At 45.4% G+C, this 288,358-nt stretch overlaps 1 protein-coding gene across 1 annotated transcript; it reads left to right on the top strand.

Moving 5' to 3' along the window:
• Positions 1-141,770: 141,770 nt before the first annotated feature.
• On the top strand, positions 141,771-258,533 carry LOC130275334 (uncharacterized). Its single transcript, XM_056523584.1, has 4 exons — positions 141,771-141,793; positions 161,983-162,108; positions 234,513-234,611; positions 258,101-258,533. The coding sequence occupies exons 1-4, from the start codon at positions 141,789-141,791 to the stop codon at positions 258,531-258,533; spliced, it is 663 nt and encodes a 220-aa protein (XP_056379559.1). The 5' UTR covers positions 141,771-141,788.
• Positions 258,534-288,358: the final 29,825 nt, after the last annotated feature.

The raw sequence follows: 288,358 nt of genomic DNA, 5'->3' as shown, positions 1-288,358 counted from the left end.
GCATAAATCACCTAACATTCCTAAATGGTTTGGAAGAACGTGCTTTAGCCCCCTTTAGGCAGCACATAGAGCCCCCCTTTAGGCAGCACATAGTTAGATCCCCACTTTAGGCAGCACATAGATTCCCCCATATTAGGCAGCACATAATTAGAGCCTCCCTTTAGGAAGCACATAGAGCCCCCTTTAGGCAGCACATAGTTAGATCCCCCTTTAGGCATCACATAGTTAGATACCCCCCTTTAGGCAGCACATAGATTCCCCCATGTTAGGCAGCACAGAGTTAGAGCTCCCCTTTAGGCAGCACATAAGATTCCCCCTTATTAGGCAGCACATAGTTAGAGCCCCCCTTTAGGCAGCACATAGTTAGATTCCCCCTTTAGGCATCACATAGTTAGACCCCCCCTTTAGGCAGCACATAGATTCCCCCATATTAGGCAGCACATAGTTAGAGCCCCCCTTTAGGCAGCACATAGTTAGATCCCCCCTTTAGGCATCACATAGTTAGACCCCCCCTTTAAGCAGCACATAAGATTCCCCCAAATTAGGCTGGAAAATTGGGTATTGTCGCAGCTGTAGCAGCGGCCAGAAAATTTGCAGCACATAACAAGTGCAGCAGCAGAGGCCAGAAATTTTAGGCATGTACACATGGATAAAAATTTGGTATTGCCGCTGCTGTAGCAGCAGGCAGAAAAATTTCAGTTTGTTTCACCAGGCAGAAAGTGCCCTAAAACATTGCGTCTTGAACCCTAGTTGGTGGCAGATAAGTCACGCAAGTCATTCAACATTCAGAGTTCAAATACAGCAGCGTGTGGACCATTTTTGCCCAAGGCAGCTCATCTGATCAGGCCTTGTTCAGTCAAATGTATCGCCCAGTGTCAGTCCCTTCGGGATCCATCCCTCATTCATCTTAAGAAAGGTGAGGTAATCCAGACTTTTTTGACCAAGGCGACTCCTCTTCTCAGTGACAATACCTCCTGCTGCACTGAAGGTCCTTTCTGACAGGACACTTGAAGCGGGACAGGCCAGAAGTTCGAGCGCAAATTGGGATTGCTCAGGCCACAGGTCAAGCCGGCACACCCAGTAGTCAAGGGGTTCATCGCTCCTTAGAGTGTCTATATCTGCGGTTAAGGCCAGGTAGTCTGCTACCTGTCGGTAGGGTTGCCACCCTGCCGGTATTTTACCGGCACAGCCTGTATTTTCATCTACATTCCGGGCTGTGCCGGTAAGTTTGGATGGCCATGCAATGGCCGGTATTTTTCATTCACTGACAGGGGCGGACTGAGCAGCATCCCCAGAAGAGCACTTCTTTCATGACCGGCAACTACATTTTGCCTGTGACCTGCAGGCTGCCGCACTACAGTTTCAGCCCCCGACACAAAGCCGACTGACTGTCGGGCCGTACAATGCCCAGGTCTGACACCAGCAGCCTGTGACAGGGAGAGCTCCGTGCGATGACAGGAAGAGACTGTAATGTGCTGGGGAGGGGGCGTGCACCTCCTGTCTCCTCTCTCCCCCTCCCCCTCCTTCCCTCTGCCCCGTGCAGTCTTACAACCCTCCATAGGCAGAGCAGGGAGGGGAGAGGAGGAGAGGCCGTGTATCCTGTCTCCCTCTGCTGCGCAGGGCGGGTGAGTGTCTGTGTGTATATATGTGTCTGTGTTTACATGTGTCTGTGTATGTGTCTCTGTGTGTGTGTGTGTATATGTATGTCTGTGTATATATGTGTGTGTGTGTATATGTGTGTCTGTGTATATATGTGTGTGTGTGTATATATGTGTGTGTGTGTCTCTGTGTGTCTGTATATATGTGTGTGTGTGTATATGTGTGTCTGTGTGTATATGTGTGTCTGTGTATATATGTGTGTGTGTGTATATATGTGTGTGTGTCTCTGTGTGTCTGTATATATGTGTGTGTGTGTATATGTGTGTCTGTGTGTATATGTGTGTCTGTGTATATATGTGTGTGTGTGTGGGGGGGGGGGAGCTGCCTAATCTGGGGGACAACTATGCTCGTAATCTGGGGGACAACTATGCTCGTAATCTGTTGGACAACTATCCTGCCTAATTTGGGTTACATCTATGCTGCCTAATCTGGGGGACAACTATGCTGCCTAATCTGGGGGACATCTATGCTGCCTAATCTTGGGGACATCTATGCTGCCTAATCTGGGGACATCTATGCTGCCTAATCTGGGGGACAACTATGCTGCCTAATCTTGGGGACATCTATGCTGCCTAATCTGGGGACATCTATGCTGCCTAATCTGTGGGACAACTATGCTCCTAATCTGGGGGACAACTATGCTCCTTATCTGGGGGACAACTATGCTCTTAATCTGGGGGACAACTATGCTCGTAATCTGGGGGACAACTATACTGATCTGGGGGACAACTATGCTGCCTAATCTGGGGGATAACTATGCTGCCCAATCTGGGGGACAACTATGCTGCCTAATCTGGGGGACAACTATGCTCCTACTCTGGGGGACAACTATGCTGCCTACTCTGGGGGACAGCTATGCTCCTAATCTGGGGGACAACTATGCTGCCTAATCTGGGGGACAACTATGCTGCTTAATCTGGGGGACAACTGTGCTCCTAGTCTGGGGGACATCTATGCTGCCTAATCTGGGGGACAACTATGCTGCCTAATCTGGGGGACAACTGTGCTCCTAGTCTGGGGGACATCTATGCTGCCTAATCTGGGGGACAACTATGCTGCCTAATCTGGGGGACAACTATGCTGCCTAATCTGGGGAAAAACTACCCGGCCCTCCACAATATTTTTAGTTTCTCATGTGGCCCCATCGGATAAATAATTGCCCACCCCATTCCTCCTCAACCCCGGACATTCCTAACCTGGAGCTGCCCGGGGAAAGGAGAAAGTGAAGACAAGAGACTGGTGAGACCTCTCTGCAAAATTGTGTATTTAATGCAGTGTTTCCCAACCAGGGTGCCTCCAGCTGTTGCAAAACTATTACTCCCAGCATGCCCAGACAGCCTTTGGCTGTCCGGGCATGCTGGGAGTTGTAGTTTTGCAATAGCTTGAGGCACCCTGGCTGGGAAACACTGATTTAATGTTTTAATGTGTGAAACTATTTGCTGCGCTCTGTATCTAATCCTGTCATGTGTGATACTGTCTGCTGAGCCTGTATATCCAAATCTGTCATGTGGGATATGAGCCTGTGTATCTAATTCTGTCATGTGCGATACTGTCTGCTGAGCCTGTGTATCTAATCCTGTCATGTGTGATACTGTGAGCTGAGCCTGTGTATCTAATCCTGTCATGTGTGATACTGTCTGCTGAGCCTGTGTATCTAATCCTGTCATGTGTGATACTGTCTGCTGAGCCTGTATATCCATATCTGTCATGTGGGATACTATCTGCTGAGCCTGTGCATCTAAATCTGTCATGTGTGATACTGTCTGATTAGCCTGTATATCCAAATCTGTCATGTGGGATACTACCTGCTGAGCCTGTGTATCTAATCCTGTCATGTGCGATACTGTCTGCTGAGCCTGTGTATCTAATCCTGTTATGTGGGATACTATCTGCTGAGCCTGTGCATCTAAATCTGTCATGTGGGATACTATCTGCTGAGCCTGTGTATCTAATCCTGTCATGTGTGATACTGTGAGCTGAGCCTGTGTATCTAATCCTGTTATGTGTGATACTGTCTGCTGAGCCTGTGTATCTAATCCTGTTATGTGTGATACTGTCTGCTGAGCCTGTGTATCTAATCCTGTCATGTGTGATACTGTCTGATTAGCCTGTTTATCTGACATTGCGCAGGGGGACATCACTCGTCATCAGAGAGAGCCAGCGTTGCTGTCGCGCACCAACACTACCGCCGCCGCTGGCATAAATAGGGTTTTGGTAGGTATTCTCTAAATGTAAATTTTTTGTGCGATATAGGAAAATTCCCCCGCATATATATTGTATCCCTCCAATCCCCTATGCCATTTCTTAAACCCCCCTCCCATCCCCCGTGCCATTTCTTAAACCCCTGATCCCTCAGCCCCTGTGCAATCTGGCCCCTCCCCTTTTGTAGCTCCACCCCCCCCCCCCCACACACACACAGCCACACCCATGACCGGTATTTTTCTGAGGGAAAGGTGGCAACCCTACCTGTCGGTCAAGTCGTTCTCTGATGGTGGACCCCGAAGGGCTGTGGCGATGTGTAGGACTTAAAAAGCTCTGCATGTCCTCCATCAACAGCATGTCTGTACAGCATCCTGTCCTTGTCGGCGTGTTCGTGGGAGGAGGAGGAGGGTTACTTTCACATCTTCCCCTGTTAGATCCCTGTCGTGCTGTGACATGACCCTTATACGCTGTGTACAGCATACTTCTTAATTTATTTTGGACCTGCTGAATCCTTTCCACCTTGCTGTAATGCGGTAACATGTCAGGCACTTTATGTTTATACCGGGGGGGTCTAGTAGCGTGGACACCCAGTACAGGTCGTTCTCCTTCATCCTTTTTATACGAGGGTCCCTCAACAGGCACGACAGCATGAAAGACCCCATTTGCACAAGGACGGATGCCGAGCTACTTATGTCCCCTTCGCCGTCCTCAGTGATGTCAGGGAAGGTATTATCTTCTTTCCCCCAGCCACGTACAACACCACGGGAATCAGATAGGTGACAAGGAGCACCCTGGGATGCCTGCTGTGGTTGGTCTTCCTCCTCCTCTTCAAAGCCACATTCCTCCTCTGACTCCTCTTCGTCACAATCCTCTTCCAGCGTTGCCGCAGGTCCAACAAGCGATGCTGATAAGGCTGTTTCTGGTGGTGATGGTGTCCACAACTCTTCCTCTTCACGCTCATCTACTGCCTGATCCAGCACTCTTCGCAGGGCACGCTCCAGGAAAAGAAAAAACTGTATGATGTCGCTGATGGTGCCTTCGGTGCGACTGACCAGGTTTGTCACCTCCTCAAAAGGACGCATGAGCCTACAGGCATTGCGCATGAGCCTCCAGTAACGTGGCAAAAAAATTCCCAGCTCCGCAGATGATGTCCTAGCACCCCGGTCCTACAAATATTCGTTGATGGCTTTTTCTTGTTGGAGCAGGTGGTCGAACATTAGGAGTGTTGAATTCCAATGTGTCGGGCTGTCGCAAATCAAGCGCCTCACTGGCATGTTGTTTCGCCGCTGGATATCTGACAAGTGCGCCATGGCTGTGTAGGAACGCCTGAAATGGCCACACACCTTCCTGGACTGCTTCAGGACATCCTGTAAGCCTGGGTACTTGAGCACAAAGCATTGTAAAATCAGATTACACACATGCGCCATGCACGGCACATGTGTCAACTTGCCCAACCTCAATGCCGCCAACAAATTTGTTCTGTTGTCACAAACCACCTTGCCGATCTCCAGTTGGTGCGGAGTCAGCCACTGGTCCACCTGTGTGTTCAGGGCCGACAGGAGCGCTGGTGCGGTGTGACTCTCCGCTTTGAGGCAAGTCAACCCCAAGATGGCGTGACACTGCCGTATCCGGGATGTGGAATAGCACCTGGGGAGCTGGGGGGGGGGGGGGGGTGTGTCGGTGATGTGGAGCAAGACGCAGCAGTGGAAGAGAACTCGGCCGAGGATGTTATGGAAGAGGATGGAGTAGGAGGAGTAGAGGAGGTGGCAGCAGGCCTGCCTGCAAGTCGGTGCGCTGTCACCAACTCCTCTGCAGAGCCACGCATTCCATGCTTGGAAGCCGTCACCAGGTATACCCAATGCGCAGTGTAGGTGATATACCTGCCGTGACCATGCTTTGCAGACCTGGTATTAGTGGTCAGATGGACCCTTGCCCCTACACTGTGTGCCAGACATGCCATAATTTCCTTTTGCACAATGGAGTAAAGGTTGGGGATTGCCTTTTGCGCAAAAAAAATTCATCCGGGTACCTTCCACTGCGGTGTCCCAATGGCTACAAATTTTTTAAAGGCCTCAGACTCCACCAGCTTGTATGGTAAAAGCTGGCAGGCTAGCAGTTTTGACAAGCCATCTTTCAGACGCCGGGCTAGGGGGCGACTTTGAGACATTGGCTTCTTGTGCTCAAACATCTCCTTGACAGACACCTGACTGTGGGCAGATGAGCAGGAACTGCTCAAGGCGAGAGACGGAGAGGCGGATGGTTGAGAGGGGACAAGGAGGGCAGCAGTGGTTGACCTGGCTGAAGATGCTGGACCAGGAGGAGGATGGCAGCTTTGACTTTGTGTGCTGCTTGAACTGACGTGTTGATCCCATAAGCGTTTGTGATGTGACATCATGTGCCTTCGCAAAGCAGTTGTGCCTAGGTGGGTGTTGGACTTCCCACAACTCTTCACGTTTCTTCTGGCACAGGTTGCAAATTGCCTTGCTGTTGTCAGAGGCAGACACAAAAAAAAAAATGTCACATTGCTGAGCTCTGCGATGACGACATTCTGGTGGTGGACACAGCATGCATTGATTGGCGTCCTGTCTGGCTGACCCCGGGTGCTGATGCATTCTGTCAGACTGTGCCACTAGCTCCTTGCGACGACCTCCCCCTGCTTCCAACTTGTTTCCTCCTCCTCTCTGTCTCCCCATCTGAACTTTCCCCCTCTTCTTCTCTTCTAGCGGGCACGCACGTGGCATCCACGGACACATCGTCATCATCAACACCTTCACCGCTATCTGACACCTCAAGAAAGGTAGCAGCAGCGGGTACAACATCATCATCACACCGTACGTCCATATGAGTAATGCTGCCTGACTGAGACATATCCCTGTTAACTACATCCTATGGAAATAATGGTTGCGTATCACTCATGTCTTCAAACTGATGTGTAAATAACTCCTCTGACGGATCAAGTAAAGCTGCTGTGGTGCTAGTGTTGGTGGTGGCGACAGGCAGGCAATTGGTAACATGAGAGGTGCCCGAAGCTAAGCTAGAGGAGGAGAAGGACGGTGCGTCAAGGTTCCGAGTGGAAGCTGTAGTAGATTGGGTGTCAACTAAGTCCTAAGAACTTTGGGGGTTCAGGGTACGTGGCCTCTGAACACAGGCCATTCTAGGGCCAAAGGGAATCCCAGCACCACGACGGCCCCTGCAGGGTGGCCTTCCTCTGCCTGTCATTTTTTGGGTTAAATTGGGTTAAATAATAAGTGTCACACCAAATGTGATTTGCACTAGGGTGACACAATTTGCCCTGCAGGCAAAAAAAACTGGCAACTGTGATGTGAACTGACAGTGACTGGTTTTATTTAACAGCCAAAAAAGTTTTTTTTTTTAAATTTGCACAGGTGTCACCCCAAATGTAATTTGCACTAGGGTGACACACTTTGCCCTGCAGGCAAAAAATTGGCAACTGTGACGTGAACTGACAGTGACTGGTTTTATTTAGCAGCCAAAAAAGTTTTTTTTTGATTTTTATTTTTATTTGCACAAGTATCACACCAAATATGATTTGCATTAGTGTGACAATGAGCAAAAAAGCTTGCCAGCGGAGTTCCCCTTTTAAGCAGTGGTCCCCAACCAGGGTGCCTCCAGCTGTTGCTAAACACACGGACTGATATATTTCAGCCCTTTGAATACTGTAGTAGTTAGTTGCTTTAAAGAAAAAAAGCTTGCCAGCGGAGTTCCCCTTTTAAGCAGTGGTCCCCAACCAGGGTGAGAACAAACCCTTTTACTAACCTGGTCCCTTATGATCTGTTGAGCCATAGACACTTTCTTGCAGCCCAAACTCTTTTACCATGATCAGGGTCCAGGTATCGCATTTCATGACGCCCGTTTGGGGGTAGTATTTCTTTATCTGGTCGGTGCACATCCTCCGGTGGGGTGGATGCTTCTTGTTCCTGATGGATTTTGTCTTTTTACTCCTATAGTAAGGAAAAATAATAATTCTGTAAATTGAAAGCAAAACCACTTGCTGCCTTATCTATCTAAATCACAGGAGGTTCCTATGAGTTACGGCGAGCGGAGGAACACAGCTGACAGCAGGAATGATGGGAAAGAATATTAAGGCTCCCGGCCTGACCTTGTTATCTCCAAGGAGGACACATGTGACAATCACAGAGATTTATGGGATGTAAAGAAGTCCGTCTTATCTTCTCAGATGATACTAGGGAAAAATGCTGAGCTCAGCAACTTTATATATAATAAAACAAAAAATGTCCGGTTACTACTGGTTGATGTTGAGTAACCTAAGGGACATTTACAGTATATATATATATATATTGATTTAAAAAGTTCCTACATGAGAGAATCAGAGCGGTGTTCATGTCTAGCAAGTTTGGTTGTGGCTTCTGAACTACTGAGGTGGAAAACCTTCTTATGTCTTTAAAGGGGTACTCCGGCCCTAAGACATCTTATTCCCTATCCAAAGGATAGGCGATAAGATGTGTGACCTGCAGGGGTCCCCCACAATCTTGCATTCGGCACCCACCTCTTTAAGCTGCGCGCCGCATTGCCAGCTCACAAACTGCCGGGTGACGACCATGGGGCTGGAGTATTGTGACGTCACGATTCCCTCCCCAGGTGACATCACCCCCCTCTAGACATCACCCCCCGCCCCCCTCTATGCAAGTCTACGGGAGGGGGCGTGATCCCAGTAGTGAGAAGATTACATGAGGAGGTTTGTTACAGTGTGTCAACCCAGAAGTAAGGAGTTTGCATGAGGAGGAGGTTTGTTACAGTGTGTCACCCCAGTAGTAAGGAGATTACATGAGGAGGGGGTATGTTACAGTGTGTCACCCTAGTAGTAAGGAGATTACATGAGGAGGAGGTTTGTTACAGTGTGTCACCCTAGTAGTAAGGAGATTATATGGGGAGGAGGTTTGTTTCAGTGTGTCACCCCAGTAGTAATGATATTACATGAGGAGGAGGTATGTTACAGTATGTCACCCTAGTAGTAAGGAGATTACATGAGGAGGAGGTTTGTTACAGTGTGTCACCCCAGTAGTAAGGAGATTACATGAGGAGGAGGTTTGTTACAGTGTGTCACCCCAGTAGTAAGGAGATTACATGAGGAGGGGGTATGTTACAGTGTGTCACCCTAGTAGTAAGGAGATTACATGAGGAGGGGGTTTGTTACAGTGTGTCACCCCAGTAGTAAGGAGATTACATGAGGAGGAGGTTTGTTACAGTGTAACCCCAGTAATAAAGAGATTACATGAGGAGGAGGTTTGTTACAGTGTGTCACCCCAGTAGTAATGATATTACACGAGGAGAAGGTTTGTTACAGTGTGTCACCCTAGTAGTAATGATATTACATGAGGAGAAGGTTTGTTACAGTGTGTCACCCCAGTAGTAAGGAGATTACATGAGGAGGAGGTTTGTTACAGTGTGTCACCCCAGTAGTAAGGAGATTACATGAGGAGGGGGTATGTTACAGTGTGTCACCCTAGTAGTAAGGAGATTACACGAGGAGGAGGTTTGTTACAGTGTGTCACCCCAATAGTAAGGAGATTACATGAGGAGGGGGTATGTTACAGTGTGTCACCCTAGTAGTAAGGAGATTACATGAGGAGGAGGTTTGTTACAGTGTGTCACCCTAGTAGTAAGGAGATTACATGAGGAGGAGGTTTGTTTCAGTGTGTAACCCCAGTATTAATGATATTACATGAGGAGGAGGTATGTTACAGTGTGTCACCCCAGTAGTAATGAGATTACATGAGGAGGGGGTTTGTTACAGTGTGTCACCCCAGTAGTAAGGAGATTACATGAGGAGGAGGTTTGTTACAGTGTAACCCCAGTAGTAAGGAGATTACATGAGGAGGAGGTTTGTTACAGTGTGTCACTCCAGTAGTAATGATATTACATGAGGAGAAGGTTTGTTACAGTGTGTCACCCTAGTAGTAATGATATTACATGAGGAGGAGGTTTGTTACAGTGTGTCACCCCAGTAGTAAGGAGATTACATGAGGAGGAGGTTTGTTACAGTGTGTCACCCCAGTAGTAATGATATTACATGAGGAGGGGGTATGTTACAGTGTGTCACCCTAGTAGTAAGGAGATTACATGTGAAGGAGGTTTGTTACAGTGTGTCACCCTAGTAGTAAGGAGATTATATGGGGAGGAGGTTTGTTTCAGTGTGTCACCCCAGTAGTAAGGAGATTACATGAGGAGCAGGTTTGTTACAGTGTCACCCCAGTAGTAAGGAGATTACATGAGGAGGAGGTTTGTTACAGTGTGTCACCCCAGTAGTAATGATATTACATGAGGAGGAGGTTTGTTACAGTGTGTCACCCTAGTAGTAATGATATTACATGAGGAGGAGGTTTGTTACAGTGTGTCACCCCAGTAGTAAGGAGATTACACGAGGAGGAGGTTTGTTACAGTGTGTCACCCCAGTAGTAAGGAGATTACATGAGGAGGGGGTATGTTACAGTGTGTCACCCTAGTAGTAAGGAGATTACATGAGGAGGAGGTTTGTTACAGTGTGTCACCCTAGTAGTAAGGAGATTACATGAGGAGGAGGTTTGTTTCAGTGTGTAACCCCAGTATTAATGATATTACATGAGGAGGAGGTATGTTACAGTGTGTCACCCCAGTAGTAAGGAGATTACATGAGGAGGGGGTTTGTTACAGTGTGTAACCCCAGTAGTAAGGAGATTACATGAGGAGGAGGTTTGTTACAGTGTAACCCCAGTAGTAAGGAGATTACATGAGGAGGAGGTTTGTTACAGTGTGTCACTCCAGTAGTAATGATATTACACGAGGAGAAGGTTTGTTACAGTGTGTCACCCTAGTAGTAATGATATTACATGAGGAGGAGGTTTGTTACAGTGTGTCACCCCAGTAGTAAGGAGATTACATGAGGAGGAGGTTTGTTACAGTGTGTCACCCCAGTAGTAAGGAGATTACATGAGGAGGGGGTATGTTACAGTGTGTCACCCCAGTAGTAAGGAGATTACATGAGGAGGGTGTTTATTACAGTGTGTCACCTCAGTAGTAAGGAGATTACATGGAAGGAGATTTGTTACAGTGTGTCACCCCAGTAGTAACGTGATTACATGAGGAGGAGGTTTGTTACAGTGTGTCACCCTAGTAGTAAGAAGATTACATGAGGAGGAGGTTTGTTACATTGTGTCATCCCAGCAGGAAGGAGATTACATGAGGAGAAGATTTGTTACAGTGTGTCACCCCAGTAGTAAGGAGAATACATGAGGAGGGGGTTTGTTACAGTGTGTCACCCCAGTAGTAAGGAGATTATATGAGGAGGAGGTTTGTTACAGTGTGTCACCCCAGTAGTAAGGAGATTACATGAGGAGGGGGTTTGTTACAGTGTGTCACCCCAGTAGTAAGGAGTTTACACGAGGAGGAGGTTTGTTACAGTGTGTCACCCCAGTAATAAGGAGATTACATGAGGAGGAGGTTTGTTACAGTGTGTCACCCCAGTAGTAAGGAGATTACATGAGGAGAAAGTTTGATACAGTGTGTCACCCCATTAGTAAGGAAATTACATAAGGAGGAGGTTTGTTATAGTGTGTCACCCAAGTAGTAAGGAGATTACATGAGGAGGAGGTTTGTTACATGGTTTCACCCCAGTAGTAAGGAGATTATATGAGGAGGAGGTTTGTTACAGTTTGTCACCCCAGTAGTAAGGTAGTAAGGAGATTACATGAGGAGGGGGTTTGTTACAGTGTGTCACCCTAGTAGTAAGGAGATTACATGAGGAGGAGGTTTGTTACAGTGTGTCATTCCAGTGGTAAGAAGATTACATGAGGAGGGGGTTTGTTACAGTGTGTCACCCCAGTAGTAGGGAGATTATATGAGGAGGTTTGTTACAGTGTGTCACCCCAGTAGTAAGGATGTTACATGAGGAGGAGGTTTGTTACAGTGTGTCACCCCAGTAGTAAGGCGATTACATGAGAAGGAGGTTTGTTACAGTGTGTCACCCCAGTAGTAAGGAGATTGCAAGAGGAGGAGGTTTGTTACAGTGTGTCACCCTAGTAATTAGGACAATACATGGGAAGGGGGTTTGTTACAGTGTGTCACCCCAGTAATATGGAGATTACATGAGGAGGAGGTTTGTTACAGTGTGTCACCCCAGTAGTAAGGAGATGATCTGAGGAGGGGTTTGTTGCAGTGTGTCACCTCAGTAGTAAGGGGATTACATGAGGAGGAGGTTTGTTACAGTGTGTCACCCCAGTAGTAAGGCGATTACATGAGAAGGAGGTTTGTTACAGTGTGTCACCCCAGTAGTAAGGAGATTGCAAGAGGAGGAGGTTTGTTACAGTGTGTCACCCCAATAGTAAAGTAGTAAGGAGATTACATGAGGAGGGGGTTTGTTACAGTGTGTCACCCCAGTAGTAAGGAGATTACATGAGGAGGAGGTTTGTTACAGTGTGTCATTCCAGTGGTAAGAAGATTACATGAGGAGGGGGTTTGTTACAGTGTGTCACCCCAGTAGTAAGGAAATTATATGAGGAGGTTTGTTACAGTGTGTCACCCCAGTAGTAAGGAGATTACATGAGGAGGAGGTTTGTTACAGTGTGTCACCCCAGTAGTAAGGAAATTATATGAGGAGGTTTGTTACAGTTTGTCACCCCAGTAGTAAGGAGATTACATGAGGAGGGGGTTTGTTACAGTGTGTCACCCCAGTAGAAAGGAGATTACATGAGGAGGGGGGGGGTGTTACAATGTGTCACCCCAGTAGTAAGGCGATTACATGAGAAGGAGGTTTGTTTCAGTGTGTCACCCCAGTAGTATGGAGATTACATGAGGAGGAGGTTTGTTACAGTGTTTCACCCCAGTAGTAAGGTGGGGTGTGTCATAGAGCAGAGACAATGGGTGGGGTGCACCTCTATCAGGTGTATATAAGGTGCCTTGGATGTTTCAGACTTTGCAATGCCTGCTGTACTGTTCACACAGAGGCATATTCATAGTGTAGGGTCCGTCCCAAAATGAGGTCACCTTACCGTGGTGGTACGGTCCAAGCTATTTGGCGCCAAATTTGCAAGCTAAGTACCTCATAATTTCATAGTTTCATATTTTCATTTATTGCATTACAGCTGTATAGCTTTTCATGTTCTATCTATATACTCATGTTTTATCTATATACTCATGTTTTATCTATATACTCATGTTTTTTCTATATCTTTGTGCTGGCAGTGTGCTGCTGTATTCTCCTGTTGCTGTATCTATCTATCTATCCATCTCATATCTATCTATCTATCCATCTCATATCTATCTATCTATCTATCTATCTTTCTATCTCATATCTATCTATCTCATATCTCATATCTATCTATCTATCTATCTATCTCATATCTATCTATCTCATATCTATCAATCTATCTATCTATCTTTCTATCTCATATCTATCTATCTATCTCATATCTATCTATCTATCTCATATCTATCTATATATCCATCTATCAAACATATGCTATAAAACAGTGCCTCCCAACCAGGGTGCCTCCAGTTTTTGCAAAACTACAACTCCCAGCACGTCTGAACAGCCTCTGGCATGATGGTAGTTGTAGTTTTGCAACAGCTGGAAGCACCTTGGTTGGGAAACACTGCTGTAAAGCCTAAAAATCAACATCAAAATTGAATGAGTCTATAACTTTCCATGTAATAGTGATGACCTCCCTGCAGCCTCAGGCTCCAGACCACTCCTGCGGACTATACATAGAGACAGTGTGGACTGGTTAATAGCATTTACTCTGTATATCTGAAGGATTATCTCTATTATTATCTCTATATACTAAGTATTATCATGTAAGTATGATGGAAATTCCTGGTAAGTGCGTGGAAAAAAAAGTGATAAATCTGTCGCACAATAAACACGTTACATTAAGCTGAGCGCAGGTGAGGGCACTTGTCACTTCTAGGGCCCATGGACGTGACCGGAGGGGTGAAGCAGAAAGCTCAGCCAGACATTTTTAATGTATTTACCTGTGCACAGAGCCAGAAAACAAGAATGAGGAGAATGTCAGCGCTCGCTGGAGGTGTCACATCACAACACGTAGCAGTCCATTATCTCTGCGAATGGCGGCATCGGTCAGGGAAGGTGACTTTTAGAGTACAGAAAATGCATGTGAAGCAGTCTAATTGTATGTCAGGGGACGAGAAAAGCTCTTCTACAAACTTATGACAACCAATGAGTCACATGAAGGACGTGAACCGTAAACGGTATAAATCACATTCGTAAACAGTCCCGAAATGTCGCCAATATTTCATAATTTCCTTAATGTTTCTGGCTGAGGTCTATAGGCTAATGACAAAGTATACGTGTGAGGTATAAAGCTTCGGTGAGGGTCTTTTCACATGCGGAAGATTCACTGCAGAAATGTCCATGACTGAAAATTTGTTCCCTTTACCTGAACGCAGAGAGAACATTCTGAAAGGGTCCTTTACAGGGTGGTCCTCAAGAAGATCATTGTGGTGGTGGCATTTTCCAGGGGGGTGGATTATACATGAGCCAACTTGCCGGGTGGCAAGGGTCGAGAAACTTTCCTTTCTGAAGATAGGCCCAGTTCTAGAGGTGGGACCCGCATCATTTATTTTGTTAGTCCTACTTAGTGAGTCCACTAACTTCGATACTGTGGTAGCAATTGACTGCTTTATGTGAGGGGTTAAATGACTAGAATTAATGGTGGGAGATTTATCAAAATTGCTAAGTTGCCCATAGCAACCAATAAGATCACTTCTTTCATTTCTCAGAGGCCTTTTAAAAAAAATGAAAGAAGCAATCTGATTGGTTGCTATGGGCAACTCAGCAACTTTTCCTCTGGACAGGTTTTGATAAATCTCCCCCATGGTTACTAGTTTGGGATATGACCAAATACTTCTTCTCCAGCTGCAGGCTGGATGAACAGACGATGAGAGACTTTCCAAATGAAAGAACGCGTTGGAGCCACTTCCTCAGGCATCTAGTTTGGGAGGTCCATGTTAAGCATGTCAGTAGTAGTGTAAGGCCATCCAGGAGTAGTCACACTCCATTAAAGGGGTACTCCGCCCCTAGACATTTTATCCCCTATCCAAAGGATAGGGGATAAGATGTCAGATCGCCGCGGTCCCGCTGCTGGGGACCCCCCGGGATCCCCGCTGCGGCACCGCGCTATCATTACAGCACAGAGCGAGTTCGCTCTTCACGTAATGATGGGCGGTACAGGGGCCGGAGCATCATTACGTCACGGCTCCGCCCCTCGTGATGTCACGGCCCACCCCTTTCAATACAAGTCTATGGGAGGGGGCAAGACTTGCATTAAGGGGACGGGCCGTGATGTCACGAGGGGCGGCACCATGATGTCATGCGGCTCCGTCCCCTGTATCGCCCGTCATTACGCACAGAGCGAACTCGCTCTGTGCTGTAATGATAGCGCGGTGCCGCAGCGGGGATCCCGGGATTCCCCAGCAGTGGGACCGCGGCGATCTGACATCTTATCCCCTATCCTTTGGATAGGGGATAAAATGTCTAGGGGCGGAATACCCCTTTAAGAGTCCATTGTATTGTTGTAGCTGTACATTCAATCCAGTATTGGAAAACTTATCCCCTATCCTAAGGATAAAGTTTCAGATTGCAGGGGGTCTGACCGCTGGGACCCCCCATGATCTCCTGTACGGGACCCCAGCTCTCGGCCAGATAAAGTGTGTCGACCACTGCATGAAGCTGCAGCCGACACCCCCCTCAATACAGCACTATGGCAGAGCCGGAGACTAAGGCTGTCCCATAGAGTTGTATTGAGGGGGCATGTCAGCCGTCAATTTGTGCGGTGATGGCCACGCCCCTTTCCCGCGGACAGCCGGGGCCCCATATGGGAGATCACGGGAGTCCCAGTGGTCGGACCCCCCGCGATCTGAAACTTATGCTCTATCTTTAGGATAGGGGTAAGTTTTCCAATGCTGGAGTACTCCTTTAAGCCTATACTTAAATGACCAAGATAGGTGCACGTTTACAGACAGCCACGGGTCGTTTCATAGGGCCCTCAATGTCAATACGCCATTACTGGTGTTGCAATGATGTATTATCATGGCTTTACCATGAACTTTTTAACTCGGCTATTTGTCCTAGCTCTTCCAAGAATAGAAGCATATTAACTTGTTTTCACCGCTACCTCCATCATATGTGTTCCTTTTGGGTCAGAATTCTGGTGGCAACTTAAAACTTGGGGCTACCATGAGATTACATTTGAGATTGTGCCAAATGTCATAAGGATATTTTCTTTTTTGGTGGATCACACATCACCAGTTGACCGGTCTGCTGAAGAGGAGATGATCTGAGGAACTTTTTTTTTTAAACCAAAAGTAAGAAATCAAAGCAAAAAGGTTCACGTTGTAGAGGAAGAGAACAATTTCTAATTTTGTTTTCTTAAAACTAGTTATGTATGTTACTCTGGCTTAGATTTTTTTGCACCGGTTCTACCAATAATATTCCATTTTTCAAAATCCCATTACAGGTGCACATTAAATACGTCTGTTTATCAAGCCCCTCTGAGTTCTTGATCATCTTTCTTTTGCTTTTTAAGCATAAAAAATGAAGAAGATCAAGACAGCGGCTTAATGGAGTTGTGCATGGTACAAACTCATTACCCAAGCTGTATTTTCATCTATAAATGTCTTAACACTAGGATGAGCTTGGCATCTCCATGACAGAATGCAATTCCCGGAACAAAATGAGTCTTGAACACCAGAAATCAAAGTAAGTTTTGTTATTTTTTGGGAACATATGGGGACGTTGAATTGGTATTGTAGTGTAGTGCTAGACTCTGATCAAAGGCAAAGCTATAATCTGTTTTTACCTAGTGTATAGGAGGCATTAAATACTGAGCGACAGAACATCGGAATCTATAAGGCTTTGTGACTTTCTCGAGTTAGAGGTACATAGACTTTTTTGTTGTAGCAATAAATTTTTTTTTTTTTTTTACAAAGAATAAGCAACAATAGAAAGAGGATTTCTAGATTTAAGGGGTTGTCCAATGATTCTTTTCTTTAAAGAGGTACTCTGGCCCTAAGACATCTTATCCCCTATCCAAAGGATAGGGATAAGATGTCTGACCGCGGGGATCCCGCCGCTGGGGACCCCCGCAATCTTGCATTTAGCACCCACCTCGGGGAGCTGCACTCAGTGCTGCCAGCTCCGAATCTGCCGTGTGATGACCAAGGGGCCGGTGTATCGTACGTCACGACTCTGCCCACGTGTGACATCACGCCCTGCCCCGCTATGCAAGTCTATGGGAGGGGGCGTGACGGCCGTCACGCCCCCTCCCATAGACTTGCATAGCGGGGCGTGACATCACACGGGGGGGGAGGGAGTCGTGACATTACGATACTCCAGCCATGTGGTCATCACATGGCAGATTTGGAGCTGGCAGCGCGGCGTGCAGCTCCACGAGGTGGGTGCGGAAGTCAAGATGGCGAGACCCCCGCGGTCAGACATCTTATCCACTATCCTTTGGATAGGGGATAAGATGTCTTAGGGCCGGTGTACCCCTTTAAAAAACAGTGCCACCCCTGTCCATAGGTTGTGTGTGTGGTATCACAGCTCATCCTTATTTAATTTAATGGAACTGAACTACGATTCCAAACACAACCCATAGACAAGTGTGGCAGAAGAACCTTGGACAATCCCTTTAAATCTAAATCTGACAAAACATGTGTAGAAATCATCTAAAAAAGAACATTTCATTTTGACTAGTTTTAGATATCACTTGTCTTAGAAGTCAAACTGTCTATGGGTTCCACAAAGATTTTATTTTCTCTTTTTGAGGAATAATTTGCTAACTTAGAGAAATTCTTTAACTTCAATCACATCCTAGGCTCGAAGACAATGAACAAATTCATATAAAGTATGACATCTGAAGACAAAATAGGGGCAAGAGCCCATGGTCTCCACCACATTATGGGGAGTCCTCTTTTTCTAGATACCTAATAATAAGACATTAGTCTAAACCACTTTGTGATCTACAGACCCCCTAATATCACTGAAGAGATAGAAGGTCGGCTGTATAAACCAATAGAGAGGGCCGCCCGGGCAGGTACAGTGGTAATAATGGGAGATTTTAACTATCCAGATATAGATTGGGGCCGGGGGTTGGCTAAAACTACAAAGGGGCGACAATTCCTAAATTTATTGCAGGATAATTTTATGGGCCAGTTTGTGGAGGACCCAACAAGAAGTGATGCCTTGTTGGATCTGATCATTTCCAACAACGCAGAGCTGGTTGGTAATGTAACTGTGCGGGAAAACCTTGGTAATAACGACCACAATATAGTTACTTTTTACTTAAAATGTAGAAAACAAAGACAGACGGGGAAGGCAAAAACATATAACTTTAAAAAGGCAAACTTCCCTGGGCTGAGGGCTGCACTACAGGACATAGACTGGGGGGAGGTGTTCTCAAATACTGATACAGAAGGTAAATGGTACTTCTTTAAATCGACTCTAAATAACTATACAGCTAAATATATACCAAAGGGGAACAAATATAAACGATTAAAACTAAATCCTACATGGCTGACACATGATGTTAAAAGAGCAATAAACAACAAAAAAATAGCCTTCAAAAAATCAAATCTGATGGGTCAGATATAACATTTAAACAGTACAAAAAGCTTAATAAAATCTGTAAAAATGTAATAAAAACAGCAAAAATTCAAAATGAGAGACAGGTGGCCAACGAAAGCAAAACTAATCCTAAAGATTTTTTTTAGATATATAAATACAAAAAAAACAAGGACAGAGCATATAGGTTGTCACGGGCGATCAAGAGAAGGCGGAGCTACTGAATGGGTTCTTTAGTTCTGTATACACTATGGAAGAAGGAGCTGACATTGGCCAGGTCAGTGCTGGTAACACATCATGTAATGTACTGAACTGGCTTAATGTAGAGATGGTACAAGGTAAGTTAAGTAAAGTAAATGTAAGCAATAGTGTCATATTCGACACTAGGCCATATTCGAATTCGCGAATATTCGCGAATATATGGACGAATATTCGTCATATATTCGCTAAATTCGCATATTCGTAATATTCTCATTTTATTTTCGCATATGCAAAAATCCGCGTATCCGAAAAATTAACAAATGCTAAAATTAGCATATACAAAAATTAACATAAGCAAAAATTCGCATATGTGAAAATTAGCATATGCAAATTTTAGCATATGTGAAAATTCGCACGCCAGTCTCACACAGTAGTATTAGAGCCTTCTTTACACCACACAAGCTGGAAGCAGAGAGGGATGATCACTGTGATGTGTACTGTGAAAAAAAACAAAAAATATGAATATTTGTAATTACGAATATATAGTGCTATATTCGCGAATATTCGCGAATATGCGATATTAGCGCATAAAATTTGCATTGCGAATATTCGCGAGCAACACTAGTAAGCAAATCTCCAGGGCCAGATGGATTGCACCCAAGAGTTCTTAGAGAGGTAAGTTCAGTAATATCTGTACCCCTGTTCATGATATTTAGAGATTCTCTGGTGTCTGGTATTGTGCCAAGGGACTGGCGCAAGGCGAATGTGGTACCAATCTTCAAGAAGGGCTCTAGGTCTTCCCCAGGAAACTATAGACCGGTAAGTTTAACGTGCATTGTGGGTAAATTGTTTGAAGGACTTATAAGGGATTACATACAGGAATACATAGGGGATAATTGGAGATTTTCCTAGCCTTGGTAAAGGAAAATATAGATTTTATTAAAGACAAAACGCGAGTATTATGCTTTACTTCTTTTACTTAAAACTCAGCAGCAAAAGAACTAATGAAATATTACATTGAAAAAACTTTAACGTAGAGCATGACATGGCGTAACCATACATGCTGACATGACCACAGCCAATCAGAGTGTGGTATAGCATATGTAAGTCACAGTTAATAATACATCTTCCTCTTCTTTGCAGCGAAGTTAGGTAATCCACATCAATAGAGAACAGTTAACTTGGAAGGGATCCAAACCAGAAAGTAGTCTCTTAAAACAGGAGGAAATACGAGCAGAGAATCGTAAAAACTACAACGGCAAACATCTGCAATGGTATGAAGACTTCTTTCAGAAAGGAGAAATCCATGGAGAAGTCCTCAAATGTCTGATAGTTGATTGTGTCAAACAGCTAGGAAAAAATAGAACACAAACAAATATTAAAGGGATGGGACATAGGGAGGGATAATACTCGCGTTTTGTCTTTAATAAAATCTATATTTTCCTTTACCAAGGCTAGGAAAATCTCCAATTTTATATAAATACAAAACGCTCCTATTATGCTAGTTTAAAGCTTAACAGTATACGTAGATATTAAATAAAGTAAGGAATAATAAAATTACAACAATACATTACAATAGGATCATAGATACATGTTGATCAGGCTTAAAATAGAAAGTTTTAAAAGTGGAATCTGAAGACCAATTGGCCGCTTTAATTATGTCAGAAAGAGAAGCACCAGATTGAAACAGCTTTGTCGAAACCGCTCCTCTAGTAGAGTGAGTGCCAAACTTTGAAGTATCTATACCAGCCATATCCATAGTAAATTTAACCCATCTGGCAAGAGTGGTGGAAGAAACCGGTTTATGGGGTTTACAGTAGGAAATAAGGAGTTGTGAAGAAGAAGGAGAACGTAGGGAATTAGTTTTTGATTCGTAAGATTGTAGACACTGAACCACACAAAGTTTCTGTTGGAGAGGAAAAGCTGGATAGAATACTGAATGTAAATTCGTTTTCGTCCGACGATAAACCGTAAAGAGAACCCCTTCAGGGGAATATTGTCTTCTTGATATATCCAAGGCTCTGACGTCAGAAACACGTTTAACCGATATTAAACATAGAAGAACTGTAAGTTTGAAAGAGAGTAATTTAAGAGACAAGGAATCGTTATCTTCCCAGGATAAAAAGAGATTTAAAAGGATATTAACATCCCAAGTAGAACTATATTTAGGCAAAGGTGGGCGACGGAAACGTATGCCCTTAAGGAGTTTGCAAATTAATGGATGTTTACCTACCGGTATTGAATCGATAAGCGAATGGTTAGCGGAGATAGCTGAGCGGTAGAGGTTGATAGTTCTATAAGCCTTACCTTCTTCAAAAGAAGCAGAAAGGAAGTTCAAGATATTGGTAACAGAAGTTTGTATGGGATCCAGGTCCCGTTGAGAGCACCAATGAAGCCAAATCTTCCAGGCCGATCTGTAAGCAGATCTGGTACCTGGAGCCCAAGCCTCAAAGAGCAATTCTCTAGTTGTGAGAGAAAGTGGAGAGGTTGGTCTGGAATGCCCGATATCAACCAAGCGATTAGAGTCAATTGATCTGATAGAATTAAAGGATGGAAGTTGCCAAGAGGGTCCTGGAGGAGATCCGGAATGACAGGAAGGATACGAGGATAGTCTACTAATAGATGTAGAAGTTGAGGGAACCATGGCTGAGTTGGCCACCAAGGTGTGACAAGTACCATGGTGGATTTGCGAAGAGATGTTTGAAAAAGAACCCTTGGAATAAGATTGAATGGAGGGAATGCGTAAAGAACTTCCGGAGGCCAATACTGAAGAAAGGCATCCACTCCTAGGGCTTCTGGATCTGGTCTCCAACTGAAGAACCGAGGGGTTTGACAATTCAGACGAGAAGCGAACATGTCTAATTTGACAGGGCCCCAAAGTTCGTTGATATGTTGAAAAACTACCGGATGGAGTTTCCAATCGCTGAAATCTGTCAGAAAACGAGAGTTCCAATCTGCGATTGAGTTGGAAATTCCAGGAAGGTACTCCGCTTTTAAAGTGATATGTCTTTCTAAACAAAAGTGCCAAAAATCTTTGGCAATTTCGGCAAGGGATTTCGAAGTTGTCCCACCAAGATGGTTGATATATTGGACAGCTGAGATATTGTCCATGCGTAATAAAACACAGCAGTGAGAGGAATCCTTTGCAAAGCTCTTTAATGCGAAGGACCCAGCCAAAAGCTCCAGGCAATTGATATGTAAAGAAGATTCGGAAGGAGACCATTTCCCTCCAGTAGAGAGGGAGGCGCAACGCGCTCCCCAACCACTCAGACTTGCGTCTGATTCTATAATGATATCCGGGTTTGAATTGAAGATGGCCTTTCCATTCCATGCTTGAATGTGGGATAGCCACCAAAGAAGTTCTTCTTTGGCATCTGAGGATAGACGAACCTCGTCCGAATATCCTAGACCTTCCCTGAGATGACGAATCTTCAGACGTTGGAGGGCTCGATAATGTAGGGGAGCCGGAAAAATAGCTTGAATGGATGCTGAGAGAAGGCCCACAATACGAGCAATCGTCCTCAGAGAAATAGTTTCTTTGTGGAGAACATGACAGATTTCCTTCCGTATAGTTTTCAGTCTCCTGGGTGGAAGACTCAAAGTGGTCGACGTGGTGTTGATCAAAAATCCCAAGAATTCCATCTCCTGAGATGGGAGAAGAACAGACTTCTTGTGATTGATCAGAAAACCCAAACTGGTAAGAAGCGACAGAGTCCAATCCCTGTGGGAAAGAAGAAGAGATTCTGATTGAGCCATTAGGAGAATGTCGTCGAGGTAAATAATCAGACGTACACCTCGGCTTCTGAGTAAGGCGACTATAGGTTTTAACAGTTTGGTAAAACACCAAGGGGCTGAAGAAAGGCCGAAAGGAAGGCAATTGAATTGCCATTTTTGATTGTTCCACAGGAATTGTAAGTAAGGTTGGGAAGAAGGATGAATAGGAACCGTTAGGTAAGCATCCTTCAGGTCTATTTTTATCAACCAATCGTTTTTTATCAGTATGTCTCTTAAAAGATGGATACCTTCCATCTTGAAATGCCTGTACACAACAAAATTGTTGAGTAGTCTTAGGTTGATCACAGGTCTGTGACCTCCGTCTTTCTTTTTTACAAGAAAGAGATTGCTGATAAATCCCGGAGAATTCAAAGGGACAGATAAAATGGCATTTTTTGCAATAAGGTCTTCCACTTCTGAGTCGATCAAAGTTTGATCTATTGAGGATACATGAATTGGATGAGGAAGACAAGGTTGAATGGGTAGAGATACAAACTCTATTTGGAAGCCTGAAACAGTATTTAGGATCCATGAGTCGGAGGTAATCATAGTCCAATTTGTCAAAAAATGGACTAGCCTTCCGCCCAATGGAACAGTTTTGAAAGGAAGAGGTGCACTTACCTGAAGCTGAAGGTCTTGCTCTTGGCACTCCACGTTGGCCTCTAGCCCTCCAGGGTCGGGCTCGGTATGGGAAGAATGGAGAGGGGTTGGAAGTTGGTGGTCCATAGGGTGGTTGATAGGAATGCTGATAGGACTGTTGATATGAAGGGAAGGAGCCTCTTGAAGAATGTCTGAATGGTTGAGAACGGCCGGAAAAGCGGCTCCTTCCCTTTCCGGCCCTTCCAAAAACTCGATTAGAGAAAACCTTTTTTAAATTTGACTGTGCTTTATTAATGGAAGAAAATAATCCCACATATTTGTTCATTTCATGAATAAATTCTTCCCCAAATAAAAGGCCTTCTGTGGGTTTAGGGGGTTTATTTGAGGCCAAATTAGTCAATTGGGGGTCAATCCTCATAAGGATGGAGCGTTTCCGCTCAGTGGATAGGGCTACGTTGGCATTGCCAAGAAAGCATACTGCCCGTTGAGCCCATCCTTTTAAAACTTCCGTATCAACGGGTCTCTGAGTGACAGAGGATTCCTCCACCAAATCAAGAATTTTTGACAGTGGGCCAAGCATGTCAAGGAGTTTATCCTGACAGGCCCTAAAACTTCTGTCTATCCCTTTTTTAGGGTTTTTGCCAGATTTCATTAAAAATTTGTTCAAAACGGGGTCAATGTCTGGAGTAGTAGAGGAACAGTGAGGGAGAGAGGGTCTCGGACATTCAGATTTAAGTTTACTACGGGTGGATTTATCTAGTCCCTTATTAACCCGTTGAGCAAGAAACATAGCCACTACAGGTTTAGGGAGCCATTCCCCGGATCTAGGGTGATGAATAAGGGAAGGGTCAAAATAAGAGGTGTCCGGATCTAATATAATTGCTTCCTGATTATCAGGGTCTTCAATTATTTCACCGCTCTCATCTGAAATGTATTCTAAATCCTCTAAGGCATCTTCTAGAGGTGAGTCAGCGGAGTCATCAGAAGTATACTCGTTGAATGAATTTGGTTTAGACCGATGTACGGTTTTTCTAGGTTTTTTGGTTTTAACTTCCTCTTGTACAGAGGGTTGATTGAGTGCGATAATAGCACTATCAGAGTGACCTGGTATAGGTCTGTCATCATTAGATGTAACTTGGCGAACCCCTTTGGCACGTTTTTTATGGGGAACTTTGCCGTCATGAGTGTGATGCCTTTTTGAGGTGGCTTTCTTATGGGTATGAAAACCCTTAGCCAACTTGGAGACTGAAGTCTCTGGTGACCAGAATTGGTCAGATGGAGTTGAAACATTAGGTAGGGGAATATTAGGTACAGTAATATTGTGCCCAGAACTGGATAACACCAAGGACATAGATTTTGAAATACTGTCCTGGAGTATAGAAACAGCTGATTGAACAGCAGAATTTACCGACCTAGATACAGAGTCATCTACTAGGTCCTTAATATAATTATTCAGTACTGGGTCAGGAGTACCAATGTTAGAGGTCATGGTCTGGGTGCGGATATCTTTAGAAATTGTTTTAGGATCCTCAATTACCTCCATAATGACAAAATCTATATCTGGCAGAATAACAATAAAATATATATATATATATATTTATATATAAAATTAATAAACAAATATATAATTTATATATCAATATATAAAAAATTTTGGAAAAAGTAGTGTGGAAAATATGTCACTAGATGGCAGAGGAGATATATAGAGCTGACAGTGCTGAAATGTATGTTAAAATAGTTAAAAACCTATCACCAATGGGAGAGGAGAAGGTGTATACAATGTATCTGCGACACGGAGCTCCGGCAACTGACGGGGTTTTAGTAGCTGCGCAACAGGTGATCACCACTCTGCTGCGTAACGATCGCGAGACCAGACGGCGGGCCTCGGCAAAATGGCGGCGATGGCGCAATAAGAAATGAGTAAGAGATGCCGAAGAACGGGCGCATTAGAGAGCAAAGTAATGCGGAGAAAAATCGGAAGTGACACTGAAATAGTGAAACGATATATATATACAGAATGAAAGAAACAACGAGGGGGGCGGGGGGGGGGGGGTGGGGGGGGAGGGCGGCGAAAATATATATATAGATATATCAACTATGTGAGATATATACGGTATAGGCAAAAACTGATATCAATACAAAATCGTGTACAACTATATATGAGATAGAAAATACATATTATATATATATACACATATATATCCCTGAAAAAACATACACATATGAATATATGTATGGATATATGTATGGAACACACTTTTAATACAGAATCCTATGAGAAAAAACACCAGATTCTGTATAAAAAATAGGACAAATTATACTCATCTGTTATGGCTGCTGAGCAGCAAAAGAAGAGGAAGATGTATTATTAACTGTGACTTACATATGCTATACCACACTCTGATTGGCTGTGGTCATGTCAGCATGTATGGTTACGCCATGTCATGCTCTACGTTAAAGTTTTTTCAATGTAATATTTCATTAGTTCTTTTGCTGCTGAGTTTTAAGTAAAAGAAGTAAAGCATAATAGGAGCGTTTTGTATTTATATAAAATTGTATTATAAGTGATAGCCAGCATGGGTTTACTAAGGATAGAAGTTGTCAAACCAATCTAATTTGCTTTTATGAAGAGGTGAGTAGAAGCCTTGACAGAGGAATGGCTGTGGATATAGAGGGGGGCTGTGTATATAGAGGGGGGCTGTGGATACAGAGGAATGGCTGTGGATATAGTGTTTCTGGATTTTGCCAAAGCGTTTGATACTGTCCCTCATAGACGTCTGACAGGTAAGTTAAGGTCTTTGGGTTTGGACATTTTAGTTTGTAACTGGATTGAACACTGGCTCATGGATCGTACCCAGAGAGTGGTGGTCAATGATTTGTACTCTGATTGGTCCCCGGTTACTAGTGGTGTACCCCAAGGTTCAGTACTGGGCCCGCTGTTGTTTAATTTATTTATCAATGATATAGAGGATGGTATTAACAGCTCTGTTTCTATCTTTGCAGATGACACGAAGCTTTGTAGCACGGTACAGTCTATAGAGGATGTGTATAGGTTACAAGATGACTTGGATAGACTAAGTGTCTGGGCATCCACTTGACAAATGAGGTTCAATGTGGATAAATGTAAAGTTATGCATCTGGGTACTAATAACCTGCATGCATCGTATGTCTTAGGGGGGATTAAACTGGCAGAGTCACTGGTAGAGAAGGATCTGGGTGTACTTGTAGATCACAGACTACAGAATAGCATGCAATGTCAGGCTGCTGCTTCCAAAGCCGGCAGGATATTGTCATGTATCAAAAGAGGCATGGACTCGAGGGACAGGGACATAATACTCCCCCTTTATAAAGCATTGGTACGGCCTCACCTGGAATATGCTGTTCAGTTTTGGGCACCTGTCCATAAAAGGGACACTGCGGAGTTGGAAAGGGTGCAGAGACGTGTGACTAAACTAATATGGGGCATGGAACATCTTAGCTATGAGGAGCGATTAAAGGAGTTACAATTGTTTAGTCTTGAGAAGAGACGTTTAAGGGGGGATATGATAAACGTATATAAGTATATTAATGGCCCATACAAAAAATATGGAGAAAAAGTGTTCCAGGTTAAACCCCCCCCCGAGGGGTCGAGGGGGCACTCCCCCGTCTGGAGAAGAAAAGGTTTAGTCTAAAGGGGCGACACGCCTTCTTTACCATAAGAACTGTGAATTTATGGAACGGTCTACCTCAGGAACTGGTCACAGCAGGAACAATTTATAGCTTTAACCCCTTAAGGACACATGACGTTCTCATACGTCTCCATTTCCGAGTCCTTAAGGACACATGACGTATGAGAACGTCATGTGTTTTACCGGCCCCCCGCAACCATCTGGAGCGGAGCCGGTCCCCGATGCCTGCTGAAATCGTTCAGCAGGCATCGGGGCATATCGCCCAGGGGGGTCATTATGACCCCCCATGTCGGCGATGGCCGCAGATCGCTGGACAATTCAGTCCAGCGATCTGCGGCGGATTCCGGGTCAATCGGGTCTCCAGTGACCCGGTGACCCGGAATTATTGGCTGATCGGGGCCGTCAGAGACGGCCCCGAACAGCCAGAGCCAGCAGGGGTGAGGTGGCACTGGTGCCACCTCACGATCGCCCTGATTCGTCGGCCGAATTACCGGCCGACCAATCAGGGCGCCTGCTGCGGGTGTCACTCCTGCAACCCGCTCCGCCCCTCTTCCGGAGGACGTGAGCGGGTGCGGGACGTGCACCCCGGGTGCTGGGGACCCCGATCCCCGGCGCCCCTGTTGGGATCGGGGCCCCAGGAGCAGCTGCGGCGGCGGAGACGACGAGGGACTGACCTGTGCGGCTGGATCGTTGGAGGTGAGTGACAGCCTCCTGCTGTTGCTTAGCAACAGCTCCCAGCATGCAACAAGGGCATGCTGGGAGCTGTAGTTATGCAACAGCAGGAGGCAGACCACCACAACTCCCAGCATGCCCTTATGGGCATGCTGGGACTTGTAGTTTTGCAACAGCTGGAGGCACATTCTTTCTATGGAAAAGTGTACCTTCAGCTGTTGTGTAACTACAACTCCCAGCTTGCACAATCAGCTAAAGTGCATGCTAGGAGTTGTAGTGGTGCATCTGGTGGTTGCATAACTACAACTCCCAGCATGCCCGTTGGCTGTCGGTGACTGCTGAGAGTTGTAGTTTTGCAACAGCTGAAGGCACACTGAGTTAAGTAGCAAACCAGTGTGTCTCCAGCTGTTGCATAACTACAATCCCCAGCATCCCCAGCCAAAGTAGTATGCCTCCAGCTGTTGCATAACTACAACCCCCAGCATGCCCTTCCGCTGTCCGTACATGCTGGGGGTTGTAGCTTTTGCAACAGCTGAAGGCACACTGGTTGCAAAACACTGAGTTTGTTACCAAACTCGGTGTTTCACAACCAGTGTGCCTCCAGCTGTTGCAAAACTACAACTCCCAGGATGCACTGATAGACCGTACATGCTGGGAGTTGTAGTTTTGCAACAGCTGGATGTTCCCCCCCCAACCCCCCAATGTGAATGTACAGGGTACACTCACATGGGCGGAGGATTACAGTAAGTATCCGGCTGCAAGTTTGAGGTGCGGCAAAATTTCTGCCGCAGCTCAAACTGCCAGCGAGAAACTACTGTGAACCCCCCGCCCGTGCGACTGTACCCTAAAAACACTACACTATACTAACACACAATAAAATAAAAAGTAAAAAACACTACATATACACATACCCCTACACAGCCCCCCTCCCCAATAAAAATGAAGAAAGTCTGGTACGCCACTGTTTCCAAAACGGAGCCTCCAGCGGTTGCAAAACTACAACTCCCAGCATGCACTGATAGACCGTACATGCTGGGAGTTGTAGTTTTGCAACAGCTGGAGATATTTCCCCCCCCCCAATGTGAATGTACAGGGTTCACTCACATGGGCGGAGGATTACAGTAAGTATCCGGCTGCAAGTTTGAGCTGCGTCAAATTTTCTGCCGTAGCTCAAACTGCCAGCGAGAAACTACTGTGAACCCCCGCCCGTGCGACTGTACCCTAAAAACACTACACTACACTAACACAAAATAAAATAAAAAGTAAAAAACACTACATATACACATACCCCTATACAACCCCCCTCCCCAATAAAAATGAAAAACGTCTGGTACGCCACTGTTTCCAAAACGGAGCCTCCAGCTGTTGCAAAACAACTACTCCCAGTATTGCCAGATAGCCGTTGACTGTCCAGGCATGCTGGGAGTTTTACAACAGCTGGAGGCACCCTGTTTGGGAATCACTGGCGTAGAATACCCCTATGTCCACCCCTATGCAATCCCTAATTTAGGCCTCAAATGCGCATGGCGCTCTCACTTTGGAGCCCTGTCGTATTTCAAGGCAACAGTTTAGGGCCACATATGGGGTATTTCTGTACTCGGGAGAAATTGGGCTTCAAATTTTGGGGGGTATTTTCTGCTATTACCCTTTTAAAAAATGTAAAATTTTTGGGAAAACAAGCATTTTAGGTAAAAAAATATATTTTTTTTACATATGCAAAAGTCGTGAAACACCTGTAGGGTATTAAGGTTCAAATTACCCCTTGTTACATTCCCCGAGGGGTCTAGTTTCCAAAATGGTATGCCATGTGTTTTTTTTTGCTGTCCTGGCACCATAGGGGCTTCCTAAATGCGGCATGCCCCCAGAGCAAAATTCGCTTTCAAAAAGCCAAATGTGACTCCTTCTCTTCTGAGACCTGTAGTGCGCCAGCAGAGCACTTTTCACACCCATATGGGGTGTTTTCTGAATCGGGAGAAATTGGGCTTCAAATTTTGGGGGGTATTTTCTGCTATTACCCTTTTTAAAATTGTAAAAATTTTGGGAAACCAAGCATTTTAGGTAAAAAAAAATATATATTTTTTTACATATGCAAAAGTCGTGAAACACCTGTAGGGTATTAAGGTTCACGTTACCCCTTGTTATGTTCCCCGAGGGGTCTAGTTTCCAAAATGGTATGCCATGTGTTTTTTTTTTGCTGTTCTGGCACCATAGGGGCTTCCTAAATGCGGCATGCCCCCAGAGCAAAATTTGCTTTCAAAAAGCCAAATGTGACTCCTTCTCTTCTGAGACCTGTAGTGCGCCAGCAGAGAACTTTTCACCCCCATGCAAGGTGTTTTCTGTATCGGGAGAAATTGGGCTTCAAATTTTGGGGGGTATTTTCTGCTATTACCCTTTTTAAAAATGTAAAATTTTTGGGAAACCAAGCATTTTAGGTAAAAAAAATATATATTCTTTTTACATATGCAAAAGTCGTGAATCACCTGTAGGGTATTAAGGTTCACTTTACCCCTTGTTACGTTCCCTGAGGGGTCTAGTTTCCAAAATGGTATGCCATGTGTTTTTTTTTTGCTGTCCTGGCACCATAGGGGCTTCCTAAATACGGCATGCCCCCCAAAAACCATTTGTCGCTCCTTCCCTTCTGAGCCCTCTACTGCGCCCGCCGAACAATTAACATAGACATATGAGGTATGTGCTTACTCGAGAGAAATTGGGTTTCAAATACAAGTAAAAATTTTCTCCTTTTTATCCCTTGCAAAAATTCAAAAATTGGGTCTACAAGAACATGCGAGTGTAAAAAATGAAGATTTTGAATTTTCTCCTTCACTTTGCTACTATTCCTGTGAAACACCTAAAGGGTTAATACACTTACTGAATTTTTTTTGAATACTTTAGGGGGTGTAGTTTTTATAATGGGGTCTTTTATGGGGTATTTCTAATATGAAGACCCTTCAAATCCACTTCAAACCTGAACTGGTCCCTGAAAAATAGTGAGTTTGAAAATTTTGTGAAAAATTGGAAAATTGCTGCTGAACTTTGAAGCCCTCTGGTGTCTTCCAAAAGTAAAAACTCATAAATTTTATGATGCAAACATAAAGTAGACATATTGTATATGTGAACCCCAAAAAAATATATTTTGAATATCCATTTTCCTTACAAGCAGAGAGCTTCAAAGTTAGAAAAATGCAAAATTTTCATTTTTTTCATCAAATTTTGGGATTTTTCACCAAGAAAGGATGCAAGTTACCATAAAATTTTACCACTAAGTTAAAGTAGAATATGTCACGAAAAAACAGTCTCGGAATCAGAATGATAACTAAAAGCATCCCAGAGTTATTAATGTTTAAAGTGACAGTGGTCAGAATTGCAAAAAACGCTCCGGTCCTTAAGGTATAAAATGGCTCTGTCCTTAAGGGGTTAAAACAGGGTTAGATACATTCCTGGAACAAAATAACAGTAATGCTTATGCAGAATTATAAAACTACATCCCTTCCCCTTATCCCCTTACACCCTTCACTTCAATTCCCTGGTTGGACTTGATGGACGTATGTCTTTTTTCAACCATAATAACTATGTAACTATGTATTTGTTCAGAGCTCGAGTGCTCTATCCGTCTGTACTGCTACCTAGAAGAAATAGAATGGTGGAATATTCATGTGTATTGCCACAGGGTAATGGAGAAAGCTACCTTTGAAACCACTTACCTTTAAGGGGCCAATCGTTTTTTTTCTTAATATGTACTGTTACGCCGAGCGCTCCGGGTCCCCGCTCCTCCCCGGAGCGCTCGCTTCACTCTCCCCGCGGCAGCGCTCCGGTCACGTCCTCTGACCCGGGGCGCTGCGATTCCGCTGCCAGCCGGGATGCGATTCGCGATGCGGGTAGCGCCCGCTCGCGATGCGCACCCCGGCTCCCCTACCTGACTCGCTCTCCGTCTGTTCTGTCCCGGCGCGCGCGGCCCCGCTCCCTAGGGCGCGCGCGCGCCGGGTCTCTGCGATTTAAAGGGCCACTGCGCCGCTGATTGGCGCAGTGGTTCCAATTAGTGTGTTCACCTGTGCACTTCCCTATATCACCTCACTTCCCCTGCACTCCCTTGCCGGATCTTGTTGCCTTAGTGCCAGTGAAAGCGTTCCTTGTGTGTTCCTTGCCTGTGTTTCCAGACCTTCTGCCGTTGCCCCTGACTACGATCCTTGCTGCCTGCCCCGACCTTCTGCTACGTCCGACCTTGCTTTTGCCTACTCCCTTGTACCGCGCCTATCTTCAGCAGCCAGAGAGGTGAGCCGTTGCTAGTGGATACGACCTGGTCACTACCGCCGCAGCAAGACCATCCCGCTTTGCGGCGGGCTCTGGCGAAAACCAGTAGTGGCTTAGAACCGGTCCACTAGCACGGTCCACGCCAATCCCTCTCTGGCACAGAGGATCCACTACCTGCCAGCCGGCATCGTGACAGTAGATCCGGCCATGGATCCCGCTGAAGTTCCTCTGCCAGTTGTCGCTGACCTCACCACGGTGGTCGCCCAGCAGTCACAACAGATAGCGCAACAAGGCCAACAGCTGTCTCAACTGACCGTTATGCTACAACAGTTACTACCACAGCTTCAGCAGTCATCTCCTCCGCCAGCTCCTGCACCTCCTCCGCAGCGAGTGGCCGCTCCTGGAATACGCTTATCCTTGCCGGATAAATTTGATGGGGACTCTAAGTTTTGCCGTGGCTTTCTTTCCCAATGTTCCCTGCATCTGGAGATGATGTCGGACCTGTTTCCCACTGAAAGGTCTAAGGTGGCTTTCGTAGTCAGCCTTCTGTCCGGAAAAGCCCGGTCATGGGCCACACCGCTCTGGGACCGCAATGACCCCGTCACTGCCTCTGTACACTCCTTCTTCTCGGAAATCCGAAGTGTCTTTGAGGAACCTGCCCGAGCCTCTTCTGCTGAGACTGCCCTGTTGAACCTGGTCCAGGGTAATTCTTCCGTTGGCGAGTATGCCGTACAATTCCGTACTCTTGCTTCAGAATTGTCCTGGAATAATGAGGCCCTCTGCGCGACCTTCAAAAAAGGCCTATCCAGCAACATTAAAGATGTTCTGGCCGCACGAGAAATTCCTGCTAATCTACATGAACTTATTCACCTAGCCACTCGCATTGACATACGTTTTTCCGAAAGGCGTCAGGAACTCCGCCAAGATATGGACTCTGTTCGCACGAGGCGTTTCTTCTCCTCGGCTCCTCTCTCCTCTGGTCCCCTGCAATCTGTTCCTGTGCCTCCCGCCGTGGAGGCTATGCAGGTCGACCGGTCTCGCCTGACACCTCAAGAGAGGACACGACGCCGTATGGAGAACCTCTGCCTGTACTGTGCTAGTACCGAACACTTCCTGAGAGATTGTCCTATCCGTCCTCCCCGCCTGGAAAGACGTACGCTGACTCCGCACAAAGGTGAGACAGCCTTCTGTCCGGAAAAGCCCGGTCATGGGCCACACCGCTCTGGGACCGCAATGACCCCGTCACTGCCTCTGTACACTCCTTCTTCTCGGAAATCCGAAGTGTCTTTGAGGAACCTGCCCGAGCCTCTTCTGCTGAGACTGCCCTGTTGAACCTGGTCCAGGGTAATTCTTCCGTTGGCGAGTATGCCGTACAATTCCGTACTCTTGCTTCAGAATTGTCCTGGAATAATGAGGCCCTCTGCGCGACCTTCAAAAAAGGCCTATCCAGCAACATTAAAGATGTTCTGGCCGCACGAGAAATTCCTGCTAATCTACATGAACTTATTCACCTAGCCACTCGCATTGACATACGTTTTTCCGAAAGGCGTCAGGAACTCCGCCAAGATATGGACTCTGTTCGCACGAGGCGTTTCTTCTCCTCGGCTCCTCTCTCCTCTGGTCCCCTGCAATCTGTTCCTGTGCCTCCCGCCGTGGAGGCTATGCAGGTCGACCGGTCTCGCCTGACACCTCAAGAGAGGACACGACGCCGTATGGAGAACCTCTGCCTGTACTGTGCTAGTACCGAACACTTCCTGAGAGATTGTCCTATCCGTCCTCCCCGCCTGGAAAGACGTACGCTGACTCCGCACAAAGGTGAGACAGTCCTTGATGTCTACTCTGCTTCTCCACGTCTTACTGTGCCTGTGCGGATGTCTGCCTCTGCCTTCTCCTTCTCTACAGTGGCCTTCTTGGACTCTGGATCTGCAGGAAATTTTATTTTGGCCTCTCTCGTCAACAGGTTCAACATCCCGGTGACCAGTCTCGCCAGACCCCTCTACATCAATTGTGTAAATAATGAAAGATTGGACTGTACCATACGTTTCCGCACGGAGCCCCTTCTTATGAGCATCGGATCTCATCATGAGAGGATTGAACTTTTGGTCCTCCCCAATTGCACCTCGGAAATTCTCCTTGGACTTCCCTGGCTTCAACTTCATTCCCCTACCCTGGATTGGTCCACTGGGGAGATCAAGAGTTGGGGGTCCTCTTGTTCCAAGAACTGTCTAAAACCGGTTCCCAGTAACCCTTGCCGTAACTCTGTGGTTCCTCCAGTAACCGGTCTCCCTAAGGCCTATATGGACTTCGCGGATGTTTTCTGCAAAAAACAAGCTGAGACTCTACCTCCTCACAGGCCTTATGATTGCCCTATCGACCTCCTCCCGGGTACTACTCCACCCCGGGGCAGAATTTATCCTCTCTCTGCCCCAGAGACTCTTGCCATGTCCGAATACGTCCAGGAGAATTTAAAAAAGGGCTTTATCCGTAAATCCTCCTCTCCTGCCGGAGCCGGATTTTTCTTTGTGTCCAAAAAAGATGGCTCCCTACGTCCTTGCATTGACTACCGCGGTCTTAATAAAATCACGGTTAAGAACCGCTACCCCTTACCCCTCATCTCTGAACTCTTTGATCGCCTCCAAGGTGCCCACATCTTCACTAAATTGGACTTAAGAGGCGCCTATAACCTCATCCGCATCAGAGAGGGGGACGAGTGGAAAACGGCATTTAACACCAGAGATGGACACTTTGAGTATCTGGTCATGCCCTTTGGACTGTGCAACGCCCCTGCCGTCTTCCAAGACTTTGTCAATGAAATTTTTCGTGATCTGTTATACTCCTGTGTTGTTGTATATCTGGACGATATCCTAATTTTTTCTGCCAATCTAGAAGAACACCGCCAGCATGTCCGTATGGTTCTTCAGAGACTTCGTGACAACCAACTCTATGCCAAAATTGAGAAATGTCTGTTTGAATGCCAATCTCTTCCTTTTCTAGGATATTTGGTCTCTGGCCAGGGACTACAGATGGATCCAGACAAACTCTCTGCCGTCTTAGATTGGCCACGCCCCTCCGGACTCCGTGCTATCCAACGCTTTTTGGGGTTCGCCAATTATTACAGGCAATTTATTCCACATTTTTCTACCATTGTGGCTCCTATCGTGGCTTTAACCAAAAAAAATGCTGATCCCAAGTCCTGGCCTCCTCAAGCAGAAGACGCCTTTAAACGACTCAAGTCTGCCTTTTCTTCGGCTCCCGTCCTCTCCAGACCTGACCCTTCCAAACCCTTCCTATTGGAGGTTGATGCCTCCTCAGTGGGAGCTGGAGCTGTTCTTCTACAAAAAAATTCTTCCGGGCATGCTGTCACTTGTGGTTTTTTCTCTAGGACCTTCTCTCCAGCGGAGAGGAACTACTCCATCGGGGATCGAGAGCTTCTAGCCATTAAATTAGCACTTGAGGAATGGAGGCATCTGCTGGAGGGATCAAGTTCTCCTGTTATTATCTACACCGACCACAAGAACCTCTCCTACCTCCAGTCTGCCCAACGGCTGAATCCTCGCCAGGCCCGGTGGTCTCTGTTCTTTGCCCGATTTAATTTTGAGATTCACTTTCGTCCTGCCGATAAGAACATTAGGGCCGATGCTCTCTCTCGTTCTTCGGATGCCTCAGAAGTTGAACTCTCTCCGCAACACATCATTCCACCTGACTGCCTGATCTCCACTTCTCCTGCCTCCATCAGGCAGACTCCTCCAGGAAAGACCTTTGTTTCTCCTCGCCAACGCCTCGGAATCCTCAAATGGGGTCACTCCTCCCATCTCGCAGGTCATGCGGGTATCAAGAAATCTGTGCAACTCATCTCCCGCTTCTATTGGTGGCCGACTCTGGAGACGGATGTTGTGGACTTTGTGCGAGCCTGCACTATCTGTGCCCGGGATAAGACTCCTCGCCAGAAGCCCGCTGGTTTTCTTCATCCTCTGCCTGTCCCCGAACAGCCTTGGTCTCTGATTGGTATGGATTTTATTACTGATTTACCCCCTTCCCGTGGCAACACTGTTATTTGGGTGGTCGTTGATCGATTCTCCAAAATGGCACATTTCATCCCTCTTCCTGGTCTTCCTTCTGCGCCTCAGTTGGCTAAACAATTTTTTGTACACATTTTTCGTCTTCACGGGTTGCCTACGCAGATTGTCTCGGATAGAGGCGTCCAATTCGTGTCTAAATTCTGGAGGGCTCTCTGTAAACAACTCAAGATTAAATTAAATTTTTCTTCTGCATATCATCCCCAGTCCAATGGACAAGTAGAAAGAATTAACCAGATCTTGGGTGATTATTTGCGACATTTTGTTTCCTCCCGCCAGGATGACTGGACAGATCTCCTCCCATGGGCCGAATTCTCGTATAACTTCAGGGTCTCTGAGTCTTCCTCCAAATCCCCATTTTTCGTGGTGTACGGCCGTCACCCTCTTCCCCCCCTCCCTACTCCCTTGCCCTCTGGTCTGCCCGCTGTGGATGAAATTTCTCGTAACCTTTCCATCATATGGAGAGAGACCCAAAATTCTCTCTTACAGGCTTCATCACGCATGAAGAAATTCGCGGATAAGAAAAGAAGAGCTCCCCCCGTTTTTTCCCCTGGAGACAAGGTATGGCTCTCCGCTAAATATGTCCGCTTCCGTGTCCCTAGCTACAAGTTGGGACCACGCTATCTTGGTCCTTTCAAAATTTTGTGTCAAATTAATCCTGTCTCTTATAAACTTCTTCTTCCTCCTTCTCTTCGTATCCCTAATGCCTTTCACGTCTCTCTTCTCAAACCACTCATCCTCAACCGTTTTTCTCCCAAATCTGTTCCTCCCACTCCTGTTTCCGGCTCCTCGGACATCTTCTCGGTCAAAGAAATTTTAGCTGCCAAAAAGGTCAGAGGGAAAAATTTTTTTTTAGTGGACTGGGAGGGTTGTGGTCCTGAAGAGAGATCCTGGGAACCTGAGGACAACATCCTAGATAAAAGTCTGCTCCTCAGGTTCTCAGGCTCTAAGAAGAGGGGGAGACCCAAGGGGGGGGGTACTGTTACGCCGAGCGCTCCGGGTCCCCGCTCCTCCCCGGAGCGCTCGCTTCACTCTCCCCGCGGCAGCGCTCCGGTCACGTCCTCTGACCCGGGGCGCTGCGATTCCGCTGCCAGCCGGGATGCGATTCGCGATGCGGGTAGCGCCCGCTCGCGATGCGCACCCCGGCTCCCCTACCTGACTCGCTCTCCGTCTGTTCTGTCCCGGCGCGCGCGGCCCCGCTCCCTAGGGCGCGCGCGCGCCGGGTCTCTGCGATTTAAAGGGCCACTGCGCCGCTGATTGGCGCAGTGGTTCCAATTAGTGTGTTCACCTGTGCACTTCCCTATATCACCTCACTTCCCCTGCACTCCCTTGCCGGATCTTGTTGCCTTAGTGCCAGTGAAAGCGTTCCTTGTGTGTTCCTTGCCTGTGTTTCCAGACCTTCTGCCGTTGCCCCTGACTACGATCCTTGCTGCCTGCCCCGACCTTCTGCTACGTCCGACCTTGCTTTTGCCTACTCCCTTGTACCGCGCCTATCTTCAGCAGCCAGAGAGGTGAGCCGTTGCTAGTGGATACGACCTGGTCACTACCGCCGCAGCAAGACCATCCCGCTTTGCGGCGGGCTCTGGTGAAAACCAGTAGTGGCTTAGAACCGGTCCACTAGCACGGTCCACGCCAATCCCTCTCTGGCACAGAGGATCCACTACCTGCCAGCCGGCATCGTGACATGTACCTGTCATTAACAAAAATGTAGATAATTCTATCATACGCATGCGAGTCCCGGCCCGTCACTTACCTCGTTCCTCTGCTGCCTCCTCCACTGTGTCTCAGCTCCAGCGCGCGTGTCCCCGTCTCCTAGGGCGCGCACACTTGTGCTCTGAGATTTAAAGGGCCAGTACCCCCATAATTAGCAATGCACCTGAACAGCACATTATAAAGTTGTTGCACTGCCCACACCCCCCCTCCCGAATCTTCAGTGCTCATTGCCTAAGAGAAAGTGTTCCCATAGCCTGTTTTGCCTACCGTGTTTCCAGACTTTCTTGCTACATTTATTGACTCCGAACCTTTGCCGCCGGCATTGAACTTCTGCTACATTGACTATGCCTCTGTCTCATCCTCCTGTACCTCGCCTTGCCCAGTACCTGTGTGGTTGAGCCGTGTCAGGGGTAGCGACCTGGGTGTCGCCTGCCGCAGCAAATCCATCCTGCTTTGCGGCGAGTTCTGGTGAAGACCAGCGACACCTTAGACTCCGCTCCTGATACGGTCCGAGTCATCAGCCACACAGGTAGAGGATTCACTACTAGCTCTGTGACATCCGCATCCAGGTACGTGACACTTGTCCACAGTGTACAGAGCCCTGCTTGCTCTCACTGCACAGAGCCCTGCTTGTCCACCCACACATCCTGTTTTTGGACTCCTCACAGAGACACACAGAAAATAGCTGTAGGTACAAAATTATACAATTTTTTTAACCAATGTATATTACTAATATACAGTCATGGCCGTAAATGTTGGCACCCCTGAAATTTTTCTAGAAAATTAAGTATTTCTCACAGAAAGGATAGCACTCTTCCTTTGCAAATTGCTCCAGGTCTCTCTTATTGGAAGGCGCCTTTTCCCAACAGCAATTTTAAGATCTCTCCACAGGTGTTCAATGGGATTTAGATTTGGACTCATTGCTGCCACTTCAAAACTCTCCAGCGCTTTGTTGCCATCCATTTCTGGGGGCTTTTTGACCTATGTTTGGGGTCATTGTCCTGCTGGAAAACCCAAGATCTCAGATGCAAACCCAGTTTTTTAACACTGGGCTGTACAGTGTGACCCAAAATCTGTTGGTAATCCTCAGATTTCATGATGCCTTGTACACATTCAAGGCACCCAGTGCCAGAGTTAGCAAAACAACCCCAAAACATCATTGAACCTCCACCATACTGTGTTCTTTTCTTTGTAGGTCTCATTCTATTTTCGGTAAAAAATAGAATGTTGTGCTTCACCAAAAAGCTCTATCTTGGTCTCCTCTGTCCACAAGACATTTTTCCAGACGGATTTTGGCTTACTCAAGTTCATTTTGGCAAAATGTAGTCTTGCTTTTTAATGTCTGTGTAAGCAGTGGGGTCCTCCTGGGTCTCCTGCCATAGTCTTTCATTTCATTTGAATGTCAACGGATAGTTTGCGCTGACAGTGATGCTCCCTGAGCCTGCAGGACAGCTTTAATGTCTTTGGAACTGCTTGTTTGTGGCTGCTTATCCACCATCTGGACTATCCTGCGTTGACACTTTCATCAATTTATCTCTTCAGGTCCACACCCAGGGAGATTAGCTACAGTGCCATTGGTTGCAAACCTCTTGATAATGTTGCACATTGTGGACAAAGGCAAGTCTAGATCTCTGGAGATGGACTTGTAACCTTGAGATTGTTGATATTTTTCCACAATTTTGGTTCTCAAGTCCTCAGAAAGTTCTCTTCTCCTCTTTCTGTTGTCCATGCTTAGTGTGGCACACACAGACACACAATGCAAAGACTAAGTGCACTTCTCTCCTTTTTATCTGCTTTCAGGTGTGATTTTTATATTGCCCATACCTGTTACTTGCCCCAGGTGAGTTTAAAGGAGGATCAGATGCTTGAAAGAATCTTATTTTTCCACAATTTTGAAAAGGTGCCAATAATTTTGTACAGACCATTTTTGGAGTTTGGTGTGACACTATGTCCAATTTGTTTTTTTTCCTCCCTTTTTTGGTTTAGTTCCAATACACATGTGGTAGCCCTTGGGGGGTGTATGGTAGTGGGGGTGTTGTTTTGGTAAACGAGGGGTTAATGTTAACCCTTTAGTTCATGACGCCAGGCTGAGGGCTAGTATGCTGAGGTAATTCTCCGGCCTATCGCCGCCCTTCCCAGTAACGATAGGTGCATATATAAAAATGACTGAAGGTCCACAAGGTACTTGAACTTGAACAAACTTTACTGAAAGGCTTGCGGTACATCCAATGCACAATAACAGTCTCAGGAATACAGTCTCTATATAGTGCAATGACTGACAGTTGCTGCGGACCTTGACTTTTAGATACAGTCTCTGAATTTAGGGAATATTTGCAGATCCGTCCGGATTTAGGGGTTAGATAAGGTCCGGTGATCATGCAGAGTGCTTAGGGATTGATACACTCTCAATTTAGAATCGATCAGCCGTTGCCGCAAGGCTCGGGCCTAACTCACTAGCTGTATAGATCCTTCCTCGTCAGGAGCGCAGGAGCAAGGAGAGAGAGCAATGGCCGCCCCTCCCTTTTATGGCCAGGGCCGTTTTGGATTGGTCCCAGTAACTGTCACTCACTGTTACAAGGAGTGATGGGTAGCATATGTCACAGGGACCTCCAAAGGTCCTAAAGCAGAAACCATAGAGTTTTCCCGATCACGTGACCCGCAGGTCCTGCTACGCTGTATACAGGTAATTAACTATTTATAGACATTGAAACCATCATATTTACATGCATCCTAAATAAACTATTAGCTCAATAACTATCTAGATGAGAGGTGACCAGGGGTGAACTAGACAATGGGGACCCCAACGTCCTAGGGACTCTGGCTAAGGGGACCCACACGCAGGTACCGGATAGGATACGGTACCTGGACACCACACACACAAAGGGAATAAACATGTGTATAGCAAAATATGTGTTTTTTTCTGTGAAATCCTTTTCTGTGAGAAATACTTCATTTTCTAGAAAAATTTCAGGGTGCCAACATTTTTGGCCATGACTGTACATATAATGGTACTATCTACATTATATAAAAAGTTGTAGTTAACAACAGGTACACTTTAATAGAAAACATCAGGGCCAGTTGACTTTCCCTTATACAACTCGGATTGTGGTAGGAGATTCACCATTCATATTTGCAAATTATGTACATATTGAAAGTAGTAATATATGGATATGGGTGGCTACTTTAATAAAATAAGTGCTTGAGTAGGCTATTTATATAGGATATCATTAAATTTAGATTATTATAAATTCTGCTGAAGTAACTATACAAGTTGTGGTCATGTTAACTTTCCATGTGAAGGTCCAAGTGACTGTCCATTGGGGATCCAAGTGACTGTCTATGTGGGGTCCAAGTGGCTGTCTTTGTGATGATCCAAGCAGTTGTCCATGTAATGATTCAAGTCAATGTGATGACCCAAGTATCTGTTCATGGGATAGTCTAATTGATTGCTCATTTTGATGGTCCAAGTACCTGTTCACAAAATAGTCCAAATGACTGTTCATTTGAAGATCCAAGTGGCTTTTGAGATAATAATAATAATGACTCTCGATGTCATGGTCTGGCTTTCCATGTGATGGTCCAAATGAGTTTCAATGTGATGGTCCAAGTGGCTGTCTATGTAATGACCCAAACAGTTCTCCGTGTGATGATCCAAGTGTCTATTAATGTAATGGTCCAAGTGACTTGCCCATGTGATTGTACACATGACTGTTTATGTGTTGGTAGCCATAAGGCAGCCATTAGACAAACACTGAGATGAAGATTAATTAAGCAGAATGTGTATTATGACCTGTGATCTCCAAGTTTTGACTAACTTCTTTTCCCAATGCGTATTTCCGCAACATCTTTATTTTTTTATCAGTTTAATTAGCACATCTGTTTTCTTCCTTCATTTCAAGAACTTATTAGTGTTTGGCTTTAAATAACACATTTTTAATCTGATCATTTCCTTTCAAGGAATTTCATTAAAGCTGTTGTCTCTCTATGAGAATGTCTAATTCTGTATCCCGTCCAAGTTGCCTTGTGCTTAGCCGGTTTCATTTGAACACAATCTCCTCCACTCAGCGCGGGTTTTGTTTGATGAAAATGTATGCCTGATAGCTTCCTGCAGCCGAGAATTTCACGGATATGTGTTTGAACAGGAGATAAGGGCTTACGGGAGAAAAAAAAGAGTGAGATATTAAAGACTTATACAGAATCGAATGATTCCTAACTGGACAAAAACAAACACAAACACCATTGCCTAAGCTTTAAATAAAGAAAACATCTGAAAACAACAGCAAAAACTTGTAGGTGTTAGAAGTGACACTTTTAATTCTTACCAGGGGTAGACGATAGGACTTGTGTTTTAAGAAAAGGATTTTGTAAACCGTTTTAAGGCTCTTGAATTTTGAGGCTTCTAGAATATCTAGAGTTTGAAGCTAACTGAAGACACAAAACTATAACTTCTGAATGTAGTAAATCGAGCAATTGACCTCAGAACATGAATTTAGCAACATTTCTCAACATCTTGAGACTCTGATCATGTCTAGAGCTTGAAAGAAATGAAGGACGAAACATTAAGATGTCTTGAGAAAGCAAATGGAGCTGATGAAAGTGTCGAAATTCAGGAACGGATTATGAGCTTCTTGACTCTTGAGACCTTCAGTACGTTTCAAAGCCAGTGGACAAATAGACAGTATGAAAGTAAGACATATTGAAGAAGCAAACAAATTAGATGACCTGGAGAACTTCAGGAACAATTTTTTGGAGCCACTTAACTGGCACGTGTTTAGCCTGTAGAGATCTCAAAGACAATCTATCACATGGCTTCAATATATCTTGACACTATATTTAGACTTAATAAAGAAATTCATGAAGAGTTTTTGAGCTATATTTCACAGTAGAGATGAAAATATTAAGCGGTTTACATTGTCTGAAACAGTTTCTGAGAAATTTCCCTGTTGAGACATTCAGCAAGTAGAACTTTAGCTTGAAGCCAATGGATGTCATGAAGTGAAGACATCTTGGTGTTGCGTACAAACATGGTGACCCTAATGGAAAAAAATTAAGAAAGGTATCTGAGCTTCTTGAACATTAACATGTAGAGAATAGGAAGCCACTAGATAGCAAAAGTATGTTGAGCTTAAAGCCAGTGCATGTCTGGAAATGAAGATATCTTGTGAGGTGACCTTATTGATATCTTGAAAAAACTTCTGATCTTTCTGTTGGGCAGCAAAAATATTTTGCGCATGCAAACAATTCTCACTGATTTCAAGCAGAAATCTTAAAGGAGTACTCCGGGATAGAAAAAATGATCCACTATCATATACACACCCCCTCCATGTAGCTCTATGGGAGAACCGGGATTGCTGAGTACAGCACTCCGGCTCTTCCATAGAGATGCATTGAGGAGGCATGTCGGCCATTGCTCGTTCAGAGAGATCTTCTTTAAAGTGTCCCTGACATAAAAAAAATGTTTTTTGAAATGTCAGAAGTTTTGATCGGTTGAGTTTAGGCTTGGCCACCTCACTATTCATACACCATCGGATACACCATACTTCCAATATTTGCAGAGCAATGTGGATGGGAGATAACTTACAGAAATGAGAATCCCCCTTTAATTGTTGAGCCCAATAACTATCTTGTTATATCTTAAAGTAAATCTGTTGTCACGCCGAGCACTCCGGGTCCCGCTGCCTCCCGTGTCACCGGAGGGGACGCGATCCGAGGCACGGGACGTGCCCGCTCTCGGATCGCGCCCCATGTCACTCACCTGCCCCGTCCTCCTTCTGTCCCGGCGCGTGCAGCCCCGCTCTCTAGGGCACGCACCGGCTCTCTGAAATTTAAAGGGCCAGTGCACAACTAATTGGTGCCTGGCCCAATCAGTGCAATCACCTCCCTACACTATATTCACCCACTTCCCCTTCCTGTCCCTGCCGGATCTTGTTACCTTGTGCCAGTGAAAGCGTTCCCGTGTGTCCTTTGCCTGTGTATCCAGACCCTTGCCGTTGCCCTTCACTACGAACCGTTGCTGCCTGCCCTGACCTTCTGCTACGTCTGACCTTGCCTTTTGCCTAGTCCTTCTGTACCGCGCTTGACTCAGCAGTCAGTGAGGTTGAGTCGCTATTGGGTGGAACGACCTGGGGGTTACCTGCCGCAGCAAGTCCATCCCGCTTTGCGGCGGGCTCTGGTGAAAACCAGTAACCCCTTAGATTCCGTTCCCCTGGTATGGCCCATGCCATCACCTCACTGACATAGAGGATCCACTACCTGTGTCTACCCTGCATACCACTTCGGATCCTGACAGTAGATCCGATCATGGATCCCGCTGAGGTCCCGCTGCCCAGTGTCGCTGACCTAACCTCCGTGGTCACCCAGCAATCACAGCAGATTGCGCTACAAGGACAACAGCTGACTCAGTTGACCGCTATGTTGCAACAGCTTCTGCCGCAGCAACAGCAACCATCTCCTCCGCCAGCTCCTGAATCTCCTCCGCAGCGAGTGGCCGCTCCCAGATTCCGCCTGTCTCTACCAGACAAGTTTGATGGGGACTCTAAACTGTGCCGTGGATTCCTGTCCCAGTGTTCCCTACACCTGGAGATGATGTCAGACCAATTTCCTACAGAACGGACTAAGGTGGCGTTTGTGGTCAGCCTGCTGTCTGGAAAGGTCTTGTCCTGGGCCACACCGCTTTGGGACCGCAACGATCCTGCCACTGCTACCATCCAGTCCTTCTTCTCAGAAGTACGCAGAGTCTTGGAGGAGCCAGCCCGGGCTTCCTCAACCAAGACAGCCTTATTGAATCTAGTCCAAGGGAGTTCTTCAGTGGACGAATACGCCATTCAGTTCCGCACCCTTGCCTCTGAGCTATCCTGGAATAATGAGGCCCTCAAAAAAGGCTTATCCAGCCACATCAAAGATGTTCTGGCCGCACGAGAAATTCCTGCTACCCTGTCTGAACTCATCCATTTGGCCACCCGCATCGACATGCATTTCACTGAAAGACGCCAGGAGCTTTGTCAGGAAAAGGATCTTGTTCGCACCAGGCAGTTTCCTCCCCTGGCACCTCTCTTCCAGCGTCCTTTGGAATCTGTTCCAGTGCCTTCCGCCGAGGAGGCTATGCAAGTGGATCGGTCTCGCCTGACCCAACAAGAGAGCACTCACCGTAGGAACGAAAACCTGTGCCTGTACTGTGCTAGTACTGAACATTTCCTAAAGGACTGTCCCATTCATCCTCCGCGTCAGGGAAACGCTCGCACCTAGTTAACGTAGGAGAGGCGTTGCTAGGTGTGAATTCTACCTCTCCACGACTGACTATACCCGTGCGGATTGCCATAACCGCTAATACTAATACTTCCTTCCCCGCTGTGGCCTTCTTGGACTCGGGTTCAGCAGGAAGTTTCATTGAAGCCTCCCTAATCAACAGATTCAATATTCCAGTTACCCGTCTTGTCAAACCTCTCTTCATTTCATCCGTCAATGGAGAGAGACTGGTCTGCACCGTGCGTTACCGCACTCAACCGCTACTCATGAGTGTTGGAGTTCACCATCATGAACATATTGAATTTTTTGTGCTACCCAACTGCACTTCTGAAATTCTTCTGGGCTTGCCCTGGCTCCAACGTCATTCGCCTAGCCTCGACTGGGTCACCGGGGACATTAAGAGTTGGGGAACTTCTTGCCACAAGCGATGTCTCCACCCAGTTTCTTCCTGCCAGGTCTCCATTGCTACTCCATTGCCAGGTCTTCCTAAGGCCTATCAGGACTTTTCGGACGTCTTTTGTAAAAAGCAAGCAGAGGTCTTACCTCCACATAGACCCTATGAATGCCCTATCAACCTGCTCCCTGGTACCACACCGCCCCGTGGTAGGATTTACCCACTTTCTGCCCTGGAAACACAAGCTATGTCTGAGTACATACAGGAAAACCTCAAAAGAGGTTTTATCCGGAAATCTTCTCCAGCTGGAGCTGGATTTTTCTTTGTTGCTAAAAAAGATGGATCTCTACGCCCCTGTATTGACTACCGCGGTCTAAATAAAATTTCTGTAAAAAATCGCTATCCTCTGCCTCACATCTCCAAACTCTTCGACCGACTGTGTGGAGCTAATATTTTCACCAAACTTGATCTAAGGGGCGCATATAACCTCATCCGTATTCGAGCAGGTTATGAATGGAAAACCGCCTTCAATACCAGAGATGGTCACTTTGAATACCTAGTCATGCCCTTTGGTCTATGCAACGCCCCAGCAGTCTTTCAGGACTTTGTTAATGAGATTTTTCGGGACATGTTGTACTCCTGTGTGGTAGTCTATCTTGACGACATCATCATTTTTTCCTCCAACCTAGAGGAACATCGCCTTCATGTCCGTCAAGTGCTGCAGCGACTACGCCAAAATCAACTTTACGCCAAAATTGAGAAGTGTCTATTCGAACGCAGCAATCTTCCCTTCCTGGGATACATTGTGTCCGGTCAAGTTCTTCAAATGGATCCTGATAAACTATCTGCGGTAATGGATTGGCCTCGTCCCACTGGCCTACGAGCCATCCAAAGATTTCTTGGATTTGCAAATTATTATCGTCAATTTATTCCCCACTTCTCCACCATCGTTGCTCCTATTGTAGCACTCACTAAGAAAAATGCTAATCCGAAATCCTGGCCACCACAGGCGGAGGAAGCCTTAACCACCTCAAAGCCACCTTCTCCTTGGCTCCAGTCTTGTCCAGACCAGATCCTCTGAAGCCTTTCTTCTTCGAGGTTGACGGCTCCTCAGTTGTGGATTTTTCTCCAAAACCTTTTCTCCGCCAGAAAAAAACTATTCCATTGGAGACCGTGAACTGTTGGCGATTAAGTTGGCCCTCGAGGAGTGGAGACATCTTCTGGAAGGGTCCCTTCATCCCATCACCATCTATACAGATCACAAAAATCTGTCTTATCTTCAATCCGCCCAGCGGCTAAATCCTCGCCAGGCTAGATGGTCGTTGTTTTTTGCCCGTTTCAACTTTCAAATCCATTTTCGTCCCGCAGACAAAAATGTCAGGGCTGATGCTCTATCTCGTACCACTGATGCCTCTGAAGCATAGACCCTTCCTCAGCACATCATCCCCCCTGAGTGTCTGATCTCTTCTGCTCCTGCTTCTCTGGTGCCTATCCCTCTAGGAAAGACTTATGTTCCTCCCCGTCTTCGCCTCCGGATCCTCAAATGAGGCCATTCCTCCCTTCTGGCTGATCACGCTGGAATCAAAAAGACTTTACAGTTGATTGCCAGACACTGTTGGTGGTCTTCCCTGGAAAAGAATGTGACCGATTTCATACGAGCCTGTACAGTGTGTTCACGTGACAAGACCCCTCGCCAGAAGCCTTCAGGTCTTCTCCTTCCGCTGCCGGTGCCTGAACAGCCTTGGTCCCACATAGCCATGGACTTCATCACTGATCTTCCTTTATCCCATGGCAACACTGTCATCTGGGTGGTCGTTGATCGTTTTTACAAAATGTCTCACTTTATTCCGCTTCTTGGCCTTCCTTCTGCGCCTCAGTTGGCGAAGCAATTTTTTCTGCAGATTTTTCGTCTTCACGGGCTTCCCACGCATATCGTCTCGGATAGAGGCGTTCAATTTGTGTCAAAATTTTGGAGAGCTCTCTGTAATCAATTAAAGATCAAATAAAAATTTTCATCCTTCTATCACCCCCAATCCAATGGACAAGTGGAAAGAGTGAACCAGATTCTTGGTGACTACTTGCGACATTTTGTTTCCTCCCGCCAAGATGATTGGGTCGACCTTCTGCCCTGGGCTGAATTCTCGTACAATTTCAAAAATTCTGAGTCTTCCACCAAATCTCCATTTTTTGTGGTGTACGGCCGTCACCCGCTGCCCCCTCCCCATTCCCACTTCTTCTTGAGTTCCTGCCGTGGATGACGTAACCCGGGACTTCTCCGCTATCTGGAAGGAGACTCAAAAGTCGCTCTTACTGGCCTCTGCTCGGATGAAGAGACATTCAGATAAAAGAGAAGAACTCCTCCTGTCTTTGTCCTGGGTGACAAAGTGTGGCTCTCTGCCAAATACATACGGTTTCGTGTCCCTAGCTACAAGTTGGGTCCTTGTTACCTCGGGCCTTTTAAAATCAAGAATCAAATCAATTCTGTCTATTACAAGCTTCATCTTCCCTCTTCTCTTCGCATTCCTAACTCTTTCCATGTGTCTCTTCTCAAACCTCTTGTACTTAACCGCTTTTCTCCCAAGGTCACTGTTTCTGCTCCTATTTCTGGCTCCTCTGATGTCTTCTCCATTTAAGAAATCCTCGCCTCCAAGATCGTCCGAGGTAAAACATTTTTTTTGGTAGATTGGGAGAATTGTGGCCCTGAGGAGAGATCATGGAAACCCAAGGCCAATATTTTAGACAAAGATCTCATCCACAGATTCCTCGGTTATAAAAAAGAGGGGGAGACCCAAGGGGGGGGGGGTACTGTCACGCCAACCGCTCCGGGTCCCGCTGCCTCCCCCGAGCACTCGCAGCGTGCCTCTGCATGCAGCGCTCCGGTCGGCACCGCTGACCGCGAGCGCTGCTCCCGTGTCGCCGGAGGGGATGCGATCCGAGGCACGTCCCGCTCTTGAATCGCGCCCCATGTCACTCACCTGCCCCGTCCTCATTCTGTCCCGTCCCGGCGTGCGCGCCCCTGTTCTCTAGGGCGCACACGCGCCGGCTCTATGAAATTTAACCCCTTAAGGACCAAGGACGTACCGGTACGTCCTTGGTCCTGCTCTTCTGATATAACGCGGGGTTACACAGTAACCCCGCGTCATATCATGGCGGGCCCGGCGTCATAGTGAAGCCGGGACCCGCCTCTAATAGCGCGCAGCGCCGATCGCGGCGCCGCGCGCTATTAACCCTTTAGCCGCGCGCTCAAAGCTGAGCCGCGCGGCTAAAAGTGAAAGTGAAAGTTCCCGGCTAGCTCAGTCGGGCTGTTCGGGATAGCCGCGGCTAATCGCGGCATCCCGAACAGCTGACAGGACAGCGGGAGGGCCCCTACCTGCCTCCTCGCTGTCCGATCGCCGAATGACTGCTCAGTGCCTGAGATCCAGGCATGAGCAGTCATCCGGCAGAATCGTTGATCACTGGTTTCTTATGAGAAACCAGTGATCAACATAGAAGATCAGTGTGTGCAGTGTTATAGGTCCCTATGGGACCTATAACACTGCAAAAAAAAAGTGAAAAAAAAAAGTGAATAAACATCATTTAACTCCTCCCCTATTAAAAGTTTGAATCACCCCCCTTTTCCAATAAAAAAAAAAACACAGTGTAAATAAAAATAAAAATAAACATATGTGGTATCACCGCGTGCGGAAATGTCCGAATTATAAAAATATATCATTAATTAAACCGCTCGGTCAATGGCGTGCGCGCAAAAAAATTCCAAAGTCCAAAATAGTGCATTTTTGGTCACTTTTTATATCATTTAAAAATCAATAAGATCAATAAGTCCTATCAATGCAAAAATGGTACCGTTAAAAACTTCAGATCACGGCGCAAAAAATGAGCGCTCATACCGCCCCATACACGGAAAAATAAAAAAGTTATAGGGGTCAGAAGATGACAATTTTAAACGTATTAATTTTCCTGCATGTAGTTATGATTTTTTCCAGAAGTCCGACAAAATCAAACCTATATAAGTAGGGTATCATTTTAATCGTATGGACCTACAGAATACATATCAGGTGTCATTTTTACCGAAAAATGTACTACGTAGAAACGGAAGCCCCCAAAAGTTACAAAACAGCGTTTTTTTTTCAATTTTGTCGCACAATGATTTTTTTTCCCGCTTCACCATAGATTTTTGGGCAAAATGACTAACGTCATTACAAAGTAGAATTGGTGGCGCAAAAAATAAGCCATCATATGGATTTTTAGGTGTAAATTTGAAAGAGTTATGATTTTTTAAAGGCAAGGAGCAAAAAACGAAAATGCAAAAACGGAAAAACCTCCGGTCCTTAAGGGGTTAAAGGGCCAGTGCACCACTAATTGGTGCCTGGCCCAATCAGTACAATCACCTCCCTACACTATATTAACCCACTTCCCCTTCCTGTCCCTGCCGGATCTTGTTGCCTTGTGCCAGTGAAAGCGTTCCTGTGTATCCAGACCCATGCTGTTGCCCTTGACTACGAACCGTTGTTGACTGCCCTGCCCTGACCTTCTGCTACGTCTGACCTTGCCTTTTGCCTAGTCCTTCTGTACCGCGCCTGACTCAGCAGTCAGTGAGGTTGAGTCGAAGTTGAGTGGAACGACCTGGGGGTTACCTGCCGCAGCAAGTCCATCCCGCTTTGCGGCGGGCTCTGGTGAAAACCAGTAACCCCTTAGATTCCGTTCCCCTGGCACGGCCCACGCCATTACCTCACTGACATAGAGGATCCACTACCTGTGTCTACCCTGCATACCACTCCGGATCCTGACATCTGTCATCAGTATCACCTGCACTAACCTGTCATTCAGGCTTGTAGTGCGGGTGATACTCATCAAAATGATACTTACCGCATCTTGATCCGTCCCTCCATTCTGCCGGGTGGGCACTCCTTCATTTTCATAAATCCCCTCCCTGCTTGCTCTTCATCATAGTCATCCCACCCTGCCTTCTTCCTCCCTCGGCACTCCTACCAGTTTCCTGCCCAGAGCTGCTGCAGAGCATTTCATTTTAAAGCAGACTACCACCCAATAAGTGAGGCTGTAGTAATTGCTATCTGCTCCTCTAGCTGTGGCATTGTTCAGTACAAGGCAGCATGCTGTATACATAACTAACTTTTCCAAAATTTGCCAATAAAGATCTATATATATATACAGTATATGTATATTTGACAGGCAGATGGTACTGCAGGCTGGAGGGGCTGGCCAAAGGGGGTGACAGAAGGCGGGACTAGAGCTTAGAGACAAGGTCCAGTCATGCCTGCTGGGACAGCAGATGATGATGCGTTGTCTTGGGCGGGAGGAGCTGGGGAGCTGACTTCAACACCACACTGACAATGAGAGGACTGCACAACTTCCTGTTAGGGGTGAATCACTCAAAGGCATACTGAAGTGTAATTTGGTGTATGTCTTGGGATGATGATCCAGTGAAAATCTCTCTCCAGCTAACTAGATGTCCTCATAGATTTGTAATGGAGCCTGTCTAGTGAAGCTGGATGGAGATTGCTGCAAAGCAGGAAGTGAAGTGCATAACTGAGCTCTTCCTCCTGCTTGTTCTAATAAACATTGGGGGTCTATTCATTGATCCCCTGACTGATCAAAACTTGAGAAATGTCAATAGTTTCTATAAGTGACAAGGACACAATTTTTTCTTAACTTAAAGATTGGGCCTCAGTTATATAAAACCACAAATCCCTATTATTAAGCTGATGCCTATTATATCTCTATAGCCACATAATCTAGACATTCCAGCCCGCCTGTAGGGTCTCATTTCTTGCCTTGCCATCCCTTGAATTGGGATCATTCATCTCTGAGACTCAACAAGTCATTTGATAATATGAATAAAATCAATCAGCGCTGGGAACATAATAAGAAGCGAGCCGCTCATGTGCTGGCGTCCTCCATTATAGCGACAATTAGCTTACATGTTAGATTGTTATTGATTGTAGTGTCTGCCGCCTTGTGACTAAACAGCATTCTTAGCCGTCACATAGAGACTAATCTTTATTGGCCTTGGCTCATTCTGTGCATTTGTTTCGACACCTGTAGAAAAGCAATATTCATAGGAATGGCTTCGAGCGGGTCACTCATCTCGGTCTGGGAGCTTACAGGTAGGAGAGATTTCTAATGAGAGCGGAATGAGACACAATTCAATATTGCCAACAATAAGCTGCTGTTATAATGAATTATCACTGATTTACTGTGTAAAATATCTTTATTGGGGCTGGAGCGCTGTTTTCCTGTAATAGATTTATAGCAACCACTTACCTTCATAAAGACGTCAAGATTTTGGTAGCTTAAAGTAAAAAATTTCAGGTTGCAACCTCATTATTTTTGTCCCTCCTTACTCTTGATACTGGTACACAGCCTTTGTGATCCTCTATCACACAGCCGGAGTGCTCTCCTCCCTCTCTATACTGTTACTTAGCCTTTGTGCCCCCCCCCCTTCCACGCAGCCTGTGTGTCCTCCTTACTCTTTATACTAGTACACAGCCTTTGTGACCCCCTCTCACACCGCCTGGGTGCTCTTCTACCCCTATTCACTGTTACACAGTATGTGTAATCACCCTTTCACACACCCTGTGTGCACTACTTGGAATAGGTGCGGCACAGGAAGTCATTTTGTCTAAGTATCCTAAGGTCAAAGTGTCCAACAGTTAAAGGGGTAATCTAGGAATTGGAAAACAGACCAATTTTCCTTCAAAGACCGCTCCCTGTCTGTCTCCACTTTGGGTGTGGCATTACAACTTGGCTCCATTCACTTCAATGGAGCTGGGCTGCAGGACCACACCCAATCTGGAGACAGACAGGAAGAGGTCTTTGAAATAAATGATCTCTGTTTTTAGATTCCTGGATAACCCCTTTAAACATGCCTAGAAACAGTGGGAGATAGGGAAGGAAACAGATATGCTATGGAAGCTGTTATTAGAAACTTGTCTATAGCCGGACTACAATGGCCTATTGTTTCTCTATCTGCCTTCACCCAGGAATATTCACCATGTTTACAGCTTTTGTCACATTTCAGCCATTGTTTGCGTTCAGACCTGCCATATCCTTGGTGGATTCTCTCCATATCAGTCCCCCTCTCCTCGCCCATGTACAGCTCACATGTACTATTCATTTTCTTGAATTACCTTAAACCATCTTGTTCCAATGTGTAGCAAAGAAGTCACTTTCATAAATCACAAACCATCTGCTGTCTCTCTATTCTTATATTAGCTGCGGGCGATCTCTCTCCTAACCCTGGTCCACCTTCTTTTACTGTTAACTTCAACTTCTTACCTACTATACAAAGAAACCCTGAAAATCTAATTAACATTCATTGTAAGTCTTTTCCTGTCTTCTATAAGATGTGTTCTGGAACTCTAGGTCTGTGTGCAACAAAATCACCGCTATTCATATCTTATTCCTTTCAAACTCTCTTACCTGCTGGCTCTCACAGAAACAAGTCTTCAATAGACTGCACCATCTCCCCTACTGCTCTAATGTATGGTTGTCTACATTTTGTATCCCAGACCCTCTGGGTAGGGTGGAGGAGCTGCTATAGTACCCTGAGGATGCATTTACACTACGAAATGTCCGCCTGGTAAAATTCCAGCTGGATATTCCTTGCACCAATTCAGTTGCTAGGACCACTCGGACATGCACTGTCACCATTGACGGCAATGCATATCCTTGTAGAATCCAAAATTTGAATTTTCACAGCTGGAATTGGAAGATTGTGGGAGGCTGCTGCATCAGAATTTCCAGGTGTAATTTTTCCGCTCAGAGATTCCATAGTGTGAATGCACCCTTATTCCTCTTCCCCTCCTTTGGTTGTCTGTCTGAGCCATCTGGAGCCAGTTTGCCGTATGCAAGCCCCCACCTAACCACTGGAGCAAACACCTCCTAACAACTTGGTCAGAACAGTGTAGATGGCGGGCAGGTCATTAAAACGAACATCCTGACTTTTTCAGCCCAATGATGTGCCACCTCTGAAAGTCTGTCAACTTGGAAAAATGTCTTTGAGTGCATCATAGAGACATGTCTAGATTTCAGTGATTTTTAAACAAGAGGTACATTATCCAAAAGTAGCCTCTGAGAGTCTTTTCAAAGGTAGGTCTGTCAAGTGCCAAAGATGCGTTAGTTGGACTTATGGCACTACTGTGGAGATGTTAGGGTGGTTATGAGACATGCAGTCCTATGTAAACTGCCAGGCTAGGTTCTAAATGTACTGTTTAGAATGCCAGGGGTTGCATGTGTGCCTTTGGATAGGGGATTAGAAGTCTGCGGCCAGAGTACCCCTTTAACAGCTTCTAAACTGTTGGCACTGCAAGGGTTAGTCTTGTACGTGCTGCAGAATCGAGGCTGCTGCTTCAGTGTGTCAGGAAAGGATGAATTTAGCTTGGAATAAATTACTTGTTTTCTCTTAGTGTCTGGTCGGTTTTATCCCTGGACTACTTATAGGTCCCAATGGTGTTAGCCTGACTTGTTCTACACTGGCAAATGTCTCTATAGATATCGGGGCTCTCTGGCACAAGGCCAAAGTAGTACTCACTTTCTATAATCTTCCCAGGGGTGTAGCTGAGGTAATAATTTGGAGAGTAGCAAAGCTACTTATCGGTGCATCCAGGTGGGTAACCCCCAAATTGTCTATCAGTCTGCTTAATGGACTGGAACGTAAAGGCATGTGACATCCAATAGATTGATATAATGAAGTCTGCAAATAATCTTCTTCAATGCTAATTATCTATCCTATCAGCGTGGTCTTGGCTAGGTGACATGCAGCTTCTTTCTCCCTGTCCCTGAATTGTCTGAAATCAACAACAACTAAGGGGCAGTGACCCATAGCTTTTATGGGCTCTTGAGCTCACGTCCTGACATGCGCCAGGAACTCGTCAAAACTACGGTCTGACTTTCCTATTGCTTTCTATGGAAAGCGCTGCTGTAAACTATGGCAACTAGATGGCACTATGTAACCTGCGTGTGTGGTGCTCTTTTCTTTTGTACCCCTTGGAATGTGAGTATATATATATATATATATATATATATAATATGAGAAAAACGAGGTCCGGCACCAGGATGGTTGCAGATAAAAGCTTGCGTTACTTTATTGAAGATATGGTATCGTAGTACAAGGCAGAACGTCTGACGCATTTCGCATGTGATCGTGCTTAATCGTACACTACGATTAAGCACGATCACGTGCGAAACGCGTCGGCCGTTCTGCCTTGTACTACGATATCTTCAATAAAGTAACGCAAGCTTTTATCTGCACCAATCTTGGTGCCGGACGTCGTTTTTCTCGTCTAATAATAGGCTGGAGGTGGCACCAGCCGGTCCATGGCACAGGTGGTGAGGAGGGCGTGTATGTGGTGAGCGGCTCACACTTTGTTCCTGATATACATATATATATATATATATATATATATATATATATATATATAATTCATACTAAACTGACATATGCATCCAAACCCAAACCTTTCCCTGGTGGTGGGACATTACAGATCAGCAGGGGAAGCACCTTTACACTCTAAGGGCAGGGTGACACGGGGCGCATTCACAGTGTGCTTCATGCTGCGGATGCGCTGACGGCAGTCACAGAGGGAATGCAGAGTGAGCTCCCGGCCTAAGCTGGGAGTTCGCTCTGCAGTCACTCAGTGACTTCTGATGGCACATCCCCAACGTATATTGGCAAAAACCAGTGTCTATTTAGACCACACCTGTAATCCTTTACATATCTGCCTGAGATATAACTGCATGCTGAGTTTTGTACCAATTTATTACATTTTTTTCCAATACCTCCTTAGGCCTAATATGCAGGCACCTATCAGAAACCTTCTTCTGAAGGCCTGGCCATTAATTAAAGGGGTACTCCAGTGAAAACCTTTTTTCTTTTAAATCAACTGGTGGCAGAAAGTTAAACATATTTGTAAATTACTTCTATTAAAAAATCTTAATCCTTCCTGTACTTATTAGCTGCCGAATACTACAGAGCAATTTTTTTTCTTTTTGGAATGCTCTCTGATGACATCACGAGCACAGTTCTCTCTGCTGACGTTATTATAATAATAATAATGCTTTATTTATTGTTGTCATTAGTGGGATTTGAACCCAAGTCCCCAGCACTGCAAGGCAGCAGTGCTAACTACTGAGCCACCATGCTGCCCTTAGCATACATCTGCTATGCTTGGTTGCTAAATTGGACAGAGATGTCAGCAGAGAGCACTGTGCTCATGATGTCATCAGTGTTCCAAAAAGAAAGGAATTTCCACTTTAGCATTCAGCAGCTAATAAGTACTGGAAGGATTAAGATTTTTTAATATAAGTAATTTACAAATATGTTTAACTTTCTGCCACCAGTTGATTTAAAAGAAAAAAGGTTTTCACCGGAGTACCCCTTTAAAATGGTAAAATTGCCAACATCCGAGTCCCAGTAGCCTTGATTCCCTTCCCTCCTGCATTTCCTCTCATTCACTCTCAAATAACACAAGACGTTTCCTCTTCTCACTTCTTCTCCTTGGCTTTATTTACTCCCCAAAATAAAATATCTTTCTCTTCAGTGATACCAGTTATACTTCCCTCTATGTTTATCATATTAATGAGAAGAAAAAAAATAAAAACATCTTTCCGTCTCTAATTTCCATTTCATCATGAACCTTCTGGAACATTCAGTCTACTAGTCATCTAACCAACTGTCGCTCTACTAATTCTCTTCTCCATTTACTACTTAAGGTCCATTCATTTGGCTTCACCATCAGGTAAAGATCCGAACACTAAGGCCAGGTTCACATGTAATGTGTGCATCATGGACAATGCCACAGCAGCACTGACAAGTAATCTGAACAATGCACTGACCTACATGGCAGTGCTGCCAAGCCTTGTCTGTGATGTGACCGCTACATATAAGCCTGGCCTGAGGTCATCACACATGCATTGCTCCTCATACCACCTTCTTTCTTATAGTCTGCTCCTCATCACCCCTCTCATCTCTTACAGAAGGTCTCCCATGCCCTCTTTTTCTCCCTTTCAGACTTCTCCCTTGGTCCACCATCTCTCTGATAGACTGATCCCATAGTCCCCCATCTTTTTTACACAGATTGTTCCACATGCCCTGTTTTGTTACATATACTGACCTCCACATACAGCTCCCTCATCCACAAAGACAGCACACCCTCAACACAGCCAGCTCCCCCTGCACACTGCCTGCTCCCCCAGCACACAGCCAGCTCCCCCTGCACACAGCCAGCTCCCCCTGCACACAGCCTGCTCCCCCTGCACACAGCCAGCTCCCCCTGCACACAGCCAGCTCCCCCTGCACACAGCCTGCTCCCCCTGCACACAGCCAGCTCCCCCTGCACACAGCCTGCTCCCCCTGCACACAGCCAGCTCCCCCTGCACACAGCCAGCTCCCCCTGCACACAGCCTGCTCCCCCTGCACACAGCCAGCTCCCCCTGCACACACCCTGCTCCCCCTGCACACAGCCAGCTCCCCCTGCACACACCCTGCTCCCCCTGCACACAGCCTGCTCCCCCTGCACACAGCCTGCTCCCCCTGCACACAGCCAGCTCCCCCTGCACACAGCCAGCTCCCCCTGCACACAGCCAGCTCCCCCTGCACACAGCCAGCTCCCCCTGCACACAGCCTGCTCCCCCTGCACACAGCCTGCTCCCCCTGCACACAGCCAGCTCCCCCTGCACACAGCCAGCTCCCCCTGCACACAGCCAGCTCCCCCTGCACACAGCCAGCTCCCCCTGCACACAGCCAGCTCCCCCTGCACACAGCCTGCTCCCCCTGCACACAGCCAGCTCCCCTAGCACACAGCCTGCTCCCCCTGCACACAGCCAGCTCCCCCTGCACACAGCCTGCTCCCCCTGCACACAGCCTGCTCCCCCTGCACACAGCCTGCTCCCCCTGCACACAGCCTGCTCCCCCTGCACACACCCTGCTCCCCCTGCACACAGCCAGCTCCCCCAGCACACAGCCAGCTCCCCCTGCACACAGCCAGCTCCCCCTGCACACAGCCAGCTCCCCCTGCACACAGCCAGCTCCCCCTGCACACAGCCAGCTCCCCCTGCACACAGCCAGCTCCCCCTGCACACAGCCTGCTCCCCCTGCACACACCCTGCTCCCCCTGCACACAGCCAGCTCCCCCTGCACACAGCCAGCTCCCCCTGCACACAGCCAGCTCCCCCTGCACACAGCCAGCTCCCCCTGCACACAGCCAGCTCCCCCTGCACACAGCCAGCTCCCCCTGCACACAGCCAGCTCCCCCTGCACACTGCCTACTCCTCTTCTTCACAGACACTCAGGGATCAAGTCCTGGGAAAAAAACGTATGGGAACTCACTCAATATTTCCACTCAAGGACTGGTCCTGTAGTGGAAAAAGTGCAGGAACTCAGTTCCCATGCGTTCCAGCAGGACTTGAGCCCTGCAGACACTGATGCCCCCTCCAAAGTTACTGATCTCCCTCCATAGACAGAGATCCCCCTCTACAGTCACTGATTCCTTCTACAGATACTGCCCCCCTCCACAGTCACTGATTCCATCCCCCGACACTGCCCCCGTCCACAGGCACTGATTCCCTCCACCGATACTGCCCCCGTCCACAGTCACTGATTCCCTCTATAGATACTGCCCCCCTCCACAGTCACTGATTCCCTCTATAGATACTGCCCCCCTCCACAGTCACTGATTCCCTCTATAGATACTGCCCCCCTCCACAGTCACTGATTCCCTCTACAGATACTGCCCCCCCCCTCCACAGGCACTGATTCCCTCCACCGAAACTGCCCCCCTCCACAGTCACTGATTCCCTCTATAGATACTGCCCCCTCCATAGTCACTGATTCCCTCTATAGATACTGCCCCCCTCCACAGTCACTGATTCCATCCACCAACACTGCCCCCGTCCTCCGGCACTGATTCCCTCCACCGATACTGCCCCCTTACACAGTCACTGATTCCCTCCACCAAAACTGCCCCCTCCACAGTCATTGATTCCCTCCACAGATACTGCCCCCCTCCACGAGCACTGATCCCCCTCTATAGGCACTGATCACCTTCCACAGGCATTTATCCCCCCTACACAGATACTGCCCCCTTTCAAAAGCACTGATCCCCCCTACACAACTATTTCCCCCTGCAAGGTACTTATCCCCCTCCACAACTCATGCACAGACACTGATCCCCCTACACAAATATTGCCCCCCTTCAGAGACACTGACCCCCTCCATAATCACTGATCCACCTCCACAGATACTGATCTCCCTTCCACAGTCACTTATCCCCCTTCCACAGTCACTGATCCCCCTTCCACAGTCACTAATCCCCCACCACAGTCACTGATGCACCTCTACAGATACTGATTTCTCTCCACAGGTACTAATTCCCTCTCCGCAGATACTGATCCCCCCTCCACAGTCACCAATCCTCCCCCCACAGTCACTAATTCACCTCTACAGATAATGATCCCCCTCCACACTCATTTATTCCCCCTCCCCACAGATACTGATCCCCCTTCCACAATAACTGATTCCCCCTCCACAGTCACGGATTCCCCTCTAGAGATACTGATCCCCCTCCACAGGCACTGATCCCCATCCATAGGCACTGATCCCCCCCCCCCTTCCTCCATAGGCACTGGTTCCCCCCATAGGGTACTGGCGCTGTTCTCCTCCACAGATATTACCCCCACAACATGTCACATGCAGAATATCGAAAAATATACAAAATACAGGTCAGGAAAGAAACATACAGGTCAATACCCATGGAGAAGAGGAAGAAGCCCCCAGCAGCCATAGATAATGAAGCCTAAAGTCAGATTATGTATCATTGGCCAGCCCAGAGGAGGAGGGAGGAAAAAGAATATAAGGGGAGAAACATTCATGCGAAAGGGAGGGAAATGAATAGTGCCCATTAATGGTGCACAGCAGCACTTTACATTAGTTATTGAAGATGATCCTCCACAAGTCTTATAACCTAATGAACTTCATATCTGCACAAACACAGATTCTGGGGTGAGACGGAAGTCAGATTTTGTATGGATCAATGTCTTTTTCCCGTAGGAGTTTCCCTTTAACCGCTGTGTTGTCGGAGTTCTGCTCTGGAATACTTTTAATTAGTCAGGAGTTGCGATTCTATAAACTTCATTATTAGATTCATTTTATTCTTTTAATCTTGCTATGATTAAATACACCAAGCTGTCTTTTTATAGGAAGCCTAATTGTCATTACAACCACATGCGGCTGAAGGGGGAAAGAAAAGAGAATAGAAATTAATTTTTAAAATGTGCAATTAATATGCAGTGGAAATGATCTGATTATCCCATTATTGTACGATTCCCAAGGTCAGTACACAGATAGGATGGCATTGAAACAGATTCAGCATATATGGATCTGTACATTTCCTTTTCAATTTGGCTATATAGTGCTAATTTCAGTTGAGCGAACTCTTCAAAAGTTCGCTCGCCGGGCTCGCCGGACTTTCCGAAAAAGTTTGCTTCGCAGCAAACAGGTTTGCCGCGAAAATGGCAATGAAATAAGCCTCAAAATATGTTATAACACTATCTAAGAGCTCTAAAGCCCTGAATAACACTGCTGGGGTCATCTAGGAAGTAGTTTGAAGTGGTTTTAAGTTAAAATCAAAGTTTCAGCGACATGCAGTAACCCATGGTAACTAACAGCTTGTTTAAAAACACACTGTGCTCGCGGGTTTTTTAGACTTTTTAACTGCAAAATAAAGCTGCATAAAGTATCCCAGGTTGTCGGTAGATGTCTGCTGTTGATAAAATGCACACGGAGGTATCGCTTTTTCCAAGCGTTTCAAAAAGTATTCCTTTTTGTGCAACAGGATAGGTTTCCCAAAATAGTGAACACGAAATAGGTTTTGTATGAAAAGTTAAGGAAAAAAATCATACCTATTTTTAGTATCATGGGTTGTGGATGTGTTGGCCTGGCTAGTAGTAGTGGCAACAAGGGTGGTGGACTGGTGGTAGTTTACATCCAATAGACAAGAGAAGCAGAGAATAACGCAGCACTCACCAAATGGTGAGTGCTGCGTTATTCTCTGCTTCTCTTGTCTATTGGATGTATCTTGCTAGTGTACAGAACGCATTGCACCACCGAGTTCCGTGCGGAAGGACAGGCACATAACACCACTCATATAGCTACTACGTTCCCAACACTGGTGCCGGTGCTACGTTCCCGACACTGGTGCCGGTGCACTTCTACTAACATAGGTTTTGACTGGTGGTAGTTGTAGCCAGTGGACAGCAGGTAGTGGTGGACTTGTGGGAGCTGTTGTAGCCAGCGGACAGGACATAAGGCAGTTGTGGACTTGAGGGAGTTGTAGTAGGACAGGACAGCAAGTAGTGGTGACTATTAAAGGTTGTAGAAGCCAGAAGACAGCAGGGGTGGTGGTAGTACTGTATCATCAGTGGCTTCTGGCAATTTAGTTCGCTTAGGGATGACGACACTGTCTGCTGCACTGAACACTCACTCTGATGCTACACTTGAGGGAGGACAAGACAGAACATCCTTGGCAAACTGGGCGAGTTCTGGCCAATGGACTAATCTGGTGACCCAGCAGTCAATTGGGTCTTGGCTCATGGTGTCTATCAAAAAGAGGGCACAGCTAAGGTATGCATCAGCCTGGTTGTTCAGGTGGTGGTGTACATCCTTTTGGTGAGGATTCATGTCACGGTGGAATACTGGATATAAAAACTTTATCATCATGCACTCCGGCGTGAAGATGCTGCTGCTGTTACTCCTGTCTTTTGCAGGAGTGGTGCTGGCAGAGTGGAACCTTGACTCAGCAGGAAGTTGAGAGTGGTCCCCAGTTAGGTAGATGTTTTAATCTGGAAAGCCATGGCAAGCCAACTGTGTAGCTTCCTCCCCTTGGCAAGTGAAAAAATTCCCCCATTTTGGCTTTACATCAAGGGTCCAAGAGTGTGGCTATTCAGTACTCATTTCGAGGCCCCGGGATGTCCCAGCTTTTTGGAGGCCCCGGGATGTCCCGCCTCCGTCCCATACTACCAAGGTTTGTCTTCATGGTCCTTGTTGTCATCATCATCACTGTCATCTTCTATAGATTTTCCGTCCCCTATCTCTTTGACAGATGTCATCTACAAATCCTCCTCATCCACCTCCTCAAGAAGAACATTCATACTTCTGTCAGTCAGATGGTGACCTTCCTCCATATCAGTGACATAACATCACAAGTTCTACTTTCATCCTTGCGGACAAATCTTGTTGCCCTATTGAAAGGCATGCTACAGGTGAACACTGGCTCCAAAAATTGTCTGTCTGCTGGATTAGGAAGTCTATCCTTGCTTTGCTGCACAGAGTACTGCAGGTGGCAGGAGGTCACTGTCTGAGTTCAGCCCACTGACCAATGCTTTGCTCTATTGGATTTGTCAAGGCCTTCTGGAATCAGTAGTTATTGCTCTCTCAGTTTTCTGTCTTCAAAAGGAGGACCCAGTGCATAATGCTTTATCAGCCTTTTAAACCCACACCTATGCTGTGTCGTCATTGGCCAGGAAGCTGTATGGCACATAATGCAAAGTAATGATATAATCTGGGGTAATTTGATCTCGCTGATAGTTGCAAGGCATGCTGGGCTACCCTGACGTCATCTCAGTGTTTTTAGTACTTTCTCCTGTCATTCAGGCGCCAAAAAGTGGACCAAGCCTGGCAATTTTGGAAAGTTCCGTGAGCCACTGTCACCCCAAAGTTCTGAGCGAGTCCTGGATCTCTAGTATTTACTTTGGCTTTACTCATAAGGAAGCTACATGCGACACATAAAACATTTCCACCACTCAACCATTCCATATCATGATATAACATAATATCTTTAAAAATAAATAGCCTATAATCAAGATAGATAGGCCATCAATTTTAGATTGGTGAGTTTATGATTAGTGGCACCCCTGATGAACACCTGATTAAAGAGGGTAAGGTGCTAGACCGGGTTCCACAGCCAGGGCCAATGCAAGGATGTTTGTTTAGACAGGTGCATATCTCCCCTACTTTGTCCACATCCGGCCATGTCACAGTTTTGTCCCCATCTACCTGCCCATATCCGTTGCTCTGTTCCCATCTGTGTTTGCTGTTTTTTCCTCTGATTGTCCCCATTTCCCCCTCTCTGATTGTCCCAATCTGCCAGCTCTGTGGCCATCTGCCCACGTCCCTTAATCCTACTCTCACTGTCCCATGTTCTTTGTGCTTTCCCCATCACACTATGTCCCCTGTTCTTTCCCCATCTCTCTTTCTAAGATTGTCTCCATCTTCCCTGCTCAGACTGTTTCGACCTGCTTTGCCACATTCACACTATGGCCCCTGCTATGTTGCTGACCCCCATGGTTTTGGCCAGGAAAGTCTTGCCTGTGTTTTGGGACCCCCCCCAGCTCCGTTAGGTTGGATGAGGACAATCGGTGGAAGCCATTTTCAGATTTCTTCAGAGACATTCTATTGGGTTCATGTCAGGGTTCTGGCTAGGCCACTCAAGGGCATTCACAGAGTTGTCCCTAAGCCTCTTCCCTTGACTGTGTGCATACGGTGGTATTATTGTTTACATTGGTTTTTAGCTGTAGTATTTGTCACAATTAGTGCTTAATTGACACAATTAATGTTGCCTGTCAGGACTGTGTGATAAGATGTCTCTGCGTTACACTTTTATTTTTATGCAGTATTTTTTATCTGGTATTGATGGTGTGGCCTACATATTTTGGGAAATGCATGGCGAGGGCCATGACCACACATAGAAGCATTTTCTTTGGCACACATTGTATGCGGAGACCATCACATATCAATACAGCCTTACCTTGGCAGCAAGATTCCAGAGAAACTACCTGGCTCCACCTATTGGGGGAATGGGAGTTCCCTCACCCCAGTACAGCAAGCAGAGGTGGCGCGTGTAGGCATATATAAGTATTAGCCAAATGGCTGCAATGGGACTCCCAGCTCCGAAAATTAACAATGACTTTAGATGTAGTAAGAATAATATTTACCACAGCTTTACCTCTCTGAAGACATCATGCTTCAATGCACGCTATCTTAAGACCCAATGAAGAAATGCAAGCTAAGCATATAGGCACAATCAATACACTTTATCATGGCTATAAATAAAATCCACGGCTTATGTATTAGAAGACAATATAAAGAGCAGCCTGTGTGCTATCCACTCCTGTAACTATCTCACAAGAGCAGGGGCAAATACTGCAAAGTCTGCAACAATTTAAGTAATATCCACAAGGGAGGAATCTCAATCTCATTCGTTTAACATTGAAGTTATGGCTAAAAATGTTCAAATATCAGTCTCCTCTACCGAAACAGTTCTTTTCACCATAATTGGTTCACCATATGACAGAGTTATTAACTGCAACATGGTATACAGGACTATTATTTATCGTATTTTTCACAGTATAAGACGCACTTTTTCTTCCCCAAAACTGGGGGGGAAAAGTTGGTGCGTCTTATACGGCGAATGCACACCTATCGGGTCAGTCCCGGCGGCCATCAACGGCCGGGACCCGTGGCTAATACAGGACATCACCGATCGCGGTGATGCCCTGTATTTACCCTTCAGATGAGGCGATCAAAGCTGACCGCCGCGTCTGGAGGGAAAGTGACACTAACCTGGCTGCACCGGGAGGGACCTTACCTGCCTCCTCGGTGTCTGCTTCGTGCCGGGATCCCCTGCATGGCCGGCGCTCTCCTTCATCGTCTTCACGTCGTCGCGCACGCCGCCCCGTCATCCAATAGGAGCGGCGTCCATAGCGGCGTCCGTAGTGGCATTCGTAGCGACGTGATGGCAGCAACGGAGAGCGAGGATACCGGGTAGCAGAGACATTCCGGAGCGACGGGGACACCCCAGGGATGCGGCGACAGCGATGGAGGGCAACATCCAGGGCAGCGGTGACGGGTCCGGAGCGGCGGGGACACGTGAATATTACCTCCTATCCAGTGGTTTTCAACCTGTGGACCTCCAGATGTTGCAAAACTACAACTCCTGGCATGCCCGGACAGCCAACGGCTGTCCGGGCATGCTGGGAGTTGTAGTTTTGCAACATCTGGAGGTCCGCTGGTTGAAGATCACTGTGACCTATACTTTACATTGTATTCCAGATTTGCCGGAGCGTCCTATAGGGCGAAAAATACGGGTACTTGCAATTCACCTCCCAAGTATATAAGGCCATGGTCTCCTATTTATATACGTTATGCTCATTACTAATTCTTAAAGACAGAGAAAGTCCTTTGTGAATCAATGGGAAACCCAATAAAAGTTAGATCAATGGGTGGTTCACCAGTAATCAGCAGTAATCAAAGCAAAAGGTGGCTAGAACCTAGAATATGACATATTTTCAGTTGTTTCACACTTTTTTGTTATGTATATAATTCCACATGTGTTAATTCATAGTTTTGATGCCTTCAGTGTGAATCTCCAATTTCATAGTCATGAAAATAAAGAAAACTCTGAATGAGAATGTGGTATGCCTCTGGGGTAGGGGTAGTGTAGTCAGGGTATTGCTTGAGTGTCTCAGAGGTTAAGGTTAACCCTATTGTTCGTGACACCAGGCTGGGGGCTAGTATGCTGAGGTAATTCTCCGGCCTATCGCCGCCCTTCCCAGTAACGATAGGTGCATGCATAAAATGACTGAAGGTCCACAAGGTAGCTGAACTTGAACTTGGATAAACTTTACTTAAAGACTTGCGGTACATCCAATGAACAGTAACAGTCTCATTAAAACAGTCTCTATACACTTCAGTGACTGACAGTTGTTGCGGAACCTTGACTTTTGATATAAGTCTCTGAATTTAGGGTTATTTCCGTCCGGATTTAGGGGTTAGATATGGTCCGGTGATCTTGCAGAGTGCTTAGGGATTGATTACACTCACGGTTTTGTAATTATCAGCCATCGCCGCAAGGCTCGGACCTAAACTCACTGATGACAGCAGCGCAGATCCTTCCCTGTCAACAGCCCACGAGGAAAGAGAGTGAGCAATGGCCGCCGCTCCCTTATATGGGCAGGGGCAGGGCCATTTTGGATTGGTCCAAGTCAGCTGTCACTCACCGTTACATAGCCTGATGGGTAAACACCTGACTTCCTCCAAAGGTCCTTGAACTACAAACCATTGAGTCTTTGGAACGCATCACGTGACCCGCAGGTCCTGCGATGCTAAATAGGTAAGTACACTTACTGTATAAATATATACATTAAATTTAAATAATTTTATTTACAAAAGGGGTGACAAGGGGCTAACTAAGGATTAGGACCCCACCTACACCTAGGGACTCTTACTTTGGGGACCTCACCACAAGGCAACGGAGGCAATCCAATGCTGGGACACCACAAGAAGGTGTGTCCAAACTTTTGGTCTGTATTGTATGTATATCTTGAGTAGCCAAACTATACATACATTTTTTCCATTACAAAGTTCATGTTGTCATGATATAGTGCAGATATCATATGCAAAACAGTCATCAGTGTCACGATGCCGGCTGGCAGGAGGTGGATCCTCTGTGCCAGAGAGGGATTGGCGTGGACCGTGCTAGTGGACCGGTTCTAAGTCACTACTGGTGTTCACCAGAGCCCGCCGCAAAGCGGGATGGTCTTGCTGCGGCGGTAGTGACCAGGTCGTATCCACTAGCAACGGCTCAACCTCTCTGACTGCTGAAGATAGGCGCGGTACAAGGGAGTAGACAAAGCAAGGTCGGACGTAGCAGAAGGTCGGGGCAGGCAGCAAGAATCGAAGTCAATAAGGCAATAGCAGGAGGTCAAGTACACAGTATGGACAAACACAGTAACGCTTTCACTAGGCTCTAAGGCAACAAGATCCGGCAGGGGAGTGCAGGGACAGAGAACAGATATAGTCTGGGAGCAGGTGGAAGCCAATTAAGCTAATTGGGCCAGGCACCAATCATTGGTGCACTGGCCCTTTAAGTCTCAGGGAGCTGGCGCGCGCGCGCCCTAGAGAGCGGAGCCGCGCGCGCCAGCACATGACAGCAGGGGACCGGGACGGGTAAGTGACCTGGGATGCGATTCGCGAGCGGGCGCGTCCCGCTGTGCGAATCGCATCCCCGACGGCCATGACAGTGCAGCGCTCCCGGTCAGCGGGACCGACCGGGGCGCTGTGGAGAGAGAGACGCCGTAAGCGCTCCGGGGAGGAGCGGGGACCCGGAGCGCTAGGCGTAACAGTACCCCCCCCCTTAGGTCTCCCCTTCTCTTTGTCCGGTAACTGCCTCCCCTGGGATGAGGACACCGGGAAAGAATGGAGGGTTTCCTCAATGGCAGGCAGTACAACAGGAGTGGGAATGGGGAGGGAGGGCAGAGGGCGAGGCCTGGCACGGGGCAGTGTGACACCAGGACGGGGGCCATGGGGAGGCACCGAGGCTTGCCTGACTGGACTGGGAGGGGGGGAGAGGCACTTCTTATGGCAGGCAGAGTCCATAAAGACCTTAGGGAGACCGGTTACAGGGGGAACCACAGGGTCACGGCAGGGAGTACTGGGAACCGGTTTAAGGCAGTCCTTGAAACAAGAGGTACCCCAGCTCTTGATCTCCCCTGTGGACCAATCCAGGGTTGGGGAATGGTGTTGAAGCCAGGGTAGTCCAAGGAGAATTTCGGAAGTGCAATTGGAGATGACCAAAAACTCAATTTTTTCGTGATGAGGTCCGATGCACATTAGGAGGGGCTCCTTGCGGTAACGCACGGTGCAATCCAACCTGACTCCGTTGACCGCGGAAATGTAGAGTGGCTTGACGAGACGGGTCACCGGGATGCGGAATTTATTCACCAAGGAATCCAGAATAAAATTCCCAGAGGCACCGGAGTCCAAGCAGGCCACGGCTGAGAGGGAGGAGTTGGCTGAAGGAGAAATCCGTACGGGCACCGTGAGACGTGGAGAAGCCGACTTAGCATCAAGAGACGCCACACCCACGAGAGCTGGGTGCGAGCGTGCGTTTCCCAGACGTGGAGGACGGATAGGGCAGTCCACCAAGAAATGTTCGGTACTGGCACAGTACAGACAAAGATTTTCTTCCCTACGGCGATTCCTCTCTTCCTGGGTCAGGCGAGACCGATCCACTTGCATGGCCTCCTCGGCGGGAGGCCTAGGCGTAGATTGCAACGGAGACTGTGGGAGAGGTGCCCAGAGATCTAAGTCTTTTTCCTGGCGGAGCTCTTGATGTCTCTCAGAAAAACGCATGTCAATGCGAGTGGCTAGATAAATGAGTTCATGCAGGTTAGCAGGAATTTCTCGTGCGGCCAGAACATCTTTAATGTTGCTGGATAGGCCTTTTTTAAAGGTCGCGCAGAGGGCCTCATTATTCCAGGATAGTTCAGAAGCAAGAGTACGGAATTGTATGGCGTACTCGCCAACGTAAGAATTACCCTGGACCAGGTTCAGCAAGGCAGTCTCAGCAGAAGAGGCTCGGGCAGGTTCCTCAAAGACACTTCGAATTTCCGAGAAGAAGGAGTGTACAGAGGCAGTGACGGGGTCATTGCGGTCCCAGAGCGGTGTGGCCCAAGACAGAGCTTTCCCAGACAGAAGGCTGACTACGAAAGCCACCTTAGACCTTTCAGTAGGAAACTGGTCCGACATCATCTCCAAGTGCAGGGAACATTGTGAAAGAAAGCCACGGCAAAACTTAGAGTCCCCATCAAATTTGTCCGGCAGGGACAAGCAGAGGCTAGGAGTGGCCACTCGCTGCGGAAGAGGTGCAGGAGCTGGCGGAGGAGATGGTTGTTGCTGCTGTAGCTGAGACTGAAATTGCTGTAGCTGTGACTGAAGCTGCTGTAGCTGCGACTGGAGTTGCTGTGTCATGGTGGTCAAGTACGACAGCTGGTGATCTTGTTGGGCGATCTGTCGGGCTTGCTGGGCGACCAGTGTAGTGAGGTCGGCGACAACTGGCAGAGGAACTTCAGCGGGATCCATGGCCGGATCTACTGTCACGATGCCGGCTGGCAGGAGGTGGATCCTCTGTGCCAGAGAGGGATTGGCGTGGACCGTGCTAGTGGACCGGTTCTAAGTCACTACTGGTGTTCACCAGAGCCCGCCGCAAAGCGGGATGGTCTTGCTGCGGCGGTAGTGACCAGGTCGTATCCACTAGCAACGGCTCAACCTCTCTGACTGCTGAAGATAGGCGCGGTACAAGGGAGTAGACAAAGCAAGGTCGGACGTAGCAGAAGGTCGGGGCAGGCAGCAAGAATCGAAGTCAATAAGGCAATAGCAGGAGGTCAAGTACACAGTATGGACAAACACAGTAACGCTTTCACTAGGCTCTAAGGCAACAAGATCCGGCAGGGGAGTGCAGGGACAGAGAACAGATATAGTCTGGGAGCAGGTGGAAGCCAATTAAGCTAATTGGGCCAGGCACCAATCATTGGTGCACTGGCCCTTTAAGTCTCAGGGAGCTGGCGCGCGCGCGCCCTAGAGAGCGGAGCCGCGCGCGCCAGCACATGACAGCAGGGGACCGGGACGGGTAAGTGACCTGGGATGCGATTCGCGAGCGGGCGCGTCCCCGACGGCCATGACAGTGCAGCGCTCCCGGTCAGCGGGACCGACCGGGGCGCTGCGGAGAGAGAGACGCCGTAAGCGCTCCGGGGAGGAGCGGGGACCCGGAGCGCTAGGCGTAACAATCAGCAAGGTGCAACGTGCATGAAAATGCTGCCTATGGATGTAGATGTGCAAAAGAACCCTATAATCCGGAACTTGCTTCACTGATAATCCGGAATGCAGTTCCTGTTGTCATGATGAAGTGCGGGTATCATATGCAAAGCAATTATAACCAATGTGCGATGTGCATTGAATTACTGCCTATGGGTGTGGATGTGCGAAAAACCTATAGTCCGGAACTTCCTTCACTGATAATCCAGAATGCTGTATAAGCCTTTAGAGTTTCTTTAATATCTTGTTGCACGATTCAACGCGTTTCCCTTTCATCGGTTCATCAGGAATCTTAATGCTTTACTTAGAAACGCTTAGCTGTAGAAGAGCATGTTGCTGACATGACGCTGATGGCGGCACCAGCGTCAAGTCAGCAACATGCTCTTCTACAGCTAAGCGTTTCTAAGTAAAGCATAAAGATTCCTGATGATTCGATGAAAGGGAAACGCGTTGAATCGTCTGCAACAAGATATTAAAGAAACTCTAAAGGCTTATACAGCATTCTGGATTATCAGTGAAGCAAGTTCCGGATTATAGTGTTCTTTTGCACATCTACATCCATAGGCAGCATTTTCATGCACGTTGCACCTTGCTGATGACTGTTTTGCATATGATATCTGCACTATGTAATGACAACATGAACTTTGTAATGGAAAAAATGTATGTGTAGTTTGGCTACTCAAGACTCAGATATATGAAAAAGAAGAAAAGAGAAGAAAAAGCGCACTAATGTGCCATGATTCTGTGATATTAGCGATATATATGGATAGGTGAACAGGTTTTTGTATGCTCACCTGGGGGTGTTGTGTTACAAACACAACACCGTGGTAGGCTTTAGTCCCAGATCCCTGGGAAGCACGTAGTAGTGAAAGGGCTGCTGGCACCTGGTCGTCTCTGGAGCTGGTCCTGGACGTCTGGTTAGTGAGGAAGGAAGGTGGGATCTATGATCCGAAAAAATGCGGTGCTGAGAAGCGCTCCTTTTCAATGTAGAAATGTAGAATGATCATCCACAAAGTCGAGTATCTCGTGAAGCAAAGAGATATTTATGCATGCAAGTAATTCCAAGGGATAACGCGTTTCGAGGGGCGAAGACCCCCTCTTCGTCAGATCCAATAATGATCAGGGATAGGCTCCCTTCTTAGATATACAAAAAGCCTGCGAAATTGGCTACTCAAGATATACATACATCCATGATCTGGAGAGCAATGCAAAATAGATACAGATTGTGCTAATCTAACTTGCTTATATGATGTAAGCCCCGGATGATGTGTTTGATGATACTTATATGGATTTGTGGCATAAGTGCACCCTTGCATAAGTGACTTTTCATTATAGACAATATTTGCCTCTGTGACTGCCACTTAATTGAATATAACTGGGTGTGGAGGGTTTTTCTGTCTTTCAGCAATTACTATGATTGCCCTATATACAAGATTGTAGGACTCTAATACCTGAAGATAGCCTAACAATATATGCAAGTATTTATACTGTAGTCTGGAATTATAGACTGTTATGTTGACATAAGATGATTGCCTATATCTGATATATCTATTACACTACTAATATTTTTCTATTTTTTTGGAGCTCTTTTTTATTTTTCTATTTTTTTGGAGCTCTTTTTAAGAAGGCTATAAAATAAATGTTAAGTTTTAATCTCAATAATCTCATCAGTGCGATATACATATAGGTAAGCACTAAGCAATGCTATATGCTTCTGCAGCATTTCTTTAACCTGAAAGAATACCCCTTTAATTTAGTCATAATCTTTGTTGCAATCATTCTTTACACAGGACAATACATCTTAAAGGGGTTTGCAGAATAAATTTTATAGTTAAATGACCACGACATGTCAAAAGTTTTGGTCAGCAGGGGTCTGAGTGTTCAGACCTCCGCCGATCAGGAGAACGATCCGGGAGAAGTTCCCTCTCAGCGTGTTCTCTCAATTCCCACATAGATACAAGACTGGGTGGTGGGATATAATTGTCCGAGGTCAGAATCCAATTTAATTATTAATAATTCATTATTTTCAATAAATAATATAAGGTTGATGAAGATGCAGCGCTAAGGGGCAAGCTATGCCATTCTATATAGCTCTTGTAGCGCTCAGAAGAAAGGACGCATAAGTCTCTCCTATAGTCATAGCAACAGACAGCTGGGATTTCTACAAGTAGGTGGTTAGCGCAAAAGGTGAACAGTGTTAACGACAATACACTTTAAAATAGAACAAAAACTTTTTTTGATCACCAGTTCTGCTAGAACCCGTAGGGTTAATGCTTTCTAGCCCTTTTGTTTATTTTGGTTGCTGGGATGATACTCTGTGCTCCTGGGTGTAGGTTCAGCTTGCTGAGCCAATTAGAGTCCTCCTATTTGCAGCTCAGGCATAAATAAGGAGGCCTTTTGCAGTCATTCCCTGCTTGTGAACTGACACATGAACTGACCTAGCAATCTCTTACTCTACTGTTTATTCTGGTTTTCTGTGACTCTTGGCTTTTTGACTTCCCTTTGTAACTCCGTTATTGTTCTTTGCTCCCTCTTTGCCTGGACTCGGTTCGTCGACTACGTATTAGTGTGTGTGCATATATAGGTTGTTTTTGTGCCTCCTGACTGTTCCCGACCTGTGTCTGTTTTTTTTAAGTTTATTGTATTGACTGTGACTGCCATCACTTATATAGGAAGGGACCACCACCGTGGTTACGGACATGCTGCCTAGGGCGGGTATGTAAGTAGGCAGGGACAGAGGCTGTGGGTGAGTTCAGGGCTGCACTCTTTCCTTGCCCCGACGGGACACTTTTTATATAATGTAAAAAATACCATTATATGTATATTTGTAATATACATTGGTTAAAAAAACCCTGAGACAAGCAGGGCTCTGTGCAGTGAGGACAAGCAGGGCTCTGTGCAGTGAGGACAACCAGGGCTCTGTACACTGAGGACAAGCATGGCTTTGTGCACTAAGGACAAGAAGGGCTCTGTACTCTGAGGACAATCAGGGCTCTGTACACTGAGGACAAGCAGGGCTCTGTGCAGTGAGGACAAGTAGGGCTCTGTGCAGTGAGGACAAGCAGGGCTCTGTGCAGTGAGGACAACCAGGGCTCTGTACACTGAGGACAAGCAGGGCTCTGTGCACTGAGGACAAGCAGGGCTCTGTACACTGAGGACAAGCAGGGCTCTGTACTCTGAGGACAAGCAGGGCTCTGTACTCTGAGGACAAGCAGGGCTCTGTACTCTGAGGACAAGCAGGGCTCTGTACTCTGAGGACAAGCAGGGCTCTGTACACTGAGGACAAGCAGGGCTCTGTGTATTGAGGACAAGCAGGGCTCTGTACATTGAGGACAAGCAGGGTTCTGTACACTGAGGACAAGCAGGGCTCTGTGCAGTGAAGCTCTGTGACAAGCTCATGGGTCACACAGCAGGATAATTGACAAGCCAGGAGCCTGCACAGAGCCGTGCTCATCCTGTCATCACTTCCTGTATTTGGACTCCTCATAGAGACACACAGGCAATAGCAGCAGGGACAGATTTTTTTCACCCAAAAATATACACATTTTTTAACCAATGTTTGTTACAAATATAAATATATATATACACACATTATATGAAAAGTTTTGTTAACGGCAGGTACACTTTAAAGAAATGTACCACCACATCTTACTGAAAATGTATGTCTCTATCTTACCAACATTTTTTTTTAAACACAGCCTACAGATGGTTTTATAGGACTAGTGATGGTGGGTGTACATATGATGGTGGGTGTGATATGGGCTTAAAAAAAATAAAATACCTGGTGTTGTTCTTTAAATGATTTTACTAACATGAACAGTGATAGCATAGTGCTAGGGTATGTTAACACTTTCTTATTTGTGGGGATCTGACTGCCAGTACCAACCCAGCTCACAGAAAATGTACCACTCCAGATGTCCCACCTTAGCTTACTAAAAATCTACCAACTTAAAATGTACAACCTGAGCTTTCCAAAAATGTACCAACCCAGTTTACCAAAAAATGTGCAACCCCAGTTAACCGATATAGAACCACCCTAGCTTATTGAAAGTTTATTACCCCATCTTACTGAAAATAAACCACCCCAGATTACAAAATATGAACCACCCCAGCTTATTGACATAACCCTTGTTTACTGAAAATGTACCCCCCCCAGCCTACCAAAAAGGAACCACCCTAACTTATAGAAAATATACAATCCCAGCCTAATAAAAAGAAACATACCACCCTAGCTTACCAATATGAGCCACCCCAGTTTATGGTAAATGCGTAACCCCCTCTTGACTAAAATATATAACAGTTTACTGAAAATTCCCTTAATTGTTTATTCTGTTGGTTTCTTACAAAAACGGGGAACATTAGATATAGCTTAAGAGTGGATCTCCTGTTTACTATATGAATGGAATGGAATATTATGTTCTTAATACCCCAGCGTTTATTAGACTGTAGAATTAGTAATTGGCGCTTATGGGATAATATAAGTCTATTAGGGCAGCAGAAAAGGATTATTCTACGGAATGTTAATAACACAGATGCCATAACATAAAGAAGCCAAGAGTTCTACAGAATTTGTATTCTGTACAGTAGATGGCAGTGCTTGACCATATAGATAAAGAAGAATTTTATTACATAGGTTGTCATACAATTTTATGGAGCCGAATGAATCATACATGAAGGTACAGAATACCATCTCGCCCTATGATGTTAGCATATAACACCCTGCTGCAATGACTGCTCCGCTGCAAAGGATCCTTGAAAATCTCCACTATACTTATTCCGGTATAAGCTTTCTATTACATTTAAGCGTCTGTTCTTAAAGGGAAATACTCCGCTTTGAGGGAGGAATGTCTGATTATAAAACACAATAAATATATAAAATACCATATAAAATAGCTAAAGTAACCTATACATTTAAACAGTCAGCGCACCCTACATCTACACTGAACACTTATATGTTCACTTCTATGGTTAAATATTGGTAAATTTAACCATTACTGAAACAAAGAATCTTTGCTCATATGACATACATAGTATGTTAGAGAAAAATGCTACTTTCTTGTCGGATCTGGATTACAGAATTCTATATTTGAGGAGGTAGAGACCCAAGGACAGGTAAAAACAGTAAGACTCTGTCTTCTAAAATAGCCAGTGTGGCACCTCTGGGGCCCCTGGGAAAAGTGGTGGGCAGTCATGATAGTTAACTATTAGGGAGTGAGCATCACTGTCAGGATTCGGCAGGCTGGATGTGGATCCTCTGTGTCAGAGAGGGATTGGCGTGGACCGTGTTGGTGGACCGGTTCTAAGTTGCTACTGGTATTCACCAGAGCCCGCCGCAAAGCGGGATGGTCTTGCAGCGGCGGAAGCAACCAGGTCGTATCCACCGGTAACGGCTCAACCTCTCTGACTGCTGAGACAGGTGCGGTACAGAAGGACAAGGCAAGAGCAAGGTCGGACATAGCAGAAGGTCAGGGCAGGCAGCAAGGGTCGTAGTCAGGGGCAACAGCAGAAGGTCTGGAACACAGGCTTGGGACATACACAAAACGCTTTCTCTGGCACAAGGCAACAAGATCCAGCAATGCTGGGAAGGGGAAGTGAGGTTATATGAGCAGGGAGCAGGTGGAAGCAAATTACACTGATTGGGCCAGGCACCAATCATTGGTGCACTGGCCCTTTAAATCTTAGAGAGCTGGCGCGTGCACGCCCTAGAGAGCGGAGCCGCGCGCGCCAGAACGTGAAAGCCGGGGATCTGGACAGGTAAGTGGCTTGGGATGCGATTCGCGAGCTGGCGCGTCCCGCTATGCGAATCGCATCCCAGACATCTGTGTCAGTGCAGCGCTCTCGGTCAGCGGGTCTGACCGGGGCGCTGCAGAGAAGAGAATGCCGCGAGCGCTCCAGGGAGGAGCAGGGACCCGGAGTGCTCGGCGTAACAATCACTATCTATACAGTTGAAATTCTTTGGTAGCTTAAAGGGGTATTCCCATCTCCTTAACTATGTCTCTATGGCAGCATAAACAAGTTTGCAATTGGCTCCATTTAGTAAACTTGTTGTCTTGACCACTGCTCTTCTTTAGAAACAGTGGTGACGTCACTTACTTTGTAGAGTTCCTGAACGCACATCAGGCTCTCTGCTTGGGCTTATTGATCATGTCTAACAGTTAAAGGCATAGACCATAAGCTTGGAAGCTGTCAGACACAGAAGAAAATGACCTGTCCTGACCCTATCCGTCAGCAATCCCAAACTCCCTCCTTTGTCATCCTAAAGTCTCTCATCCAAAACTCTGTCATCCCTCAGACGAAAAACCTTCCTGCCGTGTAGCAGAGCTGAGTCAGTGTCGACTCTCTGCTATACTGGTTCTGCTGTACATGCTGTTCAATGTCGAATCGTCTGAGGCATGACGGCTTTTGGATGAGGGACTTTTTCGGATGAGGGATTTGTGGCTGAAGGATGACAGCGATTGGTGTGAGGGAGGAGGTGGGACGCCGTTTCACCTGACGGAGGACAGAGGTACGTCATAAAATGGACACCGTACAGCACATATGCCACATGAATCCGGGGGGGGGGGGGGGGTTCCATTGACTAGACACATGTTAGAAGAGCGCCCTTTGACATAGGGTTTTATTTTTTTACTGCATGGAATAGCATAGTCTACAACATCAGTCGAGACCTCTTATAAAAAATAAATACCTGTTGTTGTTTTTTTTTTTTTTTGCTGGAGAGATATATGGCATATGTCAGAGCTTTCCCTCAGGAAATACTACATATCTGATGTAAGGGTCAAATGTCATGTGAACAGAACAGAGACGTACATGGCATATGTCTGCTACATGTATTGAGTATTATTATTTATTCGGGACAAGTCCGCACCTTTAGGTTTCATTTTTGCAGTAACAAAGACAATATTAAATCAGGGACACAGTAGTAGATGGGGGGAATTCTTGTGGGCCACACTGCAATGGTCAGGGTCCTGTATGTACATTCAAGACTAGGGAGCAAACGTAAAGGTCTTATCCCAAAATAACTAGCTTATTGGCGGGATCTTATTACTGGGACCCCCACCAATTATAATCTTGGAGATATGCGTTCTTGGAAGTGGAGCGACAACAAGCATGCTTGGCCACCTCTCCATTCACTGTCTATGGGATTTCAGGGTTCAGGGCTCAGCAATGTCCTGTAGTCCCATAAAGAATTATGACAGTGGTGGGACGAGCATGTACACTGTTTTTCCGTTTACTTGGGGGACAATGACCTCTGTTCTCATGATCAGTGGTTGTCCCAGTGGTTGGACCCTGACCGATCAGATAGTTTTCCTCTTATCCTTTTGTTAGGGCATAACTGTTATTTTTGGGATAACCTTTTAATCTGTTCTCTGTGGGTTAAAGTGGTTCTCTAGTTAACAAAAAGTTATTTGATTAACTGAATTGTCGGATCGCGGGGATCCGACTGGTGGGATCACCAGAACGGGGCCCGTCTGAGCATTTAGGCCTCTTCCTTCCCAAATAAACTGGTCTTGGTAGTAATGGCCTGCTTTACCAATCACTGGTTGGGGGGGGGGGGGGGGTGTGAGGGGGGGGGGTATCACTGCAGCCGGTGATTGGCTGAACAGACCCTCGCTGCCGGGACTAGTATGTCTTAAAAGGTGAAGAACAGAGAGCTCAGTGAGTTGTGCTCCATTCTGGAGATCGCGTGTGGTGTGTGATGTCATGCCTACGCCCCCGTGTGATGTTATGCTCCGCCCCTAAATGCATGCCTACGGGAGGGGGCGTGACAGCTATCACGCCCCTCCCATAGGCTTGCATTGAGGGGCGGAGTGTGACATCACACGGGGGCGCAGGCATGACGTCACACGCCGCCCGCCCTGTGATCGCCCGTAATCAGACCCGGAGAGAACACTCTCCGGGGACTGATTACAAACGGGGTGCCGTGTGCAAGATCACGGGGGTCCCCAGCGGCGGGACTCCCGCGGTCAGGCATCTTATCCCCTATCCTTTGGATAGGGGATAAGATGTCTAAGCCCCGGAGTACCCCTTTAACCATGTTTTTTATCTTTTTCACATTATAATGCATTAGGTTGCACTTAAGCTTCACACTCCATTGACTTTTGTTAAGGAAGATTCACATGCATCATTTATGCGCTTTGAATATACAGTATTTTCCTGTCTTCAGCTTTCTACAGCCTGCTGGGTTTTCCCTTTTACATTAGCGGGAGGCTCACCGGTTGCAGCCCATGTGTGACATGATATAAGGTAAACATATTCTTTATGCCTTCATGATCTAATCCTGTTCACTGCAGAGGAAATGGGCATTTAAAAGGGTTTTCCAAGTTTGAGGTAAAATTTGGGAACCACTTCACTGTAGTTTTTAGTTGCAGAATTTTTTTTTTTTTCTAAATATGTTTGTTACGTTATGTTTAAATGTTAGGTAGTGATGTAATGTCCATAGTGATGTTTGGTGGAAATAGTATATATATATATATATATATATATATATATATATATATATATACGCAACCCACAGTGCCAGAGATTAGAGTTGAGAGGGAAGGGGGGTCGGATTAAACCCAACTCTAATCTCTGGCACTGTGGGTTGCCCCTTTAAGGTGACTGGTTGCAAGCCAGAGGGAGGAGAGTAATAGTCAGCGACAATTTTGTAGCCAAGCAAAATTGTAGGCTCAAAAGTTAAAATGAGTGACAGATAACTGCAAAACACAAAAGAATAAGCTTAGCGCTAAAAGACAGCACACGGTTCCGGCACATAATGATTCAGGAAGATACAGACAGGTTTTCATTTTTTCATTTATTTTTTGCTGGTGATTTATTTTGTGAATGACAAATACTTTCTTAAATGCTTAAATAGCAAACAGTCACTCTGTCTTCAGAGCTCCACCTTGCTCTGGAATAAGTACTTATAGCATATATCTGACAGTGCATAAAAATGAAAAGAGGATTTCACAGACCTTATGAGTCTTAAAGGGGTTCTCCACCATAAGGTGATTTTAGTACGTACCTTCCAGACAGTAATGGACATGGTTAGGAAGGATCTGCGCTTGTCTTGGCGCTAAATGTTGTGAGATAACCATAACACTGTAGCTAGCTTTTTGTGAACTGGTATTTCCTGTTTGAGTTTTCTTTTTTGCCTACAAATCCCATAATTCCATTTTCCTCCCTCCCACACATCAGCCACCCCACCCATTGAAACATAAATGAGCTGCATCCATTCAAAAGACCTGTGGTTTTCAATCGGGGTGCCTACAGCTGTTACATTTGTTACCGATTAATCTCTCTCTCACCAAGTGATCCCTCCACCCATTGAAGCAGACAGGCTCCCTGTCATCAGCTGACTAGTGATGTCAGGTCTCGGCCGCATTGCAACCTGTGAAAAATCTGAGACAACAGTAATTTTGTATGCTGGTAAAAATAAATAATGGGGTGAAAATCACATAAGAATTGTGAGAAAACCGTCACACACAGGTACAGACACTATATATTATGAACTACACTAACTTTACAGCCCCTGTAGCATAGTCAAATAAAACAATTCCTGGAATACCCCTTTAAAGTTGGTACTACCGTGCTGACAACTTATCCCCTATCTAAAGGATAGGGGATAAGTTGCCTGATCACACAGGGTCCCACCACTGAGGACCCCCGCGATCTCGCACGCAGCACCCCGCTCTCATCAGCCCCCAGATCTGCTGACTGCAGATCACGGGGCCGGAGTATCGTGACGTCAAGGCTCCGCGCCCATGTGAAGTCACGCTCCGCCCCCTCAATGTAAGTCTATGGCAGGGGGCGAGACAGCTGTCTCGCCCCCTGCCATAGACTTGCAATGAGGGGCAGAGTGTGACGTCACACGGGGGCGGCGCTGTGACATCACGATCATCGGCCCCGTCATCAGACCCGGAGTGGATGTTCGATCCTGGGTCCTGATGAGAGCGGGGTGCTGCGTGCGAGATCGCGGGGGTCCCCAGCGGTGGGACCCTGCGCGATCAGGCAACTTATCCCTTATCCTTTAGATAGGGGATAAGTTGTCAGCACAGTAGTACCCCTTTAACTTCTTTATTTATTTTCAAGTTGCATGTGTTTCATTAGCATTACAGCATGTTAGTTCATTCAAAGTACGGAGCCATTGCACCCACGTCCATAGCCGGGGTTTCGGGGAGGTCCCCTTAATCATGCGCACAGGTGAGCATCTGGAGATGACTTAAATACCTACTACAAAACATATTGGTATACAAATAGTTAATACAAGTTTTCTTCACGCTCCATTTTAAACTTATTTCATAAATACACAATAGGCTAGGTAAAAGGTATTATTAAACGATCAATACACTCATCGAAAATCTCTAAAATTGCATGATTCATTCAATCCTTTTGGCTCCATTGAATCCACTGTGTGTGGAATCCACTGTGAGAAAAATGCTAAATATGTAAAAAACAGATAAAAGCAGCAAAAATAGAGACAAAATGTTCTTTAACTATATAAATAGCAAAAAGGTTAAAAATGAAAGTGTGGGCCCCTTAAAAAATGATGAGGAAGAAATTATAGACAGGGATCAGGAAAAAGCAAATATATTAAACAAGTTCTTCTCCACTGTATTCACCGAGGAAAATGAAATGCCAGGAGAAATACAGAGAGGTAAGGTAAACTCCTCAATACAGGTCACCTGTCTAACCCAGGAAGAAGTACAGTGCCGCCTACAAAAAATCTAAATAGACAAATTGCCAGGTCCAGATGGCATTCACCCCCGTGTTCTAAAGGAATGAAGTAATGTAATAGACAGACCCCTATTTTTAATATTCAGGGACTCTATAGTAACAGGGACTGTTCCCCAGGACTGGCGCATGGCAAATGTGGTGCCAATATGTTAGTCCGGGCTGGAATTATGCATTAAATGGGAGAACACTTGGGACGACTGACATGGAAAAGGACTTGGGAGTCTTAGTTAACAGTAAATTTAGCTGTAGTGACCAGTGTCAGACAGCTGCTGCCAAGGCTAATAAAATCATGGGGTGCATCAATAGGGGCATAGATGCCCACGACAAGGAAATAATTCTACCGCTGTACAAATCACTAGTCAGACCATACATAGAATACTGTGTACAGTACTGGGCACCAGTGTACAAGAAAGATATAGTGGAGCTGGAGAGGGTTCAAAGACAGGCAACCAGAGTAATACGGGGAATGGGAGGACTACAGTACCCAGAAAGATTATCAGAATTAGGGTTATTTAGTTTAGAAAAAGAAGGTTTAGGGGAGACCAAATAACTATGTATAAATATATCAGGGGACAGTACAGAGATCTCTCCCATGATCTATTTGTACCCAGGACTGTGTCTATAACAAGGGAGCATCCTCAACTTTTAGGGGAAAGAAGGTTTCTACACCAGCAAAGATGGGGATTCTTTACTGTAAGAGCAGTGAGACTGTGGAATTCTCTGCCTGAGGAGGTGGTCATGGTTACCCCGGTAAAAGAATTTAAAAGGGGTCTGGATGCATTTTTGGAGAGTAATAATATCGCTGGTTATGTATAATAGATTTATAGGGACAGAAGATTGATCCAGGGATTTATTCTGATGCCATATTTGGAGTCGGGAAGGAATTTTTTACCTCTAGTATGAGTTTTTTTTGCCTTCCTCTCGATCAACTCAGTAGGGACTCATTAGGGATATAGGTTGAACTTGATGGACTCTGGTCTTTTTTCAACCTTATGAACTATGTTACTATGTTTTTTTTTTCTAGTTTTGATATGTCTACTGGTTTGTCCGATGTAAACTTTACCGCACGGACATTTTAAGTAGATCACATTGCAGCTCAGACATGTATGAAACCATTTTAGTTTTATCTTTGTTCCTTTCATTGGATGGTACACACTATCTCGTCGCAGGATTGCATTATAATTGACGCACCCCAAGCATGGAAAGGTTCCCGTTTTTATAGAAGCCCAAAAAGTTTGTCTTTAAGTTTTTGTTTTTTTTAAACTATATCACTACGAATGTACCGTATTTATCCCCTATAGAGGGACCTTTGTTATACACAAACATCGGATTTTCTTTAAACAAACCTCCATACTTGGGATCTGCCATCATTATTTCCCAATACTTATTCACTGTTCATATTATTAACATAGAATATTTGTCATAGGGATTTATTCTGATGCCATATTTGGAGTCGGGAAGGAATTTTTACCTCTAGTATGAGGTTTTTTTTTCCTTCATCTGGATCAACTCAGATGGGACTTATTAGGGATATAGGTTGAACTTTATGGACTCTGGTCTTTTTTCAACCTTATGAACTATGTTACTATTTTACTAAATACCAGAGGCACTCTGTAAATCTTCAACTTTTGACCCGGAAATACAAAATGAGAACTTAAAAGTCTTTTCCTAATGTGTGCTGTGAGAGAACAAGGAAAGATGGAATGAAACATCACAGATGGGATTTAATATTACAAAAGCTGAGAGACATGCACTTGATGCCTTGATGAGTGACCCCTCCCTTGTGGTGAAGAGAGCCGACAAGGGAGGGGCCATTGTCATCTTGAATAAAACGGACTATGTGAATGAAGCCCATCGCCAGCTACAGGACACTTCTGTATATACTTTAAAAAAATTATTCTACTAATGCTTTCAAAAAAGAGGTTGATACTTACTTGTAACAGAATGTTTTAGATGGTGTCATTACTGAAAAACGTACAAAATCCTTGATTACCGAGTATCCACAAGTTCCTGCTTTGTACCTTCTACCAAAGGTTCACAGTGATCGCAACAGACCACCAGGGCGCCCGATCATTTCTGGGTCGGGGTCCCTGTTGCAGCCGCTCGTGATCCTTGAGGACAGCTATCTGCAAACTCAAATTCAAAAATGTCCAAGATGCCTTAAAGATACGAGGGGATTTTTTGTCTAGATTAGAAAAAATAAAAACAGAAAAAGTCACTTTTCTCTGCACATTAGATGTGCAGAGTTTACAAATATCCCATAACAGGATGGCATGTCTTGTATGAGAAACCTGCTATCCAGAAATGTCTCGTTAAGTAACCAGAAAATAAATTTTTTAATGCATTTGTTGGAATTTGTTTTGTGTAAAAACTGCTTTGGGTTCGGGGAGGAATTTTTTCCCCCCAGCCTATGGAACATCGATGAGCTCATCGGTGGCACCAAGTCTAGCTAATGCCTTTATGGCACAATAGGAAGAATCGGTGGTACATGGAGACATGGGCATAGACACGTTGTTCACATGGCTTCGCTATGTGGAAAATGTGTTCATGCTCTGGACAGGTAGTGAAGAGTCCTTATTAGGGTTTGTATCTATATTAAACACAAAACATGAGACTATTAAATTCACATCGACTTATCCTACTACCATGTTTCTCCGAAAATAAGACTGGGTCTTATATTAATTTTAGTCACAAAAAACACACTAGGGCTTATTTTCAGGGTAGGGCTTATTTATTTATGGTATATACCTTGAACAACATGGGGGGGCTGTAGCAGTGTGGAGGATGGGGGGCTGTAGCAGTGTGGAGGATGGGGGGCTGTAGCAGTGTGGAGGATGCTGCACCCCCCCATCTTCCACACTGCTACAGCCCCCCATCCTCCTACAGCCCCCCATCCTCCACACTCCTGCAGCCCCCCATCCTCCCCTTCCCCCATCGTCCTCCACACTCCTACAGTGCCCCCCACCCCTCTGCCATAATAAACTAGGGTACACATTTCATCCCCCCCGGCTCAATTACGGTAACTTGCCGCGGGACCAGCCAAGGAGGGGGTGGGGGGGTGGATAGTGGTCTGCGGGCATTACTGGCAGCCGCGGTCCGTATCTGGACCGCGGTCTGCCAGTTGATTACCCCTGGCCTAGGTCTTATTTTCGGGCTTATATTGCAGCCCACCCTGATAATCCTGCTAGGGCTTACTTTCGGGGTAGGGTTTATTTTGGGGGAAACAGGGTACTATACAATATATAGATGTAGAGGTTAAAAAAAAAACTCTATTTAAAACATACGGATAGAAATAATATACTACATAAAAACAGCTTTCATGTCCCTACAACATTTAATGGATTGCCAAAATGTCAACTCATTAGGGCAAAAAGAATATGTAATACAGAGATAGCTTATAAAAAGAGTAAATAACAGATTGTAAAACTAATTCTCAGAGAGAGAGAGTATACTAAAAAGGAATTAGACAATGCAGTGAAAGAAGTAGATGGCAAAACTAGATAAACTTTACTTAAAAAGGAGAAAACAAAAAAAGTATTGAAAACCGCACCATTTATATATCGACCTATGAGAAATATTCTAGGTTAATAAAACGAACAGTGAATAAGTATTGGAAAATAATGATGGTAGATCCCCTCTATAGGGGATGAATTAATTCGTAATGATATCGTTTTAAAAAGAACTTCAAGGCAAACTTTTTTGGCTTCTAAAAAAATGGGAACCTTTCCATGCTTGGGGGGCGTCAACTGTAATGCAATCCTGCGAGGAGATAGTGTGTACCATCCAATGAAAGGAAGAAAGATAAAACTAAAATGGTTTCCTAAAATGTCTGAGCTGCAACGTGATCTACTTGCTAAAATGTCCGTGTGGTAAAGTTGACATCGGACAAACCAGTAGAGATATCAAAAACAGAATAACAGAACATAAAAGTATGATAAGAAAATCCTGTAAAAAAAAGAACACAATGCAGACTCGAAGCATGGGAAAACCTCCATGGCACGGCCATTTTGCCCAATTTAATCACAATGTGACTGATCTTAGATGGTTAATTCTGGAAGAGATACCGGTAAATGTGAACGAGGACCAAAATAGACGGTGTTTACTGCAGAGGGAAGTTTACTGGATACCCACGTTAGATTCAATGGAGCCGAAAGGATTGAATGAATCATGCAATTTTAGAGTTTTTCGATGAGTGTATCTATCGTTTAATAATACCTTTTACCTAGCCTATTGTGTATTTATGAAACAGGTTTAAAATGGAGCGTGAAGAAAACTTGTATTAACTATTTGTATACCAGTATGCTTTGTAGTAGGTATTTAAGTCATCTCCAGGTGCTCACCTGTGCGCATGATTAAGGGGGACCTCCGCGAAACGTAGCATCGGATCCTTTGCAATATATGCTATAAGATTTATTTTACAAGAACATTTCCACATTTACATATAAAAATTCTTCAGTAAAGAGAAAACCCTTAAGTTTTACTCTCCCTTAAAGATTTGCAAAAATTCACTTCTGCCACTTCTTAGTTATATTCTTTCTTTCGAAAAAAATGACAACAGGAAATGACAGGTATGACAGCTCCAATCGGGGTTTATTTCCAGACTTCTGAATTCAGAAAAATGGATGGGTATTCGTTGAAGCGTGCCTCCGGTGAGAAATGAAAAAGTGTTCTTCACAGATTCTCACGTATAGTATCCGTTTGGCGTCGATCTCTGTGTTATTGTTCCTGGGTTGACTCTTGATTGACCCAGATCCTGACCTTGGCCTTGTTCCAGGATGTTGTCTTTGCCTCGCCGTTTGGAATATTTATCTGGTACCTGTTGTTATTTTCCTGGCTGGGACCCTTGGTTTAGTTCCTTTGTCTCATTTCTGATCGTTGACTTAGTTTCTGACCCCTAAGGATAGGGGATAAGTTGCAGATAGCGGGGGGTCCAACTGCTGGGGCCCCCGCGATCTCCTGTACGGAGCCCCGACAGCCCGCGGGAAGGGGGCGTGTCGACCTCCGCACGAAGCGGCGGCCGACATGCTCCCTCAATAAAACTCTATGGCAGAGCCGAAGCACTGTCTTCGGCAATCTCCGGCTCTGCCATTGAGATGTATTGAGGGGGCGTGTCGGCCGCCGCTTCGTGCGGGGGTCGACACCCGCTATCTGGTTGGAGAGCCGGGGCCCCGTACAGAGAGATCGCAGGGGGCCCCAGCGGTCGGACCCCCCGCAATCTCAAACTTATCCCCTATCCTTAGGATAGGGGATAAGTTTTTCACCACTGGACTACTCCTTTAAGGATGCAGCAAATTTTCACCTTAAGGATGCAGCCCTTTTTCGCAATTCTGACCACCGTCACTTTAAGCATTAATAACTCTAAGATGCTTTTTCGTGATATATTCTACTTTCTGTTAGTGGTAAATTTTCGTCGTTACTTGCATCCTTTCTTGGTGAAAAATCCCAAAATTTCATGAAAATTTGTAAAATTTAGCATTTTTCTAACTTTGAAGCTCTCTGCTTGTAAGGAAAATGGACATTCCAAATAAATGTTATATTGATTCACAAATACAATATGTCTACTTTATGTTGGCATCATAAAATGGACATATTTTTACTTTTTGAAAAAATTAGAGGGCTTCAAAGTAGAGCAGCAATTTTCAAAATTTTCATGAAAATTGCAAAATCTGAAGGGACAGACGTTACAGAACTACAACTCCCAGCATGCCTGGGCAGTCTAGGCATGCTAGGAGTTGTAGTTTGGCAACATCTGGAGGGCCACTGTTTGGGCACCACTGTAATAGTGTTCTCCAAACTGTCACCCTCCAGATGTTGCAAAACTACAACTCCCAGCATGCCCTTTGGCTGTCTGGGCATGCTGGGAGTTGCAGTTTGGCAACCACTAGAAGAGCAGCAGTAAAGATCGCTTTACTGCCCCCTCCCCCCCCCCACCGTCGCTTCCCTACCTGTGCCGCTGATCTCCGCAGTCTCCAGCGATGATCGGCGGTCCCCATAGCATCTTTTGATCAGGTACCCGCCGCCATCTTCTCCCCCTGTTCTGCCCGACATCCAGGAGGAGATTGCAGTACTGCAACCTCGCTCCTATTCCTCAGGATGATCGGGGCTGTCACTGAATCATTCAGCAGGCATTCCAGCACATCGCCGAGGGGGGTCCTGAGACCCCACCATGTCGGCGATTTTCTGCGATCGCCGACATGGTGGGGTCTCAGGACCCCCCTCGGCGATGTGCCGGGATGCCTGCTGAATGATTTCAGCAGGCATCCCGATCCGGTCCCCAACCGGCTAGCGGCAGGGATCGGAATTCCCACAGGCGTATGCATACGCCCTACGTCCTTAAGAACTTGGGATGCAGGGCGTATGCATATGCCCTACGTCCTGAAAAGGTTAAAATTGTTGGGCACACTATAAACCCTTATATCTCAGGACTGAAAGGGTGTATCAAGAAACTGTAAAAGGTGTGTGATCAGAGCACACAAAGCCCTTTTTCTCTTTTTCACAATATTTGTCTTCAAATGTCTTGCTATTAAAAAGTGATTTACGATGTATTTGTTTATAGCTTACACTGTGGTTAAATGAAGTGCAAGAGTCCACTGTCTGAACCCACAATCTTCTGTAAAGCTAGTAATATCGTGGGGAACCTGCGACATTCAGCTTAGTATCCCCTATCCCCAATTATTAGGGCCAGGGGCATAACTGGTAGAAAGGACTACATGTGCCCTAGGTATTGAGTGCCAGGGAGGTGCCAACAAGCCCCTATGCCTTGGCTAGGCTAGCTACCGCTCTTGCAAGGTCTACATTGTCTGTACGATTACACTGTCTGTAGTATTTAGGCCATGTATTAGCAATGAAAAACAGCAAATGAAGTTTTAAAGGGGTTCTCTGGTGCTTACACATCTTATCCCCTATCCAAAGGATAGGGGATAAGATGCCTGATCGCGGGAGTCCCGCCGCTGGGGACGCCCGTGATCATGCACGCGGCACCCCATTTGTAATCAGTCCCCGGAGCATATTTTCTCCAGGTCTGATTACAGGCGACCACCGGGCCGGCGGCGTGTGACCTCACGCCTCCGCCCCCATGTGACGTCACGCTCCGCCCCTCAATGCAAGCCTACGGGAGGGGGCGTGATGACTGTATCCACCTTTTCCAGCCCACCGGAGCACCTGAAAGCTGAACTAATTTATGAAGGATAAGTCATCAACTGCCGAGCCGAGAAGTTCGTGACGAATCGAATTTACTGTAAGTTCGCTCATCTCTAGTTTCAACATACAATGGTCGTCCCAGAACCAATTCATATTTTAACTTGAGGGACCACTGTATATTTCCACTGTTCACACACTCGGTCTCTTATATTGCACTTATGAAGTTAAAGTAGCATCACACAGTCTCTTGTATTGCTCTCATGGAGGTAGATGTTAACGATATCAGTATTGCATTTAGTCCACTTAGCTTTCTCTTGTGTGTGTGTGGCGTGATTCGTCTCATCTAAAATCGGAGCTTGTTCACATCCAGATAGTAGATCCAACATGTTTCCTCCATTAGGAATCCTCAGGGATCTCATTTTCATCTGTGCGTTCTCCTCTGTACGGTGTGTGCGGCACTGATGGTGGTTGTGCTATTCTGACATCTTGGTTCTGTTTTTATGTCAGTAGTCCCACCCTCCTGAAACCTCATGCCTGGTAGGTCCAATCGGTTTCTGCCACGTAGGTTTAAAGGGGTATTCCAGGAAAAAACTTTTTTTTTATATATATCAACTGGCTGCAGAAGGTAAAACAGATTTTTAAATTACTTCTATTAAAAAATCTTAATCCTTTCAGTACTTATGAGCTGCTGAAGTTGACTTGTTCTTTGACACCTCTGACACCTGTCTCGGTAACCGCCCAGTTTAGAAGCAAATCCCTATAGCAAACCTCTTCTATAAGCAGAGATGTCAGTAGAGAGCACTGTTGCCAGACAGAAAAGAACAACTCAACTTCAGCAGCTGATAATTATTGAAAGGATTAAGATTTTTTAATACTAATAAAACTTTTTTTTTTTTTTTAAATCAACTGGTGCCAGAAAGTTAAACCGATTTGTAAATTACTTCTATTAAAAAATCTTAATCCTTCCTGTACTTATTAGCTGCTGAATACTACAGCAGGAATTCTTTTCTTTTTGAAACACAGAGCTCTCTGCTGACATCATGACCACAGTGCTCTCTGCTGACATCTCTGTCCATTTTAGGAACTGTCCAGAGCAGCATATGTTTGCTATGGGGATTTCCTTTTACCCTGGACAGTTCCTAAAATGGACGGAGATGTCAGCAGAGAGCACTGTGCTCGTGATGTCAGCAGAGAGCTCTGTGTTTCAAACAGAAAATAATTTCCTCTGTAGTATTCAGCAGCTAATAAGTACAGGAAGGATTAAGATTTTTTTAATAGAAGTAATTTACAAATCTGTTTCACTTTCTGGCACCAGTTGATTAAAAAAAAAAAAAAAAAAAAAAAACAGTTTTCCACGGGAGTACCCCTTTAATTTGTCACATAGGTTTTTTCCTCGCCTGCATGCGAGTCGAGGTTTCTCCGGTATTATTTTTGTTAGGGCAGTGTCTGTTCTTAATATATCACAGTACTTATGGAAGATTTGTTTTGCCTTTGCTGATTTTTCATCAAATGTGCCTATTCTCCTTGACACGTCTTCTATGCGTTCTTTGTTATTGGGAACCAGCAGTTGTGATCTATGTGACCCTAAGGCTCTATGGTAGGCCCTTTTTAGTATCTTATTTGGATACTTTCTAAGTCTGGAATGTAATTCACCCTCTTTTACTTGAAATTTCTCTATCGTTGAACAGTTTCTACGTATTCGTAGATATTGACCTGTTGGCGCGGATGACAGCTCTCCCCCTGAAGAAGGGAATTTGTCGCTGTTTCTTTTCGGTGTACAGTGGTCTGTATACTCCTGTCCCCTGTTATCCATATTTCCAAATCCAAGAATACCAGTTTTTGTGAACTGATGGAGCTGGAAGAAACTTTTCTGGTTTGATAGTGACCCCCATTGATAAGATCAAGGTGGGGGGGGGCTATAGATGGTTATGCCATAGGGGGATGTATTGGATTGTTTGTTTTGGTACTCTAAGCCCCTATGGTCTAAATGAGTCATTGGAACCAGTTTATTAGGTGGCTCTAGATCTCCCTGAGGCATTGTCTGTGATTTTTAATATGTTGTTGGTGGTTTCTTTTGGATCCCTTCTTCCTTTTTTTTTTTTTACTTATGTGCAATTGTGTTTATACATTTCCTTTCTATTAATATGCTATTGTGTTTACATATCCCTCTATATTTTAATTTAGATATAATTTTGTTTCCTTTTTTTTAATTTTCTTTTTTCTCATTATTATTATGTTTTCACTATTATTTTTCATTTTTACAATTTTTTCATTTCCAATTTCCATTGATACATACTATATGTTAGTTACATATATGGATGTTGTATATAAGATATGTATGATGTTTGTTCTATGCCTTTTGTTCAGGAACTGGTGACGCACCCTGAGTCCTCCAGCATCAGTTCTATGTTGATTTATTCCTTGGAATTTAATGTGCCCTGTAGCGCAATCTCACTATATAGTGGAGCGCATTGTTGCTCTTCACGTAGAAGATTTGAGGAACGTAAACGCAGGTAGAACGTAACATGTGATTCACACGTACAAGAGACGGAAGTGACGTCGAGGGGAGCGCATATGGAAGTTCCCACAGACGCCGGCATTGGTAGTGGAGGGGCTCGGAGGTGTGACTCCTGGAAGTGAAGCAAAGGCATGTGAGTATAAATAGTTCTCTCTGTTACTGTATGTACTAGCCTGAGGAAGGGTGGGGTACATGTGTACATCTCCCCGAAACGTGTTTGTTTCTACACATGTTTTTATGAAATAAATCAGTCACTCCCGACCACGGACGTGTCCAGGAGCTGTGTGATTGCTTTAGGATGATCTTTCAAGACCATGGATCTGAGCTCTCTGTGAAAGGTGGACTTGATGGGGGGTTTCAGTATATTATGCTCTAGCCCCCCACCGTGGAGTGAGTTTATAATTGTATTTACCCTCTGGTTTTTATGCTATCCAGTCCCCATCCTGAGCGCAATTGTTTTGCTTTTTATGTCTTTCTTCCTGCATTATCTGCCCATATTGAGTCTATATCAAATTTTGGGTTCCACACTGCACACTCTACTATTTCTAGTGGATCTTTGAGAATGTAATAAAGGGTTATATCATCCTCCCGCTTACCCAATCATCACTTGTCTGGCTTGGGGTGTCGTGGGGTGCCATTTAATTGTCCAGCCCTTGCTATACTTTTTTTGAAATTGGATAAGCACTGTCTTTTTTTTGTAATTTATTTTCTCTATCCATTGAATGATTGAACTGTTGAGTTTTTGGACAGTTTCTGCTTGAATTTGTTTGCAAGATAGTTCTTCCTACTGTACCAGGGAAGAAAGCAGTCAGTCAGAAACGCCACATACTTTGCAGAGGTCCCCTTTTCACCTTCAGGGACCCTAAAGGGCCTGACCAGCTCTTTTCCCATGATTCTGGCCCAAAACATGACTCCACCTCTGCCTTGCTGATGTCGCAGCCTTGTTGCAACAGGATGGCCGTCCACCAACCATCCACTACACCATGCATCTGGACCATCCAGGGTTGCACGACACTCATCAGTAAACAGGAATGTTTGAAAATTAGTCATCATGTATTTTTCTGCCAAATGCAGCCATTTCTGCTTGTGAGCATTGGATAGTGGATAGAAAGAATAGAAAGTTTATGTACAGTCGCAAGACTCTGGAGGACTCTACACCTTGATGTCCGTGGGACTCCAGAGGCACCAGCAGCTTCACATATCTGTTTGCTGCTATGTAATGGTATTTTAGCAGCTGCTCTCTTTATCCAATATATGGATCTGGATAGTGCGATGATCACGCTTAAAATATCGTTAAATATCTAATGTTTTCATACCTCGTCCAAGGCATTGAACTATCTCACTCTTTTCGGCAGCAGAGAGGTCCTTTTTCTTGCCCATATTGCTTGAAAGCGGTGCTCTGCTTAATAATGTGGAACACCCACCCTTAGTAGTTTTTCCCTAAATTGGTCTCACCTGGCAATCTAATTATCACACGTATCAGAGATTGTTTTCAGTGATCAAAAGAGCCCTGAGACACAATGTATCCATGGGTGAAACTGAAAAACAAAATATTTAATCTTTGTGACACTTAAATAGAATTTGCATAATAATTTGGAAAAGGGTGAGTATATACATATATATATATATATATATATATATATATATATATATATATAGATACATTTACTTAGGTCAATAACCCTTTAAAATGTCTATTTTTGTCAGCTCGTGTTCCTTACCTTTTCTGTTTGTTGTGCTACATTTACACAATGTGATATAAAAAAAATCCCTGAGATGACACATTGCTGGATCACATAGGGGGGTTGTGTGACAACGATTTCCCTCTGCTGATACAATCACAATTCAGAAGCCTTCTCCCCGTACTATCAGAGCCGTGGTCTAGCCGCGCAATTTTCCTATCATTAAATTTATTCTCAGTCTTTTTCCAACTATGAAATCAGTTTCACAGAAGTTCCCGGTCTTTACAAAGCACTGTCAGCACAATCCAGGAACAGAGATGGTGATTAATTTAACAAGTTCTCGCGGGCCGAGTGCCTTCACGTTTTCAAGACAATTTTTCGACAATTTCAATTTCTAGAAGCCTAAATACCCTGTGTAATACAAGTCCTGCATTAACGTAGGCATTCTTCATGGAAATGAAAATGTAATATAATCCGCAATACAGAAGAAATCTGGGCTGACACCGACGACGGAGGAGCTTAATCCCAAGAGAGAGATTAATTAACCTGTCACGTTCCCTGGCTGTTACCGAGATGGATAATTTGATTGTTAGCTTAGTGGCACGTCTGCTGGAGATATAGGTGGGAAATAGGTAGGATTTATCTAAATGCCGTGTCACAGCCGTGAAAAACAATGCAACATAAATTACTGAAATAAAAATAAACTGAAGGGTGCCTGTTAATGCTCGAATGTAGAACTTGATGTATTGTACATTTTTAACATATTTTTGCATATAAATATACAGTATATATATGTGACCTTTGTTACCTTTCCTCTTAGCTCAGAATATTCCCAAGATAATTAACCATGTCATTTAAAAAAGTGTCCCTGTCATGGTTCTCCCCACCGATTAGGAATGTGGGTGAGCAGAAGCGCATGGCAGAAAGCTTCATTCCCCAGCTCGCAGCAATCTCCAACCATCTTCTCAGGATGGCCCAATAGTCTTATAATAGGCCTGGAGGACAAAGATTGCTGTGAACAGGGGAGTAAAGCACACTATCATGCACTTCTCCCCGATTATTCTCCCGATCTGAGGGGTCTGACTGAGGCCATGACTGATCAAAATTTTTACCATGTTGCTGCGCATTTTTAGACTGTTTTATCTAAGGTTGAACTGTCTAGTAAATTTGGGCCACTGCCTGGTACAAAATTAGACTAGACAATTTTAGACTAGAAATGTCCAAATAACAGATACTTAACCAGCCAGATAACCCATCTTAACTCCAGCCCTGCCTTGCACCGACACTCAAACCTTAAAGGGTACCTTTCATCTTTCCACTTTGAAAGGTTTCAGACTCATGCTGGAGTCCTAAACCTCAGACTGCAGCCAGGACACAGACAAGCTCAACACTGCTCTTTGGCAGTGAGCAGTGCTGAGTTTGTGTTCTGGCTGCAGTCTGAGATTTAGGACTCCAGCATGAGTCTGAAATCTATAAAGAAGGACTGGTAGGGAGACCTCTAGTGGTCATATTTTTCAAAGTGTTAAATTAAATAGAAAGAAGCATATTTTTAATAACATGCAATTGTAAAGTTATTCTGCATACATTAATCTCTAATATATCAAAAGTTTTTTTTGATGAAAGGTACCCTTTAAAGGGATACTCAGCTGTTCAGCGTTGGGAACAAACTCTTCCGAAAGCTGGAGTCGGCACCGGGAGCTTGTGACCTCATAGCCCCACCCACTCATGAGGTCACATCCCGCCCCTCAATGCAAGTCTATGGGAGGGGGCGTGACGGCTGTCACGCCCCCTCCCATAGACTTGCATTGAGGGAGCAGGGTGTGACGTCACAAGGGGGCAGGGCTATGACGTTGGGGCAATTTGTTCCAAACGCTGAGCAGCGGAGCACCCCTTTAATATGCCTGGCTTGGTGAACTATCCATTCAGACCTGTATTACATGATAGTTAAAATGGACGGTACAATAACACATCAGCCTCCTCCAAAATGACCAACGCGTTTACCCTTCTGCTCCGCGGGAGGTTTCTGTCCTCCCTGAGCTCGCCTTAGGACACCTGCATTACGGTTTGACAGGTGTTCACACTTCATCATGGCCAAAGGCTAGGAATGCATAGCACACTCGAAATGCGTCGGTCAATTTGGAAAAGAGTGTTCTGCTATTCTGCTGTCTATTTTTACTATGATGTAATAAAGGTCACAGTGGATAGTTTACCAAGCACTAAATTTTTCAAGACTAGTCTAAAAATGTGCCAGATTAGTCGGCTCAGGCTGCTTGGCGCATTTGCTAAATGTAAGTAAATCTGCCCTGGGATATACAGTGTTATTATACTCGAACGACTCATGGACGGCTGTATTACTGCCTTCATTATTTTAGCTGCTTTTCTCATTCTGTGGTTGGCTCAGCTGGCTTGTCTTCCTGTATCTAACCCTGTATAGACTATCAGGCAGCCCATACAATTATTATGGGTTTCCTGGAGATAGAGGCTCTGGGCCAGGTTGTCTGCCTTCTCTTTTCTACCGAGGCATCATGGACCTGCACAGAACTGTCACTAAGTTACCTCTTGTTTTATATGGTTCGAAGAGTTATCAGTTACAGTATCTCTAGTAGGTGATTCTGTCTGAAGTGTACAACATGCAAGAACGGTGGAAAACTGAAAACTTTTTTTTTAACCCCTTAAGGACTCAGCGTTTTTCCGTTTTTGCATTTTCGTTTTTTCCTCCTTATCTTTATAAAATCATAACTCTTTCAATTTTGCACCTAAAAATCCATATGCTGCTTTTTTTTTTTTCACCACCAATTCTACTTTGTAATTACATCAGTTATTTTACCCAAAAATCTAAGGCAAAACGGAAAAAAAAACCATTGTGAGACAAAATTGAAAAAAAAAAAAAAGCCATTTTATAACTTTTGGGGGCTTCCGTTTCTGCACAGTATATTTTTCGGTAAAAATGACACCTTCTCTTTATTCTGTAAGTCCATACGATTAAAATGATACCCTACTTATATAGGTTTGATTTTGTGGTAACTACATGCAGGAAAATGAATACGTTTAAAATTGTCATCTTCTGACCCCTATAACTTTTTTATTTTTCTGTGTATGGGCCGGTATGAGGGCTCATTTTTTGCGCCGTGATCTGAAGTTTTTAGTGGTACCATTTTTGCATTGATAGGACTTATTCATTTTTTCTTGATATAAAAAGTGACCGAAAATGCACTATTTTGGACTTTGGAATTTTTTTGCGCGTACGCCATTGACCGTGCGGTTTAATTAACGATATATTTTTTATAATTCGGACATTTTCGCACGCGGTGATACCATATATGTTTATTTTTATTTACACAGTTTTTTTTTTATGGGAAAAGGGGGGTGATTCTTACTTTTAATTAAATGATCTTTATTCACTTTTTTTTAACTTTTTTTTTGCAGTGTTATCGCTCCCATAGGGACCTATAACACTGCACACACTGATCATTGTTATCCCATAGGGACCTATAACACTGCACACACTGATCTTTATCATTGATCACTGGTTTCTCATAGGAAACCAGTGATCGACGATTCTGCCGCTTGACTACTCATGCCTGGATCTCAGGCACTAATCAGTCATTTGGCGATCGGACAGCGAGGAGGCAGGTAGGGGCCCTCCCGCTGTCCTGTAAGCTGTTCGGGATGCCACGATTTCACCGCGGCTATCCCGAACAGCTCCCTGAGCTAACCGGCATGCTTTCACTTTCACTTTAGACGCGGCGTTCAACTTTGAACGCCGCGTCTAAAGGGTCAATAGCTGCGCGCTATTAGCCACGGGTCCCGGCCGTTGTTAGACGCCGTGGCCCCGTGTTATAGATCGGGAGCGGACTCATGACGTTCCGGTACGTCATGAGTCCTTAAGGGGTTAAATCAACTGGTACCAGAAAGTTAAATAGATTTGTAAATTACTTCTAGTAAATAATCTTAATCCTTCCAGTACTTAGCTCTGAATACTACAGAGGAAATAATTTTTCTTTTTGGAACACAGTGCTCTCTGCTGACATCATGAGCACAGTGCTCTCTGCTGACATATCTGTCCATTTTAGGAACTGTCCAGAGCAGCATATGTTTGCTATGGGGATTTTCTCCTACTCTGGACAGTTGTTAAAATGGACAGAGATGTCAGCAGAGAGCACTGTTCTCGTGATGTCAGCAAAGAGCACTGTGTTCCAAAAAGAAAAGAATGTCCTCTGTAGTATTCAGCAGCTAATAAGTACTGGAAGGATTAAGATTTTTTGATAGAAGTAATTTACAAATCTGTTTATCTTTCTTGCACCAGTTGATTTAAAAGAAAGTGGGCGTTCTCCAGCAGGCACAACATCACTAAAGCCTGCGAGTGCTGTGCCTCACCATGCCCTGCACACACTTCCTGAGTTTGGTCTCCTGCCAGGCTGGGAGGAGACCAAACTAACTGTGTGACTTGTGCAGGGAACAGAACAGAGCCACCTAGTGGCAGTTTTTTGAATCACATTTAAAACATATAAAGGCTGAGAATTTCAATAGCAAGTAAATAGCAAAATGTCTTATAATTAAATAAGGAACAATATATTTTAATAATATAATTTAGTTTGGGGACAGGTACTCTTTAAACGTCTTGTGTAATTCCAACAAGAGATAGTTGCTATCATACAGCTTGGAATGTTACAGGTTTTTAGCCATAAGAAAAGATAGTTGGTCAGTGTCTCTTTAAATGTTGCTTTTAACAATTTACGGAATTTAGCAATCTGTGAGGTATTTTTTTTTAGCACTAATGACTTAGGCAGATGTGAGTGTTCACAGTTGAATATGTTCTCAGTCAAAATTACTAAAACTAAGGTTGACTTATGTCGGATGCAATATGTAGACTTTTGTTAACTCACACGACTCTGGTCCTGCAACATGGAACCCGAAACGGACGTGAAGTGAAAATCTTCATGACGTGATAGTCAAACTGCACTAATTCCGACACTAGACAAACAAAAAGATTAGTGTATTGCAGAAAGGTCCTTGTTTAACCTTCTTCTCTCTGGTATAGACAATAAATTCCCCTTTGGAGATAAAGAGAATTTTATCCTTAGAGCGTGGACAGGAACAGAAACAGGGACAGTGACTTTATTGTAGACCGGATTTTACCAAGGTAGAGCACATATGGCCTAGGTGTATGTTTCTCTAGCAGGAACAGAAACTAGAAGATGTTGCTCTGGCCTAGGCCCAGCCTAGCCTGGTTCTAATAGGACCATCATTTATCCTGGAAGGGAGTTTAAACTACAACCATTGATTGGAAGGATCATGTGATGTGACCAAAGCATCATTCATCAGAGTACAGTAAATGCAGGAATATTAACCCTTGACACTTTGCAAGAATGTATGCCATAAACATGGTGCAATGCACATACATACATTTGAATTGGCTCTTATGCATCATGTAAAACCTTTTAGTCTCAGCCACACAAGAACCTTGAATAAGAAGTAGTTGTACTGGAACACTAGTAAAGATAAAAGTAATAGTAAAGGTCTTGATAAGACTCCCAAGTATGTATCACCTAAAAGTTTGCCCATTGCGCAGAACACGTACTCAGACACGTAAAGTATACTTTATAATTCTCCTTTAAGGTCAGAATGACGGAGAATAAACTCATTGTTGCTTCTAATTCTGCAGTTCTAATAAAAATTCCTTGTCGTCTTCCCTTCAACATTTGATAGATGAGCAGAATAAAACAATTGTATCAAACAGCCAGCCTCCCATGGGGTTATGCAAGAACAGAGCATGCCAGGAGAATTGATGTTCAATACATCATAAAGTATCATTTTTTATCACAAAGTCGTCCACCGAGGCACTAACTTTTTTTATTGACTATAAAAAAAAGCAAACATAGCATGAAAAGTATTTCCACATTATAAATCTAATAAGTATAATTTGCTGTATAATTTAGAATGTGGAGACATCGGAATGGCCTTCAGCTTGTTATACCTGACAGACAAGTATCAGATCAACATCGAGGTGTCTCTTTAGAGGGCCTTTCTTCTTCCCGATAACCCCAGTGGAGTACCTGCCATAGTAGTACATCATGCAGAGATGTAAGATTCACCTACTACTCCCAATAACAGTGCTAAAACATAACTGGATCAGGATCACACAACAACTGACCTGGTTAATTTGGTGGGTGCAAGGGCTCCAGCCTTGCCAATTACTGCCCTCTATCTTTCCGATCAGTAACCACCAGTACAGGGTGGCACACAGGTCCTGAAATAATGGACTTGCCTTGGCAATGAGGATGAATCAGGAACGGACACTATTTTTAGGGGTACAGTATGGCAGTCATTAAAGGGAGATTGAATAATAACTTGGGCACCATATGACACTGAATATGCGGATACTAAATGATTCTGGTTTGTATGGTCATATGTGCCAGTATTTAGTGGAGTACTGTATGCCACTATTTTTGAGCACAATATGAAAATATTTCAGTGGGAACTCTATAGCAGAAGTCCTTATCCTAGTCATCAAGGCCACCAAAAGTCCAGGATTTGGATGTTTCCCTGTTCTATTCAACTGGAGTTACTGAAAAACCCCAGAATGTTAGTGGGACTGGGTTGAGGACCACTGCTCTATAGCACTTGTTGGGGCAGTGTGTGGCACTTTTCTAGTCCTGGGAGCCCTACTTTACGTTTGATTTACATGAGATAAGCAGCCTACATTCATGGGATACATTAGCAAACTTCAGTATGTCGGGCACGTTAAAGAAGTAGTCTCGTGGAGAAAAATTTATAGCCTATCCCAAGGATAGGAGATAAGTTTTAGATTGAGGGGGTTCCGAGCAGTAGGGCCCCCCACAATCTCCTGTATGGACTCCTGGCTCTCCCCCAGAGCGACGCGTCAAGACCCCCGCCCAAAGCGGAGGCCACCACGGCCCCTCCATATAGCTCAATGGAGAGCCGTTCGGCTATCTTCAGCTCTCCCATAGAGCTATATGGAGGGGGCGTGGCAGTCCCCGTTTCAGTTGTGATGCGCCGCTCTGTGGGAGAGTCGGGGATGCATACAGGAGATCATGGGAGTCCCCACCGCTTGGACCCCTTGCAATCTAAAACTTATCCCCTCTACTTTGGATAGGGCATACGTTTTTCTCTACAAGACTACTTCTTTAATCTTAATTGATCAAACATAGTTTACTAAAACCTTAATATGAACCTATAGAAAAAATATTGGCAGTACAAAAATTTAATACAAAATAATGCAATCTTGTTAAAACCAGTATGCCAACGTAACATATCAGTAACCAATACCCAAAAAATATTCCACTGCACCAAGAGAACCAAAAGAAAGGGGTGGCGTTCCCAACTATAGGGTCACTATTTATAAGTTACATAGAACAGATTACATTTCGATTTACCTAGAACAGCTGATTACGCCTGTTTGTTATGCAATGGCACCCAGTGCTGCGCTATCCTCCATGCCAGCTTCCAGTCCAGGCATTATGTGATGCAGCACGTGACATGGCATTGCTGTGTCACATATAGATGTCAATTCTGGGTTAGCCCGAGTACTCTATGCTGGATGGAGTGCCTGCATTTGCTCAATTTCTAAGCATATTGTATTTTAATGGGATCTGATTTGTAGTTTCTAATTCTGAAGTCTATAATAGATTGGAGTATCTGCTTTGTATTTTTTGGGGCTCTGGTCCGGGGACTTTTTTTTTTAAGGTTGGTTCTGTATTTATTCTAGAGTCTGTATTTATGTAACAAGTCAATGGGTTCAGAATACAAAATGCATCCCGGTGGGGTCACAGGCAAGTTAACAACTTCAAATGACTCAAGATCCAAGTGAAATGGGGTCACTCTTCCCTCTTGTTTACCCCACCTAAAACCTAACTTTTATTAGATATTGATTTAATTTTTTTTTAAAGTCAATGGGTGGACCTGCTGTGCTACCCAATGGGTTTTGCTTTGGGTCACTTACCAAAATGTAAGCACCCTCTAGGTTTGTACCCTCTATCCAACTCCAGGATATGGATGCTGGACTTAGCTGCTGAATAGTACAAGGCTGCCTTTTGAGAGTGGTTTGGGTAGTGGGTGGCTGGCCCATTGGACTAGAACAAACCAGTGTGAGGCACCAAATTGTCAAGCAAAGCAAATTGGGGGTCAGGTGTAGGTCTTGGGCAGGCAGCAAGACAGCGTAGTCAGGAATATCAGAAGGGTTATGGCAGGTGGCACAGGTTTAGGATCCACAGTCTGGTTCAAGAACAGGAGAGCCAATACAGTAAAGAAGGGGTCAGGCAAAGAGGAATGCAGAAGACAGGTACAGGTCAAATACATAAACATGGTGTTATGCAGGAACTCTTGTTATAAAGTGTACCATAATTGTGCTCACGCACCAAGGAGCAGGTGGAGCTGCCTTAAATCGGTGGTGCAGAGCCAGGATAGGAGGGAAACACATTTTAGGAGCATGCACTAAGACTAAATGCTAAAAAAAAAGTGTGCTTGTGCCCCCTACGGGTCAATGCGGTATCTGCAGCAGCATGGTGGCAGTCAGAGGAGAACAGGTCACGAACCAGTGGTGAGTCTATATTTTTTTCTGGGGTTCTAATTTTTTTTTGCGCCAGAATACACTTCAAGTACTGCATTTATTTTGGGGTCTGGTCTAGTGTCTATATTTATTTTCTATTCTCAAGTCCGTATTTATTTTAAGAACAGCACTTATATTGGATTCCTATGTCTGTATTTTGCTTGGAAAAGCTTAACAACAACAGAGACTGGCTATGCCATGTCTGGCTGTGATTGAAAGCAACTTTCTCTTATCTGTAAGACTCATTTGCACTCTGTGAGCCTCATCTTGTACATTTGGAGTCCAGGTTGCCTCCTTTGCATAAGTGGATCCAATGAAATGAAATTATAGGTTGCGATTGAACATACAAATGTGCATCACCTGCTCCACGGAGTAAATATAGAACAAAGTCCCGGCACTCCAGTGTAAGTACCCTATGTGTAATTCATACGGCGTCGGAGTGATTCGGGGGTTAATTAGATGAGGCTGATCACACTACAAAGAACAATCGGCAGGAAATGAGGAGAACGATGGCCGGGATTTCAAGTCGTGTAGATTTTAATAACAATAGTGATTAATTACGGGAAAGTGAGGGTACAAATCCAATTACATTATGTCAAAGTAAAAATGCGAGATGTTATAAGTTTATTAGGTTGGGATATGTAAAATGATTTATTTAAAGGCAGGGTCTAAAAGAGAATTAAAGGCTATGCACGCATTTAAAAAGGCATTTTTTTAATTCTTCCTTTGTATTTTGTATTATAGTGCAAAAAAAAAAAAAAAAACATTTTCTCCATACGTCTTTATTAAACGTTTTGCTTATTTTTGCTTCTAATTTCTCTCTATATGCATGTACACAGCCTATATGATTCTTTGTCACCCACAATGTCCAGTGGCCATGGGTAATAGCCTCTCGGGCAAAGTCTCTGGGACAGTAACTTTGTGGCTGGCTAATGCGGTGTGACCCCCTGTGGACCCATACAACTTTTGTAATTTGGGGTCTGCACAACTATAGGTAGCCATTGAGCCTGGAGCAAAACACAAGTAATGTGTCTGAGGGGTATACCTGTGATGGTTTTTGCAATAGAATCAGTCCAGACATGCAGGAAACTTGAAAAGAAAAAAAAAGGGTGCGGGGGTGACTTTACAGAGGCCATCCACAACCAGATAACATACTCCTCACAGCACAAGGTAGCAAAATTACAGTCTTTCAGGATGGCTGCTTGAAAATTGGGACTGTTCCTTTTTCAAGAAGCATCACTATCTCTCTACAGAGAGCTAGGTGTTTGCAGAAGAGTACTTGTTCAGTCATTTCCTTTTCTGGCTTGAGATAAATGGAATGCCCTCTTGATGTGGACTGGAGACTATCTTGGGTAAAGTCAGAATTCACCTTTGTTGCTTTATGTTAGGGTGGGTTCACACCACGTTTTTCAAGTACGTTTCCCGTATACGTTTTCATTATTGAAAACTTATGGAACCATATTGAAAGCCGTATACATTGACAAATAATTGAAAACCATATGCACCCGGATGCATCCAGTTGCGTACGGTTTGCTTGCAATACGGTTTTCTCCCGTACGTCAACCACGGTTTTGTCTCCTGTTTAAAAACCGTACTGCAACCGCATAAGTTTTTTTTAAACACGGACGTCAATGTATATGGTTCCATACGGGAAACCGTATACAGTTTTTACTTTTTCACATGCGCATTTGCATCCTAAAGTCCCCACCCAAAATTTTCAAAAATTTATGTTTTTTTTATTTTTTATTAAAACGGACGGAACTGTATGCACTTTTAAAAATAGTATACAGTTTAAAAACGCATACGGTTAACTTTTTCCCATACTGTTCCATTCGGGGTTTTTTTGCCATACAGTATGCCATACAGTATGGCAAAAAGGTGATGTGAACCCAGCCTTAGTTATAAACTCTGTGTTTACTTGTGAAAAGTGGCAAAATTTATCAACATTTTTTATTTATTTTTGCCTGTGAATCATTTAGTCATCATATTACATGAATTAGTTTTTTAACACATACATTGTTAGGTTATTAAGGGTTGTCTGGGGACAATTCTAGTTTTTTTTTAGATATACTCCAGGGTATATAAAATACCCAAACTCATCTGCCTCAATCTTCTACCACTGCCACTTAGAAGGTGTCTGTTCCCCAATCCTGTCCTGTTTCCCTCAGGAAATTTTCCCAATAGAAAGCTCAGATGCACACAGCAAAACAAGCCAAACTGAACATGCTACACGTGTAATTACTAGCAACTTTTATTTTGTATATACTTAAAAAAAATGTTTTTAGGCTTTTATAGTTTTGTAAAAAAACAACCTTCTGTGCCAAAGAACCCATAATCAATAAGCCAAACGCTATAGCAACTTGACTTCAGTTCCGCTAGCTGATTGTGCTACCTATATAAATATACAAAAGCGAGTGATGATCGGGGTGATGATCGAGGGGATGATCAGGGTGATAATCAAGATGATGCTTGGGGTGATGATCGGGGTGATCATTGAGGTGGTGATCTGGGTGATGATCGAAATGTTGCTTGGGGTAATGATCAGAGTGATGATTGAGGTGATGATCAGGTTGATGATCGAGGTGAAGATTGAGGTGATAGGATGATGATCGAGGTGATGATTGGAGTGATGATCAAGATGATGATCAGGGTGATGATTGAGATGATGCTTGGGGTGATGATCAGGATGATCATTGAGGTGGTGATCTGGATGATGATTGGGGTGATGATCAAAGTGATGATTGGAGTGATGATCGGGGTGATGATTGAGGGGATGATCAGGGTGATGATTGAGATGATGCTTGGGGGGATCATTGAGGTGATGATTTGGTTGATGATTGGATGATGATCGGGGTGATGATCGTGGTGATCAGGACGATGATTGGTTTGATGATCAGGTTGATGATCGAGGTGATCCCGGTGTAGATTAGGGTGATAATATGGGCGACGATCGAGGTGATGATCGGGGAATTATTGGGGGGATAATTGCAATGATGATTGAGGTGGAAATCAAGGTGATGATCGAGGTGATGATCGAGGTCATAATTGCGTAGATAAGCCACGTGATCATGGTGATGGGGAATTATTTTCTTTTACATGGGCTTCTTGTCACCACTCTGCTCACTATAGGGTGTTTATACTTTCTAGTGCTATGATTGGTCAGTTTGTGCAGCCTATCCACTTACACCGATCCCTTCGTCTGTTTGGCTCAGCTCAAAGAGTGGAGAGACCGGTGTAAAGTAAAAAAAAAACATCAAGAGAGCCTATACACTGCTTGCTCAAGGTGTAAGAACTTGTATGAGCAATGTGCAAATAGTGTTACAGCTTATGAGCTCATATTTATGATAGAAGCCTCAGACATCATCAGATAGATGACATGAATATGACATCACATATACCTTTGTTAATGTTTGTGGGTTTCCTACAACCTATAAAATTATAATTTTCTCTTGCAGGATTTTGAGACAGAGCTCAGCGCCCTGTACATCAATCAACCAGGAAAGGAAGGGGGTCACAGGAGGCAAGTGGCACTGTAGCAGCTCAGCCCCACCTCCTTGACACCTGGGGGAAAAAAATCATAATTTTATAAACTCTGGCAAATTCATCAACACTAAGAAAGGTAGGTCTGATATTGTCGTCCTGTCACCAATCTGACTGTGTCGACAGCTCGTACCATAAGTATGAGATGATAGATTCACTTTAATTGCCTCCCTATCGAGAGTATTTCAGCTGCTTTTTTCTATACATAAGTATCAGAGCAGCGCGGCTCTAGAGAATTGCTGTATTGACTCATATAAAAATACTTATTCCAGACGATTTATTTGATTTTGACAAGGGCACCAATTTCACGCTTGTCTTTTACTTCATTGACTAAAATCCTTGAGATCCTTGCCTTCACATATAACCACAGCTTCCTATGTGTAACACAGTGACAGGAGAGAGATAAAATACATATGATAGGTCTATGGCATTTTATATGATTTGTGGTGGTGGAGACGCCATCATTCAGGTATGAAGATTTTGATAATTCTACATTCCATTAGTTCTACAACATTGGGATAGATTAAAGGGGATCTCCACTTTGGAAATCTCTTTTTGCTAGATGGATGCATTAATGATGATATGATCATAGGGTGGAATGGTGTTGAGATCCCCATCGATCAGCTGTATCCTATAGGTAGACCATTAACCCCTTAAGGACTCAGGGTTTTTCCGTTTTTGTACTTTCATTCTTTTCCACCTACAGACCCATTTGAGCACTTGTTTATGCGCCACCAATTTTACTTTGTAATGACATCATTCATTTTACAAAAAAAATCTATGATGAAACCCCAAAAAATTTTTTGTGGGACAAAATAAAAAAAATAATTTTGTAACTTTTGGGGCTTTCGTTTTTGGTGCTTTCGTTTTTGATTTTTGCTTCTGGCCTCCGGTGTGGCGTCCCCTGCGTCATTGCTATGTGCTGCGAGATGCATGACACAGCATGGAGGTGTTGTCAGCATGAGGAGACCATATAGTGGCTTAATGACACATGTTGGCAGCATGAGGACACCATAGAGTGGCTGAATGACACAGCTTGGATGAGGCTGAAGCATGAGGACACAGCATGAGGACACCATATAGTGGCTGATTGACACAGAATGGAGGTGTTGGCAGCATGAGGAGACCATATAGTGGCTGAATGACACAGCCTGGAGTTGGCTGATGCACGAGTACACACCAGGGCTTCCCAATCCCTCCAAAAAAACACCGCAATTTTATAAATTTTTGAAAAAGATTTTGGATAGCGGGTGCTACCTATGAGAAAATTTGAAATTACCAGACCCAGGCCCCACAGCGGCATCAGCAACCCATATATTGCCTGAATGACACAGCCTGGAGTTGGCTGATGCGCGAGTACACACCAGGGTTTCACAATCCCTCCAAAAAAAAACACAATTTTAGAAATTTTTAAAAAAGATTTTGGATAGCGGGTGCTACCTATGAGAAAATTTGAAATTAACAGACCCAGGCCCCACAGCGGCATCAGTAACTCATATATTGCCTGAATGACACAGTCTGGAGTTGGCTGATGCACGAGTACACACCAGGGCTTCACAATCCCTCCCAAAAAACACCACAACTTTAGAAATTTTTGAAAAAGATTTTGGATAGCGGTTGCTACCTATGAGAAAATTTGAAATTACCAGACCCAGGCCCCCCCAGCGGCATCAGCAACCCATATATTGCCTGAATGACACAGCCTAGAGTTGGCTGATGCACGAGTACACACCAGGGCTTCACAATCCCTCCAAAAAAACACCAACATTTTTGAAATTTTTGAAAAAGATTTTTGATAGCGGGTGCTACCCATAAGAAAATTTGAAATTAACAGACCCAGGTCCAGCAGCGCCATCATTTTTTCAATTGAAATTTAAAACAACCTTTGCGTGTCCCGGACCCCAGCGTGTGGGTGCGAAGGACCAAATCCAACAAGCCCCCACAGGGCTCATGTGGCCGTGAGATTTAGGCGAAACGTCTCCATTGCCCTGGCCAGCCATTGTTTCCAAGATTTCTCGCCAAGGCAAACCATGTGAAGAACAGCGTGACACCGCCTTGACCTGCACACATGGAAGGGCCACTGAGACTTGTCCGGGCAGTGGAGGCTTAAGACACAGTGGAGGATGTGGAGGCGGAGTAGCACACTGTCACAGGACCAACGGGCTGACAGAGTGTAGCAGGAAGCAGCATTGAGTACACACTGAGCTTCAGAATCCCAAAGAAAAAACAACCATTTTTAAAATAATTTTAAGAATATTTAGGACAGTGGGTGCTACCTATATGTTGCATGAGTGACACACCCTGGAGTTGGCTGATGCATGAGTACACACTAGGGCTTCACAATCCCTCAAAAAAAACACAACAATTGTAGAAATTTATGAAGAAGACTTTTGGATAGCAGGTGCTACCTATGAGAAAATTTGAAATTCCCAGACCCAGGCCCAGCAGCGCCATCAGTAAACCATATATTGCCTGAATGACACAGGCTGGAGTTGGCTGATGCATGAGTATGCTCCAAAGCTTCACAATCCCTAATAAAAAAGACAAACATTTTTGAAAAAAACTTTTAACTAAAATTCCGGACAGCGAGTGCTCTCTATATATTACCAGAATGACGCAGCCTGGAGTTGGCTGCAGCATGAGGAGACCATTGAAATGTGTGATCTTTTTATTTCAAATTTAGATCAAAATTTGTGTCCCGGACCCAGCCGTGTTAGTACAAAGGACCTAATCTCACAAGCACCCACAGGGCTCATCTGGCCGTAAGATGTAGGGGCAACGTCTCCATAGCCCTGACTGGCCATTTTTGGTTTTTGTACCTTTGTTTAAGAACAAGCGCATATCCAAGAGTCCAGAAGACTCTATAATGCAGGATGGTGGACCACCAAAAGACATTCTTCTATAAAATAATTTTTTATGAAATAAAGAAGCAGAGTTCATCCCTCTGCATATTTTTTGAACATTTTGCTTAAAAGATCACACGCAACAATCGTTCAATGGTGTAATGGTTATTATTGTGGAAAATTCAAGTTTATTACTGTAATAATTATCAGAAAATTACTACCCAAGAGTGTTTAATAACCCCATACATTGTACCATAAATGTTGACATTTTAATTAAGCATGTATGTATGTATTTCAAAAATCCTAAAATTAAAGGCTCAAGCCCAGAAGCATCAGGAAGTCAAGTACTTCCTGAAAGACACAGGAGCAGTCAGGAGTAGGCATCATCAGTACCCAAGAGGCTTTAATAACCCCTTACATTGCATGATCACTCACGAGATTGAGCAATAACAGGTGTGTTATGCCCTCAGATGTCCGGGGCTGCACGCGCGCTACACTGAACGGACCAGCGTGTGTCTATCTTTCACCGACAGGTGCGGATAACCCGCTGAACCCCCTTCGTGATAGGGATCAGGGATTGCAATTATTTGCTAGGAAAGAAGAATCACAACTAAGCGCCGGTCATAAGCTCGGGTTCATTATGTTCCTGCCCTTTGTACACACAGCATGTCTCTACTACCGATTGGATGGTTTAGTGAGGCCCTCGGATCGGCCCCGGCAGGGTAGGAGAAGGCTCTAGCAGAGCACCGAGAATTTAAAGATCATTTTTGAAATTAGCATTAAGCATGTATTAGCTACTGCTAAGCTTCCAAAAATTTAAGGCCCAAGGCCTGAGGCATCAGGGAGGCAATTATTTCCTGAAAGACACAGAATGAGTCAGGAGCAGTCAGGAGCAGTACTCAAGAGGGTTTCATAACCAACCCCTTACATTTAAAGATCAATGTTGAAATTTGCATTAAGCATGTATTTACCTACCGCAAAACATCCAAAAATTGAAGGCCCAAGGCCTGAGGCATCAGGGAGGCAAGTAGTTCTCGAAAGACACAGAATGAGTCAAGAGAAGTCATTCACAGTACCCAAGAGGGTTTCATAACCATCCCCTTACATTTAAAAGTCAATGTTGAAATTTGCATTAAGCATGTATTTAGCTACTGCTAAACATCCAAAAATTGAAGGCCCAAGGCCTGAGGGCAGGGAGGCAAGTAGTTCCTGAAAGACATAGAATGAGTTTGGAGCAGGCATTCACAGTACCCAAGAGGGTTTCATAACCCCTTATATTTAAAGATCAATGTTGACATTTGCATTAAGCATATATTTAGCTACTGCTAAACATCCAAAAATTAAAGGCCCAAGGCCAGAAGCATCAGTGAGGCAAGTAGTTCCTGAAAGACACAGGATGAGCCAGGAGCAGGCAATCGCAGTACCAAAGAGGGTTCCATAACCCTAATTGATAACCCAAGAGGGTTTCATAACCAACCATAATTGGGAAATGTTGGTGTAGCAGCTTGGTCAATCTACTCTGAGACATCTGGCATTGGTGGCTGGAAATCCTGGCTGATCCATCCCTGATTCATCTTGACAAACGTCAGTCTCTTCACATTTTTAGTGGACAGACGAGTTCGCCTTGGGATGACTATGGCCCCGGCCGCACTAAACACCCGCTCTGATGGCACACTACTGGCCGGGCAGGAAACTTTTGTTTGGACTTTGACGGTATGGAGCACCTTGACAGCTTAACAGGTACTAAATGGTACAATACTTGGATGTACCTATGCGGTATGCACTGATGAGGGCAGTAATATGCCTAACTATTAGCAGAAAAAACTCGGTATTTTTGTAAAACACCAGCCGGTGGATACTATTGTTTGGACTTTGACGGTATGGAGCACCTTGACAGCTTAACAGGTACTAAATGGTACAATACTTGGATGTACCTATGCGGTATGCACTGATGAGGGCCTATTAGCAGAAAAAACTCTGTATTTTTGTAATACACCAGCCGGTGGATACTATTGTTTGGACTTTGACGGTATGAAGCACCTTAACAGCTTAACAGGTACTAAATGGTACAATACTTGGATGTACGTATGCGGTATGCACTGATGAGGGCAGTAATATGCCTAACTATTAGCAGAAAAAACTCGGTATTTTTGTAAAACACCAGCCGGTGGATACTATTGTTTGGACTTTGACGGTATGGAGCACCTTGACACCTTAACAGGTACTAAATGGTACAATACTTGGATGTACCTATGCGGTATGCACTGATGAGGGCCTATTAGCAGAAAAAACTCTATTTTTGTAATACACCAGCCGGTGGATACTATTGTTTGGACTTTGACGGTATGAAGCACCTTAACAGCTTAACAGGTACTAAATGGTACAGTACTTGGATGTACGTATGCGGTATGCACTGATGAGGGCAGTAATATGCCTAACTATTAGCAGAAAAAATTCTGTATTTTGTAAAACACCAGCCGGTGGATACTATTGTTTGGACTTTGACGGTATGGAGCACCTTGACAGCTTAACAGGTACTAAATGGTACAATACTTGCATGTACCTATGCGGTATGCACTGATGAGGTCAGTTATATATGCGTAACTATACGCAGAAAAAACTGTTTAAAAAAAAAAAAAGAAACTGCTGGTGAATAGTATTTTTGGGACTTGCACAGTATGTAGCCCCTGACAGATTAACAGGTATAAAATGGTGCAAATGCACTACAGTCCACTGAACGATCACGTATTTCTGAACAGCAGCAGGACCCAACAGTGCAGCACCACAAAAAAAAATCCAGGGATTAAACCCTAAATTGCACTCTGTCACACAATTCTGAGCAGCAGAAGTTTTGTGGAGCAAATAAAAATAAACTCAATTGGGCTGAACAATGAGGAGATAAGATGCTTCAGAAAGTTCAGGCAGCTTGGAGATCTGTATGAGGCAGCTGACAGCTATCTGCCCCTCTCTGCTGCAATGCTCAATAACGTGAATAGGAGGTTTAGCAATCAATGATCCTTCTCAGTGTAACAGCACAGCACTCTGCACTCCTGCCTTTCCCTAATGCTGATGTGACTAGCAGTTGCAGTGTAACGCTGTGGTATGAGCTATTCACACACACACAGTCCCGTCCTCTCCATCTGAGTGCATAGATGAAATGAAGAGAGGCAAGATGGCCGCCGATTATATAGGGGCTGTGACATCACAGGGGTCAGTTGGTGGCCAACACAGCTCGCAGTGTAACAGACAGGTGTGAGGTGGATTTTTCAAACCCATGCAAAAGTTGGACCGCTCCTCCCCTCCACTCCCCAAAGTTTTCTGAAGCTTGAGAGGGGGGGGGGGGGAGCGAGGGCAGAGCCCGAGATCGCACGTCTGCATGAGATAATTAAGCCACGCCCCCTTATCTCCCCCCCCTGGAGGATGGAGGACGCAGCTCTGCATTAGACAAGAAGACACAGCAGGGGAAGAGAGAGGACGTACACAGCTCCCTCCCCCTGCTCTGTCTCCGGAGGACCTAACTTACCACAGGGAGGTTGCAAGTTTGCACGGGGAAAACACAGAGCAGGGGGAGGGGAGAGAGGACATACGTGCACAGCTCCTCACCTCCATAATGACTTCTATGTGTGAAGGAGTACAGACTGCACTGCACTGGCTGGGGATAAGGGGGAGGACATACTGCACTGCACAGGCTGGGGATAAGGGGAGGTGCGGGGGAACATACTGCATGGCTGGGGATAAGGGGGGGGGGGACATACTGCATGGGCTGGGGATAAGGGGGGGGACATCACAGCACGCAAGCTGGGGATGATTTATATGTGTGAAGGGGAACATACTGCACGCATCTCCCCTCCCCCTGCTCTGCCTTCGGAGGACGCAGGTCTGCCCTGGAGAAAGAAGACAGAGCAGGGAAGGATGACAAAGTGCACGGGCTGGGGATGTATACACTGCAGGGGTCGGGGATGTATAAACTGCAGGGTCCGGGGATGTATACACTGCAGGGGCTGGGGATGTATACACTGCGGGGGCCAGGGATGTATACACTGCAGGGGCTGGGGATGTATACACTGCAGGGGCCAGGGATGTATACACTGCAGGGGCCGGGGATGTATACACTGCAGGGGCTGGGGATGTATACACTGAAAAGGGTGGGGATGTATACACTGCAGGGGTCAGGGCCAAACAAAAACATTGGTTGAAGAAATGTGGGAGAATCTATGCATGTTTAGTGTTGTACAATAATTAGATATAGTGTTCTGACAACATAGCTCTTGTTTCTACAATACATAAACTGACATTTGGTAGTCAGATTTACATTTTTAAATGCGAATTTGACTACCAAAAGCCAGTTTATGTATGCTGGGCCACGTTATGGGGTAATAGGGGGGGGACGTTCAGAGTTACAGTAGATCAGATCTAGGGACGATCAGAGTTACAGTCGATCAGAGCTTGGGATATATATATATATATATATATATATATATATATATATATATATGGTCAGGAAAAAAATGCAAAAATCAAGACCTCTAAGCGGCAACATCACAAAATGATAAAAAAAAAAAAAAAATTGTTGAAATGTGTTTGCACAAATAAAACGTGGATCCTTATGGGAGTCGTAACCAATACTGTATACACACCTCAGAATTTTCGGCTTCCTATCTGCCAATTATCTGATTTAGCAGCCCGCATGTAGACGTTAATAACCGTGTGTACTGAGAGTATGAATGTGAGTAAAGCGCCGTATAATTAATGACGCCTGTGGCACTTCAATGGCTGATGTTTGGTGATTTCCTATGTCTAAAGTAAAAGTGTGAAGGGAAAAATCTATTGCCCCCTCTTAACCCGAGTATAATTAATGCCACCACAAATGTGACCCAGGACGAAAGGGAAAGGGAAAGGTTTGTCAACATGGAAATCCATCATTAATGTTCCTCTGAAATCTCTTCAACCTTTTTCGTAAAATATGAATGATCGTGGAATTATTTCTCCACAGAAATCCATTTTGCAACACTTTAGAATGTCATTTCGTAAGAAAGTCTCAAATTAAGATGACCCGAGGGACTCCTCTTTGTTGGAAGGCTCCCTTGTGCTAATGAAAAGTGTAAAGTCGCATAGACGCATGTTCGGAATGACAAGTTTAAAAAAAACTTCATCAGATGCTAATTAGACGCTCGCCGCCGTACGGTAATGTAAATTGGGCTAATGGGAAGCGCCTGGCGGGGAGAGGATGGGAAATTTATTGTTCTAATAGTAAATTAGTAACAGGTGTCACTTTAATGTATTGGCGCCAGGGCTACATCTACAAGAGCGTACAAAGTTCTGATAGGCAAGGGTTACCTACCTTTGGCCCACAGGATGAGGTGATGAGAGGTATAATGTATAACGAGCATGAGGAGAGCACACTAATAGGTAGGGGAAGATAGACAAAGTATGGCAGGTACTAACTTGTCAGCTCTACGGCGACTCTTGAGCACCAGGGAGTTCAAAATGAAGCCGATCTGCGGGGTGCAGAAAACTCGCGACAGAATCAAGGAGTAAACAACAACAGAAGAGAACATCTGCACTCACCGCTCAGTATCGGCCAAGGCGTCCGGGAGTCCGGGATCACAGGCGCTGCATGTAGCAGGAAGCGCTCAGAGACTGTACCGGTATTTCGCACAACAATGTGCTTCGTCCGGTCTCAGAAGTACGTCATTGCGCAACCTCTTTTTATAGCCCATCCGGCTCGGCTAGTAGCCATGGCTACGTATCAACAAAATGCCAGGTGCCGCCCAGGACCAGAAAGGAGGTAAGATAGAAGACTACCGTAAACGACCTAATATACGTGTAGCAAAGGACTAACCACCAAAAATACAGAGGATCTTCTAGGACAGTAGTCTCCAAATGGTGGACCTTCGGATGTTGCAAAACTTTAACTCTCCGCATGCCCGGACAGCCAACGACCTAATGGACTATCCTTTTGTGAATGTTAGGTTTGAGTAAAAATTTAGGAAGCAGTTTCAATATAAAAATGGTTTTGAGTAGGTCAGTCTTATAAGACTAACCCACTCATCACCATGTTTACATTGAAACTGCTTCCTAAATTTTAACTCAAACCTAACATATTCACAAATGGACAGTCCATGAAGTCCTCCTATAAAGTGGTCTCCAAACTGTCTCCAACTCCTTCATAGATACCAGGTGCTGTACTTGACAATCTTCATTGAGCCCTTAGAACTGAATGGAACGGCAAGACACATGTCCAACCACTTCTCCATTACAACCAAGAGGACAATCAACCACCGTTCTCATGACTCATCGCTCATGACTGCCGATCATGGGAACGGTGGTTGGGTCTCCTCTTGTTTGTAATGGAGAATTAGTTGGACATGTTCACTGCCACTCCATTCAATTGTTAAGTACAGCACCTGGCTATCTACGGGGGAATTCTAGTTTTGCAACTTCTCGAGGTCCACAGTTTAAGAGACCACTGTTCTGGGAGGCCTGCATGGGCTGTCTATTTGTAAATATAGGTTAGGTTTCAGTTAAAATTTAAGAAGCAGTTTCGATGTCAACATGAAGCAGTTCAGTCTTATAAGGAAGCCCCCCTCCCTACCAACAAAACTTTTGATCTTTTCGACTGCTGATCATGAGAGCGGTGGTTGAGTGTCCCCTTGGTTGAATGGAGAAGTGGTTGGATGTGTGCATTGCTGTTCTATTCAATTCTATGGGCTCAATAAAGATTGTATATCTACATCAGCTCTATAGGGTTGTAAGGCAACTTACCTGTCTGTCCACTCAATAAAGACGACAAAGGATGGACTCCTGTTCTCATGATCAGTGGGTGGGCGCAAACGAACCAGACACTCATTGCCTATCCTGCAGACAAGTTTTTTAGCAAACCCCTGATGTTCCAGCTATTAAACATACCATATGCACAGGATAGTGGATAAGTTTCTTATTCAGAGGTCAGACCCCCATGACGGTGAGATGTGGGTCGAAACACGCTCCATTTATTATCCATGGAGCCACTGGAGATGGTTGATTACAGCAATTGGCGATCTCCAGTGGCTCCATAGAGAATTGCTGGATTGCTAGAGCGGCTGGGTGTGTGTGCTGACCCGCTGTTTCATTCAGTTGGGTGAGTCAGGTCCCTGTTTGTGCATGTGGGGAGCTGTTCAAGAGGTCAAACAGGATTTTATTGCTGGAATACCCCTTTAAGTAACTATTATCTTTTTTTTTTTTGCAGTAATTAGAAACAGAGTTATACAGAAATTTTACAATCTGAATATATATATATATATATATATATATATATATATTTTTTTTTTTTTACCTTAAGTAACAATAAAAAAAAAATGAAAAAAAAAAAAAAAGAGACAATGATACCCAGGTGTAAACATAAGAATATTCTATTATACAGATAAGCAGATGGAAAACGTCTTATGAGAGATTCTATCTCCTGACCGCACAAATCCCAATTTCTTTTCTTGCTGTAAAGATGTTGGATTACTGGGAGATTATATGGCTTCTGGCAATGACCGCTAATATTATATACAGAAAGTAAAAAAAATAAAAAAATAAACGATGTATCAACTGCTGCCTAAGGCTATAGAACTCTGGAGATGGTATGTGGAACTATAAGTGCCAGTAGTCATGATTAGAGATGAGTGTATCAACTTACCTATTGAATAGTATTAAAGGGTACCTCCCATCAAAAAAACTTTTGATATATTATAGATTAATGTATGCAGAATAACTTTACAATTGCATGTTATTAAAAAATATGCTTCTTTCTATTTAATTTTCCACTTTGAAGAAATGACCACTAGGGGTCTCCCTACCAGTCCTGGCAGCAAGCATTTCAGACTCATGCTGGAGTCCTAAACACTACGAGCTGCCAGTCTGCTTTGTTCACAAAGGAGAACACTCAGAGCTGCCAGCCTGCTTTGTTCACAGCCTGTTTGGCTGTGAACAAAGCGGGCTGGCAGCTCTGAGTGTTTAGGACTCCAGCATGAGTCAGAAATGCTTGCTGACAGGACTGATTGGGAAAAATACAATAGAAAGAAGCATATTTTTCATTAACATGCTATTGGAAAGTTATTCAACATTCATTAATCTAAAATATATCAAAAGTTTATTTGATGAGAGGTAAGTTTAAGTTCCTTTAAGTGGAATTCTTTTCACCAGCCATATCTTATTAGGGCCGGTTCACACTACGTGTGCCGGATCCGGTTTGGAGGAGCGAAAACTGTCCCCTCCCGTATCCCAGACGGATCCGGCCCGAACCCCATTCATTTCAATGAGCGGACCAGAGTCAAATACTGACTCCGGTCGGCTCATTTTTGCCCCATATATGGTTTTCTGACCGGACCTAAAAACGTGGTATGCCACGGTTTTAGGTCCGGTTAGAGAACTGTATATGCCAACTCGACCAGGAGAGCTGGTTGAAATGCCGATGTGACATTCACTTGTTTGATGGAATAAATAACCACTTTTTTTTTCACGGATTGGAGTGCTGCGGATTTATCTATTGTGCCGTTTATATATGGATCCTTGACCAAGGTCTGCTTCTGCGTGCACCTATTCATCTATTGGAGGGAAGGCTGTTTTACTTTGTGTCTACTAGATAGATAGATAGATAAAGTTTTTAACTCTTTACACGTGCAAACTGTCACCAATGGTAACAAGCAATCGCCGATCTGCTGACTGTATTTATAAGATCAGCTCACATATTCAGCTCATATTCACAGTATGTGTATTAATCACGTGCATGTTTCTATGTATGTATATATTATTATTAACACTGTATAAGGAATTTTTGCAACTTTGATATTCATATGATGTCACTAGTTATGCCCCCTTTGTATCACTTGTATTCACATGAAAATGGCGGTAATAGATCGCCGAAACGTTGTCTGCTGCATCATGGAATAAAAGACACAAGTTTCTTTTGCACTCATTTGGTGTGCTGCCTTTATCTATTGTATGTATGTACAGTGGTCCCTCAACATACGATGGTAATCCGTTCCAAACGGACCATCGTTTGTTGAAACCATCGCGTGTTGAGGGATCCGTCTAATGTAAAGTATAGGACAGTGGTCTACAACCTGCGGACCTCCAGATGTCGCAAAACTACAACACCCAGCATGCCCGGACAGCCGTTGGCTGTCCGGGCATGATGGGTGTTGTAGTTTTGCGACATCTGAAGGTCCGCAGGTTGTAGACCACTGTTAGAGGAAGTTGTACTCACCTGTCTCCGCCGCTCCGGACCGTCACCTCTGCCCGGGATGTTGCCGTCCATCGCTGTCGCAGCGTCCCCGACGCTCCGGTAAGGCCTCTTCTTTCCCGGCATCCGCGCTCTCACGTCGCTACGCACGCCGCTCCTATTGGATGACGGGACGGCGACGTGATGGCGCCGATGGAGGGCGCCGACGATGCAGGGGATCCCGAAGAGGACGCGCCGGAGCCCCGAGGACAGGTAAGTGATCGTCATTAAAGGGCACGGAGCACCGTAAACGGCTATCCGGTGGCAGCTGAAGCAGTCTGCGCTGCCGGATAGCCGTTTATGCGATGGCCCCGACATACAAAAGCATCGTATGTTGATGCTGCCTCTGAGAGGCCATCGTATGTTGAAATGATCGTAAGTTGGGGCCATCGTAGGTCGAGGGGTCACTGTATGTATAGATAGATAGACAGATAGATACAAAGAAGCGGTTGCAGCACTCAAAGTTGGTGAAAAAAATTGTGGTAGCTTTAATCCATTAAGAAGTACAAATGCTGCTCTCCGCTATACATTTTTCTAGATAGATAGATAGGAGATCGATAGATAGACATTAGATAAATATATATATCAATTTCTTTCCTTACCTGCCATGTTAAATACCAGCCAGCAGAGTGCGGATCTGTAATACACTGTAATAAAAACAGACCAGGAGGAGCAGGAACACAGCACAGATGCTTCTTTATCATTTCGGCTTGTTCTTTAATTTTTATTACCAGGCATTACACTATAAGAGTTCTGATGGAAATGTAAAAAAGAAAAGCCATAAACTCAATGAGCCATTAAATAGGTGACAATAATTCCGCATGGAAGTTTAGAATATTTAATTAGCAGGAAAATATACAAAGAATACTAGTTTATATAGTCATAGAACACACAGAAAACATGGCTGTAATGGGCTCATTCCTGGGATAGAACAACTGGTGTTACGCCGAGCACTCTGGGTCCCCGCTCCTCCCCGGAGCGCTCGCTACACTCTCGCTACTGCAGCGCCCCGGTCAGATCCACTGACCGGGTGCGCTGCGATACCGCCTCCAGCCGGGATGCGATTCGCGATGCGGGTGGCGCCCGCTCGCGATGCGCACCCCGGCTCCCGTACCTGACTCGCTCTCCGTCGGTCCTGTCCCGGCGCGCGCGGCCCCGCTCCCTAGGGCGCGCGCGCGCCGGGTCTCTGCGATTTAAAGGGCCACTGTGCCGCTGATTGGCGCAGTGGTTCTAATCAGTGTGTTCACCTGTGCACTCCCTATGTATACCTCACTTCCCCTGCACTCCCTCGCCGGATCTTGTTGCCATCGTGCCAGTGAAAGCGTTTCCTTGTGTGTTCCTAGCCTGTGTTCCAGACCTCCTGCCGTTGCCCCTGACTACGATCCTTGCTGCCTGCCCCGACCTTCTGCTACGTCCGACCTTGCTTTTGTCTACTCCCTTGTACCGCGCCTATCTTCAGCAGTCAGAGAGGTTGAGCCGTTGCTAGTGGATACGACCTGGTTACTACCGCCGCAGCAAGACCATCCCGCTTTGCGGCGGGCTCTGGTGAACACCAGTAGTGACTTAGAACCGGTCCACTAGCACGGTCCACGCCAATCCCTCTCTGGCACAGAGGATCCACCTCCTGCCAGCCGGCATCGTGACAACTGGATAGTAGCATGTCACCTATGGCGCCCCCTTTTCCAATGACTTTGCCTAGGGTTGGGATGTTCACCTCCCCCGAAGACTAAGGCTTCTCTAGCTGGTTAAGTGGTATTTAAAAATAAGTAAAATCACCCCCATCAGTATAGACAACATAGATGATATCAGCCACTGAGTAGATATCCACTATCTGCAGGAAATATCAGCGGAACTAGTGAAGAAGAGGACAACAGCAGCAGTGGGGGAGCAGGGAAGGTAAGTATACTTCTTTTTATGTTCCCTGTTCATATTAAAAAATCTCAATACACATTAGACATGTTGGCCAAACCCACTGTTTTCGGCAGGATCAGCTGACTAACAAATGTTTATTGCCGGCTGCTTACTCTTCTCTGAAAGATGATGTTGGGGACAGAAGTATTGGGCATGTTGGAGTTCAGCTGTCCTATCCTTTTTGATCTAAAGGAGATAAAGTACAACCAGAGGAGTCTGGTGGCCACTTAAATGGGCACTGGCAGATACAATAATATTTGATATGTTATAAAGCATGCAAAAACAATTTGTTTTGCAATTGCTTTCATCAGAAAATTTTCAGTATTTTAGATTGAAAAAGCCAGTCAAAAAACTGGCCACTAGGGGTCACCCTGCCTCCTGGGAGACATTCCAGTCCTGCAGGGTCCAGTGGTCATCGACATGCCATGGACACCATGAGTGATTGATAGAGCTGCAGGCAGGTCCACGGTGTAAGGGTGGGTTCACACCACGATTTTGCTATACAGTTTCGGCATACGGCTTCATAAAAAAAAAAAAAAAACTGTATGCAACCGTACAGAAAACCGTGCCCATAGTCTTCCCGTTCAAAACCTTATGCACCATAATGTATCTGGTTGTCTCCGTTTTTCAAACCATACGTTTTTTTACTTTTTTTCCGGACAGAAAACCGTGGCCTACCACGATTTTTGGTCCGGGTGAAAAACCGTATTAAACCATATACATTTTTTTAAACATGGGAGTCAATGGGAACCGTACAGAACCGTATGTACGTACGGTTCTATCCGGTTTTCACCATACAGTTTTTGACTTTGCACAGTTTTTTTCTTGGAATTTCAATCAAACAAGTGAAACTTTATTCATAATGGAGTGAAACGTTAAAAATGTATGTTTTTTTCTTTTCAAATGGATATCATTTTTCAAATGTATACGGTTTTCAACCGTATACAGATAAAAATTTGTACACACGTTTTGATACAGTTTAATCAGGTTTTGAGGAATCCGTTTTTTTTTTTTTTATTATCAAAAACCTGATACGGGAGCTGTATTGCAAACAAGTGGTGTGAACCCAGCCTAAGTCAGAGCAGAGTGAAAAGAAGAGGGACACACTCCATGCCTTTGTATAGACAGAAACCTCACTGAGCAATGATGGCAAGTAAATAAAGGTATAGGTCATAGACACATAAAAATTATATGTACATGAGGAACATCATAGTTTTCTTTTTTTTTTGAGGGGGGGGGGGGTCTGACAGGTATGCTTTAACCCCCTTCTCTACAACACATAACCACTTGGCCATGTAGAGCATTCATGTGTATGGGGGGAATCGGGAGATTTAGCTTTCGGCTAAATGAGCATTAGTCAGTGTGTCTTCTTTTGTAATGGGGATTTGGACTCTGTATCAGGAAAAAAAAAAAAGCTCTGATACAGATATTTTACCTAAACATTACATGATATCTATGCCCAAAGTTCTGGGGGCAACCAATTGTGGGCAGAAACTGCATTTGGAGCACAGGCGAAGGAATTAGCCATTGAGGTGGCTAGAACAGGGGGTCAGAGTCAGACCATGGAGTGGTAACACTTTGCTGGGAATCCCCTTTAAGACATAGACGCTTTATTATGAGATTCTACGTTGACCAACATTAGATCCAATAGGCGTCATCCTGTGCTTCTCCTCAGTCACAAGGTTAGATTTTATTTTTTAACTTCCCCCAGTTGCTAGAACATGACGTTTTATTGTTTGTCAGGATCATTTTTTATTTTTAATGACTTCTGTAGTAATCCATGAACCAATTACATTACTAAGCCACTGGGTATAATCTTGGCCTCCAGTCTCTGCTATTTCCCATTTGTGATCTAATTGTTTAGGTAATAGTTGTTTTATGTGTAGGGAAGTTAAGTAAGTGTCGGGTTATTAGTGATGCTCTCCGTGAAATCACTGTTTTGTATAATTTATTACGCCTATGCCACAACATGGATAGGGGAAAAGATGTCTGATCACGAGGCTGGAGACCCCCCATGATCTCCCTGCTGCACCCAGCGTTCATTTAGGAGCATCAGATGCTGCACAGGAGGCTTGTGACATCACGGCTGTGCCCCGCTCATGAAGTCACCTCCATGCCCTCTCAATGCAAGTCTATGGGAGGGGGCGTGACGGGCGACACGCCCCTCCCATAGACTTGCATTGAGGGCGCATGGCCGTGACGTCACAAGCAGGGCGTGACCGTGATGTCACAAGCCTCCGCCCTGCATTGCCAGTCATCCGGCACAGAGCATCTGGGGTGCCGCAGCTGAGATTGCGGAGATCTCCAGCGCCAGCACCATAGCGATTAGATATCTTATCCCCTATCCTTTGGATAGAGGATAAGATGTCTAGGGGTAGAGTACCCCTTTAAGGCCTTTTAGATTTCTATCATCGTATGAACATCTTGGGTTCTTTAGTGGAGAAATGTAGGAAATGTCATCTTGTATACTACAGCCACCATTATGGGTAGTTCACAGTGTACAGGATTAGACTAGGACTATAAAGGGCTCTGTGTTGGGCTGCACTGCAACAAATAGAAGTTAATGGGGTGACCCAATGGTTACCAGAAACCAATCCAGGATTGATCTCTGGTTGTGGTAGAGACAACTTGCAGGGCAATGCTCGGGCACAACTTGGAATTCACACCAGGAAGGTGAAAGTAAGGCACAATCATGGCAATACATAGTTTCAATAACTGGCTATAAATGGCTAGAGGAAAGGTCTCATTAGTCTCTCTACTCACAGATGATTAGCTGTTATTAGGGATGAGCAAATCGAATCTGACAAATCCGAATTCGTTACAAATTTCAGGAAAAGTTCAATTCGTAAGGAATGTGAATATCACCGTGATTCTATTGCACAAGTCGCTTCATTAAACTCTGTTTAGTGGTGTCCAGGATCCAGGGCATCTAAAATGGCGGATCCACATGTGAGGACATGGGGCAAGGAATCCTGGGAAGGCAGGAACAAGGGTAGGAAGGATGACCCTGAATCACATGCAGCCTATCAGCAGCCAGCCACCCCTGTGATGTCACAGCCCTATATAATCGGCAGCCATGTTGCGGCCAGTCACTTCATCCTTACACTGAAGAGAGATAAAGATGGACAGACTGCGCTGTGTTACACAAAAAAGCTTTTTTCCAGCAGCGATTCACCTTCTAGTCAAGTCAGCGTTCTATTGCACAGAGAGAAGGACAGACAGCAGTGTGTTTTCGACAGAAAAGCATTCTTACTTCAGAGATTCCCCTCCCAGTTACTGTCTACAGCATTCTATTACAGAGAGGGGCAGAGAGCAGTGTGTTGCACAGAACAGCAGTGATTCAGCTCAAGCACAAATCCTGCCTAGAAGCACTGATAGGGAAGGGAGTGAGATTGAGTGTAGTACACAGCGACTATGTGCTAGAGCACTGGTGTGTACTGCTGGTGTTGTACACAAATTTTTTAGCGTACTGGAGCACATTGTACTCCCCTCATAAGTGCATATCACTTACGTACATCTAAGTGGTGTACTGTTTTGTTCCTGTTAAAGTCTCAAGGGCCTAGATACTGTGAAAGGCCAGGCAAAAGTACTCACCAGCTCGTGTTGTACACAAATACTTTTTTAAGTGTAGTGGAGCATATTGTACTCCCCTCATATAAGTATGTCAGGCAGAAGAGTGCCTGGACATGCACAGAGGAGTGGCAGAGGCCTAAATTCATCAGGCAGACTAGGGGCGAGTGGCTTCAGGAGTCGCAGCAAGAGGCCTGAGCTCCCGGTATCAGCTAGCGGTCGTGTCTCGACCAGCAACCCATCTGCCATCATTGATTGGTTAACAAGTGACATGCTGTGGAAATGGAGGCAGGGAATCCCTCCGAGTCACTTGCACAAATGGCACGATGCATGCTCACTTGCTTGCATAGTGACCGCCAAATTGTCACCATTCGGCAGCGGGATGACTTCTGGATCTCCACTTTATTGGACCCTTGCTACCGGCACAAAATGGGGGCCTTCTTTACACCCACTGAGAGGGAGGACAAACTGACCTACTACAGAGACATACTACGTAGTCAGTTGGCCGATGCCTATCTGCGCCATTGTCAATCCTCTTGCTAGTCTGACTCGGGCGGCCCCCTACGCTCACCTTCCACTGCCATGATTGCTGGGGAGGGGTGGGGTGGCAGGAGCAGTACAGAAGCAACTCATCAGCAGCAGGTAGACCTGGATAAGGACCTAAACCAGCAGGTGATGGCATACCTTGACATGCCCATGCCACCACACCATGAAGATCCGCTGGACTTCTGGGCAGCCAAACTTGATTTGTGGCCGCAACTAGCAGAGTTTTCCCTGGAAAAGCTGTCCTGCCTGGCCAGAAGTGTGCCATCAGAGCGGATTTTAGGGTGGCGGGGCCATATTAAACCCCAAGAAGAACTCGTCTGTCCACGAAATATGTGGAGAGACTGACCTTTGTGAAGATGAATCAGGCATGGATCAGCCAGGATTTCCACCCACCAATGCTTGATGCATCAGAGTAGATTGACCATGGGGCCACACCAACACTTCACAAATATGGATAGTGCCAAACAGATTTAAGGTGCTGCTCCCCAGTTACAGATATTCCTCAGCATCAGACCACAAGTAAGTATTGAGGATATGCATTAGCTAAAACTCTACTTTTTTTTTAGGATAAAATATATACATACTCAAACATTTTTTGAAATCAAACAAAAGGACAGGTGTGCAAAAAACACCATGTGCCACCTACACCACCAAGTATTGATGTGATGCAAAGACCTCTAAAAAGGTGGAAGGGAACAATTTATGGTCCATTGTAACTGGTGGGGGTAAAAACTTCCCCTGTAAGGCCCTACTCTCGCATTATTATTTCCCTTCTTTGCATGTGTTACTCTCCCTAAAAAGGGCGGCCCTACACAGGAACCTCTCCCTATTTCCCCCTACAAACACTGCCATTTCACAGGGTTTTTAGGTGGAAATAGGTAGAGTTTCCTGTGTGGGGCCGCCCTTTTTAGGGTTAGTAACACTTGCCCAGAAGGGAATTAATAGGGTGAGAGTAGGGCCTTACAAGTTTTTACCCCCAGCGGTTACAATGGACAATACATTGTTCCCTTCCACCTTTTCGAGGAAAGTGTAAGGCTGCTTTCACACTATAAAATGTATCCGTTTTAAAGATCCGTTCAATGTTTTGTTATAAAAAAACAGAAAATCGGACGTTAAATGGCCGTTACAAAATACCATATGGCCATTAGAAAACCCCATTATAGTCTATGGGATTTTTACGGAACATTGAACGGATCTTTGAAACAGATACATTTTATAGTGTGAAAGCAGCCTTACTCGTCTTAAAAAGGACGGCCCCACACAGGAACCAATCCTTAGTTCAACCTAAAAACCCTGGGAAATGGCAGTGTTTGTAGGTGGAAATAGGGAGAAGTTCCGGTGTGGGCCCGCCCTTTTAAGGGCGAGTATCACTTGCCAAGAAGGGAATTAATAATGCGAGAGTAGAGCCTTTCAGGGGAAGTGTTTACCCCTACCGGTTACAATGGACCAAACATTGTTCCCTTCCACCTTTTAGAGGTCTTTGCATCACATCAATACTTGGTGGTGTAGGTGGCACAGTGTTTTTTGCATGCCTTTTCTTTGGTTTGATTTAAAAACATTTGGGGCCATATATTTTATACTAAACGCATTATTAAAAGTTAAGTTTTACGTAATACCTATCCTTAATACTTACTTGTGCACACTAACACTTTTACAAAAGAGACCGTTTTCTTCTTCCTACCTGCCTTAGCTACTATTCTGATCCTGCCACCCGCCTGATGCCACACAACAGATGCCAAGTTCTCCTTCTTTAACCTACCTTCGTCACCGGGTACTGGTATTGCCTCCCACCGCACCACTCTGTCACCGAGTCACTTTCAGGACTCCTGATGCTGCTGCGGCCACTTCCAGGCTGTCTCATTCTGCCACTATATGTTCTCCTCGTGCTGCCGCCACCTCCACGCTGTGTCATTCAGCCACTATATGGTCTCCTCATGCTGCCGCCACCTCCGCGCTGTGACATTCAGCCACTATGTTCTCCTCATGCTGCTGCTATCTCCAAGCTGTGTCATTCAGCCACTATATCTTCTGGTCATGCTGCCGCCACCTCCACACTGTGTCATTCAGCTACTATATGGTGTCCTCATGCTGCTGCCAACTTCAGGCTGTGTCATTCAGACACGATATGTTCTCCTCATGCTGTTGCAAACTCCAGGCGGTGTCATTCAGCCACTATGTGGTCTCCTCATGCTTCTGCCAACTACAGGCTGTGTCATTCAGCCACTATATGTTCTCCTAATGCTGCCGCCAACTCCACGCTGTATCATTCAGTCACTATATGTTCTCCTCATGCTGCATCCAACTCCAGGCAGTGTCATTCAGCCACTGTATGGTCTCCTCATACTAATGCCACCTTCTGGCTCTGTCATTGTGCCAACATATGTTCTCCTCACACTGCCGCCACCTCCACGCTGTGTCATTCAGCCACTATATGGTTTCCTCATGCTGCCGCTAACTCCAGGCTGTGTCATTCAGCCACTATGTGGTCTCCTCATGCTGCCGCCACCTCTACGCCGTGTCATTCAGCCACTATATGTTCTCCTCATGCTGCCGCCACCTCTGCACTGTATGATTCAGCCACTATATGTTCTCCTCATGCTGCCGCCACCTCCACACTGTGTCATTCAGCCACTATATGTTCTCCTCATGCTGCCGCAAACTCCAGGCTGTGTCATTCAGCCACCATATGTTCTCCTCATGCTGCCTCCAACTCTAGGCTGTGTCATTTAGCCATTATATGGTCTCCTCATACTGATGCTACCTCCAGGCTCTGTCATTGTGCCGCCATGTGACATGTGATTCCTTGTTAGATTTTGTCTTTTGTAACCACACTATTTATTCAAAGTAAACACCGGGCCCGAGACATTAAACTTGGAAGTGTGATATTACATTTAAGTTTCAAAATCTTAAATAAAAAAATCGATGTAATCTTTTCAAGACTGACACCCTATGGTCGTGGACATCATATATTAGCTGTGGAATTACCACAAAAATCCAATGAAACAGGTTGGAGCGATATCAATGAACCATAACTGATTAAATGAAACACTTGCCGTTCCACAAAGGGTAAAACAGTGAGGGGGGGCAGGGGCGCTGAGAGGCAGGCCGCCAGCTCGATGCTCACCAGAATGGGTACTCAAAAAATGTTAATAAATTCAAATTAGATTAAATAAAAATTACATAAAAATCTATTTATTTTCTTAGGACAAGGCAAAGTGTTCTACACCTCTATTGAGGCTCTCTGTAGGCCAGAAATAGCTGTTTTTAATAGTGATTCGATGCAAATAAATTCGGTACGAAACACATTTTGGGGGGAAAATTTGCCTAATCAAATTTTTCAAAAATTTGCTCATCTCTAGCTGTAATGCCCATGGCAGGGTGCAGGTCCTGTAGGTAAGTGACAAATGAGTCTCTGGACCACTTTTTATGTTGTAGGAGCTGCCTGACCCAAAATGGTCCCTGGCAAAATATCACGCTAATCCTCCCTTGATGTGAAGGCCACAGAGATGCTGGTCCTCTGATACAGAAGCCACAATGAAGCTGGTCCTCTTAGTGTAGGGTCCACAATGACGCTGGTCCCCTCTTGTATTGAGAGGCTGCAAAAACGCTTCCCTTTCTCCTCCTAGACTTTCCGTAGATTAACTGAACTTTATGTCTATAAGCACACTGAAGCTGAGCCAGGGTATAAGGCTTCTCCCATCTTCCAAAAAATCCTCTAAATAAAAGTTTGGAGCTGTATAGTGGCATGGGTCCCCATAGCAAGCTTATTAAAACACCGGTAACAAGCAGCACAATACAACAAGGTTCATTGGTACAGATCTTGCCAGTGCCTATACTATCGCTGCCTTGCCCTGTCCTATGCACTTTACATAGAGCTGTTTATCTGACGGTGATGAGTACCCATGATGAATACACATTAGTTACGGTGGCACCATACGCAAAAAGAGTAGAGTGCCACACGAACTTTGTAACTGGAGAAGGGGCTTCTGTCAAGATCTTATAGAGACCCCCTGCTCCACTCACTGAACAGTAAGCCAGTGATGCTTTATGCACCCCTGGTTCACTGTTAACAAATTCACTGGGTTTGACACCCTTCATTTGACCCAATGAATCTGTGCCTTCACTGAGAGGTAGCCATTTCATCTATCTATCTATCTATCTATCTATCTATCTATCTCTTCCCCCCTCTCTCTCTCTCTCTCTCTCTCTCTCTCTCATCTCCCCTCTCTCCTCTCTTCCTCTCTCTCTCCTCTTTTCCTCTCTCTCTAATTCATAACTCCTTGACCGACAACCACAGGACCCCAATCCGATTTTGACCCCCCAATAATTTGGGCTCACCCTATTTACAGGAGGGACTCATTTCCTTAAGAAGTAATTTTCTATCTCCGCCGTTGTAGGATTTTTATCAGGAGAACAGTTCAGCCGTATTTCAACCATCACATAAATAGGAATGCAAATTTTTCTTTTTATTGTAAAATCAATGTAGTCATTCACTTGCTATTCGCCCGGCTTGTTCTCCTTTGATAGCTGAATTTTTTAGTACCCGCGCTGTTCATTTTTTAAGAGAGACAAATAAGCAGAAAAAGAAATAAAAATAAAGACTACTCCTGACAAAGTGCGTCCTTCTAAAATTCCTCATGAAAGAATTGTACGCAAAGATCGGGATTTATATAACCTGTAGAAATTCAACCATAATTTTCCTGTTTGTTATTATCTTTTACCTCCAGACAGTACTAAAGGGAAATAAGAGGTAAGAGCAATAAAAAGAAATTGTCACCCAACTTTCTAAAGACACTGAATGGTTTATAACTCAGAAATGATCTGTAGAGTAATAATCATTACCCCTAAACATTTCTCTACCATTGCTTTATCTGTGTATGTTCATAGGTCTGACCATAGTTTTAGCATTATTGGCAGAATATTCATGGAATCAGGAAACTCTGGATGGATGGAGCTGAAGATCTTCTCTTCTGTTTAACATAACAAAGTATCTTTATATAACTATAGAGAATAAGAATGCACCTATAATCTCACACCTATCTATCTAAATATCTATCTATCTATCTATCTATCTATCTATCTATCTATCTACAAGCAAGAGAATACAGCAGCACACTACTAGCACAAAGATATAGATGAAATATTAAATGCTATATTGCTATAATGAACAATGAAAAATTGAGGTGCTTCACTTACCATTTGGCCAAATTGTGTGTACCATCCCACCATGATAAGGTGACCTCATTGGGACGGACCCTACACTATAAATGTGCCTCTGAACAGTCAAGTTACCAGGCTTGTAAGGTCTGGGACATCCAGCACCTTTAAAAATTGGTGGGGTGCAGAAATCAACATGGAGGTAGCCAATCCCCCCAATATGTGCAATACGGAAAAGGATAAGTTGTTCAATGAACCATGGAAAATTGAGGTGCTCCACTTAACATGTGGCCAAATTGTGTGTACCATCCCACCACGATAAGGTGACCTCATTGGGATGGACTCAATGAGGTCACCTTATCATGCAGTGTGCTGCGGTATTCTCCTGCTTGTGTATATTTAGCCTAGCAGCGTGCACCTGTATGCCAGGTCCATGCAATAGTTGTGTATCAGTAGCAGTATGTTATCCTTTTTTGTGTTGCACATATGGGGGAAGAGGCTACTTCCATGTTGGTTCCTGAACCCCACCCATTTTATAAGGTGCTGGATGTCCCAGACCGCTTAGAGGCACATTCATAGTGTACGGTCTGTCCCAATGAGGTCACCTCATTTGGTTGGATGGTAGCCTAGCAGGGTGCACTTGTATGCCGGGTCCATGCAATAGTTGTGTATCAGTATCAATATGTGCTGGCCAACTTATCCTTTTTTGTATCTACCTATCTATCTCATATTTATCTATCTACTGTATCTCATATTATCTATCTATCTATCTATCTACGGGCACAGAGGTCGACCCCCGATGCTGTCTCCCACCCCTTTGCTCTATCTGTCTATCTATCGCATATCTATCTATCCTCGCAGTCATCCCCCAGATCCTCATTACTACCCTCTGACCGCAAATCAACTGAAGTGCTCTTCAGACTCTTATTGCCAATGATGTCACAAGATGCCAATTTAACCAGAGGCTGATGCAAAACAGGCTTCATAATACTCTTAGAAGTAAAATCATATTGTACATTAGTAGGAACAATGCCCCCCAGAAGAACTCTGCCAGGCCTAGCTCTCTGGGAGGCATGACATACCTGTGCGCCCAAATGGCCACCACGATTGTCACTTGGACGCTGATGCTTGACACAGGAGGCGATGAAATGAGTGTCCTCTCCACAGTAGAAACACAGGCCATAGAGTTGACGAAACCTCTTACGTTCTTCCGGGGTATGAATGGACCCTATCTGCATAGGTTTATGCTCAGGGATAGATTTGGAAACAGGAGAGGAATCAAGCAGGACAGGAGAGACAGATGATGAAGAACACTCCCATTTGCGTTCTTGCAAGCGTCTATCCAAAGGAACAGCTAGAGTCATGGCTTGGTCAAGGGTGTCAGGAGAAGGATAAGTAACAAGCATGTCCTTTAAGGTGTCAGATAACCCTAGTCTGAACTGACAAATCAAAGTTGGAGCATTCCAGTTGGAGGCCACACACCACTTTCTAAAATCTGCACAGTACTCCTCAACTGGTCTGCAACCTTGCTTTAATGTACGGAATTGACTCTAAGCGTATGCAGCGCGGTCCGGTTCAGCGTACAAAAAAACCAATACCGCAAATAAGGCGTCCACTGAGGACAATTCCGGAGCATAGGGACCAAGGGAAAATACCCATTCCTGGGGACCTCCTTGCAAAAGAGACATAATAATACCAACTCTTTGGGCCTCAGTACCAGATGTGTAAGGCCTTAACCGGAAGTACAATTTGCAGATCTCACAAAACGTTTTGAACATTTTGCGGATACCTGAAAATCGGTCAGGGAGACTAACTTGTGTCTCCACAGGAGCGGAAGCAGGAACAGATGACACCTGAGTTCGGTCAGACTCCAGCTCCTGAATTCTGTCTAGCCAGCTCTGAACTAAGTGCTCCTGATCTTGCAGTCTCTCAGTCAAGGTCTGTATAATACTTACACTGACTGAGATTGAGAAGACTCTTGCTGCAGTACCTTTTCAGCTAAATCCTGAGTCAAGCCCTGCATTTGCTCTACAAAAGCAGACATTGCTTCCATAATGCAGGAACAGTGCAATTGCAGGTATATGTGCTTGCTATAATGTCAGGAATGGGCAGGGAAGGGGTGCATACTACACTCGCCCACTCCCCTGTCCCTGCCTACTTACGTACCTGCCCTAAACGACAGGTCTGTAACCACGAAGACAGTCCCTTCCTATATAGGTGAGGAGCATAATTGTCAAAATAATAAACTACAATAACAAAGACTCAAGTCAGGGGACAGTAGGATAGAGACAGACTAACAAAGAAAGAGTAAACACTCACCCAATAAGCCAGGAGCCAGGAGATGTCACAGTACAAAATCGCTAATACCAGAGAGAATAGTCAGAGAGGAGCCAAAGGTTCAAAAGCCAGATATAAGAAATATAGAAGAAAGCTAGCTAGAGTACAAACTGAGCTCTATAGCAAGCACTGCCTGGGAGTAGACTGCCAGCTTATATGGAGCCAGAACAGGTGCTCCAATCAAGGTCAGCTGACCAGTCCAGAGAGCCGGGCGTAACCCAGCACCAAAAAACAACAAAGAACCTGTCAGAACCTTTTAACAATTACAATAACGTGATCGAAAGTGATGGAAGGTGCTCCACCCCAAGGGCAGTTGTGCACATACGTTGGAGTGGAGGACCTGCACTTGTGGACCACTAATGCACAGCACCTACTACACCCTAATCGGATATCCTCACAAATTGCTGCACTGAACACCTTAACCCCTTAAGGACACATGACGTTCTCATACGTCTCCATTTCCGAGTCCTTAAGGACACATGACGTATGAGAACGTCATGTGTTTTACCGGCCCCCCGCAACCATCTGGAGCGGAGCCGATCCCCGATGCCTGCTGAAATCGTTCAGCAGGCATCGGGGCATATCGCCCAGGGGGGTCATTATGACCCCCCATGTCGGCGATGGCCGCAGATCGCTGGACAATTCAGTCCAGCGATCTGCGGCGGATTCCGGGTCAATCGGGTCTCCAGTGACCCGGTGACCCGGAATTATTGGCTGATCGGGGCCGTCAGAGACGGCCCCGAACAGCCAGAGCCAGCAGGGGTGAGGTGGCACTGGTGCCACCTCACGATCGCCCTGATTCGTCGGCCGGATTACAGGCCGACCAATCAGGGCGCCTGCTGCGGGTGTCACTCCCGCAACCCGCTCCGCCCCTCTTCCGGAGGACGTGAGCGGGTGCGGGACGTGCACCCCGGGTGCTGGGGACCCCGATCCCCGGCGCCCCTGTTGGGATCGGGGCCCCAGGAGCAGCGGCGGCGGCGGAGACGACGAGGGACTGACCTGGTGTAGCGAGGATCGTTGGAGGTGAGTGACAGCCTCCTGCTGTTGCTTAGCAACAGCTCCCAGCATGCAAAAAGGGCATGCTGGGAGCTGTAGTTATGCAACAGCAGGAGGCAGACCACCACAACTCCCAGCATGCCCTTATGGGCATGCTGGGACTTGTAGTTTTGCAACAGCTGGAGGCACATTCTTTCTATGGAAAAGTGTACCTTCAGCTGTTGTGTAACTACAACTCCCAGCTTGCACAATCAGCTAAAGTGCATGCTGGGAGTTGTAGTGGTGCATCTGGTGGTTGCATAACTACAACTCCCAGCATGCCCGTTGGCTGTCGGTGACTGCTGAGAGTTGTAGTTTTGCAACAGCTGAAGGCACACTGAGTTAAGTAGCAAACCAGTGTGTCTCCAGCTGTTGCATAACTACAATCCCCAGCATCCCCAGCCAAAGTAGTATGCCTCCAGCTGTTGCATAACTACAACACCCAGCATGCCCTTCCGCTGTCCGTACATGCTGGGGGTTATAGCTTTTTCAACAGCTGAAGGCACACTGGTTGCAAAACACTGAGTTTGTTACCAAACTCGGTGTTTCACAAACAGTGTGCCTCCAGCTGTTGCAAAACTACAACTCCCAGCATCCACTGATAGACCGTACATGCTGGGAGTTGTAGTTTTGCAACAGCTGGATGTTCCCCCCCCAATGTGAACGTACAGGGTACACTCACATGGGCGGAGGATTACAGTAAGTATCCGGCTGCAAGTTTGAGGTGCGGCAAAATTTCTGCCGCAGCTCAAACTGCCAGCGAGAAACTACTGTGAACCCCCGCCTGTGCGACTGTACCCTAAAAACACTACACTACACTAACACACAATAAAATAAAAAGTAAAAAACACTACATATACACATACCCCTACACAGCCCCCCTCCCCAATAAAAATGAAAAACGTCTGGTACGCCACTGTTTCCAAAACGGAGCCTCCAGCGGTTGCAAAACTACAACTCCCAGCATGCACTGATAGACCGTACATGCTGGGAGTTGTAGTTTTGCAACAGCTGGATTCCCCCCCAATGTGAACGTACAGGGTACACTCACATGGGCGGAGGATTACAGTAAGTATCCGGCTGCAAGTTTGAGCTGCGTCAAATTTTCTGCCGTAGCTCAAACTGCCAGCGAGAAACTACTGTGAACCCCCCGCCCGTGCGACTGTACCCTAAAAACACTACACTACACTAACACAAAATAAAATAAAAAGTAAAAAACACTACATATACACATACCCCTATACAACCCCCCTCCCCAATAAAAATGAAAAACGTCTGGTACGCCACTGTTTCCAAAACGGAGCCTCCAGCTGTTGCAAAACAACTACTCCCAGTATTGCCAGATAGCCATTGACTGTCCAGGCATGCTGGGAGTTTTACAACAGCTGGAGGCACCCTGTTTGGGAATCACTGGCGTAGAATACCCCTATGTCCACCCCTATGCAAGTCCCTAATTTAGGCCTCAAATGCGCATGGCGCTCTCACTTTGGAGCGCTGTCGTATTTCAAGGCAACAGTTTAGGGCCACATATGGGGTATCGCCGTAGTCGGGAGAAATTGGGCTTCAAATTTTGGTGGGTATTTTCTGCTATTACCCTTTTAAAAAATGTAAAATTTTTGGGAAAACAAGCATTTTAGGTAAAAAAAAATATATATTTTTTTTACATATGCAAAAGTCGTGAAACACCTGTAGGGTATTAAGGTTCAAATTACCCCTTGTTACGTTCCCCGAGGGGTCTAGTTTCCAAAATGGTATGCCATGTGTTTTTTTTTGCTGTCCTGGCACCATAGGGGCTTCCTAAATGCGGCATGCCCCCAGAGCAAAATTCGCTTTCAAAAAGCCAAATGTGACTCCTTCTCTTCTGAGACCTGTAGTGCGCCAGCAGAGCACTTTTCACCCCCATATGGGGTGTTTTCTGAATCGGGAGAAATTGGTCTTCAAATTTTGGGGGGTATTTTCTGCTATAACCCTTTTTAAAATTGTAAAAATTTTGGGAAACCAAGCATTTTAGGTAAAAAAAATATATATTTTTTTACATATGCAAAAGTCGTGAAACACCTGTAGGGTATTAAGGTTCACATTACCCCTTGTTACGTTCCCCGAGGGGTCTAGTTTCCAAAATGGTATGCCATGTGGTTTTTTTTGCTGTTCTGGCACCATTGGGGCTTCCTAAATGCGGCATGCCCCCAGAGCAAAATTTGCTTTCAAAAAGCCAAATGTTACTCCTTCTCTTCTGAGACCTGTAGTGCGCCAGCAGAGCAATTTTCACCCCCATATGGGGTGTTTTCTGAATCGGGAGAAATTGGGCTTCAAATTTTGGGGGGTATTTTCCGCTATTACCCTTTTTAAAAATGTAAACAATTTGGGAAAACAAGCATTTTAGGTAAAAAATATTTTTTTTTTTTACATATGCAAAAGTCGTGAAACACCTGTAGGGCATTAAGGTTCACGTTACCCCTTGTTACGTTCCCCGAGGGGTCTAGTTTCCAAAATGGTATGCCATGTGTTTTTTTTTGCTGTTCTGGCACCATAGGGGCTTCCTAAATGCGGCATGCCCCCAGAGCAAAATTTGCTTTCAAAAAGCCAAATGTGACTCCTTCTCTTCTGAGACCTGTAGTGCACCAGCAGAGCACTTTTCACCCCCATGCAAGGTGTTTTCTGTATCGGAAGAAATTGGGCTTCAAATTTTGGGGGTATTTTCTGCTATTACCCTTTTTAAAAATGTAAAATTTTTGGGAAACCAAGCACTTTAGGTAAAAAAAATATATATTTTTTTTTACATATGCAAAAGTCGTGAATCACCTGTAGGGTATTAATGTTCACTTTACCCCTTGTTACGTTCCCTGAGGGGTCTAGTTTCCAAAATGGTATGCCATGTGTTTTTTTTTGCTGTCCTGGCACCATAGGGGCTTCCTAAATGCGGCATGCCCCCCAAAAACCATTTGTCGCTCCTTCCCTTCTGAGCCCTCTACTGCGCCCGCCGAACAATTAACATAGACATATGAGGTATGTGCTTACTCTAGAGAAATTGGGTTTCAAATACAAGTAAAAATTTTCTCCTTTTTACCCCTTACAAAAATTCAAAAATTGGGTCTACAAGAACATGCGAGTGTAAAAAATGAAGATTTTGAAGATTCCTGTGAAACACCTAAAGGGTTAATACACTTACTGAATGTTTTTTTGAATACTTTAGGGGGTGTAGTTTTTATAATGGGGTCTTTTATGGGGTATTTCTAATATGAAGACCCTTCAAATCCACTTCAAAACTGAACTGGTCCCTGAAAAATAGTGAGTTTGAAAATTTTGTGAAAAATTTCAAAATTGCTACTGAACTTTGAAGCCCTATGGTGTCTTCCAAAAGTAAAAACTCATAAATTTTATGATGCAAACATAAAGTAGACATATTGTCTATGTGAACCCCCAAAAAATATATTTTGAATATCCATTTTCCTTACAAGCAGAGAGCTTCAAAGTTAGAAAAATGCAAAATTTTCATTTTTTTCATCAAATTTTGGGATTTTTCACCAAGAAAGGATGCAAGTTACCATAAAATTTTACCACTAAGTTAAAGTAGAATATGTCACGAAAAAACAATCTCGGAATCAGAATGATAACTAAAAGCATTCCAGAGTTATTAATGTTTAAAGTGACAGTGGTCAGAATTGCAAAAAACGCTCCGGTCCTTAAGGTATAAAAGGGCCTGGTCCTTAAGGGGTTAATACAGGACTGAAATTTAGTTCTAAAGCCTAGTAGTCATGGATAGGACACAATGGGGGAGATTTATCAAACGATTTAGACTGGTTTTTCCTGTCTAAATTTGTCGCACAGAAAGTCGCGACTTTTGCTGTAGAGGATTTTTAGAACATGATGCATGCCAGTCTATTTTAGATGGAAATGCATTGGAAAATGCATTGGTGCTGAATTTATCAAGTGCGACTTTTGTGCGACAAGTCGCATCTGCCCAAAATACGCTGAAATGTCAGACCATGTTGGAGCAGGTCTAAATGCAGTTTAAGCTGTAGACCCTGAAGACTGAGCACAGAATTTATCTAGGGCTGTGAGACCTTTAATAAATTAGGATCACAATAGACAGGAGACTACCACATACGCTGGTCTATAAGCATACCCAGAATAGACTACATTAGGAAATGTCCCCCAATACATCAAAGAGGCCGAGAGACAACTGCATGAAGTAAACACCTATTTACCACTACCTAGAGTCCCCAGACGAGTAATTGAGGGTAAACCTAGATCTATGTTAGACCAGGCATTGGCAGCATCTATTAGTGATCAAACACTGTAAAGGAGATTTATCAAGCTCCGTAGTAGATTTTTTTGGCGTAAAAAAGTTGCAAGTACTTGTGCACGTGCGACTTTTCTATACATGCTGCAACTTTTAGATTTTTGCTTATTCCAAAGCACATTTCTGAAATCTGCTCATGTAGTAAATTTTGAAAATTTTTTACTTTGCAGTGGTCATGTATTTATCAAATCACTATTTATGAAGAAAAAAAGTCGCATCTCCATTTAAAAGTCGCATATGTATTCCAGGTCCAACCTGGCTTACAGAAAGTTCAGACGTCTGCAGAAAAGGACATTAAAGGGGTTATCCAGGAAAAAACTTTTTTTTATATATCAACTGGTTCCAGAAAGTTAAACAGATTTGTAAATTACTTCTATTAAAAAACTTAATCATTTCAGTACTTATGAGCTTCTGAAGTTAAGGTTGTTCTTTTCTGTCTAAGTAATCTCTGATGACACGTGTCTCGGGAAACGCCCAGTTTAGAAGCAAATTCCCATAGCAAACCTCTTCTAAACAGGGCGGTTCCCGAGACACGTGTCATCAGAGATTACTTAGACAGAAAAGAACAACCTAAACTTCAGAATCCCATAAGTACTGAAAGGATTAAGATTTTTTTTTTATAGAAGTCATTTACAAATCTGTTTAACTTTCTGGAGCCAGTTGATATATAAAAAAATAATTTTTTTCCTGGATAACCCCTTTAACACCCACTTTACCAACTGTTCTTGTTCTGCATCATGAAACAAAGCTACTACATTAATGTTAATTAACCCTTTAACGACGCAGGACATATATTTACGTCCTGCGCCGGCTCCCGCGATATGAAGCGGGATCGCGCCGCGATCCTGCATCATATCGCTTCGGTCCCGGCGCTCATCAACGGCCGGGACCCACGGCTAATACCACACATTGCCGATCGCGGCGATGTGCGGTATTAACCCTTTAGAAGCAGTGGTGAAAGCTGACCGCCGCTTCTAAAGTGAAACTGAAAGTGACCCGGCTGCTCAGTCGGGCTGTTCGGGACCGCCGCGGTGAAATCGCGGCGTCCCGAACAGCTGATCGGACACCGGGAGGGCCCTTACCTGCCTCCTCGGTGTCCGATCGACGAATGACTGCTCCGTGCCTGAGATCCAGGCAGGAGCAGTCAAGCGCCGATAATGCTGATCACAAGCGTGTTAATACACGCCAGTGATCAGCATAGGAGATCAGTGTGTGCAGTGTTATAGGTCCCTATGGGACCTATAACACTGCAAAAAAAATTAAAAAAAAAAGTGTTAATAAAGGTCATTTAACCCCTTCCCTATTAAAAGTTTGAATCACCCCCCTTTTCCCATAAAAAAAATAAAACAGTGTAAAAAAAAAAAAAAATAAACATGTGGTATCGCCGCATGCGTAAATGTCCGAACTATAAAAATATATAATTAATTAAACCGCACGGTCAATGGCGTATGCGCAAAAAAATTCCAAAGTCCCAAAAAGCGTATTTTGGTCACTTTTTATGCCATTAAAAAAATGAATAAAAAGTGATCAAAAAGTCGAATCAAAACAAAAAAATTAAAATGAGTCCTCATACCGCCCTGTACGTGGAAAAATAAAAAAGTTATAGGGGTCAGAAGAGGACATTTTTAAACGTATAAATTTTCCTGCATGTAGTTATGATTTTTTCCAGAACTGCGACAAAATCAAACCTATATAAGTAGGGGATCATTTTAACCGTATGGACCTACAGAATAATGATAAGGTGTAATTTTTACCGAAATATGCACTGCGTAGAAACGGAAGCCCCCAAAAGTTACAAAATGGCGTTTTTTTTTATTTTTTTTTTTTTCCATTTCGCTGTGCATTTTTGGGTAAAATGACTAATGTCACTGCAAAGTAGAATTGGCGACGCAAAAAATAAGCCATAATATGGATTTTTAGGTGGAAAATTGAAAGGGTTATGATTTTTAAAAGGTAAGGAGGAAAAAACGAAAGTGCAAAAACGGAAAAACCCTGAGTCCTTAAGGGGTTAAAGAAAAAAAATCATTATATAACTAATAACTCTTTTAATTTTAAGGTTGAAAATACACACTGCACACCTTGTTAATTTTAGGACATGTACATGCTGGCGTACCCACTAAATTTTAAAATTAATGTTGTGGTAAAATAGAATAAGGCACAAAATAATTGTGTAAGAATTTTTACAGACTATATAAATAACCCATATGTGGCACTAAAATTTTTCCTTAAAAACAAACAAACATCCATAGTAATAATGCTTCATGCACATTTTGGGGTGGGTAATGTATCGAGCAGTTGTTTTTTTTTTGTGGCTTTACTATTGTTTATGTGCCTGTTGGTGCTGCGTTGTCTTCCTTCCTGACTTAAACTCCGGCCTCAGCGCAGCGATGTAAGACTCCGCCCCCCAACGTCACAAAATGCGGGCTCAAAATTAAACAAAAAAGCCTCCAGAGTACGGATATTCATGGTGCGGCATAGTAGGTTTTTAATATTTTTTATTTCTGAGGAGGGTAGATGGGTTGTTGCGGGATAGTTGGAGTGCAGCTATTAGTGCCAGGCAGGCCAGTCAGGGTGTCACCCCCTCCCCGTCACTCTCTAGCAACGCTACTGGTAATAAAGGGTAGATAAAGAACTTCGGCTTTTAACATAAGGGGAAACTTTTCTGTTTTGAAAAATGCTTTTGTAAGCGGGTTTCCCGGGTTTTGCTTACATGTGATTTATTTATCAAGGTTGTGCGACTATTTGATAAATAGGTCGCACGTAAGCAAAAGTAAGTTAAAAAAACAATTGTCATATAAAAGCCATACGTTTGAAAAGAATGATAAGTCTCCTTCTGTATGACTACATTTGGGTAAAACACCCCATTACTCCTATGCTGTATTTATTGCCCAAAATTCATAAATGCCTTGAGAACCCTCCCGGTCGACCAATTGTCTCCAGGAGGGACTCTATTACTAGCAATGCCTCAATATTTTTAGATCAAGTGTTACGTAAATATGCTACAAACACTTGATCGTTCTTAACCACTTAGGGACCCAGGGCGTACAGGTACGCCCTGATCCCGGGCGGGGGCCGGACAGGGATCAGGGATGATATCTGCTGATATCTATCAGTGCGGAGGGCAGGGCATTATCAGATTATCAGCAAGGTAATTACCGATACCGATAACGTCCAAAATCATGAATATTGGCCGATAATATCAGCCACACCGATAATCGGTCGATCCCTAATACCTAGACAGCTGTTTGGGCATGCTGGGATTTGTAGTTTTGCAACAGCTGGAGGGCTTCAGTTTGGAGATCACTGTGCAGTGGTCTCTAAACTGTGGCCCTCTAGATCTTGCAAAACTACAACTCCCAGCATGCACAAATAGCAAACAGCTGTCTCGGCATGCTGGGAGTTGTAATTGCGTACCTCCAGCTGTTGTATAACTACATCTCCCAGCATGCCCTTCGGCGAACAGTACATGCTGGGAGTTGTAGTTTTGCAACAGCTGGAGGCACACTAGTTGGAAAATACTGAGTTAGGTACCAGAACCTAACTGAAGGTTTTCCAACCAGTGTGCCTCCAACTGTTGCAAAAGTATAAATTCCCTCCCCTCACTATCATTCTGGGTAGATACCCGATTTCTTCTACATAATTTCTGCAAAAGTACGACTCCCAGCATGCACGGTCTGTCATTACATGCTGGGAGTTGTAGTTTTGAAACAGCTGGAGGTTTGCCCCCCCCCCCCCCATGTGAATGTACAGGGTACATTCACACAGGCAAGTTTACAGTGAGTTTCCTGCTTCAAGTTTGAACTGCAGCAAATTCTCTGCCGCAGCACAAACTCCTAGCGGGAAACTCACCATAAACCCCCGCCTGTGTGAATGTACCCTAAAAACACTACACTACACTACACTATCACATAATAAAGGGTAAAACACTACATATACACCCCCTTACACTGTCTCCCCCCCCCCCCCAATAAAAATGAAAAAGTATTGTACAGCAGTGTTTCCAAAACGGAGCCTCCAGCTGTTACAAAACAACAACTCCCACCATTTCTGGACATCCACTGACTGTCCAGTCATTCTGTGAGTTTAGCTGATGGCACCCTGTTTGGGAATCACATGCATAGAATTCCCCTATGTCCACCCCTATGCAATCCCTAATTTAGTCCTCAAATGTGCATGGCGCTCTCTCACTTCGGTGCCCTGTCGTATTTCAAGGAAACAGTTTAGGGCCACATATGGGGCATTTCCGTACTCGGGAGCAATTGCACTACCTTTTTCTCCTTTTACTCCTTATGAAAATTAAAACTTATGAAAATTAAAAGTTGGTGTCTACACCAGCCTGTAAGTGTAAAAAAAATAAAAAAATTACACTAACATACTGGTGTTGCCCCATACTTTTTATTTTCACAAGAGGTAAAAGGAAAAAAAAAAGACCCCCAAAATTTGTAATGCAATTTCTCTTGAGTATGGTAATATCCCATAAAATGCTCTGCAGGTGCACAACATGGCTCAGGAGTGAGAGCGCACCATGTACATTTGAGGCCTAAATTGTTGATTTGCACAGGGGTGGCTGATTTTACAGCGGTTCTGACATAAATGCAAAAAAATAAATACCCACATGTGACCCCATTTTGGAAACAACACCCCTCATGGAATGTAACAAAGGGTATAGTGCTCCTTAACACCCCACAGGTGTTTGACGAATTTTTATTAAAGTTGGATGGGAAAATTAAAGAATTTTTTTTTTTAACTAAAATGCTGGTGTTACCCTAAATTTTTCATTTTCACAAGGGAAAATAGGAAAAAAAAGCCCCCCTCAATTTCTAACCCCATTTCTTCTAAGTAAGAACATGCCCCATATGTGGATTTAAAGTGCTCTGCGGGCGAACTACAATGCTCAGAAGAGAAGGAGCGCCATTGGGATTTTGGAGAGAAAATTTGTCCGGAATTGAAGGCCTGGGTTGTATACAAAGCCCCAATGGTGCCTGAACAATAGACCCACTCCCCCCCACCTGGTAACCCCATTTTGGAAACTACACCCCTCACATAATGTAATAAGGGGTACAGTGAGCATTTACCTTCACAGGTGTCTGACAGATTTTTGGAACAGTGGTCCCTGAAAATGAAAATTTAAATTTTAAAATTGCACAGCCCACTGTACCAGAGATCTGTCAAACACCAGTGGGGTGTAAATGCTCACTGCACCCCTTATTACATTCTGTGAGGGGTGTAGTTTCCAAAATGGGGTCACATGTGGGGGGGCCACTGTTCTGGCACCATGGGGGCTTTGTAAACGCACAAGGCCCCCGACTTCTATTCCAACCGGATTCTCTCTCCAAAAGCTCAATGGCGCTCCTCCTCTTCTTAGCATTGTAGTGCACCAGCAGAGCACTTGGTAGGAGACCTTCTATTCAATATTTGATGAGGCCTCTTCTGAGTGTACACTACGAGCATTAGAATGGGATCATTCTTGATAAATCCACATTGACATGTGGTAATCCTTTGATTTATTATTTGGTGTTGGATATAGTTTTGAGCACTCCTTTCTGATTACTCTGGTGGCTTTTAACTATAAACATTAAAAGCTAGATTTTATGGAGTTCCCCTCCGATCAGCACAAGAAATATTACTACTTTTTGTTGATTTTTTTTTACTTTAATTATCCGGGAATATATTGGTCATATGCAGACCGTACTATTATCATAGGCATATTTTTTCCTGACATAAATACATCACAGTACATTGTGCAATAAAACAATCAATAAATAGAAAGTGCGTCATAATCCTACAATACTTATGATTACAGAAGCCATAATAAAGAGCAGACAAGTACAAACCATATCTATATAATTTTGTATCTATCTCCTATCTATCTATCTATCTCAAATCTATCTATCTCATTTCTATCTTGTATCTATCTATCTTATATCTATCTATCTATCTCAAATCAATCTATCTCATTTCTATCTTGTATCTATCTATCTATCTATCTATCTCAAATCAATCTATCTATATATCTATCTAAACAATAGAAAAAGAGTTGCAGCACTGCTCAGTCCAACATAGCTATGGTGCCAGCGCCCCAAACCTGATCAGGGTTCATCCAGACAAAGAAATTCCAATGGCGCAGCACTCCAAAAAATAAGGTGCATTTATTCAAAACATGTCTCTATACAGCAAAAGAGCTGTATACAGCTGTATAGAGACATGTTTTGAATAAATGCACCTTATTTTTTGCAGTGCTGCGCCATTGGAATTTCTATATGTCTATCTATCTCGTATCTATCTAGGGCTCAAGTCCTGCAGGAACTCATGGGAACAGAGTTCCTGCACTTTTTCCATAGCAGGAACGCAGTTCCCATTAGTAGAAGTCCTGCAGAACCAGCCCTTAAAGGGGTACTCCGCACCTAGACATCTTATCCCCTATCCAAAGTATAGGGGATAAGATGTCTGATCGCGGGGGTCCTGCTGCTGGGGACCCCCGCGATCTCGGCTGCGGCATCCCAGACATCTGATGCACGGAGCGAGCTTGGCTCAGTGCCGGATGACTGGTGATGCGGGGCAGAGGCTGGTGACGTCACAGTAATACCGTCACGCCCCCTCCCATAGACTTGCATTGCACCCAACACTCAAAACAAATGCCAAGTGCAGCAGGGAGAACGTGGGGGTCCCCAGAGGCAGGACCCCCGGGATCAGACATCTTATCCCCTATCCTTTGGATAGAGTATAAGATGTCCAGTACCCCTTTAAGTGGAAATCTTGGGTGAGTTCCCACACTTTTTTTCCCAGGACTTGACCCCTGTATCTATCTATCTATCTATCTATCTCATATCTATCTATCTATCTATCTTATACCTATCTATCTATCTATCTATCTATCTATCTCTCTCATATCTATCTATCTATCTCATATCTATCTATCTATCTATCTATCTATCTCATATCTATCTATCTCATATATATCTATATATCTATCTCATATCTATCTATATTATACCTATCTATCTCAATTCTATCTATCTATGTATCCATCTATCTATCTATCTATCTCATATCTATCTTATACCTATCTATCTCATTTCTATCTATCTATCTCATATATATCTCATATCTATCTATCTATCTATCTATCTATCTCATATCTATCTATCTATCCCATATCTATCTATCTATCTCATATCTATCTATCTCATATCTATCTATCTATCTATCTATCTCATTTCTATCTATCTATCTCATATCTATCTCCTATCTATCTATCTATCTATCTATCCCATATCTATCTATCTATCTCATATCTATCTATCTCATATCTATCTATCTCATATCTATCTATCTCATATCTATCTATCTCATATCTATCTATCTCATATCTATCTATCTCATATCTATCTATCTCATATCTATCTATCTATCTCATATCTATCTATCTATCTATCTATCTCATATCTATCTATCTATCTATCTATCTATCTATCTATCTATCTCATATCTATCTATCTAGACTAAAGTTTCTGCGTTGGAGGAGTCCCTGAGAGCTGTTTGTACCGATGAGGATTTTACACAACTGATGGAGAGACAATCTACTTTTTAGCAGAAAATGAAACCGGATTTACAAAATACTACACGCCATAAATGGCACCGCGACAACCAGGACTATCTTAATGACCCAGTTTATATTTGGGGACCTACAGCAGGTACAGGCAGAAGATCGCGTAAAATTAGGGAATCAAAAAAATGACTTTCAAACGAATGCCAATACTGAGACTAACTTACCTTCTGTTTCATCCCTGAAAAAGGTTACTACTGACCATGCTGATTTTTTAGATGCAGATCCAGGCCTATCCACCAACGTACCAGATGCGGCGGCCACCGCCACAGACGATCCTATAAAGACAAGGACACAAAAGAATTCCAAAGGGATCCAACCCAAGCTTGTATTCAGGAAGAAACCGCAAAAATGAATGCGGTAAATATTCCTTCAGTGACTCTTACTTCTGACCAACTTGATTTACTTTCTAAAGGTCTTAGCTTCTGCCCGTCTGAGGGAACGGACTGGTTACAACTTGATTTGGATCTGGTCCAATTCTTCAGGCGACTGAAGCTAAAAATATGGTTCCATTTGAACCGAGTGGTGGATCGTGAATTTCATCCTTCTGAGAGTTTTTTGATTTTGATTTTACCTCTGCTACTAATTTTTCACCTGTGGTTAATTCAAGTGCATTTGATACATATTGTCAACTAGTGAAATCAGATATTGAGTCTATTCGGAACACGCATGACCAATTTAGACATCCCAATGTGTCTAGGAAACAGACACTTGCCCTGAATGACTTGGTCCATGATCACAATCTGGTGGTCAAGCCAGCTGATAAAGGCGGGGCCATCGTGAGAGCGCTCCATAAAAGAGAGCGCTCCAGAGCGTAAAACTGCCCAGGTGAGAGTGACAATTGATTGGAAGAAACCCTTACCACAGGCGGTTGTGTGAGTTCGCACCCAACAATGGTCAGCGTGAGTGAGGATAAGACCCAGTTTGCAGCCTCCCAACCAAACGAGCAGTAGTGAGTGAAGACTTCCAGAGGACGGTGAGTTACCGCGGTGCTGACCAGGGATAGGCATGTCAGGTAAGTAGAAAGGAAGGATTTTATTTAAAACAATGCAACGCGTTTCACCGCACTTGCGACGTGAGGTCGCAGAAACATTGTTCTGTATTGCACTGGATTGATGGAATAAAAAAAAAAAAAAATTTCAATACTCCTATGTGTGCTGCTGTTCCTTGGACATTATTGAAAAGAAGCTATTGACCAGAGCTCCCCCACAGCCTGCACCTATACTTCTCTACTACTTTGGTTGCGCTGCTCTCCTGGAATTTTTATTCATCTATCTATTTGTCTATCGTCCAAGGCAAGACCACTTCCAGATCATGCAGGTGACCTATAGTGTTGCTCACGAATATTCGCAATTCGAATATTCCTTGCGAATATCGCATATTCGCGAATATTACAAATTTCACGATTAAAATTCGCTATTACAAACTGTTTTAAAAACTGAGCACATTGTAGGGATCTCCTTCGACTGATAAATGCAAGGCTTGTATCATTTCATTAAAGACCCAGGGATGAGACTGAGGCGAAAGGTTTATGCAATGCGAATATTCGTGGAAATTCCGCCCTTCTTATGCCTGTGAGCCAATGAGAGTTCTGCAAGCACAGTTGTCAGAGCTTAGCAACGTCCCTAGCAATGTCCCTCGCATGATGTTATAGCGCGCATGCGCAAATGAGCGAAATTTCGCTATTAATTTCGCATTCGCAATAGCGAAATTTCGCCATTCAAAAAAACGTCACGAATATAACCAATATTCGAATTTCATGAATATGGGACGAATATTCGTCCTCATATTCGCGAAATATCGTGACTTCGAATACGGCCTATGCCGCTCATCACTAGTGACCTACCAGCATGCAATCGCTGGAATAAACTTCCACATAATGTATGGTCACAGCAAAAAATATCACGGAGGTCCGGTAATAGAAGGAAGGCTTCCAATTTTATTCACGCCATAAAGTGTACAAGTGCAACGTTTCGGCAGGACTGCCTTTGTCAAGCATACAAAACTTACAAAATGCCATTCTTAAATATAGTAAGGTACAAAGTGCATTATATCTTTCTTGACTAAACGTAGAGCCTTTCTTCTCTGATTGGAGGTTAAAGGAGTACTCCGGCGCGCAATTTTTTCCTTTTATCCCGTCCGGGCTGCAAAATAAACTAAAACACACTCTCTTACCTGCCAACGAGCCCCCGGCGCTCCGGTACACTCCGGTACAGGTGTTCAGTCCCCGGCTGTATTCTTCTTACTTCCTGTTAGCCCGGCACGTCACATGGAGCTTCAGCCTATCACTGGCTGAGGCGGGACATCGCTGCGGCCGCCGATAGGCTGAAGCTCCGTGTGACGTGCCGGCTAACAGGAAGTAAGAAGAATACAGCCCGGGGACCGAACACCTGTACCGGAGTGTACCGGAGCTCCGGGGGCTTGTTGGCAGGTAGGAGAAAGTGTGTTTTCTTTTATTTTGCAGCCCGCACGGGATAAAAGGAAAAAAGTGCGCGCCGGAGTACTCCTTTAATAGTGACATCATCATGTTCTCTATATATTGTATACACTTTGCTGTAGGTAAGAATCTGCACTTTATTATTAATGTCCGTTGATGTTTTGATGATGTCACTATTAACCTCCAATCTGTGAAGAAGAAAAAAAAAGAATATTTGTCATAACGAATATATTTAGCTATATTCTAAATATTCACAAAAAGTGCCGATATTCACGATAAAAAAGTTGCTATTCGAATATTCGCGCTCAACACTACAAACTACTCTGCGCTTCGGGAACTTCATGAACTCCAGCAATAATGTTTCAACAAATTGTTAGTGCTGCAATATATGATTGGCTGTGGTGGGACCAGAGATAACGCACCATGGGGGCCAACCAGGGGAAGTGACTATAGTGTTAAAACTTTAATCTTCGTGTAAGATTGTGACTTGCAAAATTTACAACATATTGGGGGGAGATTTATCAAAACCTGTCCAGAGAAAAAGTTGCCCAGTTGCCCATAGCAACCAATCAGATCGCTTCTTTCATTTTGTTGAGCTGATTGGTTGCTATGGGCAACTGGGCAACTTTTCCTCTGGACAGGTTTTGATAAATCTCCTTCATTGCGTTTATTATGACAGCGATCCCTCGACTTACAATGGCCTCAACATACAATAGGTTTAACATACGATGGTCTTTTCTGGACCATTGTAACTTGAAGCCAGACTCAACATACAATGTACGGACAGTCCAGATCTGCGAAACATGTCACAACTGGAGGAACTGACCAATCAGAATGGGCATTTTACTGGTAAATCACCTGTATTACTGAAGTGCATACACTGACTGGCTGTCTGGTAGCGCCCCCTACAGTACAGGGAGGAACTACAAGTTCTGTACTACTCCTTACCTGTGCCAGGGTTAGCTGCACCTTTTGGACACCAAGTAAGGGCGGCTCCATTTGGGACACTGTGTGTACTGTATAGGACCCTGAAGAAGCTCCTGTCCTACATAAACGATTGTTTCCCAACCAGTGTGCCTCCAGCTGTTGCAAAACTACAACTCCTAGCATGCCCGGACAGCTGTTGGCTGTCCGGGCATGCTGGGAGTTGTAGTTTTGCAACAGCTGGAGGAACCCTGGTTGGGAAACACTGACATAGATAGTGATTTACAGCTCCCAGCAGCTCTTTCGTACTTTTATATGTAAGGACTTGCTTAAAGGGGTGCTCCGGTAAAAAACTTGTTCATTTTATTTTTTTAAATCAACTGGTGCCAGAAAGTTAAACAGATTTGTAAATTACTTCTATTAAAAAATCTTAATCCTTCCTGTACTTATTAGCTGCTGAATACTACAGAGGAAATTATTTTCCGTTTGAAGCACAGAGCTGTCTGCTGACACCATGAGCACAGTGCTCTCTGCTGAAATCTCTGTCCATTTTAGGAACTGCCAGCATAAAAGGAAACATATGCTGTTCTGGACCGTTCCTAAAATGGACAGAGATGTCAGCAGAGAGCACTGTGGTCATGATGTCAGCAGAGAGCACTGTGGTCATGATGTCAGCAGAGAGCTCTGTGTTTCAAAAAGAAAAGAATTCCCGCTGTAGTATTCAGCAGCTAATAAGTACAGGAAGGATTAAGATTTTTTAATAGAAGTAATTTACAAATCTGTTTAACTTTCTGGCACCAGTTGATTTAAAAAAAAATAAAAAATAGTTTTTCACTGGAGTACCCCTTTTAATCTGTATTAGTTATCTACTTATTATTTTTTTTTAACTGTTTATTTATTGTTTTACCTTAATTCTCACTTTTTCCTATTTTTGGATGACATTTTGGGGCTTCGGAACCAATTACCAGGTTTCCATAGAGTTATGGCCTCAACATACAATGGTTTCAACATACAATGGTCGTCCTGGAACCAATTAATATTGTAACTTGAGGGAATCACTGTATCATTATTATAATTTTTTTTTTTTTTTTTACAAATTATTATGAATCTGATCAACCACATTATGGAAAAGCTGATATGTTGTTGTGTGTTGTGTTAAGTTTCGTATAAACTAACTGGGTTGACGGCGTTGATAACACTTGGTATATGACTTTAGTTGAAATAATGTAAAGAAATGGAAACCTGGTAAGACAGTGATGTATATTTAGAGTGAGGAAGAAGTGGCTGTGTAGCCGTCAGTGACAGATCTGAAGGGTGTTGTGAATACATCAGTATGTGTGGGAGTCTGTATGTACAGTTTATCTCGCTGTATTGATCGGCATCACAGCGATGTAATACAAGGAGAGGACTGACTGGTTTCCAGACTGGAAGCCTCTGACTATCGATTACGACCAACCGAGAAAACAAATGAAGAACAAAAGAGATTTCAACATAAATATGCAGGAAGCGGTGACACCGTATTAATATCAGGGCCAACACCGGCTGACAGTGCGGTCATCCGAGTGAGAAGGAGCGGATCCGAGGGGTCTTGTCTTCTCAATTGTTCTCCTGATAATCCTTTAAAGGGGTACTCCGCTGTTCAGCATTTGGAACAAAATGTTCCGAATGCTTAGAGCCGATGCCGGGAGCTCGTGATGTCATTGCCCTGCCCCTCATGACAGGAAATTCAGAAGGAACCAGGATAACAGGAAATTCAGCAGGAGAGAGGGTGACAGGAGGTACAACAAGGGGCTTGGTGCTAGCTGGCAGTACTAGAGGTGGCAACAGAGTTCTTACATGTGCCGCCTGTGCAGGAGCATGATGCTCAGCCAAATGTGCAGTGGTCCCTTAAGATACAATATTAATTGGTTCCAGGTTGACAGTTGTAAGTTAAGACCATAACTCTATGAAATCCTGATAATTGATTTCAAAGTCCAATCAAAGAGCAGTACAGTACCGCACTATACCGTAGGTAGGCGCTACCAGACAGCCAGTCAGTGCATACGCTTCAGTAATACAGGTGTTTTACCAGTGAATGCCCATTCTGATTGGTCAGTTCTTCCAGCCGTTGACACATTTTGCAGATCTGGACTGTCCAAATTATGGTATGGTGAGTCTGGTTTCAAGTCACAATGATCATTGTGTGTTAAAAATAATATAATCTGAGGCCATTGTAACTTGAGGGACCTCTGTAAAGTCCTCGGGAACCTCTGAATAAGAGAAAATGCAAAAAGCGCTAGCACCAGCCACCACCAGGGGCAGCACAGAGCAGCATGGCTCTCAGCACAGGTGGCTCAACGCTAGATTCATCGGCTGGCGGGTGCATCTTATCGCTATACAGCTGCTCAGGCTGACAAACACCTATGCACCTGGATGAAATTCTCAGTCGCCATGCCGACCTGGCACTTGGAATTTGTTGAGCCCTGAAGTATTGCTGATTGTGGACTGAACCAATGCAAAGTCACTACCCACAATAATGGACTGATCTTACAAAGCAGCACATAACCTTATGGGTGTATTCACATGGGAGCACATGCGCAGCGTATTTGACACTGGCAGTCACAAGCGGACACACAGAGCTACAGCAGCAGCAGGGAGCTCGCTCTGCCGTAACTCTGTGTGTACCGTGGCGTCAAATATGCTGCGGATGAGCTCCTGTGTGAATACACCCTATATCTAGAATGTATAAAAGGGGGTAGGCAAAGTCAACAAGTTATCACAGAACATACAAAAAGACAAAGGGGGAGATTTATCAAAACCTGTCCAGAGGAGAAGTTGCTGAGTTGCCCTTAGTAACCAATCAGATCGCTTCATTTTTGAAAAGGCCTCTGAAAAATGAAAGAAGCGATTGGTTGCTATGGGCAACTCAGCAACTTTTTCTCTGGACAGGTTTTGATAAATCTCCTCCCAAAATATAGTAAATCTCACTTCATTCGGTCAAAAATATTGAAAGCATAAAGATTAAAATTTTGTGTGTTTTTATTCCTGTTATAAAATATCAATAAATCACAAATAAATGTTCCAAAAAACATAATAAAACATATATAAATCGTGTGTATATATACATTGCGAATCCAACTAATGCAAAGGGGAATTGTTGGTCCCCTTACGGAAAACCCACAATGCTCCTAAAATAACACAAAACTGACCAAAATAATAATGAATAAGAATTCACTGAAAATTAATACAAATTAAAAAAAAATCATTAAACTGTCCTAGACAAAAATGATGATACCCCTAGAATAGGAAATACCTTGACAATAGGGACTTTTAATAGTAAGGTGTGTCCTGCCATTAGAGTCATAGGTGTCATCAAACTTGTTAAAGGAGTACTGTAGTGGAATATAACTTATCCCCAATCTGAAGTTATAGATCGAGGGGGGTCCGACCTCTGGGGCCCCACGCGATCTCCTGTACAGGGCTGCTGCAGTCTGCAGAAAGTGCTGTGCCGTCCCCAGCAGGAAGCTGACAAGCCCCCTCAATGTATCTCTATGGGATACATGGACAGAACGCCCCCTTTCTGCGGACTGCCATGGCCCTGTACAGGAGATTGCAGGGGCCCCTAACAGTTAGACCCCCCACAATCTATGACTTATCCCCTATCCTTCAAATACTTTTTCAGCCTCTAGTGCCCGCAGGCAGGATCACTAGAATTCAGAAGCGCCAGGAGACCTCAGAGCTAGGACGCCTATGACAGTAACACACCACAGGGGTCCTACTTTGTCCCATCACCTTCTTCCCCATCGGCCTGCCGTGGCACACCTGGCTGCACACCATTTGGGAACCACTGCACTAGAGTCTTTTTTTTGCCTTCTTCTGGATCAATACTATAGGGAAATAGGCTGTACAAGATGAATGCAGAGGATACCTATAGGGGGTCTGAAGTGGAAAGCAAACCTCATAGAGTTGGAGAACAACCAAGTATATGGTGTCTCGGCACCAATGGCTGTCCTGTGGGTAGAGATTGCCTCGGACACCCTTTCTTACTGTTTACTGGGCCCACTGTTTCATTATTTAACTTTGCTATATTCTGTGATATTGTTATGTTATGTATTTCATTACGGACTGTACCCTTAAGAGGTGGAGACAGAGTGACTAGGTGACTTTGACTCTCCAATGGGAGATCCCCAACCTTACCCCCTAATGTACTGTAGGGGGGAAGGAGAGTCGGTTCTCAGTCTAGTCAGTCTAGTGTGAGCTGCAGTGAGGAGAAGGAGAGTGTGTTTTAGCTACCAAGGTGAGGAGAAACCTAAGGGAGAAGAAGTCTGCTAAATTCCACAGCCATCCTAAATCTCAGGAAAAGTACCCGGTGTGCAGATGAATTGTCAAAGCCTGGCGGTAAGCAAAAGCTCAGTGGAGAAAATCTCTACTTTAGTCAGTTAGTCAAGTTAAAGCTTTCATTCAGCGTGTTCTGCCACTAATCTTCAGGCTGCATTCAACGGCCACTATAACTCCCAGAAAGGCGATATTCTTCTCGGCTTCCACTTTGCCCATCTCACTGCACAAACTTCCGTGTTGTAAAAGACCTACTACCTTGATCATCAGTAAAAACACAGTTATCCATAACCTGGCATCAGTGTATTTATTATACTGTGTCTGGCCCAGGAGAAGCTGTTGTATCCTCGGACCACGTAAGTTGACTGTGCCCTGGCATCACAAAGTGATACATCTAACCTCTAGTTTGTCTTTTATTTGGCCACCAAACGTATGAGCTTCACTATGAGGAATATAATAAAAGAGAAGTAGTTGAGTCCGTGACATTTCTCACAAGGGTAACAGACACTATCTTCACATATTTACTCAGTAAATTCGCTTCTGCAAGATCTGTATATTCTTATATATTTCTTGACCTAGATCTCAACCTTCTTCTAGAAAATGACACTACTGTTATTTTTATTCTGTTAAAGAAATCAGTAAGAGGGGCAAATACTTTTTCCTGGCACTGTACAGCTCAAACGTAAGATCCCTTTAGGTGCCAGTGATAATCCATAGCCAATAATTCACCCCTCAGACCACTTCTGTTTCCGACTATTAATTTTCCGCACATTACTTAGTCGTATACCAATTGAATTTTTGCATCTTAAAAGAAAACAATACCCTTTTTTTTTTTTTACGTGAAAAGCAATTTGTCTTAAGTGTGCAGCATGTTTACGCCTGGAATTACAGGTTCTTAACTCATTGTTCCTTCACTGTCAGAAACTGAAAGCTTCTAAATTGCTGTTGATGGTAAAGATGTTCTTGAGACTCAATAATCTGCAGCACTTCATGATAAGTCACCGCAGATGAAGGGGGTAAGGACAAGTATCGAGAAACTGGAGGAGAGGAATGAGCCATTTATTCCTATCATCACACAATGTATGATTAGATATGACATCAAACCAAATAGGATTTCTGGTTATGAATCGGCAGAAGATTCTACGCTTCGCTGTTTTGTAGGTGTCAGTATCACTTGTATTGCTATCAAAACATTGCCTGCCCTCTGCTTAGACATCGAATAACACTCAGACTGCACTATATAATACCATGATGGCAAACAATGCATCTAAAATGCCAACTGCTCTGTATAAATGGGCACCATAATGGATCAGTGGTTAGTGTTATGGTCATGGGCTTCATTCCAACCAAGGGCAACATCACAGTGAAGTTCGTAAATCTTACACATGATTGAGTCAATCTCCTCTAGTAGGTTCCCCATGACAATTTTCCTAGTGTAATGTTTCTCTTACCTATCATGGCTGCTGGTCCAGGAAAAGCCGAGGGCTGACACACAACTGTTGCGTCATTGAGCGCTCCACCATTTCACTCTCAATCGAGGAGCATAGGGAAAGTGATAAAATAGCGGAGGAGGTATCATGAAGTACATAGGGCGAAGCTTTGACCACCGCGTATGCAGACCAAGGGATCTACTGACCAAGGGATCTACTGCCATCCCAATAGCAGATCTAATTCAGCCCCCATAAGTCGGAATGGAGGAAAAGAGAGTCTTATGGACTGTGAGCAATGAGAAAACATTGGTCTTGGAAAATTACTGTAGGTAATTTCCTTCACCTCCAGTGTACATGGCATGGCGGGGCACGGGAACAAATATTCAAGACATTTTTTTGCCTGAGAATTAGGAACCAAGTTGTGTGAAAGAGCCATTATTATTATTTAGGACCTGGGAAGTTTTCTGCAATGGTTGAACTTTATGAGAAAAATTTCTGTGCACCCCATAAAGTGACAGTATACTCTTCTGTTAGGACTTGTGCCGGAGTGAGGTGCTAAACTGCGCCCCGTGCATTTTTACATCGGCCCCTCGCCTTAGCTGTACGGTTATTTCACAACATAAAGCAAGAGGAGAGGAAAGGTAGAGGTGGGCAGGATGAAGTTCTGTACCTCCCTCGCCCCGTACACAGCTCCCTCCTCTGCCCCTCGGGAGGAGGATGTAGATTTTCACAGCCCCACTCCTGGATGAACATTTTGATCTACGTCTAGGAGCAGGGCTGTAAAAATCTCTACTTGTGGTTGTGTGACTGAGCCATTGTGTAAATATAAGTCCAGGGGGCTACGTTTCATGCACCTTCCTCAGGAGGAGAGGGATTCTCATTGTTACGCCGAGCGCTCCGGGTCCCCGCTCCTCCCCGGAGCGCTCGCTTCACTCCCTCCGCTGCAGCGCTCCGGTCACGTCCTCTGACCCGGGGCGCTGCGATCCTGCTGCCAGCCGGGATGCGATTCGCGATGCGGGTAGCGCCCGCTCGCGATGCGCACCCCGGCTCCCCTACCTGACTCGCTCCCCGTCTGTTCTGTCCCGGCGCGCGCGGCCCCGCTCCCTAGGGCGCGCGCGCGCCGGGTCTCTGCGATTTAAAGGGCCACTGCGCCGCTGATTGGCGCAGTGGTTCCAATTAGGGTTTTCACCTGTGCACTTCCCTATATTACCTCACTTCCCTTGCACTCCCTTGCCGGATCTTGTTGCCTTAGTGCCAGTGAAAGCGTTCCTTGTGTGTTCCTTGCCTGTGTTTCCAGACCTTCTGCCGTTGCCCCTGACTACGATCCTTGCTGCCTGCCCCGACCTTCTGCTACGTCCGACCTTGCTTCTGCCTACTCCCTTGTACCGCGCCTATCTTCAGCAGCCAGAGAGGTGAGCCGTTGCTAGTGGATACGACCTGGTCACTACCGCCGCAGCAAGACCATCCCGCTTTGCGGCGGGCTCTGGTGAAAACCAGTAGTGGCTTAGAACCGGTCCACTAGCACGGTCCACGCCAATCCCTCTCTGGCACAGAGGGTCCACTACCTGCCAGCCGGCATCGTGACAGTAGATCCGGCCATGGATCCCGCTGAAGTTCCTCTGCCAGTTGTCGCTGACCTCACCACGGTGGTCGCCCAGCAGTCACAACAGATAGCGCAACAAGGCCAACAGCTGTCTCAACTGACCGTTATGCTACAACAGTTGCTACCACAGCTTCAGCAGTCATCTCCTCCGCCAGCTCCTGCACCTCCTCCGCAGCGAGTGGCCGCTCCTGGGATACGCTTATCCTTGCCGGATAAATTTGATGGGGACTCTAAGTTTTGCCGTGGCTTTCTTTCCCAATGTTCCCTGCATCTGGAGATGATGTCGGACCTGTTTCCCACTGAAAGGTCTAAGGTGGCTTTCGTAGTCAGTCTCCTGTCCGGAAAAGCCCTGTCATGGGCCACACCGCTCTGGGACCGCAATGACCCCGTCACTGCCTCTGTACACTCCTTCTTCTCGGAAATCCGAAGTGTCTTTGAGGAACCTGCCCGAGCCTCTTCTGCTGAGACTGCCCTGTTGAACCTGGTCCAGGGTAATTCTTCCGTTGGCGAGTATGCCGTACAATTCCGTACACTTGCTTCAGAATTGTCCTGGAATAATGAGGCCCTCTGCGCGACCTTCAAAAAAGGCCTATCCAGCAACATTAAAGATGTTCTGGCCGCACGAGAAATTCCTGCTAATCTACATGAACTTATTCACCTAGCCACTCGCATTGACATGCGTTTTTCTGAAAGGCGTCAGGAACTCCGCCAAGATATGGACTCTGTTCGCACGAGGCGTTTCGTCTCCTCGGCTCCTTTCTCCTCTGGTCCCCTGCAATCTGTTCCTGTGCCTCCCGCCGTGGAGGCTATGCAGGTCGACCGGTCTCGCCTGACACCTCAAGAGAGGACACGACGCCGTATGGAGAACCTCTGCCTGTACTGTGCTAGTACCGAACACTTCCTGAGGGATTGTCCTATCCGTCCTCCCCGCCTGGAAAGACGTACGCTGACTCCGCACAAAGGTGAGACAGTCCTTGATGTCTACTCTGCTTCTCCACGTCTTACTGTGCCTGTGCGGATGTCTGCCTCTGCCTTCTCCTTCTCTACAGTGGCCTTCTTGGACTCTGGATCTGCAGGAAATTTTATTTTGGCCTCTCTCGTCAACAGGTTCAACATCCCAGTGACCAGTCTCGCCAGACCCCTCTACATCAATTGTGTAAATAATGAAAGATTGGACTGTACCATACGTTTCCGCACGGAGCCCCTTCTTATGAGCATCGGATCTCATCATGAGAGGATTGAACTTTTGGTCCTCCCCAATTGCACCTCGGAGATTCTCCTTGGACTTCCCTGGCTTCAACTTCATTCCCCAACCCTGGATTGGTCCACTGGGGAGATCAAGAGTTGGGGGTCCTCTTGTTCCAAGAACTGTCTAAAACCGGTTCCCAGTAACCCTTGCCGTAACTCTGTGGTTCCTCCAGTAACCGGTCTCCCTAAGGCCTATATGGACTTCGCGGATGTTTTCTGCAAAAAACAAGCTGAGACTCTACCTCCTCACAGGCCTTATGATTGCCCTATCGACCTCCTCCCGGGTACTACTCCACCCCGGGGCAGAATTTATCCTCTCTCTGCCCCAGAGACTCTTGCCATGTCCGAATACGTCCAGGAGAATCTAAAAAAGGGCTTTATCCGTAAATCCTCCTCTCCTGCCGGAGCCGGATTTTTCTTTGTGTCCAAAAAAGATGGCTCCCTACGTCCTTGCATTGACTACCGCGGTCTTAATAAAATCACGGTTAAGAACCGCTACCCCTTACCCCTCATCTCTGAACTCTTTGATCGCCTCCAAGGTGCCCACATCTTCACTAAATTGGACTTAAGAGGCGCCTATAACCTCATCCGCATCAGAGAGGGGGACGAGTGGAAAACGGCATTTAACACCAGAGATGGACACTTTGAGTATCTGGTCATGCCCTTTGGACTGTGCAATGCCCCTGCCGTCTTCCAAGACTTTGTCAATGAAATTTTTCGTGATCTGTTATACTCCTGTGTTGTGGTATATCTGGACGATATCCTAATTTTTTCTGCCAATCTAGAAGAACACCGCCAGCATGTCCGTATGGTTCTTCAGAGACTTCGTGACAACCAACTCTATGCCAAAATTGAGAAATGTCTGTTTGAATGCCAATCTCTTCCTTTTCTAGGATATTTGGTCTCCGGCCAGGGACTACAGATGGATCCAGACAAACTCTCTGCCGTCTTAAATTGGCCACGCCCCTCCGGACTCCGTGCTATCCAACGCTTTTTGGGGTTCGCCAATTATTACAGGCAATTTATTCCACATTTTTCTACCATTGTGGCTCCTATCGTGGCTTTAACCAAGAAAAATGCTGATCCCAAGTCCTGGCCTCCTCAAGCAGAAGACTCCTTTAAACGACTCAAGTCTGCCTTTTCTTCGGCTCCCGTGCTCTCCAGACCTGACCCTTCCAAACCCTTCCTATTGGAGGTTGATGCCTCCTCAGTAGGAGCTGGAGCTGTTCTTCTACAAAAAAATCCTTCCGGGCATGCTGTCACTTGTGGTTTTTTCTCTAGGACCTTCTCTCCAGCGGAGAGGAACTACTCCATCGGGGATCGAGAGCTTCTAGCCATTAAATTAGCACTTGAGGAATGGAGGCATCTGCTGGAGGGATCAAGATTTCCTGTTATTATCTACACCGACCACAAGAACCTCTCCTACCTCCAGTCGGCCCAACGGCTAAATCCTCGCCAGGCCCGGTGGTCTCTGTTCTTTGCCCGATTTAATTTTGAGATTCACTTTCGTCCTGCCGATAAGAACATTAGGGCCGATGCTCTCTCTCGTTCCTCGGATGCCTCAGAAGTTGATCTCCCTCCGCAACACATCATTCCACCTGACTGCCTGATCTCCACTTCTCCTGCCTCCATCAGGCAGACTCCTCCAGGAAAGACCTTTGTTTCTCCACGCCAACGCCTCGGAATCCTCAAATGGGGTCACTCCTCCCATCTCGCAGGTCATGCGGGCATCAAGAAATCTGTGCAACTCATCTCCCGCTTCTATTGGTGGCCGACTCTGGAGACGGATGTTGGGGACTTTGTGCGAGCCTGCACTATCTGTGCCCGGGATAAGACTCCTCGCCAGAAGCCCGCTGGTTTTCTTCATCCTCTGCCTGTCCCCGAACAGCCTTGGTCTCTGATTGGTATGGATTTTATTACTGATTTACCCCCTTCCCGTGGCAACACCGTTATTTGGGTGGTCGTTGATCGATTCTCCAAAATGGCACATTTCATCCCTCTTCCTGGTCTTCCTTCTGCGCCTCAGTTGGCTAAACAATTTTTTGTACACATTTTTCGTCTTCACGGGTTGCCTACGCAGATTGTCTCGGATAGAGGGGTCCAATTCGTGTCTAAATTCTGGAGGGCTCTCTGTAAACAACTCAAGATTAAATTAAATTTTTCCTCTGCATATCATCCCCAGTCCAATGGACAAGTAGAAAGAATTAACCAGATCCTGGGTGATTATTTGCGACATTTTGTTTCCTCCCGCCAGGATGACTGGGCAGATCTCCTTCCATGGGCCGAATTTTCGTATAACTTCAGGGTCTCTGAATCTTCCTCCAAATCCCCATTTTTCGTGGTGTACGGCCGTCACCCTCTTCCCCCCCTCCCTACCCCCTTGCCCTCTGGTCTGCCCGCTGTGGATGAAATTTCTCGTGACCTTTCCATTATATGGAGAGAGACCCAAAATTCTCTCTTACAGGCTTCTTCACGCATGAAGAGGTTCGCGGATAAGAAAAGAAGAGCTCCCCCCGTTTTTTCCCCTGGAGACAAGGTATGGCTCTCCGCTAAATATGTCCGCTTCCGTGTCCCTAGCTACAAGTTGGGACCACGCTATCTTGGTCCTTTCAAAATTTTGTGTCAAATTAATCCTGTCTCTTATAAACTTCTTCTTCCTCCTTCTCTTCGTATCCCTAATGCCTTTCACGTCTCTCTTCTCAAACCACTCATCCTCAACCGTTTTTCTCCCAAATCTGTTCCTCCCACTCCTGTTTCCGGCTCCTCGGACGTCTTCTCGGTCAAGGAAATTTTGGCTGCCAAAAAGGTCAGAGGGAAAAATTTTTTTTTGGTAGACTGGGAGGGTTGTGGTCCTGAAGAGAGATCCTGGGAACCTGAGGACAACATCCTTGACAAAAGTCTGCTCCTCAGGTTCTCAGGCTCCAAGAAGAGGGGGAGACCCAAGGGGGGGGGTACTGTTACGCCGAGCGCTCCGGGTCCCCGCTCCTCCCCGGAGCGCTCGCTTCACTCCCTCCGCTGCAGCGCTCCGGTCACGTCCTCTGACCCGGGGCGCTGCGATCCTGCTGCCAGCCGGGATGCGATTCGCGATGCGGGTAGCGCCCGCTCGCGATGCGCACCCCGGCTCCCCTACCTGACTCGCTCCCCGTCTGTTCTGTCCCGGCGCGCGCGGCCCCGCTCCCTAGGGCGCGCGCGCGCCGGGTCTCTGCGATTTAAAGGGCCACTGCGCCGCTGATTGGCGCAGTGGTTCCAATTAGGGTTTTCACCTGTGCACTTCCCTATATTACCTCACTTCCCTTGCACTCCCTTGCCGGATCTTGTTGCCTTAGTGCCAGTGAAAGCGTTCCTTGTGTGTTCCTTGCCTGTGTTTCCAGACCTTCTGCCGTTGCCCCTGACTACGATCCTTGCTGCCTGCCCCGACCTTCTGCTACGTCCGACCTTGCTTCTGCCTACTCCCTTGTACCGCGCCTATCTTCAGCAGCCAGAGAGGTGAGCCGTTGCTAGTGGATACGACCTGGTCACTACCGCCGCAGCAAGACCATCCCGCTTTGCGGCGGGCTCTGGTGAAAACCAGTAGTGGCTTAGAACCGGTCCACTAGCACGGTCCACGCCAATCCCTCTCTGGCACAGAGGGTCCACTACCTGCCAGCCGGCATCGTGACACTCATGTCCTCCTCCTGAGGGGGGGGGGGGAGGGGGGCGAGGAAAGAGCTGTGTACGGGATGGGGGAGGTGCAGAACTGCGTCATGCCCATCTCCGCCTTCCCCCTCCCCTCGTTGTATGTTCGGAAATCTCCGAACAGCTGAGGGGAGGGTCCGATGTAAAAATGCATGGGGCGCAGTTGTGCACCTCACACCGGGACTGTTAGGCTGGGTTCACACTGCGGAATCTCCGGGCAGAAAGCTTCCGCCCAGAGATTCCGAGTGCGGCGGTAGGTTCGCGCAGACACTGCAGTCTTCAATAGACCTATAGAGGTAAAGTGCAGTTCTGCTCAAGCTGCTTGCTGCATTCCTATAAGTAGTGTGTAGCAGAGCAGGCTGAGAGGCCTAGCTTGAGGCCCAGCATGGTGGGAACTCCTGGTTTAAAGGGATACTCTGGTGGAGGTGTCATTCCACAGCCAATGATTAGTGGAAATTTGTTGTATGGAGCCATGGCACCAGGAAGACGACCAGGGCCGGCGCTCAATATGTCACATTGATGCATTGCTGCAGGCAGCCTGGGCTGGAATACCTCTATAAAGTGGTACCCTACAGCCCCAACGTTCAGAACATTTAGTTCAGAACATTTAGTTCAGAACGCTGGTTGTGGGCTGTGGGGGTCGTGACATCATGGCCATGCCTTTCGTGATGTCACACCATGCCCCCTCAATGCACGTCTATGGGAGGGGGCGTGGCGGCCACAATGCCCCGTCCCATAGACTTGCATTGAGGGGGCGTGGCGTGACATCACGACCCACGCGGCCCGCACCCAGCATTCGGAACTAAATGCTCCGAACGCTGGGGCAGCGGAGAACCCCTTTAAGGACCAGAAGCACCATATCCACTTTTTTCTGCCAACTAATGGAAGTCCCAGAGGTGGTACCCCCACTGACCATGCCTTGAGGGCCACGAAACCCCCTTTAAATTCAGAATACTCACAGCTTCTAAATAGTCAATCATTGAATGATGGATAAAAGGTTAAAATGAGAAAATAACAAGAAATTACTCATTTAAGTTTCTTTGTGGAAAATGGCACATTTTTGGAATCCTATTTATTCCCTGCTGGCAAAATAAAGTGAAATTAAAAAAAATTTAAAACATGAAAGCATCTGACCAGTTTTGCAGAAATCTCTTTGCAGACATAGAAGTGGGGGAGGGCTCCTGCTACAATTAAAGGGGTACTCCAGTGAAAAAACATTTTTTTTCCAATCAACTGATGCCAGAAAGTTAAACAGATTTGTAAATTACTTCTATTACAAATAATCTTAATTCTTCCAGTACTTATCAGCTGCTGTATACTACAGAGGAAGGTGAGCTGTTCTTTTCAGTCTGACCACAATGCTCTCTGCTGATACCTCTGTCCGTGTCAGGAACTATCCGGAGCAGGAGAGATTTGCTATGGGGATTTGTTCCTGACATGAACAGAGGTGTCAGCAGAGAGCACTGTGGTCAGACTGAAAAGAACAACTCAACTTCCTCTGGAGTATACAGCAGCTGATACGTACTGGAAGTATTAAGATTTTTTTAATAGAAATAATTTACAAATCTGTTTAACTTTCTAGAACCAGTTCATTTGAAAAAAATGGTTTCCCACTGGAGTACCCCTTTAAAGGGGTACTCCCCTACTAGACATCTTATCCCCTACCCAAAGAATAGGGGATAAGATGTCTGATCATGGGGGTCCTGCCGCTGGGGACCCCTGCGATTTCCCTGCTGCACCAGGCATTTGTTTAGAGTGTTGGGTGCATCGCTGGAGGCTCGTGATGTCACGGCCGTGTCCTGCTTGTGATGTCATGGCTACGCCCCCTCAATGCAAGTCTATGGGAGGGGGCGTGATGGCCGTCACACCCCCTCCCATAGGCTTGCATCGAGGGGGCATGGCCGTGAGGGTAACAGGCGGGGCGTGGCAGTGACGTCACAAGTCTCCGTCCCGCATTTGCATTCATCCGGCACGGAGCGAAGTTTGGTCCATGCACCGGATGTCTGGTGTGCCGCAGTTGAGATTGCGGGGGTCCCCAGCAGTGGGACCCCCGCAGTCAGACATCTTATCCCCTATCCTTTGGATAATAATAAGATGTCTAGGGACGGACTACCCCTTTAACTCCTTGGAGGGAGGGGTTTGTATACATTATACAGCTACATCTATATGGTTGCATAATGTATACAGTGAAGCGGGATACTTACCATCTAGTCGCTGGTCGGGGGCCATTCTTGTTTAGCTCCGCCCCTTGTGACATAATCACTAGAGACAGGGCTACACAAGAAGTAGTCCGGACCAGCAACGAGATGAAAAGGATAAACAAAAGGAAAGATAGAGAGCACAACAACCCAATACACAGGTGCCCGCTGCTGTGGCAAACACTAAATGTACAAAAAAGAAAGTTGCAACAGCACTCTAGGTCAAAAAATGGAGGCTCTTAGCGCACTTTTTGATCAAAATGTGATGATAAGTATTACTCTCTCATATAGATGGCTGAATAATGTATATACATCCCCAAGGCGTTATCTAGCGCTGTTCAGCAGCACTAATTAACTCATTTCTTGCTGGGCCAGCGCATTACGCTCAGTCCAGCAAGATGTTACAGGAAACCAGCGGATTTGCTGGTTTACTGGGACAAAAAGCAGCAGCACAACTTAACCCTTTCAATGCTGGTTCGCAGTGAGCCGAACATTTTCGGAAAGCTCGCTCAGCTCTAAGTATGGAGGCTCCTGCTTTAATTTCTGTTCAATCTGTATTGTTGGAACCATGGTTCTGGCCATCAGCTGATCAGTGGGGTGTTGGATGTCAGCCCCCACTGAGCAGATATTGGCCTATCCCAGAGTTTTGCAACAGGTGGATACCCACAACGATATGACAAGACATTTACCACCGTAAGAGCCTTATCTCCATATTCTAAGACCTTAAGTCCACAGCCTAGCAAATCAAATCAGTGTTCTGCAAGGAAATAGCAGCAAAAGATATTTTATGGGCATTTTCTCCAAATAAATTGTTCAGAGAGCACCGTCTTGTTACCAGGGACCGTAAAAATAAATGAGTCTCAAAAACAAGCTATCAAAATATCCCCCTTCTCCTCCCCATGTAGCGGCATATTCAGATTTTCCAGCAGATAGCTCCATTCTAAAATGTCGCCTTGTCAACGCTCATATTCCGCAGAGTGGCAAAGGCTCGAAATTAGATAACTGAAATCCTCAGAAATTTCAAGTGATTTTTATCTGCGGTTGAACAGCAAGTGAGGAAAAAAAAAATCAATAACGTTTTTGTATGATGTTCTAAGAATCACTTATATATTCTCACTATCTTCTCCGAGCAGTATCTCCGCCAAAGGTAGATAAGGAAATTTACTCCCCTATAATACGCTTGGCCTTTTGCGTTTCAAAATGTTTATTTATTCCAAGTCTGGTTGACATTTGTTTTGTAATACTGTATATCAGTTTTATCTTGAAATATATTAAATTAATAATAATAATAAATATGGTAGAATGATGCTAATAATAATAATAATATAAAATAATATTAATAATATTAATAACAATAATAATATTCGAATACTGATTAGTACAACTGCTATTATTAGTGCTGCAGTTATTACATTTAAGACATTAAGATTATTATTATAATTTTTTGTTATTTTTATGATTAGCACTATTATTTTTACAATTAATTTAATTATTAATTGTTATTATTATTATAATTGCTATTACTACTATTATGAATGCTATTATTATGCTTGTTATTATTATTGTTATTATTTTTATTAATTATAATAAATTGTATTAGTTTTATGACTATTGTCATTATTTGTATTATTACAATTAAGATGATTGTTTAATTACTATTATGAATATTGTTGTTGTTGTTGTTATTATTACTATAAATTATTCTTAAAAATTTTTTTTTAAGGCCTCCTTCACACCTAGATAGTGGCCTCTTAATACATTTACTGGTATCAATTTTGGCTACCATTTATGCCAGGCAGCCGTTTTGGTTAACAAGCAACTCCCAAAAGTTATGTAATCCCCACTCATCTTTTTTATTTCATAGCAAATAAACTAATCACAGATACGACGCAAAACATTTTGTTCTGAACACTCGGAGCCGGTGGCCATAATCGTGCTGTCATGGCCACGCCCCATCTATCGTCACGCCACGCCCTGCCCTCCTTCATTCATGCCGACACGCCCCCTCCCATAGACATGAATGGAGGGGGCGTGGCGTGACGGCATGTGAAGGCGTGGTCGTGATGTCATGACCACTGCCGCAGGAATCTAGCCTATGTTTATAACACTGGATGTTGTGGAAGATCAGACATCTTATCCCCTATACAAAGGATGTCCTGCAGCGGAGTACCCCTTTAAAGAATGTTTCATGCAGCCAGTATGTTCAGCGTTTGAAGCTTTAAAGTCTGCCTATTCATTGGCCTCGAGCAGCAATTTTCTTTTTCTTCATTTCCTTATTGTCGCACTCCAAGAAATTTAACTTTTTTGTTTTGTCATCAGTGTGTGAGTGTTGTATTTTTTTTTACATACGAGTTGCATTTTTAAACAGCGCCATCTTGAGGTATATGTAGCTTATTTATTATATTTTGTTTTATCAATCTGTATCAATCTCCTTTGATAAAAAGATACCGTTAAAGATATTGTTACATTTATTTTGTTGGTTAATAAGAACGCATCAACAGTAAGTATGTAAAGATAATTTTAAGCCCTTTCCTGAGGTCACACTCCTTTAAATAAATTGTCTAACATGGTGCAAACAAAGCAAAATTCTTTTAAATATGTGCCCTTTTTTTTTTTTAAGGGGTACTCCACTGAAAGACATTTTTTTGTAAATCAACTGGTGCAAGAAAGTTAAACATATTTGTAAATTAATTCTAATAAAAAATCTTCTCTAGTAACAGACAGAGCAAGGCAAAACACAGGAATTGGGGTCAGAGCTTAGCATGTGCTATATGCTGGACAGGGAAAGAGAGACAAAGACTGTGTACCTGTCTGTTCTCAAGAGGATCCTCACTGTCCCTAAAAAGGTAAACATGGCTTCCCTCTCATCTCATCAGTTTTAGTGTAACCCCTTCCTTGTTGCTCTTCTGCTGTATTAACAAAGTGCGCTTCCTGAATCTAATCTCCCTCTTGTCCTGTTTAGTCTACAGTCTTGTCTTCAGCAGCAGCAGCAGCTTCATGCTTAGTATAATCCCTTCCTTGCTGCACTGCTGCTATATGAACATAGCGCTGCTTCCTGTATCTATTCTCCCTCTTGCCCTCTGTTTAGTCTACAGGCTTTTCTTCAGCAGCAGCTCCATTCTTAGTGTTACCCCTTCCTTGCTGCGCTGCTGTTTCGTCATTTCTGCTCACACAGCACCTTGCATCAGTAACTCAATCTCTCCATACATACCATGTATAGTAGTGTACTGTGTCAATCACCAGCAAAGTTCAAGCCTGTTCAATAGACTATCAACAGACCTATATCATGGCATGGCAGAGTGGAGTTTGTGCAGTGTTGAGTTATGATTGTCCAGGCAACTAAGGGAGAAAGAAACTGTACGAGTACTACTGACAAACTGTTCACCTCTGGTCCCGCTTACTCAAATGGAGAGAATGAGAAATAGCACCATAGAGGGGACCCCAAAAAGCTAAATAACAGCAGTGGCAGCCCTAACATCACCTGGTCACCCTATGAAGGGCAGGCAGGTTTTTAAAAATCATTTAATTCGACAAATTCGACAAATTTAATTAACTAATATAAGGTTACTAAAAGGTAAGCGTGGACACATTTATGTATATGAGTGTGTTTTTCTTATTTTTACACTTTAACTTTTTTTTTTTTTTTTTTACGTTTTATGTTAGTTTTTTCTTTTACATGTTTTTATGTTTGTTTTTTTCATCACAGTTCCACCTATTACAATGCAAAATTAAAGCTGAGGATTTGTTTCTTCACAAGACACAATTGTCTTTCTTAATTATTTAATAGACTTTTTCATTAGTTTTAAAAGAAGGAAGCCGTTCTGAGGGATGACAACTATAATCAGCATTTCTTAATTAACCTGTTCACTGCTGGAGGACATTGTCCAATTATAGGACCCTTCAAAGTTAAAAACAACTAGAAAATGCCAAGTACAAAACTCATTATGGAAAATTAGCAGCAATGTCAACATCGGCAGTTATAGAGCTGACTTATACTGTGCAAATTGTCCTCCATTCCTCCCGCTCCTTATTATTTTGTACATTTGGCTTTCAGTAAGGCTTTGGCAACCCCCGGTCTTCATCGTTTAAAAACTATTTGTGGAGCTGCAGTAATTAGGTAAATTGGATGAGGCGGACGATAGATCTGACAGCGTGGCTATTAGATGTTGTAGACTACATTACATGTAGATGCGGAGAGGAAATAAACAACCTACAGTATACAGATGTGGCAAGCTGTTTCTAGTTTGCAGAAATATAACCATATTCCACCGGATATGTTGTAAATGTTTAATAGTAAGAGAACGGGGGTCCTGTGACCCCTATTTTGGCAACATAGGTGCCTAGCACCTCATATGAGTTTATAGAGTTTTAGAAGATGATGTATACACTGTAATAGGGATAAAATAGCCATAGTTCCAGGGTTGCCATCATTCTGTTGCCTCCCATTGGGCCGGCCTGCATTGATGACATCATGTACACAGGTCACATGACTCCAGCCAATCACTGGCCTCAGCAGATTTTGCTTGCTTTTGACTTCTGGTGCCAGTGATTGGCTGCAGTATGTGAACAATGTACATCAGTGGTCTCAAACTGGAACCCCTTTAAGATCTTGCAAAACTTCAACTCCCGTCATGCAAACTTCAACTCCCAGCATGTCCAGACAGCTGCTGGCTGTCTGGGCATGCTGGGAGTTGAAGTTTTGCAACATTTAGAGGGCCACAGTTTGAGACCACTGATGTAGATGATGTCATCACTGCAGGCCCAGCTGGGGACACCAAAACGGTGCTGGAGAGGTAAGAGATTTAGAGGTAAAATTTTTTATTTTTTTCTATTTTATGTCTATAATAATATTAATGCATATAGGGCCAACAGTTCCACAGCTGTTTACAATGTTGGGGGTAGAACTAAAATCAATCCAATATAACAATATTACACCCTAAAAATGCAAAGAGGAGGGATGAGGGTCGCGAAAACTTGCAGACTAGGAGGAATGGGGGGAAACAAAAGACAGAAAGTGCTTCATTGATAAGGCCTCGTTTACATTGCCGCTATTCAGAGTTCTGTTGGCAATCCGGCCAGAAGGACTGGAGTTTAGCATAAAAAAAATAGTGCAAGCTCTATTTTTTTCTCGGCTAAAATCCTGTAAAATTACCGGGTCACCAACGGATCCCATGCAAGTGAATCGGGTCCATCATGACCCGGTAGTAGCCGTCTGCATCCGACCTGTTTCTAGGTCCAATCAGCTTTTAAAGGGAGCCAATCATCCGATTTTACACTATATAACACTTTGCAATGTGTTATATAGGGTAAAATCTTTATCCTCACCATGCCTGGGGGACGCTCCTGCCCCCAGGGATGATGAGGATATGAACTTATAAACTGGTTACCGCCGCACCCGTAAGTAGTCCCCTGGGCAGAAAGCTCCTCTCACCTAGTCCCATTACTTCGGCCGGCAGTGACGCCCCCTCTGCTTGATGGGCTGCGTCATCGCTCTGCAGAGCGATCGTTAATCAAGCCGAGAGGGCGTCGCTGTTGGCTGAAGGGACGGGACTAGGTGAGAGGAGTTCCCCACCCAGGGGACTACTTACGGCGGCGGTGGTATCTGGTTTATAAGTTCATATCCTCATCATCCCTGGGGGCAGGAGCGTCCCCTGGGGATGGTGAGGATAAAGATTTTACCCTATAGAATGCTTTGCCAAGTAAAATCGGATGATTGGTTCCCTTAAAAAAAAAAAAAAAAAGAGCCAATCTGACCATTAACGGGTCGGATGCAATCGGCCGTGTGAACCTAGCCTTAGAAAGTCCAACTATGTTTTATAAATAATAAAGATCATATAAAGGACAGTGAACCAGTTACTAGGGAATCTCTGGGTGTCTAGAGTGCATAGAGCGTAGTGAGAGACAGTCGAAGGATAGTGGAGGGACATATTGATAGTATGGAATACCAAGTATAGGATGTTATTGACCTGCATGAAGAGATGTGTCTTTATGTCTCATTTAAAACTGTGGAGATTGAGTAAAAGTCTGATGGTTCGGGGATTATATTCCAGAGAACTGGGGCAGCACGAGCAAAGTCTTGTATGGTTACACGAGGGTGCAAGGAATTCTTATCACTTTGTGATGCCAAGGCACTGTTAGCCTAAACACGGTCCAAGGTGGAGACAGTTTCTTCTGGGACAGACACGGGGGGGGGGGGGGGGGGGGTAGTTGAGAAACACTGACGTCTGGTTAAAGATAACTGTCTTTTACTGGGCAGGTGCAATTGGTATTAGACAAACAATATAGAGGAAAGTAGAAGGGATGCGATGTAACCCTTGGTATCCATGTTGCCTTGCTGGGACTTATGGTGCTTGAATAATACTGATTTGAGATTAGAAACTGTAAATTTCCCATGCAGGCTTCCCTCAGGATTTCTCCACACACGTCTTCCTCCTCCTTTCCACACTGTACTCAGCTTGAGCTCTGGAGCTAGACTGAAGCAACTCCTACCCCCTACACTATATACCTGAGAATTTAGGGGTTCCCATTGGGCAGACAGAGTCACCTGGTTAACGCTGCTTCTCTTGCTCTTAAAGGCACAGGACATACATAACATAATATACAGTGCATATAGAAAATATAATAAAGTGCATTAACATGATAAATAGAGATGAGCAATTTAAAAAGAAATACGTCTATTTCTGGGCTACAGAGAACTTCAATAGGGGTGCAGAAGACTTTGCCTTGTAACACACATAGGGAGTGTGCTGTGTTAGTGAAATAATACTGTTATTCAGCATGACATGCAGATTACAGGCATCGCTTTTAGAATCACTGCCGCAGAGCGTCTGGATGTGGCTGCAGGGTCGGGAGACCATATAGCGTCATAATTGGAGAGATTAAAGAGATTTTTTTAAACTCAATTTTTATTTTATTTTATTTGAATTTACTTACATTTTTAAAAAATCCTTTTTTGAGGACCCATTCTGGTGAGCATTGAGCTGGCGGTCTGCTGCAAGGGGAGCTACCACCTGTTCCAGCCCCGGCCTCTCAGCTCCCCCGCTCCTCCCCCCAGACTGTCCTACTCTGTGTGGAACTGCAAATGTTTTACTTAATCAGTTATGGTTCATTGTTATCGCTCCAACCTGTTTCATTGGATTCTTTCAGTAATTATATGATTTTTTGAATTTAAATAGAAGATTTTGAATAGATTCACAAGTTAAATGTGCCAGCAGCATGAGGAGATTACATGGCGGCACAACGACAGAGCCTGGTAATTGGAATGAGAAAACCTTAAATCCTTTTTTGAGAACCCATTGGAGGGCAAGTCTGGTGCCAGCAGCTGCAGTAATTCCAGCTCCAATAGTGTATAATTGCTGCAGGGTAAACTATGGCACAGCTCCTAGTTGTATCTTAAAATCGAGCTGGCGATCAACCACAAGCCCAGCTACCACCTGCCCCAGCCCCTGCCTCTCAGCACACCCCCATGCTGTGAGTGTCCACTTGAAAAGGGAGGGACTGCAGCACCAGCAACTTAAACAGGAGCACATTCACCTTCTATGCCATTTGATAAGTGGGTGCATAAAGCTAGAATTGGCTGCAGTGAAAAAGCTCGTACTTGTATCTTAAAATCAAGCTAGCGGTCCTCCGCCAGTCAAGTTACCACCTATTCCAGCCCCTGCCTCTCAGCGCCCCCCAACTGTGAAAGTGCAAATGTTTCATTTAATCAGTTATGGTTCATTGTTTTCGCTCTAATCTGTTTAATTGGATTCTTGTGGTAATTCCACAGGTAATATATGACGATGACCATAGGGCCTCACAATTTAACCCCTTAAGGACTCATCGTTTTTCCGTTTTTGCATTTTCATTTTTTCCACATCACCTTCTAAAAATCATAACGCTTTCAATTTTGTACATAAAATTCAATGTGATGGCTTATTTTTTGCATCACCAATTCTTCTTTGCAATGACATTAGTCATTTTACCCAAAAATCCACGGCGAAACGGAAAACAAATTAATTGTGCGACAATATTGAAGAAAAAATGTAATTTTGTAAATTTGGGGGGCTTCTGTTTCTACGCAGTGCATTTTTTGGTAACAATAACACCGTATCTTTATTCTGTAAGTCCATATGGTTAAAATGATACCCTACTTATATAGGTTGGATATTGTCGTACTTCGGAAAAAAAATCATAACTACCGTATTTATCGGGGTATACCACGCACCGGCCTATAACACGCACCCTCATTTTACCAAGGATATTTGGGTAAAAAAAGTTTTTTACCCAAATATCCACGGTAAAATGAGGGTGCGTGTGTGCGCGTGTGTGCGCGTGTATACGCCGATACACCCCCAGGAAAGGCAGGGGGAGAGAGGCCGTCCTTGCCCGCTTCTCTCCCCCTGCCTTTCCTGGGGTCTAGAGCCCTGCTGCCGGCCCTTCTCACCCCCTGGCTATCGGCGCCGCTGCCCGTTCTGTCCCCCTGACTATCGGTGCTGGCGCCCCATTGCCGGCGCCGATAGCCAGGGGGAGAGAAGCGGCGCCGACAGCCAGGGGGAGAGAAGGGGCAGCGGCACCCATTGCCGGCGCCGCTGCCCCGTTGCCTCCCCCCATCCCCGGTGGCATAATTACCTTTTGCCGGGGTCAGGTCCGCGCTGCTGCAGGCCTCCGGCGTGCGTCCCCTGCGTCGTTGCTATGCACGGCGCGGCGCACTGACGTCATGCGCCGCGCCGTGCAGCGCATAGCAACGACGCCGGTGACGCATGCCGGAGGCCTGCAGCAGCGCGGACCTGACCCCGGCAAAAGGTAATTATGCCACCGGGGATGGGGGGAGGCAACGGGGCAGCGGCGCCGGGAATGGGTGCCGCTGCCCCTTCTCTCCCCCTGGCTGTCGGCGCCGCTTCTGATAGTCAGCGGGACAGAATGGGCAGCGGCGCCGATAGCCAGGGGGTGAGAAGGGCCGGCAGCAGGGCTCTAGACCCCAGGAAAGGCAGGGGGAGAGAAGCGGGCAGCGACGGCCTCTCTCCCCCTGCCTTTCCTGGGGGTGTATCGGCTTATAACACGCACATAGACTTTAGGCTAAAAATTGTAGCCTAAAAAGTGCGTGTTATACGCCGATAAATACGGTACATGCAGGAAAATGTATATGTTAAAAATTCTCATCTTCTAACCCCTATAACTTTTTTATTTTTCCGCGTACGGGCCGGTATGAGGACTCATTTTTTGCGCCGTGTTCTGAAGTTTTTATCGGTACTATTTTTATATTGATCTGACTTTTTGATCATTTTTTATTCATTTTTTCATGATGTAAAAAGTTACCAAAAATATGCTTTTTTGGACTTTAGAATTTTTTTTGCGAGTACGCTATTGACCGTGCGATTTAATTATCGATACATTTTTGTAGTTCGGACATTTCCGTGCGCGGCGATACCACATGTCACGATTCGGCTTACAGGTAGTGGATCCTCTGTGTCAGCGAGGGATTGGCGTGGACCGTGCTGGTGGACCGGTTCTAAGAGGCTACTGGTGTTCACCAGAGCCCGCCGCAAAGCGGGATGGTCTTGCTGCGGCAGTAGCAACCAGGTCGTATCCACTAGCAACGGCTCAACCTCGCTGACTGCTGAGAAGGCGTGGGACAGAAGGACTAGGCAGAGGCAAGGTCAGACGTAGCAGAAGGTCGGGGCAGGCGGCAAGGTTCGTAGTCAAGATGGATAGCAGGAGTTCAGGTAACACAGGCTTTGGACAACACTAAACGCTTTCACTGGCACAAGGCAACAAGATCCGGCAAGGGAGTGCAGGGGAAGTGATGTGATATAGCCAGGGAGCAGGTGGAAGCCAATTAAGCTAATTGGGCCAGGCACCAATCATTGGTGCACTGGCCCTTTAAGTCTCAGAGAGCTGGCGCGCGCGCGCCCTAGAGAGCGGAGCCGCGCGCGCCAGCACATCACAGCAGGGGACCGGGACGGGTAAGGGACTTGGGATGCGATTCGCGAGCGGGCGCATCCCGCTGTGCGAATCGCATCCCCGACGGCCATGTCAGTGCAGCGCTCCCGGTCAGCGGGACCGACCGGGGCGCTGCAGGGAGAGAGACGCCGTGAGCGCTCCGGGGAGGAACAGGGACCCGTAGGGCTCGGCGTAACACCACATATGTTTATTTTTATTTATACTGTTTTTTTTCATGGGAAAAGGGGGTGATTCAAACTTTTATTAGGGAAGGGGTTAAATGACCTTTGTTAACTTTTGTTTTCCACTTTTTTTTTTTTGCAGTGTTATAGCTCCCATAGGGGGCTATAGCACTGCACACACTGATCTCTCATGCTGATCTCTGCAAAGCCATAGCTTTGCAGGGATCAGCAAGATAGGGGCTTGATTGCTCAAGCCTGTAGCTCAGGCTTGGAGCAATCAAACCCCGATCGGACGCCGCAGAGACAGGTAAGGAGACCTCTGCTTGCGTCCTAGCTGATTGGAACATCGCAATTTTTTTTTCAAAGTAAAGTTTATTCAAAGCTATTCAAAGAAACATACACAGTAATATAAGAAAATGGCAAAAGAGACACAAACATAGGGTTGATCACAAGACCCAAGTAAAGGAGTCAGGGCCCTATGGGAATTGGATAAAACTGCACTAAGAATCATGAGGGCAAGACTAAAATACATAACTGTCCTGCGCAATACAAACAACAAGATCGGCACACTAACTGTAAAGAGGAACTCAGGTCTTGCGGGTTTGGGAGCCCATCAGGCAGTTACAGGTGATACGCTATTGGGGTCCCTGCTCAGGTGAAGGGTATGGGACCAGTGACAGCCACTCGGTTAAATTTGTAGAGCAAAGGAAAGAGAGCAACCCCTTAGTTTGCCTAGTGTAAGACAGGGGAAGGGGGAAAGGGACAAGGAGCAGGAGGAAAAGGGAACCGGGGCAGGGTTAGGTAGAAAAACTGGGATAGAGAAGAGAAGGGGAAGAACAAAGGTCAAGTACAAGTAGTATGATTACCTCACGCCATGGGCTTTTGCTGGCGACCCCAGGGTACAGTACGTCAATCCATTCTGGTGTTTAGGAGAGGCAAGTAGCAGGAGAGTGGGCGGGTAACTCACCAAGGTGCAGGGTCGTGAAATCGCTGGAGGATACAAAGTTCATCCAAGAGTGCCATAGGGCGTAGAATCTGACAACGTGATTTCAGGAGTCTGCGAGCAGTTCCTCCATTCTACATAGATGTGAGACCTCTCTAAGCCAGGGCGACACAGTGGGGGGTGTAGGTGACTTCCACAGCCTTGGTATCACAGTTCTAGCTGCCAAGAGGAAAAAGTGTATTAAACGCGCCGCAGGTCAGGGTATGTGTCTAGGGAGTATGGATAGGAGTATTGGGTTGGGCGGAACATCGCGATTGTATCGCGATGTCCCGATCAGCCCGACTGAGCTGCTGGGAAGTGTTTACTTTCACTTTCAGACACGGCGGTCAACTTTGATCGGCGCGTCTGAAGGATTAGAAGCGCGCGGTAGAACGATCGGTGCCGCGAGCTGTTAGCCCAGGGTCCCAGCTATGAACAGCAGCTGGGACCGACCCGGTGTGATGCGGGGTCACGGTGTGACCCCGTTTGAAACACCGGGACTGGGCTCAGGGCGTACAGGTACGCCCTGAGTCCTTAAGAGGTTAAAAGATTGAAGAGATTTTTTTTTTATTTAAATTGAAGATTTTGATTAGATTCACAAGTTTAATGTCCCAGGTGCCCGAAGTGTTTACTTTCAACTAATACTGTATGAGCACAAAACCCAATATAACAATGAGTCGCATGGCAGCGCAATGACAGAGCCTAGATGTGTCAGCAGCCCGACAAGACCATATGTCCTCACAATTGAAAAGATTAAAGATATTTGTAAAATTTTAATTGAAGATTTTATACAGATTTAACATTTTAAAGTTTCATTTAATGTGCCAACAGCATGAGGAGACCATATGGTGGCACAATGACACAGCCAGGAGGTGGCAGCAGCATGAGGAGACCATAATGGGGCATAATGACCCAGACCGTTTTCTTCTGTCTAAATGCCTCAAGTACTATTCTGATCCTGCCACAGATCAGAATGACAGAGCCTGGAGGTGGCAGCAGCCAACTGACATGCCAACTGACGGTTGAGTCGGAGGAACCCACCGATTGTTGACTGGGGTTGTCGGAAGTCACTTGGGATGAAGTGGATGACCGAGTGAACCAATCAATCACAGCTGCTGGGTTGCTGGTCAAGACACGACTGCTAGCTGACACAGGGAGCTCAGACCTCTCGCTGTTACTCCTGCTGCAACACGCCCCTACTCTGCTGTGACCTCTGCCTGCGCCTGATGAATTTAGGCCTCTGCCACTTCTCTGTGCACATCCTGGCACTTCTCTGCCTAACATAATTATACACCAGCTGACTGCATATATGATACACTTATGAGAGGAGGACAATGCGCTCCAATAAACTTAATACTGTATTAGACTACAGAAACAAAGGTGTAGCTTCGGCTGGCCTTTCAGAATAACTAGGCCCAAATTAGTTTTTCAGGAAAAAAAAGAAACCAACGTACAATTTCAACTTTTGAGAGCAGGACTATGCGCTCCACTACAAACTGTATAAGGCTACAGAAACAAGTGGGTAGCATTGGCTGGCCTTTCACAGTAACTAGGCCAAAATTAGTTTTTCAGGAAGAAAAAAAAACTACACCATGTTGGTGTACTTACAGTTTACACTGATGAGAGGTGGACAATAAGCTCCGCTTAAAACTGTATAAGGCTACAGAAACAAGGGTGTAGCGTTGGCTGGCCTTTCACAGTACCTAGGACCAAATTAGTTTTTCAGGGAAAAAAAAACTACACCACATAGGTGCACGTACAGTTTTAACTTATGAGAGGAGGACTATGCGCTCCACTACAAACTGTATAAGACTACAGAAACAAGTGGGTAGCTTTGGCTGGCCTTTCACAGTAATTAGACCAAAATAATTTTTTCAGGAAAAAAAAATAACATACACCACGTAGGTGTACATACAGTTTACAACTATGAGAGCTGGACAATACACTCCGCTTAAAACTGTATAAAACTACAGGAACAAGGGTGTAGCTTTGGCTGGCCTTTCACAATAACCAGGCCAAAATTTGTTTTTAGAATAAAAAAACATACACCACCTATGTACGCACAGGTTACACTTATGAGAGGACAATAAGATCTGCTACGCAACCTGTGTTAGGCACTGTAATCAGGTGACTATGGCTTTTTGTGCTCACCCTAACTGGCCCCTGTTAGCTTTATAGTTGTTGTACAACCAACTGCAGCAGTACAGAATCTCTGTGTAGTAGAGCCCAGTACAGTATTATTAGGCACTGATAGCAGGTGACAATGGCTTTTAGTGCTCAGTAGTGATGTCGCGAACATAAAATTTTCGGTTCGCAAACCGCGAACGTCCGCAAAAGTTTGCGAACCGCCATTGACTTCAATGGGCAGGCGAATTTTAAAACCCACAGGGACTCTTTCTGGCCACAATAGTGATTTAAAAGTTTTTTCAAGGGGACTAACACATGGACTGTGGCATGGGATCCATGGCAAAACTCCCATGGAAAATTACATAGTTGATGCAGAGTCTGGTTTTAATCCATAAAGGGCATAAATCACCTATTATTCCTAAATGGTTTCAAATAATGTGCTTTTGCCCCCTTTAGGCAGCACATAGAGCCCCCATTAGACATCACATAGTTAGATTCTCCCCTTTAGACAGCACATAGATTCCCCCATATTAGGCAGCACATAGTTAGAGCCTCCCTTTAGGCAGCACATAGTTAGAGGCCTCCTTGAGGCAGCACATAGTGGGATTTGAACACAAGGCCCCAGCGCTGCAAAGCAGCAGTGCTAACCTCTGAGCCACCATGCTACTATTAGCATACATCTAATATCCACGGTTGCAAAAATGGACAGAGATGTCAGCAGAGAGTACGTGAAAAATTAGGCATGTACACATGCCTGAAAAATTTGGTATTGTTGCAGCCGCTTCTGTAGCAGCGGCCATAAAAATTGCAGCACCATAACAATTGCAGCAGCAGAGGCCAGAAAAATTAGGCATGTACACATGGATGAAAAATTGGATATTGTCGCAGCTGTAGCAGCGGCCATAAAAATTGCAGCACCAGAAAAAGTGCAGTAGCAGAGGCCAGAAAAATTAGGCATGTACACCTGGCTGGAAAATTTGGTATTGTCGCAGCTGTAGCAGCGGCCTGAAAAATTTCTGTTTGTTTTGCCAGGCAGAAAGTGCCCTAAAACATTGCAGCTTGAACCCTAGTTGGTGGCGGATAAGTCACGCAAGTCATCCGGAATTCAGAGTTCAAATACAGCAGCGTGTGGACCATTTTTAGCCCAAGGCAGCTCATCTGATCAGGCCTTGTTCAGTCAAATGTATCGCCCAGTGTCAGTCCCTTCGGGATCCATCCCTCATTCATCTTAAAAAAGGTGAGGTAATCCAGACTTTTTTGACCAAGGCGACTCCTCTTCTCAGTGACAATACCTCCTGCTGCACTGAAGGTCCTTTCTGACAGGACACTTGAAGCGGGACAGGCCAGAAGTTCGAGCGCAAATTGGAATAGCTCAGGCCACAGGTCAAGCCGGCACACCCAGTAGTCAAGGGGTTCATTGCTCCTCAGAGTGTCGATATCTGCGGTTAAGGCCAGGTAGTCTGCTACCTGTCGGTCAAGTTGTTCTCTGATGGTTGACCCCGAAGGGCTGTGGCGATGCGTAGGACTTAAAAAGCTCCACATGTCCTCCATCAACAGCATGTCTGTACAGCTTCCTGTCCTTGCCGGCGTGTTCGTGGAAGGAGGAGGAGGATTACTTTCACATCTTCCCCTGTTAGATCCCTGTTGTGCTGTGACATGACCCTTATACGCTGTGTACAGCATACTTCTTAATTTATTTTGGACCTGCTGAATCCTTTCCGCCTTGCTGTAATGCGGTAACATGTCAGGCACTTTATGTTTATACCGGGGGTCTAGTAGCGTGGACATCCAGTACAGGTTGTTCTCCTTCATCCTTTTTATACGAGGGTCCTTCAACAGGCACGACAGCATGAAAGACCCCATTTGCACAAGGACGGATGCCGAGCTACTCATGTCCCGTTCCTCTTCCTCAGTGATGTCAGGGAAGGTATAATCTTCTTCCCCCCCAGCCACGTACAACACCACGGGAGCCAGATAGGTAACAAGGAGCACCCTGGGATGCCTGCTGTGGCTGGTCTTCCTCCTCCTCTTCAAAGCCACATTCCTCCTCTGACTCTTCTTCCTCACAATCCTCTTCCAGCGTTGCCGCAGGTCCAGCAAGCGATGCTGATAAGGCTATTTCTGGTGGTGATGGTGTCTACAACTCTTCCTCTTCACGCTCCTCTACTGCCTGATCCTGCACTCTTCGCAGGGCATGCTCCAGGAAGAAAACAAACGGTATGATGTCGCTGATGGTGCCTTCGGTGCGACTGACCAGGTTTGTCACCTCCTCAAAAGGACGCATGAGCCTACAGGCATTGCGCATGAGCCTCCAGTAACGTGTCAAAAAAATTCCCAGCTCCGCAGATGATGTCCTAGCACCCCGGTCATACAAATATTCGTTGACGGCTTTTTCTTGTTGGAGCAGGCAGTCGAACATTAGGAGTGTTGAATTCCAACGTGTCGGCTGTCGCAAATCAAGCGCCTCACTGGCATGTTGTTTCGCCGCTGGATATCTGACAAGTGCCCAATGGCCGTGTAGGAATGCCTGAAATGGCCACACACCTTCCTGGACTGCTTCAGGACATCCTGCAAGCCTGGGTACTTGAGCACAAAGCGTTGTACAATCAGATTACACACATGTGTCATGCATGGCACATGTTTCAACTTGCCCAACCTCAATGCCGCCAACAAATTTGTTCCGTTGTCACAAACCACCTTGCCGATCTCCAGTTGGTGCAGAGTCAGCCACTGGTCCACCTGTGCGTTCAGGGCCGACAGGAGCGCTGGTGCCATGTGACTCTCCGCTTTGAGGCAAGTCAACCCCAAGATGGCGTGACACTGCCGTATCCGGGATGTGGAATAGCACCTGGGGGGGGGGTGTGTGTCGGTGATGTGGAGCAAGACCAAGCAGTGGAAGAGGACTCGGCCGAGGATGTTATGGAAGAGGATGGAGTAGAAGGAGTAGAGGAGGTGGCAGCAGGCCTGCCTGCAAGTCGTGGCGGTGTCACCAACTCCTCTGCAGAGCCACGCATTCCAAGCTTGGCAGCCGTCACCAGGTTTACCCAATGAGCAGTGTAGGTGATATACCTGCCCTGAACATACTTTGCGGACCAGGTATCAGTGGTCAGAGGGACCCTTGCCCCTACACTGTGTGCCAGACATGCCATAATTTCCTTTTGCACAATGGAGTAAAGGTTGGGGATTGCCTTTTGTACAAAAAAAATTTCGTCCGGGTACCTTCCACTGCGGTGTTCCAATGGCTACAAATTTTTTAAAGGCCTCAGACTCCACCAGCTTGTATGGTAAAAGCTGGCGGGATAGCAGTTCCGAAAAGCCAGCTGTCAGATGCCGGGCTAGGGGGTGACTTTGAGACATTGTCTTCCTGCGCTCAAACATCTCCTTGACAGACACCTGACTGTGGGCAGATGAGCAGGAACTGCTCAAGGCGAGAGACGGAGAGGCGGATGGTTGAGAGGGGGCAAGGAGGGCAGCAGTGGTTGACCTGGCTGAAGATGCTGGACCAGGAGGAGGATGGCGGCTTTGACTTTGTGTGCTGCTTGTACTGACGTGTTGATCCCATAGGCTTTTGTGATGTGACATCATGTGCCTTCGCAAAGCAGTTGTGCCTAGGTGGGTGTTGGACTTCCCACGACTCAGTTTCTTCTGGCACAGGTTGCAAATGGCCTCGCTGTTGTCAGAGGCAGACACACAAAAAAAATGCCACACTGCTGAGCTCTGCAATGACGGCATTCTGGTGGTGCCAACAGCATGCATTGATTGGCGTCCCGTCTGGCTGACCCCGGGTGCCGATGCATGCTGTCTGACTGTGCCACTAGCTCCTTGCTACGACCTCCCCCTGCTTCTAACCTGTCTCCTTCTCCTCTCTGTCTCCCCATCTGAACTTTCCCCCTCTTCTTCTATTCTAGCGGGCACCCACGTGGCATCCACGGACACATCCTCATCATCAACACCTTCTGACACCTAAAGAAAGGAAGCAGCAGCGGGTACAACATTATCATCACACAGTACGTCCATGTGTGTAATGCTACCTGACTGAGACATATCCCTGTTAACTACATCCTCTGGCAATAATGGTTGTGCATCACTCATGTCTCCAAACAAAAATAACTCCTCTGACGGATCAAGTAAAGCTGCTGTGGTGCTAGTGTTGGTGGTAGCGGCAGGCGGGCAAGTGGTAGCATGAGAGGTGCCCGAAGCTAAGCTAGAGGAGGAGAAGGACGGTGCGTCAAGGTTCCAAGCGGAAGCTTTAGTAGTAGATTGGGTGTCTTGTGATAGCCAGTCAACTAAGTCCTGAGAACTTTGGGGGTTCAGGGTACATGGCCTCTGAACACTGGCCATTCCAGGGTCAAAGGGAATCCTATCACCACGACGGCCCCTGCGGGGTGGCCTTCCTCTGCCTGTCATTTTTTTGGTTAAATTTGCACAAGTGTTACACCTAATGTGATTTGCACTAGGGTGACACAATTTGCCCTGCAGGCAAGAAAAATGGCAACTGTGGCGTGAACTAAGAGTGACGACTGATTTTATTTAACAGCTAAAAAAGGTATTTTTTTTTTAATTTGCACAACTGTCACACCTAATGTGATTTGCACTAGGGTGACACAATTTGCCCTGCAGGCAAGAAAAATGGCAACTGTGACGTGAACTAACAGTGACGACTGATTTTATTTAACAGCCAAAAAAGGTATTTTTTTTTATTTGCACAACTGTCACACCTAATTTGATTTGCACTAGTGTGACAATGAGCAAAAAAACTTGCCAGCGGAGTTCCCCTTTTATGCAGTGGTCCCCAACCAGGGTGCCTCCAGCTGTTACAAAACACACGGACTGATATATTTCAGCCCTTTGAATACTGTAGTAGTTAGTTGCTTTAAAGAAAAAAAGCTTGCCAGCGGAGTTCCCATTCTAAGCAGTGGTCCCTAACCAGGGTGCTTAAAGCTGTTGCAAAACACATGGACTGATATCTTTGAATACTGTAGTAAATAGTTGCTTGAAGGAACTTAAGTTTGATTCTGGAGTACCCCTTTTAACCAGTGGTTCCCTCCCAACCAGCGTGCCTCCAGCTGTTGCAAGACTCACGGACTGATATCTTTCAGCCCTTTGAATACTGTAGTGGATAGTTGCTTGAAGAAACTTAAGTTTGATTCTGGAGTACCCCTTTTAACCAGCGGTTCCCTCCCAACCAGAACTGATATCTTTAAGTCCTAAAAAGGGCTTTTTTGGGTGCTGTCCTTAACCCCTTAAGGACCGAGCCATTTTATACCTTAAAGGGGTACTCCGGTGAAAACCTTTTTTCTTTTAAATCAACTGGTAGCAGAAAGTTAAACATATTTGTAAATTACTTCTATTAAAAAATCTTAATCCTTCCTGTACTTATAAGCTGCTGAATACTACAGAGGAAATTCTTTTCTTTTTGGAATGCTCTCTGATGACATCACGAGCACAGTTCTCTCTGCTGATGTTATTATAATAATAAGTCTTTATTTATTGTTGTCCTTAGTAGGATTTGAACCCAAGTCCCCAGCACTGCAAGGCAGCAGTGCTAACCACTGAGCCACAACGCTGCCCTTAGCATACATCTGCTATGCATGGTTACTAAAATGGACAGATATGTCAGCAGAGAGCACTGTGCGCGTGATGTCATCAGTGTTCCAAAAAGAAAGGAATTTCCTCTGTAGCATTCAGCAGCTAATAAGTACTGGAAGGATTAAGATTTTTTAATAGAAGTAATTTACAAATATGTTTAACTTTCTGCCACCAGTTGATTTAAAAGAAAAAAGGTTTTCACCGGAGTACCCCTTTAAGGACCGGAGCGTTTTTTGCAATTCTGACCACTGTCACTTTAAACATTAATAACTCTGGAATGCTTTTAGTTATCATTCTGATTCTGAGATAGTTTTTTCGTGACATATTCTACTTTAACTTAGTGGTAAAATTTTATGGTAACTTGCATCCTTTCTTGGTGAAAAATCCCAAAATTTGATGAAAAAAATGAAAATTTTGCATTTTTCTAACTTTGAAGCTCTCTGCTTGTAAGGAAAATGGATATTCAAAATATATTTTTGTTGGGTTCACATATACATTATGTCTACTTTATGTTTGCATCATAAAATTTATGAGTTTTTACTTTTGGAAGACACCATAGGGCTTCAAAGTTCAGCAGCAATTTTGACATTTTTCACAAAATTTTCAAACTCACTATTTTTCAGGGACCAGTTCAGTTTTGAAGTGGATTTGAAGGGTCTTCATATTAGAAATACCCCATAAAAGACCCCATTATAAAAACTACACCCCTAAAGTATTCAAAAAAACATTCAGTAAGTGTATTAACCCTTTAGGTGTTTCACAGGAATAGTAGCAAAGTGAAGGAGAAAATTCAAAATCTTCATTTTTTACACTCGCATGTTCTTGTAGACCCAATTTTTGAATTTTTGCAAGGGATAAAAAGGAGAAAATTTTTACTTGTATTTGAAACCCAATTTCTCTCGAGTAAGCACATACCTCAAATGTCTATGTTAATTGTCTGGCGGGCGCAGTAGAGGGCTCAGAATTGAAGGAGCGACAAATGGTTTTTGGGGGGCATGCCGCATTTAGGAAGCCCCTATGGTGCCAGGACAGCAAAAAAAAACACATGGCATACCATTTTGGAAACTAGACCCCTCAGGGAACGTAACAAGGGGTAAAGTGAACCTTAATACCCTACAGGTGATTCACGACTTTTGCATATGTAAAAAAAATATATATTTTTTTTACCTAAAATGCTTGGTTTCCCAAAAATTTTACATTTTTAAAAAGGGTAATAGCAGAAAATACCCCCCAAAATTTGAAGCCCAATTTCTCCCGATACAGAAAACACCTTGCATGGGGGTGAAAAGTTCTCTGCTGGCGCACTACAGGTCTCAGAAGAGAAGGAGTCACATTTGGCTTTTTGAAAGCAAATTTTGCTCTGGGGGCATGCCGCATTTAGGAAGCCCCTATGGTGCCAGAACAGCAAAAAAAAAACACATGGCATACCATTTTGGAAACTAGATCCCTCGGGGAACGTAACAAGGGGTAACGTGAACCTTAATGCCCTACAGGTGTTTCACAACTTTTCCATATGTAAAAAAAAAAATTTTTTTTACCTAAAATGCTTGTTTTCCCAAAATGTTTACATTTTTAAAAAGGGTAATAGCGGAAAATACCCCCCAAAATTTGAAGCCCAATTTCTCCCGATTCAGAAAACACCCCATATGGGTGTGAAAAGTGCTCTGCTGGCGCACTACAGGTCTCAGAAGAGAAGGAGTAACATTTGGCTTTTTGAAAGCAAATTTTGCTCTGGGGGCATGCCGCATTTAGGAAGCCCCTATGGTGCCAGAACAGCAAAACAAAAAACACATGGCATACCATTTTGGAAACTAGACCCCTCGGGGAACGTAACAAGGGGTAATGTGAACCTTAATACCCTACAGGTGTTTCACGACTTTTGCATATGTAAAAAAATATATATTTTTTTTACCTAAAATGCTTGGTTTCCCAAAATTTTTACAATTTTAAAAAGGGTAATAGCAGAAAATACCCCCCAAAATTTGAAGCCCAATTTCTCCCGATTCAGAAAACACCCCATATGGGTGTGAAAAGTGCTCTGCTGGCGCACTACAGGTCTCAGAAGAGAAGGAGTCACATTTGGCTTTTTGAAAGCGAATTTTGCTCTGGGGGCATGCCGCATTTAGGAAGCCCCTATGGTGCCAGGACAGCAAAAAAAAAACACATGGCATACCATTTTGGAAACTAGACCCCTCGGGGAACGTAACAAGGGGTAATTTGAACCTTAATACCCTACAGGTGTTTCACGACTTTTGCATATGTAAAAAAAATATATATTTTTTACCTAAAATGCTTGTTTTCCCAAAAATTTTACATTTTTTAAAAGGGTAATAGCAGAAAATACCCCCCAAAATTTGAAGCCCAATTTCTCCCGAGTACGGCGATACCCCATATGTGACCCTAAACTGTTGCCTTGAAATACGACAGGGCTCCAAAGTGAGAGCGCCATGCGCATTTGAGGCCTAAATTAGGGACTTGCATAGGGGTGGACATAGGGGTATTCTACGCCAGTGATTACCAAACAGGGTGCCTCCAGCTGTTGTAAAACTCCCAGCATGCCTGGACAGTCAACGGCTATCTGGCAATACTGGGAGTAGTTGTTTTGCAACAGCTGGAGGCTCCGTTTTGGAAACAGTGGCGTACCAGACGTTTTTCATTTTTATTGGGGAGGGGGGTTGTATAGGGGTATGTGTATATGTAGTGTTTTTTACTTTTTATTTTATTTTGTGTTAGTGTAGTGTAGTGTTTTTAGGGTACAGTCGCACGGGCGGGGGTTCACAGTAGTTTCTCGCTGGCAGTTTGAGCTACGGCAGAAAATTTGACGCAGCTCAAACTTGCAGCCGGATACTTACTGTAATCCTCCGCCCATGTGAGTGTACCCTGTGCGTTCACATTGGGGGGGGGGGAACATCCAGCTGTTGCAAAACTACAACTCCCAGCATGTATGGTCTATCAGTGCATGCTGGGAGTTGTAGTTTTGCAACCGCTGGAGGCTCCGTTTTGGAAACAGTGGCGTACCAGACGTTTTTCATTTTTATTGGGGAGGGGGGCTGTGTAGGGGTATGTGTATATGTAGTGTTTTTTTACTTTTTATTTTATTGTGTGTTAGTGTAGTGTAGTGTTTTTAGGGTACAGTCACACGGGCGGGGGGTTCACAGTAGTTTCTCGCTGGCAGTTTGAGCTGCGGCAGAAATTTTGCCGCACCTCAAACTTGCAGCCGGATACTTACTGTAATCCTCCGCCCATGTGAGTGTACCCTGTACATTCACATTGGGGGGGGGGGGGGGACATCCAGCTGTTGCAAAACTACAACTCCCAGCATGTACGGTCTATCAGTGCATGCTGGGAGTTGTAGTTTTGCAACAGCTGGAGGCACACTGGTTGTGAAACACCGAGTTTGGTAACAAACTCAGTGTTTTGCAACCAGTGTGCCTTCAGCTGTTGCAAAAGCTACAACCCCCAGCATGTACGGACAGCGGAAGGGCATGCTGGGTGTTGTAGTTATGCAACAGCTGGAAGCATACTACTTTGGCTGGGGATGCTGGGGATTGTAGTTATGCAACAGCTGGAGACACACTGGTTTGCTACTTAACTCAGTGTGCCTTCAGCTGTTGCAAAACTACAACTCTCAGCAGTCACCGACAGCCAACGGGCATGCTGGGAGTTGTAGTTATGCAACCACCAGATGCACCACTACAACTCCCAGCATGCACTTTAGCTGATTGTGCAAGCTGGGAGTTGTAGTTACACAACAGCTGAAGGTACACTTTTACATAGAAAGAATGTGCCTCCAGCTGTTGCAAAACTACAAGTCCCAGCATGCCCATAAGGGAATGCTGGGAGTTGTGGTGGTCTGCCTCCTGCTGTTGCATAACTACAGCTCCCAGCATGCCCTTTTTGCATGCTGGGAGCTGTTGCTAAGCAACAGCAGGAGGCTGTCACTCACCTCCAACGATCCAGCAGCACAGGTCAGTCCCTCGTCGTCTCCGCCGCCGCCGCTGCTCCTGGGGCCCCGATCCCAACAGGGGCGCCGGGGATCGGGGTCCCCAGCACCCGGGGTGCACGTCCCGCACCCGCTCACGTCCTCCGGAAGAGGGGCGGAGCGGGTTGCGGGAGTGACACCTGCAGCAGGCACCCTGATTGGTCGGCCGACGAATCAGGGCGATCGTGAGGTGGCACCAGTGCCACCTCACCCCTGCTGGCTCTGGCTGTTCGGGGCCGTCTCTGACGGCCCCGATCAGCCAATAATTCCGGGTCACCGGGTCACTGGAGACCCGATTGACCCGGAATCCGCCGCAGATCGCTGGACTGAATTGTCCAGCGATCTGCGGCCATCGCCGACATGGGGGGTCATAATGACCCCCCTGGGCGATATGCCCCGATGCCTGCTGAACGATTTCAGCAGGCATCGGGGACCGGCTCCGCTCCAGATGGTTGCGGGGGGCCGGTAAAACACATGACGTTCTCATACGTCATGTGTCCTTAAGGACTCGGAAATGGAGACGTATGAGAACGTCATGTGTCCTTAAGGGGTTAAAGCAGATGTTACACTAGTGCTTTAGGAGTAAACTGGACCCTGAATACACCAACCTAGCTATCGCTTTCCCTATACAGCAGGAGCAGCTTCTCTAACCCTCCACTTCCTAAGCCTGCAGCATGCTGAATGAGGCTAAAATGGTGTCCGTGCAAGAGGTAGGAGGGTCTGGAAGGGAGGGACTGCTGCTGATTGGCTGTAATGTGTCTGCTGACTCTGACTCACAGGGTCAAAGTTTACTGCAATGTTAAAGTATAGGGGGCGGATAGAACTTCACATATGTTCACCCGGCAATGCGAACGCGAACATGCAAAATTCGCCAGGAACTGTTCGACGGCGAACAATTCACGACATCTCTAGTGCTCAGCCTAACTGGCTCCTATAAACTTTACAGTTGTTGTACAACCCACTGCAGCAGTACAGAGTCGCTGTGTAGTAGAGCCCAGTACAGTACTATTAGGTAGTAATAGCAGATGACAATAGCTTTTACTGCTCTACCTAACTGGCCCCTATAAGCTTTAGAGTTGCTGTACACCCTGCTGCAGTAGTGGAGTTGCTGTGTATTACACCCAAAAGTGTACTTTCTCTCTCTGTCAGTGCTTTTATGCAGTGATTTGGGCTATTTTCTGTGCAACGCACACAATGCTCTATCTCTCCCTGCAATGAAATGCTCTCTCTGAAATAAAATGCTAAAATGACTGGCCGCAAGATGGCTATAGGGCTCTGAAATCCCAGGGGTGGCTGGCTGGTGATAGGCTGCATGCTGCATGTGATTCAGGGTCATCTCACCTACCAACCTTGTAGCCTTCCCAGAGTTCCTTGCCCCATGTCCTCACATGTGGATCCGCCATTTTAGATGCCTTGGAGCCTGGACCGCGCTAAATGGAGTTTAATGAAGTGATTCGTGCGATCGAATTGCAGCGATATTCGGATTAGTTGCGAAGTAAATTTTCAATTCGCTCATCCCTAATCATAAACATGATGGACATTTTCACGGTAGGCCCAACACATGACCGAGGAGCTCCACAGCCCACAGGACAGTCTTTGGTGCTGGGATACCACACTTGGAGATGGGAGTGAAAGGTTCGGATTATAAAAGATGTTAGTTTCAGGTCAGAGCGGAGAGCACGTGTAGGATGGTAGACAGAGATTAGGGAGGAGATGTAGGGTGGTGCAGCACTGGGGAGAGCTTTGTGGATGAGACTGAGTTTTCTGTACTGTATTCTGAACTGAATGGGTAACCAGTGTAGTGACAGTGGGGAGGCATTGTTTTAACGGCTGGAGTGGAAGATAAGTCTGGCTGCGGCTGAACTAGAGGGGAGAGTTTAGAGAAGGAAAGGCCTATTGGTAAAGAGTAGAGATGAGCGAACCGAAGCTGACGAACCTGAATTAGTTACGAATTTCAGGAAAAATTCAATTAGCAACGAATACGAATATTGCCGCGATTCTATCGCGCAAATCGCTTCATTAAACTCCATTTTACAGCGTTCCAGGTTGTTGGAGACCTAAGATGGCGGATCCACATGTGAGTACATGGGGTGGGGGATTATGGGAGGGCGGGAAACTGCGGTGGGAATGAAGGTAGGCGGGCTGACCCTGAACCACATGTGAGTTGCAGCCTATCAGTGTTCACTGACCCCTGTGATGTCACAGCCCCTATATAATCAGTGGCCATCTTGCCTCTCTTCATTTCATCTATGCACTCAGATGGAGAGGACGGGACTGTGTGTGTGTGAATAGCTCATACCACAGCGTTACACTGCAACTGCTAGTCACATCAGCATTAGGGAAAGACAGGAGTGCAGAGTGCTGTGCTGTTACTCTGAGAAGGATCATTGATTGCTAAACCTCCTATTCACGTTATTGAGCATTGCAGCAGAGAGGGGCAGATAGCTGTCAGCTGCCTCATACAGATCTCCAAGCTGCCTGAACTTTCTGAAGCATCTTATCTCCTCATTTTTCAGCCGAATGGAATTTTTTATTTTGCTCCACAAATCTTATGCTGCTCAGAATTGTGTGACAGAGTGCAATTTAGGGTTTAATCCCTATATTTTTAGTTTTCTTTGTGGTGCTGCACTGTTGGGTCCTGCTGCTGTTCAGAAATATGTGATTGTTCAGTGGACTGTAGTGCATTTGTACCATTTTGTACCTGTTAATCTGTAAACTGGCTACATACTGTGCAAGTCCAAGCAATAGTATTCACCGGCTGGAGTTTTTTATGCCTATAGTTGCGCATATTACTGCCCTCATCAGTGCATACCGCATAGGTACATCCAAGTATTGTACCATTTAGTACCTGTTAAGCTGTTAAGGTGCTCCACTGGGTAAATGTGGTTCCTGCACAGCCACAACAGCAACTTGGACAGGTCACACCGCTTCCTCCTCCAGGTTCTTCCTTCCAGGCAGTTGGTCCTGTTACAGTGTGCGATGCCGCCTCCTCATCCTCCACTGTGTTCTCGGCCTCCACTGCACGTCCAAATCTCGGTGGCCCTTCATCGTACCATGTGTGTAGGGCACAGCGGTGTCGATGTGTTCTTCACATGGTTTGCCTTGGCGAACGGAGTCACACAGGGGAGGAACTGCTAAAGTTAATTCCTAAAGAAATCCGAGTATGGCTTACTCAACGAAATCTGGAAATGGGAACCATGGTGACCGACAATGGGAAGAACATTGTGTCCGCGCCGCGACAAGGAAGTGTGAAACATGCGCCCTGCATGGCACACGTGTTGAATCTGGTTGTCAAGCACTTCCTCAAGTCTTCGCCTCATTTGGAAAACATCCTGAAAATGGCAAGGAAACTATGCAGGCACTTCAGCCACTCGTACATCGCCAAGCACACCTTCCTTGAGCTGCAGCGTCAGAACGGTATTCCACAACATAGTCTTATTTGTGACGTTGCCACACGTTTGAATTCCACCCTCCATGCATTGGACAGACTATACGAACAAAGAAAAGCCATCACCAATTTCTTGATGATCCAAGCAGATAGGAGTACTCCCCTGTGTAACTTCAATGTGAACCAGTGGCAGCTAATACGTGACACCTGCCGTTTGCTGAGGCCCTTTGAGGAAGCCACATTATTTGTAAGTCGCTTGGATTACGCCATGAACGACGTAATTCCACTCCTACATTTCCTACAACAAAATATTGAAACCATGGCTTGTCACGGCAATGGAGACATTGCGCATACATCTCAAGGCTACATGAGCCCTGTGGGGGCTGAACTGGAGGAGGAGGATGATGAGGGGCAGAGCGGAGCTGTCACGATGCCGGCTGGCAGGTAGTGGACCCTCTGTGCCAGAGAGGGATTGGCGTGGACCGTGCTAGTGGACCGGTTCTAAGCCACTACTGGTTTTCACCAGAGCCCGCCGCAAAGCGGGATGGTCTTGCTGCGGCGGTAGTGACCAGGTCGTATCCACTAGCAACGGCTCACCTCTCTGGCTGCTGAAGATAGGCGCGGTACAAGGGAGTAGGCAGAAGCAAGGTCGGACGTAGCAGAAGGTCGGGGCAGGCAGCAAGGATCGTAGTCAGGGGCAACGGCAGAAGGTCTGGAAACACAGGCAAGGAACACACAAGGAACGCTTTCACTGGCACTAAGGCAACAAGATCCGGCAAGGGAGTGCAAGGGAAGTGAGGTAATATAGGGAAATGCAAAGGTGAAAACCCTAATTGGAACCACTGCGCCAATCAGCGGCGCAGTGGCCCTTTAAATCGCAGAGACCCGGCGCGCGCGCGCCCTAGGGAGCGGGGCCGCGCGCGCCGGGACAGAACAGACGGGGAGCGAGTCAGGTAGGGGAGCCGGGGTGCGCATCGCGAGCGGGCGCTACCCGCATCGCGAATCGCATCCCGGCTGGCAGCGGGATCGCAGCGCCCCGGGTCAGAGGACGTGACCGGAGCGCTGCAGCGGAGGGAGTGAAGCGAGCGCTCCGGGGAGGAGCGGGGACCCGGAGCGCTCGGCGTAACAGTACCCCCCCCCTTGGGTCTCCCCCTCTTCTTGGAGCCTGAGAACCTGAGGAGCAGACTTTTGTCAAGGATGTTGTCCTCAGGTTCCCAGGATCTCTCTTCAGGACCACAACCCTCCCAGTCTACTAAAAAAAAATTTTTCCCTCTGACCTTTTTGGCAGCCAAAATTTCCTTGACCGAGAAGACGTCCGAGGAGCCGGAAACAGGAGTGGGAGGAACAGATTTGGGAGAAAAACGGTTGAGGATGAGTGGTTTGAGAAGAGAGACGTGAAAGGCATTAGGGATACGAAGAGAAGGAGGAAGAAGAAGTTTATAAGAGACAGGATTAATTTGACACAAAATTTTGAAAGGACCAAGATAGCGTGGTCCCAACTTGTAGCTAGGGACACGGAAGCGGACATATTTAGCGGAGAGCCATACCTTGTCTCCAGGGGAAAAAACGGGGGGAGCTCTTCTTTTCTTATCCGCGAACCTCTTCATGCGTGAAGAAGCCTGTAAGAGAGAATTTTGGGTCTCTCTCCATATAATGGAAAGGTCATGAGAAATTTCATCCACAGCGGGCAGACCAGAGGGCAAGGGGGTAGGGAGGGGGGGAAGAGGGTGACGGCCGTACACCACGAAAAATGGGGATTTGGAGGAAGATTCAGAGACCCTGAAGTTATACGAGAATTCGGCCCATGGAAGGAGATCTGCCCAGTCATCCTGGCGGGAGGAAACAAAATGTCGCAAATAATCACCCAGGATCTGGTTAATTCTTTCTACTTGTCCATTGGACTGGGGATGATATGCAGAGGAAAAATTTAATTTAATCTTGAGTTGTTTACAGAGAGCCCTCCAGAATTTAGACACGAATTGGACCCCTCTATCCGAGACAATCTGCGTAGGCAACCCGTGAAGACGAAAAATGTGTACAAAAAATTGTTTAGCCAACTGAGGCGCAGAAGGAAGACCAGGAAGAGGGATGAAATGTGCCATTTTGGAGAATCGATCAACGACCACCCAAATAACGGTGTTGCCACGGGAAGGGGGTAAATCAGTAATAAAATCCATACCAATCAGAGACCAAGGCTGTTCGGGGACAGGCAGAGGATGAAGAAAACCAGCGGGCTTCTGGCGAGGAGTCTTATCCCGGGCACAGATAGTGCAGGCTCGCACAAAGTCCCCAACATCCGTCTCCAGAGTCGGCCACCAATAGAAGCGGGAGATGAGTTGCACAGATTTCTTGATGCCCGCATGACCTGCGAGATGGGAGGAGTGACCCCATTTGAGGATTCCGAGGCGTTGGCGTGGAGAAACAAAGGTCTTTCCTGGAGGAGTCTGCCTGATGGAGGCAGGAGAAGTGGAGATCAGGCAGTCAGGTGGAATGATGTGTTGCGGAGGGAGATCAACTTCTGAGGCATCCGAGGAACGAGAGAGAGCATCGGCCCTAATGTTCTTATCGGCAGGACGAAAGTGAATCTCAAAATTAAATCGGGCAAAGAACAGAGACCACCGGGCCTGGCGAGGATTCAGCCGTTGGGCAGACTGGAGGTAGGAGAGGTTCTTGTGGTCGGTGTAGATAATAACAGGAAATCTTGATCCCTCCAGCAGATGCCTCCATTCCTCAAGTGCTAATTTAATGGCTAGAAGCTCTCGATCCCCGATGGAGTAGTTCCTCTCCGCTGGAGAGAAGGTCCTAGAGAAAAAACCACAAGTGACAGCATGCCCGGAAGAATTTTTTTGTAGAAGAACAGCTCCAGCTCCCACTGAGGAGGCATCAACCTCCAATAGGAAGGGTTTGGAAGGGTCAGGTCTGGAGAGCACGGGAGCCGAAGAAAAGGCAGACTTGAGTCGTTTAAAGGAGTCTTCTGCTTGAGGAGGCCAGGACTTGGGATCAGCATTTTTTTTGGTTAAAGCCACGATAGGAGCCACAATGGTAGAAAAATGTGGAATAAATTGCCTGTAATAATTGGCGAACCCCAAAAAGCGTTGGATAGCACGGAGTCCGGAGGGGCGTGGCCAATCTAAGACGGCAGAGAGTTTGTCTGGATCCATCTGTAGTCCCTGGCCAGAGACCAAATATCCTAGAAAAGGAAGAGATTGGCATTCAAACAGACATTTCTCAATTTTGGCATAGAGTTGGTTGTCACGAAGTCTCTGAAGAACCATACGGACATGCTGGCGGTGTTCTTCTAGATTGGCAGAAAAAATTAGGATATCGTCCAGATATACAACAACACAGGAGTATAACAGATCACGAAAAATTTCATTGACAAAGTCTTGGAAGACGGCAGGGGCATTGCACAGTCCAAAGGGCATGACCAGATACTCAAAGTGTCCATCTCTGGTGTTAAATGCCGTTTTCCACTCGTCCCCCTCTCTGATGCGGATGAGGTTATAGGCGCCTCTTAAGTCCAATTTAGTGAAGATGTGGGCACCTTGGAGGCGATCAAAGAGTTCAGAGATGAGGGGTAAGGGGTAGCGGTTCTTAACCGTGATTTTATTAAGACCGCGGTAGTCAATGCAAGGACGTAGGGAGCCATCTTTTTTGGACACAAAGAAAAATCCGGCTCCGGCAGGAGAGGAGGATTTACGGATAAAGCCCTTTTTTAGATTCTCCTGGACGTATTCGGACATGGCAAGAGTCTCTGGGGCAGAGAGAGGATAAATTCTGCCCCGGGGTGGAGTAGTACCCGGGAGGAGGTCGATAGGGCAATCATAAGGCCTGTGAGGAGGTAGAGTCTCAGCTTGTTTTTTGCAGAAAACATCCGCGAAGTCCATATAGGCCTTAGGGAGACCGGTTACTGGAGGAACCACAGAGTTACGGCAAGGGTTACTGGGAACCGGTTTTAGACAGTTCTTGGAACAAGAGGACCCCCAACTCTTGATCTCCCCAGTGGACCAATCCAGGGTTGGGGAATGAAGTTGAAGCCAGGGAAGTCCAAGGAGAATCTCCGAGGTGCAATTGGGGAGGACCAAAAGTTCAATCCTCTCATGATGAGATCCGATGCTCATAAGAAGGGGCTCCGTGCGGAAACGTATGGTACAGTCCAATCTTTCATTATTTACACAATTGATGTAGAGGGGTCTGGCGAGACTGGTCACCGGGATGTTGAACCTGTTGACGAGAGAGGCCAAAATAAAATTTCCTGCAGATCCAGAGTCCAAGAAGGCCACTGTAGAGAAGGAGAAGGCAGAGGCAGACATCCGCACAGGCACAGTAAGACGTGGAGAAGCAGAGTAGACATCAAGGACTGTCTCACCTTTGTGCGGAGTCAGCGTACGTCTTTCCAGGCGGGGAGGACGGATAGGACAATCCCTCAGGAAGTGTTCGGTACTAGCACAGTACAGGCAGAGGTTCTCCATACGGCGTCGTGTCCTCTCTTGAGGTGTCAGGCGAGACCGGTCGACCTGCATAGCCTCCACGGCGGGAGGCACAGGAACATATTGCAGGGGACCAGAGGAGAGAGGAGCCGAGGAGACGAAACGCCTCGTGCGAACAGAGTCCATATCTTGGCGGAGTTCCTGACGCCTTTCAGAAAAACGCATGTCAATGCGAGTGGCTAGGTGAATAAGTTCATGTAGATTAGCAGGAATTTCTCGTGCGGCCAGAACATCTTTAATGTTGCTGGATAGGCCTTTTTTGAAGGTCGCGCAGAGGGCCTCATTATTCCAGGACAATTCTGAAGCAAGAGTACGGAATTGTACGGCATACTCGCCAACGGAAGAATTACCCTGGACCAGGTTCAACAGGGCAGTCTCAGCAGAAGAGGCTCGGGCAGGTTCCTCAAAGACACTTCGGATTTCCGAGAAGAAGGAGTGTACAGAGGCAGTGACGGGGTCATTGCGGTCCCAGAGCGGTGTGGCCCATGACAGGGCTTTTCCGGACAGAAGACTGACTACGAAAGCCACCTTAGACCTTTCAGTGGGAAACAGGTCTGACATCATCTCCAGATGCAGGGAACATTGGGAAAGAAAGCCACGGCAAAACTTAGAGTCCCCATCAAATTTATCCGGCAAGGATAAGCGTATCCCAGGAGCGGCCACTCGCTGCGGAGGAGGTGCAGGAGCTGGCGGAGGAGATGACTGCTGAAGCTGTGGTAGCAACTGTTGTAGCATAACGGTCAGTTGAGACAGCTGTTGGCCTTGTTGCGCTATCTGTTGTGACTGCTGGGCGACCACCGTGGTGAGGTCAGCGACAACTGGCAGAGGAACTTCAGCGGGATCCATGGCCGGATCTACTGTCACGATGCCGGCTGGCAGGTAGTGGACCCTCTGTGCCAGAGAGGGATTGGCGTGGACCGTGCTAGTGGACCGGTTCTAAGCCACTACTGGTTTTCACCAGAGCCCGCCGCAAAGCGGGATGGTCTTGCTGCGGCGGTAGTGACCAGGTCGTATCCACTAGCAACGGCTCACCTCTCTGGCTGCTGAAGATAGGCGCGGTACAAGGGAGTAGGCAGAAGCAAGGTCGGACGTAGCAGAAGGTCGGGGCAGGCAGCAAGGATCGTAGTCAGGGGCAACGGCAGAAGGTCTGGAAACACAGGCAAGGAACACACAAGGAACGCTTTCACTGGCACTAAGGCAACAAGATCCGGCAAGGGAGTGCAAGGGAAGTGAGGTAATATAGGGAAGTGCAAAGGTGAAAACCCTAATTGGAACCACTGCGCCAATCAGCGGCGCAGTGGCCCTTTAAATCGCAGAGACCCGGCGCGCGCGCGCCCTAGGGAGCGGGGCCGCGCGCGCCGGGACAGAACAGACGGGGAGCGAGTCAGGTAGGGGAGCCGGGGTGCGCATCGCGAGCGGGCGCTACCCGCATCGCGAATCGCATCCCGGCTGGCAGCGGGATCGCAGCGCCCCGGGTCAGAGGACGTGACCGGAGCGCTGCAGCGGAGGGAGTGAAGCGAGCGCTCCGGGGAGGAGCGGGGACCCGGAGCGCTCGGCGTAACAGGAGCACAGTTTAGGTTGGATGAAATGGCCGGTGTTTCTAGTCATCGGACAGGAGAGGTGGAGGGTTATGAGGCGAGACAGAGGACCCAGTCCCTCCGAGTCACTGGCGCAAATGGCACGATGCATGCTCAGTTGCTTGCATAGTGACCCCCGAATTGTCAAAATTCGTCAGCGGGATGACTTCTGGATCTCCACCTTATTAGACCCTCGCGACCGTCCCAGAATAGGGGCCTTTTTTACACCCACTGAGAGGGAGGACAAACTGACCAACTACAGAGAGATTCTACGTAGCCATTTGGCCGATGCCTATCGGCCACATGGTCCATCCACTCGCAGGTCTGACTCGGGGGGGCCCTCTGCGCTCACCTTCCACTGCCATGGCTGCTGGGGAGGGGAGGGGTGGCAGGAGCAGTACCAGCTCAATCAGCAGCAGCATGAGTCTACAGTCGCTGATGAATAGCTTTCTTCACACGCATAGTGAAGCAACTCATCAGCAGAAGGTAGACATGGAGCAGGACCTGAGCCAGCAGGTGGTGGCATACCTTGACATTACCATGCCAACAACCATTGAAGATCCGCTGGACTTCTGGGCATCCAAACTTGATTTATGGCCGCAACTACCAGAGTTTGCCCTGGAAAAGCTGTCCTGCCCGGCCAGTAGTGTGCCATCAGAGAGGGTGTTTAGTGCGGCCGGGGCCATAGTCACCCCAAGGCGAACTCGTCTGTCCACTAAAAATGTGGAGAGACTGATGTTTGTCAAGATGAATCAGGGATGAATCAGCCAGGATTTCCAGCCACCAATGCCAAATGCCTCAGAGTAGAATGACCATGCTGATACACCAACATTTCCCAATTATGGTTGGTTATGAAACCCTCTTGGGTTATCAATTAGGGTTATGGAACCCTCTTTGGTACTGCCATTGCCTTCTCCTGGCTCATCCTGTGTCTTTCAGGAACTACTTGCGTCACTGATGCTTGGGCCTTTAATGTTTGCAAGTTTAGCAGTAGCTAAATACATGCCTAATGCAAATGTCAACATTGATCTTTAAATGTAAGGGGTTATGAAACCCTCTTGGGTACTGCGAATGCCTGCTCCTGACTCATCCTGTGTCTTTCAGGAACTACTTGCCTCACTGACGCTTCTGGCCTTGGGCCTTTAATTTTTGGATGTTTAGCAGTAGCTAAATACATGCTTAATGCAAATTTCAACATTGATCTTTAAATGTAAGGGGTCATGGAACCCTCTTGGGTACTGCGAATGACTGCTCCTGACTCATTCTGTGTCTTACAGGAACTACTTGCCTCCCTGATGCCTCAGGCCTTGGGCCTTCAATTTTTGGATTTTTAGCAGTAACTAAATACATGCTTAATGCAAATTTCAACATTGATCTTTAAATGTAAGGGGTCATGAAACCCTCTTGGGTACTGCGAATGACTGCTCCTGACTCATTCTGTGTCTTTCAGGAACTACTTGCCTCACTAACACTTCTGGCCTTGGGCCTTTAATCTTTGGAAGTTTAGCAGTAGCTAATACATGCTTAATGCAAATTTCAACAATGATCTTTAAATTCTCGGCGCTCTGCCAGGGCCTTCTCCTACCCCACCGGGGCCGATCCGAGGACCTCACTAAACCATCCAATCGGTAGTAGAGACATGCGGTGTGTACAAAGGGCAGGGACTTAATGAACCCGAGCTTATGACCCGCACTTAGTTGTGATTCTTCTTTCCTGGCAAATAATTGCAATCCCTGATCCCTATCGCAACGGGTTCAGCGGGTTACCCGCACCTGTCGGGGAAAGATAGTCGCACGCTGGTCCGTTCAGAGTAGCGCGCGTGCAACCCCGGACATCTGAGGGCATAACACACCTGTTATTGCTCAATCTCGCGATTGATCGTGCAATGTAAGGGTTTTTTAAAGAGGATCTTTTAATGCCAAATTCACAGAAAGCGTTTTTAATACACAGTTTAGAATTTATTCTTACTAAAAATTATTTTGTATTTTATGAGGAATTTTATTTGCAACACAATGGTACGGCGATGGGCGCGAAATGCGTGCCTGTTTTCGCTAATCTATATATGGGGGCCTTTGAAAATCTTTTTATTGAAAATAGCATTTTTACGCCATATATAAAATTTTTAAAAGATACATAGATGATCTTATCATTATATGGCATGGAAGTAAGGAATGTTTTTATGAATTTTTTAGCATGATTAATTCTAATGACTCGGGCATGCAATTAAAGAAAGCATCAGTAAAGAAAGTATAACTTTCTTAGACTTAGAGATTTATGTTAAAAATAATTCCCTGCATACTAAAACACACTTTAAAACAGTAGATGCAAATGGATATCTCCACTTTAAAAGTGAGCATCAAAAAAGCTGCAAAATTAATATTCCTTTTGGTCAATTAACAAGAATAAGGAGGAATTGTTCAGAAGAAGAGAATTATGAAAAACAAGCACAAATTATAGAAAATCATTTTTTAGAAAAAGAATACCCTGTTCAGGTTGTGAAGGGTGGAAGGAAAAAGGCAGATTTAATAAAAAGAATAGAACAAATAGATGCACAAAAATTAGAACATAATAAGAAAAATAAAAAGAAAGTAAAATTTGAAACTGCGTTTATTTCCCGGTTTTCCAAGAACACAAAACAGATTGAAAAAATTATTCGAGATCATTGGAATATTGTGGAGAGTGATCCCTTCTTAAAAGAGGCTTTAGGCGAAGATAGTGGAAAACCAAGGTTCATTTACAGAAGAGCAAGAACAATTGCTCAACAAATTGCCCCATCCTATCCTTGTTTAAATAAAAAGAATAAGACCAATACTATTAATGTGAATAAAAGGGTTCGAAAATGTGGACACAAAAAATGTGGCACTTGTAACAATATAGAACATGGTGCAAAACAGATTACGAGTAAAATTACAGGTGAACCTATGGAAATCAAATCGGCATTAAGTTGCAGTTCAGATTTTGTTATATATGTCCTAGAATGCCCATGCGGCATTCAGTACATAGGGAGGACTTCTCAATCCCTTAGAAAAAAAATCACCTCACATAGATTTAACATTAGGCTGTCACGATTCGGCTGGCAGGAGGTGGATCCTCTGTGCCAGAGAGGGATTGGCGTGGACCGTGCTAGTGGACCGGTTCTAAGTTACTACTGGTATTCACCAGAGCCCGCCGCAAAGCGGGATGGTCTTGCAGCGGCGGTAGTAACCAGGTCGTATCCACTAGCAACGGCTCAACCTCTCTGACTGCTGAAGATAGGCGCGGTACAAGGGAGTAGACAAGAGCAAGGTCGGACGTAGCAGAAGGTCGGGGCAGGCAGCAAGGATCGTAGTCAGGGGCAACAGCAGGAGGTCTGGAACACAGGCTAGGAACACACAAGGGAACGCTTTCACTGGCACAATGGCAACAAGATCCGGCGAGGGAGTGCAGGGGAAGTGAGGTATACATAGGGAGTGCACAGGTGAACACACTAATTAGACCAACTGCGCCAATCAGTGGCGCAGTGGCCCTTTAAATCGCAGAGACCCGGCGCGCGCGCGCCCTAGGGAGCGGGGCCGCGCGCGCCGGGACAGGACCGACGGAGAGCGAGTCAGATACGGGAGCCGGGGTGCGCATCACGAGCGGGCGCCACCCGCATCGCGAATCGCATCCCGGCTGGGAGCGGTATCGCAGCGCACCCGGTCAGTAGATCTGACCGGGGCGCTGCAGTAGCGAGGATGCTGCGAGCGCTCCGGGGAGGAGCGGGACCCGGAGCGCTCGGCGTAACAGTACCCCCCCCCCTTGGGTCTCCCCCTCTTCTTGGAGCCTGAGAACCTGAGGACCAGACTTTTGTCTAGGATGTTGTCCTCAGGTTCCCAGGATCTCTCTTCAGGACCACAGCCCTCCCAATCAACCCAAAAAATTTTTTTCCCTCTGACCGTCTTGGAGGCCAGTATCTCCTTCACGGAGAAGATGTCAGAAGAACCGGAAACAGGAGTGGGAGAAACAAGTTTGGGAGAGAAACGGTTGATGATGAGTGGTTTAAGAAGAGAGACATGAAAGGCATTGGGAATACGAAGAGAAGGAGGAAGAAGAAGTTTGTAAGAGACAGGATTAATTTGGCACAAGATTTTGAAAGGACCCAGATAGCGTGGTCCCAGTTTGTAACTGGGGACACGGAAGCGGACATATTTAGCGGAGAGCCATACCTTGTCTCCGGGAGCAAAAATGGAGGAAGCTCTTCTTTTCTTATCGGCAAACTTTTTCATGCGAGATGAAGCCTGTAAAAGAGAATTTTGGGTCTCTTTCCATATGGTGGAAAGATCACGAGTCACTTCATCCACAGCGGGCAAACCAGAGGGCAAGGGAGTAGGGAGGGGGGGAAGAGGGTGACGGCCGTACACCACGAAAAATGGGGATTTAGCAGAAGATTCAGAGACTCTGAAGTTGTACGAGAATTCGGCCCATGGTAGAAGATCTGCCCAGTCATCCTGGCGGGAGGAAACAAAATGCCGTAAATAGTCACCCAGGACCTGGTTAATTCTTTCTACTTGCCCATTGGATTGAGGATGATAAGCAGAAGAGAAGTTTAATTTAATCTTGAGTTGTTTACAGGGAGCCCTCCAGAATTTTGACACGAATTGGACGCCTCTATCCGAGACGATCTGCGTGGGCAAACCGTGAAGACGAAAAATGTGTACAAAAAATTGTTTTGCCAACTGAGGCGCTGAAGGAAGACCAGGAAGAGGAATAAAATGTGCCATCTTGGAAAATCGATCAACGACCACCCAAACAACAGTGTTGCCACGGGATGGGGGTAAGTCTGTAATAAAGTCCATACCAATCAGAGACCAAGGCTGTTCGGGGACAGGCAGAGGATGAAGGAGACCAGCAGGCTTCTGACGAGGAGTCTTATCCTGGGCACAGACAGTACAGGCCTGCACAAAATCAACAACATCCGTCTCCAGAGTCGGCCACCAATAGAAACGAGAGATGAGTTGCAAGGACTTTTTGATGCCCGCATGGCCTGCGAGGTGGGAGGAGTGTCCCCATTTGAGAATCCCGAGACGTTGGCGTGGAGAAACGAAGGTCTTCCCTGGAGGAGTTTGCCTGATGGAGACTGGAGATAGGAGAGATTCTTGTGATCGGTGTAAATGATAACTGGAAATTTTGATCCCTCCAGCAGATGCCTCCATTCCTCAAGTGCCAATTTAATGGCCAGTAGTTCTCGATCCCCGATGGAGTAGTTCCTCTCCGTCGGAGAGAAGGTCCTAGAAAAAAAACCACAAGTAACAGCATGCCCGGAAGAATTTTTTTGTAGAAGGACCGCTCCAGCTCCCACTGAGGAGGCATCAACCTCCAATAGGAAGGGTTTAGATGGGTCAGGTCTGGAGAGCACGGGAGCAGAAGAAAAGGCAGACTTGAGCCGTTTAAATGCGTCTTCCGCTTGGGGAGACCAGGACTTAGGATTGGCATTCTTCTTGGTTAAAGCCACGATAGGAGCCACAATAGTGGAAAAATGTGGAATAAATTGTCTGTAATAATTGGCGAACCCCAAAAAACGTTGGATAGCACGGAGTCCGGAGGGGCGTGGCCAATCTAAGACGGCAGAGAGTTTATCTGGGTCCATTTGTAGTCCCTGGCCAGAGACCAAGTATCCTAGGAAAGGAAGAGATTGACATTCAAACAGACATTTCTCCATTTTGGCATAAAGTTGATTGTCTCGAAGTCTCTGAAGAACCATGCGGACATGCTGGCGATGTTCTTCTAAGTTGGCAGAAAAAATCAGAATATCGTCCAGATACACAACAACACAGGAATATAAGAGATCACGAAAAATTTCATTAACAAAGTCTTGGAAGACGGCAGGGGCGTTGCACAGGCCAAAGGGCATGACTAGATACTCAAAGTGTCCATCTCTGGTGTTAAATGCAGTTTTCCATTCGTCCCCCTCCCTGATGTGGATGAGATTATAAGCACCTCTTAAGTCCAGTTTGGTAAAGATGTGGGCACCTTGAAGGCGATCAAAGAGTTCTGAGATAAGAGGTAGGGGGTAGCGGTTCTTTACCGTGATTTTATTAAGTCCGCGGTAATCAATGCAAGGACGTAGGGAGCCATCTTTTTTGGACACAAAGAAAAATCCAGCTCCGGCAGGAGAGGAGGATTTGCGGATAAACCCCTTTTTTAAATTTTCCTGGATGTATTCAGACATAGCAAGAGTCTCTGGGGCGGACAGAGGATAAATTCTGCCCCGGGGTGGAGTAGTGCCCGGGAGGAGGTCAATAGGACAGTCATAAGGCCTGTGAGGAGGTAAAGTCTCAGCTTGTTTTTTGCAAAATACGTCAGCATAGTCCATATAAGCCTTAGGGAGACCGGTTACAGGGGGACCCACAGGGTCACGGCAGGGAGTACTGGGAACCGGTTTAAGGCAGTCCTTGAAACAAGAAGTACCCCAGCTCTTGATCTCTCCTGTGGACCAATCAAGGGTTGGGGAATGGCGTTGAAGCCACGGTAGTCCAAGGAGAATTTCGGAAGTGCAATTGGAGAGGACCAAAAACTCAATTTTTTCGTGATGGGGTCCGATGCACATTAGGAGGGGCTCCGTGCGGTAACGCACGGTACAGTCCAATCTTTCATTGTTAACACAATTGATGTAGAGGGGTCTGGCGAGACTGGCCACCGGGATGTTGAACCTGTTGATGAGAGAGGCCAAAATAAAATTTCCTGCAGATCCGGAATCCAAGAAGGCCATAGTAGAGAAGGAGAAGGTAGAGGCAGATATCCGCACAGGCACAGTAAGGCGTGGAGAAGCAGAGTTGACATCAAGAACTGTCTCACCTTTGTGCGGAGTCAGCGTACGTCTTTCCAGGCGGGGAGGACGGATAGGACAATCCTTCAGGAAGTGTTCGGTACCGGCACAGTACAGGCAAAGATTCTCCATGCGGCGTCGTGTCCTCTCTTGAGGTGTCAAGCGAGACCGGTCAACTTGCATAGCCTCCACGGCGGGAGGCACAGGAACGGATTGCAGAGGACCAGAGGAGAGAGGAGCCGGGGAGAAAAAACGCCTCGTGCGAACAAAGTCCATATCCTGGCGGAGCTCCTGACGCCTTTCGGAAAAACGCATGTCAATGCGAGTGGCTAGATGAATGAGTTCATGCAGGTTAGCAGGAATTTCTCATGCGGCCAGAACATCTTTAATGTTGCTGGATAGGCCTTTTTTAAAGGTCGCGCAGAGGGCCTCATTATTCCAGGATAATTCGGAAGCAAGAGTACGGAATTGGATGGCGTACTCGCCAACGGAAGAATTACCCTGGACCAGGTTCAGCAGGGCAGTCTCAGCAGAAGAGGCTCGGGCAGGTTCCTCAAAGACACTTCGAATTTCCGAGAAGAAGGAGTGTACAGAGGCAGTGACGGGGTCATTGCGGTCCCAGAGCGGTGTGGCCCATGACAGAGCTTTCCCAGACAGAAGGCTGACTACGAAAGCCACCTTAGACCTTTCAGTAGGAAACTGGTCCGACATCATCTCCAAGTGCAGGGAACATTGCGAAAGAAAGCCACGGCAAAACTTAGAGTCCCCATCAAATTTATCCGGCAAGGATAGTCGTAGGCCGGAAGCGGCCACTCGCTGCGGAGGAGGTGCAGGAGCTGGCGGAGGAGATGATTGCTGAAGCTGTGGTAGTAGCTGCTGTAGCATCACGGTCAGTTGAGACAGCTGGTGGCCTTGTTGCGCTATCTGTTGCGACTGCTGGGCGACCACCGTGGTGAGGTCGGCGACAACTGGCAGTGGAACTTCAGCGGGATCCATGGCCGGATCTACTGTCACGATTCGGCTGGCAGGAGGTGGATCCTCTGTGCCAGAGAGGGATTGGCGTGGACCGTGCTAGTGGACCGGTTCTAAGTTACTACTGGTATTCACCAGAGCCCGCCGCAAAGCGGGATGGTCTTGCAGCGGCGGTAGTAACCAGGTCGTATCCACTAGCAACGGCTCAACCTCTCTGACTGCTGAAGATAGGCGCGGTACAAGGGAGTAGACAAGAGCAAGGTCGGACGTAGCAGAAGGTCGGGGCAGGCAGCAAGGATCGTAGTCAGGGGCAACGGCAGGAGGTCTGGAACACAGGCTAGGAACACACAAGGGAACGCTTTCACTGGCACAATGGCAAAAAGATCCGGCGAGGGAGTGCTGGGGAAGTGAGGTATACATAGGGAGTGCACAGGTGAACACACTAATTAGACCAACTGCGCCAATCAGTGGCGCAGTGGCCCTTTAAATCGCAGAGACCCGGCGCGCGCGCGCCCTAGGGAGCGGGGCCGCGCGCGCCGGGACAGGACCGACGGAGAGTGAGTCAGGTACGGGAGCCGGGGTGCGCATCGCGACCGGGCGCCACCCGCATCGCGAATCGCATCCCGGCTGGGAGCGGTATCGCAGCGGGGACCGGGGCGCTGCAGTAGCGAGGATGCTGCGAGCGCTCCGGGGAGGAGCGGGGACCCGGAGCGCTCGGCGTAACATAGGCATTGATACCCTAAACATAGTGTGTCCATGCATTTTGCTATAGCACATAATGCTAACCCGGAGTTACCAAGGGTTACAACAATTGAACAGATAGAAAAGGGGCTAAGACGTTTCTCAACACTATTCAAGAGGGAAAGCTTTTACATATTTAAATTAGACACATTTTCTCCGAAAGGTTTTAATGAGATGTTGGAGAGTGTATGATTTTTTATATGGATTATAATTTATTGTTGGGTCTAATTTTAAATTTTACATTTTTATTTTTAAATTTTGGTATTATAAGTAAAAAGGTGGAATTTTTCTTTGTAGTTAGTTCTGTGGGAAGGAGTAGGGCGGGATATAAAAAGCAGGATAGGATCACTATTAGTCTTTCCCTGAGGAAGGAGGCAACTCCGCAAAGCGTCGGATGTATCTATTTGTATTGTTTTTTATTGTTTTAAAATAAATTTTGTACCTTTAAGAAGTGTCCGCAGTCCATATGAGCTTGTTCGAGTCGAAGAGAAATACAAAGAAATATTGGCTGTCTCTGTGCACAGGTGGACTCACAGGTGAACCGGCACGAGGAGAGCAACACGGACCCAGCTCCCCTCGGTGAAGTAAGTGCACCCACTACGTGTATATGCCATTTGGGGATAAGAAGTGATAGGTGTGTCCGCTCCTCGTTTTTGCCTTATTTCATAGTTTTCCATGTGAGCAAGTCCCACCAGAAAGGAGTGTAGCGGCTACCTAAAGAAGATTGTCCTATTGAATTGATCGTGCAAGTTACAGTTGTGAGTGGTCTTTTTTTGGGCACTCACAGAGTGTAAGTTATTCAGTTAATTCTGTTCCAGTGTGCTTGTTTTTTTAAGTGAGCTGCAGCCGCTCCCCAGTGTATTTTTTCTTAATTGATTTCTAAATGTAAGGATGAAACCCTCTTGGGTACTGCGAATGCCTGCTCCTGACTCATCCTGTGTCTTTCAGGAACTACTTGCCTCACTGACGCTTCTGGCCTTGGGCCTTTAATTTTTGGATGTTTAGCAGTAACTAAATACATGCTTAATGCAAATTTCAACAATGATCTTTAAATTTAAGGGGTTATGAAACCCTCTTGGGTACTGCGAATGACTGCTCCTGACTCATCCTGTGTCTTTCAGGAACTACTTGACTCTCTGATGCCTCAGGCCTTGGGCCTTCAATTTTTGGATGTTCAGCAGTAGCTAAATACATGCTTAATGCAAATTTCAACATTGATCTTTAAATGTAAGGGGTTGGTTATGAAACCCTCTTGGGTACTACGAATGACTGCTCCTGACTCATTCTATGTCTTTCAGGAACTACTTGCCTCCCTGATGCCTCAGGCCTTGGGCCTTCAATTTTTGGATGTTTAGCAGTAGCTAAATACATGCTTAATGCAAATTTCAACATTGATCTTTAAATGTAAGGGGTTGGTTATGAAACCCTCCTGGGTACTGCGAATGCCTGCTCCTGACTCATCCTGTGTCTTTCAGGAACTACTTGCCTCACTGACACTTCTGGCCTTGGGCCTTTAATTTTTGGAAGTTTAACAGTAGCTAATACATGCTTAATGCAAATTTCAACAATGATCTTTAAATTCTCGGCACTCCGCCAGGGCCTTCTCCTACCCCGCCGGGGCCGATCCGAGGACCTCACTAAACCATCCAATCGGTAGTAGAGACATGCGGTGTGTACAAAGGGCAGGGACTTAATGAATCCGAGCTTATGACCCGCACTTAGTTGTGATTCTTCTCTCCTAGCAAATAATTGCAATCACTGATCCCTCTCGCAAATGGGGTTCAGCGGGTTACCTGCACCTGTCGGTGAAAGATAGACACACGCTGGTCCATTAGCGCGCGTGCAGCCCCGGACATCTGAGGGCATAACACACCTGTTATTGCTCAATCTCGTGATTGATCGTGTAATGTAAGGGGTTTTTAAAGCCTTTTGGGTACTGCTGATGCCTACTCCTGACTGCTCCTGTGTCTTTCAGGAACTACTTGACTTCATGATGCTTCTGGGCTTGGGCCTTTAATTTTAGGATTTTTGAAATACATACATACATGCTTAATTTAAATTTCAACATTTATGGTGCAATGTTTGGGGTTTTTAAACACTCTTGGGTAGTGTTTTTTTTCAAATTTTCTAATAATTATTACAGTAATAAACTTGAATAATAACCATTACACCATTGAACGCTTGTTGCATGTGATTTTTTAAGGGATGAACTCTGCGTCTTTATTTCATAAAAAAATATTTTATAGAAGAATGTCTTTTGGTGGTCCACCATCCTGCATTATAGATTCTTCTGGACTCTTGGATATGCGCTTGTTCTTAAACAAAAGTACAAAAACCATAAATAGCCGGTCAGGGCTATGGAGACATTTCGCCTACATCTTACGGCCACGTGAGCCCTGTGGGAGCTTGTGAGATTAGGTCCCTTGTACCCACACGGCGGGGTCCGGGACACAAATTTTGAATTCAATTTCAAATAAAAAAATCACACATTTCAATGCTGCAGCCAACTCCAGGCTGCGTCATTCTGGTAATATATAGAGAGCACTCGCTGTCCTAAATTTTCATTAAAATTTTGCATCAAAAATGTTTGTCTTTTTTATTAGGGATTGTGAAGCTTTGGTGCATACTCATGCATCAGCCAACTCCAGCCTGTGTCATTCAGGCAATATATGGTTTACTGATGGCGCTGCTGGGCCTGGGTCTGGGAATTTCAAATTTTCTCATAGGTAGCACCCGCTATCCAAAAGTCTTCTTCATAAATTTCTACAATTGTTGTGTTTTTTGGGGGGGATTTTAAAGTCCTAGTGTGTACTCATGCATCAGCCAACTCCAGGCTGTGTCATTCAGGCAATATATAGGTAGCACCCGCTGACCTAAATATTCTTAATTATTTTTTTTAAATGGTTGTTTTTTCTTTGGCATTCTGAAGCCCTGGTGTGTACTCAGTGCTGCTTCCTGCTACACTCTGTCAGCCCGTTGGTCCTGTGACAGTGTGCTACTCCGCCTCCACATCCTCCACTGTGTCTTAAGCCTCCACTATCTGAACAAGTCTCAGCGGCCCTTCACCATACCATGTGTGCAGGGCACGGCGGTGTCAAGCTGTTCTTTTTCTTTGGCGAAAAGTCTTGGAAACAATGGCCGGTCAGGGCAATGGAGACGTTGCGCCTACATCTCACAGCCATATGATCCCTGTGGGGGCTTGTTGGATTTGGTCCTTTGAACCCACACGCTGGGGTCTGGGACATGCAAATGTTGTTTTAAATTTCAAATCAAAAAATGATGGTGCTGCTGGGCCTGGGTCTGGGAATTTCAAATTTTCTCATAGGTAGCACCCGCTATCCAAAATCTTTATCAAAAATTTCTAAAATTGTGGTGTTTTTTGGGGGTAATTGTGAAGCCCTGCTGAATCAGCCAACTCCAGGCTGTGTCATTCAGGCAATATATGCTTTACTGATGTTGTTGCGGGGGCTTGTTGGATTTGGTCCTTGGTCCTTCATACCCACACGATGGGGTCCGGGACACTCAAAGTTTGTTTTAATTTTCAAATCAAAAAATGATGGCGCTGCTGGGCCTGGTAATTTCAAATTTTCTCATAGGTAGCACCCGCTATCCAAAATCTTTTTTTTTTAAATTTCAAAAATAGTGTTGTTTTTTTGGGGGGGATTGTGAAGCCCTGGTGTGTACTCGTGCATCAGCCAACTCCAGGCTGTGTCATTTAGGCAATATATGGTTTACTGATGCCTCTGTGAGGCCTGGGTCTGGGAATTTCAAATTTTCTCATAGGTAGCCCCCACTATGCAAAATGTTTTTCAAAAATTTCTAAAATTATGTTGTTTTTGGGGGGGCATTGTGAAGCCCTGCTGTGTACTCGTGCATCAGCCAACTCCAGGCTGTGTCATTAAGGCAATATATGGTTTACTGATGCCGCTGTGGGGCCTGGGTCTGGGAATTTGAAATTTTCTCATAGGTAGCACCCGCTATCCAAAATCTTCGGTTTAAATTTCTTAATTCATCTTTTAATCTTAGGGATTGTGAAGGCTACTCATGCTGCTGGCAACTCCGGCTGTGCCATTCGTCCACTTTATGGTCTCCTCATGCTGCCAACACCTCCACTTTGTGCCATTCAGCCACTATATGGTGTCCTCATGCTGCCAACACCTCCATGCTGTGTCATTCAGCCACTATATGGTGTCCTCATGCTGCCAACACCTCCATGCTGTGCCATTCAGCCACTATATGGTGTCCTCATGCTGCCAACATGTCCATGCTGTGTCATTCAGCCACTATATGGTCTCCTCATGCTGCCAACACCTTCACGCTGTGCCATTCAGCCACTAAATGGTCTCCTCTTGCTGCCAACACCTCCACGCTATGTCATTCAGTCACTATATTGTCTCTTGACACTGATGCCACCACCAGGCTCTGTCATTGTTCTGCTCTGCGGCAGTGATTCTAAAAGTGATGCCGGTAATCTGCATGTTATTCTGAATAACATTATTATTTCACTACCCCCAGCACACTCCATATGCATTTTAGAACACAGCAAAGTGTTCTATACCCCTATAGAGGTTGTATGTAGGCTAGAAATAGGCTTTTTAATTAATATAGATTCGCCGCGAAAAAATTTGTATCGAAAAACTTTTTCGGAAAATTCGGCGAATCGGCCGAATAGAATTTTTTAAAAGTTCGCTCATCTCTAGTAAAGAGTTTCAGTAGTCAAGAAAAAAATGAATCAGAGAAACAACCAGAGTTTTAGCTGTTCCAATAGTAAGAAAAGAGCAGATTCTGGAGATCTTTTTTGAGGTGCAGGTGACAAGAATATGAAAGGGATTGAATATAGGGACTGAAAGATCAAAGTCTAGTATAACTCCAAGACAGCAGACGTGCTGCCCAGGAGTATTGGCAGTGCCACATACCGAGATGGAAATGTCAGGTTTAGGTGGATCAGTCGATGGAAGAAATAAAGAAGTCCTTTTTTTAAAGAAAGATTTAGTTTCAAATATAGGGAAAACATGGGGGAGATTTATCAAAACCTGTCCAGAGGAAAAGTTGCCCAGTTACCCAAAGCAACCAATCAGATTGCTTCTTTCATTTTTAACAAGGCCTCTGCAAAATGAAAGAAGCAATCTGATTGGTTGCTATGGGCAAGTGGGCAACTTTTCCTCTGGACAGGTTTTGATAAATCTCCACCATGTTGTTTGAGACAGCAGAGAGACAGTCACTGGTATTTTGTAGGAATGTAGGGGTGATGTCGGAGGTAGAGGTATAGAGTTGGGTGTCATCAGCATAGAGGTGGTACTGGAAACCAAATCTACTGATAGATTGTCTGTTATGCCGAGCGCTCTGGGTCCCCGCTTCTCCCCGGAGCACTCGCAGCGTTTACCTGCTCGCACCGTCCCGGTCAGACCCGGTGACCGGGAGCGCTGCGCTAGTGTCTCTGGCGGGGATGCGATCCGCGATGCGGGACGCGCCCGCTCGCGGTTCGCATCCCAGCCTGCTTACCCGACCTGTTCCCTGTTTGTCCAGTCCCGGCACGCGCGGCCCCACTCCCTAGGGCGCGCGCGTGCCGGCTCTCTGCGATTTAAAGGGCCAGTGCGCCGCTGATTGGCGCCTGGCCCAATTAGTAACTTCACCTGTGTCTTAGCCTATATTATCTCACTTCCCCTTCCCTGCATTGCCGGATCTTGTTGCCATTGTGCCAGTGAAAGCATTCCTTGTATGTCCCAAGCCAGTGTTCCAGACCTTCTGCCGTTGCCCCTGACTACGATCCTTGCTGCCTGCCCTGACCTTCTGCTACGTCCGACCTTGCTCTTGCCTAATCCCTTGTACGGCGCCTATCTCAGCCGTCAGTCGGGGTTGAGTCACTACCGGTTGGAACGACCTGGGGGTTACCTGCCGCAGCAAGTCCATGCCGCTTTGCGGCGGGCTCTGGTGAATACCAGTAACCCCTTAAACTCCGTTCCCCTGGTACGGCCCACATCATCACCCCACTGACACAGAGGATCCACCACCAGTATCCTCACAGTTCCCGGATCCTGACAGTAGATCCGGCCATGGATTCCGCTGAGGTCCTGCTGCCAGTCGTCGCTGACCTTACCACGGTGGTCACCCAGCAGTCTCAACAGATGGACAGTTGTTATGCTGCAACAACTTTTTCCACAGCTTCAGCAACCATCTCCTCCGCCAGCTCCTGCACCTCCTCCGCAGCCAGTGGCCGCTTCCAGCCTCCGCTTGTCCCTGCAGGACAAATTTGATGGGGACTCTAAAGAATGCTGTGGTTTTCTCTCGCAATGTTCCCTGCATTTGGAGATGATGTCGGACCAATTTCCCACTGAACGGTCGAAGGTGGCTTTAGTGGTTAGTCTCCTGTCTGGGAAGGCCTTGTCATGGGCCACACCGCTCTGGGACCGCAATGATCCTGTTACTGCCACTGTTCAGTCCTTCTTCGCTGAGGTTCGTAGTGTCTTCGAGGAACCAGCCCGAGCCTCTTCTGCTGAAACTGCCTTGTTGAACCTTGTCCCAGGAAATTCTTCTGTGGGCGAATACGCCATCCAATTTCGTACCCTCGCCTCTGAATTATCTTGGAACAATGAGGCCCTAAGAAAAAGGCCTATCCAGTAACATCAAGAATGTGCTGGCCGCATGAAAAATTCCTGACAACCTGCATGAACTTATCCATTTGGCCACCCGCATTGACATGCGTTTTTCCGAAAGACGCCAGGAGCTCCGTCAGGATATGGACTTTGTTCGCACCAGGCGATTTCTCTCCCCGGCTCCTCTCTTCTCTAGTCCACTGCAATCTGTTCCTGTGCCTTCTGCCGTGGAGGCTATGCAAGTAGACTGGTCTCGCCTGACCCTACAAGAGAGGACACGCCACCGCAATGAGAATCTATGCCTGTACTGTGCCAGTACCGAACACTTCCTGAAGGATTGTCCTATCCGTCCTCCGCGTCAGGAAATACGTACTCCGATTCCGCACAAAGGTGAGACAGCTCTAGGTGTGAACTCTGCTTCTCCACGTCTTACTGTGCCTGTGCGGATTTCTTCTTCTGTTAACTCCTCCTTCTCAGCTGTGGCCTTCTTGGATTCAGCCTCTGCAGGAAATTTTATTTTGGCCTCTTTCTTAATAGGTTCAACATCCCAGTGACCAGTCTCATTAGACCACTCTACATCGCTTCAGTTAATGGAGAAAAATTGGACCCTTGTTAATGTGCATTGGACTACATCACGAAAAAATTGAATTTCTGGTCCTCCCTAACTGCACTTCTGAAATTCTCCTTGGCTTGCCTTGGCTCCAACGTCATTCTCCTACCCTTGACTGAACCACCGGGGAGATCAAGAGCTGGGGTTCTTCTTGCCACAAAAAATGCCTCACGTCTGCTCCCAGCTCCGTCAGTCAAACCCCTGTGGCTCCTCCTATACCAGGTCTTCCCAAGGCCTATCAGGACTATGCCAATGTTTTTTGCAAAAAACAAGCAGAGACTTTGCCTCCTGACAGACCTTATGACTGCCCTATTGATCTCCTTCCTGGTACTACTCCACCCCGGGGCAGGATCTATCCTCTGTCAGCTCTTGAGACTCAAGCCATGTCGGACTACATCCAAGAAAATCTAAAGAGGGGATTCATCCGTAAGTCTTCATCCCCTGCCGGAGCGGGGTTCTTCTTTGTCTCAAAAAAAGACGGTTCCTTACGGCCGTGCATTGATTACCGCGGTTTAAATAAACCAAAAACCGCCATCCCCTGCCTCTTATCTCGGAACTCTTTGACCGCCTTCGTGGCGCTAACATCTTCACCAAATTAGACTTAAGAGGTGCATATAATCTCATCCGCATCAGGAAAGGGGATGAGTGGAAAACCGCATTTAATACCAGAGACGGACATTTTGAATATCTGGTTATGCCCTTTGGGCTCTGCAACGCCCCCGCTGTCTTCCAGGACTTCGTGAATGAAATATTTCGGGATTTGTTATATACCTGTGTTGTGGTCTACCTGGACAACATTTTGATCTTTTCTTCTAGCCTCGAAGAAAACCGCCGCCATGTCCGCCTAGTGCTCCAGACACTCCGTGAAAATCAATTATATGCCAAGATGGAGAAATGTCTCTTTGAATGCCAATCTCTTCCCTTTCTAGGTTATCTAGTCTCTGGCCAGGGCCTTCAAATGGACCCAGACAAGCTGTCAGCCGATTTAGATTGGCCACGCCCCTCCGGACTCCCAGCTATCCAACGTTTATTGGGGTTTGCCAATTACTACCGACAGTTTATTCCGCATTTTTCCACCATTGTGGCTCCAATTGTGGCCCTAACCAAGAAAAATGCCAACCCTAAGTCCTGGCCTCCCCAAGCGGATGTGGCATTCAATCGCCTCAAAACTGCCTTTGCTTCTGCTCCCGTACTCTCCAGACATGATCCATCAAAACCCTTCTTGCTGGAGGTGGATGCCTCCTCGGTTGGAGCCGGAGCTGTACTCCTACAAAAAACTCTACTGGACATAACATTACTTGTGGTTTCTTTTCAAAAACCTTCTCTCTGGCGGAAAAAAACTACTCTATTGGTGATCGTGAACTTTTGGCCATTAAACTAGCCCTCGAAGAATGGAGGCACCTGCTAGAGGGTTCCAAACACCCAATCGTCATCTACACGGATCATATGAATCTCTCGTATCTCCAGTCTGCCCAACGTCTGAACCCACGCCAGGCTAGGTGGTTGTTGTTTTTTGCCCGTTTTAACTTCAAGATTCATTTTTGCCCTGCTGACAAAAACATCAGGGCTGACGCCCTCTCTCGTTCTTCTGACGCTTCCGAAGCGGAAGCCCCCCTGCAACACATTGTACCTCCTGAGTGTCTGATCTCCTCTGCTCCAGCTTCTATCAGACAAACACATCCTGGAAAGACTTTCGTCCCTCCACGCCAGCGCCTCAAGATCCTCAGGTGGGGACACTCCTCGCACCTCGCCGGCCATGCTGGCGTCAAGAAGTCCATTCAACTCATCTCTCGTTTATATTGGTGGCCTACCCTGGAGGCAGATGTCGCTGATTTCGTTCGGGCCTGTACAGTTTGTGCCCGGGACAAGACCCCTCACCAGAAGCTTGCCGGTCTCCTTCATCCTTTGCCTGTTCCTGAGCTACCATGGTCTCAAATTGCCATGGATTTTATTACGGACCTGCCTTTATCTCATGGCAACACAGTCATCTGGGTGGTCGTTGATCGTTTCTCCAAGATGGCACATTTTATTCCCCTTCCAGGCCTTCCTCCAGCGCCACAGTTGGCGAAGCAATTTTTTGTGCACATTTTTCGCCTCCACGGGCTTCCCACGCATATCATCTCGGATAGAGGCGTTCAATTTGTTTCAAAATTTTGGAGAGCTCTCTGTAATCAATTAAAAATCAAATTAAATTTCTCATCCTCCTATCATCCCCAATCCAATGGGCAAGTAGAGAGAGTTAATCAGATCCTTGGCGACATTTTGTTTCCTCCCGCCAGGATGATTGGGCCGATCTTCTACCCTGGACTGAATTCTCGTACAATTTCAAGGACTCTGAATCCTCCACCAAATCCCCGTTCTTTGTGGTGTACGGCCGTCACCCTCTGCCCCCCTCCCCACTCCCACTTCTTCTGGTTTGCCTGCTGTTGATGAAGTTACCCGGGACTTCTCCACCATCTGGAAGGAAACTCAAAAATCCCTCCTACTGGCCTCATCCCGGATGAAGAAGCATGCCAACAAAAAGAGAAGAATTCCTCCTGTCTTTGCTCCTGGAGACAAAGTGTGGCTCTCAGCCAAGTATATCCGCTTCCATGTCCCCAGTTATAAGCTGGGACCACATTATCTTGGACCCTTTAAAATCAAGAGTTAAATCAATCCTGTCTCCTACAAATTCCTTCTTCCCCCTTCTCTCCGTATTCCTAACGCTTTTCATGTTTCTCTCCTTAAACCGCTTGTCCTTAACCGCTTCTCTCCTAGGGTTGTAGCTCCAGCTCCTGTCTCTGGCTCCTCCGATGTCTTCACTGTTAAAGAGATTCTTGCTTCTAAGACGGTCAGAGGTGAAAAAAATTTTCTCGTGGATTGGGAGAATTGTGGACCTGAGGAGAGGTCTTGGGAACCCGAGGATAACATCCTCGACAAAGACCTCATTCACAAGTTCTCGGGTTCCAAAAAGAGGGGGAGACCCAAGGGGGGGATACTGTTACGCCAAGCGCTCCGGGTCCCCGCTCCTCCCCGTAGCGCTCGCAGCGTCCCGGTCAGACCCGCTGACCGGGAGCGCTGCGCTAGTGTCTCTGGCGGGGATGCGACCCGCGATGCGGGACGCGCCCGCTCGCAGTTCGCATCCCAGCCTGCTTACCCGACCTGTTCCCAGTTTGTCCAGTCCCGGCGCGTGCCGCCCCGCTCCCTAGGTCGCGCGCGTGCCGGCTCTCTGCAATTTAAAGGGCCAGTGCGCCGCTGATTGGCGCCTGGCCCAATTAGTAACTTCGCCTGTGCCTTAGCCTATATTATCTCACTTCCCCTTCCCTGCATTACCGGATCTTGTTGCCATTGTGCCAGTGAAAGTGTCCCTTGTATGTCCCAAGCCAGTGTTCCAGACCTTCTGCCGTTGCCCCTGACTACGATCTTTGCTGCCTGCCCTGACCTTCTGCTACGTCCGACCTTGCTCTTGCCTAATCCCTTGTACCGCGCCTATCTCAGCCGTCAGTCGGGGTTGAGTCGCTATCGGGTGGAACGACCTGGGGGTTACCTGCCGCAGCAAGTCCATCCCGCTTTGCGGCGGGCTCTGGTGAATACCAGTAACCCCTTAGACTCCGTTCCCCTGGTACGGCCCACGTCATCACCCCACTGACACAGAGGATCCACCACCAGTATCCTCACAGTACCCGGATCCTGACATTGTCCAATAGGGGCTATGTAGAAAGAAAAGAGAAGAGAACCAGGACTGATCCCTGAGGAACTCTAACAGCAAGTGGAAGAGGAGAAGAAGTGAATCCGTAAAATTAGACACTAAAGAAGCAGTCAGAGTGGTAAGAAGAAAACCAGGAAAGGGAAGTATACTTAAAGGGTTACTCTGCACCTAGACATCTTATTCCCTTCCAAAGGCGATGGAGGGCGGAGGTGGAGGCTTGTGATGTCACGGCCAAGCCACGCTTGTAATGTCACGGCCATCACGCCCCCTCCCATAGACTTGCATTGAGGGGGTGTGGCCGTGACATCACGAGCCCCTGGCATTGCCCCCGATGCTCTAATCGAACACTGGGTGCAGCAGGGAGATCGCAAGGGTCCCCAACATGTGGGACCCCCGTGATCAGATATCTTTTCCCCTATCCTTTGGATAGGGGATAAGATATCTAAGGGTGGAGTACCCCTTTAAGACCAGTGAAGAGGAGACTACTGAGGAGGAGTTGGTTATCTACAGTGTCCAATGATACACCGAAATCTAGAAGAATCAATAAAGAGATATTGCCTTTAGATTTCATATGGAGATCATTAGATACTTTGGTTAGGGCTGTTTCTGTGGACTATAGAGAGCGAAAACAAAACTGTATTGGGTGAAGGAGCAAGAAATAGCAGATTGGGGGGGGGAGGGGGTAGACCAAGCATCCCAGAAGTTTGGAGAACATATCGGTAGCACAGAGGTTAAGAAATGACAAGCTCAGAGTACTGTCTACAAATGCTAGCAGTTTAGGTAATAAAATCTATGAACTTGGGTCAATAATGGCATCTGAGAATGTAGATTTAGTGGCTGTTACTGAGGCGTGGTTTAATGAAAGTAATGACTGGGACATAACCATACCAGGGTAGAAGTTATCATTATGAGAGACTTCAATCTACCGGATATAAACTGGAAAAACAAAATGCCTAGTTCTGCCAGGAGTACAGATATTCTAAATTCCCTATTGGGATTATTTCTACAACAAGTGGTTGAGGAGCCAACGCGGAAGGAGGCCATTTTGGATTTGGTATTGACAAATGGGGATTTGGTATATGATGTTATTGTAGGTGAAAGCTTGGGATCTAGTGATCACCAGTCAGTGTGGTTTAATATAAGAACAGTGAAGGAGTCACACCACAAAAAAACTAAAGTTTTAGATTTTAGAAAAACAGACTTTTCAAAAATGAAATCATAAAAAAAACTAAAAGTTAGCATTTAGTAATTCTAAAACAACCCAGAGCAATGAAGATAGGGAAATCTACAAGACTAGGCAGAGAGAGGCCAAGCAAGTTATAAGAACTTCTAAAGTGCAGGCAGAAGAAAAACTCAATCTGTGAAAAAAAGGGATAAGACATTCTTCAGATATATAAATGAAAAAGGAAATTAAAACAAGGAATAACTAAATTAAAAAGAAAGGAAGGAAGGTATGTAGAAGAGAATAAGGGGCTAGCCCACTGTCTTAATGAATACTTCTGTTCAGTTTTTACAGGTGAAAAAGAAGGAAAAGGGAGGAAGACTAATGAATCGTTTGATGCATGTGTCTTTACAGAGGAAGAAGTTCTACGTTTGCTGTATAAAGTGAAGACAAATAAGTCATAGGGGCCTGATGGGATAAACCCAAAATTATTAAAAGAGCTTAGTGGTGAGCTAGCAAAACCGTTAACAGGTTTATTTAACCAATCACCGGTAACAGGAGCCGTCACGGAAGATTGGAAATTAGCAAATTTCGTGCCTATTCACAAGAAAGGTAGTAGGGAGGAATCAAGCAACTATAGGCCAGTAAGTCTGACATCAATAGTGGGGAAATTAATGGAAACCCTACTAAATGATTGGATTGGGGAACATCTAAAATCCCATGGATTGCAAGATGAAAAACAACATGGGTTTACTTCAGGGAGATCATATCAAACAAATCTTATTGATTTTTTTGACTGGGTGACTACAATCATAGATGGCAGATGAGCAGTAGACATCACATATCTAGATTTTAGTAAGGCTTTTTGACACTGTCCAACATAGAAGACTTATCAATAAACTGCAGTCATTAAGCTTGGACTCCCATATTGTTGAGTGGATTAGGCAGTGGCTGAGTAACAGACAACAGGGTTGTAGTCAATGGAGAATATTCTGAGCAAGGTCTTGTTACCAGTGGGGACCTCAGGTATATGTACTGGGACCAATTGTGTTTAACCCCTTAAGGACTAAGGATGTACAGGTACGTCCTTGGTCCTGCTCCCGTGATATAACGCAGGGTTACACGGTAACCCCGCATCATATCACGGCGGGCCCAGCGTCATAGTGAAGCCGGGACCCGCCGCTAATAGCGCGCAGCGCCGATCGCTAAAAGTGAAAGTAAAAGCTGCCGGTTAGCTCAGTGGGCTGTTCGGGATAGTCGCGGCGAAATCGGGGCATCCCGAACAGCTTACAGGACAGCGGGAGGGCCCCTACCTGCCTCCTCGCTGTCCGATCACCGAATGACTGCTCAGTGCCTGAGATCCAGGCATGAGCAGTCAAGCGGCAGAATCATCGATCACTGGTTTCCTATGAGAAACCAGTGATCAATGATAAAGATCAGTGTGTGCAGTGTTATAGGTCCCTATGGGACCAAAACACTGCAAAAAAAAGTGAAAAAAAAAGTGAATGAATATCATTTAACCCCTCCCCTATTAAAAGTTTGAATCACCCCCCTTTTCCCATAAAAAAAAAACACAGTGTAAATAAAAATAAACATATATGGTATCACCGCGTGCAGAAATGTCCGAATTATAAAAATATATCGTTAATTAAACCGCTCGGTCAATGACGTACGCGCAAAAAAAATCCAAAGTACAAAATAGTGCATTTTTGGTCACTTTTTATATCATTTAAAAATGAATATAAAGCGATCAATAAGTCCTATCAATGCAAAAATGGTACTGTTAAAAACTTCAGATCACAGCGCAAAAAATGAGCCCTCATACCGCCCCATACACGGAAAAATAAAAAAGTTATAGGGGTCAGAAGATGACAATTTTAAACGTATTAATTTTCCTGCATGTAGTTATGATTTTTTCAGAAGTACGCCAAAATCAAATCTATATAAGTAGGGTATCATTTTAATCGTATGGACCTACAGAATAAAGATATGGTGTCATTTTTACCGAAAAATGTACTACGTAGAAACGGAAGCCCCCAAAGTTACAAAACGGCGTTTTTTTTTTTTTCATTTTTGTCACACAATGATTTTATTTTCCGTTTCACCATAGATTTTTGGGCAAAATGACTGACATCATTACAAAATAAAATTGGTGGCGCAAAAAATAAGCAATCATATGGATTTTTAGGTGCAAAATTGAAAGAGATTTTTTAAAGGCAAGGAGCAAAAAACGAAAATGCAAAAACGGAAAAACCCCCGGTCCTTAAGGGGTTAATATCTTCATTAGTGATACTGCAAAAGGTCTCGATGGTAAGGTATGTCTTTTTGCTGATGACACAAAGATATGTAACGGTTGATGTTCCTGGAGGGATCCGCCAAATGGAAAAAGATTTAGGCAAACTAGAAGAATGGTCAGAACTCTGGCAACTCAAATTTAATGTGGATAAGTGCAAGATAATGCACCTGGGGCATAAAAACCCTCGGGAAGAATATAGAATATTTGACACAGTCCTGACCTCAGTATCTGAGGAAAGGGATTGAGGAGTAACTATATGAGAAGACTTAAAGGTAGGAAGACAATGTAATAGAGCAGCAGGAAACACTAGCAGAATGCTTGGATGTGTAGGGAGAGGTATAAGCAGTAGAGAGAGAGAAGTGCTCATGGATGTATAGGGAGAGGTATAAGCAGTAGAGAGAAGTGCTCATGGATGTATAGGGAGAGGTATAAGCAGTAGAAAGAGAGGAGTGCTCATCCCGCTGTACAGAACACTGGTGAGACCTCTCACTTGGAGTATTGTGCGCAGTACTGGAGGCCGTATCTTCAGAAGGATATAGATACTCTAGAGAGAGTTCAGAGAAGATACTAAACTAGTACATGGATTGCAGGATAAAACTTACCAGGAAAGGTTAAAGGACCTTAACATGTATAGAAGAAAGAAGAGACAAAGGGGATATAATAGAGGCTTTTAAATACATAAAGGGAATCATGACGGTAAAGGAGGAGAGGATATTTAAAAGAAGATAAACTACCACTAGAGGACATAGTGTTATATTAGAGGGGCAAATGTTTAAAAGTAACATCAGGAAGTATTACTTTACTGAGAGAGTAGTGAATGCATGGAATAGCCTTCCTGCAGAAGTGGTCGCTGCAAATACAGTAAAGGAGTTTAAACATGCATGGGATAAGCATAAGGCTATCCTTCATATAAGATAGGGATAAGCATAAGGCTATCCTTCATATAAGATAGGGCCAGGGACTATTGATAGGATTCAGATTATTGGGCAGACTAGATGGGCCAAATGGCTCTTATCTGCCGACACATTCTATGTTTCTATCATAAAGAGGAGAATAGAGACATGTTGATGGTTGGCTGCACAGGACAGGCCCAGAGATGGTCAGAGATGTCAACCTGAATATAAAAGTGGGTTTCCGCCTAAATAACTATTCTTCCTCTGGTGCTGACCATCAGCTCATAGGAATTCAACCCTCTAAAAGCACTGGATGATATTAGATCCTTTTCCTCAAGAAATAAATGATCAAGTCTAATATTTTTGACTCATTTGTTTCTCTTTGTCTACTATACATGTCACGGATCGGCAGGCTGGAGGTGGATCCTCTGTGCCAGAGAGGGATTGGCGTGGACCGTGCTAGTGGACCGGTTCTAAGTTGCTACTGGTATTCACCAGAGCCCGCCGCAAAGCGGGATGGTCTTGCAGCGGCGGTAGCAACCAGGTCGTATCCACTAGCAACGGCTCAACCTCTCTGACTGCTGAAGATAGGCGCGGTACAAGGGAGTAGACAAGAGCAAGGTCGGACGTAGCAGAAGGTCGGGGCAGGCAGCAAGGTTCGTAGTCAATGGTGATAGCAGATGGTCAAGAACACAGTAGAGGTAACACAGAGTAGCTTTCTCAAGGCACAAGGCAACAAGATCCGGCAAGGGAGTGCAGGGGAAGTGAGGTATAAGTAGGGAGTGCACAGGTGGAAACTAATCAGGAAGATTGGGCCAGGCACCATCATTGGTGCACTGGCCCTTTAAATCTCAGAGAGCTGGCGCGCGCGCGCCCTAGAGAGCGGAGCCGCGCGCGCCAGAGCATGACAGCCGGGGAGCGGGACAGGTAAGAGACTTGGGATGCGATTCGCGAGCGGGCGCGTCCCGCTATGCGAATCGCATCCCCGCCAGCAATGTCAGTGCAGCGCTCCCGGTCAGCGGGTCTGACCGGGGCGCTGCAGGGAGAGAAACGCCGCGAGCGCTTCGGGGAGGAGCAGGGACCCGGAGCGCTCAGCGTAACAGTACCCTCCCCCCCTTAGGTCTCCCCCTCTTTTTGTCGGGATGTCGCTCCACCTGGGACGAGGACATTGGGAGCGATTGTAGAGTCTCCTTCTGGGGAACAGTGAAGTCCTGGGCAGACCGGTCAGAAGGAGTGGGAATGGGGAGGGAGAGCAGAGGGTGAGGCTTGGCACAGTCCTGATAGGCCTTGGGGAGACCAGGCACAGGAGGGGACACTGAGGCCCGACAGACGGGGCTGGGAGCAGACATAAGGCATTTCTTGCGGCAAGCAGGACCCCAATTCTTGATCTCCCCGGTGGTCCAGTCAAGGGTGGGAGAATGGTGCTTGAGCCATGGCAGACCGAGAAGGACTTCAGATGTGCAGCCGGGCAGAACCAAGAATTCAATCTTTTCGAGATGTGGTCCAATGTTCATAAGCAGAGGCACTGTGCGATAACGCACAGTGCAGTTCAACTTGACTCCGTTGACTGAAGCAATGTAGAGCGGCTTGATGAGACGGGTTACCGGGATGCAGTACCTATCAAGTAAAGAGGCCAGAATAAAATTTCCAGAGGAACCAGAGTCCAAGACGGCCACGGCAGAGAAGGAGGAGTCGGCAGAAGGAGAAATCCGTACGGGCACAGTGAGACATGGAGAAGCAGACTCCGTACCCAGAGACGCCAGGCCCACATGAGCAGGTTGCGTGCGTGCATTTTCCAGACGAGGAGGACGAATCGGGCAATCCACCAAGAAATGTTCGGTACTAGCGCAGTACAGACATAGATTCCTATCCCTACGGCGAGACCTCTCTTCAATAGTCAGGCGAGACCGATCTACTTGCATAGACTCCTCGGCGGGAGGCACAGGGGTAGATTGCAAGGGATACCGTGAGAGAGGTGCCCAGGGATTAAGGTCTTTTTCCTGGCGGAGTTCCTGGTGTCTTTCCGAAAAACGCATGTCAATGCGGGTGGCCAAATGGATAAGTTCATGCAGATTGGCAGGAATCTCTCGTGCGGCCAGCACATCTTTGATGTTACTGGATAGGCCTTTTTTAAAGGTCGCGCAGAGAGCCTCGTTGTTCCAAGATAATTCGGAAGCGAGAGTACGAAATCGGATGGCGTACTCGCCTACTGAAGAATTACCCTGGACCAGGTTCAGCAGGGCAGTCTCGGCAGAAGAAGCTCGGGCTGGTTCCTCGAAGACACTGCGAACCTCAGAGAAGAAGGAGTGTACAGTGGCGGTGACAGGGTCATCGCAGTCCCAGAGCGGTGTGGCCCAAGCCAAAGCCTTTCCAGACAGGAGACTAACCACGAAAGCCACCTTCGACCGTTCAGTAGGAAATTGGTCCGACAACATCTCCAAATGTAGGGAACATTGTGACAGGAAACCTCGGCAGAGTCTAGAGTCCCCATCAAATTTATCCGGCAGGGACAAGCGGAGGTTAGGAGCGGCCACTCGCTGCGGAAGAGGTGCAGGAGCCGGCGGAGGAGATGGTTGTTGCTGCTGTAGCTGTGACTGAAATTGCTGTAGCTGTGACTGAAGCTGCTGTAGCTGCGACTGAAGTTGCTGTGTCATGGTGGTCAAGTACGACAGCTGGTGATCTTGTTGGGTGATCTGTCGGGCTTGCTGGGCGACCAGCGTAGTGAGGTCAGAGACAACTGGCAGGGGAACCTCAGCGGGATCCATGGCCGGATCTACTGTCACGGATCGGCAGGCTGGAGGTGGATCCTCTGTGCCAGAGAGGGATTGGCGTGGACCGTGCTAGTGGACCGGTTCTAAGTTGCTACTGGTATTCACCAGAGCCCGCCGCAAAGCGGGATGGTCTTGCAGCGGCGGTAGCAACCAGGTCGTATCCACTAGCAACGGCTCAACCTCTCTGACTGCTGAAGATAGGCGCGGTACAAGGGAGAAGACAAGAGCAAGGTCGGACGTAGCAGAAGGTCGGGGCAGGCAGCAAGGTTCGTAGTCAATGGTGATAGCAGATGGTCAAGAACACAGTAGAGGTAACACAGAGTAGCTTTCTCAAGGCACAAGGCAACAAGATCCGGCAAGGGAGTGCAGGGGAAGTGAGGTATAAGTAGGGAGTGCACAGGTGGAAACTAATCAGGAAGATTGGGCCAGGCACCATCATTGGTGCACTGGCCCTTTAAATCTCAGAGAGCTGGCGCGCGCGCCCTAGAGAGCGGAGCCGCGCGCGCCAGAGCATGACAGCCGGGGAGCGGGACAGGTAAGAGACTTGGGATGCGATTCGCGAGCGGGCGCGTCCCGCTATGCGAATCGCATCCCCGCCAGCAATGTCAGTGCAGCGCTCCCGGTCAGCGGGTCTGACCGGGGCGCTGCAGGGAGAGAAACGCCGCGAGCGCTTCGGGGAGGAGCAGGGACCCGGAGCGCTCAGCGTAACAATACATAGTTTTAGTTCAAATATATTCAAAAATATAAAAAAAATGGATGGTTTACAAACTTAGCAGCAGCACTATAAATAAAAAATAACAGATAACGTTATAGCGTTACAGATAAGGAACTGATTGTAGAGAAATATCTGACCCCATAAACCCCACAGGAATGAAAACAGAAATACAGATACAGCGATATAAAGATCAGCTCATGTATAAATAGTGCACAATTAATTAGAAGAAATAAATGAGAAAAAAACTGAAAAACACCTGAGTGTGAAAATAACGCCTAAGTAAAAATAATAATAAATGTGTGAAAAAAAAGGTGAATAGAGCAACCTAATGGGTGGGAGGTAAAATGATAAACAACGCAAGTGGGAAGAAAAGGTTGAAAATGTGATTATTTATATGGCAATATTGAATGGAAAATCAATACACATAGTAAAGCAACAAAATCCATATAGTGATAATGAGAATCGATATAAAGGCGATGATATATAATAAAGGAACAGCATTTACATATTAAACCCTTAAGGACCAAGCCCATTTTGACCTTAAGGACCAGGCCAATTTTATTTTTGCATTTTCACTTCTTCCTCCTCGACTTCTAAAAATCATAACTCTTATATTTTCATCCACAGATGATAATGAGGGCTTGTTTTTTGCATGACCAGGTATCCTTTGTAATGACATAACTCATTTTACCATAAAATGTATAGCACAATCCAAAAAATACTATTTGTATGGGGAAATTGAAAAGAAAACTGCAATTTTGCACATTTTGGAAGGTTTCGTTTTCACGCCGTACATTTTACGGTAAAAATGACATGTGTTCTTTATTCTCTGGGTCAATACAATTAACCCCTTAAGGACTCAGCCCATTTTGGCCTTAAGGACTCAGACAATTAAATTTTTACGTTTTCATTTTTTCCTCCTCGCCTTCTAAAAATCATAACTCTTTAATATTTTCATCCACAGACTAGTATGAGGGCTTGTTTTTTGCGCGACCAGTCAATACGATTAAAATGATACCCATTATTACATACTTTTATATTATTGTTGCGCTTACAAAAAATCACAAACTTTTTAACCAAATTAGTACGTTTATAATCCCTTTATTTTGATGACCTCTAACTTTTTTATTTTTCCGTATAAGCGGCGGTATGGGGGCTCATTTCTTGCGCCATGATCTGTACTTTTTTTTGATACCACATTTGCATATAAAAAACTTTAAATACATTTTTTATAATTTTTTTTTATAAAATGTATTAAAAAAGTAGCAATTTTGGACTTTTTTTTTCCGTTCACGCCGTTCACCGTACGGGATCATTAACATTTTATTTTAATTGTTCGGACATTTACGCACGCGGCGATACCAAATATGTCCATAAAATTAATTTTTTACGCTTTTTGGGGGTAAAATAGGAAAAAACTGACATTTTACTTTTTTATTTGGGGAGGGGATTTTACTTTTACATTTTTTTACATTTTTTTTTACACTTGAATAGTCCCCATAGGGGACAATTCATAGCAATACCATGATTACTAATACTGATCTGTTCTATGCATAGGACATAGAACAGATCAGTGTTATCGGTCATCTTCTGCTCTGGTCTGCTCGATCTCAGACCAGAGCAGGAGACGCCGGGAGCCGGACGGAGGAAGGAGAGGGGACCTCCGTGCGGCGTTCTGAATGATCGGATCCCCGCAGCAGCGCTGCGGGCGATCCGATCATTCATTCAAATCGCGCACTGCCGCAGATGCCGGGATCTGTATTGATCCCGGCACCTGAGGGGTTAATGGCGGATGCCCGCTAGATCGCGGGCGTCGGCCATTGCCGGCGGGTCCCTGGCTGTGATCAGCAGCCGGGATCAGCCGCACATGACACGGGCATCGCTTCGATGCCCGCGGTTATGCACAGGACGTAAATGTACGTCCTGGTGCGTTAAGTACCACCGCACCAGGACGTACATTTAGTCCTGCGTCCTTAAGGGGTTAAAATGATACCCATGATTCCGTACTTTTCTATTATTGTATTATTGTACCACTTTTAAAAAATTGCAAACTTTTTAACCAAATTAGTACGTTTAAAATCCCTCTATTTTGATGACCTATAACTTTTTAAATTTTCCGTCTTAGCGGCGGTATGAGGGCTCATTTTTTTGCGCCATGATCTGTACGTTTTACTCATACCCCATTTGCGTATATAAACTTTAATATTTTTTTATAATTATTTTTTTTATAAAATGAGACAAAAAAGCAGCATTTGGGACTTTTTTTTACGTTCATGAAATTAACCATCCGCGATCATTAACGTTATATTTTAACTTTTTATTTTACACTTTTTATGTCCCCATAGGGGACTATTTATAGCAATCACTTTATTGCTAATACTGTTTAGTGCTCGCCATAGGGCACAGCACTGATCAGTATTATCGGCGATCGTCTGCTCTGGTCTGCTGGAAGGCAGTGCAGAGTGCAGAAGATGTCGGGAAGGCGGCGGAGGCAGGTGAGGGGACCTCCGTCCACCATGTTAGCTGGTCTGACCCCCTTGGCCAATGCCGCGGATGATCAGATCAGTCGAAACCGTACCCGCACTGCCGCAGATGCCGTGATCTGTATTGATCACGGCATATGAGGGGTTAATGGCGGAAATCAGCATGATCGCGGATGTTGGCCATTACCGGCAGGTCCCTGGCTGCTATCAGCTGCAGCGCATGACCCGAGCATCGCTTCGATATTCATGGTCATGTATAGGACGTAAATGTACGTTCCTGGTCATTAAGGGGTTAAAAAAAGGATTGGAGAGAAGGTAAAAAAAATGCTGCAGTCAGTGAAGATGACAAGAAGGGGAAAAATAGGTAGAAACAAACAACAGTATTGACCCTAACTCAATTCTAGATCTAAAGCTGGTCAAACTGCAGAATACAATAGAAATAGTAGATATAGAGGTATCAAGGTAGCATGAGGGCCATAGCTGGACTCTGGGCACCTTCCTAGTAGCCTCAACACTCAATGGAGGTCTTCACTTATAAGGATAGTCCTTGACCCATGGCATTCAACAGTGGTGGTGTTTGGGTGTGTGGTTGCCCAGTACGGAATGTTGCCCCGTACCTTTCCTGCCCTGTCCGGCAGTGTCCCTCAGTGTCCCCAGGGCCCCCTGTAGTTATTTCCCCATTTGTACATATGTGTTGTTTTATAAGATGTGTTATACCTTTAATAAAATGTACCATGTGATTGGTACCCAGGAGGTATCACAAACCAGCTGACTACTAGAGTGATCTATTTTCCCCCATACTATTTTGGAAACTATACCCCTCATGGAACGTAACAAGGGGTATAGTGCTCCTTAACACCCCACAGGTGATTGACAAACTTTTGTTAAAGTGGGTTGTGAAAATGAAAAATTTGATTTTTAACACTAAAATGCTGGTGTTACCCCAAACTTTTAATTTTCACAAGGAGTAATAAGAGAAAATGCCCCCCAAAATTTATAACTCCATTTCTCTTGATTAAGGAAATACCTCACATGTGAATGTTAAGTGATCTGCGGGTGCACTAGATGGCTCAGAAGGGAAGGAGCGACATTGGGCTTTTGGAGAGCGAATTTTGCTTATATAGTTTTTGGGGGGCATGTCACATTTAGGAAGCCCCCATGATGCCAGAACAGTGGAAAAAAAAAACACATGGCATACTATTTTGGATACTACACCCCTCATGGAATGTAACAAGGGGTACAGTAAACCCTAACTCTCCACAGGTGATTGATGAGCTTTCGTTAAATTGGGACGTGAAGAAAAAAATGTTTCAATAAAATGCTGGTGTTACCCTAAATTTTTCATTTTCACAAGGGATAATTGGAGAAAAAGCCTCCAAAAATTTGTAACCCCATTTCTTCTGGGTATGGAAATACCCCATATGTGGATGTAAAGTGCTCTGCGGGCAAACTACAATGCTCAGAAGAGGAGGAGCACCATTGGGCTTTTGTAGAGAGAATTTGGTTGGAATGGAAGTCAGGGGCCATGTGCGTTTACAAAGCCCCCCTGGTTCCAGCACAGTGGACCCCCCCCCCACATGTGACCCCATTTTGGAAACTACACACCTCACAAAATTTATTAAGGTGCGCAGTGAGCATTTACACCCCACTGGCGTTTGACAGATCTTTGGAACATTGGGCTGTACAAATGAAAAATAAAATTTTCCATTTTTACGGACGACTGTTCAAAAAAATCTGTCAGACACCTGTGGGGTTTAAATGCTCACTGCACCCCTTATTAAATTTTGTGAGGAGTGTAGTTTCCAAAATGGGGTCACATGTGGGGGGGTCCACTGTTCCTGCACCATGGGGGCTTTGTAAAAGCACATGGCCTTCAATTCCAGCCTAATCCTCTCTTCAAAAGAGGCAATGTCGCTCCTTCTGAGCCATGTGGTGCGCCCGCAGAGCACTTTACATCCACATATGGGGTATTTCCATCCTCTTGTGAAAATGAAAAGCATGTGGCAACACCAGCATGTTAGTGTAAATTTTTTTATTTTTTTACACTAACATGCTGGTGTAGCCCCCAACTTTACCTGTGGAGTCTGTTTCCTAACTCATTGGCTCCCCGCCAGTGTGCCCCGCTCTGTAGAGGAGTAAAAGGAGAAAAATCCCCCCAAAATTTGTAACGCAATTTTCTCCCGAGTACAGAAATACCCCATACGTGGCACTAAACCGCTGCCTTGAAATACGGCAGGGCTCTAAAGTGAGAGAGCACCATGCTAAATGAGGAATTTGCAATAGGGGCGGACCCGGATACAAAGATGGCGATTGTCTCCACCAAAACCCTACAGCAGTGTTTTCCAAACAGGGTGCCTCCAGCTGTGCCCAATACTGGGTTTTGCACTGCCGTGTGAGATGTTTTTTCATTTTTATTGGGGAAGGCGGGGGGGGGGGGGGGGGACAGTGTAAGCGTGTGTATGTAGTGTTTTACTTTTTATTTTATGTTAGTGTAGTGTAGTATTTTTAGGGTAAATTCACATGGGTGGGGTTTCACAGAGAGTTTTCCACTGGGAGTTTAATCTACGGCGGAAAATTTGCCGCAGCTCAAACTTGTAGAAGGAAACCCAATGTAAACCCCTGCCCGTGTGAATGTACCCTGTACATTAACATGGGGGGGGGGGGGGCAAACCTTCAGCTGTTGCAAAACTACAACTCCCAGAATGCACTGACAGACCGTGCATGCTGTTGTAGTTTTGCAACAGCTGTAGGCACACTGGCGGGGAACCAATGAGTTAGGAAACAGACTCTAGCTCAGTGATTCCAACCCATGTGCCTCCAGCTGTTGCAAAACTACAACTCCCAGCATGTACGGTCTGTCAGTGAATTCTGGGAGTTGTAGTTGTGCAACAGCAGGAGGCACATGTTTTGGAATCACTGAGTTAGGAAACAGACTATAGCTCAGTGTTTGCCTACAGCTTTTGCAAAACAACAATTCCCAGCATGCCCAGACAGTCAGGGATGCCTGGCGGTGTAGTTCTGCAATATCTGGCCCTTCAGATGTTGCAGAACTACGACTCCCAGCATGCCTGGACAGTCTGGGCATGCTAGGAGTTGTAGTTATGCAACAACTGTGGAAGAACAGTTTGGAGACTGCTAAGTAGTGGTCTCTAAACTGTAGCCCTCCAGATGTTGCAAAACTACAACTCCAAGCATGCCCAGACTGTTCAGGCATGCTGGGAGTTGTTGTTCTGCAACATTTGAAGGTCCAGATATTGCAGAACTACACGCCCAGCATCCCTGAATGTCTGGGTATGCTGGAAATTGTAGTTTTGTAACATCTGGAGGGCTACAGTTTGGAGACCACAGTATAGTGTTCTCTAAACTGTGCCACTCCAGATGTTGCAAAACTACAACTCCCAGCATCCCCAGACAGCCTTTGGCTGTCTGGGGATGCTGGGAGTTGTAGTTTTGCAACTTTTAGAAGGCCACAGTGAAGATCACTTACCGCCGATCTTCACTGATGCCTCCTCCACCGCCTCACTCTCCGGCTGCACTCCTCCTGCCGCCACTCCGAATACACTGCTGCACCATGTTGCCGCCGCTGGTCCGGTAAGTCGGCCATGCTCCCCCCCCCCCTCACCGCACATGCCCCCACCCCCTGCCCGAACTTCGATTGGTGGGCAGAGCAGGGGAAATTAACTTTAACCCCCTCGCCCCCAACTGCCATTGGTCGGTCGTACTGGCAGGGGATAGGAGGAGGTGGCAGCATTGCCAACTCGCTCCTATCCTTTAGGATGGTTGGAGCCATCTCTGTCTCTTATTTTCTGGGTGATCAGATCACCAGTGACCCGATTGGCCCAGAATCGGCGATTTGTGGCGATCGCCGACATGGGGGGGGGGGGGCTCAGGACCCCCCTAGGCATTGCCACGGGATGCCTGCTGATAGATATTCCCACAGACTGAAATGTCCATGGGCGTACAGGTATGCCCTCCGTCCTTAAGTACCAGGACGTGAGGGCTTACCTGTATGCCCTCCGTCCCCAACAGGTTAATATGGCACAAAGAGTTTAACTACAAATACACATGGAAATGTGGAGCATCCATTGTAGATACACAGCCAATGTATAAAGTGTGCTAGAGATAATAATATGAATAAATAATTTTATATATATATATATATATATATATATATATATATATATATGTATGTATATGTACTTTAGCACCATCTTATCTGTATGTGAACACTGCACATGAAAACAAAAAATCAATGAGCGCAAATACCGATGAGAATGTTGGCCTAAAAATCATAACCATTATTATTAATAGATATTATTAATAAAACCAATAAATCGGACACGGTACGAATCGCGAATCGCATCCCGGCTAGGGACATTATCGCAGGGCTCCCGGTCAGCGGGTCTGACCGGGGCGCTGCGAACAGGAGAACGCTGCGAGTGCTCCGGGGAGGAGCGGGGACCCGGAGTGCTCGTCGTAACACCGTCGCTTAGTGTTTTGGTGCTTCGTAACCTTCTGGTTTTGACTCTGGCTCATTTGACTCTGCTTTGTTTATCCATTTGCTGTTATCTGTTTTATGCTCCCTGGTTTGTGCTTTGGTTTAACTCATTGTGTCCCAAACAGTTCCCGGACCTCTGTACTGTGTATATTTTATTATTTTGACATCCCTATGCCCTGCACCTTACTCAGAGCAGGGGCTCAGGTCCAGTTGAGAATCCGTCGTTTAGTGCAGATATTTAAGTAGGCAGGGAAAGTGTCCTTGGGAAAGTCTGCACAAATCCCCACTCAACATGACAACCACTATATCTCTGGACCAGTAAACGATGTGGCATATGGGACCATATAAGTAATATAGAACGGGATGCAGATGTGGGGGGGGAGGGGTGTTAAATTTTATTATGATTTTGCATCCTTTGTATTAGATTATTTTTATTCATTCCCATGGTTGAGGTTGTGACCGATGTGTCCTCAAATATTGGGCCATCAGTTCCTTTCATAGAGTTGATAACATTCTACTAGAGTATCCAATCAGCTTTAAATAATGAGACCGACCACCTAAAGAAGCCATTTGCTCTGCAGTGCTTGCGGATCGGACACATTGTTGACCCTGATTGCTGACTTTAGTGATTTACACATTAATATATCAGTAGCCAAGCTGGACATCTCCTGTACATGGCAGGTATAAATCACCACCATTTTAAGATTAAGAACAAAGTGACCTTGGGCAATTCAGAAAAAAAAATACATAACATTCTCTAGGCTGATTTCATCTGGAAATGTTGTTACCAAGAAAAAAGCACAATATTTTTATTGGCTTAAAAATCCCATGCAGTGCAAATTTGTTATGAAAAACACTTAAAATGTTATCGTGACATGCCAGCAAAGTGCTCATAAGGCTGCAATTCACATTACAACCACCGGGTGCTCTACATTGACACATCAGCACAAACAACTCCTGACAGGGAATCTTAAAATAATGTTTGTTTGTTTTCTATGCTGTCATCTCTTGTCCCTCCTTAGTTGGATATTACCTGACCCATCTTAACCTTTGACATCTCTGTGTAATACATGAAAAATTTATTTTTATTTAAAATGTAATTAACCACTTAAGAATAATTATGGATGTAAATCTTGATTTACGGGGGTGGCGGGGGGGGGGGGGGGGGGATGAGGGTGTTAGGAGGTCAAGAAAACATAACTTAAGGGTGAAAAAACGGGATTATTGAACCCCCCAACCCACCCCCCCCCCCCCCAAAAAAAATAAAACCAAAACACCATGGGATGGTGTTTTTTGACCGGTCACGTCCTAGTGTCTTTTAGGTAAAATCACCCCAAATGCTTTCGCCCTCTCTTCTCTAAGACTTTATACCACTGTGAAAATCAGCTCATCTTTGTCCTGAGCAAACAAGTCTATGGAAGGGGGAGAAGGGAGTTCCGCCTACTAGCTCTGGGAGAACTGCAATATAGAGATGAAGCTTGCAGAGCAGAAATCTAATGAAAGTTACCATATATAAGTTATATAATGGCTAAAAATAGTACACACACAGGCAAGCTTATCCTGAAAGGTCACCTGAATTGACAGGTATGTTTTAAGTTTCTTTACATTCCTTGGAGATGCCTGTAATGGGTTTTGTTTTCTTTTTTTCATATTTTATTTAGCTAAAGTGTTTTCCGTAGAAAGGAGTGGAAGGTTACCCGGCAAAGCATCTTCCCATTCATCTGTGAACTTTTTCCCTTGGGACCATGCAAAGGGCATTCCTCCAATCAGCTGTTGGCTGGAAATCGAACACGCTGCTCTGCCCATGCTGCGCTCTGCTCCCGCAATGTGCTAAGAGATTGACAGGCTGGGAGCACATACAGCCAGGGCTGGTGCAAAGATTTTGCCATCCTAGGCGAAAGCTAATTTTGCTGGCACTTGACCCCTCCCAATGGCTCCGCCCTTTGATACGCTCTCCCTTATTACTGGGGTGACACACTGTAACAAACCTCCTCCTCGTGTAATCTCCTTACTACTGGGGTGACACTGTAATAAACCTCCTACTCCTCATCTAATCTCCTTACTACTAGGGTGACACACTGTAACAAGCCGCCTCCTCATGTAATCTCCTTACTACTGGGGTGACACACTGTAACAAAATTGCTATGGGCAACTGGTCAATCTTTCCTCTGCACAAGTCTTCATGAATCTCCCCTCAGGCTTGAGGAGAAAAAAAATTGATACTCACCTGCTAGATCCCCTACCACTGCTGTTTAGACTGTGCCCCGCTGACCAGCACTATGTCTTCACGCACAACACTCAGGAAATACCAACTTAGACTGAGGTGGGTCACCTTTGGCAGTCCATGCATGCTGGGATTTGTAGGTACCCTGGTTGGGGAACACTGACACAGTCTGTTAATAAAGTGTCCTGGGAGCCATTTTTACAATAAAGATTGAGGGTACGTTTACACTATGGACCCTTCGCCTGGAGATATTCTGGGCAGACATTCCATCTGCAGCCGGTGCTACCAAAATTCATCAGCGCTAGGATCGCTCCATGCGCCATCCCCATTGACAGCAATGCAGTCCACCCCTAGTCCGGACTATCCGCAGCAGAATTTTCTACCACAATGTAAATATTTCTACCACAATGTAAATATTTTCTTCATGCCTTAGAATTTCCGAGTGGGATTTCTGACAGAATAACTGTCACGATGCCGGCTGGCAGGAGGTGGATCCTCTGTGCCAGAGAGGGATTGGCGTGGACCGTGCTAGTGGACCGGTTCTAAGTCACTACTGATTTTCACCAGAGCCCGCCGCAAAGCGGGATGGTCTTGCTGCGGCGGTAGTGACCAGGTCGTATCCACTAGCAACGGCTCAACCTCTCTGACTGCTGAAGATAGGCGCGGTACAAGGGAGTAGACAAAGCAAGGTCGGACGTAGCAGAAGGTCGGGGCAGGCAGCAAGAATCGTAGTCAATAAGGCAAGCAGGAGGTCAAGTACACGGTATGGATAATCACAGTAACGCTTTCACTAGGCTCTAAGGCAACAAGATCCGGCAGGAAAGTGCAGGGACAGAGAACAGATATAGTCTGGGAGCAGGTGGAGCCAATCAAGCTAATTGGGCCAGGCACCAATCACTGGTGCACTGGCCCTTTAAGTCTCAGGGAGCTGGCGCGTGCGCGCCCTAGAGAGCGGAGCCGCGCGCGCCAGCACATGACAGCAGGGGACCGGGACGGGTAAGTGACCTGGGATGCGATTCGCGAGCGGGCGCGTCCCGCTGTGCGAATCGCATCCCCGACGGCCATGACAGTGCAGCGCTCCCGGTCAGCGGGACCGACCGGGGCGCTGCGGAGAGAGAGACGCCGTAAGCGATCCGGGGAGGAGCGGGGACCCGGAGCGCTAGGCGTAACAGTACCCCCCCCCCTTAGGTCTCCCCTTCTCTTTGTCCGGTAACTGCCTCCCCTGGGATGAGGAGACCGGGAAAGAATGGAGGGTTTCCTCAACGGCAGGCAGTACAGCAGGAGTGGGAATGGGGAGGGTGGGCAGAGGGCGAGGCCTGGCACGGGGTAGTGTGACACCAGGACGGGGGCCATGGGGAGGCACCGAGGCTTGCCTGACTGGACTGGGAGGGGGGGAGAGGCACTTCTTATGGCAGGACGGCAGACCGGTTACAGGGGGAACCACAGGGTCACGGCAGGGAGTACTGGGAACCGGTTTAAGGCAGTCCTTGAAACAAGAGGAACCCCAGCTCTTGATCTCCCCTGTGGACCAATCCAGGGTTGGGGAATGGTGTTGAAGCCAGGGTAGTCCAAGGAGAATTTCGGAAGTGCAATTGGAGAGGACCAAAAACTCAATTTTTTCGTGATGAGGTCCGATGCACATTAGGAGGGGCTCCGTGCGGTAACGCACGGTGCAATCCAACCTGACTCCGTTGACCGCGGAAATGTAGAGTGGCTTGACGAGACGGGTCACCGGGATGCGGAATTTATTCACCAAGGACTCACGAATAAAATTCCCAGAGGCACCAGAGTCCAGGCAGGCCACGGCTGAGAGGGAGGAGTTGGCTGAAGGGAAAATCCGCACGGGCACCGTGAGACGTGGAGAAGCCGACTTAGACTCAAGAGACGCCACACCCACGAGAGCTGGGTGCGAGCGTGCGTCTCCCAGACGTGGAGGACGGACAGGGCAATCCACCAAAAAATGTTCGGTACTGGCACAGTACAGACAAAGATTAGCTTCCCTACGGCGATTCCTCTCCTCCTGGGTCAGGCGAGACCGATCCACTTGCATGGCCTCCTCGGCGGGAGGCCTAGGCGTAGATTGCAACGGAGACTGTGGGAGAGGTGCCCAGAGATCTAAGTCTTTTTCGTGGCGGAGCTCTTGATGTCTCTCAGAAAAACGCATGTCAATGCGAGTGGCTAGATGAATGAGTTCATGCAGGTTAGCAGGAATTTCTCGTGCGGCCTGAACATCTTTAATGTTGCTGGATAGGCCTTTTTTAAAGGTCGCGCAGAGGGCCTCATTATTCCAGGATAGTTCAGAAGCAAGAGTACGGAATTGTATGGCGTACTCGCCAACGGAAGAATTACCCTGGGCCAGGTTCAGCAGGGCAGTCTCAGCAGAAGAGGCTCGGGCAGGTTCCTCAAAGACACTTCGAATTTCCGAGAAGAAGGAGTGTACAGAGGCAGTGACGGGGTCATCGCGGTCCCAGAGCGGTGTGGCCCATGACAGGGCTTTTCCAGACAGAAGGCTGACTACAAAAGCCACCTTAGACCTTTCAGTAGGAAACTGGTCCGACATCATCTCCAAGTGCAGGGAACATTGCGAAAGAAAGCCACGGCAAAACTTAGAGTCCCCATCAAATTTGTCCGGCAGGGACAAGCGGAGGCTAGGAGTGGCCACTCGCTGCGGAAGGGGTGCAGGAGCTGGCGGAGGAGATGGTTGCTGCTGTAGCAGAAGTTGCGACTGAAGTTGTTGCACTATGGTGGACACTTCCGACAGCTGGTGGGTTAGATGGGCGATCTGTCGGGCTTGCTGGGCGACCACCGTGGTGAGATCAGAGATAGAAGGCAGGGGAACCTCAGCGGGATCCATGGCCGGATCTACTGTCACGATGCCGGCTGGCAGGAGGTGGATCCTCTGTGCCAGAGAGGGATTGGCGTGGACCGTGCTAGTGGACCGGTTCTAAGTCACTACTGGTTTTCACCAGAGCCCGCCGCAAAGCGGGATGGTCTTGCTGCGGCGGTAGTGACCAGGTCGTATCCACTAGCAACGGCTCAACCTCTCTGACTGCTGAAGATAGGCGCGTTACAAGGGAGTAGACAAAGCAAGGTCGGACGTAGCAGAAGGTCGGGGCAGGCAGCAAGAATCGTAGTCAATAAGGCAAGCAGGAGGTCAAGTACACGGTATGGATAATCACAGTAACGCTTTCACTAGGCTCTAAGGCAACAAGATCCGGCAGGGAAGTGCAGGGACAGAGAACAGATATAGTCTGGGAGCAGGTGGAGCCAATCAAGCTAATTGGGCCAGGCACCAATCACTGGTGCACTGGCCCTTTAAGTCTCAGGGAGCTGGCGCGCGCGCGCCCTAGAGAGCGGAGCCGCGCGCGCCAGCACATGACAGCAGGGGACCGGGACGGGTAAGTGACCTGGGATGCGATTCGCGAGCGGGCGCGTCCCGCTGTGCGAATCGCATCCCCGACGGCCATGACAGTGCAGCGCTCCCGGTCAGCGGGACCGACCGGGGCGCTGCGGAGAGAGAGACGCCGTAAGCGCTCCGGGGAGGAGCGGGGACCCGGAGCGCTAGGCGTAACAATAACACTTGGAGATTCTGTAGTGTGAACGTACCCCGACACCCCTATTCCATTACACTGCTCCTCCTCCTTTCACAGGAACTCTTTAATTTTGCATATAACAAGTGTCGATGCATTATGGATGAGTAAAGCCGCCCGGCAGAAATCTGTCATCTTTCCCAGTAACCACAATGGCTGATTCCCCCGTTTTCTTCTCGCCGCTATAACTAGATGTAATTATGAAACTCTCTGTTTTCTTATCCCGGCCTGAATGACAGCCCAGCAAATTGTGGTGTAATCTCTTCATACTCGCAGTTAGGGAATAAATACGGGGAAGTAAATTATAATAAACAATGCTGAACCCCTGGGAGGGAAAAAAATCACATTTGCATGCAAGGCAGACAATTCAGATGTTGCATCTGGAAATGGCTGCCAGGGGGCTCGGCAGATTTAACAAAAAAAATTTAATAAAATAAATGTAGGGAAAATAACTCAACACCTGCTGGATTTCAATCCAGCAAGTTTTCTCTTTTGTTCTGCTCCATTAATATTAGTTTTTGCCTTTTATGTTGGCGATGTACGTCAATGATCGCACCACAGTACAGGTTTAAAGGGCTGCCTTTAGGTTAGATACTGCCGAGGACTTGGCCATGTACATCAATGATCGCACCACAGAACAGGTTTAAAGGGCCGGCTTTGGGTTAGATGCCGCCCAGGACTTTTTGTCAGCCTCTAATCTACCATTAAATAAAATAAAAGTTTAGTTGTGTCAATGATGGTCCACAAGGCAAAAATACACTTGTATTGTTCTAATACGTCTCTGCAGTTTTTCCGTAGTTCTGGTGCACAGTCTTGGAGGGTTTGTATCGAGTTGACCTTGTGGCTCCATAACACTCGAGATTCCAGACTTCACTTCCTGCAGGGATCATAGAGATCAGTGGGGGAATGGGAGAGTTTTCTGTTTGTCTGATGTCTGAAAGCTGCACAGTTCTCCATGTGATTGGGTAGAGCGGTCAGTGTAAGTACGTGCAATGCTCAATTACCTTGGACCCTATGGAGCGGCCTCATCCTAGGTTTAAAGCACCAGTCCTGGGATCCAGGTCAGAAGCCTATGAAACTCAGTCCCAGTTAGTGAGGTAGAGTACAAGTTTTTACACTAGTTAGCCCCTATTCTTAGAATAGGGGATAACCATATCATCTGAGTGAGAAATGGAGGGGTGCATTAAGACCTCCAATCCCCATTTGTGAATCGTGAACTGGGTTTCCAAAGAGAATGGGGCGTTGATTGTGCATGGAAACTCAAGCTCCAATTATTCTCTATGGGAGCAACGAAAGGTGGGCAAACTGTACTCAGTTCCTATAGAAGACGAATGGAGCAACGGTGCCAGGGCCGGTGTAATAAAGAAAACCGTGTCCCTGTAGCAGAATGTGACCCTCTGCACAGGGACACACCTTTCTGATTTACAGCCGGCTCCCTCTCACTTCATAACCTCTAATCCTAACCCCTATCCCTAATCCTTACCCCTAACCCTAATCGTAACCATAACAACTAATTCTAACCCTTAACCCCTAATTCTAACCCCCTAATCCTAACCCCCAATCCTAACCCCTAATCCTAATATTTACCCCTAATCCTTACCTCTAACCCTAACACCTAACAGCAATCAGCACTGAGCTCAGGAGCTCAGGTCACATTCGGCTACGGGTCACAGTTTTCTTCACTTAAATGGCTCTGCCTATAGGCAAAATTGGCAGCCATGTAGAGCGCCCTCTTGATGGGGGGGACTGCTCTGCCTGTCGCAAGAAAGTAAGACAATCAGCATCTGAACCTTTAGGGAAATGTCAAGCCAAGAAATAACTTTAAAGCTATGTTCACACACCAGAATTTCCATGCGGAATTACGCCTGGAATGTGCGCAGATAAATTCTGCTGCAGCAGAGTCCCGTCGAATTTAACAGGATTCTTCTGCGCTGTGCAGACGGCGGAATTTCCACCCCAGATGTTTCCGCCATGGAAATTCCGTTTTCCCTGTCAGCAGAAAGAATAAACCTGTGGACACTGCAGCCGTCTATGAGACGCAATCCTGTGCGATCCAAGCGTCGGCATATTATGCCAGTGCCCGCAGTTTGCGGAATGTCCGCACTGAGATTCTCCCTGCAGACATTCCATAGTGTGAACAAAGCTTAAAGAAGGACAGATCTGTACATGAAGAAGAAGGACCAGTTTGGTCTTGAAGTGGACCATACTGGTTTCTAGTGTTCTACTATACATAATGTTTTTAAACATGGATTATGGTGCTTATTTTGTCTTTTTTATTACTTTTACCCATGTTCTTCTTTATGCCAAACTCAAAACAAGTAGGATTCTGTACAGTCACCAAACTTGCCAACACACAGAAGCAGCAGGAGGAAAAGCTTAGGGCTCGATCACATCGGCAATCGTGAGCTCCGTCGCAGAGTCCGTTCCAAACAATGGAGCACAACGTCCCGTCTTACAATGGAGACCAATGGGTCGCGATGGGTCCTATTGACTTTGAATAGGGTTGCTTGAGTTTCTGACTGGTGTCTGTTGTTTTTTAGAATTTTATTTTTATGCTCGATTCCCATTAGTTTAATTGTAACTTCCAACAGAGCTCCAACCACAAATGTGAACGAGCCCTTAACCGCCCCGTGAATCCATTGCTCCCAGGATGGTATCCTAGAATTGGAATCTCGCAAATAAACCATTTTCTGGCTTTCAAACCAAGCAAATCAATTGTAGCCGGTGAAACGTCTCCATAGTTATTAATATTTATATTTTACTAAACAATTATTCACATACACAAATGATAATACAGGTTATTTTCATTTCTTCAAAACTTTATTACTCGGATGCAGCCTGGGGAACGTAGACGCTTGAGTCACACAGCTGTAATATTTGTAAGATTTTGGACATGACAATCTGATTCCCAGCGGGTAAAGAAGCACCGTGCCGTATTATTTTACAACATGAACATCTACTTTCATTTATCTGAAGATTTCTCATATTTCAGGCTGCCGCACCGATCATCTGTGAAGAATTGCAATGTATTTTTATCCGGATTCCTACAGAGAAAACCATGGCTTTCCCTTGTTAACATCAGTCAGGGAAGGTAATTTTACTTTGCTTTTTACAAATCTCGATGTAAGGCCAAAGCTCGCATTTCTCCTCATTTCCTACATTTATATATGTAGTAGGGTGGAAGATTTAGACCCCACATTGGGCTACACATGGATCGAATCTTATGTTTTTTTTATCTCCGTTACGGATTTTTCACAATAAAAAAAGTGGTTGTAAGGGCTACTTACGATGATGCCTCCCATGTTGTTGTTGATAAACATTTCCAAAATAAAAATTTATGTAAAAAAGACTAGGGTTATTAAGAAAAATTCATGAACAATTTTTATGCAAATTTGTATTTGATTATAATTTTAATATTTGTTTAACCCTGTAAGGACAATGGACGTAAATGTATGTGCGGATGTGGTGGTACATCAAGATGTAAATTTACGTCCTGTACATGAAGCGAGCACCGAACTGGTGCTCGCATCATGCATGGCAGGTCCCAGCTGCTATCAGCATCCAGAGACTTACCGGTAATGGCGGACATCAGAGATTGCGCTGATGTCCACCATTAACCCCTCAGATGCCGTGATCAATACAGATCTCGGCATCTGCGGCAATGCGGGCATTATATTGGATGATCAGATCGGCCGCAGCGCTACCACGGGCATACGATCATCCAAAGGGGTGGCCAGAGGTCCCCTTATCTGCCTCCTCCACTCTCCCGGGGTCTTCTGCTCTGGTCTGATATTGAGTAGACCAGAGCAGAAGATTGCCTATGCATAGCACTGAACAGTAATGGCAATCAAATGATTGCTACAAATAGTCTCCTATGAGGACATATAAAGTGTAGAAATAAAGTAAAAAAAAAAAGTTTTAAAAAAATTTGAAAAATCCCCTCCCCCAATAAAAATGTAAATCGTGTCACGTTTGGGCAGGGAACAGTGAAGCTCTAACACACCCACAGCCACTGTCCCTACCTATTGCCTATCCGTCCTAAATGATGGATCGACAACCACAATGACAAACCATCCCTGTTATGTGCTGGGGCAGCGTTGTCAAAATAACAGATGGAATTGGGAAACAGCTGGAGGCACACAAACTAACTGAGATACACTAAGACACACACACACATGTCAAATCAATGTCAGTCTAGCCGAGTTCGGTACCAGGAAATAGCGGAGTACAGGAATGCAGAGCAAGAGAGGAGTCAAGGGAAAAGCCAAGGATCAATAAACAAGCAGGTATCCAGTAAGCAGGAGGTGTCAGCTAAGGTATAACCTTTCACAGACAATGAACTGATCACTGCTCCTAGCTTATAAAGGAAGATGATCAGGGATACACCTTCCTGATAGGTAGCAGAGCTGAGAACTACACCCAGATGATACAGGTGAGCTCCAAGCGACACCAGCCCAACTAAAGTCAGTAAACTCTTTGTGTATGGCCAGAGCCAGACATTACAAATCGCCCCTTTTGCCTATTTTACCCCCAAGTGTAAAATAAATAAATAAACATATTTGGTATCACTGTGTGCATAAATGCCCGTACTATCAAAATATAATGTTAATGATCCTGTACAGTGAACGTACAGTCCAAATTGATGCTTTTTGGACACATAACATTCCTCCCAAAAAATTATAAAAAGCGACTTAAAAGTCATATATACACAAAATTATGGCGCAAAAAATGGGCCCTCACACATCCCCGTATACGTAAAATTTTTAAAGTTATAGGTGGTCAAAATAGGTCATTTTTACACATACTAATTTTGTAAAAAGAAGTTTGAGATTTTTTAAAAGCAGTGCAATGGTATCATGGTATCATTTAAAAAATATTAACCCACAGAATAAAGACAACAAGAAATTTTTACCTTAAAGGTACAGAGTAAAAATTAAACCCTCCAAAATTTGCAGAATTATGGTTTCATTTACATTTCCTCACACAAATAATATTTTTTTTGGGTTCACCGTACATATTATGGTAAAATGAGTGATGTTATTATAAATTACAATTGGTCCCACAAAAAACAAGCCTTCACATGGGTCTGTGGATGGAAATATAAAAGAGTTATGGATTTTAGAAGGCGAGGATGAAAAACACATAAATGGGCCTTAAGGACCAGGCCAATTGTATTTTTGCGTTTTTCATCATACCTGGTCTCAAAGGGGTACTCCGCCCCTAGAAATCTTTTTCCCTATCCTTTGGATAGTTGATAAGATGTCTGATCATGGTGACACTACAGAGTATTAGCTCTTATTCAACATGGTGGGCTGGGGCCCAGACTTTTTGAGGTACAACACAACTATCAGTAAAATATCACATAACACGCAAAAACAGCAATACCAATATCCTTAAGGCGTATGCACCCCCATCATTTTCATAATGGATATTGGGAGTTCACTTGTGTTTTACCCTCCCTCTTTTAATGTTACCAGTCTTTGAAACTTTTGTAAGCCTTCAGATACCACTATGTAACAGTTAATAACTCCAAAACATTGTGCAAGATCCTCCTGTCTTTTTTTAAAGGAAGAGAAGGGGAAAATAAATTACACACAATACCCAAATAATACCACAAAACCAATGCACAGTACCAAAATAATACCAACCATAAAGTATACAAATAATACCAAAATACAGTGCTCAAATAATGCCACCATAGACTAACTAAAATATATTACCATATATTATACAAATAATACATACAGTTTAGAAATAATATCACCATCCAATACCTAAATATCACCATACAGTATACAAAAAAACTGACATACAGTACCCAAATAATGCCACTGTACAGTAACCAAATAATGCCACAATTAGTATACAAATAAAACTGTCGTACAGAACCAAAATGCTACCACCATACAGTATACAGTGACCCCTCCCCCCCCGACCTATGATGGCCCTGACATACGATCATTTCAACATACGATGGCCTCTCAGAGGCCATCGCATGTTGAAGGCAGCATCAACATACGATGCTTTGTATGTCGGGGCCATCGCATAAACGGCTATCAGCTTCAGCTGCCGCCGGATAGCCGTTTATGGTGCCCCGTGTGGACAATCACTTACCTGTCCTCGGGGCTCCTGCGCATCCTCTTCAGGATCCCCTGCATCGTTGGCGCTCTCCATCATCATCATCATGACACTGCGCATGCCGTCCCGTTATCCAATAGGAGCGGCGTGCGTAGCGACGTGATGGCGGCGACGGAGAGCGAGGATGCCGGGGAAGCAGAGGCCTTGCTGGAGCGTCGGGGACACCCCGGGGATGCAGCGACAGCAATGGAGGGCGACATCCAGGGCAGCGTTGACGAGCGGTGACGGTCCGGAGAGTCGGGGACAGGTGAGTACAACTTCCTATACCAGTGGTCTTCAACCTGCGGATCTCCAGATGTTGCAAAACTACAACTCCCAGCATGCCCGGACAGCCGTTGGCTGTCCGGGCATGCTGGGTGTAGTAGTTTAGCAACATATGGAGGTCCGCAGGTTTTAGACCACTGTCCTATACTTTACATTGCATGGATCCCTCAACATTCGATGGTTTCAACAAACGATGGTCCATTTGGAACGGATTACCATCGTATGTTGAGGGACCACTGTACCAAGAATGCTGTCATAAAGTGTTCAAATAATACCACCATGCAGTATCCACCTTAATGCCACCATACGGTATACAAATACAACCAATATATAGTAGCCAAATAATATACCACCATTCAGTATACAAACAATACTGTCATACAGAACCAAAATAATACCACCATACAGCATACAAACAATACTATAACACTACACATATGTAGCAGGAGGCTTCTGGGAGTAGTAGTGCCATCTTGGAATCAGCAATACCTTTCCATAATATATTTTTCCTTACAATCCTCTTTAGACTTGATGTCTTGTAATTCCTCTTGGTTACGGCCCGGATGTGTTATATGCTCTTGTAAATTGATTAACTTAAAAGTTTCTTTTACCACAAGCTGTTTACATTACTCATATGTTATAGACGGCGCCGCGCTCAGCTGGGGGGAGATTGCTAAAGTGCCTGTTCACCTGTGAAATTGATTGCTGTTCTTTAAATCCCGGAGGTAATGTTCTAAATTAACACAATATAAAAATGGACAAATCGGTCTAAATTTTTGGTCTAAAAGAAAAGTGAACAAAAATCGAGCATTTTGTTTTTTTTAAGGAAACAATGAAATGGAGTTTGTGCTGAATATGACCCATGTGATAGCCAATGTTATTCCTCACATGTTTGAAAAAAATAAATTGATTAACCAAAAATGAATCTTTACCCCAGAAAAACATCTCCAAAGTTTTGGCCACTAGATGTGTCACTTCTCTTGCTATCTGCTATCCACTGCTTGTTGTCAGGATAAATCTGTCTCTGGTTACAGCTACTTCAGGACAGTGGTGGTAGGGTTTACCATGGGACTTTTGCAAGACAGAGAGAGAGAGTCCAAGAAAGCCTGGGCTGTGTACCAGCAAGCTAAAGCAGCCTGACAGCTGAAGATGATCCACTTTGCTCCTGAAAGATAAATCATGGCTTCTCCCTCATCTCTGACCACCTTTAAAGTTGTCCATTGTGAAAATGTCAGTATACTTACTGCTGAATTTACAGAGTGCTGTAGTATAATCCTCTCTCTTTTTTTTAGCTTCTCAGCAGCCACAGCAGCAGTTGAGTGCTAACAGTAACCCTTTCATTTCCTTACATCATCCAGATCCTTCCTGGGATCTGTCATTAGTTCTGAAGTGTCCGGTCCTAGCACCTTTTAGGCCTTAAAGAGGTACTCTGGCCCCAAGACATCTTATCCCCTATCCAAAGGATAGGGGATAAGATGTCTGATCGTGGGGGTCCTGCCGCTGGGGACCCCCGCAATATAGCATGCAGCACCCACCTGTAAGCACTGCAGGAAGCGCTGGAGGCTCTCAGTGTTATGTGACATTACGTGACATCACGACTCCGCCCCCGTGTGAAGTCCCACCCTCCCCCTCAATGCAAGTCTATGGGAGGGGGCGTGACCATACACCGTCCCCGTGGTCGGGAGGCATAACATTGAGTGTCTCCAACGCTTCCTGCATTGCTTACAGGTGGGTGCTGCATGCTAGATTGCGGGGGTCCCCAGTGGCGGGACCCCTACGATCAGACATCTTATCCCCTATCCTTTGGATAGAGAATAAGATGTCTTGGGGCCGGAGTACCCCTTTAAGAACAGGCATAGTTGAAATATTTATCATGGGAAACAACATCTCTGGTGGCAATAAAATCTGCCATAAGAATCTGTGAGCTGCAAGCTTTCCAGCACAAGTCCCTTTCTCAGAGACCTTTTAGAGTGCCTTGCATTGAGAACTTCGCATCTTTTATTCCAAGAGAAGTCTTTTCTCTTCTACTGAACCAGGAGATGTCCCTTTCAGAAGGATAATGCTTTATTTGTCCAAGAGATATAAAGGGAGTAAATCTGTCCTTGCAAGGTGGATCAAAACCACCATCGGTTTTACATTTTTCCTCTCTCTGAAAGCCAATTTCACATGGACCACTTCTATGTCATCTAACATATCACTAGATCAAATATGCAAAGCTGCAACATAGTCTTCTCTGATGACTTTCATCAAGCACTATAGGCTGGACATCAACATGGCAGAGAGTTTGACCTTAGGCAAAAAGAGTATCTGTCATGTCTGGATTGGTTTGTGTTCACACACAGACGATTGGTTTTTCTGTGTGTGAACAGTTTTATGTTTCCTGGCCAGGGAATGGTTAAATGTTTCTGGCCTTTTCAGCCCAGGCCTCTGTTAACCAATAGTCTTTAGGGTGTGTATATTTATAGTCAGCCCAGCATAGCATCTGTGCTGGTGATTACATCATTATATCCTGCCATGCCGCTAATGGAAGCTTTGGGGGAAACTCTTCTTATTTGAGCTTTTAATCTACCATATCTGTTTTAGCATGCACTTTGTATTTTCTGGTTTTAGCCATGTTTTGGCATGCTGTTAGTAGATTTTAAGCTGTGTTTGTTTAGTTGGTTTTAGGATTTGTATATCCTTTCTGTGATGTGTCTGTTCACTCTGTGTATTTTCTTGTATCCGTTTATGTGAAGTTCTGTGTTTAATATTTCTGTTTTCCTGCTGGGCCAGCATCCTGACCACACTGCGGTGTGTGTGCCTCTGGTCAGAAGTCTATAAGGATTTATTATTAATGGCTATTCCTATAGTGGAGTGTCCAGTTTGTGTGACCAGTGTGAACAGTGTCCTATGTTAGGCATCCCTGTTTCTGCTCCATGGGGAATCCGGGGAATTGAGAATTAGTACAAGATATCTCGGTGCTCCAAGGTGGACTCTGGGAGATTGCGTTCTAGTATTAAGAAATTCCTGTTTCTACTGGAGGTTATGTGGGGAATTGCGATAATTCCTGTGTAGCTATTGATCCCTGTTTCTGGTCCAGTGGGACTTCGTGTCTATTGGATGTTCTGGGGAATTTTGCTATATTCCTGTCTGTTCCTATAGTCTATTGACTTATTAGTTTTCCTGTCTGGTGTTTTGGACTCTATTTGTTATTTAGTTCTTTATTCAGATCTTTGGAGTTCCGTTCATGATCACTTATCTTTGAGTCCTCTGTTCATAACTGCTGATCTATAGAGTCCTCTGTTCATGGCCACTGAGCTCCCTGTTCATGTCCACTGATCTTTGGTGTCCTCTGCTCACGACCGCTGATTTGTGTCCTCTGTTCTACTCTCTGATCTGTGCCCTCTGATCTTATATACTATAGAGTTGTATGTTCCTGTTAGTTTTCTGGCTGGTGACCGACTATTTATTAGTGTGTGTTTTTATTAGGCCCCAGCACTTTAGTTCAGGGAGGAACGGCGCCCAGTTGTCAATTCACCATTTAGGGTGGATGGGCAAGTAGGAAGGGAGAAATGGTTTTAGGGTCAGTTTAGGGCTCACTCTCCCTGTCCCCCGGTCGGTCCCTAACAGTATCCCTTCTTAAAGGGGTTATCCAACATAAGGTAACTTTACTAATTACCAGTCAGCCAGTAATGGACATACTTACCAAGAATCCGTGCTTGTGTTGGTGGTAAATGGTCATGTCCTGTGTCCCTCATCACACTTCTGGCTTTTCTGTGTGAACTGCTTATTTCCTGTTTCTGTGCCTTCCCGCCAACTACAATCCCCAAGATCCCTTGTTTCTAGGTGGGAGGTGGCTTATTTCTCTCCCACATATCAACCACCCCACACATTGAAGCACAGCTAGGCTTCCTTCCCTGCAGTCCTGTGGAGAATGATCTCCCTCCCAACCAGCGGTCGCTCCACCCATTGAAGCACAGACACGCTCTCTTTCAACACCTGGGCAAAGATCACATAAAAATTTCGGGACCAGCAATCAAGAACAGATAATATATTATGAACTACACTAACTTTACAGCCCCTGTAGCACAAATAAAATAAAAAAATTGAATTAAAAAAATCCTGGAATACTCCTTTAATGTTATTTCTTTTCATAGTCCCTGTGTGTGCTGCCTAAGCAAGAGGTTCTATGTTTGCTTTCTAAAGTGAAGACAAATAAATCACAGGGGCCTGATGGGATACACCCAAAATTATTAAAAGAGCTTAGTGGTGAGCTAGCAAAACCGTTAACAGATTTATTTAACCAATCAATGGTAACAGGAGTTGTCCCGGAAGATTGGAAATTAGCAAATGTTGTGCCCATTCACAAGAAAGGTAGTAGGGGGGAATCAAGCAACTATAGGCCAGTAAGACTGACATCAATAGTGGGGAAGTTGATGGAAACCCTACTAAAGCATAGGATTGTGGAACATCTAAAATCCCATGGATTGCAAGATGAAAAACAACATGGGTTTACTTCAGGGAGATCATGTCAAACAAATCTTATTGACTTTTTTGACTGGGTGACTAAAATAATAGATGGCGGAGGGGCAGTAGACATCGCATATCTAGATTTTAGTGAGGCTTTTGACACTGTCCCACATAGAAGACTTATCAATAAACTGCAGTCATTGAGCTTGGACTCCAATATTGTTGAGTGGATTAGGCAGTGGCTGAGTGACAGAAAACAGAGGGTTGTAGTCAATGGAGAATATTCGGAGCAAGGTCATGTCACCAGTGGGATACCTCAAGGATCTGTACTGGGACCAATATTGTTTAATATCTCCATTAGTGATATTACAGAAGGTCTCGATGGTAAGGTATGTCTTTTTGCTGATGACACAAACATATGTAACAGGGTTGATGTTCCTGGAGGGATCCGCCAAATGGAAAAGGATTTAGGTAAACTAGAAGAATGGTCAGAACACTGCTAACTGAAATTTAATGTGAATAAGTGCAAGATAATGCACCTGGGGCGTAAAAACCCTCGGGCAGAATATAGATTATTTGACACAGCCCTGACCTCAGTATCTGAGGAGAGGGATTTAGGAGTAATTATTTCAGAAGACTTAAAGGTAGGAAGACAATGTAATAGAGCAGCAGGAAACACTAGCAGAATGCTTGGATGTGTAGGGAGAGGTATAAGCAGTAAAAAGAGTGCTAAAAAAAAGTGCTCATCCCGCTGTACAGAACACTGGTGAGGCCTCACTTGGAGTATTGTGCGCAGTACTGGAGGCCGTATCTTCAGAAGGATATAGATACTCTAGAGAGAGTTCAAAGAAGAGCTACTAAACTAGTACATGGATTACAGGATAAAACTTACCAGGAAAGGTTAAAGGACCTTAACATGTATAGCTTGGAAGAAAGAAGAGACAGAGGGGATATGATAGAGGCTTTTAAATCAATAAAGGGAATCAACACAGTAAAGGAGGAGAGGAGATTTAAAAGAAGAAAAACTACCACAAGAGGACATAGTTTTAAATTAGAGGGGCAAAGGTTTAAAAGTAATATCAGTAAGTATTACGTTACTGAGAGAGTAGTGGATGCATGGAATAGCCTTCCTGCAGAAGTGGTCACTGCAAATACAGTAAATGAGTTTAAACATGCATGGGATAAGCATAAGGCTATCCTTCATATAAGATAGAGATAGGCATAAGGTTATCCTTCATATAAGATAGGGCCAGGGACTATTCATAATATTCAGATTATTGGGCAGACTAGATGGGCCAAAGGGTTCTTATCTGCCGAGACATTCTGTGTTTCTATCAATGAAAAGGAAATTTTACCTGAAATTTTATTTTCCTATAGCCCGAAGGCAGCACAGGCATTCTCCCTTAATAAATTCCATTGTGACTGCCTACAAAAGCATTGTCAGTGTGTTCTTGCTGTTCTTTAATGATACAAATTAGGGCTTATTGCTAACTAAATGTATTCTATCCAACAGGCTGGGGGTTCAACCTTAACCCTTTATGTGCTTTCTTCAGAGCACAGGAAAATATTAATTTCAGATGAGTAAAACTTTTTTCTAGGATTTTGGTTTACAAGACTAAATTCCATTATAATTGGAAACATTTTTGTTCTACAGTTGTGAAATTTTAAAGGAAATGTTCTACCTTTACCTAGACAATAATTGTGTAATTCGCAGTAATGATGAAAACTGATGCAAACTTTGATTTTATCTGCATATTTGATAATAATGGGGAAAATCTTCAGTGGTTATTATAGTAATTAAACTATACGTGGTGTCTTTAATCTCCAGACATCAAAACTTTGTAGTTCAAAGAGGATATTTCCCTCGTCCTTCATCCAATGGGCAGGGAAAAAAGGGACATTTTTAGCTGTCAGTTAAAGATTATAGAGTTGCATTTGTCCCTTTAAAGCTTTTTTTGTACAGCCTAATTTACTCGGTTGGGATGCATAGAAAAGAGGGGACCTGGGGCAATTTCAAAATCAATACTAACTTCTTAAAGAAAAGGGGAGCAGCACAGGCCTCAGCATGTTATTTATGCCAATAATATATGCTTTTAGTATATATTTATATAGTATATTAATAATATATGCTCACAGTTTTTGTCGCAAGAATCTGTTTAATTTTGTAGACGTCAGAAGAGCCAGAGACAGGTGTGGGGACAAGATTCTTCTGAGAGAACTGGTTTATGACAAGAGGCTTGAGGAGAGAAACGTGGAAGAAATTGGGAATATGCAACGTAGCAGGTAGACGGAGTTTGTAGGAGACAGGATACATTTTTTGTAGAATCTTGAAGGGACCAAGGTAGCGGGGTCCGAGCTTGTAATAAGGGATCTTGAAGCGGATGTATTTGGATAAAAGCCACACCATTAGGAGAGAAGGACGGAGGAGGTCTTCTACTTTTATCCGCTTGCGCCTTCATGCGTGAAAAAGCCTGGGATAACGACTGTCGGGTCTGTTGCCAGATGGTGGAGAAGTCATGGACCAGCTTATCAACAGCAGGCACACTGGAGGAGACTGGGAGGGGAAGAGGAGAACGGAGATGGAGTCCGTAGACAACAAAAAAGGGAGACGACCTTGTGGACTCGGAATCCTTATGATTTTATAAGAATTCTGACCAGGGGAGAAGGTCGACCCAATCATCTTGGCGAGCTGAAACAAAATGCCTAAGATAAGTCTCAAGGATTTGATTAACCCTCTCCACCTGACCGTTGAACTGAGGGTGGTAGGCCGAAGAGAAGTCCAGAATGATGTCCAGAAGGTTACAAAGGGCTCTCCAGAACTTAGAGACAAACTGCACACCTCGATCCGAAATGATATGCTGAGGAAGACCATGTAAATGAAAGGCATGCAACAAGAGGTACTTCACCAGCTGCGGGGCAGAAGGAAGACCTGGTAGAGGGATGAAATGAGCCATCTTGGAAAACCGATCTACAACAACCCAGATGACAGTGTTATTATGAGATAGCGGCAAATCGGTGATCAAATCCATGGGGATATGGGACCACGGAGTCTCTGGAAAGGGTAAATGCTGTAAGAGTTCTGCAGGTCTTTGCCGAGGAGTTTTGGCACGGGCACATCTTTCACAGGACCGAACAAAATCATAAACATCGCGTTCAAGTTGGGGCCACCAGTAGTGCCGGGAAATAAAAAGTAGAGTCTTTCGTATTCCAGGATGTCCTGCTGTCAAGGAAAAATAACCCCATTTCAGGACCTTGCGTCTTAATCTGGCGGGCACAAAGGATTTTCCCGGAGGAACTTGCTGAATCTCGGCAGGAGCGGCAGGAATCAAACAGTCAGGAGGAATAATATGCCTAGGCGTGGAGTCCAAACCGATGACATCAGAGAACTTGGAGAGAGCATCAGCCCTGATGTTCTTGTCTGCTGGACAGAAGTGAATGAAGAAGTTGAACCTAGAAAAGAACAGTGACCATTTTGCCTGGCGGGGGTTCAAATGCTGAGCAGACTGAAGATATAGAAGATTTTTATGGTCAGAGTAAATGCTGACCGGATGAGAAAAACCTTCCAATAAATGTCGCCATTCCCCCAAAGCTAGCTTGATAGCGAGGAGTTCACGATCTCCAATGGAGTAATTCCTCTCAGCAGGAGAGAATGTCTTGGAGAAGAACCCACAAGTCACACTCTTACCCTTGGTGTTTTTCTGAGTGAGAACGGCACCCGCTCCAATAGATGAGGCATCAACCTCCAAAGCAAAGGGCATCTCCGGATCAGGTCATGTAAGCACGGGAGCAGAGGCAAATGCAGACTTTAAACGGGAGAAGGCCTCTTCAGCCTCTTGAGGCCAAGATTTAGGATCAGATGCCTTCTTAGTGAGAGCCACAATAGGAGCAACCAAGGATGAAAAATGTGGGATAAAATGACAATAATAGTTAGTGAATCCCAGAATATGTTGAATAGCATGTAGGCCCAAAGGACGACGCTATTCCAATCCAATACTGCTGACAACATATATATGGATCAATCTGCCGGCCCTGATGAGAGACAATGTAGCCAAGAAACGGAAGGCTAGATTTCTCTAACAGGCATTTCTCCAGTTTGGCGTAGACGTGATTCTTCCATAGTCGCTGAAGAACCAGATGAACATGAGAAAGATGCTCCTCTAGGTTGGAAGAGAAGATCAGGATGTCATCTAGGTTTACGACAACATAGGTGTAGAGAAGATCACGGAAGATGTCATTGACAAACTCTTGAAAATGGCTGGAGCATTGCAGAGACCAAAAGGAATTACAAGATACTCAAAATGTCCACAACGAGTATTGAAGGCCGTTTTCCATTCATCTCCCTTGCAGATATGAAAGAGGTTATACGCACCACGTAAGTCCAACTTGGAGAAGACCTTGGCACCACGTAGATGGTCAAAAAGTTCTCAGATAAGAGGTAGAAGGTATCGGTTCTTGACTGTGATTTTGTTAAGTCCCCTGTAGTCAATACATGGACGGAGTGAGCCATCATTCTTCCCTACAAAGAAGAAACCTGCTCCAGCAGGAGAAGAGGACATACGAATAAATCCCTTTTGGAGATTCTCCTGGAGAGGGTATATCCTGCCACGAGGAGGAGTGGTACCAGGCAGAAGATCAATAGTGCAGTCGTAAGGACGATGTGGAGGCAGAGACTCAGCCGGTTTCTTGCAGAAAACTTCTTCTTGCAGAGAAATCTTGTTAAGGTGGCGGCAAGCCAGGTAAAGGAGGAAGACGAGAAACAACTTCACGCAGAACTGGTTGGAGGCAAAAATTTTGACAGGATTGTCCCCAGCTAATTATTTCTCCAGTTCTCCAATCCAGTTGCGGGAATGGCGTTGCAGCCAAGGAAGGCCAAGAAGAATCTCAGAAGTACAGTGTGGCAGAACATAGAATACAATCTTTTCTTAATGCGATACTCCCACTTGCATGACGAGAGAATTCAGTATGGAAATTAACCTTACAGTCCAGATTTTGTCCATTAACAGAGGAGATGAACAAGGGCTTGGCAAGCCGAGTAAGGGGAAGATGATACTTGTGGACTAAAGCTACATCAATAAAGTCCCCTGCGAATCCAGAATTCAAAAATGCTCTAGCTCTGAAAGATGTCTTGGCTGAAGCGAAGACTTGTACAGGAATAGTTAAGCGTGGAGAGGTAGTATTCACAGCCAGGGACGCCTCTCTTATGTACCCTAGGTGCGGGCAAACTGTACAGTCCTTGAGAAAGTGCTCTGGGCTAGCACTATACAAGCACAAATTCTAATTTCGTTGTCGTGATCTCTCCTGTTGCGTAAGACGAGAATGATCTCCATGTATAGCCTTTTCGGCAAGATTGATTGATTGATGTCAGTTTGTCTCCTTGATAAAGCCACATTGTGACAAAACATGTCGGGGTGTGACAGATTTGTATTTTAATTAGCAACTCCAAGGCAGTCTATGCCGAATGATAGCAAATTAATAGGGTACACGACTTATAGCCCACGCCTGTGGTGCACAGCAGGCACTGGGTGCTAAGTGCTGGTGGACCTGAAAATACTTTATGGGTTAAATATCATCTAAGTGCCACGTACATAAGTGGCCAATTAGAAGAGAGACTGTTGCCCTCTTTACTCTGGGGAGTACAATCCAGTATCTCCAGCATTCATAACATCAGGACCGTATATTTATACCTGAGATCTGAGACTTATTCAAGTCCAATTGCAGTGACCCACTAGCACTGGGGTTCAATACATGCCCTGTAGGCACATTTACAGACATTTATGACTGTAATGGAGCTGTGTTTTTAATACTTTGCGTTCCTTACTATTATAATTTTTTGTCACATTAAAAGTTACGTTTTATATTTGTGTGACACATGCAATATAGAGGTTCCGTCTCTAAGCGCAGTTCCTGTTGTCTCTTAGCAAAACGCACATCAAGGCCTCTTCATTCTAGGCAAGTTCAGAAGCTAGAATGCGGAATCGAACCACGTAGTCACCAACGATAGAATTCCCTTGACAGAGGTTCAGCAATGCCGTCTCAGCTGAAGAGGCACGTGCGAGTTCCTCAAAGAAACTGCGAAATTCTGCCAAGAATGCCGACAAATTGGAGGATACTGGATCACCATGGTCCCAAAGGGGTGTAGCCAAAGCCAGGGCTTTACCGGACAGTAGACTAATGACAAAGGCCCCCTTCGTACGTTCCGTTGGAAACAGTTCAGACATGAACGTCCGGCAATGCGAGTCCCAGCCTCATCGGCAGCAGCAGGTAGGGGGACAATGCGCTCATGGCCAGCGTTTGCGGCCGGAGTGCATAATGTAACAGGAACACTGCCAATGAAGAAATATTGGACTTACCTAAGGATTACACTTTTAAAATAATTTTAAAAACCTGCATAGTGGTGTTATATAAACCATTCAGAGTCATGACAATGTGATTTTAATGTTCACTGCTGTTATTGAGCCCCTCTATGGTGCCTAGATATTGCTTGTCCTCTCCCTCTTAGGAAAAATTTACAAAGCTGGGCTGTTTGCCAGTAATACTTACACCTGTACTTCCTTTCCCCTACTTCTCTGGCCAATCACACAACATCATCTAATCAAGGATCAGAACGGAAAACAACAACCTCACAGCAGGACAGTTACCCTGCGAAAGCAGCCCAGGTCTATGCAGTACAACAAACTAACATGAATTGGAAAAAAAAAGCATTCACTATGTAATTATTTAAAAAATTGCCAAGCCAACTAAGTATATATCCTTAGCCAAAGAATGAACAAAGCAATAATGATATGTAGCAATGATATTAAAATCAATGGTGGGAGAGCACAAGTGATGGTAGCAATAAGTATCAGTGATATGGTTAGATTGAAAAATAAAGATACTACAACAATTGTACTGTTGCAAAAAATGGAAAACATAAAAAAAAATATGAATGTACAATAATTGCACTTGGCCCAATAAATATCGAAAAAATGTATCTATATACACGTAATAGTGAGGGCAAAGGCCCAATAATAAATAACAGAGAGAAATCAATATACAAACAAATAAAGTGCAATAGTATCTAACATTGCCTAGAACGACACTGTATAGTGCACAATGGATTGTCCTTGTCTTCCCCCACCTCACTCTCCGACGCTTTTCACTCTGCTTCCTCTAGGAGTGTCCTATGCTGTAACCGGCTGTTGCCTCAATGATGAAGATGACAAACTATAAGAAGGAGGAAGCAGGGATTAAAGCAAGGAAGGGGTTAAATCCTATAAGAAGCCCTGGTCTAAGCAACTGCTTCTGCCACAGATGGCTGTGATAGCTAGGCAACACAAGAAGGCAACTACAAAGAAGTTTATTGGTATACAAAAATAACAGGAAGCCTTGATTTACATTTCAGGCACAGCATGGACCCTTTGGAGGAGGCAGAAAGGCTCAGGTTGCATTCATGCGGCTCAGGCTAGGTTGGCTTCTTGGGACGGAATTCTCCTAACAGCAGACAGTGAAAAACAGTTTGCAAGTTGTAAGGAGACATTTTTTGTAAATAAAGTCACATAGCCTATTAAATAGTGGATAGTGGATAAAATGTATGTGAGCAGAGCACCCCTTTAACTCTGCTACCTAAGCTATTTTTTAAAGTGTCTAATTTTGTCAGTCTGAGGAGTTTGGCTTACAACCATTTAGCTCAAATCCAAAGTGAGAATCTTTCATATTAGTTGCAAGAACTCCCAGCCTGCTCTACATATCTTACAAATAATTTACAGTGTAGGCACAAGATGTTCAGATCCTAAGGAAGAATTTATTAATAAATAATCACATAGCAGCTAACCAGACGTAAATCCTAACCTTTCTGTATATCTCACATGTCATGTTCTCTGATAACAGCACTGGTATTTCCCCAAAGAAGTTAACCTTATCTTTCCCAGGAGCCCCAACAGATTGTGTTCTGCAAAATTAGAAATAAAGAAGAGGAGGGAGGTATAAAGAGAAAGTTACTCACACAGATTGCATGAAACGACCGGGCATTAAAAAACCCATACATAGGTATAAAGAATAGTGGAATATTTATAAAGATAAGAAAATAGATCAAAGAGATATATCATATAAATCACACAGGTTTCCTATTGTCTGCCAAGTTCTTTCTCTCCCCCCCCCCCCCCATTTAGTCCAGTAGGGGTGAGCTCATGGCTACTGAGTATAGGAATGTGACAAAATTGGACAATACTGTTTCTTAAATGAAGAATGATGCCTTTTATGCCTTTATTAACAAATTGTAAAATGAACCAGCCAATCAGTAGTCATCTTTGAATGCATCAAGGGGGCATCACTGGAGGGAGCTAAGGGGGCTGAAGCCCAGGGTCTGACACCCATAGCCCCGGGCCTCAGCAGCTAAATAGAGTGTTGGTCGCATACGTGTGGTGTGTTATTACAGCAGTAGGGGAGTATTAAAGAAAGAGGCTGGTTGTGCTTGGGCGTGGCCAAGGGTGTAATGTGTGTTTCCGGGTGTGGTTAGGGCGTGGTTAGGGGTTTGGCTTGGTAAATGAGCTCTAGCCCTTGGTCTTTTGGAGAACTAGCAATACCCTTCTTGTCCAGCATTGCTCGACCTCCCCTATCCCCCCCCCCCCCCCCCTGTTCTGAAAATGTTGGCTTGAAAAGCTCAATCTCGACAGTCCTGTTTAACATAAAATTCGCCACTCTATGTGAGCTGTTAATGTGCGTAGTGTTGACGGGTCGACGGTACGCCTCCTCCACGCCCCCTCCCCATACAGTTCTATGATACATGGAGGAGGCGTGTTGGCCGTGGCTAAGCCGGAGGAGATCACGGGGGGTCTCAGTGGTCGGACCCCCCGTGATCAGACACTTACTGTATCCCTTATCCTGTGGATAGGGGATAAGTTGTCTTTTGCTGCAGACGTCCTTTAAAATGTAAGGCGTGCCCTGCAATCAAAATTATCCCCATGTGGCTCTGTCAACAGAAAAATAAAAAGTATAGAAAAAAAGGAAAAACTCTGTTGCTAAACATTTCAGCGACAGGGAGGAGAATGTATTTGTTCATAGTAAACTCAATTATAATATGCAATCCAGTTTTAACCTCAGACATATTTGTTTACCTCAAACATAACATTTCACCTTTGACATAGTATGTGTCATGTTCAAAGCAGGGAGCAGTTCAGACCTGCATCTAACTCCCAATGACTCCCCCTACCTACTTGGATGATCAGCCCCAAGTGGTGGCCCCCAACTGGACAACAGTTCCTACACTGGACTAAGTGCAGGGACATAAAGAATAGTCAGATAAAACAAGCTGGTAACACATAGGTACAAAATCTGAATCAAAAGGTACAATCATAACAAGCTATGGGCCAAACCTAAAAAAAAAATTATATTTCACCCGAGTACCCCTTTAACACAGTACTACAGAACACACCCTGAAGGGGATCCTCTCCCTATTTTATGAAAAGCTTGGTGGCTCATATACCAATCATTTCCAGCCCTCATTAGTCCCTGCTATCTCCTAACAGCAGTATGGGACACAAGACCGGAATTCCCCAGCATCATGTTGCTTAACCAAAAAATAACTATGGTTAATATACCCAAAATAAGTACAAAATAAATGCAATAAACATAGGCAGAATATACACTTGGAATAGGGCATCATATATCTCATAGTTCCTTATTTCATAAGGTTGAAAAAAGACAAGAATCCATCAAGTTTAAAGGGGTACTCCGGTGGAAAACTTTATTCTTTAAAATCAACTGGTGCAAGAAAGGTAAACAAATTTGTAAATGACTTCTATTAAAAAAAATCTTAATCCTTCCAGAACTTATTAGCTACTGAATGCTAGAGAGGAAATTCTATTCTTTTTGGAACACGGAGCTCTCTGCTGACATTACGAGCACAGTGCTCTCTGCTGACATCTCTGTCCATTTTAGGAACTGTGCAGAGCAGCATATTTTTGATATGGGGATTTTCTCCTGCTCTGGACAGTTCTTAAAATGGACAGAGATGCCAGCAGAGAGCACTGTGCTCATGCTTCAGCAGAGAGCTCTGTGTTCCAAAAAGAAAATAATTTCCTCTGTAGTATTCAGCAACTAATAAGTACTGGAAGGATTAAGTTTTTTTAATAGAAGTAATTTACAAATCTATAGAGAAGTTGTTCGGCACTGCTAACTTCTGTACCTGGAAGCGGATGGACACTAAGTCGCTGTTGCGGAGGGAGGGTACGGTGGTGCTCAGACTCACGTAGAAAATGACATCAGTGCATAAGAAGAAAATGAAAGGTCGGCACTCACCGGGTTTCCAATTCAGCAGATTTTATTGCACAATATTCACAGCCATAGTACAGTTCTAGGGGAGACGACGGATGGTAACAGAGGGGGGTACCACAGAGAGGCAACACCAGTGTTTCGCACTTAGTAGTGCTTCAACGTGCTTCTGTTACCATCCGTCGTCTCCCCTAGAACTGTACTACGGCTGTGAGTATTGTGCAATAAAATCTGCTGAATTGGAAACCCGGTGAGTGCCGACCTTTCATTTTCTTCTTATGCACTAATTTACAAATCTGTTTAACTTTCTGCCACCAGTTGATAAAAAAAAAAAAAAAAAAACGTTTTCCACCGGAGTACCCCTTTAACCTATATTCCTACAGTGTAGATCCAGAGGAAGGCAAAAACCCTTATGATAGCAGTAAACATTGCACAGCTCCCCACCACTGCGGGTAAGCACTCTGATCGTGGGGACAAGAGAACCAGCAGCGTAATCGTTAATAGCCGCCTAGAGGCACAGTGTACGGTGGTCTTTTTTTTTTTGACAGGTACTTGAAAACACAGGCAGTGATAGGGCTCTTTTGTTTTACAGGTATCTCGTGGATCTCTGATGGCCGTGAGTGTTACTAGCCATGTTCAGGGTCACAATATGAGCCTGAATTTAACAGGATTTATAGCCTTGCTTTCTTGTTCAAATTACAGATACCGGAGACCGTTGCTGCTGTTCTAAATGGGTGATCAATGGGGGTTTCTTTTTTTATATATATCAACTGGCTCCAGAAAGTTAAACAGATTTGTAAATTACTTCTATTAAAAAATCTTAATCCTTTCAGTACTTATTAGCTGCTGAAGTTGAGTTGTTCTTTTCTGTCCAAGTGCTCCCTGATGACACCTGTCTCGGGAACTGTCCAGAATAGAAGCAAATCCCCATAGCAAACCTATTCTGCTCTGTCCAGTTCCCGAGACTGACCGAGATGTCAGCAGAGAGCACTGTTAGACAGAAAAGAACAACTCAACTTCAGCAGCTGATAATTATTAGTAGGATTACGATTTTTTAATAGAAGTAATTTACACATCTGTTTAACTTTCTGGAGCCAGTTGATATATAAAAAATATTATTTTTCCTGCAATAACCATTTTGTATTTCCCCTGAAGACGCCATTTAAAACTGACTGAAACGCGTTGGTAATTTGGAAAGTAGAGTTGCTTATGATATAACTCTCATGAACAAATCGTGCATACCTAATTTGGGATTGTGAATGCCCAATCTGGTCCTCGATCCGTTATTTATGCACTATTAAGTTGGTGTTGGTCATTTTGAGCACTGAATTATGATTTTTGCCGTGGATTTTATTTGGTGTTATTAAAGGAGATATCCAGTGCTGAAAAACACGATCTCCTGTACGGGGTCCCGGCAAACCCTCGGGAAGGGGGCGTGTTGATCACTGCACGAATCGGCGGCTGACACGCCCCCTCAATACAACTCTATGCCAGATCTGGAGCGCTGCCTTCGGCAATCTCCGGCTCTGCCATAGCGATGTATTGAGGGGCGTGTCAGTCGCCGCTTCGTGCGGGGGTCGACACCCTCTATCTGTCCAGTGAGCCGGGGCACCGTACAGGAGATCGCGGGCAGCCCCAGCAGTCTCGTACCCTCCGCGATCTGAAACAAATTCCCTATCCTTAGGATAGGGGATACGTTTTTCAGCACTGGACTACCCCTTCTTTTCTTTTTTCTCTTTTTCGTTTTAAGCACCTCCCCCTATCAACATAGTTTTTTTGATACTTCTTTGTAAAAATCCTTATAAGGCCGATTCTTAGAAAAGGAACATATTTTAATGGAAAAAAAAAATAATAATAAAAAATAATATATATATATATATATATATATATATATATATATATGAATAGCTATACAATTTATGGCCCAACTTAATGTCCATTCTCCACATATGTTGTTTTAACCCCTGCATATTCTGTGAGATAGAACGTGTGTTTTCTCCTTGTGAGCTCAGAAATGCTTATGACTTGATAAAGGGAGGAATCCCAAAAGCTTCTCTACAAAATCTTGTTAGTCCAATAAAAAAGGTATTACAAGATACTGCAACTACCAATGATTTTGCATCACTGGACTAATACAGCTACTTCTAACTACTCTCTCTCTCTCTCTCTCTCTCTCTCTCTCTCTCTCTCTCTCTCTCTCTCTATATATATATATATATATCTGGGAGAAGGCAGACACCCTAACTTTATCCTCCTGACATGCTTCAAATTCAGTTTCGATGCATTGCATGTTGCATGCTGGGAGTTGAAGTTTTACAACATCTGAAGGGCCGCAGTTTGAGACCACTGGCCTACAGTATGGATTGTGAAAAAGTAAACCTTCAGTATGGATACAGTACTCTTTACGGTACTTCGCACATCGCTCCATGTCTATTTAACAATGCAGCGTTCAGATCGCACTCATATTTCAGAGTGCAGTAAACTATAAAGCCGGGAGAGAGAGAGAGAATTCACAGCGTGCTGCGCCGTCCTGGGTCTTCTTTGCTTCATGTCAGCAACTTCCTTATCGTTGCGCTAAATGAACTGCAATGACCACACGTGACTGCAGTTTGCAGATATCAAAATCCAGAATTGCTCCGGAATTGCGGAGAGACCCGGTGATTCTTAGTTTAATATATTCTGTATTGCTATAAGATTGAGCAGAGATCATGCAGGCCGAACAATTTATTACAACCCTTCATAATGCTGAGGAGAACCTCTGGTAAACCGGCCATGAAAGCAATCAGACCATGTGGCGTTCCCGTGATTAGAAAGCCGCAGGAATTGCCTTTAGCGTAGCGACAACTGGCTCCAGATCATCGCTTTATAGTCCCCCCGGGACACGGCATGTATGATTAATCCCTGGGTATACTTAATTGATCATTGAGCCGGGACCCGTTATTTTCTTCTTCTTGACAAATTCTTAAAGGGGTACTCCTCTAGAAAACATTTTTTTTTTAATCAAGTTAAACAGATTTGTAAATTACTTCTATTAAAAAATCTTAATCCTTCCAGTACTTTTCAGCTGCTGTATGATCCACAGGAAGTTCTTTTATTTTTGAATTTCCTTTCTGCCTGACAACAGTGCTCTCTGCTGACACTTCTGTCTGTTTTAGGAACTGTCCAGAGTAGGAGCAATTCCCCATAGAAAACCTATCCTGTGCCCGTTATTTTCTTCTTCTCGACAAATGCTTAAAGGGGTACTCCCCTAGAAAACATTTTTTTTTAATCAAGTTAAACAGATTTGTAAATTACTTCTATTTAAAAATCTTAATCCTTCCAGTACTTATCAGCTGCTCTGTACTACAGAGGAAGTTATTTTCTTTTTGAATTTCTTTTCTGTCTGACCACAGTGCTCTCTGCTGACACCTCTGTCCATGTCAGGAAATGTACAGAGTAGGAGCAAATCCCCATAGCAAACCTATCCTGCTCTTGACAGTTCCTGACATGGAAGGAGGTGTCAGCAGAGAGCACTGTGGTCAGACTAGAAAGAACTTTACAACTTCCTATGGAGCATACAGCCGCTGATAAGTACTGGAAGGATTAAGATTTTTAATAGAAGTTATTTACAAATCTTGTAACGAACTTGATAGAAGAAATGAAAAGCCGGCAACTCACCAATCTTCCTACTTCTGCAAATGTATTTGCACATACTCACAACAATCAGTACATCATGGGGGGACACATAGATGTAATGGGGGGTACCATTGAGAGGCGACAACGATGTTTCGCACTATTTAGTGCTTCGACGGGCCTAACTCTAGACCGGAACATGTCACCTTAAATACAGGTGGATAATTACCGCTACCAATCACCATTCACTTCGACATTGACGTCACTAAAGGTAGGAGGGTTATTCATTATCTGTTTAAACCACAGCGAAATGGAACTAAAAACAGAGTTTAAAAGCAAACAGAAACATCTACTTTGTCATTGAGCCCTAGGACGCCTAATGCATCAGTAGCAATGATCCAATGAGTTTCTCTTCTCAGAAGATTCTTATCGGCTCTCATACCCGGTATGGCTGTAACCTTTTCGATGCCGGCGAACTTCAATTGCTCATGGCTACCTCCATGTGCTTCCACTATATGGGAGATGAATCGGGGGGGGGGGGGGGGGGGGGTAGGGGCGCCCTTTTTAGTGCAGAGAGAATAAAAATGTTCTCTCACCCTTGCACATAATTGTCTGATCGTCTTCCCAATATATCGTATTTTTCGCCCTATAGGACGCACCGGCATGTAAGATGCACCCAATTTTAAAGGTGCAAAATCTAGAAAAAAAAGATTCTGAACCCAACAGTGATCTTCCGCAGGTTAAAGACCACTGGTATAGGAGGTCATACTCACGTGTCCCCGCCGCTCCGGACCCGTCGCCGCTGCCCTGGATGTCGCTCCATCGGTGTCCCCTACGCTCCGGACGTCTTCTTCCCCGGGATCCACGCTCTCCGTCGCTGTCATCACGTCGCTACGCACGCCGCTCCTATTGGATGACGGGACGGCGTGCGCGACGACTTGATGACGTCAAAGGAGAGCGCCGGCCATGCAGGTGATCCCGGCACAGAGCAGACACCAAGGAGGCAGGTAAGGTCCCTCCCGGTGTCCTGTAAGCTATTCAGGACACCGCGATTTCACCGCGGCGGTCCTGAACAGCCTGACCGAGCAGCCGGATTAGTGTCACTTTCCCTTCAGACGCGGCGGTCAGCTTTGATCGTCGCATCTGAAGGGTTAATACAGGGCATCACCGCGATTGGGGAAGAAAAAGTGCTTCTTATACTGCAAAAAATACGGTAATAGAAGCCACATGGGCAAAAAATTACATAAACAACATTTTTGGATCTGCATGTCATAAGTTCTCTCACAGTGTGTGTAATAGGTCCTATTCTAAATGTTTTTTGGCCCAAGTTATATTTACAGAAACTACAATTTTTACATTGATAATTAACTATAGGAGCTAATTCAGTAAGCCAATCTGTTTTTTTATTTTTATTTTTTTCTTTGTTATTTTGTTGTTTTATAGCTTCTCCTATCGTCTTGTTTTTCCTGTATGAAATTAATGTTTTTTTCTCTGCTATGTCTTTAATATCTTCATCTGTCTCTAAGATATACCACTTTCTTCTTATAGCTCTCTCCAAAGTTTTATTAACAGGTGAATTCTGAAATGTGAAAGTGAATCTATTTGAATATGCGGTTCTCTGGCGATTTTCATTCTTTTTTTTAATAAGTGTTACCGGGTATTCTCGTTCCACTAACCGCGACTCTAAATCCATAGCTTGTTCCTGATAAGTTTCATCCTTTGCATTATTCCTTTTCAATCGCAAAAACTGCCCATATGGGATACCATTTTTAACGGCCTCCGTATGGGAGCTTTTGTAGTGGAGGATAGTATTTTTTGCTACTTCTTTTCTATATCCCTCTACTAAAACTCTCCATGATATCCCTTTAGGAAGGTCAGAACAAGACGCAGCAGGAGAAAGAGGAGAAAGAGAGCAGAGGAAAAGGAAAATAAACCCGTGGAGGAAATACATACTATTGTGAATGTAATTAATCTTACTAATGACCCTATTGATGATGACACTACATCCCTATTATCCAGAGGTTTGAATTATGGACTTTATGAGGACTTTAACCCTACTGTTTTTGAAATAGACTTGGAGAGATCTATTAGGAATATTAACCTAAAAAAGTTATTTGTGAATAAACCTGCAACCGAAAGAATATGGCACCCTGGAGAAATTCCAGCTACGATTGGGACAATGGGACTGATACCAACCGGTTTTTCGGACATAAAAAAAGAGTGTATCGCAATGCTTACATCAGAGTTTGAAGAAAAGGAGGACACTACTCAAGAATCTATTTCCCTAGCCTTTTCAAAATAAAGGAAGTCAATGTTTTCACCCCCAGTTGCTCTGGGTGGATCCATTGACTTATTTCAAAAGGCAGTCCTTAAAGACTACACTATATCCTAAAGCTAATATTAATTTACCTAGGAAAGAACAGGATGCATTAATAAAATTGAAAAAACGCAGTGATATTGTGGTGGTAAGAGCAGATAAAGGGGGGAGTGTAGTAGGGGTACCGACAGAAATATATAGAGAAGAAGCCGAGGGGCACTTGTCTGACCAGAGTACATATACACCCCTAACCTGTGATCCGACCACAAAAATACTAGAGAAATTAAAGCACCCTTGGGTAAATTTGTGTTCTCGGGTGTTATCTCCAAAAAGACTGCACATAGATTGACTCCAGAGTGCCCTAAACCAGCAAAATGGTACCACCTCCCAAAAGTGCATAAGTCACTGAGCCGACCCCCTGAACGCCCCATAGTGGCGGGGATCAGCTCGGTGACCGAACACTTGTCCCAATAAGTTGATTATCTATTATGTCCCCTCTTGCCATCAGTTCCAGCCTATATTAAGGACACTGGCCATTTGTTATCCATTTTAGACGATATCGGATGGGAAGAGGGGTGGAGCCTGTGCTCGATAGACGTAACGAGTCTTTACACTAGAATTCCTCACATAGCAGGAGTACAAGCAGTTGTAGAAATTTTAAAAAGAACATCCAAGTCCGAACAATATGTTACATTTGTGGAAGAGGCCCTCAGGTTCATATTAAACAATAGTACATTTATGTGTGAAGACAAATGGTATAGACAGGACACCCGACCCCCAATGGGGACACCGGTGTCCTGTACATATGCTAACCTGTATCTGGCTAATTTTGAGAATAATGTTGTATACATCTAAAAACCCATTTGTCCAATTCATCAGGACATATGCCAGATTTGTAGACGATGTCTTACTGATTTGGTCAGGGACTGCTGACCAGTTTTCAGAATTTGTCCTCTACCTAAACAATGTCCAGGGATACAATATGGCATTTACGCAATTATACGGTGGCACCAAGCTTGAATTCCTAGACATTAAGATGAAGGTCGAGGATGGAACACTGATAAGCGAGGGATATAGAAAAGAAGTAGCAAAAAATACTATCCTCCACTACAAAAGCTCCCATACGGAGGCCGTTAAAAGGGTATCCCATATGGGCAGTTTTTGCGATTGAAAAGGAATAATGCAAAGGATGAAACTTATCAGGAACAAGCTATGGATTTAGAGTTGCGGTTAGTGGAACGAGAATACCCGGTAACACTTATTAAAAAAAGCTAAGAGAAAGCAGATCTAAAACAGAGGATCGAACTATTGAATAAAAATCGCTAGAGAACCGCATATTCAGATAGATTCACTTTCACATTTCAGAATTCACCTGTTAATAAAACTTTGGAGAGAGCTATAAGAAGAAACTGGTATATCTTAGAGACAGATGAAGATATTAAAGACATAACAGAGAAAAAAAAACATTAATTTCATACAGGAAAAACAAGGCGATAGGAGAAGCAATAAAACAACAAAATAACAAAGAAAAAAAGAAAAAGAAAAAAACAGATTGGCTTACTGAATTAGCTCCTATAGGTAATTATCAATGTAAAAAATTGTAGTTTCTGTAAATATAACTTGGGCCAAAAAACATTTAGAATATGACCTATTACACACACTGTGAGAGAACTTATGACATGCAGATCCAAAAATGTTGTTTATGTAATTTTTTGCCCATGTGGCTTCTATTATATTGGGAAGACGATCAGACAATTATGTGCAATAGTGAGAGAACATTTTTATTCTCTCCGCACTAAAAAGGGCGCCCCCCGATTCATCTCCCATATAGTGGAAGCACATGGAGGTAGCCATGAGCAACTGAAGTTCGCCGGCATCGAAAAGGGTACAGCCATACCGGGTATGAGATCCGATAAGAATCTTCTGAGAATAGAAACTCATTGGATCATTGCTACTGATGCATTAGGCGTCCTAGGGCTCAATGACAAAGTAGATGTATCTGTTTGCTTTTAAACTCTGTTTTTAGTTCCATTTCGCTGTGGTTTAAACAGATAATGAATAACCCTCCTACCTTTAGTGACGTCAATGTCGAAGTGAATGGTGATTGGTAGCGGTAATTATCCACCTGTATTTAAGGTGACATGTTCCGGTCTAGAGTTAGGCCCGTCGAAGCACTAAATAGTGCGAAACATCGTTGTCGCCTCTCAATGGTACCCCCAATTACATCTATGCGTCCCCCCATGATGTACTGATTGTTGTGAGTATGTGCAAATACATTTGCAGAAGTTGGAAGATTGGTGAGTTGCCGGCTTTTCATTTCTTCTTTCAAGTTTGTTACAATATTTCACTTCCACAAGCCAGAGCACCACTAACCACTAGCTCAACCGCAATAGTGACCTTGTATCCAGTTACAGAGAGGTGCAGAAGTAGGCAGTGCCGAAGTCTTTCATTTGTTATTTACAAATCTGTTAACTTTCTGACACCAATTGATTTAAAAAACATTTTTTTCCACCGGAGTACCTCCTTAAAGGGGTACTCCACTGGAAAACTTTTTATTTTTTAAATCAACTGGTGCCAGAAAGTTAAAAAGATTTGTAAATTACTTCTATTAAAAAAAATCTTAATCCTTCCAGTACTTTTCAGCTGCTGTTATGATCCACAGGAAGTTCTTTTCTTTTTGAATTTCCTTTCTGCCTGACAACAGTGCTCTCTGCTGACACCTCTGTCTGTTTTAGGAACTGTCCAGAGTAGGAGCAATTCCCCATAGAAAACCTATCCTGTGCCCGTTATTTTCTTCTTCTCGACAAATGCTTAAAGGGGTACTCCCCTAGAAAACATTTTTTTTTTAATTCAAGTGAAACAGATTTGTAAATTACTTCTATTTAAAAATCTTAATCCTTCCAGTACTTATCTGCTGCTGTGTACTACAGAGGAAGTTCTTTTCTTTTTGAATTTATTTTCTGCCTGACCACAGTGCTCTCTGCTGACACCTCTGTCCATGTCAGGAACTGTTCAGAGCAGGAGAGGTTTGCTATGGGGCTTTCCTCTCACTCCGGACAGTTCCTGACATGGACAAAGGTGTCAGCAGAGAGCACTGTGGTCAGACAGAAAGGAAATTCAAAAAGAAAAGAACTTCCTCTGGAGCATACAGCAGCTGATAAGTACTAGAAGGATTAACATGTTTAAATAGAAGTATTTTACAAACCCAGCACCAGTTGATTAAAAAAAATTTAAAAAAAAAAAGGTTTCCAGAGGAGTACCCCTTTAGGCAACAGTAGAGAATTTAGGATTATACATGGCTCAGGGTACTGTTTGATGATGCACTTATATGGCAGCAGTTTGTTATTGGGTTAGCATTTTTTACTTACTAGTGTTGAGCGCGAATATTCGTAATTTTTATTCCCCACAGAACACATCACAGTGATCTCATCCCTCCCTGCTACCAGCTTGTGGTCTAAAGAAGGCTCCTATACTATTTACTGTATTAGACCGGAGAGCAAATTTTCGTGAATATGCGAATATTCGCAAATATGCAAATATTCGCAAATATCCTTATATTTGTGAATATCGTCACTAAAGAATATTAGGAGATGGATAAATAGATAATATAGATAGATAGATAATATAGATAGGTAGATAGTTATCCGCATATGCGCATGTGAAAATAACCGTGAATCAAATATGCAAATTTTGCGAATATAGGACGAATATTCGTCCATATATTCGCAAAATATTGCAAATTCAAATATGGCCTATATCATCACTGGTACTTACATATTTGCCTGTTGTGGGACTGTATTTGTGGCTTGTCCACTTGGGTTTTCTATCATTAGTCTGCTCTGATATTTGTAGTTTTATACTTTGTTTGTCACATTTTCGTGGTTTTGTGATATTTTGGACCAATCTATCAACCTCATGGGAGGACCCTACCTACTCTTCCAAACCGACCTACCAATCCACACCAACCCACTTATCTACTCACCTTACTCTGTGTGTGACATTAAAAAGGGAAGGAGGATGCTAGAATAATGTAGAGCATGAAGTCTTTGTCGAGACATGTTGTGGCTGGAAGAAATCACAATGGCGGTCTGGGACAGATAGAGAAGAAAAGGGAAAGCGATCCGATCAGAGAAGACGTAACCTGTGAGTCACTGGATATAACAGCACTGTAATCTACATAGATGATATGTAGATAATTATATGTTCTCAGAGGTTAGAAAAATTGATCACAAAGTTCTAACCTGCTAGAAAAACATCACCAAATAAAGGATGAAAACAGAGGGCCAAACAAACAGTTGAGCCATGGCAGTCACCGTATGCCTGTTTGTGTATTTTGATCTCCATTGCCTGGTTACACCTTCCCAGTGGCCCACAGACCACTCACACCCACCTATCAAGGGATGAGGTGAGTATCAATGTCACTTGGTCCTGGTATGGAAGAGCAAAATATAGAGAATCATCCTAAGGAGATGTAAAGTAGTAAAGCAGCCATTGATATAATAGTATTTGAAAGAAATTATACCTTATATTAGGGCCCTTTCGCCTGATAACATGAAGTTCTTTTCCTAAAGATTTAGACCTTTTTATTTTCAACCTGTCATTGACATCAATCGAGTTAAATCGGATGATTCAGAGGTTTAATATTTTACTTGTCTATTTCCGGCCTTTGAAGCCGGTGTTAATGATGACTTGACTCTGCAGCTCTGTGGGATTTTTTTCGTCCAAAAGTTCTTTTAGAAATACGTTTCTTTCAATTGTTTGTTCTTCTTGAGGATTCATCTCTTTCATGTTGCAGACTTCAATTCTCCTCTTACCTGACATATGAATATACTGTATGGAATTTTGATTACGATTTTCTAAGTGTATAAGAAAAATCTAAAAGCCCTATTACACCTTAAAGGCGATACAATGCCGTAGTTCAGTGAGCGTTGTAAGAGCCTATTACAGCCTATATTAACTTTATTGACTTTATTTAACAACTTTTATGTACATAAAGCTTGATGGGTCAACATATGCAATTGGTGGCTGGTTGATGCCTGGGCACAATACACCTATCTGTTTCTAGCCTGGTGCTTGATTTGTTGGCTCTGCCATACTGATGTTCTACTGACTGGACACCAGCGAGGAGCTCTCTCTCCAACAATTGATGCTGTTTCCCTACCATAGTGCTTGTGGCCTGTTCTGGCAGCCAAACTGTCCCAATGCTCTTAATTCCTCAACTCTGCTCATTCTCAAGGAAACTCTTTCCAATCATTATGGTATCAAACTGTATCAAAGGTATTGTTGAAATCCAGATAGGCATCATCAGAAATATCGCCTGTTATATAGGACTGGCTAAAAAAAATCAGTCAGTGGTGTGGCCATCACAAATTTGAGCACTTTAGGAACTCTGAGGTGGACATGAACTGAATGTTATCCCCCTTCCCTAATCCTTTTAGTCTGGCAGCTTTTCATCATCAATATTAGTAGATTGCTGCTTAGACCAGGGCTGCTTTTCTCATGTAACCACCCTCATTTGCAGTGATCCCCATCACTCTTTACTACTGTTTCTTTTCTTTCACCTGACATAGCAAAGTGCAAACACAGTACCTCAATAACACTATCCTTCTTCACATGCCATCTATATTAGTGTACTGTAAATCAACCCCCAACACAGTTCAAACCCATTCAATCTAAGCAGTACACTTTCCTATAGCACTAACCAATATGTTTCTGTGTCAAAGCCATATTACATAACAGAAAGGAAGAGGCTTGTTAACAAGTACTTTCTTTTCATTGACCAGAATAATAAGGGAAAGGAAGTACTGTGTGAGGACTGCTGGCAAACAGCCAATTTCTGGTTATGCCTCCTGAATGGCTTGTCCCAGTGTTAACCACTTGTCTTCTGTTTCTGTACATTTCTTGCCATGTGTTACTAACCTGTCCTGTCTGACTTCCTTGTATACTTAATCCAGTGTAGGGACCATCGCCCAGTTGGGAGCTTCCATTTACTACAGATCATCCAAACAGGTAGGGCAGTGGCTGGGGCGAGCTTCAGGTTTGTGCTGCTCCTAATCAGATGTGACATGTTTACTGTCTTTTATTCTAAACCAGAAACATTGGTGGTCTCTAGAACCTATTTTTTTTCATCCTTAAGCTCAGATGCCTGATTCCCATTTGTACATACTATATCTAGAAAATCCTCTCTCCCCTGGATGGTGAGTTTTATCATAAGGTTTTCCAGAAGCCCATGTCTCCCACGAAATCTAATCATTGTTCCCTTGATACTTTTGCATTCTATTCCATAGAGTTTCTGAATTATTGTTGATTAAAACTGTTCTCCACATAGATTGCTACTTTTTTTTCTACCCTGTGTTTCCTGTATGACATTAATGCAGGTATGGTCACACATTGACTGTGCCTTTAGCTCAAGTAAAATGCTTTATACAGCATGAAAAGCATAATTATGCCAAAAATAAGCATTACGTCTGCAAATCAGTATATATTCTGTCCCATTAAGCAGTGGGAGGGAAACGGGCTGGCTTACAAAATGGCTAAATATTCATAAGAGACCAATTCTCATAACTTATAGTGATTAACACTATCTCTATGGTCTGCAAATCATCTTTGTCATAAATCCTGAGACCCTTTGTTCTCCCCATTGTACCAAATTAATCTTGTTCATATATAAATATAGAAATCATCAATAAATGTAAAAAATTAAAAATAAAATAGTGGCTCAGCAAGACAATGAATCCGGCCCCGCTGCAGAGACTCCCTGGCTAGACAGGAGCGGTCGGTACTTCGCAGCTGTGGACCCTAGAAGCTTAGTGTTGTCCCACGGTGCTAACACACTAAAGCATACAGCTTCAACTCATTGCTCCATGGAACTTCGGGTATAACAAACAGGGGAGCAGATAGATGGAGGACGAGGGGGTATGTAAGAAGGCGACGGTACGCTGTATCGCTTCGTCAGGCCTCTACGTAATGCCGCGCAGGGACGTGCTTTTGACAACAACAGGTTACCATAGAGATGCTTTTACACAATAGATTGAGTGCTCGTGCATATAAAGACAAACAGGTAAAATATATTAAAAGCAACATCTCAACCTAGTGAATCACCATAACAGCTATGACTAGGTGATCCTTAAAGGAACACACTCATTTCGTTTTTAGGGATCAGGGCGACACGATTTAGTACCTATGGAGTTTGCAGCCTTAGAGAGGGTTGAGTCTGTAGCAAGGAAAATAGACAAGCATCAACAGCTATTAAGGAATGAAGCAAGATGGATCTTCCCAGGGGAAGCTTCTGGCCCGCTCGGACTGAAAGATCGAAACGAGTGTGTTCCCTTAAGGATCCCCTAGTCATAGCTGTTATAGTGATTCAATAGGTTTAGACGTTGCTTTTAATATATGTTGTTACCTGTTTGTCATTATATGCACGAGCGCTCCCTCTATTGTGTATAAATCCCCTTAAGGACTCAGCCCATTTTGGCCTTAAGGACTCAGAAAATTTAATTTTTACGTTTTCATTTTTTCCTCCTCGCCTTCTAAAAATCATAACTCTTTTATATTTTCATCCACAGACTAGTATGAGGGCTTGTTTTTTGCGTGACCAGTTGTCCTTTGTAATGACATAACTCATTATATCATAAAATGTATGGCGCAACCAAAAAACACTATTTTTGTGGGGAAATTAAAAAGAAAAACGCAATTTTGCTAATTTTGGAAGGTTTCGTTTTCACGCCGTACAATTTACGGTAAAAATGATGTGTGTTCTTTATTCTGAGGGTCAATACAATTAAAATGATACCCATTCTTACATACTTTTATATTATTGTTGTGCTTAAAAAAAATCACAAACTTTTTAACCAAATTAGTACATTTATAATCCCTTTATTTTGATGACCTATAACTTTTTTATTTTTCCGTATAAGCGGCGATGTGAGGGCTCATTTTTTGCGCCATGATATGTACTTTTTTTTTGATTCCACATTTGCATATAAAAAACTTTTAATACATTTTTTATAAATTTTTTTTAATAAAATGTATTAAAAAAGTAGCAATTTTGGACTTTTTTTTTTTTTTTTACGTTCACGCCGTTCACCGTACGGGATCATTAACATTTTATTTTAATATTTCGGACATTTACGCACGCGATGATACCAAATATGTCTAAAAAATTCATTTTTTACGCTTTTTGGGGGTAAAATAGGATAAAACGGACGTTTTACTTTTTTATTGGGGGAGGGGATTTTTTTTTACACTCGAATAGTCCCCATAGGGGACTATTCATAGCAATACCATGATTGCTAATACTGATCTGTTCTATGTATAGGACAAAGAACAGATCAGTGTTATCGGCTATCTTCTGTTCTGGTCTGCTCGATCACAGACCAGAGCAGAAGACGCCGGGAGCCGGAAGCAGGAAGGTGAGGGGACCTCCGTGCGGCGTTCTGAATGATCGGAACCCCGCAGCAGCGCTGCGGGCGATCTGATCGTTCATTTAAATCGCGCACTGCCGCAGTTGCCGAGATCTGTATTGATCCCGGCACCTGAGGGGTTAATGGCGGACGCCTGTGAGATCGCGGGTGTCGGCCATTGCCGGCGGGTCCCTGTTTACGATGAGCAGCCGCGCATGACACGGGCATCGCTCCGATGCCCGCGGTTATGCACAGGACGTAAATGTACGTCCTGGTGCGTTAAGTACCACCGCACCAGGACGTACATTTACGTCCTGCGTCCTTAAGGGGATAAGTGTCTCTATGGTAACCTGTTGTTATTAAAAGCACGTCCCTGCATGGCATTACATAGAAGTGATAAGGTGCGCAACGGACCGTCGCCTTCTTACATATCCCCGCATCCTCCATCTATCTGCTCCCCTGTTTGTTATACCCGAAGTTCCATGGAGCAATAAAGAAGCCTTGATATAAGCATACCTGGTGGGTGCTCCATAGGTCCTCTTTAAAATAGAATTAAAGAGGACCAATGGCCCACCCCAAAAAAAAGAGCTTGTATTATCAATAAATAAATAGGACAACCTAATTATACATCTTTTTGCAATTGATACATCCTTCTGTTCCTGAGATATGAGGGTTTATAGTTTGTCTGAAAATTTAGGGAATCAGTCGGATAGGCGTGAACATTAATAATGGGAGTGATGGGTTGGATTAAAGAGTCAGGGGGTGTGAATGCTGTACATGTATACACACCCCCTGACTCTTTAATCCTGCCTATAACCTGATACTCACTCCCATTATTAAAATTAAGTTCACACCCATCTGACTAATTCCCTAAATTGTCAGAAAAACTATAAAAACCCACATATCTTGGAAACGGGAGGGCGTATTAATAAACTATAAAAATTGTGTGATCAGGGTACCTTAAGCTATTTAAAGGAGATATTTTATGAGAAAAAACATATCCCCTATCCAAAGAATAGGGGATAAGTTTTGGATCATGGGGGCCCTGGCTCATGAAGCAGCGCCCGACATGCCAAACGGCTCTCCCATAGATATAAATGGAGGCAGCATGTCGGCTGCCGCTTTGTGCGGTGGTCATGATGCACCGTACCTGGAGAGAGAGCCAGGGCCCTGTACAGGAGATTGCGGAGGTTCCCAAAGGTTAGACCCCCTGTGATCCAGAATGTATTCCATATCCTTTAGATATGTTTTTCCTCATGATATATCTCCTTTAAATCCTTAAGGACTACAGGCGTACCTGTATGCCTGGGGGAATTCTGGTCCCGGGACCGGACCAGGATGCCTGCTGAAATCATTCAGCAGGCACCCCGTGCAAACCCCTGGGGGGGGGGGGGGGCCATGTAGGCGATCGCGCAAATCGCCGATCAATTCAGACCTGCAATTTGCGGCGATGACAGGTCAATCGGGTTACCAGTGACCCGGAAAAAAAGGGTAATTGGTGCAGTCTGTGTTAGCACCAATCACCCTTGCCCAGCAAGAGTGAGGTGTCTCCGGTGCCACCTCACGATCGGCATGATTAGTCGACCGGAGTAGCCTACCAATCACCCGTCCTGCTGGGCAGCATCAGCGGTGATCAGCGGTAGAGGGAGGGTGTGATCAGCGCTGGGGGGTGTGGGGAGGTTCACCCAGGGTCTGGTGTGGTGGTGGTCTCGAGCAGCGGCGGTGCTCTCCTGAGGTGGCGGCCCTAGCGGTCTGTGGCGGAGGGATCCAACAGTAGGAGGTAAGAGCTGTTTGTCTCCTGCTGTTGCTTAACAACAACTCCCAGCATGCACAGCCAAAGGGCAAGCTGGGAGTTGTAGTTTTGAAACAGCTGGATGCACAACTGCAACTTCCAGCATGCCCTTTGGCTGTCTGGGCATGCTGGGAGTTGTAGTTATATAGTTATGAAAAAGTGTGCCTCCAGCTGTTGCATAACTACAACTTCCACCATGCATGGACAGCCAAAGAGCATGCGGGAAGTTGTAGTAGTATGCCTCCATCTGTTGCATAACTACAAGTCCCAGCATGCCCTTTGGCTGTCACTGCATGCTGAGAGTGGTAGTTTTTGCAACAGCTGAAGGCACACTCATTGTGAAACACTGAGAGTTTGTTACCTAACTCTGTGTTTTGCAACCAGTGTGCCTCCAGCTGTTTCAAACTACAACTCCCAGCATGCGCTGATAGACTGTACATGCTGGGAATTGTAGTTTTGCAACAGCTGGAGGTTTTTGTCCCCTCCCCCATGTGAATGTACAGGGCACATTCACACGGGTGGGGGTTTACAGTGAGTTTCTCGCTGCAAATTTCAGATACAGCTAATTTTCCTCTGCAACTCAAACTCCCAGCGGAAAACTCTCTGTGAAAAAAGACCATGGTCCATCAAGTTCAACCTATTTCCATAATGAGTCCCTACTGAGTTGGTCAAAAGCAAAACACCCTCATACTAGAGGTAAAAAAATCCTTTCCGACTCCAAATATGGCAGTCAGAATAAATCCCCTGATCAATGTTCTGTCCCTATAAATCTAGTATACATAACCAGCGATGTTATTATTCTCCAAAAATGCATCCAGGCCCCTTTTGAACTCTTTTACAGAGTCCCCCATGACCATCTCCTCAGGCACAGAATTCCACAGTCTCACTGCTCTTACAGTAAAGAATAGTGTTGAGCGGCATAGGCGATATTTTCGAATTTGCACGCCACTCTCACACAGTAGTATTAGAGCCTTCTTTACACCACACAAGCTGGAAGCAGAGAGGGGTGATCACTGTGATGTGTACTGTGAAAAAAAAAAAAAACGAATATTCGTAATTACGAATATATAGTGCTATATTCGCGAATATTCACAAATTCGCGAATATGCGATATTCGCAAATAAAATTTGCATTGCGAATATTCGCGAGCAACACTAGTAAAGAACCCCCTCTGTGCTGGTGTAGAAACCTTCTTTCCTCTAGACGTAGAGGATGCCCCCTTGTTATAGATACAGTCCTGGGTATAAATAGATCATTGGAGAGATCTCTGTACTGTCCCCTGATATATTTATACATAGTTATTAGGTCGCCCCTAAGCCTTCTTTTTTCTAAACTAAATAACCCTAATTCTGATAATCTTTCTGGGTACTGTTGTCCTCCCATTCCCTTTATTACTCTGGTTGCCCATCTTTGATCCCTCTCCAGCTCCACTATATCTTTCTTGTACACTGATGCCCAGTACTGTACATAGTGTTCTATGTGTGGTCTGACTAGTGATTTGTACAGTGGTAGAATTATTTCCTTGTCGTGGGCATCTATGCCCCTATTGATGCACCCCATGATTTTATTTGCCTTGGCAGCAGCTGCCCGACACTGGTCACTACAGCTAAATTTACTATTAACTAAGACTCCTAAGTCCTTTTCCACATCAGTCGTCCCAAGTGTTCTCCCATTTAATACATAATTCCAGCCCGGATTTTTCTTCCCCATGTGCATTACCTTACATTTATCAGTGTTCAACCTCGTCTGCCACTTCCCAGCTCAAACCTCTAACCTATCCAGATCCAGTTGTAACAGTGCACTGTCCTCTATTGTGTTTACCATTTTACAGAGTTTAGTATCATCTGCAAAGATTGCTACTTTACTATTCAATCCCTCTACAAGGTCATTAATGAATATATTAAATAGAACAGGACCAAAGATTGACCCCTGTGGTACCACACTAGTAATAGTCAACAAATCAGATTAAGTACCATTAATAACCACCCTCTGTTTCCTATCACTGAGCCAGTTACTTACCCACGTACACACTTTCTCCCCCAGCCCAATCCTTCTCATTTATGCACCAACCTTTTTATGTGGAACTGTATCAAATGCTTTGGAAAAATCCAGATAAATGACATCCAGCGATTCCCCCCAGGTCCAGTCTGGAGCTCACCTCCTCATAAAAGCTGATCAGGTTAGTTTGACAGGACCGATCCCTCATAAATCCATGCTGATATGGAGTCATACATTTATTTGTATCAAAATACTCCATTATAGCATCCCTTTGGAAACCCTCAAACAATTTACATACAACTGAGGTTTAACTAACAGGTCTATAATTCCTGGGGTCACCTTTTGACCCCTTTTTAAATATTGGCACCACATTTGTCATGTGCCAATCCTGGGTAACAGTTACTGTCACTATAGAGTCCCTGAATATTAAAGGGGTCTGTCTATTACATTACTTAATTCCTTTAGAACACAGGGGTGAATGCCATCTGGACCTGGCGATTTGTGTGTTTTGATTTTTTATAGACAGCACTGTACTTCTTCCTGGGTTAGAAAAGTGATCTGTACTTCTTCCTGGGTTAGACAGGTGACCTGTACTGGGGAGTTTACTTTATCTCGCTGTATTTCACCTGGTATTTCATTTTCCTCGGTGAATACAGTGGAGAAGAATTTGTTTAATATATTAGCTTTTTCCTGATCCCCATCTATAATTTCTTCCTCATCATTTTTTAAAGGGCCAACACTTTCATTTTTGACCTTTTTACTATTTATATAGTTAAAGAACATTTTGGGGTAAGTTGTACTCTCTTTGGCAATGAGTCTTTCTGTCTCTATTTTTGTGGCTTTTATCTGTTTTTTTTACTTATTATACATTTTTCTCTATAGCTTTTTAATGCTTTTTCACTGCTGTTTTGTTTAAGTAGTTTAAATGCTTTTTTTTGTCATTTATTGCCCCCTTAACATTTTTTTTTCATCCATATTGGTTTTCTTTTATTTCTGACCCTTTTATTCCCATAAGATATATACATCTTACAGTGAGAATTTAAAATATTCTTAAAAGTCTCCCATTTAGAGACAGTATTCTTGTTTTTGAGGACATTATCCCATTTTATATTGTTAAGGGCTTCTCTGAGTTGATCAAACTTTGCCTTCCTAATGTTCATTGTTTTTGTGGCCCCTCGCGAGGCTATCTTATTGAAGAACAAGATATAATGTATTATACTATGATCACTATTTCCTAGGTGTCCATCTACCTGCACATTAGTTTCTCTGTCAGGTACGTTGGTTAATATTAAGTTTAGTAGGGTGTCCCCTCTGGTCGGGCCCTGCACCATTTGGGACAGATAATTGTCTTTAGCTATAGTTAGAAAACTGTTTCCTTTATAAGATTCACAGGTCTCAGTCTCCCAGTTTATATCAGGATAGTTAAAGTCCCCCCTTATTATCACCTCATTCTGATTTGCTGTCTTGTTTTTTTGCCTCAGTAATTGATCTTCTGCCTCTTCCCTTATGTTTGATGGCTTATAATAAACCCCTAGCAGAATTATTTTTATCTCCTTATAATTCTACCCATAATGACTCCACATTATCGTTTCCCTCCCGTATACTCACCCGCAATGTGGTCTTCAGACTGGACTTTACATAAAGACAAACTCCTCCCCCTTTCTGTTTTGTCCGATCCTTCCTGAATAGACTATAACCCTGTATGTTGACCGCCCAGTCACAGCTATCATCCAACCAAGTCTCTGTTATACCCACTATGTCATAATTCTCCTCAGGCATTATCAACTCCATTTCCTCTGTTTTATTGGACAGACTTCTGGCATTAGTCATCATGCAATACAATGGTGTATGATTTTTCTTCCTATGAAGCCTATCCCTTTTAACTATTCTAACCCCTCCCTCAGCTCCACCCCCAGGTACTTTAATAAGTCCCCCCTCTCTATCTACACTATCTTCCCCCTCTATGTTGTAGGTCCCCCCCCCCCCCCCCAGTCCCTAGTTTAAACACTCCTCCACCCTTCTGGCCATCTTCTTCCCAAGCACAGCTGCACCCTCCCCATTGAGGTGCATCCCTAAGGTAGAGCCGGTATCCGACAGCAAAGTTGGCCCAGTTCGCCATAAACCCAAACCCATCCTTCCTACACCAGCTTCTGAACCACTTGTTTACCTCCCTGAGCTCCTGCTGCCTCTCTGGTGTGGCTTGTGGTACAGGTAATATTTCAGAAAATTTTAACTTGGAGGTCCTTGCCTTAAGATTGTGGCCTAATCCCTGAAATAATTTTTAAGGACACTCCACCTACCTCTTACTTTGTCATTGGTGTCAATATGCACCATGACTGCTGGGTCTTCTCAAGCCCCACCCATTAAGCTGTCAACCCGATCCGCGATGTGCCGAACTCAAGCGCCAGGAAGACAACACACTGCTCTGCGTTGCTGGTCTTTGTGACTGATCGCCCTGTCTGTCCCCCTAATAATAGAGTCCCCCACTACCAGTACCTGGCCTGCCCTGCACTCCTCCTTCCCTCCTCACTGGAGCAGACACCCCCCTGGCGGTCAGAGGCAGTATCTTGCTGCAGTACTGCTAGCTCTGAAATGGCATCCTCCTCATCCGCCAACAGGGCAAACTTGTCGTGGTGTGCCAGATCAGGAATAGCCTCCCTGACACTTTTCCCTCTACCCAGTTTTCTAACTCTAACCCAGCTAGCTGCCTGACTGTCCTGCACCTCCGTCCCACTATCCTCCCCCACCTCTACTCCAGAGAGTACTTGCTCAGTGAGCTGGAGACTCCTCTCCAAGTTGTCAATTCGTCTCAGTGTTGCCAGCTGCTCCTCTAGATCCAGGATCTGGGCTTCCAAATGAACAACTAGCACACATCTCACACAACAATATGCACCCTCAAACTACTGTTCAAGAATTGCATACATCGCAAAATATGTACACCAGACTGCATTTTTAAACATGCAGGCCATTTAGTTATGGGGATTTCACAAAGTAACACTCACAGCGATCTCAAACTCCTTTTATCAAACTCCTGTTTTACAACTCTCTTTCAACTGCCTCTCTTCCAAAGCAACACTCAATACAAGACTGACTGCCTGGACAAACCTGTAACCTGAGTTTCTTAACATACCTTCTCCCACTCTGAAATAACGACACAACACATAATTAACCTTTTAAGTGGGCTGGGTGGTGGTCACAGCTCATTTATTTAACATTAAATATATATACAAAACTGTAATAAATATAAAACTGCATAGCAGCAACCGTGAACTCAGCAACTTGCCGAAGTACTGCTTCATCCGAAGCAGTATGCCCCGCTGTCTCCACAGCGTGCATGCAATGCCTTCGGCACCTAAAATCCCAACCACATTATATCTCACGCCCGCTGTGACTTTAAAGAACCAGATAGAAAAGTTTTAAAAAACAGGAATAATTCTTTTTTTTTTTTTTTTTTTATAAAATTATTATTTTTTTTTTTTTATTATAATTATTTTTTTTTTTTATTTTTTTATTTATTTATTTTTTATTTTTTTTTTAATAAGGGGGTAACAAAGAACCGCACGTCCCACAACAAGACGCACGGCCAAAACACACAGAAACACAAAGAAGGAAAAAACCAGGGAGGGAGGGCGGGACCTCAAGATGCTGGAGAACAAGAGGGAGAGCATCCGGGGAGGCAAACCTGATATAGACTGAGGGCGTATCTATCCCCAAAAAACCCCTCCCTAGGGACCAGAGTGGGAGGGATTCCTGCCCCTGTATGCCTCTTAACCCCTTCCGCCGCATGCAGTCAGGGTTACCTATGCCTATGCGGCCAGGTAACCTACAGACTGCCTGGACAAACCTGTAACCTGAGTTTCTTAACATACCTTCTCCCACTCTGAAATAACGACACAACACATAATTAACCTTTTAAGTGGGCTGGGTGGTGGTCACAGCTCATTTATTTAACATTAAATATATATCCAAAACTGTAATAAATATAAAACTGCATAGCAGCAACCGTGAACTCAGCAACTTGCCGAAGTACTGCTTCATCCGAAGCAGTATGCCCCGCTGTCTCCACAGCGTGCATGCAATGCCTTCGGCACCTAAAATCCCAACCACATTATATCTCACGCCACAGAAGGAGCCCGTGTACTTCTACACGGAGCTCCGATCCCCACTCAACACAAACAGGGCCTGTTCAACTCCATCTTGCAGGCCAGAAAGGAAAATGTCCAGCCCAATGTCATTAAGGTGGACACCATCGCTAATCATGAACCTCCGGTTATCCCCCTCTAGCTCCATGTGTCTGACCACCACCCCACCCTTGGACCGGACAAACCTCGCCATACGCGAGTTAACCAGACGGCGTGACCGTTCAATGGCCTCTGCATCCCTGGCACCCTGCCACTTGACCCTTGGGACAATCTCCGACCATACCAACACCATCTCAGAGAAAAAAACCCCGAGCCTCTCCACATCCGCCTTCATGATGGTGATCAATTCAGGGACCCTGGTAAAACACAGATCATTGCCACCCGCGTGGACCACCAACACCACACCAGACCGCATCCTACCGGAAATATTCACTGCTTCAGACAGCACTTGAGGCCACTTCATACCCGGAATACCCCGCCATTGGGCATCGACCTGATGAAAACCCAGCGATCTCCCTCCCGGACGGCAAGCTGCCCGCTGCGCCGCCCGGTGGATATAAGAATGGCCCAGAAACACCACCGTAGGCACCGAAGGATCTGAAAGGAAAAATACATTAGAGCAGCAATTCTGGACGTACATAACCAGCATAACACGCAGAGCGCCACCGCCCAATGCGCTGAATATCGGACACGGACAAGCCAGCCCGCGACGCCTCAGTAGCCGCCCCAATCCGAAAGGAATGCGTTCCAAATTTGGAAGGGGGGGCCCCAGCCCACTGCAAACATCGCTTAAAAATTGTCTGGAATTGGTAGCGGGATAAAGGCAAGCCATCAGAATGCGTAAAAAATTGAACACCCGACACCCGAACCAATAAATACTCCGCGACCGCCCGCACAGGGCAGGCAGGGCCATCCACCGATTGCAGACGAATCCAGGCTCCTTGACCCACCTGATCGGTTTTTGAACGGCGGATACGTAGCTGCAAAACCCCATTAGAGGAGACCACATCATCAAAAAGCAAACCGCCAGGACCCCGTTTAGAGGAAGGAACCAATTCCCCAACCCGCAAAGCCCCGAAAAAAGCAACACAAAAAGCGGCGGAGTAAAGCGTAGCCTCAAAATTGGAAGCACAGCAGCTGACTGACGCCTGCAGCAGCGAGACAAGTAAAGGGTACGACACCGGACGACGCAAGTCCTTGCGAACCTGTGTGCGCTGCCAACCCTTTAACGACTGTTGAATCAAAAAACGTTTGGTAATGTCTTCCCACCCCAGCAGCCGAAAATAAAAACTGACCCCGGCCAGCCTGCGCCGAGCCACTAGAGCAGAAAAGTTAGCAGAGCGCAAGGAAAGTAAGTAGTCCACAGTAACCTCTAATCTCAAACGCGGGCACTCCGCCACATTACGACCAGACACCAACAAACACCACTCATTCCACGCCTTACCGTGCCCGGTCCATGTGGAGGCCGCCATCGAGGACTCCAGCAGTGGCATCAATCTCCGGTCACTAGGCCCCAAACCAAAGGAGGGCATGATCGACCCTCCAGCTCTGCCGTCGGGCACAATCTCCTGAAGTCCTGGAACTGAAAACGAGACAAAGCATCAGCAATGACGTTATCAACACCCTGGACATGTCGTGCCCGGAACCAAATATTGTATTCCAAACAACGAAGAACCAAATGTCGTAAAAGCGACAACATGGGCAGAGAGGAAGAAGATAGACCATTAATGCAATGTACCACACTAGAATTGTCTGTCCAAAAACAAACCCTCTGATCACGGAAACGACTGCCCCACAGTTCCACAGCAACTATGATGGGAAACAATTCCAACTGGGCCAAGTTGCGACACCAGCCCTTCTCCTCCCAATCCGATGGCCACGCCTCCGCACACCACTCACCAGCAAAGAAAGCTCCAAAACCGGCGGACCCCGCAGCATCAGTAAATAGCTGCAGTTCGCCGCTACACACTTCCTCCGCCTGCCAACAAGTATGGCCGTTGTAACACCGAAGAAATTCCCGCCACACCAGAAGATCCGATCTCAGACAACGAGATATGCGGATGCGGTGACCAGGGAGGGCAACCCCTTTTGTAGACATTGACAATCGCCTAGAAAAAACTCTACCCATCGGCATCACGCGACAGGCAAAAACCAGATGACCCAACAGCACCTGCATCTGTCGGAGTGTAACCTTTTTTGCTTCACAAAAACATTCAACCCACTGCAACATAACTTCTAACTTAGCAGAGGGCAAGCGAAACTCCATAGCCACAGAGTCTATTTCAATGCCTAAAAAAGACATAACAGTGGTCGGCCCCTCAGTCTTATCCACTGATAACGGCACACCAAAACGCTGCATCAGAAATCGAAAAGTATTCAACAAAAAACCACACCTGGAAGAACCGGCAGGGGCAACAAACAAAAAATCATCCAGATAATGAATCACTGAAGAGCAGCCCGTCTCCAGACGCACCACCCACTCCAAGAATGTGCTAAACATCTCAAAGTAGTGGCACGAAATCGAACAACCCATGGGCAAGCACACATCGTAATAGAATTCGCCATCCACACGGCACCCCAACAAATGAAAGCACTCCGGGTGCACTGGCAACAGCCGAAAAGCCGATTCAATATCGGACTTCGCCATCAAAGCCGAAGGCCCCGCGCCACGCACAAGGGCCACTGCCCTGTCAAAAGACACATAGGAAACCGAGGAATCCTCCTTCGGAATCCCATCGTTAACAGAAGAGCCTTTAGGGTAAGACAGATGATGAATGAGCCGAAATTTTCCGGCCTCCTTCTTAGGCACAACCCCCAATGGGGAAACCCTAAACATAGATAGGGGGGGTGAACTAAACGGGCCCATGAATCGCCCCAAAGCCACTTCCTTTCCTATCTTATCCCTCAACACCTCCGGATGTTCTCTAGCAGATTTCAAATTATCTGGAAATTCCTCAACCGCTGAATACAAAACAAAAGGGAATAAAAAACCTGTCAGTAAAACCATCCCTCAAAACCTGAGCACACTCCTTATTGGGGTACCGCTCTAACCACGGGGACATCGCGGACACGCTCACCGGCGTCCTTCCCCTCAGCCGAGGCAGCGGGACGCCCCTGGTGTTTTGAAGCCCGCGGACAACGCGCTGCGGCGTGACCACCTCCGCAAGCGGAGCACTCGTGCCTGTATTTGCACAGATTGAGGAACTTACAATGTCCCTCATTGAATAACCAGCAGGCGCCGGGTCGCCGCACGGCCACTGACCCTGGGGTCCCAGCTGGACCAGCGGCCCCGGACTGAAAGGGGGACCCTTTCTGGGCCATCATCAAGCGCAACCATACATCGGTTGCCTTCACGCCCCAGCCAACGTCAGGGGTTAAAGCCAAACGGCGACGAAACTCCTCGTCATAACGCCACCAGGCCGTGCCCCCATGCGACTTGTACGCATTATAAACTGAGTCCATATAAATGAAGAGCTCCGAACAGCGTTCAGGATGCTTCTCACCCATAATACAACCCAAAACAGAAAAAGCCTGCACCCAATTCCCCATAGTCTTAGCCACCTTTGGTCTGACAGGAAACGCTTTTTCAGGCTGAGGCCTGCGTTCCTTATCTATGGTGTGCTGATCCACCGACACTAAAGACCACATATCCACATATTGGTTCCCCCAAATCTTCTCCTTCACAGACAATTCAACATGAGACCCAAGGGGGCTGACACCACAGAAAAACGACTCCTTATGCACCCCCGCCCTTACCGGGGAAACCTTCCTGCCCGAGGTCGCTGGACCAGCCTGCGAACCCTCCAACCTGGCCAAAACTGCTTTCAGGGTAGGCAACAATTCTGAACCCGCATCACCCCAAACCCCAGCAAAGTTGAACTCACCCGTCCGCGCAGGAACTACCGGAGGAGTTGAAGATGGGTCGCTCTGCGGCACAGGAACCTGATCCACACGCTCCACAGGCGCAGGGGTAGCCACAGCACTGGGCTGATCCACTTCACGTGACGACCGACGAGCAGGTCTGGGCTTGCGCCTCCGGCCCGACCGCCTGTGTGACCTCCTGTCTGGGCTGAAGGAGCTCCAGGAACTCTCCCCCGAGGAAGAGGGCGAACGCCAGCGGGAGGAACGGGACCTGCGGGACCGAGCCCTGCTCCTAGACTCCCGGCGACAACGTCTACCGCACCCATGGTGGGACACAGCGGTTCTGCTCCTGCGGGAGCGGCCAGAACCCCGGGAGGATGATCTAGAATAACGCCCCCGGGACCGTCTCACAGACCCAGAATCTACACGGTCACGCGGTGGTTGGCTGACTACAGGTGCCGGCAGTAGTGCAACAGCCGGCAATTGTGGGGGTGGGGGAGGGGGAGGTGGTATGGAGTTCGGACCTAAACTGGGAGCTGAGGGCAAAGGCAGTGCAGGAGTTAAAAATTGTGACTGGGTAGGAGGTAATAACGGGCCCTGCACCCCCCCAACAGCATCAGCTGCCTCCTCAAATAAAGGTAAAATATCCTGGTCCATTGAGCTGGAACCAGAAGGCAAAATGGGGACACTATGTGCAGCTCCTACCGAGCTGCACCCTGCCATTGGCAAGCTAATCTGGCCCAATACCGTGGGAGGCGTACCAGGCACCTCATCCGCCGACGAGGACGCCTGTGACATGTGGGAAGCCTGGGTGCCCATTACCCGGGGGAGAGATACGGCACTGCAGCCGTCCTCACTAAGAATGCGCCGGGAAGTGGCAACTCCGGCGGCCGGAAGGGGCGGAGCTACCGCCCGACACCTCACCGCAGCGCCACTACTGTTAGAGGCCCGGGCAGTCGCTGTCGTGCGCGCTACGTCCCTACCCCGACGGCTGGACAGGTGAGGGGGACTCGGACTAAGTCGGGAGGGAGGGCGGGTCTGTCGGCCAGTGCGGCGTCCGCGCGAGGCGGACACAGACGCTGTCGGCCCTGTAACCGGAGTCGGCATTGAGATAGCCGAAGATACAGGCCGAAGGGGGATACCAGGAGCCGGGGAACGCACAGCAGCAGCGTCCCCGAGCTCAGCTAATATACGGGGGACAAGGGAGGCATCAGCCAACACCCGCTCCCGGAAAGTCAACCAAAACTGTTCGTCAGCCATCCCGGGGGATGCTCTCACCTCAAGATGCTGGAGAACAAGAGGGAGAGCATCCGGGGAGGCAAACCTGATATAGACTGAGGGCGTATCTATCACCAAAAAACCCCTCCCTAGGGACCAGAGTGGGAGGGATTCCTGCCCCTGTATGCCTCTTAACCCCTTCCGCCGCATGCAGTCAGGGTTACCTATGCCTATGCGGCCAGGTAACCTACAAAACATCTGGTACGGCAGTGTTTCCAAAACGGAGCCTCCAGTTGTTCCAAAACAACAACTCCCCGTATTGCCGAACAGCCATTGACTGTCCAGACATGCTGGGAGTTTTGCAACAGCTGGAGGCACCCTGTTTGGGAATCACTGGTGTAGGGTAATTTTGGTATTGGAGGCAAGTGTAATTCTTGCATCTGGGTCCATCCATATGCAATTCCCTAATTTAGGCCTCAAATCCGCATGGTGCTCTCTCACTTCGGACTAAAGTTGGAGTCTACTCCAGCATGTTATTGTTAAAAAAAAAATTATTTTTTTACACTAACATGCTGGTGTTGCCCCATACTTTTCATTTTCACAAGAGGTAAAAGGAAATAAAGACCCCCAAAATCTGCAACACAATTTCTTCTGAGTACGGAAATACCCCATATGTGGACGTAAAATGCTCTGGGGGCACACAAGGCTCAGGAGTGAAAGTGTCATGTACATTTGAGGTGATTTGCACAGGAGTGGCTGATCGTTACAGCGGTTCTGACATGAACGCAATAAAAAAAAAAAAAAAACACCCACATGTGACCCCATTTTGAAAACTACACCCCTCAGAAGAGAGGGAGCGCCATTGGTCTTTTGGAGAGAGAATGTGTCTGGAATTGAAGGCCATGTGCGTTTACAAAGCCCCCATGGTGCCAGAACAATGTAACCCCCCACTTTTGACCCCATTTTGGAAACTAAACCCCTAATGTAATGTAATAAGGGGTGCAATGAGCATTTACACCTCACTGGTGTCTGAGAGATTTTTTGAACAGTGGTCCATGAAAATGAAAAATGTCATTTTCATTTGAACAGCCCACTGTTCAAATTTAGAAAGCCTGCATGGTTCCAGAACAGAAAAAAAAAAAACACATGGGATACTATTTTGGAAAGTAAACCCCTTAAGGATTGTAACAAGGGGTACAGTGAGCCTTTACACCCCACAGATGTTTGATGGCTTTTTGTTAAAGTCGGATGTGTAAGTGAATTATTTTTTTCATTTATTTTGCAAAATTTACCATTTTTACAAGAGGTACCGTATTTTTCGCCGTATAAGACGCACTTTTTCTTCCCCAAAACTGGGGGGGAAAAGTTGCTGCGTCTTATACGGCGAATACACCCCTATCGCGGCGGTCCCTGCGGCCATCAACGGGCGGGACCCGCGGCTAATACAGGACATCACCGATCGCGGTGATGCCCTGTATTAACCCTTCAGACACGGCGATCAAAGCTTACCGCCGCGTCTGAAGGGAAAGTGACACTAACCCAGCTGTTCAGTCGGGACCGCCTCGGTGAAATCAGTCCCGAACAGCCCGACTGAATAGCCGGGTTAGTGCTTACAGGACACCGGGAGGGACCTTACCTGCCTCCTCGGTGTCTTCTCCGTTCAGGGTTCCCCTGTATGGCCGGCGCTCTCCTTACTCGTCGTCGCGTACGTGCGTCGGCGTGCGTAACGACGTGATGGCGGCGACGGAGAGCGAGGATACCCGGCCGGCAGCAGAGACGTTCCGGAGCGACGGGGACACGGCGACAGCGATGGAGCAACATCCAGGGCAGCGGTGACGGGTCCAGAGCGGCGGGGACACATGAGTATTACCTCCTATGCAGTGGTCTTCAATCTGCGGACCTCCAGATGTTGCAAAACTACAACTCCCAGCATGCCCGGACAGCCAACGGCTGTCCGGGCATGCTGGGAATTGTAGTTTTGCAACATCTGGAGGTCCGCAGGTTGAAGACCACTATTGGGATCAAAATCTTTATTTTTTTAGATTTTGCACCTATAAATTGGGTGCGTCTTATACGCCGGTGCGTCCTATAGGGCGAAAAATACGGTAATAGGAGAAAATGCTCCTAAAAATTTGTAAATCCATTTCTTCTGAGTACATAAAGACCCCATATGTCGATGTAAAGTGCTCTGCGGGCGAACTACGGGGCTCAGAAGAGAAGGAGCAACATTAGACTTTTGGAGAGAGAATGGCCCAGATTTATCACAGAATGTCTACGGAAGAGCTATTTTCCCACATTTATTTGGGTGGTGGGTTTGACTAGCGTGCATCTTATTTATCAAGAAGATGCAGCAGGTTGATGAATTTTGCGCAGCTCTGCTGTGGTGGGAAAAGCTCCACATACCACGTACACTTTTTCTAGATGCTTGTGAGGGAGGGAAGTAGATCCCCGGGTCCTGAATTTGGCAGGTTAGGTGTTTTCAGTGGCGTCGCTAGGGGGGGGGGGCAGAGGGGGCCATGGCCCCCCCCCCTAGATCAGTCCGTGCCCCCCCTTTGACCCCCTCAATTTAAAATAAATAGGGATGTCCCGATACATTGATGGCTCCGCCCCCAGCACAGGAGAGGACGGGCCGAGAGGTGACAGGTCACACAGCAGAGCGGCCACTTCATGTGAGGTGAGTGATGTCCCGTGTCCTCCCTCTCTCCCCCCTGAGTATAACCTGGGGCTGGGTCATGTGTATGGTAGCCGTCCAGAGGGGTCACTTTCCCTCCTCCAGTGTCCACAGGTCACCAACAGGCCACATTATCACAACAATTTTTGGGAAAAATCGTGGCAAAAATTGTGCGCTTTTACCGCGATTTTTCGTAAATCGCGGTAAAACAGCGCAATTTTTGCCACGATTTTTCCATAAATTGTTCTGGTAATGTGACCTGTTGGAGACCTGTGGACACTGGAGGAGGGAAAAGTGACCCCTCTGGGAGGACAACATGTGAACACACTGCTAGTTTATCATTAACCCCTTAAGGGTACATTCACATGTACAGGATCTGCTGCATATTTTTGCTGCATATTTTGTGCAGCTGATTTTGCAACCCATTAGCTTCAATAGGTAGCAAAATCAGCTGCAGAAAATATACAGCAGATCCTGTACGTGTGAACGTACCCTAAGGGCTCATTCAGGGGTGGATCCACAGTGTATGCGGATGCACAGCTGCGGATCCGCTGACAAAGGCCCCTAAAGTGCTGCCCTCTTTGTGCCTGCTAATAGCGGCAATCCGCCGCTACCAGTAGACACACTGCGATGTGCGAGTTACCCTGCAGTGTACTCACACACATCGCGGCCTCTCTCTGTGTAGCTCAGGGAGCCGGGGGAGCGGCCGCGATGTGCGGGATGTGCGGATACACTGCGACTCGCACATCACAGTGTGTCTGCTGGTAGCGGCGGATTTCCGCTATTAGCAGGCACAAAGAGGGCAGCACTTTAGGGGCCTTTGTCAGCGGATCCGCAGCTGCGGATCCGCTGACAAATACCCCTGTGTGAACGCACCCTTATGCTGCAGATCCACCGACAATGGACCCTACAGTGCTGCCTCCATCTGTGCCTGCCCATAACGGCAATCCTCCGCTATGAGCAGACACACTTTTATGTGTATACTCGCACACATCATGGCCACTCCTCCCGCTCTCTGAGCTAGGCCGAGAGGACCCGCCATGTGTGCGAGTATACACATGAAAGCGTGTCTGATAGTAGTGGAGGATTGCCGTTATGGGCAGGCACAGATGGAGGCAGCACTGTAGGGTCCATTGTCGGGGGATCTGCAGCATAAAATATGCTGGGGATCCGTCCGTGTAAATGAGCCCTAAGGACACAAGGCGTATGTGTACGCACAGTGCCTGCTCCCACTGTGTTGTATAAATCATTAGCTAGAACCCTCAGCTAATGCCAGACATCACCAATCAGGCTGATGTCCGACATTAACCCTTTAGATGCCGCTATCAAAGTTGATGGCAGTGTCCAAAAGTTTTAACGCCTTAAGGACCGAGCGTTTTTCCACTTTTGTTTTTTCCCCCTCACCTTTTAAAAATCATAACCCTTTCAATTTTTTGCACCTAAAAATCCATATGATGGCTTATTTTTTGCGCCACCAATTCTACTTTATAATGACATCAGTCATTTACCCAAAAATCTATGGCAAAAACGGAAAAAAATCATTGTGTGTGTATATATATATATATATATATATATACACACGCACACGTTTTAAAATTGCCCCCCCACTTTTGTCACTGGCCCCCCATGTGCCCCCCCTAAATATGAATGCTGGAGACGCCACTGGGTGTTTTTATTTACTTTCGCAGAGCTGCCGGGACATTTTTACTTGCATTTTAGATGCTACAAATCAAATTTGATTGCGGTGTCTAAGGGGTTAAAGCCGGGCATCACCGTGATTGGTGATGTCTGGCATTAGAGATGGGTCCTGGTGGCAGATAGCCACCAGGACCACCCAGCTATGACCCGCGCTCAGCTCCTGAGCGGGTTTCATAGAAGGGGAGTGGGACGCTGTGGTCCACAAGAGGTTAAAGGTTGAATTGCGGAAGGTAGAAGTGATTCTCGCGCCTACTGGTAGGTGTTGTAGCTTTGCGCCTAAAAAAGCACCTTTGAACACAAAATACCGACGTTTGAAAAAAGTCGCAAATTATAAGTACGTGAACACTGCATGGTCAAAAATAAAAAGTTCTACGGGTAGGCAAAAAGAGTGAAACTGTCTATATCAAAAGACGCATAAAAGTCGCTAAATATGCTGCTTGCGCCTGAACTGCGCCAAAATATAGACAAAAAAATGCTCTAAAAGCAATGAGAAATCTACCCCAATGTGTCTGGAATTGAAGGCCATGTGCATTTGCAAAGCCCCCATAGTGCCAGAACAGTGGACCCCCCACATGTGACCCCATTTTGGAAACTATACCCCCCACGGAATGTAACGGGTGCAGTTCGCATTTACGCCCCACAAGTGTCTGACAGATTTTTTGAACAATGGTCCATGAAAATGAAAAATTTAATTTTTCATTTGCAGAACCCACTGTTCCAAAGATCTGTCAAACACTGTGGGGTGTAAATGCGAACTGCACCTCTTATTACATTCCGAGAGGGGTGTAGTTTTCAAAATAGGGTCACATGTGGGGGGTAAATTGTTCTGGTAACATGGGGGCTTTGTAAGCGCACTTGGCCCCTGACTTCCATTCCAAAAAAATTCTCTCTCCAAAAGCTCAATGATGCACCTTCTCTTCTGAGCATTGTAGTGCGCCAGCAGAGCACTTTACATCCACATATGGGGTATTTCCACATTCATTTTCACGTCCAACTTTAACGGAAATTCATCAAACACCTGTGGGATGTAAAGGCTCAATGTACCCCTTGTTACGTTCCTTGAGGGGTGTTGTTTCTCAAATAGTGTGCCATGAGGGGCTTTTTTTGCTGTTCTGGCACCATAGGGGATTCCTAAATGGGACATGCCCCCTGAAAACTATTTTTTGGGACCATTTTTTCCTATTACCTCTTGTCATTTCATTTACACATCCGACTTTAAAGAAAAGTCATCAAACACCTGTGGGGTGTTAAGGCTCACTGTACCCCTTGATATTTGCCATTTTAGAAAATATTATGTGTTTTTTTTTGCTGGTATGGCACCATAGGGGCTTCCTAAATGCGACATGCCCCCCAAAAACCAGTTCGTCAGCTTTGATTCGCTCATCTCTACTTATTCCCTATCCAAAGTATAGGATATAAGATTTCTGATCATTGAGGTCCTGCCGCTCTCACCCCCGTGATCTCCGTGCAGTACCCAGCGTTCTAAACAATATATGTAGAACACTGAGTTCTCGTGGTGCGGGTAATGACGTCATGCCACGCCCCCTCCATTCATGTCTATGTGATGTCATGAATCCCGCCAGGGGAAGCCAGCGATCTAAACATACCGTTTAGAATGCCGGGAGCTGCATGGAGATCACTGGGGTCCCAGCAGCAGGGCCTTCACCATCAGACATCTTATCCCTCATCCTTAAGATAGGGGTTAAGATATCTAGGGGCGGAGTACTCCTTTAAGTGCCAGTGCACATACCCAAAAGTTGATCCTTTGCAACTGTATAAGTTCCTGTTCATCACAAAAAGGCTTGTGCACGGAACTTGCTGGGTGTCCTATGGTTGCCTCAGCAACTGTACCAACCAGCATCAGCTGCCTCTCTCCGCATCACATTGTGCAGATCGCGCAGGAGAGCAACTTTTGACACTTTAAGGGTATGTTCACACCACTGCGGAATTCCGTGAGTGAAATTACGCACAGTGAACGTTAGCATCTGTGTGAATGGGTCTTCCGCGAGACCCGTTTACACTGCGGAATTTCAGCGGCGGACAATTCCGCTGCTGAAATTGTTCCGCGCAAACAAAGAACATGTTCATTCTTTGCTCGGAAGTCCGCGAACACTCCATAGCCATCAATGGTGGCAGCACAGTGCCGCCGGCTGCCAGGCTGAATCTCTGCTCACTGAATTCCGCGAGCGGAGATTTAGCTAAAAATCGGTAGTGTGAACATACCCTCAAAGAAAAAAAATCTCATGTCATCCACACTTTGCTAACACTATTTTTCACACACAGAAATAAAATAAATGAGTTGAACAAGTCAAAGTACAGTTAAAAAAAAAGGGAAACTTTATTTATTATTTATTAAAGTGTTTGTGTAGGGATTTATGTAACCTCCCATCACTCACAAAGAGCGTACAGTAACTAACTCAGGACAGGAAAAACCTCCAGAGGGGAGGAAACCTGTAGGGAATCCATGGCTACTGTATTGCCCTTCCTCTGGGCATACTAAAGGAGGTTACCTCTAGAATTTGGGCCAATGTGTCTGTGTATGTTCGTGATTCGAGGGGCTGTGCCTTCATCCAACTTCTTGCTGTAGGTCCGGAAATCTAGGCCTTCATCCAACTTCTTGCTGTAGGTCCAGAATCTAGGCCATCATCCAACTTCTTGCTTTAAGTCCGGAAATGCTACTCCACATGCTGGAAATAATGCATCTAAGATAGGAAAACAAAAGAGAGATTATTTACATGTTTATTATAGAAATGCACATGGAACTGCACTAAAACCTTTTGGACACAACAATGTGATACTTACCAGTCACAGTCATGTTTTTGACTTCACATTCCCGCGTCCCTACAGTGTCCAGCACCGGCCCCTCACTGATGGAGAATGAGCAGGAGCAGTGTTATATCTGCTCAGTGCTGCTCTCTGGTGGACAATGGTTATGACATCACATGTGTGACACGCTGTTACCTCCTGGGAGTTCTATTTGAGCAGTGCTGCTCTCTGATTGGCTGAAAATCAAAAAAGCTTTCTAATATATTCTGTATGACTGTTATCTAAGGGATTTGTTTTTTGCATTTTTTATTAAAATGGCGCTACTCCCTATGGGTGTGAAATATTTGTTTCTCCTAACCAGACGCTTAGTATTTGTAATATCATTTTGTGGCCCCAACAGCCTTGGTGTCTGACGAGTGACGTCCCTGACGTTGGGGTCTGCAGCGTAGGATGTCACTCATCAGACGTCCAGGCAGCCATTGATTTAAAGTGGTCGTGGCTCCTGCTGCCAGTTCAAGATCAGACACCATGGCCCTAGATTGACATACTGCATCAGTTATCCCTTGTGGCTGTCCACCTGTTACAAAACTACAACTCCCAGCATGCCCTGACATGGGGGGGGGGGGGGCGCCAAAGATAAAGCAATGTGTGATTAGAAAAATGCGGCATATAAACTGTGTTTAATCCCAGCCTAAGCCTAGTAACAGTCACAATTCTTGAAACGACGCCACAAAAACTGCCCCCCCCCCTCATTTCTTTTCTTCCAAGATGCCATCTTTGTGGAATTTTTGCCAAAAGCACTGGGGGAGATTTATCAAAACCTGTGAAGAGGAGAAGTGGTTGCCCATAGCAACCAATCAGATTGCTTCTTTAATTTTTAAAAAGGCTGCTGAAAAGTGAAAGAAGCGATCTGATTGGTTGCTATGGGCAACTGGTCAACTTCCTCTGCAGAGGTTTTCATACATCTTCCCCAATGTGTATGATTATTATTATTATTATATTATTATTATTATTACTATTAATATAAAAAATGTTTCCCTCCCTTTGGTGTTCCCCCAACACCCCCCCCCCCCCCCCCCCGGCTTTTCTCTTTTCAAGCCATGGGATTCTTTCATCATGTGACTCAAGGATTAATTTAGAAAATCTGGGAAGAAAAACGCTAGAACTTCATTAAATACAAAAAACACAATAACCCATACTCTCGGCCTCGCACAAATTTGATTTGGTTTTGCACACCGACCACTACGGCAGGGACTAGGCTG

Source organism: Hyla sarda, chromosome 1 (genome assembly GCF_029499605.1).
Source record: "Hyla sarda isolate aHylSar1 chromosome 1, aHylSar1.hap1, whole genome shotgun sequence".
NCBI lineage: Eukaryota > Metazoa > Chordata > Amphibia > Anura > Hylidae > Hyla > Hyla sarda.
Note: the sequence above shows the minus strand (reverse complement) of the source record. Positions and strands in the feature narration are given on the sequence as shown.

Coding starts and splice junctions, on each gene's coding strand:
- LOC130275334 (XM_056523584.1), top strand. Junction 162,109..234,512: donor TCCTCACTGTCCCTAAAAAG/GTAAACATGGCT, acceptor CTCATATTTCAG/GCTGCCGCACCGATCATCTG. Junction 234,612..258,100: donor GTTAACATCAGTCAGGGAAG/GTAATTTTACTT, acceptor ATATCCCTTTAG/GAAGGTCAGAACAAGACGCA.